Source organism: Corvus moneduloides, chromosome 2 (genome assembly GCF_009650955.1).
Source record: "Corvus moneduloides isolate bCorMon1 chromosome 2, bCorMon1.pri, whole genome shotgun sequence".
Taxonomy (NCBI): Eukaryota; Metazoa; Chordata; class Aves; order Passeriformes; family Corvidae; genus Corvus; species Corvus moneduloides.
The window spans coordinates 117,757,590-118,045,947 of NC_045477.1; the positions used below are offsets into that span (position 1 = coordinate 117,757,590).

The 288,358-nt window shown below is 41.7% G+C and overlaps 5 protein-coding genes and 1 long non-coding RNA gene across 11 annotated transcripts in view; 2 read left to right on the forward strand and 4 right to left on the reverse strand.

Annotated features, from left to right (window-relative positions):
• Positions 1–31,833: 31,833 nt before the first annotated feature.
• Positions 31,834–157,889, reverse strand: LOC116440336. Of its 2 annotated transcripts, XR_004238566.1 has the most exons (5): positions 157,593–157,889; positions 152,901–152,995; positions 81,482–81,582; positions 80,090–80,197; positions 31,834–31,931 (listed from the first exon to the last, which is right to left on the reverse strand). It is a non-coding gene; the product is annotated as an uncharacterized LOC116440336 (long non-coding RNA). The 2 variants fall into 2 exon arrangements; XR_004238565.1 differs by lacking the exon at positions 31,834–31,931 and having other exon boundaries at positions 71,885–80,197.
• A 23,453-nt stretch (positions 157,890–181,342) lies between these two features.
• ICOSLG (inducible T cell costimulator ligand) lies at positions 181,343–193,881 on the forward strand. Of its 2 annotated transcripts, XM_032100989.1 has the most exons (8): positions 181,343–181,470; positions 181,504–181,686; positions 184,878–184,918; positions 186,819–187,184; positions 187,670–187,954; positions 189,368–189,544; positions 190,597–190,632; positions 192,894–193,881. In XM_032100989.1, coding segments are annotated over exons 1-8 (1,158 nt in total). In that variant the 5' UTR covers positions 181,343–181,402; the 3' UTR covers positions 192,896–193,881. The 2 variants fall into 2 exon arrangements, with proteins under 2 accessions (XP_031956880.1, XP_031956879.1); XM_032100988.1 differs by having other exon boundaries at positions 181,343–181,686.
• Positions 193,882–206,547: 12,666 nt separating this feature from the next.
• On the forward strand, positions 206,548–240,408 carry LOC116440338 (myelin-oligodendrocyte glycoprotein-like). 2 transcript variants are annotated; one of them, XM_032100991.1, is made up of 8 exons: positions 206,548–206,628; positions 207,186–207,332; positions 210,169–210,289; positions 229,435–229,517; positions 229,938–229,990; positions 234,130–234,468; positions 235,601–235,642; positions 238,785–240,408. In XM_032100991.1, the coding sequence occupies exons 4-8, from the start codon at positions 229,510–229,512 to the stop codon at positions 238,886–238,888; spliced, it is 546 nt and encodes a 181-aa protein (XP_031956882.1). In that variant the 5' UTR covers positions 206,548–206,628; positions 207,186–207,332; positions 210,169–210,289; positions 229,435–229,509; the 3' UTR covers positions 238,889–240,408. The 2 variants fall into 2 exon arrangements, with proteins under 2 accessions (XP_031956882.1, XP_031956881.1); XM_032100990.1 differs by lacking the exon at positions 210,169–210,289 and having other exon boundaries at positions 206,549–206,628.
• Positions 240,409–247,801: 7,393 nt separating this feature from the next.
• GATD3A (glutamine amidotransferase like class 1 domain containing 3A) lies at positions 247,802–255,340 on the reverse strand. Of its 2 annotated transcripts, none has more exons than XM_032101008.1 (7): positions 254,777–255,340; positions 252,105–252,157; positions 251,358–251,471; positions 250,900–251,019; positions 249,907–249,999; positions 249,425–249,581; positions 247,802–248,800 (listed from the first exon to the last, which is right to left on the reverse strand). In XM_032101008.1, the coding sequence occupies exons 1-7, from the start codon at positions 254,888–254,890 to the stop codon at positions 248,672–248,674; spliced, it is 780 nt and encodes a 259-aa protein (XP_031956899.1). In that variant the 5' UTR covers positions 254,891–255,340; the 3' UTR covers positions 247,802–248,671. The 2 variants fall into 2 exon arrangements, with proteins under 2 accessions (XP_031956899.1, XP_031956898.1); XM_032101007.1 differs by lacking the exon at positions 254,777–255,340 and adding an exon at positions 253,893–254,071.
• Positions 255,341–255,701: 361 nt separating this feature from the next.
• PWP2 (PWP2 small subunit processome component) lies at positions 255,702–271,457 on the reverse strand. Its single transcript, XM_032100995.1, has 21 exons — positions 271,349–271,457; positions 271,136–271,248; positions 270,369–270,463; positions 269,899–269,998; positions 269,261–269,404; positions 268,704–268,839; positions 268,039–268,259; positions 267,432–267,575; positions 266,603–266,673; positions 265,768–265,904; positions 264,576–264,724; positions 263,807–263,954; positions 262,640–262,790; positions 262,107–262,287; positions 261,019–261,166; positions 259,995–260,103; positions 259,641–259,706; positions 259,280–259,498; positions 258,026–258,176; positions 256,876–256,950; positions 255,702–256,727 (listed from the first exon to the last, which is right to left on the reverse strand). The coding sequence occupies exons 1-21, from the start codon at positions 271,364–271,366 to the stop codon at positions 256,577–256,579; spliced, it is 2,727 nt and encodes a 908-aa protein (XP_031956886.1). The 5' UTR covers positions 271,367–271,457; the 3' UTR covers positions 255,702–256,576.
• A 1,960-nt stretch (positions 271,458–273,417) lies between these two features.
• Positions 273,418–288,358, reverse strand: part of TRAPPC10 (trafficking protein particle complex 10) — a 38,183-nt gene continuing 23,242 nt past the window's right edge. The window contains exons 12-23 of one of the 2 annotated variants that reach the window (XM_032100993.1): positions 288,041–288,181; positions 287,121–287,233; positions 285,542–286,056; positions 283,015–283,156; positions 281,566–281,733; positions 280,681–280,910; positions 279,768–279,868; positions 279,288–279,414; positions 278,419–278,589; positions 276,881–277,058; positions 276,287–276,481; positions 273,418–275,483 (exon numbers count right to left, since the gene is read on the reverse strand). In XM_032100993.1, coding sequence (XP_031956884.1) covers positions 275,245–275,483; positions 276,287–276,481; positions 276,881–277,058; positions 278,419–278,589; positions 279,288–279,414; positions 279,768–279,868; positions 280,681–280,910; positions 281,566–281,733; positions 283,015–283,156; positions 285,542–286,056; positions 287,121–287,233; positions 288,041–288,181 — 2,320 coding nt within the window. In that variant the 3' untranslated portion in view covers positions 273,418–275,244. The remainder of the gene's footprint in view (positions 275,484–276,286; positions 276,482–276,880; positions 277,059–278,418; positions 278,590–279,287; positions 279,415–279,767; positions 279,869–280,680; positions 280,911–281,565; positions 281,734–283,014; positions 283,157–285,541; positions 286,057–287,120; positions 287,234–288,040; positions 288,182–288,358) is intronic. The other variant, XM_032100994.1, reaches the window with a different exon arrangement.

Here is a 288,358-nt window from a genome sequence, read left to right on the forward strand (position 1 = left end):
AGCATAAAACAGATTTATCAGAGTGGGAGGAAAAGGGTGATAATGAAGAACATTTCAGTAAGACCAGCTTGAGAGAGATTAACATTCAGTGTAAAAAAAAAACCTAAAAAAAAAAAAAAAAAAACCTAAAAAAAAAAAAAAATCACAGTAAAGTGACTGCCTTGGGAGAGAAAAATGTGCTAGATCTTCAAGGCGCCATGCAGGCCACGTGTCTTTATCAGCAGAGCTGGTGGAAAACCCAAGTGACTAAATAGTAACTGCAATCAGCTTGTAAAGTAAGAGAAGCTTCTTCGTATGGGTCTTAGACTGAAACAGCATGGAGATGGCAAAGGTAAAAGAACATTTGAGACAACTGGAGCAGGCAACAAAACCATCTATGAACTTTAACACGAAGACTGAGGTATTTCTTTCCCCACATAACAAAGAAAAGACACAGCTGCCACTCAAGGAAAGTCCTGTGCTATTTCAGAAACACTGGGTCTGAGAGATGAAACTTTTTATCAGTTCTGATATGCTTCTGCATAAAATACCAAATTTGAGGGTTGAAGATCCACAACATTTTCAGAATAAAACATTCCCCAGTTCAAATGCGGACAATTAGATGAACATATTTCGACAGCATGACCACTGAAGAATAATAGGAAAATGACCTTCACCAAGCAGGTAGCAGTCAAAATCCAGATGTAAAACTGGAATCATGTAACAAGACATTTGACAAAATGATTTTTAAATGGACTTTTTAATCATACCTCTTTAGTTATTCAGCCATTTTGTCTTTTGCCTGGCCTTGTTGTTTGTTTTTTTATTCCCTAAACCTTTTGATAAATTTTTGTCACAACCTCTGACTGCATTAAATGTAAAGAACCTGGCGGACATGAAATCTAGGCTCACATTCCCTTTTTCCACTGAACAATTTCAACTCTTATTGGTAACTACAAAATTCTTGCCTAAGTGCCACTGCTCACCAAGTTACTTAATGTCTGTTTTAGAACAGCTACCTGTATTTCTAAAACTTCATCTTTTACACTATACTGCTCCCCAAAAGCCTCACAGCTAAGTTTGATTCAATTCTAACTACCTAAGAATTTTCCATCTACCCAGCTTTCTATCACCCCATAGGTTTGATCAGCTCCTCACTATGTTCCAAGACATCAACTAATGAGAAATAAAACACAAGGAAGTTTTTTTGGGACAAAACCTTCTTCTAACTTTAATCACTAAAACAAAATAAAACTTGAAGTAATTGTTGAACCAGCTATAAATCAGTAATTTATTTAAGTAATGCACCTGGCTTCAAATTCTTATGAGCTTTCTAAGTTTTGCTGAATGAACCGAGCTACAGCAGACTTCTTGGAAGGACTGCTACCTTCTGAAGGTTTCAAAAGCCATGACAAGCACTACTTCCACTCTCCTCCATTCCCCAGCCTCAGAAACACAGAGCAGTTCTATTTTAGGTTGAGATTTTCTAGGTCTGTCTATGGAGGAAATGGGGCAGGGAGGGATTTGGGTTTTTTTCCACAGACTTTGTGAAATAAATGATTCACAAGATATTTTTGCAAGAAATTAACAGAATCACAGAATTGTTTAGGCTGGAGAAGCCTTTAAGGTCATCAAGCACAACCATTAACCCAGCACTGCCAATCCACCACTCAGATCTAAGACCCCCATGTCTACATGTCTTTTAAACATCCCCAGGGACAGTGACTCCACCACTTCCCAGGGCAGCCCATTCCAATGTCTGACCACCCTTTCCATGACATTTTTTCCGAACATCCAACCTAAACCTCCCCTGGCACAACTTGAGGCCATTTCCTCTTGTTCTGTCACTTGCTACTTGGGAGAAGAGTCCAACCCCCACCTGCCTACAACCTGCTTTCAGGGAGTTGTAGAGAGTAGGTCCCCCTGACCCTCCTTTTCCTTTGGGAGTTAAAAGTTAAGAAACAAGGAGCTGATGAAGAAGAAGGAGGAAACATTTCCCCAGAGCAGCTGCTGTGTCTGGATGCTGCAGCTCCCTGAAATTCCACAAACCATCCAAGAGAACCCCTCCCTACTCAAAAGCATCCTCACCACAGTCAACAAATTCTTACACCTTTACAGATTCCAAATTTAACAGGCAAATGCCCACATGGGAAAGCATTTGAGAAAACAGAGTTTAAGAAGTTGTCAGTACTTGGCTGGTCTTTGTAAAGGATCGTATCAATGTTTATCTAGTGAGCCAAAATAAGTTAAATTGAATAACCCTCTCAAGGCATTTGCCACCAGCAAGCTGACGCAGCACACCACCACTTAGGGTAGCCCAGCTTGCTCTGACTGAGCAAGCAAAACAAAACTTCTTTAAACTTCCTAAAATAACCCAGTCTGGGTCAATGGAGATAGCACTGTTACGTCTATGTGTTGGATATGCTGTTAAATATTCATTCCAATTAGAAATTATTTGTGCATGGGGTAAAGCAACCAGGGAGATTACGTTTACATGTGTCAGGAAGCACCAAATTTTAAAAACTCCACCCATAAATTTTGTGTCATTGGGTGATGGTTTGATGATTAAAGGTAAAACTGCTGTGAAGCGAAGAAAAAAACAAACATAAAACCAGAAAAGAAGACATATCTAAAAGTTGAAAAAGCAAATTGGCAACTGTTTCAGTCTCTGAAACTAGAGGACCTGGAATTTCTGTGCATTCTCAGGAGCCAGCAGGATGCAAGGCTGCAGGAGGTGATGTCAGAAGTCAGTCTGTGCCTCGCCACTGGGCTCAAGAGAGACCTGATAAGCAGTTTCCTGGTTTGCTTTGGGCCCTGGCTTCCATTTTATCAAAGGTTTCGTAAGAGTTTACAACTTTCTTTGTGAGCAACACAAACTTCATACTACCAAAATCTGAATCAAAGGCAGCATGTGACTTTCATTTTTACTTTGGAATTATTATTATTTTCAATATAGAGTGCACAACCACCTCAATTATCAGGAACACTAAGAACCATCCAGATAAAAACTAACAAGTACAATCAACTGTTTGTAGGGCATTAGAGAATAATTACAGTGCCTGACGCCCTTCCCCCCCAAAAAAAAGAGAAATACAGCAAGTGTAGTGGACAACAAAAAGGAAAATTTTAAAAAAAAGGTACGCATGCAGGAGCTTTATAATACTGAAATATACAACCTGTTTTCTCTGAGGATCTTGTATTAGAAAAATAGAACTGAAACAGTTTCCAAATAACTGATTCCATAAAAAAAGCCCCACACACCAGTGTCCACTTTCTAAGATAACACTGGAGTAAATAATTGCTTGGGAAATATGCTATGGCTGGTGCATCCCCTTAACTACTTAAGACCATACACTATGGCTTAAAGTATGATTTTAAATAGGTATGGAAGTCTAACCCTCTGACTATGTTACTAGTGAAGTTCAGTTCCATAGTGCCTGGTAACAAATTATTTTTAGAGAAAAAATCAAACCTTACTGTCATCTGTGCTGACCCAAACCTCCTTTAACATCTGACTGCCAGTGGTTCACCTTCATTACCTGACTATATTAATTACCAGATAAAGAGAAAATCAAGATTTTTTTTTATCCATTTTTTCCTTCATTATAATATTCCATTATCGAAAATTAAAATCAAGAAATTACTCTAAGAAGTCTGTTTTGCTATTGTTGAACAAATAGGAAAACTGAAGGCCATTCAAGGGAATCATCAAAATAACTGAGCTAATGACAGGACTGATTCTTCTCCCATTCTTGACAGAGATGAGTGTCTTAGGTGGGGTAAATAATTAACCCCTTCTTTGAAACAGGCTCTGTTGCCTTACTTTTTTAATTTACAAAAACTCTATATAATGTCTTTTTGCATGATTCTTCTTTTTATTTCAGTAAGATCTTTGATTTTATGTTTTTTTTTCCTAAACAGAAGAATATTTTAGTCTCATTTTTTTAATACAGCTCTTAGCTTAATAGGCAAGTACGGAAAACTTTATGGGACAATCTGAGCTTTAGTAGGAAACAGACACTTCTCCATGAAACCCTTAAAAATGGGTTTAGCTGGTATTGTCTTTTCATGTATTTTTATCTTAGTACCACTGGGAAAAAAAAGTGACCTACTAAAACCTCTAGAAAAAACAGATCTGACAGTAACATATCGAATGGGTATATTCAAAGGCCAGCTTTGACTTAGGGAGGCCAGTCTGCTTTGTTTCCCTCGTCAGTCTTAGCCAGTGTGGACAGAGAAAACCTCCTCTACAGGGTAATTCAGAGTAGAAACCAGCTTGGGGTGCTCCTTATCACCCACTGGGGAAGCTGGTTTATTGTACCAATCCCAGGAACCCCAAGGAGACAAATATTCCCGAGTTAAACTTTGTGTCCCCTGCAACATCCATTCCTGTGACTCCTTGTAGGGTGCAGCACAGTGTTTGTGCTGATTCTGTACCTCGTGGTTAGCTGTGTTCACACCAAGATTTACCAGTGGGAGACTCTTCTTTAATTTCATTTGTTACTGGGTTGGAAGGCTCCACAATCTTGGTTTCATACCTTCTAAATACTTTTAATACTTAAGTGCCATTCTCATGTCTAATGGTCAAGTTCTTGCTTATTTTTAACAACCTGTTTTCTCCAAGTTCTTATTCAGTTCAAGTCTAACATAGCTTTAGTCATTGTGCTTTAGTCATTGTGCATTTGGATAAGTAATGAACCTAGGGGTAACCTCACCATATTTATAGGAAAGGAGATTTCATCTTCCACATTCAAAACTTGTATTTTTCATTTTATTATATGGATAAGCATTCTATCCTGAAGCAAAATTTCCCAGCTGGTTTTTGCACGTAGGTTTTTAATTCAGTCCATCTGAGGATAAACTGCAAGGGATAACAAATGTCCAACTTATTTTGAACAAGGGCAGAATTAAAGCTGAATATTGATACTTCAGAACAAAGAATCTTAACTCCCTTGTGTAGGCATTAAACTCCACATATCATAGAATTATAAAGGTTGGAAAAGACCTCCAAGGTCATGGAGTCCAACCTTTGACCAATCACCACCATATCAACTAAACCATAGCACTAAAATGTGCTATAATAAAGACTGGTACAGTCTTCAAAGAAAACAGAACTGTTTTTTCTTTGGGAAGTTATTGGGCCCAAGAAAAAATAAAATCTGTCCTTCTCAACATGTTTTCCTCCCCAATATTTCTGTTATGCATCTGGAGTGGCATATGGTCAGCATTTTCTGTAGGGGACTGCAATTTGTCTTCGTTTTACATATTAATAACCACATTCAGTCAGGCCAAAGATACAGCTATCCCCATATTGTGTCTTTAGCAAAGGCTGAGAGCTGGGAAGAGCACCAGGACAAGAAAAGCTTACAGGGATGGACTTTGGGATCCCTCTGCAGCCTTCAGGGACTGGGCTCTGTGTCCTTCTAAGCAAGAGTTGATGCTTTTGCACTGACAGTCCACACCCAGATAATCCTGCAGTATGTGCAGTGGCTCACAGTTAAACTATGCACTATGAAAAAAATACCACCTCTTACTTCTTCTGAATCTGTCACTTGATAATTTTATTTGATCCCCTCTGGGTCTTGTACTACAAGAGACACTTAATGAACATTCCCCGTTCATTTTTTTCCATTACACTCCTATATAGATTTTTATCATTTTCATCTTTAGCTGTTTCTTTGCCAGGCTAAAGATTCTCAATCTATTTAATTGCTCTTTATCATCACTGCCACCCATTTCTAGTTCTCTTATCTCTCCTTTTTTCCCCCCTCATCCTTCCTTTAAACCCAGGGATCAGAACAGCACCCAGAGGTCAAGACAGAAGCACAGACAGTTTATAAACTGGCACAGCAGACTTCTGCTCTGTGAGCAGAAATTTCTCTGAGAGAAAATTTTCCCTAATTTTTTTTTTTTTTTTGACCAGTCCCAAATACTTGATCAATGCCTGGATTTGGCATGATAAACTCTCTACAACATTGCTTCTTTCTGTGCTAATAATGTCAATAATGGCAGGATTGTTCTCCTCCACATGCATTACTTCATAGCACCAGCAGTGAGCTTCATCCCCAGTTACTAAGCATCACAAGATCCCTCTTGGGTTCTTCATAACTGGCTTTCCTTTATGCTACTCTCATTAACTTAGAATCATTCTGCATTCTCCCTTCCAGATTACCAATGCATTATGGTGTTTAACTCAGCACAGATCCATGAGTAACTCTACTGGTGACCTCCATCCCCTCTGTTAAACAGGTCATTTATTCATCTTTTGGCCAACTATCAGTCTAGGACAAAAAAATTCCTCTTATGTCAGAGCAGTTTCATTTTGCTCAGCACCTTTGGTGAGTCGTTTTCACAAGACTCCCTGAAACCCCAGTGTACTGCATCAGCTAAATCACACTTACTCACAACCTCAACAGTGCCTTCAAAGAACTCCACCAGACCTGTGAGACTGTTCTGACTCTTTCCTGGTACATCAAATTATCCATGAATGCTTTAGTTTTCTTCTCCCCTGTATTTACCAGAAAACTGGCTGGTATGAACGCCAGTCATACTTGTCCTGTTATTTCACAGGCTTTCTGGAAGCCTTTTAAAAAGCTGGCATCATCTTTGGCACCCCCAGCTTCAATGCTACTGTGAACACGGTTATCTCATATGCCTTTAGCTACAGGTGCAATGTTCTTTGAGCTCTTTTAGAACTTAATTATCTATTGAACCACTGTCCTTCCCATTTCTGATGATTTTGAAAGAACTTATGATGAGCTTCTTTGCCTTTTACAAATCACATATCAGGCTTTAACTCGTTTTACTGTACATTTCATGTTTATTTTGCACAAATTTCACCTTTTTAAAATTTTTGGACATGTTTTTGCAGAGTATCTTTGTGTTCCTTACAGCTTGCTCAACCATGCTAAGTATTCCTTAGAACTTTTTTAGGGAGCCAGAGAAGCAGTTTTTAGGGAATATGCATTTTTTTCTGAGCCTCTCCACAATGGCTGCAAGCATCTTATTCTCTTGACAGTTCCTCTTACCAGGCTGTCCATAGGAACTCTAATCAGTGTCCTGCTTGCTGTCTTCTCTATGGCAGACCCGGACTGTCAATAACTCACTGCAGAACTAAGCCATCAATCCCTCCATTTTATCTTCCAGTCTTCTAACATTTGCATAGAAACACTTCTATTTTGGTCTGCCTGCCTGTCCTTCTGTGCTCTTGTCTAAATAGGACCTAATTTTTCCAGCAGTTCTTCACTGTTTTCTACTTCTGTCCCATGTACTTCAGCCACTGACAGTGTCACCTTGACCTGTGTGCCTTTCCTGCTTGTCCTCATACAGAACATTGGGGTTACACTGCAGACTGATGCTGTGTAGCTATTTATGCTAAACCTTTTATCTAGCAACTCATGTATTGTTTCCAGCACTGTTCTGGTAGCCTTTGTATCACCAGCACTTCTCCACCATGAAAAGAAAGCCTAGACTCCTTTTGCTGTAAGCCACCTTGGCACATAGCTGGAAAGGTACCATGTGCTCCCTTTCAGCACTGGTTGCACTCCACAGCAGGAGGTGTCCCTCCATTACCTGGAACCAACACCCTGCAATGACATTTTCAGAGCAAAGGGATACTTGGACATCACCTGAACTCAAGGTCTCATCTACAGGATGTAATTTCAGGGTCATTTCTCCTCTGCAGGATTTATGTCCTGCTGCATTACAACTTCTCATGGGACCCCAGTGGCAGCCTCCGTGGAGACAAAGGTGGGAATACCTGCCTGGAGATTGGCTTTTTGCATTTGCTAATTAGGAGATGTTTCCTTACACTTTGCATGTTGTGACTTTCACAAGAGTTCAGTTGCATTAATCTGCAATGAGCATCTTGCTTGCAGTGTCATAACTATCCCTTCGGTTTAACAGCTGCATTAATACCACTGAGGGCAAGTAAATGCTGGTTTTTTTCTAACTGGAGATCTGATATCAGCCTCTAGCCTGAGAAGCCAAAGGGCCTAAGCTAAATGGCCTCAGACACACTCCTTGTGTTTTAGGTTTACTCTCATTGTATTCGATTGAAATTTTCACTTTGTGTCTCTCCCTCCAGAGACTTTGATTCAGACTATCCTCATCCCCCGGAAGACATTGGTTTTCTACTGGTTTTCTAAAAATCTAAAACGATTCCAGTGGTTTTCTAAAAATCCATCTTTAATACTGGACTAGTTGGTGCTTGGGAAAGTTTAAAGTACTCATTTATTTTGTGAAATGTTAGTAACTTCTCTGCCTTCCATTCAGGATCTTTAATCCATTCCCCAGGTTCCCACAAACCATTTTCAAGACAATTCTATGCAAGTAACGAGGAGTGAGAAAGTTTAATTTTTCTTGTGTAACATGTTGGTATCATCAACAGACATTTCCCATAACTGCTGGGCAATCATGCTTTATAATCTAAGAGATCACAGCCACTCCATGATAGCATGAAAGGAGTGATTGTGCAAGCTCTTAAGCACTGCTTTCCCAAGACAACAGAACACATAACCAGCCACAACTTTTAGTTCAAAACAGAAGCACAGAACTGTTTTCTAAGATGCAGCCTCTTTTCCACTGTTGAGGGGAGCTGCACTTACAAACACACCCTTCACCAAATCAAAGAGTATTCTACATAACCAAGACTTGCTGATTCAAAAGGGGACCTCACACATTTAGATTCCAAATTTAGGTTTCTTACTATGAGTTCTACTTTCAATTACATCAAGTCTGCTGCATTTTATTGCCTCTGATGTACACAGCTTTTGACACAAAAGAAGTCTTGAGAGCTTACACGCACGCACTGTCACTGCTGTATTTATAGGCAAGATGCTCAAACATTTGCATTTTATTGTAAGGGATAAATTGTGCCATACAGTAGAGAGAAATTCAATACTAACTGATTCACAAAACAGGCCTGATTTTTCAGTTGATAGAAAGTGGTTCTACTTCCCTTTCCACCACCAAATCTAATTTAAAGTAACCCAGTGTAGTGCAAATACATCAGATACTCAGTAATCTCCTGTAATGGCAGGGAAACTCATCACAAATTGCTGAATGTTATGAATCATCTTGTGAACACATAACTGCCATACACTGAAAAAAGAGCTTTAACAAGTGGTTTCATTCATTTATGTCAATACTTCATAATTAGCACGGAGAAGTGTCTGTAAATTGAACTCTTGAGCATCACACTGCTTAGTTACCATTTTTTTTTTAAATTTTGTATTTTCAGCACTTGATGTAACGGAAGACCCCATTAAAATTTGTGCCAATGACAAATTACATTTTCATTTTCTCTTTTATATGTGTTAGCACAAGCTAATGAACTCAACTCAACAATGTTCAACAAAGCCATAAGCATATGCTGACCTGTACTACACAAACAGTTCAACTGACTTTATCAGGGATACTAATGTAAGTTTTTGATGGATATTTAACCCTGTTGCTCAATAACAGCTAATAATAAAAGAACTACTGGTCTACATGGAAATTAGTGCCGACGCTCACTCAGAAGTAACAGGTGACAAGAAAAACATGACAGCCAGATGCTTAGAAGAGCTCTCTGCTGCACAACGGCCTGAAGATCTAGATTTAGCCACCTTTTCATTTGTAATTGAAGAACTTTTAAAGCTTTGCAGGGTATTCTATCCAAGGCACACAGTATTTGGAAAGCTTTATGATGGTACCCAAAACCCCCAATCAGAGATCAGGGTCTTACTATTCCCCAGCAGAGACACAGGTTTACTACAGAGACCTTACAATTTCAGGGCTTGAGAGCCCACAAATCCATACCCAAACTATGGTTTCCTTGTTGGTACTTTAAGCACTGGGTGGAAGTAATTAATCATTTTTACTTGGATTCCATAATCTCAGGATGCCAAGCCACTATAATTTAACAGTTTAGTGGTGTCAGCTGGTTGGTTGAACCTACAGGGTGCACAGTCTTAGCCCATTTTAACAGCAAAATAAATCATTCTCTCTGCAACTTCCTTTGCAACTGGTCACAACTCAAAGCATGCCCAAGGCCAGTTCCTGTGGAGTGGCTGACATAAGGTGACTTAGTCATCTGTGGGGATTTGCAGTATAACCACATTCTCTCAGGAGCAACTGAAAGGTTTAGACAAACTGCTCTCTTAGACCAGAAAAGGAAGTGCAAGAGTATAAATATATCCATGATTGCAGTGATAATTCCACTTTGGCGCTTCTTACCAGGATAACTTCCCACTCATCAGTTCTAAAAAATCCTCAAGCCTCAGCTCTGAGTTTGTCTCATCCTCCATGGCTTCCCAGGATCCCTGGAATACAGACCCATGGACTAATTTCCACAGGCTGTGCACACCAAGGTAAACACACAAGAAAAGCTTTGCCTTACTCTAATGTTGCTAATTAATGACCAAATAATTATTGAAATAATCCAGTATTTCCCTGTGCTTTGAAATAGGAGACCTGATCTTGAGCTCTTATTACATACTGCTTGTTTTTACCTTTATTTCTTAATTGAAAACAGCATTGTTTTGGATTTTTTAAATTTTACAAGATTTAACCCTTAACAAGTTATACATATCTCCACTGCAGTTATTTGAAGTGACATGTAATTCTTAATTACATCTTCGTAATTCTGCTATTTTCCTCACACTTTCAATCCTTCAGCGCTCATTAAAAAACATTACTGAGAAGACATCCAAAACATCCAGACATGCAAACTCATCTCTTGCATCTAAAACTTCTCCTTTTCAAGGATATTCAGGCCTGTAACTGCTGCTAGGTTTATCAATATAAACTCTATTTATTTAAAGGGATTAAAAAAAAAAAAAAAGTCTTCAGGCAACTTACTGCTTCAATTCTTAATAGCTACAACAAACCATAAAAAGTAGGAAAATCCCACCTCTCCTTGCATACTGCCTTCAAAGTACTTTTGCTCCTTTTAGTAGTCAAATATAGATTTTTCCATGACATTTTGATTAGGCTCTTACTGTGAACACATTAAGTGATAATTGATCCAAAAATACTTATTGAGCCAGGAATATCAGAATACAGTAAATACTGGGAGCACCATAGGCAGCAGCATGAATCACTTCACATACCTGTGGTTTTCCAGGTTCCTGTGCTTAGTCATGAGTACACTCTTCATATTCTTGTACACAGAACACAATTTCTGCCAATTTTTGTTCTTGGCTTCTACACTGCCACCTGTAGTCATACGAGAGAAATTAGCCATATTTTATGCTGCAAATCCTATTAGCACAGTGTTTCAGCTCACTTGTTTTTCTATACAAACATTCTAAAGCATCCCCTTTCATAAAAGCTGCATTTAGATATTCAAACCAAGTTATTTACATTTTTCTCTTTAATACATTTGAGGAAAAAAAAAAAAAAAAAAAACAAAAAACCCAAACCACCAAACAATCCCAACTCAATTTAAACCAAGAGAACATTTAAAACTCTAAGACTCTTTGCAGATTTTTATTTTATCCTTCTTACTTAGTGGACACATCATAACCTCGACAAAGCAACGTGACTTCTGAAGCGGCAACGCAAAACCATCTGCCCCTAATTACTTGGTAAATACAAAAACCCCCAATTTGATTTGTTCTTCCATCTGAAAAATGAACATAATTGTACAGAAACAATTTCCATGCTCAGCTTAGTTACCTGATGTAGGCTATAAAGAAGTGTATACAATTAAAAATTGCCAGTATTTGGTAGATCATCTCATAGAACTAGCAGCGATCTTGAACTTTTTTATACAATGAAAACCACTCGATTTATTCCAGGCTTACTGCACTTTGAGCAATATGCCACAGATCCTGCCAAATTAACCGTTTACAACAAAATAAGACCTAAACACACAGTACCCAGAGCCCTCACGTTAATCCTTCCCTGAAAATGTGAAAAAACCCACAGAAAATTCATGCCTTCCTGGAAAAACCAAAGCTTCTCGGTGTTCAGAACACGGGTTTCACCGAATAGCGAAGTTTCGGAGTACAAGCTCTGGGGGGAAACCTGGCTTTCGCACGCACATGCCTTCTCCTTTCTTCCAGTTAACAATTGCTCATACCATCCCTGGAAGCGGGCGCCCGAATGCTCCCACTACGCGTCTCCCTGGAAAAAGGCTCCGGAGTCAGGAGCGGGCAGAAACAAACTCGGGTCCCCGCACCCCGGGAGGCTTCGGGCACCCGCACCTCTGCGCTGCCCTACGGCAGCGGCACCGCAGCCGCCACCAGAAACCTCACACTGGAACAGAAACCGAAATCAAACGCGATTTCCAAGAACAAGTTGGTCTTAGAAAAAAAAACCAAAAAACCCGAAGATGATATAATAAAGAAATAAAATTTCCGAGCGCCGGCGAGGCTGCCCACGTCCCGAAGCACACGTCCAGGCAACCCTCTCGCCTTCCCACAGGCGCCGGCCACTCCCGGACAGGAGAGGCTCCCCCGGCCGCGGGAGCCCCCCGGGACGCGGCCACCATCCCAGCCCGGCTGCGGCCGCTCAGGTGCGCCGGGCACCGCCCCGCTGCCCGCGGCCCCCGCCGCCGCCTCCCCCGGCAGCCGCGGCACCCCGAGCCATCCCTCAGCCCCGCGGAGCCCCTCGCACTCACGGCCCCCAAGCCGCCCCCCACCCCAGCCGCACACCGGCGGCGGTGGCTCCGCCGGGACGGAGCCTGGGCAGGGGATCACCGCTACAGCCGCGGCGGGGAGCGGGCGCTGCCCACCCACCTGCGCTGGCCGGGCCGGTGCCGCAGGATGAGGCGGCGGCTCCTCCTCGCCAGCGCGGCTCGCTCGCTCCGTGCCGCTCGCTCCGTGCCGCTGCCTCCGCGCAGCCGAGGGGAGCCGCGCGTCCCGGGTGCCGCCGCGCCGCCCGCCCGGGATTCCTGCGGGAGGGCGGGCGGGAGCGAGGGAGGCGGCTCATCGCTGGGCACAGCCTCCCGCTCCCTCCGCCGGCTTATCCTGCCTCTATCCCTTCCAGGCACGTTCTGCCGCACGGCACCCGGACGGACCCGCAGCGCGCACCTCCGGCCCCTTCCCTTTTTATCGCGGGGCCGGGACTCCCGCCGCCGCCGCCGCCGTGCGGGGGGCTCGGCATCCGCGCCGCCGCCTGCCCACGGCCGGCCCGCCCCCGCCGCCGCCGCCGCGCTCGCACCGCCCGCCACCCACCTGTCCGCGCCCCGGCCCCGCCGGAGCCGCCCCCGCCGGACCGCCCCCGCTCCGGCCCCGCTCACCGCAGCGGCCTCCGGCAGTGCGGGGCTCTGCGGCTCCCGCCGGAGCCGCCCGCGGGCTCGGGCTGGGGCTCTGCGGGGGAAGGGAGGAGGCGGCGGTGACGCTCCCGCGGTGGCCGCGCTGCTACAGCGGGGCCGCGTCCCACCTGTGCCCGCAGCCCCCGAGCGCCGGGATGTTCGCCGCCCCCGCGGCGGGGAGGCGTTTGCCAGGCGCTGGAGGAGCTCCGAGTGCCTCCCCGCTCTGCCGCCCAAACAAACGAGGAGTCTTGGCCGCTGCAAATAATTTACGTGTTCAGGAACGTGCTGGAAGCCCAGTTGTTGATGGGTCTCTGACAGCTGGCGGTGAGAGATGACCTAGCTGGAGGCGGTCGGCTCTTAAAAATTTGGGTTGCGATGCTTAAAAAATTCGAAAAAAGCAGCAGGTAAATACAGAAAAGTGTTAGGAAAATGCCTGTGTTGTAACTAAAACTGCAGCTGAACTTGAGGTTGTGCACATGCTGTCTGAGCTCTCGCACTGATGGAAGAACAGCCCATCCTTACGAACACTTCTCTCCTTCTCTGTCTTTTGCCTTAGGTATTTGCATTTTGGAAACATACGAGATATTTAAATTCTTGTGTTTGTATCTTTTTGGTCAAGTGGGTGATGTTGACATTAAAAGTGTGCCCTACCAAGTTAAAAAGAGGGTTGGGAGGAGTTGAGTGCGTTGATGCAGCGTCACACCGACTGATACCATTTTCAAATTTGTATAATAAAAATATATGACATTCATTCTTTTCACAGCAATAGATTCCACTTCGTTTAAGACAATCTTTATCTTTCCCAAATGTTTTATTCTAATCCTAATATTTTGGGACCCAACCTTTTCAAGGTAAGCCAGAAATCCATACAGTCATGTTACAGACTATGATATCATGCTGTAGTCTAGTCATATTAAGATGTAAGGTGCAAAAATAAAATCACTTGTCTTTGTCTAGTCTTTGGCAGAATTAGGGCTATTTTCAGTTCCTCTTCTTACATCTCATAAGTGAGACGCCAGACTACCTGAATATTTAATGAGTAGTAAACCAGAAATCCGTAAAAGTAGCAAATATAAGAGACATATTTTGATGGCAACATAGACAGGTACTTATCTGAGAGAAGTTTGGACAATTTAATTTCACTGGATTAATAAACAGCAATTATACCTAAACATATCTGCAGCCATTCCTAATGTAAAAATATCAAAATCAAGCAAAAGTTACACCAAAAAAAGTATCAATGAACCCGTAAGAGATGAGGATAAAAATTGATACAGGCATGTAGAAAATGCTTTTTTAATCTTCTCCAACCAAGAAAACATTCCTGGTCTTTCTCTTCAAAACTTAACAACCTAGTGGCACATTGGTGCAATAATTCAGAAGACAATGTGAACACTGAAAATTGTTGTGCCGTAGCTCTGCTTAAAAAAGCATTTGTTAAACATGCAGAGCAAGCTTTTACAGCTGCTAAGTAATGAATAATATTTTATCTCCAGATTGTATGTTTATCCTCTTTCTATTTGAGCTTGTGGTACATGAGACAAAAATATTAGGTTTTTCAGTTTTACCTCCTTGCTTAAATTTTGATTAAATATAACTATCAATATGCCAAGAGTTACCAACTGGTGCATATCATACTGAAATTCCACAGTTACCTACGGTAAGGTCTGCCCATGACTTCAAGGACTGTGTCTCTTCAAACAGTACCTCAGCAATAGAAACCACATTGACATGCCTCTAGTGTAGGAAGAGTTCATTTTCCACTAAGCCCTTCATAAACATAATGTTTTGTCTACAGGTGTTTTTCCTATAACTGTTACAAATGTATTAAATGCTGGCAGAAAGTTCTTGTCTTTTTCACTGAAGCATGGCCGGTGCACACTGTTCCCTCTGCAAAAAAAGTCATTGCTGCTTTCAGGTCTTACACAACGCTGCTGTTGAATCTAGCCTATCACAGGAGAAATGCTCTCTCGATTCTGATTTTCAAACCCAGAAAATAAGCCTTTGGTCACTTAATAATGACTATTAATCAGACACTATCGTACTTGCCTTGAGTGTGTGAGATGCAGAAAATTAGATCAGTCATGCACAGACCCTTTTTTTCGCCTCCTTTCCTCTGTAACACCCACCTCCCAAACAGCTCTGCCTTTTTTTTTCTTCAGCAATTCAGGCTTGGAAGAATAAATTCCATTGTAACAATGATTCAGAGACAAACTGAAAGCCAAGTGAAATATTGTTCTCCCAAATCTGACAGGAAAACTTATATGATGGAAACACACAGAAGATAAAACTCACTTCTCTTATAATATGCTCCAGAAAGCATTACTTATCACTGTCCCCTCATTCCCAAACTAATGGGTTGCTGTAGTACTGAAAATTTCCAGGTTTTCAGATGATGAGCTGTGACTCAGTACTCCTACTGATACATCTCAGTGCACCATCCATTTATTTTACATGCTGGTAAATCATCTCTCCCTTTGCTTCCACCAGAACTTGTTAAGCACCATCCTGTGTCTGCACATCTAATCTGCCACACCATGTGCTTCCCTGTCCATCTGAGACCAGATCAGGCAAAAGCTCTTCCACTCCAGTGTTTTTCTGGTCTAGCTCCTTGTTTCAGTTGCTACCCAGGTGTGCTTACAGCTCTGAGAACATGCAGGTCATCATCTTAAATGGTGCTTTCTCCACTCTCCAGCCTGGACTACACCCTTGTTTATTGTCTAGGGAAATCTGAATGGTGGGTGCAGAGATCTTTCACCTGTGTCAAGGTAGTTTGTAGAAACTTCTTCTGAGAAAATTATGGGTTTTTTCTCTATATGCAAAATCCCTTCTAGGAGTCAGTAAGGTGACAAAGCAAATTTTAATCCATTTATAATCAAAAGAATGGCTTCAGTCTATGGAAACCAGAATTTGGCATAATAAAGCCAACAGCTGGTTGAGGAAGAATAACAGTGTGGGCTCTTTGATGTTCACAGATGAATGCAAACAATCAAAGATAGAGTTAGGATAGCACATGACATTTCTGAGTAGCAGTAAGGAGTTAAAACCGTTTCATAAGCACATTTATCAAGAAAGAATTTTCTTATAGGGAAACCATTTATTGCCCATAATAGCGGCAAAAAAAAAAAAAAAAAAAGCCCTATAAAACATTAACATGCAAGAATATTGTGCTAATGAGAAATCTGTGTTAAACAGCCCTTATGAACTGTGCAAAATGGAGTGCAAGCAGCTGGAAAGTTATCCTAATTTCGGGGAGTCCTCTTGCCTCAATTTGCTATGTACACTGAACATCAACATGGTGCAATGACGGTATTTTCATATCTTCAACCTCTGTCAAATCTCTGCAACATTCCCCAATGGACATCAGAGACAAAAGAAAAATGAGCAGAGCTATGGAGTAAAAATGCAGTTCTAGTTAAAACTATTAATTTAGTTTTAACATCTGCTTAGAGACATTCATTAGCCAGTGAGCACTAAAATTTACACCAGAGAACCTCAGAGCTGGAGAGGAGATTAAAATATTTGACATGGGATTCAGAAGAGCAAAGGAAATGAGCTGGCAGTGGGAAGGAACTGCTCATGGTGGTAGTGGGAGGAGTGTGGCCAGACCTCTGCAAGGGTAAGGAAATGTTACAATCCTGCATATAATCCAGCATCTAAGCAAATGGAAGTACTAAGGCTGTCTCCAGCCAAGCTGCAAAAGCCAGGAGGCAGCTGATCAGCTCCCCTAGAACAAGTTCTCCCTCGAAGAGGGAGACTTCAGATAAAGTCGTTGGGAATGCATAACAGTTGCCTATAACAACAACCAATTTCCTCACGTTACATCTCTCCTCCCAGGTTAAATTATCATCCTTCTATTAATAGGACCATCAAGAGCCTTTTTCTCCTTCTTTGGAAAAGAATAGCTGAGAATTATGTTCAGTCATAAAATGTTAAAAAAAAATGGACAACATTTTAAGGAAACAGGCAGTTTCAATCTGATGGTGTTACAAGCATTCCAAACTCGTTTTTTTCAGAGTTACAAAATCTCCAATCATCAGGACAAGAAAACGAGATTTTTCTTCACATCACTTTCGTCAATACCAACTATTTCTGGTCTCTACTCAATGAACATGATCATGCCAGCAACCATCTAGCAGGAGCAAAGTAAGGCTTGAGTGTCAATTCCATGGAAACACAACCATTTAGTAAAACTCTCCTACTTCATCTACTGTGCTTTAAAGTATTTCCCTTGCCATCTGTGTAGCAGGTTCATGATCAGTGCTGCTCGTAAACTAAACACATGTCCTAGAATCAGTCTTCTTTCTTAGAATGGTCTTCACCATAGGTTTGCTCAACCCCTTCCCATGTTCTTTTCCAAGTGGATTTCAGTAGATCTCAAGTCACTTTTTTTTCCCCCAGAAAAATACATGGGTTTGCTGAAACCCTGTTCAAGGAGAAGCCAAAAAGCAATACAGTTTACCTTTAGATTCCAATACAGGTTTAAAAAACCAGTATTTTTCATCTAGAATAAAAGAGCTCAGTTCCAACAGACTGGGAAATCATTACAATTTTTTATCTACTTTTAAGCAGATCGTAGCTAATATGGGTCTACAAATTAGATGTCCATGACCACATAACTCCCTGGGAAATATATCCTTTTTTGTCCACATCAACCGTTGAAGTCATTTATTAATCTGTTTTCTAATGCAACCATTTCCCTGGACCAAACCCATTTAGAAACACCACTGGTTATTAAAAGCATTTGCAATAAAACTGACACGCATTTCTAAAAACTGCTGTGTAAATCAATATAATTCTTAATTGGTTAACCAAATAGCTGCCACGCTAATGAGTCACTGCAGTTCTCTGCAAACATCTCCTTCTGCCTGGTTACACTTCTTCAACCACTCCTCAACTCCACAGGAGGAAAAGTTCCAGGGCCCCTCTTTCTGCTCCCTGCAGTCATTTTGGCTTGTAACACTGCAACATGTGGACTATTGGTCTTCTAGTAGTTTGGATCTCTTTAGAATATATTCTTAAAATCTATTTCTAAGGGCTCTGTCTCTAACTGCCCATGCAATATATGCATTTATAAAGTGAGGGGTTTGTAACAGCAGTGAATAGGAAAATCAGATGACTGACTGCCTAGGCAAGAATTATAGAACATCTTGGAGAGAAAGCTAGAGAAATCACAAATTTTATATATGCAAGTGCCAAGCTTAATTATGGGTCAATTTGATGTGAATAAACTCCCAGATCCTTCCATGATAATGCTCTGAACTCACAGGTTGTGAAATTGAGTTAACTCCAGGGCAGTGTTATCACTTGTTGTGTGAGTACTAAACATTTATTGAAGAGACACCTTCCAAGATATGAGTATCTGATGCTCCTAAATGATAAGAATAAATATAAAACATTGAGCCAGACAATCTAATAGAACTCTTACAGCTGGGGTGGCATTTCAAATGATAAAATACAGCCTCCTCAGCAGCAATTGTTTCAGTTAGTGGCAAGAGTTTTGTCAAATATATGGTATTTTGCCAAAAAAGAAAGGGGACTGATACAGCTTTCTATAGTTTCCTACTAGATAATTCACCACTGTTTGAGGCAACACAGTATGTATCTGAATTGTCTTTTCCCCTCTGTCAGTGCAACCTCATTTACTGGGTTTTAAGTTTTAATGTAGTCCGTTCAAGAAGGAAGCATCAGCCACAAAGTTCGGATTGTGACTTGGGTCACAGTTTCCCCAGAATGAAGTCCTTTTGGTTTAGGATCCTCTCTAGACTTCCTTTATCCTATCATAGTCAGGACAGGGCACAGAGGGAGGTGATATCTTCTATTTTCTTCTGATCAGGTCAAGCCAGGGCTGCATTCCATTTCTCTGCTTACTTTGAGAGCTGCATCCATGAAGAAAACTGACAGAGCTATGGAAAATTGTGCAGCAATGCTACCTAAACAGAAGCTGGACTTCAGATTTAAGAGGAGTGGCCCTTTCCCAATCATGGATTTTTTTCTTTACTTTTCCATGCTGAAGGGGTGTATCCCAAATCTGTTAATACAGAGGTAATTCCTCATGTGGAATGAGTAATTTCATCACTAGGTCTAATACAGGGTTGGAGTTACTTTCCTATCTACATTTAATCATGGGCTCACATGCCCCAATTACTTCAGAGGTGCACAAAAATATCAGGATGAATAAAATTCTCTACATGTGGTTCAGCATCTTTTTTCAACACTTCCACATGCTGAGTTTTCATTTGTTGATAGCAATGACTGATTTTTAAGCAGGCTGCAGCATGAGATGGAACATTTTATTGCCAATTGTAAGATGAATTAATGACTCTTGAAAGCAGGTTGACCAAGTTAGAAGGCACTGACTAATAACCTCTTCATCAAATAAGAAAATTAATCCGCACAGAAAAAAAACCAACAAAGAAACAAACAAACAAAAAAAAAACACCACAGCAAAAAACCCCCAAACAAAAAAACTCAAAAAAAGCCCCTACAAAAAAACCCCAAACAAAACACAACTAAAAAAAAAACCCTGGAAAGGAAAAAAAACCACAAAAACAAAGAGGAGGAGCAAGAATTTGAAATTGCTCTTGCAAATTGCAAGTCTTAAAAATAAAATCTTCAGGCTCTGTCCCTCTCCAGATACTAATTTTCATAAAGATTAAATCAATACCATCAAGGATAAAAAATGAAAGCCAGACAAAGAATGCCATCACCATTTCTGTTGCTCAGAGTTGCCGTGGAACATGTATTTATTGTTCCAAGCAGAGTAGGAGAAGTGAGATTGTGGATGCCATAGGAATGTCTGGAGGTCTGTTCTGTTCCCTCGACACAAAAGGAAGCCATTCCCCAAGGACCCTGAGCTATTACTGCAATGAGCTTTATTAATAGCAACTAATAATGCACAAGGATGACCTGGTAAGGTACATGTCCATAGGAACTCAGGGTCATCAGAGTAAAGGATCACAACTGCCCTTTGTGTTTTTATACTCCATGAGGTATCTTAGGATCTGATTTCACGAGTCTGTTGCCATGCAGGCCCTTTAGAAGATGTTGGAGATTGGGCATTTATTCATAAGGATTTCCTAAGAGAATCTTTTCTGTGGTCAAAACTCTCTGTTCTCCTGGAGTCACAGAGTGGTTGGGGTTGGAAGGGACATCTGGAGCCACATTGCTGCCGGAGGCTCCAGCCTATGGATTATTTTTAAAAACTTCTTAGACATGAGGGAAAATGTTTATATTTACACTTAAGAGATAAGAAGATTATGAAAAGCACTAACAACTTCAGCACAGGGAATTTTCAGGGAAATTAATGACTAGCCGAGGTTAATGGCCCTCAGCTTCATGTTGGCCCATCAACTCTCCCAGTCAGTCATTAATTCCCAGGAAATGCCTTGTGCCTTGATTGTTATTGCTTTAATACATTAAATTCAAGTTAAAGGCTTGACTTAATGTTTAGCCACTATAAAGTAAAATGCAAGGAAATGTTCCCACTGGACATACTCATTGTCAAATATATTTTTGTTTACCTTTTTAGGCATTTAAATAGAGGAATTGAATACTCATTTACCAATTTTCTATGATTTTACTACTCATACTAGTACTCAAGAAATCCTCCAATCTTCTTTGCCATTTATTTAATATTTCATTGGAGATAGCTTATCTGAGTTCAAATTTTATTGAATGTGCCAAATATAAATTATTACATTTAATGATAAGATGAAAAAATTAAAATTTGATCAGAAGTCATTTTGTTGTAGTTGATTAGTGCCATACTAGTGAAAAAAACTTGCAAAAAAAAAAAAAGGCACTATGACTATTTAAAGTCGCCAGCAGAAAGTGAAAAATCAATTACTATTTTGGCCCCAAATCAATTGAAAGGTGGAAATCTGCTGGTGCCAGTTGTCCTTGTGAAACTTCTGCCATCATGACCTCTACCACGGGGAAAAATGCTGTGGACAGGATGATGCCAGTTGACCTTGTGAAATTTCTGCCACCATGACCTTCCCCACAGGGAAAAATGCTGTGGACAGGATTTTTTTCTGCCATGTTTTGATAAACCTGAGATGGATTTAAATTTCTTTAAAAAGCCAAACCAAAAAATCCCACCACCTGGATTTAGTGTGAATTCTGGTCTGAAAGCATGGCTCCCAGCAATGGTGAAAATGTCCTGGTTTTTTTCTTGAGTCATTTTATATGTTACTCATCACACAGGCTTGGCCACATACTTAAACACGGCCAGTTCATTTCCCTTCAACACATGAAGAAAAAACTACTTTCTTCAACATCACACTCAAACTGTCAGTGTTTCTATTTCATTCACTGGCTGAATAATGTACTCTTGCCACTGTGGAAAATAGTTGCACATGGGCTGAAAAGCCTGATCTTGAAACTTACTTTAATGTTTCACAGCCAAACCTTGTTTCTGGTGCAGCTCCATTAAAGCCAACAGAGTTATGATGGGGATAAACCTGGCATTGTAATGTGCCTGTGTACTTAGGTGAGGTTTGATTTGATGTGCACATAAAAGCACATCAGAATCCCTGCTAGATTCCTGCATTAAGTTTTCAGGAGTCTGGGAAATGTCTTGCAGTCACTGTCATGCGTTGCTGAAGACAGTATACACTTAAAAGTCCTGGGGATGTGAGACGATGCTAAGTCAGGCCAAAATATGAGACAAAAGCTGCCTATAAAGGGATTCAGGCAACTCAGTCTATATTTTGACTGCTACTTGCTGGATGAGTGATATTGTATAAGTCACCTTTTCTCTGCATCTGTTTTGCCAGACTTAAAAATGAGAAAAATGCTCATAAAGAGAGAAAGAAAAAAAAAAGGTTATTGTCACTTTTAATTTGATACTCTATACTAGCAGGCCTGCCAATGCAGTGCTTGTAGTGTAATTCTGAGCTACAATCAATTCCCCCTTCCCTGGGATCAGGGGCTGGGGTTATGCAGGAGTTGGAGGCACAGTGTGGAGACACCCACAGTGTTCATCCATGGTCAGCTCTGAGCTGGAGTGAGGAGGCCAGCTAGAACCCCAGGGGTTCACGCTGGGCGTCTCTTCACCCCACAATCTGGATTATTGACCTGGCAAAATAAAGAGCTGGCTGCAATGATAATGTGGTTAAATCTCCCAAAAGGCCCAGTCCAGCCCTGGTAAAATGCACACAAAATGCAGGCAGCCTATTCTCATCCCACCTCTGCAGAAGGGGAACTGCAATAGAAAAGCTACTGAGAAAGAAGAATGTCAGACATCCTGAATGAAGAGGGTTTGCAGCCCCCTGAGACCCCTGTACAGCTCTGCCTGCAGGCTCAAGGAGATTTCAGTGCATCCATCCACCCTCTGGCTCCTGTGTGGATGACACCTGAGTAACTGGGAAGAGCATTTAGACTGGATGTGAGTCAGGGAGTAACTTCAGAGTCAATGCACAAATGTGAGGTACCCTACAAAAATCTGCTTTTGAGGTTCAACTATCTCCCCATACTGGACAGAACTGCTCCAAATTTTCCATTCTTGAAACCAGAATTTCTTGCCTTCTCCTGATGAAACCTTTGAGGTGTATTGGGTAATCTGTCTGGGCATTTGCACTGCTGGTGTCAGCTTTACAAAACTGCCAGCTCTGCTTTGAATGTGCCACGTTCCCCTTTCTCAGCTGGCTGTTCTCCCCACCTTCAGTATCATCCTTGTCACCGGTGTTTTGCTCCACCAGGGGACATGGTCATGGAAATGCCAGCATGGGACAGGGGAGGGGCAGTGGCTTAGGGCAAAAAAAGAGACAAAAATTCCTGGCTGTGTGTCTGTCACACCCCCACTCCCCTCGGCAGACGAAGCAGATCCTGTACCAGACCAGCTGCCTCACAGGGCTCTGAAGCAGGACAGGGCTCTGGTGTGGAACATGTGCAACAAGATGTGGAAGCAAAGAAAATTTGGGAACAGAGAGTCCAGGAGAGGAATGGTGAGAAAGCTCCCAGAGAGAGTGGGGCAGAAGTTGACAACAGGAGGACGTGAGTCTCACTTGAAGAACTGCAGTGAATGCAAGCAGTCATCACAGCTCTCAGCACCTGAAATTACTGAAATTGGCTTGCAGTGGGAAAAAGTGGGGCTGTACTGGGAACTAAACCATCATTTCCAGCCTGTTTGGGGATGGAAGCAACCTTCCAGACATTGTGTGAACAGGAGACCAGCACAGAGAATTACGCCCAGCTCTTCAGAGAGCCTGAAGCCAGGGCTCTCTGTGTGGTTGTAAACTGATTCCATCCCTCTCAGTGGGGTGTTCAGGCTAAGGGCTAATGATGGTAATTGAAATGTCGACCTTAACGATTTAATTGCACAGCAAACAAATATCATTCAGCTCTACAGTACTTCTACATTTATAAAAAGGAATTGTTTTAGCTACCGTGGTAGATACATGCAGTGTCAACCACCTGCTAGAACTGCTACAGATCTTCACATCAAAACTGTCTGAATCAAGGTATTGCTTAGTTTGTATTAAAAAAATCCTCAATTTTCCTGTAGATACCACTAATATAAACATTTTGTAGCTGCTCAAATTGCTTGCTCTCCCCTAAGCCAGCTGCAGAAGTATCTACATTTAATATGTTTTCAACAATTGGTCATTATTTATTAAAGTATTATATAAGAACTTTTAATAATTTATCCTATAATAATTTACTTTATAATAGTTTCTACAATATATTGAAATTTTCCTCAGTACAAATAATGGTGTCAAAACAGAAACTGAAACACAGAGGGATTCTGAGGTAAGTTGCACTGAATCTAATAAAAGCTAATAACAATAATAAACAAACAGCACAGCTACTCTCTGAAGGCACTGGTTTGCATAAAGAACAATGAAAAAAAACCATATATGAGTGCCTCTCATAATTTTTTGACTTCTCTTAATATCAGCCATGGCCAGTGTGTTGCCAGGTTTTTCAAACAATACTGCTGCGCCTAATTAAAGCATAGTCCTGACTGATCCGAAATTATTTCTCAGATTATTCCTGAGAAAACTGTTCCTGAGATTATTTCTCAGGAGCCAGAGGGCACCATGTATACCCAATCTCTGCCCATGGCAGGGAGGCTGGAACTGGACAATCTTTAAGGTCCCTTCCAACCCTCATCATTCTATGATATTTTCCTGCTTTGGGGGAGCAAACCTGTGCCAGATGGGTGAAACAATTCCAGGGCTGGTGCTGCACCACCAGTTTTGAAGCCAGGCCACTGTGATGCTTCCAAGGGTCTCATCTTCAGCATCTCACCTGGGACTACAACCCTGTATCCCTCTTATCCCAACAGCCGTGATGGGAGCTGACGGGCCACAGGTGGGACTGGCTTCTCTTCTTTCTTCCTTCTAGCTCAGGAAAGGTATCACTGACACACGAGTCCTTTTTGCAAACATTTTATTAATAAAATTTAAAAACAACTACCACAACCCACTCATCCCTTGCCCCTTCAGCAACACACCATCAGACACCTTTCACACACTCCCTCTCTTTTCATCCAGTCTAAGTTTTTCCAAAAGATCAAAAGCTGGTAACACTGCTGGCCAAGTCATATTTTCCTCTTGTCAGCTAGTACTATTTTCTTAGCAGACACATAGGATTATAGCTGCCTTTTTTTTCCTCTTGTTTCGAATGAAACTTTGCTAAACACAGCCTGAAATTGCAAATAACTTGCCGGGAAGCTACAGTAAGCAGTTCAAAAGACCATTCTGGCAGTAAAATTATTTTTAGCCAATTACCTTCTCTGTCTCTCTTATCATTGCCACTGCTCTTTAAGCAAGCTGCCTGTTAACATTTGAGAAGTAACTCACAGGGGCCTTGATGTGGTTTAATGTGCTCCTTGCCTTCTAAGGACTCTGCATGTGGGTTTGTTTCATATATCTCTCCTTAGGCTGGGTCATGGAACACCATGGTACTGCACAGCTCACCCAATGTAGTTTTGAACTATGTTTTTTAGCCTGTGTCCTGCAGCCCATTACTGTCTGCACACCTTTCTTTAATATTAGTTACCAAACAACATCTAGGCAAGGGCTTTCTGGGGATGCCAATACAGCACAGTTGAACTCTGCCTCGACAAATCATCCTGAACAGAGAGTTTCTCTTCTAGGATCCATTAAATGAAGGAAAAATAATTATAACATGCTCTTTCTAGGTGTCCAATAGTCTCTTTGTTTATTTGGCCTCCTGAGCTGCTCCTCTGTACCATAGCTCTGCCTGAAGCTTCCTCATGCTGTGCTGCACTCTGGCAAAATCCAGGTCTGATAGGGAAGCTCAGCCCACAGAGGCTGTGCATGAGGAGTCCACCTCCCTGGTGAAATTCAGTTCCATCCACAACCTCTTTTCATATGTTCATATTTACACAAAGGCAGCCTTCATGCTCCTGACTCCATTTAATCTTCCACATTTCCCCTCCAAACAGCTCAGCTCCTTTTTATTCAAATCCTCCCCAGATTCACTTCCATTGTGCATTGTAGATGCAGTCCCTTGGCGTAATGAACTCTCTCACAGCTGTAGCAACTATTGTTGAATTGTCAGTTCTATTTAAAATGTCAGGATTAACTGTTACCCAGCTGGTCATCTGAGCAGGAAGAGCATGGGCTCATTTGCTGTTGCCTGGTACATGGGAGACGTGGGAGATTTACGCAGGGCAGCACCACTGCTTGGTAGGTTAAGAATGAAAAACTCTGGTCTCTTTCTTCCCCGATTAAATGCCACCTCTGCCCTACAAATACCTGAAAGAGAAAATACAAAACTGAGTCTAATTATAATTTTCCATTAGTAAGTCAAGGCCATGTTTTATACAGAAAAAAAAAGTTAGTGCTTCAGTGCTAGAAATAATTTGTTAATCAAAAAAAAGTGGCTGAGGCTTTTGAGCCTCAGGATCTGTGCCTTTTCAAAACAAATATTGCAGTTTCACAATACTTGCAACACAGCCTGATCAAGGCTAGCACACAGCTTCAGCTGTGGATCCCTGGTGCTGGAACTGCTCTCCATGGAATTTTTGATCCACTTCTACCCAAAGTCCATAAAATGCATAGAGAATCAGAATTTTTAAAGCAAACATTTCAGAAACACAGATTGCTGGTTTGGATCCATACTTGGCCTAGAAAGAACATACTTGGTTGAAATGGATTGACTAATTTGACATTAAGATATTACAGACTCTGTAAAATAAGTTCTACAAATCCTATAGTTTCATCCATTGTCAGTTTTACTTTAGCATTTCCTCTCCTAGGCAAGAGATCATGGCTTTCAGACATTTGTCTCAATTAGTTTGCTTGCCAGTTTAAACACTTGTCCCAATTTAAGATAATTACATATCATTTAAAAATAAATGAATATAAAAAAATCTCATCAGAATTTTTTGCAATCAATTTAGATAATCAGCCAAAGTTATTATGACATGTTAGACTGATAGTATCTGCAGATGAGATCAATTTATCATTTGTTGATCATGGTTCAAAACATAGGTAAAATCCCAAGAAACTGCAATCCAACACTGAGAGCATAAAATTGTATTTTTACAAATTGAACTGGAGGGGAGTGCTGGGATTTGACTGCCTGAATTTATTCCTGGGAAGAATATCAGCCAGAAATCATAGTTGGGAACTCGGATGTTGCTTGCTTTCACTTATTTTAAGTAACACAAGAATATAGAACAGAGATTAGCCTGATATGAATGTGGGGGAGTCTTAAAGTCAAGAAGCCTCCTGTACTTCCAGTGAAAACATTATATACGATCCTCTGGGAAGAGCAGCACTAGGTTACATTCAGCAAACTCTGCAGTGAGGAATGCTGGGCTCAGACACATTTGCAAATTACTATAGACAATTTTTGTATTTTGTAGGGCCAGGGCAGCTTTTGCTGATGCTTTGTATCTGTGCAGGAATATAAATATTAGACTAAAAATAAAACCAAAGACTGAAATGGAAGTTTTTACTGAACATTTTTATTACTTAAATGGAAATAGAGTTTTTTTATGCATCCCTAAATACATTTCTGTTCTAATTGGCCTGAGAAGTGACACAGATTGCTAAAATATCTGTTTTCATATATATATGTGTGTATATATATATATGTGTGTGTTTATATATGTGTATATATATATATATATAGGAATTCCATTTAGTCTTCCCTATTTGTAAGACTTCACAGGCTAAATAGGAATTGTAATTTTTAAGTGCTCCTTTTAATGTCCTTCCAGTGTCATGTTCTGCTGGCTAGGAAGGAAGACCCTTCACGATGATATTGGGGCGCAGCAAATTCCATCATTTTTATGCAATATTGGAAGGGCACAGAGTGTCTTGTGTTTTAGGGTACCAAAGTGTCCTCTAAAAGATCTTTTCCAGATGTTTGTTTCTTTTAAAACTTTGTTCTCAAAATGTAGCTTTCCAAGTCTGCTCTTGGATGTCTTTTGTTTTGTTTTGAGTAAAAGTTGTCAGATACATACTCTCAATATCAGGTGTGGGAAAGTTCTGGTAAATCTTGCCAGTAAGGTATATTTAAATTATAACTAATTCTAATTTCCTGCCTCTCTGGAACACCAGGAAAACAGTGAAATCGCCACTGAATTTTCTTCTATTGCTTCCTTTCCTGGTTCATCCTGTGACCTTCCAGACCAAGAGCATGTCCCCTGATATCTGAAAGTATAAAATTCCCACAGTTTTGTACCTGGGTATTAATTTTGGCTCCCAACTTCTCTTCTGGATAAGGAGGATTAAATTCTGTTTCCTTTGCATCCAGTTGCAAAACACCTGCCAACGTCAACAGGGCCAGAATTTCACCTAGAAATTTCCCTCCACGCCACCTGTGAGGTTCCTGATGGTGATGGCATGTCCCCAGCTGGAGCTCTGACTGCTGCACTTCCAGAGCTCTGCAGGATCCCAGTGGGATCACACCCAGAGGACGAAGCTCAGAGCATGCCCTGAAGTGATTTTAGTTTTCTAACCAGTAAATGGCAGCTTCTCTCTTCTTTCCTTTTCTTTAACAAGGAAGACTTGAGCATGGCTTTTTATCTATTATTATTATTATTATTATTTTAAAATATACTTTTCGAAGTGCAAAAATAAAGTACAAACACTTGCATGTCTGCTATGTCACATGTTTATGTCTTTTACTGCTCTTTAAGGAAAAAATGGAGATGGACTTTTGTGATTTAGTTTTTTACTATAAGGAAGTGAAATTAAAATAAAACTGTATTTAGTACTGCAATGCTGTTTTTTATATACATATAGGTATATTTATATCTATGCATATATATATATGCATAGATATATTCATGTACATATATATATAGAAAGACATACACATGTGATTTGAGTTTGCCTGGCCAAACATTAAATTGCAGACTGTCCCTCTCGAGATAAAGCTATTTTTTTGGACCTTTGTTCGCTGAGGAGAATACAGCCTGCACATGGCTGTTGAACTGAGGAATGTAGCAGCAGTGTCAGGTCCGTGTCATGCCTCCATCATGGGACTTAGAGCATGGTTCAACCCACAAGAATAACTCACTATATGCTCTACACAGAAAAAAAATAAATCTAAATGTGGCTGTACTGAATCAGTGGATTTAAAAATCTTTGTGTGTCAAAAATTCACTTCTTTTGATGTCAGTCCAGCCAAGTTTAGTCTCATGGTCATATGCATCTCAGAGTCAACTTCCTCTTTCATAGAGTCATGAAACCCTGCTGAAAAGCAGACATTCTGTGGTTAAGAACGTGTTCAGAATTTAGGCTGAACATTATCAGAGCCATGATTCAAATAAAGGATTTTTGAATTCCAAGTAAGCATCAGTTCCCATGTACCTCCATTCATACTTTGCCTAGGGACAGCAAAGTCCTTGTCAGGAGCATCACTGCAGTCCAGAGAAGGCTGGGCACCTGCCCGGGGCAGCACCTGGGCGTAGAGATGGACTTGTCATGTCCTGAATTGTGATCCCCTTTTAGCTCTTTCTCTGTCCACCAAGACAGAGTGAAATGTATTTACAAATACCAGAATTAGCTGTACCATGTGATTAGTTAAGCCCTTTTTTAAAAACGTGTGGGCTGCCCCCCTCTCCACCACATGCCTTATAAATAACTTGCTTCCTGGCTGTTGTGTTGACAAACTGAGCTCCTTCAACCACCTCTGCCACCCCCACCTTCTCCCTTCACCAACACATGCTACTTCTCAAGACTTCAGAGTTTATTTATCAAGCATTTTTGGGAGGTGGTAGGAGAGCAGGATGGAAAAAGGAATCAGATTGTTCACAAAAATCAAAACCATCAATTAAAACCAAATCCTTTCATGTCACATGTTGGTACACACAGGAACTAAGCCCCAACCTGTTTTGAAAGTAACACAATGATTAGCATGGAGTTGCTCAGGAAGTCTTGAACTTCAGAAGCCCACAGGACTTTTTAGGTGACACTGAAGTGGACTGAAATCCACCCAGGTGCTGCACAGAGCCGGACACTTCCAGCCCGTGCCCTGGTCAGCTGGCTCAGCAGCACTCACTCGAACATCCGTTCCCAGGCTTTATGCTCTTACTTAAAGGCCAGCTGATGGCTGGCCTTGTGAAAATCCCTCTTCAGTGCCAGTGATTCCATCTGCAGGATATTGGAAAGTAAACTGTCCCCAATTTAAATGCAAAAGCCCTACTTTATACTGCATGCAAAACATAAAATACCTTCCAGTAAGTGCTTCACATCCAGTGCTTTATGCACAGGGCTGAAGGGTTTTCTGTCAGAGTCATTAGGATCCAGGAATAAGTAGCAAGAAGTTTCAAGTGACCCACCACAGGTGTGTTAAATGCCTTTTAGAGGTTATCACTGTCTCGTGTTCAGGAGTCTCCCAAATGCTGACTTGTTTTTTACCTATACAAAGCATCTGATGTCACTGGTGTGTGTGGGTGGAAAAAGCTGTACAAAGGTTAAACAAGTTCTTTCATCCTTGCTCATGAAAGTAGGCTCATATTGCATTTCCAGTAACTAAGTGCATTATTATAACAGATTGGGGATTTACTTTCTGCGTGCGTCTGTACCTCTGGTGACTAACTGGCCATGTGCTCTCCCCATTCCTCATGATGTTGCTTAAATTATTGCTTAATCTGAATGCTCTTTTGGCCTGAGTTTAGAAAGGTAGTGCAGCCAACATTTCCCACTATCAGTGAGCAGCCTTTCTAGCACCGCACCACAGAACCTGCTTGCAGGCTACAGAGATGAACATTTTAGAAATTACAGTGTAAAGATTGTATCCCATAAAACAGATTGTTTCTTCAGCCAAGTACTCAAACAGAAAGAGGTCACTGAGTTCAACATAGGAGCACTCATTTGCATGTGAGCATGGGAAAAATCCCACTGGTGGTAGCTTAATATTAAGCAAAGGATTATGAGTTTTGCTAGATGGAGGCCTAAAAGAATCTAGAATCAGTGGAGTTACCTCAGCGGATATTATGCACTAGAACTATCCAAAAGCCTCTGATAAAGTGAGGTTTTTCCCAGAAAGACTGTTCAACACATGGGAGCCCAGGATGCTGGAGAAACCCTCCTCATGGCTGGAATATGAAGGCCATGCACAGGTTGCACTCAGAGGTGCAGTTGGAGGCTGAGGAGCTTTACGTGAGTCATTTTTTGCCGGTGTAGCTCCCGTGCTGCAGGAGGGTAGGTGTATCAGCACAGAGATCATCACAGCTACCTCAGGGAGAGCTCTCAGCCTCCCACACTGCTGCCAGCTCCACCTGGGCCAGCCAGTTCAGAGGCAGCTCAGATGTGTCTGCACCAGCCCCAGTGCCAGCTCTGTGCTGACAACTGGAGCACAGCACAGAGGCGTGAGATGCAGAGTAAGAACAAAGAACCCAGATGGCCCAGCAGAAGCTGAGCTGGGGTGTCTTCTAGCAGAGCTACTGGTGGGAATGAACCCGAGAAAGGGATGTGTGCTTATGTGAGAGCATCTGCAGAGCACACACACACAGAGAATCAAAGTCGTTTCAGCTGGAAAAGGTATTGGAGATCATCAGGTTCAACTGGTAACCCAGCACTGCCAGATCCACCACTAAACCACGTCCCTCAATGCCACATCTACACTTTAATATATAAGAATTAATATATAGAAGACAAATTGCTGGTCTTTTAAATACCTCCAGGGTTGCTAATTCCACCACTTCCCTGGGCAGCCTGTTTCAGTGCTTGACAGCTGTTTCTGTGAAGACATTTTCCTAATATTCAATCTAAACCTCCCCTTGATGGGGACTTCCTTCTCTTGTCCTATGATTTTCTACTTGGGAGAAGAGACTGATCCCCACCTGGTCAAAACCTCCTGTCAGGGAGTTTTAGAGAGTGATAAGGTCGCCCCCAAGCCTCGTTTTCTCCAGGCTAAACACCCCCAGCTCCCTCAGCCGCTGATCATGAGATTTGTGCTCCATCCCCTTCCCCAGCTCTGTTGCCCTTCTCTTTACAAACTCCAGAGCCTCAGCATCTTTCTTGTCGTGAGGGGCCCAGAACTGAACACATTATTGGCTAAAATTGAAGAAATTTTACACATGGTGACAACCCTAACAAGGCCAGGTGAATGGCAGCCAAGTACATGCTGTTAAGTGAGAAGAAATAACAATTAGTAAGAAGAATTTGGAAAGTCACAGACACTTTATTGACTTTAAACTGCTACACTCTGGAAAAGGGTTGGTTCACTCCTGACAACAGCTCTGCAGGAAAGCTTCTGTAGAGTGTGGAATCTGTGGGAAAAAAATGACAAATTGTATATTATGAGGCGTAAGACACAGGATGGAAAACATTATAAACAGTATAATGTGATAGGTACATGAATAATGCACTGCCAACAGGGACACTGTGTTCAGTTTTGGTCAGTGCTTTTAGAGGAGATAATACAGCAACAGAGGGGATTCAGATAAAAAATAATTAAAATAAATAGAGGAATGAAGAATTTTCTATGTGAAAAGATAAAAAGGATTAGGTCCATTTAATTTAAAGACAAAATAAGAGGGAATATATTAGAGGTTTCAATATGATGACTTTGATACAAATGAAATATCCTGTGCTCCTATTCAGTGTTTCTCTCATTCAAAAAAATTGGAAACATTACATGATAAAAATCCATAAGGAGTGATAAAAGACTGCATTTTTTCTCACAACACCAATACAAAATTACTCTCTGTAATTCTTTCTTCTAGCAGAATTAAAATGGACTGAATGCATATAAAGAAAACTAGAATATGCAAATTCAAAAAGTTCAAGAAATATTTTTCACGAAGTTGTAAACACCATCTCTAGATTAAACAGATCCTGCTCTGATATTGTATGCCAATTCCAGCATACATTCAGGACAGGGAAGAGAAAGCATGGGAGGGAGGGTGCCATGAAAATGGTTTTTCTATAACTGGTGGCATTATGACTTTGGATATCTTATGCCCTGTTCATGAAGGTAAGATTCATCCTGTTCCAATAGCAAAGCCTCTCCCCTATCCTTGCACTGCCGTAAGCCAATGAACTTTAACCTCTGTATGTTAAACCCACTGCCAATGCAGACCCAAATCATGCCTGCCCTGTGCCGCAGGCCGAGCTAACACACAGGAGAAAATCCAATTCTGGTGTGAAAATGGAAAAAAATATTAGCCTGACAAATTATTTTAAAAAAATACTGAGAGCTATTTGTAACTGTTTGGGAAAAAATGAACAAGTCCCAGCGGAGACAGACTGGCAGGCAGAGAGTGGAGGAAACATTGCAGAGCTAATTAATTTATTACATAAATCCATAGCTTAACAACTGATTAACACTCGATATAAATGCCATGAGCAAAAAGAACATGAGAGCTTTCAGGAGCATCAACCAGCATCCTTTTGGGAGGGCAGGACCGGTGTAGTACCGAACCTTCAGGAACGAGTGGCTCATCACACGCTGCATGTAGTGGCCAGATTTTTCCAAAACCAGAAGCTCTTCCTTTCCCATACCTTAAAAAGCCAACAAAACAAACCAAACCCACATGCAGTACAATGAAAGAGAGAGAGAGAAAAAAATTTAAACCCCCTGGTCTTTATAACCCAGTTCCTCCTACATGCATTTCCCACAAACTGTCAACATCCCACAGGAATCTACCCACGTTGCACATCACAGCACAATGCTCCCGACAAAGGCATCTCAACCCATGATGTTTCAGGCAGCCTTTCAAACCGCCTTCAGTGTAAGTAGGTTCAGCAGCTCTGTAATTAGGTGTTAAGTTTGATCAATCCGGGAATTTTTGCAGGGACAGGCTTCTTTGGCTGTTCAGCATGATTTATGCCTGTGTGGTCTGGCTGGAAGGAATAAAGGGGGGTTTGTCCCATGAAGAAAATGAGACTTTCCATACTTCTCGTGAAGCAATTAAACATATGTTCAGGTTCATCTCTATTTAAAACAGCCTTTAAACAAGCATGGGGACCTCAGTTGTCCTGTTAGTTCCATGGAACTAAAACAGGCAGGTGACTACTCCCCCTAAAGGCTTTAATTTATAAACATCAATAATAATAATGTTAATAATCATTGTCATAACAACATCTGCTCAGTTTGGCTTTACATGACAACACCAGGTTTCAGGAGGGAACTATGATAAATTAAAAACACAGGTTCTTACCATAAACAAAGCTGGGGAGACAGCATTGGGAATAACACTGATCCCTGCCAGTACAGTTTTCTTTGGTACATGCCAGAGTGTTGCAGGGTTAAAATGGCCATTTAAAATGCCTCTTTGGTGTGTGATTAACTCTCAGCAAGCAAATATTCCTATTGACACTGCGAACTGAAGGCTGTGTCATATGTTTCATTTTAGTCTCCAAAATCAGGGGTTAGGACAAAAGAAGGTAGAAAAATATCATTTTAGGAGATCAGGAGGTAAAAGACAAAATGTAAGATAAAATTATAGGGCCGTGTCAGCATCCAGTTCTCCAGAGGGCTGCACAGCATGTTTTGAGGTGTTTCACTAATCATTGCATTGTACCTGTTGAGAGAGGTGCTGCTAATGACTCTTCTCCTACTCCAAACTCTCTGCCCAGAATGGGAATAACAACAAATTTGGCAATCAATTCTTGAAGTTTCAGCACCTATCATGTCTAGCACAACTCACTAATCTAAACATGCATCTGCCTCTGTTTTCACCACACATACCTTGACTGCCACAAAGCCTGATTTACACTGTTATCTCTCAGGTGTATTCGATGCCTTCCCTGCGGCCCCTTTCAACTTCCAGATGAACTTTGGATGCACCATCAGCCAGACAACATATTTTGGCTCTATGGTTTCCAATGCTCTGTTACAACTGATACTCTGATAGTCTCTTTATTTTATTTAATTTGCCTTCCTATAAATTTCAGTTAGCAATTATGAGAAGAGTGAAGAGCCATGGGCATGCAGAACTCAGTGGTGTTCAGGGACAGCTGCCACACTGCAGGTGACTGACCACACTGTGATAAAGAACAGTAGCTCTGCTTACTGTAGAAGAGTTTTCCAGATGAATTTTTGTTTTTATAAATCTAATCTTCATTCACACTATCTTCTCTTCCTAAGAAAAATTACAGCATTTTATTACTGGTTATTTTTCTGAAGTAACTTTGCTTTTGCAGTTGCACGTGGTACAAACAAAATCTTTGCATTTGCTATATATGTGTGGGTATATATATAAATACAGATATGCACAATAAAATATGTGGAGGTATCTTGATTATGCTCATTTGGGGGAAAGATTCAAAATTACAAAAGAGCAAGTTCAGTGGTTAAAAGACATATTTTAACTGGGACATGGTGCAATTCTTTCCTCTGATCTCTACTGTGACCTTATGCAAACCACATTATTTCAGGAAATGTTCTGATCTTTCTAGTCAGTGATTGTGAAGCAGCATTTTAAAGGAGGGTTTTCAGGAATATTGAAGTTTCTTATTCCATGGAAATGCAAGGGAGGAGAAAAAGCACTCTTATCTTACCTAATCATTCAACAACTTGTATTAATGATACATTCATACACCTAAAAACTTTTTTGGATTTATTTGCATGTTAATATTAATGTAAAACACATTGAAAGACAAATCATAAAAATTAGAATTTTAATGTCTGAATCATCATTTAAAGGAAAGGGTGACAACATATGGATGGTATATTAGATGGTCCTAAGCCTCTAAACCTTGAGACCGACCTGAATGAAGCATCACACCTCTAAGTTCATGGTAAGTGATTTAAATATGAAACATCTGGAGTTTTAGACAATTATGTCTAAAAAAGTAAAGCTTGCAGCTCCCCCAAATATACTTTTTTAAAAAAAATAATAGTTTTTAATTCTTGGAGTACTTCTGCAGTATCTTGAAATAAGAGAGGTTGCAATGGATCTTTGCCCAGCAGACACACTTGGGAGGAGGATTTGGGGCCAAACTTTTCTGTGTTGGCTCCTTGTAACTTCACAGCACACTCAGTGCTGTGGGTTCCCATCCACTGGGTCCTCTGACTTTTTCAGCTCAGTTTCCACACCCTTGTGAGCTGCTGTCAGGACAGTGCTTGAGGATGTGGCACAGGGGAGAAGAGGATAAGGTGGATGAGATCCAGTGTGGTTCACCCCACGTTACACTGGAGAGATGCAGCAACACCTGATGGACAGACATGCTCAGCCCACACCTTTCCCATTGTGTGGCCACAGCTCACAGAAACCAGGAGGGGAAGGGACAGGTTGGGCAAAAAGCAAATGTGGGGGTGCTGACCTGTTTTTATTTGTTTGCTTTTTGTAAAACTCATGGTGATAAAAAGCCAACATAAATTAGTTACTCATCATGTCTGCAATTATTAAGGAGAGCTGTTCCTAGTTTCAGTCCAAATTATGGTGCTAGTAATTTCAGATGGTTTTTTAAATCGGTGTGAGGGATTGCAGAAAATCTGTCCCTGAAAACAAGCAGTGACCATGAAAGTGTAAAATGAGATAATTTCCGCCAGAAACAAAAGAAAAAAATGTTAGTATTCAATTACCTCAATGATAATTAAAACTTGTATCTGATGGCTGTAACTTAAGCATCGACTTAGGAACAGAAACCATTTTGTTCCTTGTTGGTCCTAATTTACATTCCTACAACAGTGCTGGAATAAAAAGACAGGCCAGTGACCAAATAGAGGTGTTTGTATAGCCTTGAAGCAAAACACTTAGGATTTAAATTCCCTTTACTGCAACATGAGCTTGGTTAGGGCAGATTGGCTCTTTGCTTTCATTCACAACAGGCACAGAAGCAGCCAAGTTCAGGTTCAAGAGTCTCTCAAAAGGCTCTTCAAGCCCACGTGCCTTTCTCTGGCTTTGTGGTATGAGAGCAGTGGGCTCCTCAAGCTCTCCAGAGCTGCTGCAGCACACCTGCCATTGAAAACCTCCAGCGGTGAAGATGAACAGCAAAACTGCTTCCATTTTTCAGATGGAAAAAAGTCCATTGTCAACAAACTCCTCCACAGAAAGCAAAGGAGAGATCATCACCAGCACGTTGTAGGGTGGTGAAGCCCCCACCCACAACAGGTACAGCATCTCTGAACACCGACAAGGAAACCTGAGCCTTTCTTTGTTTGCTTTCTCCTGAGGAGGTGTGTTTGGAGGCTGAAGCCCTCTTAGCACATCGAGGTGGGACCAGCCCATCCTGACTGTGGGGACCCAGCAGGCAGACCCCAGCTCCCAAAGGAAACAGTCAGGGCTGCACAAAAGAGAAGAATAAATAACACAAAAGGAGGGGAAAGAGCAGTTATGAGAAACAACCTCTGAATGATCACATCTTGATGTATTTATTTACACTACTTTTCATAAATTCCACCCGCCACATCCTTAATCCCAAAGATTCTGAACTATGCAGCAGAACCATTATTTTCCCTGCACAGGGATACTTTCACTTTCAAGTCGCTCCTTGGAAGCGCTTTTACAATTAAGTCTTTATTAAAACCTTTCAGAATAAATAGCAGGTAAACTTAGAACAGGTTCCCTCCAGGTTTTGCCAGTAGACATGCAAGTGCTGCATGTCCTGAGGGACAAGTGATTTGTTGCCAATAACCTAACAAAGTGCTCCTCACAAAAATATTCTCCCTTATTCCTTAATAAGGTCCACATCCCACGTGTCTGCTCATGCACACTCCTAAAGTGGACAGGTGAGAGACTGGGCAATCTCTGTTTCTTCAGGATTTTTTTAATCTCCTTTTAAACAAAAATGCTTTTAAAATTAATTCATCCTAAAAAGAAGGCAATAGCTCCTCCTTTAATGCCTTTAACTCTGTGGGAAAACAAATGGTTCCACAGAACATTAGCAGCAATCACAGGGCAAACCATCTATAATTAATCAAAGTAAACATTACAGAGGACACAAGTTTGCTTTCGCTTACAGTAAAGGAGTGTATATAGATATCTACTTGGATAAATAGGCTTCTCAGAAGGTTTGGTGGGGTTTTTTTTTTCCTGGAGAAAGCCCATAAAACTTGGAAATTCCAAATAGATATATTTTTATGTCCTATTGTGTAGTCACTCATAAACTTAATGTACATTTACTGTAAAAGTACCATTGCCACTGATTACTACCGACTTATTTCAAGCCAAATAATTTTGTGTAACAATCTCATAAGGAATACATTTGCAGTATTTTAAATAGCTAAAATTAACTGATCATAGATGGAATTAAATGGAACCATTATGTGAAAGCCCTGCTACCATGCAAGGTGTACTTTTCACACAATATGCTTATCCCAGCCACACTGGCCCCCTTTCTGAAAATTCTTTTCCTGCATTGTTCTAGCCCAGCAGTCATTCTGCATATTGACGTTCCTGTGCAAATAAACACGTGTAGAAATGAGGCTCCTTGGCATTTCCTGAACTTCAGAGTGTTTTCAAGTGCACTTCCTAAGGCCTTTTACACTTGAGAAAGACTCGTGTAGTTTAAAAGAAGAAATATGAATTCTCACGGCACTAACACATGCTTTGTGAAGAATATAGATTTTGCAATGTGTGCCATACTATCCACTCGGAATGTGCTGCTGTTGTAGAGAGAGTCACATGCTTGTTTCTCTTGAATAGAATTATGCTGTGAATAAGTCACTGTGAATCAAAGTGTCTCCTAAACCAATAAAGTACTGTACAACAAGCTCAGTAATAACAGAACAGGGTTCAAAGGGTTGCAGGCATTAAATAACACGGTAAGATGGTGATGGTCAAACATACAAGGTGTGTGTTTAACTCTGGAGTCTTTAAGAAACTTTCAGCCTGGTTTAATGACTCATCAAAGATATTTTAATGCTGCTTTGCAAGAGGTCTTTATCTTGCTGAATGTTATCTTTCCAATAAATTTCCATTGCCCCTCAGGCCAAATCATTTCAGTAGAAGTGCATTGATCAAGGAGTGTAATGATTCTCTTCTCCCACACCTGTCGTTTCTACCATTTCATTTTTAGTAGGTTTTTCCTTGATTTTCTCAATCATTAGCTGGTTTTATGTCTGGGAGAGTGTACGACAGAACAGAGGGGGTGCATACTTAGGGCTGCTCAGCACAGCTCTATCATCCTGTTTTTACACCAACATAAAATTTGTTTAACACAGTGATAAACCAGGCCTCTAACAGCCAGTCCTTCGTATCTCAAGAAGACAGAGTTAATCTCTGGATTTTGGGTACCCTTAGTTACTGCACAGTTGCTCTCATAGCTGCTTTTTGTTTCATAATTAAGCTCGCTGCTCTGTTTTGCCAGTCCCTCACATCTTGTGTAAGCCTGTGTGATATCCAGAGCACAGAAGCTTGAATGTGCTTAGTTTTGAGAATATTCATCAGACTGGGGGATTTGGGTTTGCAGATTCCCTGTCAAAGGTATCTCACAGCTGTGGCTTGATAAACTCAAATGCTCGCATTTGCTCATCATCCAGAAGGAAACAAAACTGAATTGATACGTGTAGCTCAAGAAGCAAGTTTTTATAAGGCAGATGCAGAAAGACAGTTCTGGCTCCTGGGATGGCTGTGTGAACAGAAAGGATACCTCCAATCATGCCAGGGTTTGATGACTGCCACTGCAGTGAGTCGGACTCTCTTTCAGCACTGTTTCGACATCCAGGCAGCCATCACTGTTAGAGCTGCACTTTTGTGATAGCTGTCACATGAATTTTGTTTTCAGCTGGCTTCATGTGTTTTTAAATCAATCCACAGCTCGTGCCATAAGGAGACATTTGTTTCTTAAGAGGAGAAAGATGTGCTGAGTGATGTGGGAAGAGGGACACCGTGAACATGTTCAGAGGGGCTCTCAAGGATGCCAGCCCCACAGCTAGAGCTCATGGTTTCCTCTGAATATCTCAGAGGCCCTTCCAAAGTATCTCCAGCCATCTGTGTCCTCTCTATATGCTGTGGTCCCATGTCTCTGCCCTGCCTGCTCCCTCCCACCAGGGTGGGTGGGATCTTGCCTGCCTGCACAGTACTGAAATGCATTTCTGCCAGTGCAGGTAAAAACAAGGACTGCGAGGAAGCATCAGGCTTTTAGCAAAGGCAGGTCCTGCAGCCCCTGGGGCTGGTGCAAGGACAGGAGAGGAGCATGTGATGGGGGCAGTCAGGACATCGAGCTGCCAGTGAGCTTCATCTTCTGGTTATGGTTTCACATCTTGCTGAGTCCTGCCAAGGAAAAGAGAGGAGACCCTGCCCCTCACCTTCTCTCCTCCCCCAGCCACACGGTCCTGCCGCATTCCCTTGGGATGGTTCTGGTGATCAGATAGCCCTGGGGCAAATCAATTCAGAGAATTGACCTGGTGGAAATCCAACACTGCACATAAATATGCAAGTAAAAGAACAATTTACTGCCAGATATGTCAACCTGTCAAGTGAGTGGGCTCGCCCTAAGGCCACACTATTTCCAGGAGGGAGAAGGGTGCCTGCAGCTGGGGAGAAAGGGCAGGGGAGATGGAGCAGGCCCTTTTCAGTGGAAGGTGAGCACTGACTTACCAGGGCTGCTGTTAGTATGAACTCACCCCCTCTGGTTCTGTGCTACCTGTGCTTAGGATGGAAGGGGGCTTAAGAGGGGACAAAATTCATAGAGGAAAATTTTAGTTTCTGGAGGTTCATTCAGCAGGGTTGAATAATTAATTAGTGGAGAGAAACACACTTCTCTGGGCAAGTGGTTATGTTATCTCAGTTGTGAGATTACTTTACCTCACTTATATCAGAATACTTTATCTCAGCTGTGATCATGGAAGGAGCCCAGAGACATCTACAGCTACCTGAGAGGAGGTTGTAGTGAGCTGTGGTCTGTTTCCTCTGCCATGTCCCAAGTGAAAGGACAAGAGGGGATGGCCTGAAGTTGCATCAGGGGAGGTTCAGATTAGATACTAGAAAAGAAATTCACTGACACAGTTGTCAAGTATTGGAATAAATTGCCCAAGAAGCTGGTGGAGTCTCTGGAAGTGTTCAAGAACCATCTGGATGTGGCACCTGGGGACATGGTTTGGGGGTGATTATGGGGGTGCTGGGTTGGCAGTAGGACTGGATGATCTTGCAGGTCTCTTCCAACTTTGATGATTCTGTGATTACACCCTCTAGGGACAAGGCTGCTTTGTGAAAATCTGTAACAGCAATGATTTTCATCTTGTCCATCAAGACCCTGGAGTTCTCTGTTAGAGGGCTGAAGGCTGGTAGGGTGACCCACTGCCCAAGATCTGGGCTGGCTGACTCACCTCCTGACAGCCCCCCACAGAAGTCAACTGTAAGCCCAGGAGTCTGTGGACCACAGGTAGAAGCCCCTGACCCCACAGAACTAGGAACTCAATTCCCTCTGCACAGCCAAAGAAGCAGAAATTAGGAGGGAGCAATAACACCACTCTGCTATTGCTACCACTGAAGTAAAGATACATAGTTAACAAAATTGTTGGATTTTTAAATATGTTTATTTAAAAATATAGAATATCTATGTGTATTTAAAAATAAAGAATATCTGTATTTAAATTAAATTATCCATGTTTTATACTACATGCTCATGATGCTCACCTTGCACTTTCCCCATGGAAACGTGTATGACTTATCATGACAAACCACTAGCCCTAGTGAAGAGCAGACCCAAATCTTTGGCAGGAAATTATGCTATGTATTATAAAGCTATTTTATACTAAGCGTGCATATTTTCAGTCTAATGCAAGGTAGAGGAAAAGCCCCAACTGTTTTTCCTAAATGGATAGAATCTGGCTAATTTAAGACAACCAAGAATAAAATTTCTGAACATTTCGTACTAAAATTAAAATTCAAACAAAGCTAAAGAAACAAACCTTCTCAAATGTTCTCCAAAGAAATTGTTGTATTTTGGTATCGTGGAATTTCACCAGGACTCACTGAGTTCTTTTCAATTCTCATTTTATTCCTAACCAGCTCTTTGTCCTCTAGTTTGGACTGATCTTAATTTATAGGATTTGCTGCCACCTTTTTCAGTTACTGAATTCAGAAATATTCCTCTTTAAGCAATCTTAGCTGTTCTAAGTGTATTTTGGAATCATTGGACTGCCTATTAGTGAAACTAATAATTTCAGGTTGTGCATGTGCTGTATGTTAAGAGGTCCAGTTTCCATACTTAATAAACATACATAATAAAGTTGCTGAAAATTTTGTGTCTCTGTGTGCATAGAAGGAAACGACCTCCAAAACTGGTAACATTTGGAGAGCAAAAAAAAATGTGGCATCTTTGTCTCTGCTTTATGAAATTCTTAGGTTTCAGCAGTCATGCACATGGTGCATATGGTCTGTCAGTATAATTTACCTGAGTTCATTCACCATTTTAGTCAGTGAAAAACTCACCACCTGTGCTACGTGCTAAAATATTGATAAATAATAGATATGGAAATTAGTTACTCTTAATGTATAAGATGTTGCTACGTTAATAATTTCCCACGAGGCAGATGGAGTTTGTATAATTAAGATCATTTATCTGTAAAAAAGTGAGTGTTTGAAGTTGCCAATGATATGTATCACAACATTATCAGAAATTATTAAAAAATCCATGCTGAAAAAAAAGGAAGGGTACATTTCTCCACAAAGGCAAGATAATGGAGCGTTGGAGATTTTGAAAATTCTAAAATGCTAGACACAGAAATAAAACGTTTTGTTTATTCAAGATTTGTTTTTCAACTCAAATAAAATGCTCTGTTTATTTAATATTTGTTATTCAATGTAAGTGTGAGGACTGACAAGAATGTTATGTAAGTAACTCAGTGAAACTTGCAGGACACAGCATCATCTTATTTACTTGCTTTTAAATGTCTGCTCAATGCCATGAGCACACAGGACCTGTGCTTTGTTTAAAGTTCTGATGGATAATTCAGGGCAAGTAATTCCATCTCCCTGTGTTTCATTTGTTCACACTCATGTCTGTGCTGGAGGATACTGGGATGTATTATTGGAAGTATTAAGGGTTTGATTATCTCTTTCTGAGTATCACTGCTCTTACCTCAGGACAGCAGAGAAGAGAAGTGATGAATACACAGTTTTTCAGTTTTTCAAAAAAAAAGTTGTTAGTTAAAAGTTGTTGTTCACTGACACACTAGGGGTGAAATTCTAGTTCCATTAAAGATGTGGATTTGCCATCATCCTCAATAGGGTTGGGTTTCATTTGTCTTTGATGGGATTTTGCACACTGTCTCATTTCAAACTACACTTACTACATCTTTCACTAATATCTCAATTCATAAGAGAAAACATCTAAACTTGTAAGGGAAAACCTCTCCTCTGGAGGAATGCTATGCATGAAGAAGGTGACAGGGAGCAGCCATTTTATCCAGAAAGCTCCAAGTATGACAGTCTGACTTTTAATTTATCACAGAAGAGCTAAAATAGCTACCTAAACTGTGGGCAGTGTTTTGACTCTAAAATATGCACCTTTGTTCCGTGCCTTGGCTGCCATCGAGGTATCAGATGTTTGAGGTGCTGCGCAAGAGCAGGCAGTTTATTGCTGTTCCCTGCTTCTGTTTTTCCCAAGCTGCAGCAATCAAATGAACAAGGAAAGTCATTCCTACAAGGTGGAGTAGATATCTGTTAACATGCCTGCTGATTTTATGGTGGAGTAGAAGGAACATAGCTTTAAGTGCTCGCTGTAGAACACTCTTAAACTTGCATTTATTTACATAGCATCTAAGGCATTTAGCTGACTGAAGAGAATTGATTAGCAAGGAGGCTGTTAAACAGCAGTCCTATAGCAGGCACTGCACTGAGGATTAGAGGTTTATTTCACTAATTGGTGCCCTCCTGTAGTCTTTATGGGTCAATTCTAAAAAAATAAAGGAGAGCTCCGAACTGTGTTTGGAATAAAAGTAGAGAGATGCTTTTCACTGCACAGAAATCCCATAGATGAGCTCTTTTAGAAATGGGTTTAGGATTTTCCAGCCAAATTTTTCCTCTCTGGTGAACTCTTGCTGTATCCCTACTATGCTGTTTAACCCTAGAGAGCACAGCATGGTGAAAAACAGACCTGCAGCAGACGCATTAAGGATGATGCTGTCTTAGCTGCCCACCACAGCTGCTTGGGATGTAGGAGCCACACACCTCTGTTTTGAAGAATTTTTTATCAGGGGAAGCAGAAATAAAGCCCTCACCTCCGGGGTTTTAAAAGGTAATCAGAATAAAGGAGATGCGCACGCTGCACCCTTAAGAGCAGCGTTGGTACTCACACGAAGGGTTGCCTGGCTCCAGCTGGCTCCCGGAGGTTTCCAGGGCATGGACAGCACCACTAGAGGGCTCACAAAGTATTTAAAGGGTTATTACGTGTGGTACATGAAAAATAGTCTCATTTTACTTTCTGTTCCCCCATTTGTACAAGCAACGAATTTCAGAGCCGAACCTGGTGAAGAGTACCTTTGTTTTAAAGTCAGCCCAATGTCACAGGTTTACCTCCGTATGGGGACACTTCCACCTCCTGACCTCTCCTGTGTAAGCAGGCTTTCCATGGAAAACAGTTTTGGCCTGATAATGTTGCAGTCACCAGCCAGAGGCAGCCACTCTGCAAAGCAGCACCTGCTCCTCCCAGTGCTTCCAGAGGAATGGAGGAGTTCAGGGCACCAGGTATAGCAATATTGGTGTATTTTATAGACCAGTGCTTCAGGGGAGAAAAAAAACCAGCCAAAAACCCACAAAAAACCCCCAACCACAACACCTCCTCTTATTCTAAATTCTGGGATTACAAACTGTCAGGCATATGAAGATTTTGTTATATTGTTCATGGGGTCAGGGACGTTGGCCATCCCTACAATTGGATATGAAAGCTATTTGTGGCAACTAATAAATAATGTTAACTACCTCTAAAACACATTTCCTCTTAAGGATCAAGATCTATCTTTGTTGATGGGGGAGAGTACCAAACTAGTATAACGAGTTTTCTTTTTTGTCCTAGCCCTGAAGACCTTGTTACAACATTTGGTGCTGAGAGTAGAAATGTTCTAATATATAGCCCCAAACTAAAAAATGTGAAAGCAACAATCACAGGAGTATTTCAACGCTAACTGAAATTAATTTCCTTTTTTTTTTTACTCTTTCTTTTCCCTTTCCTCTCTGAAACAGACTGCCAAGGGAGTTATTATGATTACTCTGCATGTTTTGCAGATGGTTGGCGGCTGCACAGGGTTCTCAAGAGAGGTCAACATCCTATAGCATCCAGCTTGGATGCTGCCCTACAGACCAGCTGAGCTGTGGAAGTCCTTAGTCAGCAAAGCTTCTGCTGACATGACTAATTAAAGACTCTGGTACGTGTCATCTCCTCAAAGCTCAGACTGAAGCCCTTTCATGAGCTGGGACCTGATTTTACTCTCCTATTAAACCCAGTGGATGTACTCTACTTGTCAGGAATGGAAGCTGAATTGGACTTTTTCCATTTTAAAATATTTATACGTACACATGTATATACACATAGAAGCTGTAACCCTGATGTGTTCAGAAGCTGTGTTCATGGATCTTTTCAGGAGCTTCAGCTAAACCTCAAAAGGGTTTTTCTTAGGGATACTAGAGACAAGGTCATTGGTTATATCATGTCACCACTGTGAGGACAGGAAGTTTTCCTGCTTTTTGGCTTTGTTATGTGGCATTCAGTCGAACAGTTCAGAGCGACCATGGTGACAGGCTGATGTGAGACAGCAGGCTGTGTGTTTGTTTAATCTGTGCCTTTTTGATACATAACTGATAGATCCACATTTTTGGTACCATTCCACAGTGAAGTGGAAGAGAAAAAGGGGCAATACTGACATAATGCTGCAACACCCACCTGTAGGTTCCCCTGCTTTCTGTATAAATGCCAGTAATGTAGACACTCTGGTTTTAGCCCCTTTCCATGATTACACTGATTAAAGATCAAATTACAAGTAGCAACTGCCCCAAAGGCTCTGTTTAGTTTGGATACTCACATCTGCTTCTCCTTTTAAGTAATGAGAATGATACAACAAATCCAGACTTTCAGACCCAAAGAAGGGTAAAAGATCAGCTGCCTCAGGTTGTCTTGGAGTTAACCAGCCCCCATGACTGACAGGAAGGCTGTGGACCTGGGTCAGCAACAAGCATTGCTGTTTGTACTGAGAGTTTGCTCCTGCATACGGCATCAACTCCAGCTGCCCAGCCCTTAGGAAAGGTCTCAAGGGTTTTAGCCTCAGGGAGAGACGAAGAATTCACCATTTGAGGTCTTCAGAAGACCACAGTCACTCTGTTCACCCCCACATGCATCCTGAAAGAAAACTCCTGGAAATCTGTCTTCATTCAGAAGTAACATCCTTGAGGACAGGAACATGTTTCCCTGACACATCCGTTTCACAGGGACAAATGCGGGGAGGTGATAATGCTGAATAAACAGTCTGAGATTCTCAAAGCCACCTTGAGTAAAAACTGGATTTTCACATCCTTTAGGTAGTTAGGGCCTCTGCCCTCATGATCTGAACTGCACCCTGCAAGTGTGGCATTATACAAGTTCGAGTTTCAGATTTATTGTTTCAAATTATTTTGGAACCAGTGAGTGACACAGACACATCTGCTCATCTATGTCAACAAGTCACTGTTCTTATAATTTGGGGTTGCATGAATCTTGGATTTCTAAAATGCAAATTATATATTTATGCTAGAAATTGATGTGTTTACTATCATTTATTTCAAGGTGGGCTTTTTCACTTTGAACAATTTTCACGAAGTTGCATGCCACTATTTATATATGATGAGGTTGTATAGACCAATAAAAGCAAAGAAATTACAAGGTAAGATTGATGATAAATTGATGATACATTCCTAACTCATGCTGTTGTGCCTAGTTATTGCAGGATTGCCAACCAGCTCATGATAATTATATATTGCAAGCAGAGCTAGGGCTGGGGGGGGAAATCATTGTTTTGGGTTCATGTTACTTTCTCTGAACTTTATTGGCATGTTTGATTAATATCTCTTTTTTATATTTTGAGTTCATAGGGCCTGCAAACTCAAATGCAAACCTCCTGATGGATCAGGAAGAGCACGGCTGGTTTTGACTCTTGTCAAAAGCACAACAACAATCTTAATTACAGAATCAGAGAATCTTAGAATGGTTTGGGTTGGAAGAGACCTTAAAGATCATCTCATTCCAACCCCTGCCATGTGCAAAGGCACCTTCCACTAGACCAGGTTGCTCAGAGCCTTGAACACTTCCAGGGATGGGGAGTCCACAACCTCTTGGGGCAACCTGCTCCAGTGTCTCACCACCCTCACAGCAAAGAATTTCTGCCTAATATCTCATCTAAATCTACCCTGTTTCAGTTTAGAGCCATTATCCCTTGTCCTATCATTACCTGCCCTTGTAGAAAGTCTTGTTTCATTTTTTACCACAAAAACGTGCAGTTCTTGCTTCTTTCTCTTTGCAAACCATTCTGGACCAAGCTCTTTATTTCCAGAAGAGACACCAGCCAGTCTTGTTTCTGTTTGTGAGAGAAGGAGGGGCTTTGAAGAGCACAGGGAAGGAGCTGTTACACACAGTGATCGCAGGTTTCTCTTGGTCTCTGTCTTTACTGCTTCCTAGAGTTCAAAAGCAAACATGTCTTTCCATTCTCTTACTGGATATGAGTGTAGTTTCAGTCCCAGAATGGTGGTGGTGTCTAGAGAGGAGTTTAGTCACTTTTGCGCTCTCATTTTACACTCTTCTGTCCTTAACCCAATTTAAATGGTCAAAGCACTCTGGGCCAGCGATTTTTGTTCACTCAATATGCACACGGTCCCCAGCACTACAGGGTCCCACTCCAATGAAAACATTAAGTGCATCTCTGACAGAGATGCATTAATGCTAAATAATTGATCACAAATCCCTAAATCATACAATGCAATGTAATTTCTTCTCACAGATTTTCTTACACTGTTATTTATATCAGCATACGGTATCGATAAAAGAAATTTGTAATGAAGTCCCAGAGATGCTTTGATTTTATGTGGTTACAGAGACTATCATTGCAAGTGGAAACAAATACCTCTAATGGATTTTCTAGTACCTTGTTTTCATCATCCATAAGAGGCTTTCATCTGTGCTGGTCGGAACTGTAGGATGTCCGTGTGTTCTGCACCCAGACTTTAACAGATCTATATTTTATGGCCCTACAGTAAAAGTAATTGCAGGTTTTATAATGTCTGTGTACTGTTCCGACTGAAAGCAATCCATTTAGAGACTTCTGGAAAGCTGAGTTGTTTCAGTTACAAGTGCATGAGCTGACACGGGCTCCAGTCGTGCAGCCGGCCAGTTTCCACAAAAACGCCTCTTTTCCAGCCTCTTTTTAATGAGGGCACATTCCGGAGATCTAACTTTCTTTTCCTTTCCCTATACCAAAATAGAAGAAGGTTTTTGAACATGAGGGGTTGGAGCTGAAAGGATCCTGCCCCTGAGTTTCATCAGTTCAGAGGAAGTGCAGGAACGTGGAGGCCTGCACAGAAGATGCTGGCAGCTGGAAAGGGCAGCAAGGGCAGGATGCCAGCGTGGCTGCTCGCCCTCTTCCCAAATCAGACCCTTCGGCTGCAGCTCCCACTTGACAAAAATCAAGAATTGATTTTGAATCACTGTCTGACCTCAAATTAGCTTTCAAAAGCCGTGCAACCGTTCTTGGCAATCTCACCGTAGCAAAGCAGGAACTAAGGCAATCAGAGAAAAACAAAATCACTTCCTTATTTTTTTTCTCTTTTTTTCCTTTTTTTTTTTTTTTTTTTGTTGTGTTAAATGACAGGGTAATTATACCATACCTAACATTGGAGGGTTCTGCCAAACATTCATACCTACACAGCCCTCCACAGGGCTGCCTCCTGCCCCCATGGTAACAGCCAGCCCTGCAGCAAGAATCTGGCCCAAGCAGCAGGAGAAGGTAACAGGGGAATGTGGCTTTTTAAAGGCACAAATACCCTCTAAATGCCAGTTCTGCCATTTGCTCCTCTCAAGACCAAGAATAACTCAGTCCTAATGTTAACAGTGCCTTTTTCACTGTATGTGATGAATGGATTAATCCTGCTATTATCAGAATAATTAATCTTGCTTGACACTCCAGGCAAAAAATCCAATATGCTGGATTCCACAGATAGGGCAGTGCTTCATAATATTTTGTTATTTTTTCAATGTATAATTAATAAGGAGAGTAGAGAATCCAGAAGAATCAGCCAGCATTAAAATAAGCAGAAAACAGAAAGTCAAGGTATCTGGAGTTGAGTCTCAGCTATTTCAATGACAGCATCAATTGAAAGGAAATTCCCCAACTGAGAGACAGACAAGATCCAGTTGCAGCTGGCTACAACATAGGTGCCACTTCCTAAACTACCTGAAACTACTTTTTGTCATGACATGAATTATTTCGCTCAGTGATTCATCTAATTTTAAACTGTTATTGTTTTCACAACATGCTCCTTGACTGGACTGCTCCAGATCTATCAGCTGGAGAGGAAAGGGTAGCCAGCCTATAGCCTTGGCGTTGTCGGTCTCCCAAAAGCAGCCATTCAGCACAAAAACTTGTGCATGGCTAAGTAGGGAAAAACACATTCTTTAGTTTTATGGGCAAGAAATTAGAGAATCCTCATATTAATCATGTAATTTTTTATTTTCAGAATGTCTCCCCAAAGACTTTCCTTGACTCAAACAATACACATCCTTCTCCAGCTCTAGAAAACCATGTGAATCAAACAGTAATTTCCAAACACTGTATTTTTTGGCTTAAAAATTACCTCCCCTCCCAACACACCCACATTATCTTCTTGTGTGCTTTCTTCTCCCCCAGGTTAAATACTCATTCTGAGGCGGCAGAGATGACCATACAATATTTGCTGCATGCTTGGTTCACCTCCCTACCTGGGAAAATAAGCAGTAGCAACATGCTTGGAGCTCCTACATGGACCAGTGGGGGCTGATGGTTTGAGGCAACCTTCACTTGGCCTGGACACCACTGACCTGCTGTAGCTCAGAACCTGCCCTGAGAGACAGAAAAACTGTTATTTCTATTTTTGGGCGGGGGGGGGGGGAAGTGTGACTTCAGAAGGATTTGCTAAATGACATCTTCACTTTGCAACATCCCCAGCTGAACGTGCCATAGAGCAGTTGTGTGTCACTCCAGGCTGCTCGTGAGGAACTGGTGTGCTGGGACACAGACCTGATTGTGGGACTTTGGGGAATTAGGGAATGAGAAGAATTTGCCTGAGTTTTTAATCAGAGAACAAAACAATCCATGGGACAGATACTCAGTTGTGATCACTTGCCATGACTTCAGCTGAACAGCTTTATGCAGCAGCAGCAGCAAAGTCTGGTGCCTTGAGCACCTGAAGGAAGGTGGAAGGAGGAAACCACAGTACGGGAAAAACAGTGTTTACTCTGAAGTTCTGTGTGTTCTTGGATCAATGTGGAAGGGGGTTATATTATTCAGAGATGTGAAAATGCATTCTTGACTCAAAAATCAGATCTCCCCTCAGCCACCATGATGGTACTTAAGTCTTGGTGGAAGTCTCATGGAAATATACAAAGCAGAATCACTGCTGCCCATTCAAAGCTTCCTTAAAATCAAATGCATTTTTCAGCCACAGGACCTATCAGACTCGTGGCAGGGGTTAGATACTTGCCATGATTAGAGGTGGTCTACTGGAGGGTGTCCCTGTTCCCCTTAGGGAAGCTGGACTAGATGATCTCCAAGGTCTTTTCCAACCTAAACCATTCTATGGTTCTCTGTACTGGGATTTTGTGGCAAGGTTTTTGGAAGCAGGGGGCCTACAGGGGTGTCTTCTGTGAGAAGGTGCTGGAAGCTTCCCCTATATCTGACCCCACACTGGAACAGGGGAAAGGTGTGGAATGCTCCCCCTGGGGAGGAAGGAGCAGCAGAGATGAGTGATGAACTGACCACAGCCCATATTTCCTGTCCCTTTGTGCTGCTGAGGGGTAGGAGGTGGAGAAATAGGGGTGAAGTCAAGCCCAGGAGGAGGGGAAGGGAGGGGGGAAAGTTTTTCAAGGTATGTTTTTTTATTTCTCATTATGCTACTCTACTTTCATTGGTAATAAATTAATCTGATTTTCTCACATCAAGTCTGCTCTGCCCATGATAGTAATGGGTGAGTGCTCTCTCTCTCTCCTTATCTCAACCCATGAACCTTGTGTTGTACTTTCTTTCCCCTGCCAAGCTGAGGATGGGAGTGATAGGGTGGCTTTGGTGGGCACCTGGTATCCAGCCAGAGTCAACCCACCACAATTCATCAGTCTTTTCCTGGAAGAAAACTTCACTGGCATTGAGAGATGAACCAGATTCCCAGAGAATGTTAGTCATCCATGGAGACAAACCAAAGGTCCTGGACATCTTGATCTAATTGAGCTCAAGCTTTGCAGCAGAGAGATTGGAAATTTCTGGAACCTTTATTTTAATGGGATCTCTTTGGACGATCCAGTGCTTTCCAGTGGGACCAAAGCTGGGTTCTAGAAATCCTCTCTGGAGAAGTGGACATGTTGCCTGAGCCAGCTGGTCTGAGGCCCAGCACACTCTCAATCCTGCCATGAAGCAGTTTCCAAAAGTGTGGTACCAGAGAAGGACGGGACTGGGAGCACAACCACCAGCCACAGAAACAGACTCGTTCTTCAGCAGCAAGGACCATGAGATGCAAGCCCAGGTTTGCTAGTATTTTAATCACTCTGCAAACATTTTTTCTTTCAATTGCTTCACCACCTCAAAATCTTGGCTTCTGTTTGACTCACAAATATGGTGTAACTTTTATGTTTATTTTTTTTAGGGAGCCTTTTACATGCTAGAAATCCTATGTTTTCAGCTGAGGCAGTTGCAGACTAACCCGACCACTGATGGCTGCAACATTATCTTGTTTTTATGGACTCATTTTAGTGTCTCTAACTGATATTTCTCATTGCACTGTTCAATTTATAACAGGACTACCCTTCAGCATATTTATATACAGGGCTAACCACAATAGGGCCCTGTTTCATAATTGTGTTGAGGTAATACCCAAGGCTCTCAGCAAGAAAAAATAATAAATGATGTGACACAACTGTGCTGAGTCACACCTTTTTAAAGCCCAGCTCTTCTTGAGGGACACAAGAGCATAGATGAAAACAGCCACAGGCGGCAAAGAGCCCCTTCTGAACAGCTCCTGGTAACTCATTCAAGTCAGTGGTCATAAACAACAATAGCACAGCTGTTAGATAAATGGGATGCTTACAACTGCACACAGAAAACCTAAAAATTTCAGCAACAAACCCATTAGCTTTTACTACATGAGTGGTACAGGACCTGCTGTTTCAGTAATGCTCTGCTGGGTCACATAAAACCTGTAGAGAAAACACAGAGAAGTCTGGCACCCATCCATTCCTCCATCTGTCTGAGGGCAGCTGGGAAACTGCCCCAACCCATCCTCAGGCTCGGGGATTCTCTAATGTGGCAGCCACTGCCAGGGTATCAGAACTGTGAGCAACATGTTCACAAGCCTCAGTTTGCAGAGAATGCCCTTTATCATTTCTTGTTAACATTTAAAATAAAAGCTCCGTTTTTTTTCAGCTGTTTCAATCAGCCCCACTCCTGGGATGTGTATTTTCAAAACAATGAAATCACAGACATTCAGCACCTCTTCTGGATCACCTCACCAGCCTATGACCATATCCAGCGCAATCCTCCACACCAGAAATTTAAAAACTATTTTCTACCACATCCTATTAACATCTGTAATCCACAGCTCCATGCAAAACAGTGGAGAGTATATTCTGAAGAATATGTGATGTATGTTAAAGGCACAAGAGTAGGGACACATCAGAACACAAAGCAAAGACATCATGAGCCAGGGTCTGTTGGGTTTTTCCTAGGGGTTTTTTTGGGTAAGGTGTTTTCCTTTTTTTTCTCCTGCACTACATAGTCCTCCTAATTTGTTATGACTGAAAAAACAATAACCTAGGATGAAGGAATTAGATTAAGTCCTTCCACTTAGTTAATTTCCATGATCTAATATTTCCCTCGTGTTCCAACATAACACTGTGCTCTGCTGACGACATCGGGGCTGAGGAAGTCTCTTAGAAGTCGGATTCAAATCAAGGGCAAGGCAGACCAGAGACCACTTAGTTCCCCCGACAAAGTATTCTTGGTTTAGTGTGCTTGTAGGTGAGCCAGAAGGTGTAATGAAAATACTTAGGAAACCAAGTCCCCTTGGATACAGAAGATCAATAATGTTCTCAACAAAGTTGAAAAAAAATTCAGAACACAGTGTCTCACCAACTTGTACTGTAATGTTTTACTGTAGTTTCTGTGGATCTCATTTTTTGGCAATATCTTGGAACAGCAATCAATACTTGCCCAGGGTATGCCTCCCCTCCCACTTATTCTGTTTTCCAGCCAGTGGCAACAACAATTATTTAAGGACAACTAAGCATTGATATGTTGCTAATGATGAGTATTTACTGTATATGTAACAAAGATCAAGACCCTTCCATGATGGATACTACAGAAGAAAAGATCCCCAGATACCCTTTGCTGGAGCATCTGAGGAAATTCTGCATAAAATAAACAGCAATGGAAAATCACCAGTGGGCTTCCTACCCTTTCATCCAGCAAATAAAAATGTTACCACAAAGACAGTAGACACTAAAAAGGAATGGACTATCTATCAAGGGGGCTGAGCTTGTATGTAGGAAGGAAGAGAAGGAATTATTTTAACAATATGGGAATTAGGGTTTAGTGGCAGCAAAGTAAAAAAAAGTTGGGTTTGTGGGACTGATTCCTGGTATGTGCTACTTTTGTTGTTCTGTTGGTCTGTATTTTATGTTTGCCAGAAATGTCAAAGAGTGAGATGGCAGATTTTGGTTTAGTCCATAAATTATGAAGGAAGTAAAGCAAAGTGATCCATCAATCCAGTAGCTGGTGTTTAATCTCCTTTCTTCCTTAGACCTGTTGCTCCTGCTCTTCCAAGAGGATGCAAACTGTCTCATTCCCAGGACATATAACAAACCCTCAGCTTCACAAACAAAAAGTCTTATTGAGCCTTTGGAAAATGCCCTGAACAATGCTGTCCATCTCATCCTGTGGCAAAACATTTCAGCAGAGACAGCACTGATGGAAATGAGTGGCAGAGGAATATTGCAAAATACTTGTGACTGTAGAGCCCAATATGTTTGTCTGAGGGAGCTGAACACAGGGACACACTGGGAAAAGCACTACAAGCTGCTGGATGTGATGGCATTACTGAATACTGAGCAGCAGCAAGAACAGGACATACATAGCAAGAGGAAAACAAGAGCATCACCTGAAATAATTGAACCAAATTATACATTCAGTGCTTTTAGGCGACTGCTAGACGTGAGTAAGGAGCAATATTAGCCTTGTGCCCAGAACCAGCTCAAGTTTTTGGTTTCCAGATCCTTCTTCACAGAGCTGTCTCCTCTAAGCAAACTCTGGACATTGCCTACACTTGATTTCTTGGCCCCAGGTTTCCCATCTCAGTAGTTCAACTGCACCAGCAGGAGCAGCACTGGCCGAGTGAGCATGGAAAAGGCCCCTGGGATGGTGATACCCTCACCAAACCACCACTTCCACCCACTGGGAACAGGACAAGGAGCCTCCATTGCCACATCCACACGGAGAACCCTCAGCAGTCACACCCTGTGGGATTTCCTCTGGTTTATCATCGGATCTCCAGCCCACAGCCAAATGGAACCGTCGGGGTTACAGGTGAGAGAAGGAAAAGTGCTCTTTCTCTCCCTTTGCATCCCTCCTTCTTCCCACTTCCCAGCCTCCTCCCTCACCTGAATCAATCCAAAGCTGCAGGAGTAGAATCACAAGTTAAAGAGCAAAAAATAGGGAATATGGAAAAAGCTTGTCATAGAAAGGGGTTACTCATACCATCATGAGGAAGCAGGGTGATTATACACACATTACACAGAGCGATAGAAACAATAGGATTACTCACACAATTTCAAACTCTAATGAAGTGCATCAGTTACACTCCCACAGCAACCTGGAGAAGGAAGGAGAGTAAAATCTGCTGGTGTAGCCTAATAAGGACTTTGTGAGAGAATCACAGTTAACATGTCCTACTTATGGTTTGCCACAAGCCTCCTGGGGACTGCAGTCCGGGGTTTCTGTGTGTGCTCAGCAACCCAATGGAGAGAGAGGAAGCACAGATGTGTGTATTTTTTGTATTTTTTCCAGCCACCTCCTCTTCCAGTGTCATCCTTAACATAATCAGTTCAGGAGGTACAGAGTAGGTAGAGCGAAGGTAGGTACAAAATCAAAGGAGGAAGTTCACCAGCAGCTATTTTGAAACTTTGAAGAATACACTTTGTATTTCATTTTAAATCACTGGTGACATGCCAAAAAGACAGAGGAACAGGGCAGATCTCCTTGAGTGCAATTCTACAACCAGACCTCTTGAAAAGAGCAAGAGCGGGATTGACTTTATGCCTGTGACTGTGAAGGCAGTATCTGTAAATTGAACCAATGAAAGGAAACACACCCTCTTCGATTTGTAGATTTCCCACCTGAGATCACCTCATGGGAAAGTCCAAGCTTTCAGAATCTGTAACCCTTGATTTTGTGTGAGATCGAAATAATTCAAAATTAATTATTCGCTTCATACTTACAAAAATGCTTCACTGCTGCTTCATATAATTTTGACCTTTCTATTATAATGTTGCCAAAAAAAGATGAATCTAAATGCAAGCATAAAAATAAAACTTGAAGTGGGCATCATGCGTCCTAAATGTATTGAAATAAAGCAAAATTTTTCGTAAAGATGTTGCTGAAATCATTGTGTTCTGTGTTGAATCAGCACTTTCTAAGCCTCCATCCAGCTCAAGAATTTATATGCTTTTTACATTTATTCCTTTACAGCAGAAAAGCTTTCCCAATGTTTTTTGATGGCACCATGATAACTTCTTCATTGCATTTGTGCTTAAAATTCCCTTTGCTTACATTGAAAAAATAATCACGTAGCTTAGCTCTTTTTTTTTTTTTCACTCCTTGCCACGAGAGCACCATCAGCTTCATAAGAAGCTTGGAGCTATTCAGTTTGAATAATCTCAAGCAAAACTGTGCAGAAGACTCCTCAGTTTGCATTACCCCTTCCCTGAGTGTCTGAGCTTTCCAAAGGCATAACTGGAACCCTGAGATCAACCCAAACTTTTTGCAGCAACCCGTTGGTGTTTCTGTTTATTATCATGCCTGATGTTACAATACACCCTTTCTTAAGAAAGGCGGTGTTTAATTGACCAAACAAGAAAAACAAATGCTTCCCCAAGGCATAAATTCCATGAACTGTTTGGATGTTTTCTATGAAGCTAACAAATACTTCTGTCAGTATTTGGAAGACTTAGACACTGGTTTTTGAATGGACTGAAGGAAAGAAGAGACAGCCTTAATGAGAGTTTATAGTTTCAACAAGTTTAAAGACATTCCAGCGTAAATACTACTTGTTTTATAACATTGCTCATAAATAAATGAAGTTTTTAAGATAGATTTTATACTCTGATTAAAATTAATTTAAGTTAGTTAGATTAATACAGCTAGAAGAACAGAAAAAATATGGTTATGTTCCAGACCTATCAAGCCTGTTCTTGAAATCCTTCTTTTTAATATATTTGTATTTAATGTGTCCCTGCAATCAGACTACATGTGGAAACACTAAGTGCAGCTTTATGGACTTTTGGGGGCTTAGTGCAGCTGCAGGGATATAATCCACAGATGACCCAAACACAGGAAAAGAAATTAATTCAGTTTTTGATACCAACATCATTTACTGACTTCATGCTGGTGTAGTGTAGGTGAACACAAGACTACAGAGAGGAGGACTAATTCTTGTTCTTCCCAAACAAATGAAAAACATTAAACCAGCATTTTCACTGCCAGGAAAAAAAAGAAAAAAGAAAAAAGAAACAACAAGAAAAAAACTCTTCAACTTCCCATGGTTTTAGCATTGAAAAAAAAAACACTGGCAAGCTGTAACTTGGCTCCAAAGCCATTAAATTCTTGAGGAGGTCTTAGCACTGTCCTTAGGATCAATGAATCAAAGGCATACCACTGTCTCACAGGCGAGTTCCCTGGTTTTTCCCCCTTGCCCTTCCCCCTAAGAGGGAGCATTCCAGGAAGGATGTTGCCTTTTACATAAAAACATGATACAGTGAGCCTGGAAGGAAGAGATACCTGACTGGGACAGGTTTGGGTTACTCAAGAGCTGATGTTTTTCTCATCATATCTGAAACGATCTGTAAGTGCTCTGATGTGCATGATTGACTGAAAACTGGATGCCTAATACACACAGTCAAAATGTGAAGCACATAGATGCAATTTCAGCTTGATCAAACGCAGGAAATAAAGTTCCTAATGCAGGAGTTAATTCAGATACTCTTCAGACCATATTTAGAAAATAAATATGGAACAGCAATCCATGTTGCCCAATCTGTACAGTGCCAGACAGAGTTAATCCTAATGAATTGAGTTATTTTGAATCCTGATTTCCCTAGCATGATTTAATTACTTCAGTTTATCAATTGCTTTTAAGTTCCAAGGTTTTAAAATGCCAAATTCTACCAAGGCATAGTTGTGGCATGATGTTTAGTGGCATAAAGTCTTGGATACTTCAGAAATCTACAACCAGCTGTAATCATAGTTTCTAATAACATAGGATGGCTGCACCCCAGGCCTGTTGTCAACAGGTGACCATTTCCACTTCAACCAAAGCACAAGACTTTGAACCCTTCCCTACTCCAAATATGTCCTATTTGCCTGAATTGTTGGTTGAGAAAAGAAAATTACTTCTTGGTCTGTAGATGGGTATCTACTAGAAAATCTGATATGCCAGCTGATCTTCATTTTGGAGAGGCTACTGAGCATATTTCCTTAGAAGATGATCAGTTTAAGCAACATTCCTTTAAATTGCCTGGGTTTAAACCCACAGACCTGAAAACGACATTATCTTCCTTGACTGCACTGTGAACTTCTCAACTGTGCCTAAGTAACTTATGTTTCTCAATACTTCTCATTTTTGACAGAGTCCTAGAAAATATGGTCTTCTCACCTGAGTTTTGGTTTTGAACAAAATCAAAATTTGAGGTCAAATTTTGCCCTCAACCTTCTTCGTATGCAGTTGAGTTCATGCTTTGACATAGATTCACCTTGGAGAAGAAAATGGCCTTCAGAATTCTGAACAGAATTTGAGGGCTGAAAAACTACTCATGTTAAAGACAAGAAAACACTCCTACACAACTCTTTACTAAGGAATCAGCTCATAATAAACATCCAGAATTTAGAAAATATAGAAAAAAGCAACCTTGAATAATTAGGGTTGCCAATTATTGATTACTTACTAGAAATTAGCAATGCTATTAAAATGCCACTTGGTTTTCCATGGAAGATTGGCACACTCAAAAAAAGAAATTCCTTTTATTTTGTATTAAGGATTATGACAGAATTGTGTTATTTACTACCCCAACTATCCAGAAGTACAAATTGGATTTTAAGTATTAACAGGACCCCCAGAGTATTACAAATTTTAGTTCAAAGGACTGTGTACCATAAAATTCAAAGCCAAAATTGCTTTACTTGTAATTTTCCTGTTTTAAAAGTATCAAGCAATCCGAATGAAGAAACCCAGTCCTGTGCAATCTGTATGACCAGCTGGCACAGGTATGCAAACAAATGAAGAACAGAAAGCAAAAGCTAATAATTTGAACCGAATGTAATTAATTACTGAATAATTAACCCTGGTACTAATAGAAACAATACCAAGAGACTCTTCTGTTCTCTTTGCAACAGATTGTAAATTCTAGGGTTTTATAGGAGATGAGTTTGTGCCATATAGTTTGGAGTATTCTCAAGGTCAGCATGTTCGGCTTCAGAGTTTTGTGATATGAAAACAAAAAAACTTTGCAAAATTTTCAATCTAATTCAATTTTGAGTTCAGATCACATTTCCAGAAGCTCTATGTGTTCAGATCTACCAAGTTTTTGGCTGTAATCTATATGCAATTAGAAAAGAAGCAAGTGAAAAAACACTCTGTAACCTAGCTGCATGAGGTTTCCCAAAAGAGTTTCCAGGCTTTTAAGGGAAAATCCACTTCATCAATATAGCAAATCTTTTCAAAATCTTTTTTTTTCAAAGGATGAGGAAAAAAAAGAGAGTGTTGCTGTGTCACGGACAGGACGTTGAACAAAGATGTTTTAGTGGTGATAATGGTGTGTATCTCCCACTGTATCTATTTAGTAGTTATGCTTAGGTAGCAATAAAAATGAAGGATGGATCATTATTGATTATGGGATGAAGGCCAGACTGGTGTCTGAGCAGTTGGAGTAATCTGAACTCTGTAGACTGCTGGATGCTCCTCTGTGGCACAGAGTACAAGCTACAAGTTTAATGGAGGGAGTTACTATAAATAACATTTCTTCTCCTTCATCTCAGGCTGAATAAGTGCAGCCACCACAGCAAAGCAGTACTTTATCCCACCTGAAAATGCTGACTGTGACAAGATAAATACTACAAGTTACTTGGGGTATCTTTTTAAGGATATGTAGTTCCAGCTTATTTGGCATTGACAAAATTAGACACATGTACACAAAAATGCTATAATCACTTTCATATCTGATTTTAATAGAAAAAAAGGAGTCATTGAATCTGCATTACATTCTTTCCCAAATGCTCTCTATATCTCTTTCCCTTGCATCAGGAAGATTTTACTTGTGTTGTTATCAGATTCAAAGATACTCAATTGAGTATTGAGAGCAGACACACAAACTTGAGAAGTACCTGGCTTAGTTTCACTTTATCATCTATTACACAAATCAGTTTGAAGTCATGTCTTCTTTACTTAATTAAAATGTGTATGTATCACTGTCAAAGGACTTTTTTGGTCTATGAGCAAATTCTGACTGGGGCATCTGTGTGCTTCTCAAGTTCCTCAAACACCAGGAGAGATAAAGGAAGGAAAAACAGGTATTTCTCCAGAGAAATCTGTATCTCTTAAATAATGTCAATTCGTTTTCACACAATTTAAGCTGCATATTAGTCAGAGTGTAGCCTGCAGAAAATTATTATGAATTTAAGAAAGAATGTTGTGATGTAATTTCTACACCCTGAAGCTTCTGGGAAAATATCTCTTCATGTCTTCCTTTTCACCTGAGCATTGAGAATATAGAGGAGTTTTAGAAGTCTCAGCAAAGGACCTGTTTATCAATAATACAGACTTCTTAGGCTTATGGAGAAAGTTACAGGCATTTAGTTAACTACAGCATTATGATTAAGCATCCAGAATATGAAAGCTGAAGTGCAGTGTTCATATAATTAGGCTACTGGCTTAAGACTTGATATTAATCCAAGATGTTTCACCTGCCAAGGGCCAAAAGCATATCTAAAGACACATTTCAATCTCATCCCACAGAAAGACACAAATAAATAATGTGTCTTGCAAAGTCATATAAAGTGAAGCTGAATACCATAACTGGCTGCATGTTCCTTCCTTCACTCATACTTTAATTATGTAATCAATAATAAAATACTTAGATCAATAATTTTGAAGCTGTGAGCACAAAGCCAACACCAAAGGAGGAGGTTCTGCAGGTTTTGCAGTGCCAGAGATGCATTTTCATAATAGTTGTGTCCTGCATTTAGTGCATGAATTTATAGATCAGCACATCTTAAGAGAAAATCCACAGGATTTTCCCATGCACCAATATCCCTTTTCTACTCCTTTGGATTCAACTGCTTTTCTGTCTTGACTTGAATCCCTTTACAGGGCATGAACCTGCTCAAGGGAAAAAAAACTTCAAACTTCACAAAGATACTTCAATCTAGAAATAATTCAGAGAGAGCTGGGCTCTCAAAGCTCTCCCAGCTCAGTGCTCTTCCCTTTCCCTACCCTAAAATAATTTCCACACACGCAGCTTTGAAATGACTTGTAAATGAAAGCAGTTGCAAAGGAGAGGGGCAGAGTCTGTACAAACTGAGCTGGGTGAGGACAGGTTGAAGCAAAGGGCTGAGAGGTCAGTCCCTGCACCAGCAGCATCCCCTGGCTGGCTGCAGCCCCCGTGGTCCAGGTGAGGGGAGAGGCTGCAGCTCCCACACAGCTTTTCATCGGCCCTGATCCGAGGGAGCAGCTCCTTTGTCAACCACTACATGAGTCAGGCTGCTGCTGAAGGAAATAATTTTGTTTACAGCAACGGGAAGGGAATTGCTAGGGCAATTAAAATAATTTCTTGTTTCATAATACAAGCCATACCAAGAAAGCCTGTTAGCTGCATTTCAGTGTCAGGTACTTAAAAAAAAAACAAACAATGAATCAGGAGAAGTAGGTTCTAATTTCACAGAGGATTGTTAGTAAAAAAAAGTAAAAAAATAATCTTTATTTTAATGCCCTCAAATCTTCCATGTTGCTGTGCCTGGCGGGCACCCAGTCCACATTCTTGTTCCCTGGAGGCAGTGGGTGGACCAGGGTACCTACAGGGGTTACTGTCCTTTGCTGCCTACCTGAGGCTTTACCTGTTGCTGAAGGCTGTGAATCAGGGGTGTGCAGGTATTTGTGAGTGAAAAGAGGAGAGTGAAACATGAACCTGTCACCCACTTCTCCTTATCAAGGCAGTTGTTGGCAGGGAACTCTCAGACTTCTTGTGGGCATGATGCTGCAGGTGCCTAGGGCCAGCCTGGTTCCAGTAAAGTGCATCCATTTCAAGATTTCTCCATGGATTTCATCACCAAACACAAGATTTGCAATAATGGTGTCTCATGTAAGGCCTGACTGGCTCAAGAAGGGGAGATTTGTTTTGTTTTGTTTCAGTTTTTTGAATTTTCCAGCTGTGTGTCTGCATGGCAGAGCTGAAGCCCAAATACATTCCACCTGCTGATAGCACCTTCCAAGTCCAGAAAGAATACCAAAATACTGATATGGTCCATCACAGTTAATATTTCTCAAGACCCAAATATTTACAGGGAATTTTCCAAGCAATTGGTTGGGAAAGAATAATAATCCTCCTTTCTCACGTACACACACAAATGTACAGCTCCATGCAGCAATTCTGAAGAGCCACATTAAATAATGTATGTGCAGCTCGTGGACATTTTGCAGCAGGGAGAAAAAGTGAAATCCACAGTGTTACATATTTCATTATTTGTTCAGCCCTATTGCTTGTTAACTGTTTAGAGAAGTAAAGCAATCTCCCCCAAAACTCTTTGGTATGTCCAGGGTTGAATTTCTGGAAATATACAGTATCCTTTGGAGTGGAGTGGCATAGCAGGAGGATACCTTCATCCTGGAAGATTCCTAAACTGAACAGATCTGATTCAGCTGCCATTCTGAATAAACAGATAGGTAGGTTTTGTTGTGGTTGTTTTAGGGAAATGATAACAATTGATAGAAATGATGATAATTAACATTTATCAGTTGCAGAGGATTGTGATGGATTCTCTACCACTGAAAATACTTAAATCACAGCTACTTTTTTTTTTCCCCTAAAGATTCATTGCAATTCAAACAAGAATCTGTTCAAAGCCTTCAGATATTTGTTACTACAGGAATCCTAAACAGACTATCACAATGGTCTTTTCCTATGGTTGTCTGTATCATCAAGACTTCGTAGGGAAAGACAACCCTGCCATGGGCAAAACATCAGAAGCAAAGGCTGGTCTGTGTCTAAAAGGGTTTTCAGTGTAAGACTGAGATACGGGGCAACAGAAGGATACAGGAAAACAGGACAAACTGAGCTACACAACTATACCAGGACAAAATTCTGAACCTTTAGATGGCTTTTAAGACAGTGCCAACCTCTGAAAGTTTGGGGAAATTCAAATACTTTGTGAATAAAGTATATCAGTATTAACTTCCCAATGTTTTCTTTCTGGGGAAAAAAAAAAAGTTACTATTATGTAGTAACTTTCCAAATCAGTTCAGACTGGCTCTACCAACCAAACATTTCAGACAGCAGGAGCTGCAGAACTTCTGTTTTCTTTAGAACCAATACAGACTGACACCAGAATTTGTTACATCTCACAGTCTAGGTAGGGCCAGGTCTGGGCAGCACTTGGAATAAATATCCATGGTCTCTTTGGTCTTCTTAAGGAATCCATACCCTTCTTTGTTTCTTTACAAGAAGACTTTAGCTGTGGAGGAAGACCGCTAACAACACTCCATACATGCATTTCTTGTGTCCTATCAGGTTAATTATAAAAAAATCCCACAATATCCCCATGAATCCACAGAATATGGTTTATAGCTGTTCTAAAGAAGGTGAAATTAAATTAGATGTTAGCTTATGTTCTCAGATGTAAATTATGTAGCAGGATTTCAATTTAACTAGCAAAATATTAGATATAACTGAAGCTAAAGAAAATAAAATAGTTTAAATTAAACATATCCCCCGGTATTATTTTTTATTTATAAATCATTATGCAACTATGGACCCCTGAAACTAGTTTTAATTGATAAATATTGCATAAGATCAGTCTTAAATCTGTTTTTTAGCGATGATTTGCATTTTGAAATGGACTCTAACTCTACAGTGCGGGCTTATTTATAATAAATATTTAAGCAGACATATATCTTCAAGAATTAAATATCATTAATGGTAATTGAAAGGACACAGCTTGTGGAATATATTTGGAAATCTTTTCCATATGGTAAAAACATCAGGCAGAGAAAAGCGGGTGACGATACCCAGCCTAGAACGCTGCAGCCTGAATTCCCAGTATTTAACCAAGAAGGTTGGTCACATTATGGTATTTAATTAGGTTTTTTGCAGGTCAGTATTGCACCTGTTACCCTGAAACTGGGGCAAATCCAAAGAGTTTCCCCAGACCTCACATCCAGGTCCCCACCTGTTAAAAAACAACTGGAGGTGTTTGTTCCTGCACCTCTGGGTCTTGCAGGTGCAGCTCTAACCCAGGAAAGCCTGGATTTGCCTATTTGACAGTGTGGATGTGTTTAGGGAGAAGTTAACTTGTTAAAAGACACCCACAGCTCTTATTCCAGGCTTGGAAAGCATTTGGGGATCATTTAATTCATCCCTTTATTTCCCATTGCAGATCTGACTGTTTCTAAGTGCTGTTGGAGCCCTATGGCCTTTTGTAGCTCTCTGAGTACAAATGCTCTTCCTAATAAAAGAGGCAATTAACAAATTGCAAAGGAAATATTCCATCATGGGAATATAATTCTACATGTATATTACAGAAAAAAAAGGAACAGAAATCTGATCTTGACTGTGGTCACCTAAGTTAATAATACTATTTCCATACATAGCACTAATTACTTGCTTCATATAGTTGCTGGATTGATGCCTACAACCAAAGGAAAGATTTAAATTGAAAGGAGTGGTGGGAAGAAAAAATAGTAGAGGGAAAAGAAACACTGTATTCTTTCCTCAAGTGTTTATTGCTTTCCTTCATTTCTTCTTCCCTTTTTCTTTCACTCATTCTGTATTTAGGTTTTCCTCCTTACAGTCACCTATCTAATCCACTATTTTTGTAATTCCTATCCTTAAAGTATGGAATTTTCTTTCTATTTACACCCAACAACTGGAGTAAGAGGGAGAAAAAAAAGGTTTCTTCACCTCAAAGGGCAGCATTGCTGTGAGGAAATGACTGTGCAAAAATGAAATCTTCTCATGGAAAAAAATTAATGCTTTTTGCATGAGGGGACATTCAAGTTATTTTTTTGGAGAGCAATATACTGCTTCACTGGGTGTTTGCAGGACAGAGCTGGTGTGGCTGAAGGAGCAAGAGAAGACCTTTGCTTCATCTTGTGGCTCACTAACAGGGCCACCTGTCCGGCCTCATGGGGTGACATTGGCTGCTGACCCAGTGAAGGGCACTGACAGTGCCACCACCACATGTGGAAGATGGAGTAGCAGGACCAGAGAAGACCACAAAATCACAGGTACACAGAATATGCTGAGTAGGAAGGGACCCACAAGGATCATCAAGTCCAACTCCTGGCCCAGCACCATCCCCAAGAGTCACACCATGTGCCTGAGAGCGTTGTCCAAATTCTTCTTGAGCTTTGCCAGGCTTGGTGCTGTGGTCATTGCCCTGTTCCAGTTCCAGAACATTGCCCATGGCCTGTTCCAGTGCCCAACCACACTCTGGGGGAAGAACCTTTTTCCTCATATCCAACCTAAACCTCCACTGACACAACCTCAGGCCATTCCCTCGGGTCCTGTCACTGTCACCACAGAGAGGAGATCAGTGCCTGCCCCTTCTCTGCCCCTGTTGTGACTGCAGTGAGGGGCAGAGGAAGGTCTCCTCAGTCTGCTCCAGGCTGAACAGACCAAGTGCCCTCAGCTGCTCCTCACACGGCTTCCCCTCAAGGCCCTTCACCATCTTCATTGCCCTCCTTTGGACACTCCAATAGCTTCATGTCTTTTTTACATTGTGGCACCCAAAACTGTCCCCAGCACTCGAGGTGAGGCTGCCCCAGTGCAGAGCAGAGCAGAGCAGAGCAGGACAATCCCCTCCCTTGCCCACCTGGCAATGCTGTGCCTGATGCCCCTCAGGTGAGGGATGTCCCTGCTGGCTGCCAGGGCACTGCCGGCTCACATTCAACTTGCCATCAACCAGGGCCCTTTTCCGTGGCACTGCCCTCTGGCCTCTCGTTCCCCATTTGTATGGTGCTGGACTGGACACAGCTCCTGGTGGTGCGGGCCAAGAAGGGACCCAGGGGATGGGGGGACTGAGCAACTTCCAAATCACATCACATGGCATGAGCTGGCTTGATGTCACCAGAGATGTGATCCCTTTCCTGTAAGGGAAGAGGGATGCAGACGATGGACCTCGACACCAATGTTCAATCCCTGGTCTGATTTAATCTGTGTTTACTGCCTGTGATGACAGACAGGAGGCAAAATCTCAACTTCCCTCGGAGACTATGATAAAACTGAAAGGTCTGGCAGGCAGTCACATTGCATTTTAACTGGTAAACCAAAGCTCTTTACATAGAAACTTAAAAGCACAAACATGAAACTCCACAGCACTGTTTTTACAGTCACCTTTCAGAGGGAGCAACAATCTAAAGTTAAACCTTTTTGTAAGGAGGACTTTTATGACTCCTGGACTTCAGTCTGTTTAGTTTATTCCCAGTAAGGTAAAAAAGGATCTGAACATGGTCTGTAAATGCCTCTGATAGAAAAGGGCTTTTTAAACTAATGGGATAGGGCAGACCAAGATCCAACATCTGGCAACTATGCTAACTGTATTCAGGAGCAAAGGCATGCATTCCTAACAGCCAAGGTCTCCAACCAAATCACTTGCTCAAGGGTACACTGGATTCCTTCTCAGGTGAAGCCTTGAAATTGAACCTGTGTACCACACCAAGGGTCAGAGGCTCAACAGAGAAACCAGTATGATAAAAATCTATGGCTTTTGTCAGGCAAGATGATGCTAAATAGTCCTTTCTGGCATTAAAATTATATGCATTCAATTCCAGTGGCATAATGGGAGGAGAATTTAATTTAGAAATTCTTTAATGAAGAATCTTTCACTCTCTCTCTCAAAACATGACTGTTCAGGAAGAAAGGTGATATGGCCACAGTGGATTTACTGTTCACTGGGTGCAAATTCCTATTCTTCTGTTCTCCAGAACACTTAGTAGCTGTTGAGGCCCACACTTTTACCAGAATATTCAATGCAGAGTAAAAAAAATCTGAAATAATAATTACAAATATGTGTGAAAATTTTTGATGTTGAGTAAAAATAGCTCAGGTCAATATTAAAGTGTTCACTTTCCCTGTCCTCTCACAAAAATACTCACTGACTTTTGAGGTCATGTGCAAACATCTGTGGCCTGAACCTCAGGCTCTAATAGAGAAATTCCACAATTCCTGTGGAAAAGTAATTTCTGAGATATTTCAAACTCCTGGGAGAACTCTGAAAAGTCCTGGAACTAAAACTGTTTTCATAGCCTGCCATTAGAAATCATCACATTTTCTTAATGACAGTGATGCAGTGCCAAATATGGATCAATTTTTCTCCAGGTTGCTACGACTTCTAGCAACTCCATAAGCAACTGTGCACTATCTTTTTCAATATCTTAGGTTTGTGTGCTGGAATCTTTGTGTAATAGGCTCCCCTGCTCTGGGAGAGTCCAACACTATCAGTATCTCACATACCAGTTACGTGGGTGTTGTGGTAAATGGTTTACACTAGAATTAATCATCTATAAAGATATCTAGGTTGTATTACATAGATAACAGCAGCCTTACAGCACTGATATCCCTACATCATTACAACGGATTAATTCAGAAAACAGATGAAATTTCTTAGTCAGGATTACAAGAAGCTTCTGTAAGTGTGACCAGCACAGAGATATGTGGATTGACAGCCTGAAAAGCATGGCACATAAACAAAATCTGCCTTTTCCTGCTCCTCTTCATCATCCTTTTGCTGCGTTAGGATCTGACTTCTTCGGGAACGGATAAAATTTCAGTGACACCCCTGTGGATAGGAGGACGCTGAACAAGCGTGTGCAGTGTGGTCACTTTACAAGCTGCAATCCTCCATATGGCAAGGAATTCCACCACAACCATTTTCAATTTCACAAGCTGCTCTTCCTGCAGATGTACCTGGGGCTGGGGAGGACAGAAATCCACGTGCACAATTCTTGTTCACATTGGCTTTCTCCTGAAGAGAACTCATTCAGCGAGCAGCCCATACACCTGGTTATGGTGTTTCAGGCAGCCCAAGCCCACAGTTTATTCCACTTTGGACTGCAAATTGTGAAAACCACAGTCAGCATTCCGAGCAGCAGCTCAGCACTAAGCCTCACATTCACCATCCTACAGAACGGAGTGCTAATTATTCATAGGGAATAATAGCTTTCACATGAAGTAATACATTGACTGTCCTCCAACATCTAGCTTGGAATTTAAGAGATTATGAGCAGTGCCAACAAAACTACTCCAGGGCAAAACAACCCTGAATCGTCAAGTTTAGACAAGAGCTTTACTATAAACAAACAAAAGCGTGATATTGTTGAAATTGGTCTTTGAAATTGTCAGTGGGCGATCCACTTTTTTTTATTTTTTCATCCTTCAAACAGGAGGGGAACTTTTACCTTCATATGGCAAAGTTAACTCCCAAACATTACCCAGGGAGCATTTCATAAAACATGTTGTGATATACACTCTCTTTTGCACAGATATCGAAACAATCACTGCAAGCTCTTTTCTGTAACTACCACTTAAGGCTTAAGGATGTCCTCAAGGCCAAAGAGGTTTGGCTACAGGGAACTCAGAATTTCATTCCATCTTTCACTGGATTACCTTTGAACAGACCATTCTTTTGGTCACCAAAGCCAAGCTTTCACTTTTTGAGGACAAATAATTTTGACACAGATGGCATTCTTCTCCCATGCTCTCTACAACAGGAAGGAACACTTAAGGAACTTTAAGGAACACTTTGTTTATACCAAAAAGCTCATGAAAATTCTCTTTGCACAAGTCTTCCATGTAGGAAACACCTGATGCTGATAGCAGAGATTCTGAAGCACCTGGTGCTACAGCTGCCAAAACAAAATGCAGAGTATAAATATATCTGTATCTATCTATATCTATATCTATATCTATTTTTTTTTTAAGATACAGAGGTTGCTGAATTTCCTGGTTGTGTATAGCTGAAAATCAGACTGAGAAAGGAAGGAACACAACAACTTTTGTACCTTCATGTGATCTTCTGTTTTGGACTCAAGAAATTGTGAGAAGTTCAGAGATGCTCACACAATCACAATGAGTTGCAATCACCACTCAGTTCCTTTGAAAATACAAACTTTCCTTTGGCACTGCTGTGTCTCACGGAGTCAGGATGTTTCAGCTATGAGCATCTGCAAATAACAAGCATGTGAAATGATGCTGCAGTCTAGAAAACATCACCTCCTTGTCACAGAAGGATGCTCCAAGGTGCCACCATCTCCAGTTTCAGCTGGTTTTCTCATGAAGTTGCAGTCATTTTTAAGTTCTAAGATGCTGAACTTCGCAGTTATGACTCATAGTCTACGACATTTGATTGCTTCAAAATGTGTTTTAGCTATTTTACCTTGAGATTACTCAGAAATTTCTTCAGTAGAAACGGTAGCTTCACTTTTTCACCTCATCTCTTACAAGAAGTAAGGCAATTTTTTCAAGCTTCACTGGTTTCAAGTTAAGATCAAGATAAGAAAATCACAAAATAAGTGGCTCAATGCTGCAAAGATTCATGTATTTCATTGCACACATGGAGGCTGTTCCACTGACATCCACAAAACTGCATCACTGCACATGTAATGCTTTTGTAGGAGAGAGAGGCACAAGGAATTTGATTTCCAAAGGAGTTCAATGCATGTAGCTCTCACTGACCCAAATATCTCTGGCCATGGGGCTACTTGTGTAGGTACCAGTCTAAAAATCTGAAAGTCTTGACCCAAAGAGTTAATTTGAAGTTAAAGCTGTGATTTTGCATGAAAGCTACACCTTAATACATTGACCTGGAAAGGCAGCATTCTACATAACCATCAGTAGAAGGATGCTTGGATTCAGACTCTCAGATGATACAAAATGTGAGTACATTATTGGACACACTGAAACTACACCCTTTCAGAAAAAGGCGTGGGGAGTCCTGTTTCTAAAAAATCAGTAGTAATAGTAATAACAATAATAATAATAGTCAAAAGATCTCTCTCAGCAATAGGACAAAGCTTTCCAAATAAAGAGCAGTTTACCTACAGAAACCTGCAGGTCAGCTGGTGCCTGTTGCTGTAAGGGGTGTTACCAGGGAAGAGACAAGGCCTGATTCCAGCCTCAGAATACAGAAGAATGTCAGGGGATGACCAAAACCTGTCAGACTTCCCTGGCATTCAGAGTATGTGGATCAGTCTGATGTCAGATACCGTACCAGGAACAACATGTCATTATTGCAGCTCAGAAAAATAGAGAAGAAAAAATGGAGGTCTACAACCTGATGGGTGGAAAGGAGCAATTCCACATGACATTTTTCTTTTTGAAAGAATATTAGCAAGCAATTTGTTTCCCTGTTTTTTTTCTAACCATGAGTTTTTCTAAAGGAAAAATCTGTCTCTCCATGCCTGCCAAAAAGCATGTCAGACCTCTCAGGGAAGCAGGACCTACGTGTTGTATGTATCCTGAGTTAGTCTGGCATTCCTAGATACCCTGAAGTGAGAACCAGTTTATCAACTTCATTGCATGTTTTAAAAAGTACCATGAAACCATCTTATATCATCTTAACTTACTTGTAAAGTAGCTTATGGGAAACTCTTTTAGACTGAACACATAATTTCCAGATACCCATGTCCAAAATTTCTCTACTCCTCAGTGACTGCAAGTGCATATTGTTGCTTTATGGATGTCCAAATCTTTTCAATTTTCCACAACTATTCATGTGTATACATCACTCAGGAACATATATGAACCTTCTTTACTTATCCACCTTTTTCTGAACCCTAGAAATACTTTGTGGACCATGAAGCATTCATAGAAAAAATGCTGAAAACTGTGGCACTAAAGGAAAGAGTCACAGCTTAAGAAAACTTCCATTAAAAAAGGGATAAAGACATTTTTTCAGGAATTAAAGTGGAAATTTTCCAGATTCAAGTTTTGTGTCTTAAGAAAATTTCTTCTTTATTCTTTATGTTAATTGGCACCTACATTCATTCCTACTGACAGTAGCAAAGTCAAAGAGATTATGAATTTTTCTCCTTTTTTATTACAGGGTTAAGAATAACCAATGTCCTGAGCATTTCAACAGCTGAAAACTGGACTTACCACACCATTATCTCATCTACTCTCATCACCACAATCCAATTAATTAAGAAAACCCTCCCTTGGGAGAGCAACACAGATAAATACAAAGTGACTTTTCACAGACAAGGAAAGCCTCAGCCTCTCTGAACACCTCATTGGCTTTGGAAGGCAGAACCCAATTACTGGTGGATAACTTTTGGGTTTTCCCATGATGGTGGAAATGGGTGGACAAACAAACAATAAGTTACATATTAGTCCTCTGGTCTTACTTGGTAGGTCTCATCAGGAAAATATCTAAAACCTGTAACTGTATTTTTAAAGATCCACTGTCTTGATGTCTTAAAAGGCCTCCTTTGCTGGTTATCTAACCTATAAACTGGCCAGATCACTGTAGAAAGCTGAATTAATTCCGCTTTTGTAAGGGCTTTATCTTTGCCAGTTGGATTTTCCCAGTTTTCTAATACTAAACTGAAAGGCAAGTTCTGTGGTATTTCATTCCCCATATGAGAAATATTACAGCCCATGGTTTTATGCTTATAAACAGAAAATTCACAAAAATAAAGCAAAGCCATCTAAAAACACTCCATTAAGCAAAGAGAGAAAACTAGAGAAAGTAGGCTTTGAATTCACAACCCTGGGGATCCAAACTGTGGCTGGAAATACACTCCAAGCCTCCAAGCCACAGCACCACATGACTGTGGGCCAAAGGGTGTTGGCTACAATCCTCCTAACCTCTTCACAAGGCAGGAGCAAACCAACAGAGGATATCCCTGGAACTCTCTGACAAGTTCCCTGACAAGCTTCTCACAAGCTTCTAACAAACAAAGAGGTTCCAACTGGAGCTGGACCCTCCTGGACTCTCTCGAGCCCCAAACAAACTGTAAGAGATCTCTTAACACCCAACCCAGGTGCCAACAGAGTACCACCTTTATTCATTTACTCACGTGCCTCTGTGCTGGATCTGGAGAGTTGTCCTGGCTCTTGGGGCTCCTCTGCCTCCTGGACTGCCACAGCTGCCCCCCCTGGGTGCCAGCAGAGGCAGGGGAGCTGAGCTGAATCTTTCTGGGTCCCAGAGGATTTTCAGAAGCCCCATTGTCCCTTCTGGTGGTGCCAAAGAACTGATGCCTTAAGAGGCCTCCTAGAAACAGAGACTAGACTGGAGTAAGGGAATAAGGTAGGTATTTTTTTGAAAGGCCTTCAAAGGTCCATCTTGGGGTCCATCTTGGCAGTGGCCTCTGGCTCCCCAGGGTGTGCCTTTGAAGGCCTTTCAAATAAATACCTACCTTTATTCCTTTACTCCTGTCTAGTCTCTGTTTCTAGGAGACCTCTCAAGGCATCAGTCTCCTCATGGAGCATTTGGAAGGGGAAAGCAGCGTGTAACAGACTGTTACCATGTTGGATATACACTTAAAGAAACACTGTGTTGTCTTTTTCTTTTTCTTTTTCTTTTTCTTTTTCTTTTCCTTTTTCTTTTTTTTTCTTTTTCTTTTTCCTTTTTTTTCTTTTTATTTCCTTCCTTCCTTCCTTCCTTCCTTCCTTCCCTCACTACCTTTTTGTCCTAATCCATTTGCAAGATCACAACTGGTGGTTCTGGAAAATGACTCCAAGGTCGTTAACAAATTATTAGGACATCCTAAATGGAATACTCTAAGTAGCCAGCTCTCCCCCTTCCGTTCTTCATGAGGCATTTGTACACACACAATATCAGAAGGACATTCAAAGCACAGTAACCAAAATTACCTCCAACAGCTACAACAGATGTATTTTCCTATTTAAAAAAAAATCAAAATAGAATCTTTCATAATTATTTCCCCTTGAGAAAGTAACCAAAATAACACGTTATTATAGGATATATACTTTCTTGATCATAACTGTAATACAGATTTTCAGAATTCATTCTTTAAAAAAAAAGATTTATTGTTACCTCATTCTACTTTTTGGCGTATTTTTAATCTTGGCTGTTTATCAGTGTTTTGCAGACCAAATGAAATTTTACAACGAGCATTGAAATTTTAAAAAATACCGTTTTTCAGAATGTTGTTTAGTAGGTAATTGTGGAATAAAAAGTTTGCAATTACTGATTTTTCTGTGGAATTGCAATGCAATTCCAAGTTTGGACAAGCATACCTGCTTCATCTGGGAAGGAGAGACTGATGCTATCAGGGATCCCTGGTAAACTGAGTTGGCTTTGAACTGATGACATAGTAATGAAGGTTTTAAATTCCTAAGCCATCCAACTGTCTATTAACAGCTCTTTAAACTTAACTGCATACACACTGATACCGATCTGCTTATTACTGCAGAAATTCTAAACATAAACATTATTATGAAATCTTGTTTTAGCCACCAAGAACAGAGAGAGAATGAAACACTAGACAGCTTTTCTTTGTCTTTTATTCCATGTGGGAGATTGGAGTTAGACATAGCAGCCCTGTAACCTGCTCTGGGAGAAAAATAAGCCCTTATAGGACAAAATGACCAGCATTATTCAAACAATTTGGCCTGAAAGGGCTTAGAAAAAGGTAGGTGCAACAGAGGGAGGGAGAGATATCGCAGCTGAGGAATATGAAGTACCGGAAAGTGTGGCAAGGACACAGATGTGTGCTTTTGTCAAGAAATGGTTTATTTTTTAGAAGGTTAATTAGTGGGATAATGCTTTTATAATGCATGTTGGCTCCATCAGCCAGAAAAGGGTTGCCCAAATGGACAATCCCTTCATACTGTGGGAAAGAAGGCAAACTCCTCTGACTATAAACAATTTTGCTCCATTAGGAGTTTGTTTCAGGCTCTTCTTCCTACTTCGTCTGAAGCAAAGGACAATTACACCGTCTGGATGGAACACATGCCCACTTCCCCTGGTTTGTTCAGACTGCTAAATGTGGCTGCCTTGCCTCTTTCAGGTTTTGTCTCTGGACTTATTGTGCTCTGCAGCCTGATTTCCACTTGAATCCACTCAGGACTAGGATGCTGAAACTTGATTGTTTCCACTCTTGGAGGCTGCCGGCTTTAGTGCCACACATTGCCTTAATGAGCTTCACCCTGAGCACGCGACCCAGCTGGCACTGAAAAACAGGAAGCATTTTGGCACACATTTTCCCTTTGTGGGGTGAGAGAGGAAGCAGACGTGAGCCCTGGCTAACAGTGACACAATTAAAATGGAAACAGAGAGCTGCCTTGCCCTCAGTGCAGCATGAGATGAGCCCTAGGTCACCCCTTTAGGCTGCGTCCCTGGGTTGGATTGGAGATGTGTGAGGAACATCCACATTAAAACTTGCATGCAAGTGGTCTCCAGGGGCCTGAGCCAGCAAAGTCAAGGGGAAGTCTGTCTCCCCATTCCCACAAAATCTGGATCAAGTCTATCTCCTCCCTTCTAGTGAGCAAGAAACCTTTCAATTAATTGATTGGAAAAGTTTGTTAGGTGAAGATCGCTGCCATATTTGATGCACCAAAAGTCTTCTAACAGAGCATCAAAGAATTAGTGGCACCTCACTACACTGAGGCATCTGTACTGTGTAATTTACAAGGGCAGATATTCTGGACTTGACAAAACAAGGTGTCTGTTGGTGGTAACTTCCCTAAGTGGTCCCATTTCAGCTGTTGACAAACATAGGATTTCATTCTCCCAGCTGTCTTGGTACTTCCCAAGTCCTTCTCATAGTTGTGCCCAAGAGCCCTTATTGTTAATTCACCTTCATCCTTACTTCATTTCGTCATCTGGGTATTTTGTAATAGCAACAAGCATAGAGGAGGGGGTGAAAGGGTGGGGAAAGCACTCACCTTCTTTTCTTTCATTGGTAAATAACATTCAAAGCAACTTGGAAGCCATGTAGTTGTAAGGAAAAAATATGATCCTGTTCCACATCTTGGGACATTTTTTCTTGATGTAAATTTAGCAAAGGTGCATGAGAGAACATTTTAGCATGAAAGCATTAATCCACATTTCATTATGTTTGTCAGAGCAGGATTCATGAGGATAAAATCTGTGCTGAGCAGGAGCATTTTCCTGTAACTCAAGTACGACTTTTCTGAAAGATGGCAAGGTGAAATTTGTATCATCATCATTAAAAGCCAAATCCTACAGTCCTTACCAGTGGCCAAACAAAATCTCTGAGCAAGTGCTACAGGGACCCTTAGAAAAGACAGAAAAATGTGAACTGATATTGGTGTTCAGCACAGTCAGGATGTCTTCTCTTTCTTTTTCAAAAGGGATACACTTTTTGTCACAACGTCATGGACAGTGCCTACCTAAAGTGGTGTCATTCCTGTAGCCAATTATTCCCACTTAGTGAGCAGAATCTGCATAATGAGATGTGATGGCTTTTCCTGCGATGCAGAGGAAGAAGTAATTAAAAAAATCCCACTGGGTAATGCTCATCAGCTTCTACACATTTTTCGGATGAATTGCTGAATTTTGTGGAAAACTTCACCCCCCTCATCCCAGTGGTCAGCCTTCATCTGCTCTACAAGCAAGGGCTGAACACTCATCAAGAACTGTTTAGTGCTTTCTCAGTGTAAATAAAAGAAAAAAGCATTTTTTACAGTAAAGGCTTTTGTCATCTGTAGAACTCCAAGTAATTTACAAAGAAGTCAATATCTCCATCTTGCAGATGGGAAAGAAGATCAAGGATGAGCTGCTCGACCCATGGTCATGCAGAAACAAAGCATGGAGAGCCCTAAAATCTTGACCCCTAAAATAGGGACTGCATTCACAAACCCAGATGCAGAAGGGACATTTTAGGGAATAAAACCCAGCTGTGCTCTCAATATTGTAGCAAAAATCTCCTTAAAAAGAAAATTACTGATCGATACAAAGTCAGGCAGCTGGATGAATGGTGGAAAGATGACATTTGATCACCTTAAATGGAAAATACAAGCATTGTAGACAGTCTGCTCATAAGTCATTCACAGGTATGAGTCTATACAAGCCAGTTTTGCAAGAGTTTGTAGATCTTTTTCGTGATTGTGTTTCAGCTTCAAATCATATTGGCATCTACCCACAGACTTGTCATCTTTGGAAACCCCAGCTTATGCTAAGTGTAGGCCCGTTGAGGGCTCTGAAAACACATGGAATACAAAGAAAGAGCAGAAAAGAACTGGTAATGGAGGGGAAGCAGAAGGAAAAGTAGAAAGAGTAAAGAAAGAAGAATAAATTTGAGAGGACGGAAGCAGGAGAATGAAGAAGATTAGGAAAAGAGGAGAGTCACGAGAAGAAATATAGGAGGAGAGATAGGGAAATTTGGTTTTAATTATGTTTATTGTAGTTCTTCATGCACAAAATTACGAAGTGAAAACAACATAAACAGCTCTGCTGCAGGCATGCTAGGAAACAATCCATAAAGCAAGGAAACGTTACACAGGAGCTTGGAGTGACGTACTACATTATTCACTGCGTAGTAATTGCCCAAAAGAAATTAATGAGACTTTTTTCAATTAGTTTGGTGGATAGCTGGAAAGACTTATAGGATTGTTTGCTGTAGATTCTTTACCTAAATAACAGATAAAAGATAACCAAGACCTTTAGAAGCTGGTTGTGAAATAAAAAGTTAGATATGCTCTGTGCAGGAAAGGCACCCCTGCCCTAGAGTAGGACCCCTCATACCAGATGGAGGACGTGTTAATACAGTAAGAGACAATCCCTGCTCAGAGAACTTGAAGGAAACATTGGAATGGAGAGACAAGATGTGCTGAAACACACGAGAATAAAAGATTTTACAGGTCCAAAGCCTGAACCCCAACAAATTCTCAAATCCACCACTAAAGCTGGCCCAGCTTTCAGCTACTCAAATAGTTCAAGCGAGAAGCTTAACAGAAACAATCCAGCAATTTAGGTGTGACAAGTTTTGGCAGGGTAAAGTCATTCTCCCCAAAGAACTGCATTCTCCTCCACACTGATTAAGGCCAACAGGGACCCAAATACCACATTTCCAGCTCTTCCCATTTGTATTCCACATGTAGGGCTTTCCCCCTTATTCCTAAACCCATGCTCATTTTACTTTCTCTCTTCAAAGAAAGAAACTTCAGAAAACCCTTTGACCTGAAGGGCTGAATGGAGAGTACCTCCTATCCATAGCAGATTTTTTCATTTCCCCCTAGAGTCTGGATGATGATCACAAAGATTTTTCTTTTCATTTCCTTATTACCCATTTCTACCTTTGAACTTTTCTAATTTAGAAATCCATGATTCTTCATCTTCTTCATCTCACAGTTCTAGCTGCTGGATCTTCCCTGGTAGCAGCTAACAAGGCTGGGATCATTAAGCAAACAATCAAGGAGAAAATCTAGATACATGTTAATAGGAGGATATTCTTTCTTGTTATAGCACAGAAAATGTCTCTTAAAGTTTCCTGTCAAAATGTCCTTGAAATCTGCTGAGTGTTATTCTTGCCAAACACATTGTCACAAGAATTCTGCCTGTTTCTAACATAAGCCTCTGAGCTGGTTGGTACAATTTCTGGCAAAAAAAGTTAAAATCAGGAAACTGTGTACCCAAAAACAATGCAATATTGTAACGAAGTGTCTACACTCCCAAAAGATTCATGTGGACAGGTCTATCTGTGTGTGACCATGTCCTGCGTGGTGTGACTTGGCACCTGAGCTCTGAGCATGTGGCACAGCTGCAGTGCCAGGAGTGCAGCCCATTGTCACACCAGTAGTGGTTAATTGGCACAGCACGCTGGCAAAACTCAGAGCAGCCCCGGACTGCAGGGATGGGCACATTGCACAGCCTTTATCCTGCCAGCTGCCTCCACTCACTCATCACACACTCCTGCCCCACTGGCCGGGCAAACACGACTGGTGCTGCTCTCTGGAGCAGTCCATCTTCTCTTATGTCCTTAACCTGCTCCACTCATGCTGCATTTCTCTCTTAAAGCCTCCTAACAGAGCAGAATTGTGTCCATGGAAACCTTCCTTGCTTTGCACTAGCTATGCAGTCTGTTGCTACACTTTTGCATCGAATTTGTTACTGCTGCTTATTCACTTGGACCGAAACAGCAAACTTGTCTGGAGATGTCCTGAATTATTCATAGGCAGCATGTACAAAGATAAGTCAGGGCATGAGATGCACCTCAGTGCTGAAGTCAACGTGGTGTGTGAGAGTGATGCTTGTGTGGCTTTGTGGGGGAGCTGCTCTCAGCCACTGGGAATGCCGAGGGGTTGGCTAATGACCATTAAGACCTGACAGCCAATTTGCCTTTGACAGTGGAAGACAGGGGAAGTTTTTTCACACAGCAGCTGCCTTTGCCTCACTTTGATTGTGAACACAACAATAAGGCATGGAGTCACTCCCAGGTTTGTGTTTAGACTTTCACAGCAGCAGTTTTGTGGACACATAGGGGCGAGTATATCTGATAGAGCTTAGGCAGCTAATTGCTTTGTTCTGCCTCTCCAGGATGTATTAAGATGACTATATATCAACTGTGGCTCTGGAGCTGCAGCTGGAAAACTATCCATGGAAGTTGGATAAATAGGCTGATTTCAGATCTGTTATCAGCTTTGAGCTCATTTTTCACACAGTGCAGGTGTATTCACTATAAAGTATTTATGCTTTACAAACAATTTCTACTTTCCTCTGAAGTCTGGTACTGAAAGAGCCAGAAGGCAGTGTTTGTGAACTCTGAGTCGGCCTGGTTTGAAAATGCTAGGTTCAGTTCTGATTTCACACCACTCCAGTATGCTTTGCATGACTTCCATCTCTAGTCTGAGTCTGCAGGATCAGAAACAGGCCTATCTATAAAGTCATCACCTAAACAAGCAGTCATGCTTTTCTAAAAAGAAGGTGTATATCTATTACTCTGAGAAAATGGGGGACAAAGTGATTCCATACTGAAAACACTTCTGTAAGCCCTGCATTAAATACTCATTTAAGCACTCATGTTCATCCTTGTCCAAAATGAGAAAATTTTTGAAAACACAAAATCGTTGAGAGAAGAGAAACTTGGTTCTGACCCATTTACAGCCATTAGCAGACTTTGGAAATGTCCCAGTTAGAAGATGCAAGTCACAAAAGCAAGGTGCCACATCCCACAGCACAAGCTAATGGATTTAAAAAGAAGAGAGCTACCTTGCTAAACCACCATTGGTGGACCAGTTTGACCATGGGAAGAGACTTCTGTTTGTAAATGGCATGTTCCTACTTAAATTAACTCAAACTTCTCTTTCTGCTATCTTTATTTTAAAATCAGATTTATACCAGTTAGTAATTTTTCCCTAAAGCACTTTACAGATCTATGCCATCACAGTTGGTGTCTGACTTTCAGCTGTCAGTAATGTAGTACTGCAAGATGTTTTTAACTTAAATTATATATATATATATATATATATCTTATATTTAAATTACTTCAGAATTGTGTACAGAGCCTTGTTTTTAAACACTTGTTCTCTTTCTGGAGATCGTGTACACGTGCAGAGTTTGTTAGGAATCCAAGAATTTTCTGATTCTAATACTCCTACAGAACATGACTAAATATTCAGCAATGCTTCAAATTAAGTTAATGCCCCACCCGAGCAGATCAGCTCTTCAAACAGCCTACATTCCTTCATCTGGGAGTGGAAGGAAATCATGAAAAAAAAGTAAATAAAGGAGTGAGATGGAAAGCATTTTTGCTGTGCAATTATCCTGATTTTTAACTTGCACTCCCTGAGAAAAAAAGAGGGAAGGGCAACCCTTGACATGTCCCTAGGTCATGGCAGGGAAAAATTGCTTGTGGGTCAGTACTACCATCCATAGTCACCTTGACCAGTACCTTACTCTGTCAGGGCACTGAATTTAAAAAGAGATCTCAATGCCTTATGTTTTAAAATCATAACAGATACAAGTGAGATGCCCCTCAGAGCAGGACTTGTGCCCAGCTCTTGCTGTGGGCTGGAGCAGAGAGGAGGAAGAGTATTCAGGACACCTTCCCTCCCATTTTGCAGTATAACATTCTTCTTACTCAGCCAGTTTTCCCCTAGTCTACTTCATAAGGTAGCACTAAGCTTGAGTTCCTGGCTCATAATGTGATTTTCACACATAACCAACCTGTCTGGGTGGAAGGGTTGGGGAGGAGCATATTTCCACACATGTACTTATTTGAGAGTACACTCATCCACCTCAACTGATCATTTCAGAGTTATTAGGCAAATATCACGATGACACCAGACCTTCCTTCCAAGCCATCTGGAGAGAATAACTCAGAAATTTTGCAAGACTTTTTCTTTCTTCCCACTGCCATGATTTCATTACCATAAACCAGCCTGCTAGCAGACAAATCAGGGCATTATGCACCATGCTGAGCAAAGCCTTGGTGCAGGGTCCATATTTTGCCATTTAGCTCACGACAAAACTCACGTTTATCAGTCATACTTGGGAGCATTGCTGCTCTTCAGCAGAGATTTTTGCCTTCTGAGGAGGTGGTTTGTGTTCCATGCACCCTCTGAATCACATTCTGCCTTTTAGATTTTAGTACGCAGCGATGACACAGCAAATTACACCCTTGTAATATGAAAACATAATATTTTTCTAGCAACAGTTCATAATGCTGTGACCAGCTGGTCCAAAATGGTTAGCAATGACACATCCTCAAATTCTCAAAGGCGTGCTCGTAATGCAGCTCCTCAGAGTCTCTAATTTCTTGGTTTTAGGACGAAATGAATGGAGCATCTTACATGAAGGCATTCCACTCTGGATCATACAGCAGTGGGAGTTTCAGAAGAGTTGAAGCCTTCTTGAATTTAAGCGGCTCACCTTATTTCTGGTGTCCTGTTCTCATGATGAGACTACATCTCTGATGACATCTCTGTGTACATGCTGATCGTATGGGGAGATAGGGTCACCCCTGAATTCTCTGCATCCCTGAAAATGAGAGAAATGTGAGTAAGGGAAAGTCCATTGCGCAGCATATGCTGCTAGTTACTTACTTTGACTTGACATTGATGGATGCATTCAAGTATTTACAAGCTGCTTGATGAGATGACTCAGAGAAAGTTTGAAAGAAACAGCACGGCTGACACCCCTGCTTAAAGGGGGAGGAAGTGGGAGGGAAAGATTGCCTTGAGATCAGAGTTTGTGGTTTTTTAAAATGCTGCTGCTTCACAAGCCCACTCTTTGTGCTGGAGTAATTATGTGGGTGTACTAGGAAAAAAAAGCTAAGCAGCTTGAGAAAGGTCTGGCTGTGGGGAAACCCAAATTTAAAAATCCTGAAGAAGCAGAGCAGCTCAGTAGTCCTGGAGGAGGACATGCAAGCCACCTTTGCAAGAGCCTAGAGCAGTTACTGGGCCAGTCATGGAAGTTTGGGGTGCAGATCAGCCATCCATGGGCAACAAGCCTGCCTTTCCATCACCCTGCTGTAGAACTCCTCCCTGCTGGGGTTGTCCTCAGTCTGTGGCATTGCACGAGACATAGATCAGAACATTTCTCCCAGAATTTGAAGACTGCTTTAGTCGAAGGTTTCTCTGACCACACGAGAACATAAACAAGAGTAGGGACTGGAGGGTCAAAGAGCCATTCAGAGCTCTTCCTTCCACCCCTACAATGTGTGGCTGGGCCCTGGAGATGTGTCCTGATACTCACCAGCACCAAGCCCTCTTGCTTGGGGTAAGGCCAGAGCCATGGCAAGGCACAGAACAGAGACTTTGGGATCATGTCTGTCATCATTGATTTTTTAATGAGCAGAGAGCAAAAAGGAATGTGCATCCTGTTCTATGAATTGCCATTTTTTGAGCTGTTGGGAGGGAAATACCTGCACCAAGATGGGAAGCCACTCCCAAAAGCCAACACATTTAACTCTTTCCATTTTTCTAACAGCTTGTGCAGGTCACAGAGCAACAGTGTAGAAAAAACCCCACAGAATCTTTCTCCACAGTTCCATATGGGAATGATGCACCTCCACCTGTCTCCATGGCCAAGGGAGGGTAAGTGCCCTTGTGAAGCCAGTGGTGCAAGGGAAAAGTGTGGTTAAACTTGGACTTCATCCCCATCCTCAAGACAGTCTTCATGAAGAAATCCTCATCTTATAACCAGCATGGTAAGAAGGACAAATTCCCTGAGTAACCAGTTGGCACAGTTCCCCAGCATGAAGAAAGAGGAGGGAAAAGACCATTCCACCTGCAGAGTCCTAACAGGGATTTTGTAACTTACCTTTGTACGAAGGAACCAGGATGTCAAGGATGTGAGCTATTTCTTGTATGCGTTGCTGCTTCAACTCATCAAACTCCCTTCAGAGTCCATTTCAGGCAGCTCTAAAAACAATACAGGGATGTCTTGAGCATCCTTTGTCTGCAGCTCACACCCAAGTGAGCTCCATGCCAGCTGTGGGGGCCTGGGTAGAGGTGCTGCTCTGGAAGTGGGAGTTTGGTGTGGATCAGCCACCTCAGGATCCACCCAGGTGCTGTAGCAGAGGCATACCCTAACTTGCAAAAGGAATGTGATGTACAAGAATTGTTCTCCACCCAAGGAAATATCACATGCTACTATTTATATTCTTTTATATCCTCTAGGGGCTTGGATAATTCTGGATGCTCCCTGTTCCTTAAAATAAAATGTAAAAAAAAAAAAAAATTTAAAAGGGAGGAGAGATTAAGAAACTAATGAAAAATCCTAAAATGGCTGTCTTGTTCTGAAGAAATAAGAGTATTTCCCTCAAAAGTTTTTTTGCAAAAATCTCTAATTGCACTAGAAGATATTCTACTTCCTTGGAATTTTGTTTTTCTGTCAGACTTTGCTGAAAGGGATATTTTTCTTGTCAAATCTTGTATAATTACAAAAGTAAAGGCACATTTTCCACTATGGTGGTGAAATTTCATTTGGAATGAAAGACATTAAAGAAATGTAGGTGTATTAATGTTGTCGAAAATAGCATTATGTAACAGACATTTGATGGACTTGCAGGTCTTTATTGGAGGTCAGATGCAGTTATTACTCATTCCCCAGTGCTCACAGAACATGATGCCCCTTCTAACACCAGTGGAGGACTGGAGAGGGAACTGTTTTGGAACACCGGTACCTCAACTTAATTCCTCTTTTCTTTTGGGAGTATAAAGGAGCAGCACTCTGACTGGCAGAGTGCAGTGAGGAAATTTGCTTAATTGATAAAACAATAATGCTTAATACAAATCATAACACACGAGTAAAAGAACAGGAGAAAGGAGCCTCTAGCTGCACAAAAGAAAAGCTCTATGAGATTTTAAAATGTTCCCTTCCATGCATATATGCAGTGTTTTGTACAGTAACCATAAAAATGACATGTTTTATACCTTTCAAGAACAAGCAACCTGTTTTGACTTTGTAGCACTTGGTGAGTCATTAGAGAAACTGATATTACTAAAAGCTTTGCTATTTCTCTTGTTCTAACTGAGATCCCTGAAAATAAAGGCTTGGGTAAGATACATGCTGCAAAAACAAAATAGTGTGCATGTTCATTGTCTCCCCATCTTTGCAATGTGCAGGCTTGGGTATCCAGCTTGCCCTTTCTTTACCATCCAGGACAAGTCCTGGCTCCAGAGCTGCTCATCTGAAGTGGAGCCCCACTGGGCACAGGGTAGGTTTCTTCCTTTCCTGCAAGTGCATGTGGAGGGGAAGCGAGGGTGTCTTTTTGCTCATAGACTCAGACCCTGGGTGATCTGGGGTAGCTGGTGTCTGTGATGACACCTGGCTGAGCTCACTCCACCTGCCCATCCACCATGTCCCAGGCATGGCACTCCTGGAAACACTAAGCCTCTGGAGCTGCAAATCCAGGCACTGCGCCTGTCACAGGTCCCTTGGCTCATCCCCTGCCTGGGACCTGCCTGCTGAGCCCTTGTGCCCTGCAGAGCCCCTGGTTTGTGCCATTCTGAGCCCTGGACACCACCCCAGCTGGTGTAGAGCTTCCCTGTGCAGCTGAGCTCTGCATTGCAAACAGCACAAATTAGGGCAAGAAGACAGAGTCACCAGAAAGTTTTTGCCTGTGATCACACCATTGCTCTCCTTAACTATCAGCCACCAGAAGTGAAAGCACTTTACAGGAGGAAAAGCAACAACTAACCTATAAATAAAGCATTGCACTCCTTCTCAATGTATTTTTCCCCTGAGCAATCAATTAATGTTTCTGCAACAAAGAGATTATCAGCTCCTGTGAGTGGGAAAAGCAGGGGTCTGATGTGAGTGTGAGGGGGCTCGGCTGCAGCAGACACACTGCAGAAAGAAGCACCGCTCCTGCAAGGTGCAGTATATTGCATCCAAAAAATGGGAGACGTCCCTGCACTGAGGAATCATCTTATCTCTGAATCCAAACATCTGTGGATTTTATTTACTGATTTTTGAAGGCTGAACAGACAGCTATGTGTGCAGAGAGGCAGCAGGGTATTCATTTGCTTCATTGTTCATGCCTTCAGTCTTCCTCTGGCTGGTTGTGAACAGTATTTTGCTGCTGAGTACCAGTGGACTCTTTCATGGTGTCTGAAAGCTTGTCAATAAAAATAACTGCAACAAGAAAAGAACAGCTTTCCTATCGTGCAGCACTTTCAAGTTATCTCTTGATAGCAAGTGGTCAGATGTCACCACTATAAAACCACAGTTTTCTGGGATAATGTATAACCCGAACAATAAATCCAGTATTGTATTCCTAGTCTTTCACATCAGATATGCAGGACTCAGTGTCACTGCTTTTCCCTTCAGTTTAACCAGGGTTGGTCTGTCTGCTTAAGCTGAATGTTCTTCTGACTCCTACTCCTTTCTAAAACTAACCCACTTCATCTGCTGCCTGAATAAAAAGCTTCGCGTTAGTCACGACATCTTCCTGCACTGTTTTATTCACAAAGTTTGACAGAAAAATACATGTTATGAAACCAACTTTTAATGCTTGATGGAAATAGGTCCGAACCTCCCTGGGCAGCTGTCCTGTGAAAACTGAAGGCAGCATTAAGAGCTCCAATCCATTTTCACCTTGCTTGATGTGTTGGCAGGCTTGGGTCACCCACTGATCAGACCAAAGACCATTCATGCTGGGTGGACCAAAGGCCCATCAAAACCAATACTTGATCTCTGACAGTAGTCAGTAGTAGGTGTGTCAGGGCAGAGGAGGACAAATAAATTGTAGTGGGAATCATGTTCCCACCTTGTCTCAACCTGCTGCCTCAGACGTCGTGCTCACAGTTTTAGTAGCTCTGGAAGCATTTTTCTTTTTGTGTTTTGGTCATCATATGAAGCAATTCAGACTTTCCACTCCATAGCATCCTATGAGTAAAACATGTCCAATGATCATGCAATGCATAAATCACTTCCTTAAATGTGCTTCTGATCTTCAGTCTGGTAGCACCAGAAGAGGTTGCCCAGAAAGGCTGTAGGACCTGCATCCTACATTCAAACCCAAGGAAGACAAATCCTGAGCTAAGCTGGCCCTGCTTAGAGAGAGGTTTGGACCAGATTATGTCCAGGGATTCCTTTCAACCTAAATCATCCTGTCCTTATAACTCGTCAGGGTGTTCACCCCCCCTTTTCAGCAAGTAATAGTGAAACACTTCTTTCTTTTCACTTTCTTCTTACTCATCAACCACATCATTCACAGTCCCATGAAGGACCACAAGCCAACAGCCCCTCTCTGCCCTTGCCAGGTCTCTTTTCCAGATTCCAGGGTGATTATTCTGTTTTGCCTCTCCCCCTTAGAAAAGGGTGAGGTGCTCTGTACCTCCATTCATCCTTGCTGCCCTTCTCTCAACCTTTATTAATTCTGTTTCATCCCTTCTTAGGGAGAAAGGAAGGATCAGAACTTGCTGCAGAGTTTAAGAGGTGAGCAAATCAGGCACTTTCTACTATGGGAAAGTGGTGTATCCAGACTATTAGATAAACTTCTCCTAATAATCCCAGTCTGGCCAAGTTTGCAGAGGCATGAAATAGATTTTCTCCATGGTGCTCCCAGACTCCTATTTCTCTCTCTTATTGTAATTCTTTATTGTAATCCCATTCTACAACATCTTCGTTCCTCTTCTCTTCATTCTCACACTTCCCCAGCAGTCAGGGCAACACTGGTGTTTGTGGAGCTCTGTGGAAGTCAGGCAGTCTCAGCAGCAGCTTCCATCACACCAGGAACCTCTGGCTTGAAGGGAAAGGCTGTGACTCCTTGGCAGCCTCAGTCAGTGTGTGTTCTGGCACCACAGCCGCTTCTGCTGTCCTGCCCCACAGCCCTGCACCTCTCCTGCAGCACCTCAGGGCACCTTGAGTGTCCTGCCACACTTCAAAGCCTTCCTCATGCGTAAAAACAAAAGGTCGCAGGTAGATTTCTTCCATATTAACACCTCAAAATGACTCTACAAAGGAGCAGAGAACATCCAGGCTAGTGCAGGGGATGGAGTGGGGTTGTGGGAGAGGGGAAGATGGTAGCACTGCACTGCAGAGGCAGCTGTTCCATCAGCTGAGGCTGCCATGGGACTGCAGCTGTGCTCACTCTTCCCAGAGAGGAGCCCCTGGAAGCTCAGAGCCTGAGGAAGGAAGTTGCTAATGAGCATCTTTCCTTCTTCCCTTTCTCACATGCAAAAGTACAATTCTTTTAATGGCAAAAGATAATAACTGCAATATGTTATGATTACAGCACACTTTTTTTTTCCCCCAGCAATCTTTGCTGGTTTCACATGAAGTCTGTCCTAACAAGGCCGTATGAGGTATCTATCTTACAGAGATATAAGGTGAAGCTCAGGGATGTAAAACTATGTGATTGAATTCATGCAGTCTATTAGGAGCAGCCAAGAAACGGGACTTAAAGGTCTGTCTCAGACTTCATTAATGTATTTAACCACTAGAAAAATGCTTGTACAGAAGGGGGAATTTCTCCATGTAATACTGCTGGGGAAGCGATTGAGGGAAAGCCTGATGCATGTCTGAAGGAGACACCTAATTTCTTTTCATGCTTTTCAGGTATCTTTTCAATAGCCTTATCTTTTAGTATCCATAGCCTTACTTTAAGTTTCTCATTCCTAAGTAGGATGACTCAGATTAGATGCCCTCACACAGACTGGAAATACAATTTTCTGTCTGGGTCAGGCTATTCCTCTTTTACATACTTCTCTTCTGAAATCCTTCCAGATTTCTCTTCAGATTTCTCTTCAGAAATCTGAAAAAGATAAGCCCTGCTCTTCTAATAGTGATGGGATATCCTCCTCCCAGCCAAGGGCCTCTGCTCTCCAGCTATGGCGCCTGCTAGCAACCTTCATGGGCTTGAGCGAGAAAAGCCTTTCAAAATTTTAATACATCTATCTCTGTTCAGGAAAGCACTGCAGACAGGAGCTCACTTGCAGACCCCCTGTATTGTCAATGAACTCTTGTAGAAAATGAGTGTCATACCCACAAGGACAACAAAGCAGAGTAAGTGTAACGTAACTGGTGGGACTTTTTGCCTAAGGTTTTAAATTGTCCATATTTTTATATCATATGACTTCAAAAATGATATTTGTTCATGTAATTAGAGACTGTACCATCCCAGAACAGCCAAATTGAGACTCTGTGGGCAACATGAACATTGTAGTTTCCTGGTATCTGCTTAAAATATATTCCTAATGCATTCTTTCATAGATTTATTTCCCCTGTCTTATTCAATATTCCAACATATTTTAAAAGTAAAAAAAAGAAGAAATGAAGAGAGAAAAAGATAAAGCTAAATTTCTAACAACTATGGCATTGACAATCCTACATATCTCTAAGGAGATGGTTTTTTCTGCACAATCTGGGAGTTATAACCACGCCAAGACAACATCAGCAGCAACCATTTCTAGCTTTGCAGAACATGATCACAGTCTGAACTGCCATCAGGAACTTAGACTGTCCCACCAAATGCTTTCCACCAGTAGATCTCCAAGTGAACTAAGAAGAAAGGCAAGTATTACTGTCCCCATTTCACACTCACACAAAGGTACTGGTTCCCAAAGAACTGAAGGGAGATACCTTGAGGAGAAAGGTCAGGAGCAGTAAAGTCATGGAACAGAATAAGGCTCACTTAAATCCGAAACCAGATGTTGATGGTTCCCATTACTCCTCCAAAACGACCAGACAAAGACAAATCACATTTCAGTTTTATTTTTATTTCAGGCTGTCCTCATGTGACTGCATATTACACCTCCTGTAAGAAAAAGCAAGAGCTTCCCTCAGGCTGTCCCAGGAAGGCCTTGTCCTGAAGCTGTTGCAGGGAAGACAGCTGTAGAAATTGTTTTTCTATGACAAGCACACGATGTGCAGAGCATCACGCTTGGCTCCAGAAGCCGGCGATAAGGCAGGATGCGGGAACTGCCTCCTACTCTGGCCATGAACCCAGAACCACATCCTCTCTCTCGGGAACAACTAACTGTTTTTTCCTCTGCTGCCTACTACAGACCATGAGGATGGTGGACATCCCACTCAAGCCTGAAGAGGATTGTTTACCCTGTCATGAAAACCATGCCTGGGCAAAGTGGAACTTTACAGCAGCCCACAAGTAGTCAAATACCAGACTCTGTAACCAGAGCACAGAGATGCACTCCTGCTCTTCCCATCCTTCTGCAGTGTTCTGCTTCTGATAGCTCAGCCATCTGCTCTCCAAAACAAAGAAATAATACTGCAAGCACTTCCCTGACACTCTTGTTTTTAACTAGACAATGGTCTTTTCATATCCCCGATATTAAATCTGATGAGATGGCTTTGCTTAAACCTGTACACTCATATACATATTTTCATGCTGAGACCATATTTAATAAGCTCAGTCCTGCCTAGCTGAACAATTTCTATCCAGCAGGCATTGCTCAGGTAGGATTACAAACCTTGAAAGGAGTTACCTGGATTCCCTTCATTATTACGGCAGCATCCCTGGTAAATAGGGAATCACAGCTGGAGTTCTAACAGCACTGTGATCATTCTCATCTTCCCATACCAGCAATCCCACTAAAGCCCAGGACAAATCTGCCCCAAGGTAAGGAACTGTTGAGCATTCAGTACTACCAGCATTCAGTGAGCAGCTTGTGGAAGCTCTGGGGGGGCTCAATTTCTACGGTGAGTGCTGTTCTCCCTGAAACAGGACAAAACTCCATGAAGAACAAGCCTTTTTACAGCTGTGGTGGAGTCATGCTCTCATCTATTCTAGCAAAAGGATGAAACCCAGAATAGTCAGAGTTGACAGTATAAATTAACCCCTCTTAATATTTGCCTTGCAGTTTAATCTCAAATGTTACTAACCTACTTTTGTTTGAAAACAATCAACTGGTCTCTGTTTCAATAATGGTTGTGTATGTTCTAGAACCAATTTTCCCTATTTGTACTCTCTTCCATGCCTTCATGAGTTTAATCACCTTATCTAAAAATGTGCAAGAACTATAATATGAGAAAAAGCAAACCTTTCAGCCATGAGGCTGAGTGGAAGCATGTATATCAGTGAACACATTTCCTGAATAATAGCACACTATGCAGTTTGTAAAATGCAATTCTGCTGTAGCAACCCTTATCAGGAAACATATTTACATTGATTTCTTGTAGCAATAGATCAAAGAACTTATTTTACTGACCTATATCTGTATTTAATTGTAGAGAAGTTTCTCACATAAATAAGAAATTTGTTTTCTTTTTTCTGAATAATTTCCTACTAATGGGCAGCAGTTTTCCTGACATAGATGCTTTGCAAAGATTAATTTTTGAAGGCTAAAACTGGTGTCTGAATTTAATATAACTCCTGGTTGGAAAATTGTAGATGTATGAAGCACTGGCTGTCTGTAGAGGAAAAGAGAAGCAGTACACACAGTGAGGCCACCACCTTGAGAAGACACAAGCAGGTGGCCTTGTCACAGAAATAGATAGATTTTTGTTCTCCTGACTACTTTCTCCTTTGTCTCTACCTACCCACAAAACTGTCTAGAAAAGTATAACTAATATTCATCCAGAAGAGGAGGACTAAGGAGCAAACCAGGCTCACAAATCCTGGCTCCTGTTCCTTTAGTAACCAGGGGTGTGCAGAATTTACTTCCCAACCATCCAACCAGACTTCCATTGAGACAGGGCCTCCAGTACAGCTGAGCAGCTTATGGGACTCCTTTGTGGGGGATTTTAAATATTTTGTTTCCATTCTGCTTTAAAAAGTCATTACTAGCTGTGTAAGGGCTCCACACATGGGTCACTGTCGCCTCTGGGCTGCTGCCCTCCATGCAGCCCTGTTCAATTAGAGGCCCTGATTTGTTTGATTGCTTCAGCACAGACAGGAATACCTGTGAGGGCATTTGCAGCCATTAGCAGCATGTTCCAGATAGCATCAGCTGTGGTTTTCCATGATTAGTTATGCCAAGAGCAGCTGGGATGAGGAGTCACAGAGATGAAGCTTTTAGAGGTCTGAGTGAGAGTCCACAGAGCAGCCCAAAGAACCAGTCCTTTGGCCTCCTGTTCCTTAGAGTTGCTTTGGAAATTTCTATAAAATATCTTTTCTTCCAAAATGTTGACTTGTTAAAAAAACCAGTGATTCTTATGGAAATATAGATGTTAAATGAAACTTTTTGTACAAATAACAGCTTGTGTTGCTCTAGGAGCCAATATGTGTCAAGGCTACTGGAGCTGATGTAGGGATTTCAATTTCAGGATTAGGTCTTCTCTTCACCAGTGTCATTTGATAGAAAGGAAGAGGCATCTTCTTCAAGCCCATCCACCAGAGAAGTTTCCACTTTTTATAAATTAAAAATACTCAGGGGCATGCATCTGAGTCTCCCTCATGGTAGAGCAGTGCTCAAACCCACACAGACAACATCTCTCGGAGAAGCACAAGCAACTTACATGGCCAGAGATATTTAAGGAGACCCATCACAGAGCAGCTGATGGAGTGGTGTCAGGGGAATCCCTCCTGGCATAAGAAACCCAGACCAAGCCAATGAAGGGTTTAAATCTGCTTCTCCAATAACCCCAATGTGAAAAGCAAGCACCAGGCTACCACCTAGTCCGGAATAAACTTGCTCTTTTCCCTATTTGGAGAATACTTTTAGAGATCTGCTTCATCCCAGAGCAGCATGGAAACATTTCCCAGCCAACTCTGCTGCCTAAATTTGTTCTTGAAAATGGCAAATAGTTACACTTAGGTTTCCTTTGACAAATTTGAAATCAGCTTGGCAAAATGATAAATCTTCCATTATCTTGCAAAAGTTACAGCTAATTCATTAAAGCTAACCCAAGAATGCAAGTCATTCATTCATGCTAGCTCATCTTTTAGGCAAGGAGTTTTCTGTGTCTGGCACTGTTTTCATTTAGGTGGAAAAATAAGTCACTTAACCTGGTTAAATTAATAACATGGAGGAATAAAGCAATCCATAAAAGTCCACATTGAGAAGGAGTTTTATGGATTTGAAAGACTCTTACATGCCATCAAAACCAAAAGATCACCTACAATCTTCACAAACCCTTAAACTCAACTAGTCTGTGGTTATCATGGGGAAAGACATGATACGCTTGTTATTGAATTGTTTGTGGAGACTGATCTGTGTCAGCAGACACTGCCATATGTGGCTGGCTGCCCTGTCATTTCCTACAGAGATGCTCACAAGTCTCTGAATAACACTCAGGGAATTGTGCAGGAGAGCATCACACATGTCCCATTAATTCCAAGAGGAGACGTGTCACTGCACCGCACCTTTTTAGAAATTTTCCATCATTACTTACATTGTCTAAGCATTTTGCAGTTTCAATGAGTGATGACACAGAAGTAGAATAAAAACAGATTATGGTTAATATCTGAGCTTGCAGAATGTTTGAAGAAGTCATTTTTACTTGAAAGAAGGAAAGAAACTGCCAAAGGCAGCCATGATTTGGATGAAGAGTAGGTTATATCTGTAACTATCTATATCAAGTGAAGTTCCCTTCTAGCATTGCTCTGGAAGGAAGGTTGGTTCAAGGGGTTGATTTATTGACTGATTGTTTTCTGTAGCCCAGAATATTTCAATATTTGCATGATGGACCAAGAAACATATACCTTAGAGGGACAGGAGTAATTTCCTAGTTCAGGGGTTCTGTAGACACAGAGAAGCACTGAAGAAGAGTTGACACGGAAATCAAATCGTTGGACTCGATTTCCCTGAGAATAAGGAAAGGCAAATATGCTGGAAAATATGGGCCAGTGGATTTAAGTAAGTGGAAAACTATGAAAATGTTTTAGACTTGGTTTAAAAACAGAAAGCAGCCACTTTAGCTCATTATCATACACAAGCCAGGCTGTCTGGCCATGCTCCCTTCATGCAACACCTCACACTAGTCTTTACTATTGTTATTACTAACTTAAGTAAAGATATGTTTTGGGAAAAAAAAATCCCAACTACCAGACCATCAAAAAAAGTATTAGTTACAGCTTTTGACCAAAAAAAAAGTGACATTTAAAATGATCTGTTAATCCATATGTGCTTTGAAAGATGTTAATGTGAATTAACCGATGCATTTTGAAAGCACCACCATTTATTTTCTTGGTCCACATATGCCCTGTAGGAATTGAATGAAAAAGAAAGGTAGAATCCCAAGATATTGAAATATAATCCAGTGGATGCTGATGGATCTAGTGGCCCCTTAGAGGCCACTGTTGACCACACTGGCTGTGTATGGCTTAAGCTTCCTTTTACATTGAGACTGTGGGGAAAAACAGGGTCTGTGATGTGCTGAGCTATATCATGTCAGGAAAACTGCAGCCTTTTCTGGAGAGCAGCACCCAGCATTTGTAGTAACCAGGTTGTTCATTTAACGTGTACTGGCTTACGAAGTAAAGTAAATTAAAGGCTGAGGTGGCAACAACGATAAGCAGCAAATTTGTTTGTTCAGTAGGGAGCTGGAACGTATCGGCTCATGCTTTGATCACGTTAAATTGAGGGGTTTCAAAGTACACACAGGAAATGCTCCAACAGATTAACTTTGTCCCTGGAGGTTCGTCCCAGTCACTTTTCAGCCTTCTGCACTCTGTTATCTGTTTCGGCAATTCTGTAACTTTAACCTCAGAGAATCCACAGAGAAAAGTGACAGTGTTAAAGGTCAAGGGTTGACTTCTAGGGTGATGGGCATAAAGTTTTGGTCTTAAGAGGCAGGCTATTGGGCAGTCTTTGGTTCTTTACAAAAAGCGAAAGAAAAGGAGAGGAAATGAAAAATTAAATGGTTTTTAAAATCATTAGCTTTAAATGCAGTTAAGGTGGTAAATCATTACTACAAATCAGTATCCCCACATGCTGTGGAGATCAGCACATTGAAGTCTGGCTGCTGAACTCAAACTCAATTGACTTCAGTTCAAAGAAGGAACAAGGTTTCCCTGAAATTCTCCCCATGGACAGGTGTTTATAAATAAGCACTTTTCCTACAGGTGGGTTTTCCTCTGTCTGAAATAGTGCCTGTTCACACTGCAGCCATCCTCTCTGTGAGCAGGTTATCTTCCCAAAGCTTGTAGGAACTTGATTTCTTTGAGAGATCAATGGGTTGAAATTTGTCAATAGGTTCAAAACATTTCGGGGGTGTGGAAGTGACGAAGATACAAGCGCGTGCAGCAGGATTGCATAAGCCTCATTTCTGCAGGAATCAGGAAAAAAAGTTGCAGAAATATAAAAATAAATAACTGAGCAGGCATAATTCCTAAAAAAATGCCAGTAGGTAGCCAAAACCTCATTTCTGCTGAGGGCAGAAGAAAAGGGGAGATCTGTCATTTTCCTCAGTGTTTAAGTATTTCAGCCTGTGACATCTGCTTTTTGAGAAGTGAGGACATTTCAGAGATAAAAAACACTTCTCTCTGAAATAAGGAACATGTAATCTTCTTATCCTACCAGGGAACAATAAAATCTCCTGAAACTGGTAGATGAGATAGCATTTTTTCTGTTGCTGATAATGCTGTTCGGCAACACGGATCTGTTCATGGAACTCGGTGCTACTCATGCTGTGTCTCATCCATCCTGTGCACTGTTTAAAGCTGGCAAGCTATTTCACTGTCAGGGATTATCAATGCAAACACAACTATACAGACCAGAGAGGTACCTACATCAGCAGGATGAAATAGTCTCCATGGCTGTAACACTTCTGAGTATCCAAGCCTGGCCCTACAGGGACCTAACTGGCAGAATCCCACTCTAGTCACTAAATCTGAATCAACTACCAGCTCAGTTAGTACACAGCTTCTCATGTGGAATTCAGAAGATAATGTCTATAAAATCCCTTGTGTGATTGCAAATCCCTTTGTCCTTGCAAAAATAATTGGCTGAGATAGGTTTTTAATATATTCGAAAAAATATGTAGTATATTTGAAAAACAATATAATATTCTAAGAATATTAAAGGCAGAGGTTTTTCAGTATTGAAGAACATAATAATTTCTTATTGTATTGATGACCTATGGCACCACAGATTCTGAGAGTTATTTTCTCATCAATACAGGACCAGCTAGAAAATCCTGCTGTTTGGCAGAGCACAACCCCTAACCCAGGGAAGTGACCTATTGACTTAAAAACAACAGCAAATCTAACTGGTCTGCTAGCCCAGTTAATTTGTTCTGTTATACTTCCCTGTTGTAGGAGTTAAACGTTAGGAACTTCAAGCATAATCCCAGAATCCCAAAAATACCTCCTTCTCTCGATTTTCAGTTGAGCTTTGTGTTTAAACAGCATTGTCTTCCTATGTATCTTCTAGACTTTAAATCCTGTCACTTGTAAGGTATTTCCCTTTAAAGATGAACACGTGAACAAACAAGAAATTTTCCTTCTCTGTGACAACTTGGGACGCTGACCATGGGTGCTGCTGATTGCTGTGCCCAGGGTGATGTGCTGTGGCATGAAGAGCTTGGTTAAAATTCAAAAGGCTTGCTGCACATTTCCCCTCCTATTTAGCATCTTTATTTGCACTCCTCTCTGCACAGCCTCCTGGACAATCCCTTCATGCTTACGGTTTTCCTGACCCCTTCATTATCCTACATTAACTTCTTGTTAAAGACTTCCCTGCTGGGAAACCTAGAAACTTTCTTCCTTCCCCCAGTGAGATCTTAACTTAGAAAGAACAGTTATAGCAATAATTCAATTTAGGAAAGAAAAAAAATAAGACAGCTGCTCAGCTATGCTATTCAGCATTGATTTTTTTTTTTCTTTTCAACCTTCTTAAGTTTTTCACATTTTTTTAGGAATGGAATCTGTGTGGAGCAGAAATTTTGTTCTCATTTTTGTTGAAAACACATAAAACTAGTTATTCATGCAAAAGCAGTTCTAAATTTAAACAAAAAGTAAACCATAACCTGAAATCCATCTTTTTTTTAGAGCTAGCAGTCACTCCAGACAATTCAGTGCAATTTTGACTGTAAGTGCACGAGCTTAGCTTTTTGCTTGAGACAGATCAAAAATACCCCGCAAATAAACTTTCCCTACAGTATTTCCAGCACAGCCTTAAAAAGAGCCAGAGACCAAAAACAATCTTCGAAGTCTGTTGCACCGAGGCAGGAGGTCAAAGTGCTTGTACAAATTGGTAAAGAAGTCATGTTTTATCAGCGACACTGCAATTACGGACGTTTGATTTCTGTTTGTAGGACAAGGTCCTCTCATTGATGGAGAACCCACCGGGCATGGAAAGAAAGGGATCTTTGTGTGAGGAGCAGCAGCACATGACAGGCATCCTTGTGACCGGCTGGCTGACGCAGCCCAGGCTGCCCAGGCTCGGGCTCTCCCGGCTCTCGCTGTGTTCCACCCCCATGACTGGAGTCTGCTCAGCTCTCCTCAAAAAAAAAAAAAAAAAAACAGCCAAAAAACCACACCAAAAACCAAAACCCAAACTGAAAACCAAACTCACAGCAACAGCTTTTGAAAGAGGTGGCTGTGCTCATGGTCAAAATAAATTAAGGAAGAACAAACTAGAGCCCCCCGGGCAGTGCTTGGCCTGGCTGTCCCCTGAACAAGCTTGTTTCTAGATTGCAGCAGGTATCTTTCCCAGAGCTGAAGGGCTCTCCAAGGGAGTGATTTCCTTTTCTTTTTTTCCCCCCTCAGGCATTTCAATGGGAAAGTTAAAAATAAATGAAACGAATCAATGCCTTTTGGCTGCTGCTGTTTCAGCTGATGCCTCCTCTAGCAAAACACGAGCTTGATATGGTGCCTGAGAGCTCTTCACGAGACAAAATGGGCTTCTCCACACAAGATTTTACAACTGCAGCCTTCTATCCTTATGACTTTGAGTAATGTTTTGCTTCTGAATGTTTATGCTTCCCAGCTATGAGTGAATATAGGAAATAGCTCTTCTATGCAGTGGGAAGCAACCTAACAAGCCTGAGCTACATGAGGGCACTGGAGGAGTTTACAAATGTGTGGAGAGCATGTGATGAGCAACCCAGGGGATGGTACCATTCAAGGGAGTCCTCTGATGGAGCTGGGGACAGCACTGTGCCTGGAGAGGAGCAGACAACCAACCTGAGCAAAAAAAGGGGCATCTTAACCTCCAGCTGAATGTAGGTACCCAAATCTCTGGTCTTGGCTATGGTCTTGTTAGGTTTGAGGAAAGATCTACAGGCAGAAGAAGGCAAGCTTGTCTGACGTGAGTTTTACAGGGCCAGTCTTACCTTAAGTAGGCACCACAGGAAGTGGATGAGTGGAGGAAAAAATAACATGTTGAACCAATACAGAGCTGGGGTAGAAAAAGTCTCCTTGGGGTTAAAATTTTGTGAAATTCTTGTTTTTGTCTGGGGAGAGAGGCACTTATTGGTTGGGGACAAAACAACATTGGTGGAGACTGAAGGGGCTGAAGATGACTTTCTGGGAGCAGGGTCCAACCCCAACAGTATCCCCAAAAAAATTCAATTCAGCTCCTGCAGGGAGTGAAAATTTAGCTCTACCTCCAAGGCAGAAGCTAAAAGAGGGGCTGGAGAGGTCAATTGCTCTGTTACATATAGGGACTGAAGGAAAATTACCCTGTGCACAAACTTAACAGCCACTGTAGAATGTCAGGGTGAATGCCACCTTTAACAGTGATCCTAAAAAAAGCAAATGATTATGTGAAGAAAGCAAATGGCAGCATAATGTTTTGAAAGTCCTGTCAAACTAAATAGTTTCCTGTGGTTTTGCAAGAATGGAGGGGCATGAGTACCATTAATAAAAAGCCCCCTACCATCAGAGATCACATAAGGATGAATTCAGTACTGCCCTTAGGCATTTTACAGTAAGCCAGAACATGTTTTTGATGGTAATGATGCCTTAGGTTTTAACTTTTATATTTTTCAAATCCTGTACTGTCTAGTGTGTAACTCTGAAGTTTCATGTGGCCTGTTAGCTGCTGCTCTCTCATGCTGGTTAGACATAACAAACCTCTCTAAGTTTGCTCTCCAAGGACACCTAGATTGTCCTAGGCCCAAAATGTGTAAACTAAAATCCTAAGAAGGGGAGGTAAACTTGAGGAAATTACATCATTAACTGAAGTTATAATTGGAGAATTAACCCTGATATCCAAATGGACAAAACTTACAAAAGGGTGAAGAACCCGTGACCCAGGGTCCATCTTGGATGTAGCCTTTTGACTGCCCAGGGTGTACCTTTGAAGGCCCTTCAAATAAATACCTACTTTTATTCTCTTATTCTTGTCTAGTCTCTGTGTTTTAGGTGGCCACCTCAGGCATCAGTTTTTTGGCACCCCCAGAAGGGACAGTGAGTGGACTGAGAAAGATCCAGCTCAGCTCCAGCTCCACTGCCAGCACCTGAGACATCAGTAAAATGGGGTAAGAGGATTTACATACTGAACATTTTAGTAAAAAGAGAATCAGAAGAGGAGTACAGCCATAGTCTGCTGTTCAAGGCAGGGTACAAAGTTCAGCATTCCACAAAATCTATCTCACTGGCCAAAATCTAGTCTGAAAGCACTCAAGAGCAGTCTGTGAGTAGACTCTGCAGGGATAGCACTCCACAAAGGATGCAGCCCTTAACGGCCTGCCTGTAAAACAGAAGAAGATGACAAGAGCAGGGCAGGGAACAGAGTTCAGCATGCAAGAGATCAAGCACGTGGTAGCACAGTAGAGGGACTGGATAGGTAACACCTCTGCCCCATGGCCTTCGAGCCTAGTGCGCCAGTGACACGGTGACGCAGTGCCAGCACAGCACACCTACACACCCACACGAAAGCAGTCTGGCCTTCTTAGCATGAGGGGATCACAGAACTGACTCAGAAGAGGGGCCACTTGGCTACTGCTCTGTCCAGGAAGACCAGGACCAGAGGGGTCCATTGGAGGAGGCACTTGAGCCTGGCAATGGGAGGCACCGGGACTAACACCAAAGGGCCTGTCGTCACCATGAACTCCATCCAGACTTGGTGTCCCTCAAACAGTTTTAACTTCCCTTTGAGTTCATGCCTGTTGGCCAGAGAGGGAAGGAAGTTGTGCCCAGTGGTACCCTGGCCATGCCAGTCAAACATGGGTGCTGGGCTGGGCTTCTCTTCCCACAGTGCTCAAACCTGCCCAGCACAGGGGGACTGACACCCATCTCCTCACCAGGACACGCTCCTTGACCATCCTCAGGTAGCCACTGTCTCCTTCTGCTTCACCACTGCCTGCCTAGTTTCCCAATCCCTGGGCTTGGCCAGGCAGTGCCCAGGGCATGGGGCCAGCCTGTCTTCTCTGATCAATACCCAGCTGTGGGATGTTCCTCCACCTCCCTCCAAAACCCCACAGTGGTCTAGCAGACAGGGAAAGCAGCATGTGGCTGGCTAGCCCCAGGCTCCCCGGCCCTTCAAGAGGAAGGCAGCAGGCTCTCTTACACCATCCTTCAATAATTTACTAGACAGGCAGTAACAGCTTCCCCCTCTGTTGCAACAAGCAAGTCAAAAACAGGAGAGCAGAAGCATCCATCTCTGACATTCCTGCAGGTTTTCTGTAATGGATCACTTTTGATTAATTAGTGAAACAAGTTTGAAACAGCCTGCAGGATACTTGGTGTGTGCCTGTGTCTCAAACTGGAACAGGAAACCGAATTTATCTCTATAAAACATGAACATAAAAACTCTGCCCTTATTGTTTCCACTTTTACAGGGGTCCTCCATTCTCTGCTACCCAAGTAGAAAAGAAAAAAATCTAAAACATCTTTGCTTTTGTACTAGAACTAAAAATGAAAAAAAAAATTGTTTTGCTCACCTTTCCCTCTCTGATCTGTGAGCACAGAGCCATTGCTTGACAAAATGTAGCACAAACACACAGCATGGCATTTCTTCTGCACATTTGCTGTCTAGAGTTTCCTCAGTTAAAAACTGAGCCAGGGACTGGCTTCCCACAGCTGGTTACCAGTTCAACACTTGAAGCACAGCTCCTCTTTGACAAAGTTCCATGATGCTGAATGTGGTACCAATCTCAAGCTTGCCTGAGCAACACCAGCTCTGGAGTCTCTTGAACAGCAGCACACACTGTGAAGAGAATGTCTTAAGACGCTCACTCGGAGAATTTTTGTTAATTTTATTATATGTTGCCCAAACCACCAGGAAAAAAAAAATGGTTAAAGACAGCAACTTTCTCCTTTTTTTTTTTCTTTTCCGAGGAATTAGTCTCAGGCCTTGCACGCTTTCCCACGCTCGCAGATTGCGGGTTATAAACGCGTGGGAGTAATGCAGTTTCGATCAGTCAGGTAGGCTGGGTTTCTGTTAGCTGGCTGCATACCTTTGAGCCCTATCAGCACACAGTGATCAGTGGAATTCCTGGCATTTTTGTCATAGCATCAGAGGCAGTACTTTACAGAGTAAATACCAATGACCTGCTGTTCTGTCAGGGCTCTGTACTTACCTTTTATTTTCAAGTCAAAGGTTAGGCCTATTTATGTAAATCCTCAGCCATGGGCCAAGTAATCTGACCTCCTGGTTTTCATTCTCCTAATTGTTTCAGGTGTTTTTCTTGAAAAGTTTGGTCAGTTAAGGCTAGGGATCTTTTTTTAAGGTGCCTTTGAAGGGCTCTAGGGGCTTTCATAGCCCACCCAGTTTGCAAAGTGGAAACATCAGTGACCTGATGCCCTGGGCACTTATTTAAAATTCATTACCAGGAAATAAGGTTTTGATATATAGCCCCTCTATGCTGAAGAATATCTTAGGGAACATATGCATGCCATTTTTTACTTTGGATTATGTGATCTCTGAAGCCACATAGAGAGGCAATAATAAATTACTCTCCTGTTTGCCCTTCGTTTCTAATAAGAGCGTTATTCAGCTGTAGATAGTTTTGACTTCCCACATGCTGGCCACTGCTTCCAATTCCTTTGTTACTTCACGCTTGGCCGTGCCATTTTATTCATAAAAGGGTGTCCGAAGCTGTATAACAAGAAAAAGAAATTTACTGGGTTTTTTCAAGCCTTTTCTCTGAGATTCAGCCCTGCTTATATTCTAAGATTAAAAAGCAAGATGAATATCTTCTGAATAAGAGAGAAATACAGCCAGTTTACTCACACATAAAGGAGCACAGATACTCTAGATTTTGTCCCATCACCCCTGGGCATAGAAACTTTGTATTTCCATATGGCCAGAACCAGCCATAGATAGCTCCACAGTGGGAGTAATTCTCTCCCGTCCTCAGGAGTGACTTATCAGATCACTGCTTTCACTTCTGACCATGGATAAACCACATAAAATGCATGTTATCACATTTCAGTATTTATTTCTTCCCTAGTCTTCCTCCAGTTAAGTGTCACTTTGAGGTATGCACTGGAAAAGGATAATTAATATAAGAATAATATGTTCTTTAACTGGTGCTGATACCAGAGCTCATGCAACCATCTGAAAGCAGCAGCTCTAAACTGGAATTTGGCTTCTGCAATTTAGGTCTGTGGGGACCAAAAGCACAATCAGAGAGCTGAAGTTTCAACTTCTGGGGCACTCATTATGCAGCTAATTCTCCAGGTGTATTCCTTTTAATTATTGGAATAGTCACTTGTCTGCTACTGATGAAAAAAGGGATTGTAAGAAACCAGGTTAAGTGAAAAGCACCATTTACATTCTTCACTGCTATGTGCTACTGACTTGAATTACAATGTTCATTTTTTCAACCCTCAGGTAACTACAGCCTCATTCTGGGGGGAAAAAAATTCCTGCATCCCACACCCAGCAACAGAAGAACACTGAGGAAACATTGAAGAAGGAAGGCCAAGGCCCTCCACCTGAAGCCATTAGTAGTTAATGCATATAAGCTGGGATAGAGTTAACAGAAATTGCTATGGCAAACAGATGAGTGATGGAGGCATAAAATAATGACAACAGCTGGCAAATGGAAATAGAAGTCAAACTGTCAGAAAAGGTGAAATTACAGTCAGGCTCTCAGGCCTTCATAAAATGTGGAACCCATACTTAGGAGAGAAATTGTACATTGGGACTTTTCCCCACCTCTCCTGATTTCACAGGCCACTTCCCACGCTCAGCCACAATTGCTCAATATCTCTGCAGTGACTGCAACTGTTACTTACATGCCAAATTTTGAAAATACTCTGACTTTCTTTGCATTGAAGGAGATGTCATTGTTTGGTAAGGCAAGTTCCTGGGGGACACCATTTGAGACCATGCTCTGAAGCCCTGTTTTCTACCAGTAATACCAATGTGCATGTTTCTGTTGATACTTCTGGGCTCCTTAAAGGAGAAGATGGGATCAAATCATTGCCATCCTGAGGTCTATTTATTTTCATACATAGCTATCTTCCTAAGATTAAATGGATGTGACTGCATAGCCTGCCTGTGCCCAGAGGATGAGCAATGATGTTAAGATTCACCAGCATTGGATGAGGCCAGGACACTGACACCAACCCATTTTCCTTCCCAAGATGTGACCAAAATAAGTCAGCATCACCTCAGTTACACGGCAGGGAGTCTTTGTACCTCTCTATATGCCCCTGTTGCCATGACCTGAGAGAGAGCCATCGGGGTAGTGGGATTTAAGCCTTCCAAGTTGGGAACCCACAGCATTTCACAGACCCAAATGGACACATGCTGATGAGTGCAGGAGTCCAGTTAAAGAGTCCACAGTCAGGTAAACGTGGACGTAAAATATCCAAGGGGACTGAAGGTCTGTACATGGATGCAGTGGAGCAGGAGGAAGGGTAAATTGCTGTAAGTTGAGGTTCCCCAGGAGCTCAACCAATCCAAGTCCTGTCATTTCCTTCTCACCCCAGCCGCAAATTCCAGCAAGATGTTGTGTGCCAACACCAGACCTTGCTATGACGCTGCTATGAGCTGGTTCAGGGAGTCAAATCAGGTAAAAAGTAACTCTGCAGGAAAAAGCTGAGGCCTTTAAGAAGTTTAGTTCCCTGAACTGGCTCATGACATGACCATGCAAATATCAGTGCTGGCAAGAAGTGAGGGAGCAAGGTGCAGGACCAAAGCTCTGACTTGGACCTGAACCAATTTGGACATGAGCCCTTAAACAAAGGGCTAAACCAGTCTGTGTAACGTCACAAGCATTAAATAATTCCCCAAACTACTGCTCACATTCCTATTTACACAGCAATCCCCTGCTTCATAGGAGTGCACGAGGACACATCTTTCTGAGGCAACAAACATTTTTCTTCCATGCAGAATAAACCCATTCCACACACCACTCAAACGCAACCTGCTTGACCCTTGATTTTTCTACTGGGCCCCTATCCAGATATAAAAACTGAACTCTGAGGGCTGTTAAGCAGGGCTAGAACAGCTGACCAGATCTCTGCCAGCCTTTACAAGCTTGTTGAAAGACAAAAAGAGCATTCCAGTTCAGCTCAGTTGGGCTGGCTAAACCACAGCGTTCCCAACCAAGTCCAGCAGGTTTTCACTCAGCACTATTGTTCTTAGGCATATGGTAGACGCAACTTACTTGCTTCCTATTTTCTTGTTTTGTTTTGTTTTAAAGCGTTGCTTCTTGTCCCTCTCTAATTCCTGGCAGTGTTTCATGGGATTCTGTGCTTTAAACACACAGCTCTCAGAACCAACAATTCTTCTACAGATATTTCTCCTCTGTAGTCATCCCTTTTCTCTTTAGAGACAGCACAATCCTATATCACTTTTGACTAAAAGATATATGATCCCTGACAGCATCTTGGCCTTACTCCATAAAAGCACACTATTTTATTTACTGTCCATGTAAGCCTGCCTGGGAGATATAGATAGAGATATAAGGCATTTTCTATTGATATTTCATCTAGCATTAAAATTTTTTAATGTACTTCTGTCAAATGTCCACCTTCATACTACAAGTTAACTGATGCTTTCCTACTTACTCTTTCCCATGGCTTCTGATTTCATGGTTTGCAAAGCCAGCTGTGCACGTAGTGCATGCACCACCTACCTCCCCACTGACTGGGTTATCCTGTTTAAAACACCATTGTGATCCTTGGTGCTTTACATGGTGTTGTGGCAGCAGCAGTTTTGTCTTCTTGGTCAAACACACAGAAAGACATACCCCACATCCTGCAGCAGCCATTTTGCACGCTACCCAAACAACGTTTTCCCAAGCAACATTTTGTACATTTCCCAAACATGGACCAGATCCCCCAGCTACAGAATACAGCCTTGGGATCCTCACTGGTGCAACCAAAAGAGCTCTGCCTCAGAGCTCAGTAGGGCATGGATGAGACACAGGCCTGGCTGGGCATGGCATCTGGCTGGGCATGGCATCTGGCTGGGCACTGCGGGGCTGGCACCCAGAGCCATCCCAGCTGGTGTTTGCTGCTCCACAGCTCCTTCCCTGTCCACTCCCTTCACCAGGCAGGCAGGGTACACCCTGGCATGGTGCAAACTGGTGTGTCCACATGAGCAGACGTGGCTAGAGGCTGTGTCTGTGTGGTGCATGGCAGTGCATCCTGCAATCTACAAGCAGCCCTTGTGTCCAGGACAAAAATCTCCACTCAGAGAAGGTGTGAGGACAGCACGAGTGGAAATACCTGTGCAAGCTTGCATAGCTGCCTTAATCCTGTGACACAGCCTCTCTCAGTTCTTGGTCTAAACATCCCCTATACATCCACATGCTTTTCCTCTCTTTCACTCTCTGCCAGGGGCCTCGACAACCAGTCCGGGCTCTAACCACAAGTTCACACACAGGAGAACTGGAATGGTTTCCAGCTCTGTCTTCACACTGCTTGGCTGGCGTGTGAAATGAGGCTTCATTCTCCGGGGAGATATTTGGGTCACAGTCAGGGATGGAGTGACCTACTTCAGTATCCTTGGGAATTACTTTTACTCTCCATTTCTGACTCAAGAGCCATGCCCAGACAGATGTATTACTGCAATATTGCAACTGTCCCAGTAAAACCTGCCAGCCTTGACTGATCTTGGCATCCCTCCTAATATCCCTGGAACCATTCACCCCTCCTGGCTGGTCTGCTGGCATGGGAATAGACGGAGCACCTCAGCAAACCTCACCAGGCCATCCTTGCCCTTTGGTAAATGCGCAGGATCAGCCCATTACAGAGGGATGTTTCAGCATATGCAATGCAATTATGTCAATATCAAGACACGGCGGATTTCTCTCCAACGCAATTTCATCAAATCAAGAAAAATGTCCTAATTCCTGCAGCAGTAAGTTGTCTCCCCTCCCCCTCAGATACAGCATTAACCTTCTCTACTCAGCAACCCACTCACAGGATTGCTGATAGCTACTAATTAAAAAGGTTTTTAACTGACTGCGAAACTGGACTGAGTGAAATTATGTGTATCACTGCTATAGATATGAATTTTGATTTGGATCTCTGAAATAGGCAATTACAGTCTATATATATATATATATATATATATACATACATACATATATACACAGACATCCTTACTTGTATGTTTTTGTATATTACACAGAGCATGGCCCTTCTGTGGGTGGGTATGAAGGAAAAGACTAAGCTTGCAAATTCAAATTTCAGATGCCAAGTGGAAGATGAAGAATTTTTAATCCCTTAAAAATGCTCTTTCCACAGAAATCCATTTTCCAGGATTTGCCCAAGTCTGCCAAAGGGTGATTTCTTCCATCCTGTCCTCTACTGACAAGATCACAGCTCTGGACCCTGTCAGCTGAGACATCATAGTTGAAAGTAGTTGAAGTTTTGAAGCTCAGAGCCAGAGGTAATAAGTCTCAGAAAAGAGGAGCTAGTGTTAACTCTCATTGGATGACTCAGGACATTTCAGCTTTCTCCTGAAGAGCTTTGGATTTAATCTGTTCTTGTTTTCACACCCAGAAATGAAGCAGATTCAGCAGCTGAAGTCTGGTCTGGATGGCTGCAAAAAATGATTGAAATGCAACTTGAGTGAACCCTAGAGGCTCATTATATGGAAGGTACCCTCTTCAGTAGCAACTGGAAATATCATGCATCTGTTACAAAAAATACACAGTCTTTCTTCTTTGAAGTCAATTTCCAAAACATTTTTTCACATAAGAAAGGAAAAATTTTCTGAAAATAAAAGAAACTGTAATTCGCTGGGACCTGACAGAACTGACTGCAGCGTTGCACAGACATAGTCTGTCCTGTTTATAAAGACACAAAATCTCTCCAAAAAGCCTTCCTCCATTCATTGCTACACAAGCATGGTTTACACCCTCACTCTAAGGACTGAGCTTCATTTTCATACGATGTTTTTCTGCCTCCTCACAATGGAAGTTCTTCCCCACTTACCTATCCCTTAAGCAAACAAACATATCAAAGAGGTATGGGGTTTTTTACATTTTTTTTCTAACTGGCTATGAATTAATTGATTTAAACTGATAGGACAGAGGCAGATTTTTGGTTTTCTAAAATCTTATCACTCAAATCTTAGTTTATGCAAAATGAGCAAGAGAAGTCAACTGTGCCTCAGTCATCAGGGTTTTCAGGGAGGAGGGAGAAATGGAGATTACTTACTAAAATCTAGTTTTGGTTTGTCTCAAAGGCAAATTAGCTTTCTTTCCTTCTAGCAAAGCAAGGTGTAGAACCATTCCATCACTGGTCTCTTCTTAAAAGGATTTCAACAAGAGATATGAACTGCGCCTTCATTTTTAATCTATAGAAGAGTTGTGGAAGTGTTTCTTTAAAGGAAAGAGGCGTTAAGAAATGTTATTGAAATGTGGGAAAATAAATAACTTTTATCCCTCATGATCAATATCAGTAGAGGTGAGGAGACTGTCAGAGGCCTAAATCTGAGGCAGAGCTGAAACTCCCCCTGTTGGCATCTGGTGGGCCATGCCTGGAAAACCATCTTTTCCTCTGTCTTCACAAACCCTTGGGGATTTATTTCAAATGAACAGGTACAAATCCTCAGTTATTTGCTCCCTAATGCCAGCCAGGAGAGAAATCAGCCAGATCCTCTGAAATCTGTGCCACTGAGCGTCCCTGCGCCTCGCGCTTGGTGAGCTGTGAGATCTGAAAGTGGAATAAACTCACGTAGCCGTGCAGGCTGGTGAGGAGAAGCTGCAAAGTAAGAAGGAAAATTAGCCACAGGGTGCAGCTCAGTGAAAACCAAAACATTAAAGGAAAAAGAGCCTCCAGCCATCCTGAGAGTTTGGGGAGGAGGGAGCAGTACGTGCTCAGTGGAGATGACAGGTATCAGGCAGTGCTTTTGCTAACAGCCTGTGAATTTATCCTTGGGTTCACAAGGTGGTGATGGCACTATCAGTTGGCTCATCCATCATCAGAAAAAACCCCCACCACAAATAAACAAATTGATCTCTGGAGCTGACCCCCATCCAATGGCAGAAAAAAAAATTTGGAGGAGGAAGAATTACATGTGTTATTCTGGCTAGGGGTAGCAAATGATACAAGTCATCAAATCCAGCTAATAAGCCCACTCACTTTGTGTCAGGGAAGCTACATATCCTGGAGGGATTCTTCAGGGACTGAGTTTCAGTCATCCTGCCAACTGCATTTGCTGTCATTTGGAGCAAATTCCTACAGCCCTTTCTCTTTTTTTTTTTGCCTGTCATAATTAACTTCCCAGGCCATCTTTATGCACAAGGATCGGGGTTAGCACAGGCAGTACTGTTCGCCTGCAGACTGAACATATGTTGTGGGTCTTCTTGTTCCCTCCTTGTACCTAATGGTTCTTCTAATTCTCAAAATTCAGAGTAATGCATCTGACAATGCCAAAGACAAGAACTAACGAGACTTTTACCACTGCAGAGCCAATACAACTGTGAGGAAACAAATCAGCACCGATTCTTCTGTGTGGACCACAACCACCCGTATCTGCTGACCTGCTGAGTGTAGAAACATTACTTTTGACACTGATGTCAAAACCATACAGATACTGATACTGTTTGATGGTTGAGTGTTTCTAGCCTTGTTTGCCACAAATGTTTGCTGTTCCAAATATGTCGTGGAAATTACTGTAGGGAAGCTCTCTTTATATAAAATAATATCCCCATGACACGGCTGAGGGAAGAATTTACATGGAAAGGGCTGGACAGCACAGACTTATGACATGTGAGATCTGTAAGGAGACGTTTCTCCCTTTCATAAAAGGCAGCAGATACTGAGGATTGCCTTAAAGCCTGCCCAGTTCATTCTTTCCAAGGGAGGGAGCATTTTGCAGTTAGGGTCAAACTCTGCTCCTCAATAAACATTGAGTGTGTCCTTTCCTCTGCAGAGTCCTACTGACCCCAGTGCAGGCGCTCAAGGAGTGGAGTGCTACCCACAATTACAACAGATGGCAGGATCTCATTCTGCTGTATTGACCCTGCAATTCTGCAGTTCCTGCTGTATCTGTGCTACACTGGCAGGAGGTCTGCTCTGATCTTTCTCTTTTTGTGAAACCATTATCCCAAGAAAAGCTAGCTAGACATTAAATATTAAAAGAAATTAAACTCATACATGCAGTTGTCCTGACAATTCATTTTATTGACAGCAGAATTTTGTTCCTGCTTTTCAGATAAAAATGTGAAGAGACTACAAGAGTGTTTTAGCACTGCACAAAAAAGCAAATATCATTTCTGCCTGTTCACCCATGACGGGAAGAGTTAACCATAGGCACGCTGCTCCACAATGTACCGCATCATGACCAGGAAGCTAATTTCAAGCATCCTTTACACCATCACTGAACTCACCAGTGTAGAGTTTATCACCTCTATGCAATGGCCCTGTGGCCTCCCCTCTGCACAATTCATGTTTGTGACTCAAGTGGAGCACACACATGCTACAGGCACCTGGCAGAGGTCCAAGGAGCTCACTCATCACTCCCCTGCTACGTCATTTCTGAACTGGACAAAACCCCATATGGACCTTGCCCATAATGGAAATCATATTTAAAACAGTTTTTTAATGATAAATCATTAGTGGGGGTGCTTGGAGGTCTTCCTAAGCCCCCAGCAAGCACAGGGGTGACAAAGGCACAGGGAAAGAGCAGTGGATGTCAGCAGGGAATCAGTGTCAGACCAGTGCGTGCCTGGGACAGGAGATCCCTGCAGAGCAGCCCTTGGCAACTGGATGTCCTGAGTGTCCTGCTGGAGGCCACCTTATAGAGATGCACTATTCAACACCTGTAGATGCATTTGTTAAGTCACCCCGTTTCAGCTCAGAGGCATCAGCAGTGGCTGTCCCGCGATGCTGATGTGCCGGAAGGACACATCCACAGCCCTGTGCATCCCCAGAGCCACACAGAAAAAGACACACCAAGGAGACCAAGGCTGTGGACAGCACTTTTAGCAGGCCCTGAGGAAGCTGCTGGTCAGGAGTTTCCTTCCTGGGCATCAGCTGAAGCTCAGCACATTGGCCCAGAGCTCGCTCAGACGTGAGGTGCTCATGCAGCCCCATGACGCTGCTTCCCTGAGAGCAGCAGCTCCACAATTTGTTTTGCTGTGATGGTGAAGCTCTGCTCTGAGTACCAGAACTTCATCCCAGGAGGGGAACAGCCACAAACAGTTTGAATGTGGTTTCGTGCCCTTTCATGAGCTGCACCCAGCGACAAATTTCCTTTGAGCATCCTTTGCATCCCTACCAGGCTACTGCTGGTCTGGCCTTAAGACCACCTGAGCATCCACTCTCTTTTCTCAAATGTGTTTTCAATGAAATACCTACTTTTGCTTTAGGATTGCTTTGAATGCTAATGTGGTCGTCTTTATTTCTTCAGAACAAACTGTAATTTCACAGGTTTTGTTCTTTTCTGAATGTGCTATCTGCAAATGGATTAGCTTTACTTTCAGCCTCAAGTGCTTCTGTTCAGGCATTTCAAAGTGAAAGAACTTTGGAAAAACAATTTTCTAGAGTGCTTCAAGAAAACAAAAAATCACATGAAGTGACTTTGAATTATTGCACTGTATTAAATTACTTAAATGCTTAAAGCTGGAAGTTTTTAAGGTTCTTCTAATGGTTCGGAGAGAGAAATACATAAAATAATACTCCTTAATGCTTTCACTTGTTCTTTAGTCTCAATTCAAGTTCTCTAAATGCTTACAATGCTATGCTTTATTCATAAAAGGTGAAATTCATTCATTCTGCATAAATCCTTACTCATCAATCAAGGCAACAAGTAGGAAATGGAGGGAAGATAAACTGCACTGTTCAAAATAAGCAGACTAGCAGAGTGATTCAGAGCACTTAAAACTAGGCTCCTGTTCTGAATCATCCTCTAGAGAAGTCTCTCCTTCTCCATTAAGTACACAGGGAGTTTTGGAGGCAAGTCTCCTTTGGCTGAAGTAAGCCACTATGAATTAGCCCCTTCATTCAGACCATCAGTTTCTTCACAGATCCATAATGTTCTGCTTCTGGATCCTCTCTCTACATAGCTTCACTGTGGGGTTAAGTCATTCCCATTTAGAGAGGAATGAATTCCCAAATGTTGCAATCACCCTTGAAAGATGTAAAACACAACCGGCAGGAAAAAAAAATTGCAAACAAAGGAAAAAGTGAGAAGAGCTGAATAAACAATAAAAATATCAGTGCCAAAGGACATTAGTCTTTGTTGTCTGGGGCACCACAATACACAAGGTCTTTCCCTTTTCTCTATTTCAGTAAGAAATTAAGGAAACCTGCCTGCAAATATTTATTCATATTTAAAATACATTAGTTTGGCCATATTTGCAGCCAGTATGTATCCACTTTACTTGATCGTTTCAGCACCCACATTCCACCAAGCTGTATATTTAACAGTAAAATTCACAATTTGCACCGCTTGGTGTGTTACAGAAGCCATTCAATCAGAGAACAGAAATGATTTGACCACAAATTTGCAACTGTAAATATTTATATCTAAGCATTTGTAAATGATGTGCAGTACAAGAATAATTGCCAAATCAATTCAAAAGGCAAAACTGAATAAATTAATGCATCTATGAATTATTCATGAATTTTACCTTCTCATATAGCAAGTTCATTATTTCTCTATGTAACCAGTAAGCGGCTAATATGTCTGAGTGCCTTGAAAATACCGATTAGTCTTCTGGATATACTATTCAGAGCTTTTAATCAACAGAAGATTTCAATAAATATTAAACTTTCATTTAGGGAAAATATGAGAAAACTTGTTTCTAGGGATAATGCATGCTTATTCCAGAGTATAAGGAAAAAGTATTTGCAATTTATCCAAAATATCAAGAGAATTTTCCATAGCTATTTTAGCTCAGATGAGTGTAATAATAAAGTGCTTAAGAATTAATTGGCCAGGAATCTTGCAGATTTGATTGATCTTGGGAAGATCAACCCAAAAGACAGAGCTTAACTGTTCCAAAGAGCTACACACTGTGGAGAGACGCCGCAATTTTCTCTAAAGGTTGGAGAAATCTCACACTTCTCTTGCAAGGAAGAAAAGCCCAAGACACACCTCTTTAGCTTGGAAAGTCTGTGCATGGCTTGGAGGCAGGAAATGAGAGCAGCTCCTGGAGAGTTTGCTGTTCAATTGTGAGATGGGGCTCAAGGACACACGAGGGATGTTGGCCTCAGCTTGGCTCCCTTGTCCCCAGAACTGGGCATGGGTTTCACCCCACAGCCCCCCACAGCACAGCCTTGGTGACAGCACAACATCTGTGCCTGTGGACTCAGCACATCTCAAGAGCTGCCACAGCTGCCTCTGACCTTTCTTGGGGACTGTGCATTACATTCTGCTTCTGGCTTCAGGAAACAGCTTAGAACAGCAGCGCTGGAGGTCTGTGTAATTTGTGCACTACTGGTAGGAGAAACAAGAGCAATAGTCTCTCTGGGAGGCATCTTCCTGGTTACTAAGGTACAAACACCAGGAGCAAGATTGAGAGTGAAGGGGGTTTGTCAGCCAAGTCAGTCAGAAATACTTTTAAAGCTTTGCAGAGGCTGAGGATGTTGATACAGATTTTATATTAGACTGGTCTATCCCATTTATTTCCACTTGTTTTCTTGTGTTTTGTTTAGCTGTGTATGTGTTTGCATGAGAGAGAGAGAAGGGAAAGAAAAGGAAAACATTGCCAGGCACATTTGCCTACAGCTGCAGAGAAGGTCCAGTCTCTGATTTTATCTTCAGAGGGAGATGACACTCTACAGTTAACCCAAGCAGCAGCTTCAAAAAGCAGATTGTTGATGACAGATTCTGGTTTATGAGACCGGATAGTCCAACCTGACAGGTTATTCTACAGTATGAGGAGGTGTGTACATCTGCTCTGCTTAGAAGTTTCAAGGACAGAGATATTTCCAGATAAGACCAACTTATCTCTGCAAGAAAAGGAGTGAGCAGAGGCTGCAGCACATAGGGTGTGTGCAGACCGACAAGATAGAGTATCTTCTAGGTTTTGAGAGCCCCATTCAGCTATCCTACTTCTCCGTGCTTTGCTTCATTTTGATGATGAGCTCAGAGAGGCAAAGGAAACGTTTTTCAGCGCGCACTTACCTACAAGTAGTTTGAAGTCATACAGCATTGTGAAAGCAACAGAAATGAAGAAATGATAGAAATTAAAGGCCATAAGGCCACTTCAAAGCTGTCATCTAGCCCAGCCTTCCTTTGACAAGTCAGTACTAAGTATTAGTAGGTTATGCGTAAAAGAAGTTTGTGAAACTCTGAAAGGAAGAGGGTAGTGTTGAGAGGGACTCCAGACTGCTCAGTTAGAACTCATTCCACTCTTCCATCATACTGTCTGTTCTGCCTCCACTGAAAACCACCTTAAGTTTCTTTTTGTTGTCAATCTTTAAACCAAGCTCTGAGAAGATAAAATGGATAACTGAACTATTGTCAAATTTGTGCAATTCATGACACACTGGTAAGAAGATTTTTCTGTTTAAGTGTGTATTGGCTAAAGAGTTATGTACAGATAAGGAAAGCACACGGAAACTAAGGAAGATATCTGTATTTCTGTATTGCCTGTGCTTTAAGAAAAAAGAAAATCAGAGTCTGTGTGCAAGATCATTTTTAGCTTGGTCAACACTGCTTTTAATAAAATGCAGAATTCAGATTAATTCAATATAGGAAACATGTGCTCATCATCAATCCATATCAGTCAAGTCATACGAATAGATGAAGCCACAGAATGTTACCTTAGCCTGGGTGTATTTCTTTGGGCTCCTCCAGACTGTGGGAGTCCCAGGAAGACTCCCTGGGATGTCCTCTGCAGCACCTTGTCTCTCCACGGAACAATGCACTCCCACAAAGCAAGTCCAAGGAGACGAGGCACACCGCACTGCACGTGGGCTTTAAGAGCTGTTACACTGGGCCTGTATCAATTAATTCAAAACAAATTTGGAGATGTCTTTAAGGTGACTGCCATAAGACAACCTTCCCAGCCCAATGCTTCACTTTACTAGGAGCTAGCTATAACGAACGAGTCGGCTTTGCAAAAATAAATGGAGCATCTACACAGAGGATAAATGGCCATCAGACCTAAACAAGGCATTTATCACAGAAGTACTGGTAAAGAACTTTTAAGGCTACCAAACTATTTAAAACTCAACTTCAGCCTAGGGTGACGTTTACATTTTTTGCAATCCCATGCTGCTGACAAAACAGTGTTGTTCCACTCTCATTTCTAAATCTTCCTCTCCCATAGTGCTGCTTAGCAGACACTACACACCTGGCATTTGTACTCCCCTTCCTAAATGTCACAGTTGGTTCATTGAACATCCTTTTGTTTATTCACCTATTCATCTCTCTGACAAGTTCTCTATTCATCTGTCTGTCTGACCAAGTTCATTTTGAACTCTGATCATGTCCTCCAGAACATTTTGCATCTCCACCAACTGACGTGTCAAATTTTAAAAGTATCTCTTCCATCAGTCAAATTGTTTGTAAAAAAGAGACGTATTTTTGCATCTTATTGTACATCAGAAGTAGCATAAGAGATATTAGAAACCTTCCAGCTTGATAGCACTGACTTTGAGAATAATTTCTAGTCGTTTGTGAAACTGGCTGACAGTGATTATCATTTGACATCCCCTTGAGCAAATTAAAAAAACATGGTCATATGGAGTGCAGACCAGTTGTAGTTTTCATGGAGTCTGGAGACCATTCAGGGCAGGAATGTGAGGAATCCCCTGACTGAACTTGATTTGTGAATGTGTTTGAGTTTCCAAATCCCCATTTAAAAAATGGACCACATTCTGTCATCACTGGCTCAGAGAAGAGCTCTCTCATGGCAAGTGTGAGGAATGCCCAGAGCCAAATATTTTGCACATTCAATTGAGGAGGAAACAGAGAAAACCTTCAGCTGTTTATTTGAAACCTTAAAAACCGTGCACAGTCACAGAAACTTCAGGTTACCTGTCAATCACTGTTAATGTATGTTAATAACAAACCAGATATGAGGCATCAGTGCAGACCCTTCACAGGCTTATTCCAGTCAGGAACATTTTATCCAGGTGACTTTGTCAGGGGGATTAATCACAGTGCAGGCTTCTCCCTCCTCATCTTCAAAGTATACAGCCAAGTGGGAGTCCAGAACCCCAGAGAAGTATTTGAAAAGTGTGAATGTTTGTTAAACCTTTTTTAAGCTTCACTTTTGTTCAAGGGCAAATTACAGCACAGCAAAATCTCTGGAGTACTTCCTCACTTTGTTCAGCCCAAGCTTGGCAATACAAGGTTTCTGGAAACCTGCAATTCCTGATGAATACCAGGAAGATTTTCAAGTTTCCTATCAGGCATGTATTAATTTGATTCAGTCCAAGCTTGGGGAAAAGTCTCTAGACAGAAGAGGAGGAGCTGTAGCAGTCACGCACCGATTTTCCCACTGGCATGTCCCACACCCTGGGCTAACCCAGGCTCTTGCTGGTCCCATTGGCATAATGCTCCATGTCATCCCTCGTGTGGGGTGGAAAACCAAAGTTTTCCCACTCCACAGCTGTCAAAATTGAGAATATTTCTCATTTGCTTTCCAAGGTATTTCTTCTGCACACCTTCCTGTACCCCCGCATTCCTCTTTCCTTCCCTCTGAAACATGCACATGGGGACACCTTTCCTTTATAATCTCTCTTCTCCCTATAGTCACATTTTTTTACTTCATGTTTGCGGGTTTTTAACCCAAAAATTTCCAGAAAAGATAGAATGATAGACAAACCCTAACTATCTTTCAAAGAGCAAATTGCTGTAAGAGAGGTATTTATCGAAGCAAGTGTTCCTCTGATTTATCACCCCACTCCCTCATTCCTACTGCTCACTCCTACTACTGAGGTTGTACGGAGCCAGTAATCCCTACAAAGAAAGAGCTTGACCTTTATAATTCCCGATAAAGGATGTAGAAAGCTTTGGTGCAATTTCATCAGATTTTCTTCAAATAGATTATCCTATCCCTACAGACACAACACAACAACCCAAACCACAATGAAAGGTTTTGCTGCTGGAGGTAGATTGCTACTTAATAATGGGTGCATGCACACAAATAACTGAGCCAGAGCTGAGATTGTTTGATTAACCATTAATTTTCAGAGTCGCTGGAAAGCAGTTTTAAAATCACTAAGAATCACAACACTGATTTGAAAAGGAGTCAGAACGAAAGTCTTGCTATCACCATGGATACAACAGATGGGGACTCAGCATTTAAGCAAAAAACCTGGAACTTCATACTTATACTGTTGGGCAAAGTAGATCACTTAATATTAATATTTACAATATGTCCTACTTATAAATAAAATTGTAATCAACATGCAAGGCAAATCTTGATGTGTTTTTTGTTGGAGTACAAGCACTCATCATTAGTTACTTAATTTTTTTGCTTGTGTAGTGCCTGTGACAGCACAATGCAACACAACAGTGAGGCAAGCTGATAGTGGTGTTTCAAATGCAAGATAACCATGCAATATTTTAAACATTTTGAGAATAATTATAACTTTCCTGTATTCCCATCAGCCAAATCAACACTCTGATTTAACACAAACGTTATTAATTGACTTCATTATGACCCAGATTATAAAAATGTTCAGACCCTTCACTCACAGAGATTTTGGTGAGCTTTAGGTATTTGAATGCCTTTATTAATGTGGAGCCCTGCCTTTGGTTTACTGTCAGTGATGGATCAAAACCCATGGAATGCTGATGGGTATTTGGTCTTGTTCCAGCCCCAGCACTCCTCATGACTCTATTATCATTTTTCCTTCACTGACACCTCCGGAGCCTTGTGGAAGATCTCAGCTGCAACAGCCAGTGCAGCTACAGATGCACAGTGCTAACTGCAGAGAACAGGCACAGCTGAAGGGGGCAGGAATGATTTTCCCCAGTGCCTTCATGCTAACTTTCTTCAAAATAGCATAAAATGCCCCACTGCATCAGACGGAACTAAATATTCCTCCAGCCCAGAGTTCTGTCTTGGACAGTGACCACACACCCAGAGAAAGGTGTAAGGACAAGGTAAAATGGCATGGATTTAATTCAACACACTTGCCCAGTTTCCAGTGATTTCTAAAACTAGAAGCAGCTTTTGCTGATACTTCTTGCAAGATCTTCTTCTGTGATGTCTCTAAGTGCCTCCTGAGCACTGAATTAACATTGTGCCCTGTGACAGGGAATGTCACACTTCATCACGACATGGAATTCAAATCCTTATGAAAATATTGGGCTTAAATGATGCTTCTACTTCCCTCAGGTTGATGGCCCTCTCAACTCCAACATTATTTTTCATAACCAGATGTAAATAGGAACTTTTAGTAATTACACATCACAAACATACAGACTTCATAGAGTCACAGGATGGCTTGGCTTGGTTGGGTTTTCAAGATCATCCAGTCCAACCCCCTTCCAACACTCTTTCAAATGCTTTTCAGTTTAGACACCTGAAATCAAGGGCTAAGTCCATCTGCCCAGATGTGTCCAGACAATTGCAAGCCATTCTAGCCCAGAACCCATGATATTGTTCAGCACAGTATCGCAGATAAAAAGTCTTTTTTTGCCTCATTTTCTCCCCATAAAATTTCACCTGGGACCCAAAAATAACCTTCCAGATAACAGAAATTGGTACATTGCCACAAAATGTTTCCACTTCAGCAAGCTAGCATTTCTGGCAAAAAACAACCCCAAACCTATTTAGTGAGGAATTTCAAAGAAGCTGTAATTAATTACTTAACTAGGCTCCCCAGGCCTTGCTCATGGTTCAGCATGTATGCTGATCTCTGCCTGATGGCATTTGGCTTAGTTTTTGTACCCCTGAAAAATAAACAGAAGGTTTGCCAGTGGCTTTGGTGAGAACAGACTGAAGCTATAGAGAAATGAAGACAATTTCCTTCTGGAAACCGGTAGCTTTCTGTTAATAGCGGAATCCAGAGGAAGAGAAAGCAGCATGACCTGTGGAAAGATTTCATTATCTCAAAACATCCAGCCTTTTGAAAAGGAGGATGTGTAATTAAAATGCAGAGATTGAAAAAAAAATATCTCTGAGCGTGCATAGTAGCAGCCCTGGAAGCAGCTTCTGAGGGCCAGGAGAGGAAGGCAGGGAATGGCAATGGGCACTGAGCCACAAAAGTCCTCTCAGAGGTGGAAAGTGAGGGTTGAACTGTGCACTCTGTGTCCAGAAGGATCAGTGTCCAGCAGCAGCATTTTCTAGAGAGAGTCTGATGAGGAAATGAGAAAAGAAAGATATTTTCCAAAGTCTTCTGCGTGGAGGAGGACTCCTCTTTCATTTTTTCAATGAAAAAAGGAAGCAAGAAAACCTGCAGCTGCTGAATGTTGGATGTATCAAATCCAGGACTGATGGTACAGCTTTTTGCAACTCCTTTCTAGCCTCATTTTACACTAAAAATACATTATGCCATTTCCTAAAAGGTTTCACGAATGCTTCTAGTGCACCAGGAAGCGAATAATTCTCTTTATCCTGACCAAAAAAAAGTCTCAGTTCCTCATTAACCTTTTTACAGGATGTGATCTCCTGTAGTTCTGCAGAAGAGATGTTGCCTAGCTGGGGTGTTCTTGTTTCCTGTTATTTCATAGCTCTACGGGGAAATAACCGGTGGTTTCGAAGAAAAAGAAAGGAAGTTAAAATGGCAAGGGAACAACAGAAGCATCTCTATTATTTTTCTACACCAGGTTATCTCTAGATTGCTGTGCCATCGCCTCAGGTTTAAAGAAACCCAAGGGGAAATCAAGCAATTCACACACAGTCCCAAATGCTGCATGAGATTGTGCCTGAATCAGAGGGTATTTAAAGCCCATTATAGACAGAGTAGGATCACACATGCACAGGCATCCATATAATTTTTGCAGCAACATGAGAGGGACCATAAGTGTGCTCAGAGCAGGAGAAGAGCAAGGTGACCTCACTCCAGCATCACAGAGCTCCAGGCAGGGCCAGGTGGCCTCACCCCAGGGCTGAGCTGCACAGAGGGAGCTCCCTTCTCCTCACAGATCCTTTACCATCTCAACACTTCAGGACCCATGAGAAGAGCTCAGGCCTGTCAAGTCCTCCTGTTCAGCCCATGGACTGCACATAAACCAGGTAGATGCTGTGATTCAGCTGCTTCTTGTATTTTCCTCAGTCTTCTTTCCTCTTCCACAAATGTGCCTTCACCACCTACTGAGATCCCCTTAATCAGCTACAATGGGGTCTCAGCTCACTTTCAGCACCTCCCTTGCCATGCCAAGGATATTGTACTGTCAGTCTACCACACCTCTGAGCCCCAGGAGTCATAACCATGCCTGGCAGAGGTGGCCTTCCCATTCCACTACCAACCTCATCCTCAGCTATTCACTCACCCCCCACAGCTCACAGTCACTTGGCTTCCTCCCTCCAGCATCCAAAGCAGTTTCCTAAGCCAGTCTGGGAATTATTTGTAGGAAGAAGTCACACGAGGAAGACTGACACACAAGCAGAGGCTGGACTGTGTGTTGTCTCCCAAGCCAATTGCTGGCTGTAAACTGTAAGCTGTATGAAGGGAGGGAGGTGACAGAGGCCAGGCAGCCTGACCCTCATCTGAGCTGCACAAGCAGACAATTAGCCAGAGTGTGTCACACATCTCTAATCTGCACACAAAGGTATTTTACCAAATAACTTCCTGCGTGAAGCAAATGGACCGAATAATTAAAGCACCACGAGCAATCTTACCATTAATGCCATTTTTTCACATTTTTTTCACACACTCATCAAATATTTGTAAAAGGCGTTAAATAAACCAACAAACTTCCAAAACATAAGCGGACATGCTGTTTCCAAAAAGTGCTTTTCCACCTTCTTGCAGTCTTTAGAAGCCAGTGTGCATGGAGGATGCTCATGGGCACCCAGCAGAGCTGCCCCTTGCCCTGCAGCTCCCACCCAGGACAGGCTGAGGGGACATGCAGCAACCTGAGCAAGGAGCTGGCCAATAAATAACAACAGAATCCAACCCAAACATTTCTAACTGGATTTTATATGGCTGTAGCTCATTCTTCCTCCCTAGCTCCACTATTCCAGTCTTTTGTGGCAGGACTTTTTCTGATACTATAAATACATTTTTACCATCCACAGTCAGAGTAGCAGGGGAAAAATGTTTGATTTCCCCTCTAGCCAATGAGCATCTGCTGCCTAGGAGGTGATCAATGAAATGATAAAGCTTAATCAGAGTCTTATTGTATATTATGAGAAGAGTCACATATCAAAGCTGGGTTCTGAGGTTTCCAATTTGAGTTATTTACTTGGTTGTACATCTTTCTGGATCTTGAAAGGACTCCCAAAAAGCCTAAATCTTACCAAGCTCTTCACTTTCTTGACACCCTATGGCATTGTGTGGTTTTTGTATAAATAAAAACATAAAACCTTGGTAAAAGACCAGAGATGTTGTCCTGTAAAAACACACAGAGCATGTGGAGCCGAATTCCAGAAACAATGACAATATTTTTCAAAAGGGAACTCCTGAGGGTTTTGGTGACTAAACACACACATATAAAACCGAATATTTTTTAGTACATTTTGAATACTTAAAATATATTAAAATTAAGGGGGAAAAAAAGGACAGAAGCAACTAAACACCTCATCCTTTGCATATACTTTTAATGAAACCAGTATCTCATCCTGGTTGCTTTCTTATATTGTTTTTGAAAAATGGAAATAATTCCTGCTAACGGGCACAACTGAAAATTAACTGTTCAAGCTCAATGTTTTCTAAGTGTGCCAAGAACAGACCATAAAACGGGGAAAAAAAGAAAGAGCACTAATTACTTTATTCGTCTCCTAAAACTAAACTAACAAGTAAAAGCCTTTAAAGAACACCGGTCAAAAATACTGATATCAAAGGAAAAGACTGCTGATAATCCTGGATTCTTTTGCAATGATTTATTCCATATTTTATTGCACAATTTATAAAAGAGAATTGCGGCAATCGGAGCCCTTGCATTGCTACAAGAGATTAAAAGATTTTCTTATCAGACAACTCAGAATAGCGGTGATTCACACCTTCATTATTTCTTGAAACACTCCAGCTTCCTCCAGAAGGTAAAGCGAAGGTTTTGCATGACTACATCCCTCAAACTAAACAGTGCTCGTGTCATTTTCCCACGGTGCTCGGAACAAGCTAGGGGTGAAAGAGTAACCCTTTTAAGCCAGTTAAACAACCGTCATTATTTTAAAATAAATGAAGAGGAGCCGAGTTATTTACGACTCTGTGCTCATGTTTTATGCATGCCTTAGCTCGGAGACATTCGATAGCCCCCCCCCAACACTTTGTTGGCTCTAATCTTCAACAAGTGTTTGCCAGGAAGGTCACATTGGCCTATTCACACCGAGAAAGGTGAGATTTGGAGACATGGTAAAGTAACAGGACAAATGGGAAGACACTGGAAAATTATTTTTGCTGCCAGGGTTTCCACACAAGCATAAAACCTGGGTCAGGGAGAGTCCCTTCAGTTAAAAGTGAGTGCCAGTACTTCTCACTGCCAGGTTAAATCAAGGATACGCCCAGCCTTGCTGTGCAGGGAGGAGAGCCAGAAGGAGAATGAGCTACTTGCAAGGAATTTCTTGAAATCTGCAAAGAGGAGCCATCCTACTCACAGAGAGCTTTGTGGGATTCCCCAGCCAACCATGAGCACAGATCAGACCGGCCTTCAGGGTCTGCAAAAAAGATGGGAACTCAGACCCGGAGGGTAAGCACCTGAAACTGTGAGGGGGTGGTCCAGGGGAGACCCTTCTGTTTTGCCAACACTTTTCTGGAGAACAAGACACCTGAGCAGCTGTGCTTGGGAACCAGCTGTACCCAAAGGTATTGCTCTTCACAATTGCTCCACAGCATCCTCATGTGAAATTATATTTTGGTTCTGTCACAGGTAGATACCTTCTCCAGATGTGGCTTTTACCAGGAATATCAGTGCTGCCTTGGTAAAACCAGGGCAGGGCACCCATTCAGCTTGCAGAGGATGATGAGGGGCTGTGTTACAAGTCCTGACTTGAGGACTGTGTGTTTTAACCCCACTTTTCCCCCATTATTAACCTCAAATATGCTCCCAAAGAAGTCGAGGAAGGAGCACCTCTTTCCTTTTGTGATCTCTCCCACTAAGCAATACCAAGAAGAATTTAAGGTGGGTAGTGGCAGTCCCACTGGACGTGCCAAGCCTGATGCCCAGACTCAGGGATGACATGCTTTCTTCCGTGCAAAGTCCTGCAGCAGGAAGGGTGAAAGGGCTCCCTATGCCCTTCAACACACACACACGGTTCATTGAGGAAGTTGCAGCCCTGTTTTGAACACAAAATATACCCAACGACACATAAATTGGTGTCCACTGGTATTTCTATTCTAATCTCATTGATTTGTGTGGCTTATGGAGGCTTGGAGTGAAGCAAAACAAAAACACACCTCTGTATCACCTTCAACATTGAGAACCCCCAAAAAAGGCCCTTCAGTGACTTTCTAAACTCCATTTAAAGTTTCTTTTTAACTGAGAGTTTCATGGATGAGGTATTTAATAGAATGTGACCCCCCTAGCTCCTTTAGCTTTGTAGACAGTGCATTGTGCTCGAGTCTCTCATCCATTTATGCACTTGTATTACCTCATAAAGGTATTTTTTAGAAATAAAACATGAATAGGGAGAAATTTTTTTTTAACCTTAGCGATTAGCTGGAGATTAGAATTCAATTGAACAGTTTAGTTAAATATGGGTTTGTGTGTGTTGATATGGCTCCCCATTGTCACTGCAGGTATGAGAGGTTTGGCAGTTTCCCAGCTTGGCTCTCCAGTGGGGGTTCATGGCAATGCAAAAAGCAGTGTCCCACCTTGCAGTAAAATAAAATGAAATACTTCTCAGAAAATGCTCATTGAAATCTTGCCAGTTTTAAGAGAGAGAAATTTGCATGAAACTTATTATTTGTTCCAAAGCTTTACTTTTTTTTTTTTTTTTTTTTTTAATGACAGAAATGTCTGGTTTTACTTGATTATACATATATATATATTGTTGGGGTTTGTTCCCCCTTCAAGCTAGCTCTGAGGAAACAATATTAGAAGAAGAAATAATTAGGGAAGCCAACAGTCAGCTGCTTTCTCTGAAGAATATTGGGCATATGACAAACCCACTACAACATTTGGCACACTATTTATGGGCAGGAAATTTTAATAAAGAAATGACACTCTGCAAATCATGCTGAAGTTGTATGAAAGTTTTTTTCCTGCTAAAACTGAAGGATCATAATGACAGACAGACAAAAATGAACTTCTGTGCTTTCTCCTTGTCATGATGGTAACTCACAGTTTTGTTAGTGTGAGATATCTCTTCTTCTGAGCAGTGACAACATTTATAAATGGTACTCTAAATGAGACAGATCTTTGAAATAATCTGTTCCAGGTTAGCCTATCATTACCAATAAAATACCTCTGATTTGCACAAAACAAGAGGGGTTTTTTTCCCCTGCTGGTGTAACTCTTTTGCTCTTTTAACTCTCAAAACCACAAAAATTTCTCTCAGAAATATTCCCAGCTGCTCGGGTCATGCTCAGCTGTGCTGATACCAGTTTACAGTGAATACATTTAGCACATTAAGTCTTGATTACATAGCAAAATTGGAGAGTCAAACAAACATCTCCTCATGCATCAGGGAACTGCATAGCTACGGTAAGTCCTGAGGCATGACAGAACTTGGTGCCACTTGGTGAATACACAAAGTAGAGGCAAAAAGCCCTAAAACTTTCTCTCTGGCCCCCATGGAGCGACCAGCACAGGGTGCAGGTGGGCAGCAGGGTGGTGCAGTCACTGCAGCCGAGGGATGGCACTCAATGGTGACACAAATGGTGATATTTGTCCCTGTCCTCTGTCACCTCCCTGTGCCACAGCTCTGCTCTGCCCCTGCAAGTCTGACTCTGAGCTCATGAAAGCAGGACCAGAAAAGACATCTCCATTTCATTAATCCCAGACCAAGCTCTGAAGGCACGTGATGAAGGAAACGCAGATGCGCCCACAGAGCTCTGCAGCGCAGCGAAGCCACATTTCCCAAAGATAGCGATCACAGCTGGGGTAGTGTTACAAACTCTGCACCAAGAGACCCTTCCTGCCAACATCTAAGCAGTGGCAAGGAAGCACAATGATGCAGGTTCAGCTCTGTGTGCTGCCAGAAACCTGACTTCACACTCTTGTCTCCTCCATGACCTGACTAACCTAGCAAGTGACAGCCTTGTTATAAATATCCAAGAATCATGAGGTGGTCACTTTCCCACTGTCACAGCTAATTAACTTCTAGGAATAACTATGGGAACTATTTCATTTCACCATCTCAAACATGGGCCTGGAGTGAATGTGTGTATCTGACTGAACTGGCTGAGAAAAAACATCTCTCTGTTAAACATCAGTGCAGGTATAAAATACTGTGGGTATGTGCCACGTATTCAAGGCTCTGCAATTTTGCACCAAGATTTACAACACAATTTTCAATCACTTACACCACCATTTTCAATCACTTGCACATGGTGGTACTTGTAGACAGAGGAGATATCAAAGAGTTCATCTGTGTAAAACCCCCAAAAAGTGACTGCATACCTAAAAAAAAAAAAAAGTACATAAACTGTCATTTCAGTTTAGAAAAATCTAGGCATAACCTCATAATTAGGAACAGCTAAATTGTCTACTCTTTAGTCAACAGCACAAGGAGAAATTTATTTTCTTTAATAAACTGCTCTTAATGATTACTGTTTGTTTGCTTCCTAAATCTCAGAGTAATCATGTACTGCAAGTGCAAAATGCTGGTGAGGAGGTTTGTCTCCTGAGCTTAAATGACAAAAAAAATCTCTTCAGTTTTCCATTTCGAGGGAAACTTTTCTCCATAGCCCCTCACCATTGACCTGTGAGCCTCCTGCCAGCTCGTGGTCAAAAAGAAGGACTTTGACTTATGGTGTGGAGGGCTGCCAAGAACATGAAACCAGCACCTATAATCTTGGGGAGACCAGAAAGCTGTAAACTGGCTAGATATAGAGCAGCAATTGTTTTATAATAATTGTCCACCGTACCTGCATCCTGTTCCTGTTCCAGGAGTTTACAATGGATCAATGTACCCATAAGTGTTTATACCCAGATGAACCTGTGACAACACTGTTCAAAAGACCTTTCTTTCCCTCAGCTGGACTGGCCCAAAAAAGGGAATTTGTTCCCCCTTCAAACAGGGATTACAAAAAAAGGCAACCATCTCTTTCCTATTGTGCTCACGTACTGGAGCACAGAAAGGACAGCACAGGTACGAGTGGCAGGAGGGAGGCCACATCATTCATTATTTCCCTTTTGCAGAAGCTTTTGGAGCTGCAGGGTGGCTTTCCAGACAGCTTTCCAGGAACTGCCAGGTGGAATGCCAATGCAGAGAAGCCATGCTTTGCACAGAGACATATGTGCTCTCACATACATACACAAAGCCTCTGAACTCACTGCAGGAAAGGTTTTACCCAAACAGCAGGATAAGTAAGGTGTGGAAATTACCTTAATGCAAAATCCATGTGAAGATCAGCCCCTTCGATTTTACCACGGTAGCAAGGTGATCCCACTCACAGCTGGGACAAATGCTATTGCTTCCACTTCACTATCTCGTGGCAAAAGCTATTTTAAATTCATAGACAGAAAAAAATGACAGAGCTGAGAGGTTGAAGTTAGAGTGAGCCAAGAGTAGGAAGTGCTGCACATTGTATCCTAGAAACAGCTTTCGGTTCCTCGGTCCTTTTCAGTTACTCATTGTAGAAGGGAGGTTGGAAGAAGCGGTGCAGATAAAGTAGATATCAGCTGAATTTTTGCCAAGTGGTCATTAATCCCTAAAATTTCAATCTTATTTTCATTAAAATTTAACAGCAGAGACATGCCCTGGACTACAGAAACACGGCTGGGTTTGAGCTTCAGGAATGTGTTTATGTGTCCATGGGTGGGAAAAAGCAATGGCAGGACGGAACAGCCTGAGACATTCCCTCACCTACAGTGAAAGGATGAAATTATATCATGTGCTTTTCATCTGTAGTTTACACCAAGAAAACCATGTGTGAAAGATTGAACACGTTATAATCTCAGGAAACATCTCGTTACCCAGATGAAGATGAGGATGGTTTTCTCCAAAGGAAAAAAAAAAGGGTTTTTTCCCTCATTATGAAAGAGAATCTCTCATGATTTAATGGTCCTATGAGAAAGAGTGCTTTGCCTTCGAGAGTCAAACAAAGCTGAGTGAGAATCCAGAAGATTTAAAAGTAACCTTGGAATGATATGCAGATGCTGGTTAAGATGTAGACATGCCTGAAAAAATATCCAGCCCCTCCTTATAAATCTTCTACCTTCCAAAACATATATCAACCTTAAAACGGAGCAAAAGTTCTGCATATCCTTAGTGAAATCTAAAGTGACAAGGAATTCACCTGTTTTCTCTCCCTTTTGGAACCAAGTCAAGATTGCTTTGGTGAGAGGAGTTACAATGTTTTGCAAGTTCATATCATATCCAGTGGGGAGCAATTAAAAAGAGATCATTCTTTTGGGGTTTAGTTTCATCCAAGGATGAACCTTCAAATAGAGATTCCAGTATGTAGGAGGGGAGGAAAATCTAATTGGGGAAAGAGAGAAGAATGCAGCTTGCAAATTCAGAATTATTCCATCAAAGATAACTAGATCATCTTTTTCATAGCAGGAATTAGAAGTGACAGATGGTCTTGCTGCTGAACCAAAGGTGTAGAAGTCCTGAGATTCAATCTGTATTTCTGGCTCTGAAACAGATTTCCTGTGTAAGATAGGGTAAAAAAGCAGCATTTCAGTAATGGCCAGTTTCTGCAGACTTCATCTGAAACAGCTAAACCCTGATTTTTTAGAAGAGTGGTCTGCAAGCCCCAGCTTACTTTCAGTGGGAGGGACAATGCAAAGGCGCTGTGGAAAAGACAGTTTCTTTCTCACAGATTGGATTAAAAAAAGCTGAAAATTTAAAAATGCAAAAGCAGTGCCAAATCTCGAAAACTCTGACCAACAGTGTTTCTGAGTGGTGGGTTTACATCTGTGAAACAGAGACATTTATCCCCTTTCAATATTCCTGTGCATCCACAGGAAAATATGACCTCAGACAAGAGAAACAGGGCAGAGGTAACACCAATGACAATACCTACAGGTAAGACACCTTTTACATTTTCAATTACATAAGCCTGCCTTCAATTAAACCTCATCAGCTTTGTTCACATGAACTGAAATTGCCTATTATGGTGCTGAATTGCATTAAGCGTTGAATTTGAATTTTATTTCTGTATGCAGATATATTTTTAGTTGGCTTATGCATTTCACTCGTTTCTGAAAATGGTAAATTGACTTCACTTTTTTCTCTAGCATTAAAATAAATGCCACCATAAAACTAAAACTCTCCAGCAACTCCGTGCTTTTGACCAGAAATTAGTTTAGCAAAAATGTGGGTGAAAACAGTGCTGATATTTGCAGCCCCTGAGAAAATCTGCTCAGGTTGTGCTGTACAAGACTCTGAGATCCCAAAATACTCACACAGAGTCATAGCTGACAGGGCTGAGCAGGACATCCCTGCCCTGACATCTTCCAACAAACTGAGGGTGCAGCAGCACAGAGCAGAGGAGGTGGAAGTGATTTCTGGTGCACTCTGGTTGCTCCCATCCTGGTGCTTCAGCAAGGGGGAGGAGGAGAACTCCAGCTGACATGGAAAAGGAGCTCGGGAGAGGATGAGGAAGTGAGGGGTTGAGGGGGAGCAGTTCAAACTGCAGAGCAGAGGAATGGAAACATTCAGTGAGGACAAAAGGTCTGTACAGAGAAGGCAGCAACTGGTACAAGAAAAGGTGCAAAATGAGTCAGCTGAGGAAAGATGGCACTATGAAGAAAGTAAAAAACTCAACTGAAACTTGAAACTTCTTCATCATCCCCATGAATCACAAAAAACCCCCATGGGCTTCTCCATCGAGTTCCCAAATAACCTCCTGGCTGATCAGCCTCTTACCCTAATTGGTAAAGATCTCTACTCGGCATCTAACTTCTAAAACTGTTAAGGGAGCACAAAGGCATAAATTTAGCTCCAGATGATGGATTGTGTTTTATCATTTTGCTGCATTTTAAAACTGAGCATTTTTTGGGAAAAGATATGGTTGTGAAATCAAGTTCCGTAAGAATTTAGTCTATGCTAGGATTAAAGGTTCTTGTGCAGATTTAATCTGACATCTCAAATGTGTATTTTGACACTGTCTTCATTCTTTAGGTATCTGAAAGCTACATGATCTCACATTACCATTTATACTGATTTTTTTTTTCCCAAGTTCATATGTTTTTTCTGTATTTTCTTGTGTGAAGACTTTGCACAAATGGCGTGTAAAATTCCTAGGACATATTTGGTGAAAATGACCTTCTACTGCTGGACCCCTTCTCTTCCACCTTCAAAAAACTTCCATGCACCTTCATATGTTTGCTGAATTCCAAAGTAAAAATAAAAACCCAGAACAAAATTTCCCTTTTTTTAAATTTTTGCAGCAATTAAAAAAATATATATGTTTTCTTTCTATCTGTGCAATTATTTGGAAACAATGCTCTTTGTAAGACAAGTCAAAAGTTACAAGATAAATGAATGGAAAATGAAAGTACAGTCTCCTGCCGCCTCATGATATTTTGCCATATTGTCAGAGAGAAGCTGAGCATTTGCTGCCCTCAAGTGGTGTCCTATTTTTTCTTTCTACAGACATTCACAACGATGCTTCATCATTTTTATAGCTTAAGTTCAGAGCTAGGGTTTTTTTGAAAGAAAATAGAAGATTGGAGCAAACAGAATTCAGCTTTGATTCAGAAAACGTGGTTTAAAATATATATATTTTTTTCTCTTTAAATATTAGAGAGATCTTTGATAAGCCTGATTTTGGATTTGCTTCATCTCTGCTCTACTGCGTTGTAGAAAAGGATGCTGACATACACAACCACACAAAGTGTGGACTCCAAAAGACCTAAATATTGTTTATTATTCTTTTGTGGCTTTGAATTTTGGGCTATAAAAAACAAACCAAGAAATATGGTCTGAGAAAAATATTATTGCTTAAAAGGGCAACTGTAATGGGGAAAAATTGAGTTTGTCATATCTTTATTGAAGATCATGTTGAATTACTGACAATGGGCTAAAAATGAGTCAGGGAAATGGGTTCCTATCACTTCAGAAGTGGATTATAACTGACTCAGGAGCTAATTCAGCTGCAGCTCAAAGACAGCTGGGTCAGATTCTAACTCAGCCAAAATGAGCAATAGGAATTGTGTCTTCACACTGCATTACAGGAGAAAATACACTCTTTCCAAATATACTCCAAACAGAAACCTTCTGTAACAACACACATGCCTTGTTGCAATCTTCACCTACACTTCCAAACCAGCACCAATTCCTATTGACTGCAGAGCATTTGAGAGCTCCCTGAGCTGGAGCTTGTTTTATTCATGCTCTGAATCCAGGAGTATCAAGGAAGGGCAGAACTGCCCTATTCATCAGGCTATTAAAGTGTGTCTTCAGAGCACTCAGGGGCCGTGTGTGCCAGGTCCCATGGTGGTATTTCAGACAGGCACAATGCAAACAGATGGTGCCTCAAGGATAATACACACTCTTGGTTACAAGAAAATGCAACAATCCAACATAATGCAAAACTGGGGAATAGGACTGGGACAAAAGGAGTGAGGAGAGCAAGTTCCACGTGGTTCTCCATGTCTTTATGCAATAAAAAACATCTGCATATTAACATGAAATAACAGCTCTGGACGCATTTATGTTTTCCTCCCTCTCCAATTTTTTCCTAATGTCCCTGTCCCTCTGACATATGTTGCAATCCTATTGTGAAACCAGTAATTTCCTAAAATGTCTGAAAAATAGCAGGTGGGCATGACACGAAAAGGCTAAACACCATCATTTGGGACCGGTTCCAAAGGAGATGTATATTGCACATACTAAAAAAAGAAAAAGGGAAAGGGAAAATGGTCAGTAAAAAAAAAAAGCAGACTTTTCTATTTACTTCTAAGATCATACATACCCTGAACTGGGAAAGCTGCATCCTCTTGGACTGCTGCCTGGACAACCCTTGTGATGCTCCTCAGTTATGCTGGGAGCCTGGCTGGTGCCAAGGCAATGGCAGGGAGGTGTCTCTGCTGTTCTGGGGAACCAGCAGGAGCTGCAGAGCCTGACACAGGCAGCACAACACACCGAGCAAAATGGTTCATTAATGTGCAACTGCTGCTGGTGCTGCAAGCTGAGAACCTCAGCTTCCCCCTCACCTTACCCCTCAAAGCTCACATTTAACCCTGCTGTTTAGGCTTGTCTGCTTTTTATAGAGCTCCCCTTCCTTTCAGTTTGTGAAACCATGCCATCTTTTGTACCTATTCCCTAATCCATGCAAGAGCACACGTCCAGTCTCAGAACATGCTTGTCTTCACGGCTGACAAAGTCAAACATCGCAGCAATCACACGTTGGGTTTGCTTGGCAATTTTAGCAACTGCTTCTCTTACATTTCTCCAAAGGTGCAGTAATGAAGCCCAGGGTTTGGTTTACACCAGGAAGAGAAGATACAGAGATCTCCTATTTCCCTGCATCCTGCCTGGATGCCATTTCCCAAAGACTTAGTTTTTCTGAGGAAAAGTGTAGCCCAACAGAGCTGCCAAAGAAAAGCCCACCATGTTATGTGATGGGAAAACTTTGGGGAATTTCATGAAGCAACCAAGTGGGAAAGCTGAAGGGTTTAACAGAATGTCTATAATACCAGTCATTTTGTGAAAACATCCAAACACTTATTCTAAACAAAAGCAAACACCTAGTCTAGACTTACAAATACTCCATCTTTAAATTCCAATACTTTATGTTCCTATGACAGATTTTAGGATTATATAACTTGCCAAGTAACATAGTCCATATCTTCGTCACACCACACCTGGTTTTCTGTACTAGCAGATGTCATGCAAGTATCAAAACATATGTACCAGGAGAAGAACTTAAAATGCCATCAGTGGGAAGATCAGCATAGCTGAGTTCATGAGCTGGAAACAAGGCAATCTATCTCTAGAGCTGCTTTCTTGCAAAAAAAGCCCTCAGGATTCATAAGGTGTAAGGACAGTGCTCATGGAGATGGCTGTATCACTCTGTGTCTGAAACCAAAAAATCTGCATTCAAAGACAGGAGTAATCAAAAAGGGGTTCGTTTTGCTTTCGTTACTTGAAAGGTACTTGTAAGTGAAATACAGCATGTCTAATTGTAGATGAAAGAGAAAACAGGGATTTCCTTCTGGTGTTATCAATGTTAAACACAGGACAAGAAACAGAATACATAGGGACATCTTGATCTTCTGCAGAGGAACATTTCTCCTCCTAAATCCTCCAGTTCCTAACTCAGGCATTGTCAATGCTGTTACCCTGAAATTCTTCACACTGCAATGCATGGCACTCACTGCTTTGTAGTCCTGTTCCTGTTTTTGCCATCCCCTCCACTGTTAATTCATTCCTGTGTTGTTTCAGCCATTCTCTTTTAGTGGGGAAGGAGCTACAGAAAACAGTAAGGAAGGACTCCACTCATCAGGACCCTTTAATTTCTCCTGCTATGTTGTAAAACTGCAAAGCCCTAAATGGAACAGTTTAATGGAAGAGGCCAAGAAACCAGCCTGTGTGCGTGCTTAAATGGAGAGGAGCAGAACCTGCAGCATCTCTGCAAATAATGCCCCTGGCAAGGAGTGAGTGTAGTTTCAGAGACTCTGGCTCTTTTGCTATTCCCTAATAAATATATGAGAAGCACAGCACCAATGGTCAGCCAGGCAGAACACACACCAGAACAAAATTTATGATTAAACAGGCAAACAAAGCAGCATTTACATTTCTGAGTCTACAAATCTGCTCATGCACTGGAGCAAGAGTAACAACAATGAAGCCCATAAACAAACCTACTCACAGGGAGCAGGACAGAGAAAAGAAAGGTGGAGCTTTTGCTGTCTTGTTGGGAAGAAAGGACATAGAAGACACACGCTTTTGACAGGAGTAAACACAAAGCCAACTATGAACTGCCGTGACTCCTGTGACAGAATAGAGGCTTGGACTAGAAGTTAAGCAGCAAAATATGAGCTGCATGCTCATGTTACTGACCCAAGAACTCACACATCAACACATAACTTGGAGTTGTTAAAAGTTCATTCATTAAAGGCACATTTGTGGCTCATTTACTCCAGCCAACAGGAGAGGTTCTGGTTTGTAAAGCAGACAGGCGAGATCCAAGTTTGCGAAAGGCATGCAGACAGCAAGAGGAGATAAACTTATAGGAAAAAAATCATGCTCTGCACAGACCCTTGCACAGAACAAGGTAAAGGACCAGCAGCTGGCTCAGAGTGGAGGTGTTGCAGTACAGAGCACCATCCACACAAGGCAATACAAAAAGCAAGGTGAAAAACACCCTGCCCAGGAGCAGCAGGGGCAAGGAGCCTAAATGACCTCCTCTGGTCAGAAGGGGCAGAGTAAATAGGCAATCAAAAGTCTCCATGATGGAAAGGATAGGAAGATTTAAAAGTCCATAACTGGGGCAGAATAAAAGTCCACATTTCTCAAGTCAACTCTTTGCCCAGATATTAGGCAAACAGCAGGAAAGAAAAGTCCAGAGCACCACAAAAAGCAGAAAGGTGGTTTAAGGTGTACACTTCTACTTTCTTCCTTGTCTTCTACTAAATATAATATTAAGTCTTATTGTTTAATTATGGAACACAACAGTGGTTCTGGATAAGACACTCAATCAGGACTATGGTTTAATTTATTATCGTTTCTGTTGTCTTGCAAAATGATGTTGGCAAATTATTTTCTTCTCTGCACCACTATTTCACCTCCTAAATTTGGCTATTCTTGAATAGTTAGATAAGAGAAATTTCCTGTCAAGGAAAAACTCCTGTGAGTTTTTACAGTGCCTGTATAATGGGACTTTGCACCACTATTTCACCTCCTAAATTTGGCTATTCTTGAATAGTTAGATAAGAGAAATTTCCTGTCAAGGAAAAACTCCTGTGAGTTTTTACAGTGCCTGTATAATGGGACTTTGACCCTAACTTACCCCTCAAGGTGCTACTGAATTTGAAAATGGTCACTTACACATTTTGCAATGCCTGAATGAGCCCACTGCTGCAGATGGAGCCTCATATTAATGTAGAAAAAGTAGGTTATTTTACCAAAGAAAGATTATTTGTAAACGAGGCAGAACCAGTCAGCTGATGTGACAGAACACCCCAATATGGGGACAATAATGACTACACCGTGCAGGATTGGTTTCATGGTGTGTGAACACAAATTCAGCACCTGAATCTGCAGTACTGCCTGGAGCTTTGCTGTTGTTTCATGTTGTGGTCGTTTCTCACGACTTTCTGCATGAGTGAGACCCCAAAGTGCCTTTTGAAACAGGGACCTAATCACTATAAAGAAAAAAGCTTTAACTTATATATATATATGTATGTGCATATGTGTGTGTGTGTGTATGTGTGTGCACGTGCATTCCCATCAGTACTAATTACGATTTTTTCCACATAATTTAGGAGATAAGGTGCCAAGTATGAAGGAGAGGGGGAGGCAGCTGGGTTGAAAGCAGAGGGATCTTTGTGTCCCATCAGAAAGCAGAGCTGGTGGCACTTCTTCTACAGCTTCACTCAGTTGCCTTGGTGGAGACCTCCTACATAAAGGAGTCCAGTAGCACTTCAAAATACCACCGTGGGAGACAGGAAGACGGTGAGGAAACAAATATGTAGAAAAGGTAACTGGAAACCAGATGAAAAAGCAATATAAAAACACAGTATGTCTGTGGTCTCCACTGTTTTTATTCCTCTTACAATCTGTGACATTAGGAAAACTGATTTATAGCTCGATCTGTTCATTATTAACAACAATAGACCAAATTCCTGGTCTTCAGAAGAAGCTACCACCTCTATAAATGAAGCTACTGTGAAGTATCTCCTTTTTTCCTCACTTTGGAGTTCATTTGTCTCTGATAAATAGCTGTTGATGCAAGATAACAAATGCTCTATTCTTTCACACCTTTCCTACATCACAGGGTAGGTGAAGGAAGAGGGGCAGGTGATAGGGATTAGGGAGTGCAGCAGGTCAGTGAGATCACTTCAGGTGACAGAAAGGGTATTTCCAGCTATGGACCAATAACAAGAGATGAAAAGGGGATTTCTGACATTGTGGATACCATTTCAAATCACTTGCATTTATTAAAAAAAAAATCAACCACACAAAATTCAAGAGACCTTGAGGTGTGCCAAGGACTTATTCACTGTGTGACTGCAACCAAGTTCATTCCCTTCCAGACACTTCTGTTTGCTTTGTCTTACCCATTTCATTTCTTTAGGGCAGGGAATATTTCCTTGTCTGTGTTTTCACAGAAATCAGAGCAAGAGCACTCCGGTCTTGAGTGATATCCCTTGCTGATATTTTAATAACAATATCTAAAGACCCATTTGGAGCAGATGGGCTCAAAGTCTTCCAATAAGCAAAGAAGTTAAATGCTGGTTTTGGTTAAGAGCACTTTGAATAAATGCAGGGCTCTGAACCCACAGACAGCTCGACAGAACCAATTTAACCACTGGTAGCCCCTCAGGTGAGAAATGTAATCTGCTCCCATAAAACAGTTGCAGCATTTCCTTCCACACAAAACTCTGCTGCCTACAGCAATTCCTCACCAGTGTGCACAAAACTCAGCTGACCTACAGATGCTGCTGAGCCTGGGGCCAGGGAGGCAGGAAAATGGTACTGAAGCAGTTGCATGGAAGAAAAACTGAGAGAAAAAAACCCCAGAAATGAACCATTCAAGCAAATAATTTTAAAAAATCATGAAAACACAAGTATGTTGGGAAATGCAACACACGGAGGGACCTCTCAGAAAATAAGCAGAACAAGTTCTTTTTTTTTCAATTAAGCAAAAGAATAGCAACTACTTCAAAGGAGATACTTAAACAGAAGTTCAATGCACCCCACGTTTAATTATTTTATGTAGTTTCCAAGCTCACCTACTTTATTACCAATGCAAAAATGGTGGGATTTTCAACATTTAGTAGTTATGAGTATTACGTATTTTACCATTAGAGTCCATTCACAGGATTTTCTTTATTTGTGCCTCACAACTGATTCTTTAAAGTGTGTAATGTATACTCATTAAAAATGCTGGTTGACCAATGACCCCATATTCAGTAAAGGGGAGGGGGAAATGAAGATATTACAGACCAATTATCTATTTAGAATTAGCTTTCCCAATCTAGGTTTATCTCCACATTTTCAACTGATTTCCTTATACAGATCCCACTGCTTGCTCATCCCTAGACCCAAAGCAAATTCTGTGCCCATTTCACTTAATTCCTTCACATGTTTATTCATTCCAACACTAATTTTTTTGCACTTCTGACACTTTGCAAGATGTTTTCATTTTTTCAGGTGATGTGAATTGTGCCATTCATTCTGCTGACCTTTACAAAAGTGAGAAGAACCTTCATTTTTACAAGTCTCCCATTAACATTCAAAATGTCTGCGCCAGGTTTCCTCTAGCCAGGTAAATGCTGCTGAGAAGATTAAATGGTCTACTTAATTTGCTGATTCCAGCAGAGTCATTCAGACTCACTTAAGGTACCCACATTTAAACCAAATGATTCATACAGTGACAGTGAAAACCAGAGGAATTCCTAATTATTAGCTAAAGTGTTAGTGGTAATGTAAAAAGATTGTAGATGGCGACAAGGAATTTTAGTTTGTTGGGTCAGCCTTTTTTGGGGGGGTTAAAGCATGGAAACAAACCACAGCTAATAACTTTGCTTTATTAGCTACTTCTGGTTTTCAGCTGCTGTAAGTTTTAGTTGTCAGCATCCTTCCTTGCCCCACAGATTGAGGCTGAGTAGGTTGGATACTCCTGACAGGAATTTATTTTTGGCTGCACTTTTGAAATAGCTGCTATATTCTTTCATTTTTGTTTGCTCTATTCTGAAGTCCTTTCCTGGTTCTTGAGTGTTTTTGAAATGCCCAGTTTTCTTAAAAGAGGTTACTTAAGTCTCCCTCACATCTAATGGGATGTGAAACCTGGAAAAAGAGAAATTGTTTCTATGCATTTTGCTGTATCTCTGAGAATATAAAATACTCTTCCATTTCTATAGCACTTTTTACAGGCATCACAAAAAAGAGCACTCTTTACTGCAATATTAAATAAAATTACTGTTAAACAGAGAACTGACTTCACCCTCTCCTGAATTTATAAGGAGTAACTACAGCTGACTGCTCTTTCTCGATGTCACACCAATCAGTCTCTGGAGGATCAGAAAACCCTTTGGAGAATTATTTTTCTTTCCTGGAATGCTTCAAGCAAAGCTTCTGGGAGAAGGAGACAGACCGTAGTCTTAGGTGGCTTTTGAGTCTCACATCCACATCTCACCCAAACATCTGAGCTGGAAATTTGGCTGAAGTGGCTCACAAAAGCCACGTCAATAATCAAATAGAAATCCCTGGGCCAGTGCAAGGGGCCAGCTGGGGCTGTGTTTTGTGCCTTATGCATTAGATGCTCTAATGGTTCAGATACTCATGAGGAGACTGTGTTTATGTCCTCACAGTCTTTTGAAGACACACAACAATTTTCTAGTCCTGGCCTGAGTCAGCTCCCAGGCAGAGGAGCACATTTATAGGCTGGTGTTGTATTCAAGCAAATAGTGGCAAGTGCAGGGACCCAGCAGCAGCCCTACATCCATGAAATCAAACCTACAGGCAGAAAAAGTCTCATTAATATGAAATCCTACCAGGAGGATTATGAAGACATCTGCAGTAAGACAGCTGTCACAATATTTACTTTACATATGACAGAAAAAAAACCCCCAAAACGTTTTAGACACTCTTAAATTGTAACATCTTAATTTGATAATAGCAATTTATATTAAACATGCTGATAGAAGTTTGAGAACAGAGTAATTTAGAAAGAATCAGGTTGCATCCAACATTACGATTTCAATAGAAATAAAATGTTATTTAACAAATCTAGAGTACATCAAGTCAATTTATCACTGATGCCACATACTGTGAGTTTTCAGCAGAAAAAAAAAATCATAATTTCTTGGGGAAAAACGGGATTTTAGTAGATGCCTGAAGGGAACTCTCACTTCTCCAGCACAGCCAGTTCTGGTTTAGTTTGTGCTAAACTCGTGCATATATTTACAAAATAACACCACTGTCGAATACAGATACATTGAGGAGAAGGTTGGGGTGGGGGAAGTCCTGGAAATAAAGCACTCTAATTGAAATTGCTTTTGGCAGGAGATAGGCGGGAAGCTTAATAGTATAATATCTACCACACAAGTCCCATTTATTAAATTTCCTAAGTCTGGCAGGCAGGTCTCAGTCAGTTCAAAACATCAGCTGAGACACAGTCGGTTTGCTTCCTCTCAGCCTTGATGCAAAAACATCAAGACAAATAATTTTCTTGCAGAAGAATTATTGTATTGGTGTATCTATTACACTCTGCTGGAAGAGAACATTACCACAGAATCAGCCTCTTCTGTTTGGACTCATCAGAAAACCAGGCAGAAATCATAATAAGCACGAGCCAAATAAGCCATGTAAAATTACAGTTGCAGAGGAGTTTATCATATATCGCTCCACTTTGCCTGAGGCTCAGGAAGTTTCAGGTTTTCTGCTCTGAAGTAACTTCTCAGGCAGGATATATAAGGGTCTATAAAAAATAGCACTTTTGAATATATATCTGTTACACACATTTTGAAAACCATGACAGAGGAACAAAGACAAAAAGAGGTGTTGGTTCCGAGTCAGCAGCAAGTATCTCCCATTTACTCATGATTTTTAACTTGTGTTTGGGGAAATGTCCTTCTGAGACAAACCAGCCCTTCCATCCACCCCCTGCTTTTCTACTTTCTAGAAGAAACTTCCACTGTCTTTTGCCATTACCAGTGTTATTTCCAGGTATCTGAAAGTTCAAATGGTCTCATGCCATGAGAGGTATTTTCTTCTTTCATCCCATCCTGAATAAGCATATCCTCTGTCTGGTCTATAATGTTCATTTTGGCTGAAGTTCTTCCTTCCTATCTCCCCCTTAAGCACAGACACGCTTTTTCTATGTTTCAGGTCTTAAAATCTGTCACTTAACAAAGAGCTGAGAACAGGAGAAAAGGAAAGAATAAAAGCTGGTTTGTTCCACTGTGGAAATCCTTCATATTCTGTTCTAAGAGGGTCTCCTACCTCAGTTATTTACCAATTCCAGATGTTTCCGCAAGAGGATTAATCCTGCCCCCCCCACCCCCAATGAACTTAATTGTTCCATAGCATCCTGCAGGATATGGAGAGGGGAAAAAGAGGGTATTTTCTTCTTGACCCTGAGCTGAAAAACAATTTGTACCCTGAATTTGGGAACAGACGGTTTCTCCAATGCTCCCACAGTGTAAACATGAGCTATTCTCTGCCTTCAGACTGTCTCATTTCATTAAAGACATCAAACCGATTTTATTCAATGATATAACAGGAGCGAACTCCTAAACTGCCCACTCATGTTGATTTCTATCCTAAATTTTCTCAACAGGCATTTGGGAGGTTTTTGATTTTCAGACATCTGTAATTTACTCTGTAAAGTGATAAAGTCACAAGTAAGACAAACAAAGCAGCGTATGAACAGCTTAAACCTGGCTGGTAGAGCTAGCTGGCAATACATAATGCATTTTTTCAGCAAGTAGACTGCAGAAATCTTGCTTCTTTTACTTCAAGAATGCACTGTGAACTTATTGAATGTAGCATATCTCTGGAGCCTGAATACACTTCAGATATAGCTTAATTACCCGTGCTGTTCACAGGCACAGCTCAGTTCAATAGAGCCTCATGAAAAAAACCCAGTGGTGAAATTTAAAACACTAAAGGAAGATGGAGTGTGCTCTGGTGATGGTATTTTTTTCTTGTAACACCCAAAGAGCATCATGTGCTGTGATGCTATAGAACATTCAGCACCAGGTTATGACTGAGGTAGTTGGGATACACTCAGTGTTTTTAAAAACCTAACATTACTCCTCTACCTACAATCTATAAAAACTCTTAGCTCATACCTACATTTTTGTGCTCCTTTAGCACACAGCTACCCTGTATCCCCTCATCAGGAATCACACAACCCATGGGGATCACCTGGATTCCAAAGGAATTCCCCTGCCACCACAAATTCAAGCTACCCATGTGCAGAGCACCTCGAAAGATCAGCCACACTTTGGAGACTAAAAGGTGAGGCTGTCATACACAATAGGGATGTAAGATCAGACTTTAACCTCTTCAGTACAGATTTTTCCTTTCAAAAGTTTCTACTTCCTAAATAAATAACCTGTAAGAAGCATATATGGGGTTATAGAACATGGCTTCTGGGAAAGCAGCTGCCCCACCAGCCCACTTTTGAGTTTCAATTCTCTCTCTCTCTCTCTCTCTCATCTGGTCTCCATTATTTCCAGGAATTTTTTTCAATGAATGCCGAACAGTAGGAGTTATTTACCATAATTTCTCATTAATTAAGTGCAGAACTATAATCAGTTAGAACCACTAAAGCACAGCATACTTGAGTTATTTTATGTTCTCTTCCCCAAAAAGGCCAATAAAAATAAAGAAATCAAGAGGCAGGACTGAAGAGTAATTAGTGATTTTGAGTTCCCAAAAGGAAAAAGCTTAAAGTCTGTTGTCAATATCTTTTCTCTGTAAATCAGGTTCTTAGAAAATCCCTCCAATTAGAAACATACATCCAGGTATAAACCCTCCTCTCTTCCAGATTTATAAATAAATATGCATAGCTAGATTTATATCTCTTTACCTTGCACTAGTAGAAACAGCTTTTAGAAACAATTAAATGATTAACTAATTAACATAACAGCTCACCATTAACAGAATTTTCAGTCTTACATTGAGAAGTAGCAGAGTGGAAAATTATCATTCTGTTGCCAGCAGAGCACCAGGAAGCTCTTCAGAAGCAGTGTGAAATGAAAAAATTCACTTTCTTACCCGAGGGGTGCTTTTTTTCCCTCTCATTATCACCCAAGTCAGTACTGCAGAAGAGATAAATGTCTAAGAAAGAGAATTACTTTATGGATTAACTACAAGCAACTTCCTCGACATATTGCCATTCTAAACTGGATACTGGTTCTGATTTCACTGGGCAGGAGAAGGAGAAATGTCATTAAAACCAGAGAAATTGTCTCAGCACAAAGCAGAGAGAAGAGCATCCCTTCCTTGGCACCTACATCTGCCTCCCTGTGCTGGGTGATGGAGACCGGCTTCCCCCAAACTGGAGCAAGACATTTTGGTGGGGACTGTGGGCTATTTTTATTTGCCTTTTTATTTGGAGTCGTTATGTTTCACATTTTAAAGAAAACCCAAGAATTTGTCTTTTTCTTGTTGAAATGCAAGTTAAAATACACAATTGCATGACACCAAGTTGCTGACATCATACACATCACATGATGTCACACACGCTGTCAACACGGTGCCACATTTGTGCAAAAGTAAAAAACAGCCTTTTACAGAAACATCTCACATTTTCCCTGCCACATGGCTCTTCTCCTTTTCTTTTATACATATAACATGCATAATTTACTTTCCTGTGCAAATAAATCCCAGCCTTTATTCAACCCCTCTGGTTGCACCTATTTATAAAGGATTAATTCAAAGGCATACAAACTTTTTTTCACAATTTCCTGTTCAAGACCTCCCTGTAACACCTTCTAAATGACAGCAAATAACTTCCCAAATACCTGCTTTTAACCTTACACAAATTAAGCAGAAACAACACCACCCCACCACAAATTAAACGGAAACAACACCACCTCCACACCCCACATATGTTTATTTTTTCCTCATGTAAGGCAAACCCATTCAGGCTGTGAGCTGTCAAACACGCTGTGTTCCTTGGTTAAGAAAGGAAAAAAATAAAGATGCATTGCGTTTTGCCAGGATGGCAAAGTACTGTGCTTCTCACTGATTATAACACTGCAGTCCTAAATCCACTGTTACCACTCTTTTTAATATTTTATTCAGTATTTTATGATCAGCCAGTGATCAAAGGTGGAAATCCCTTACTCTTTTGCATAATCATATTCAGCTACATTTTTTCCATGGGGCTGGACCATTTTTGCAGGGAGTCCAGCAGAAGTTCCACTGGAAGATTCCCTATACTGGCATTTAAAGAGAGTTTTGTTTTCATTACGGCATTTAAATCACCCTTCTATTTCCTACTCTGATTGTTGGATCACACTCCAAAGGACATAACATGTGGCAGTAATATTTTGCAGCAAAATAGAAGAAAGAAGAAATTTGAGTCAATTCAAACAAATACATCCTCTAGCAAAAACCCAACAACTTTCTTCTTAGTTACACTTTTCCCCAATTGCCTGTAATTCCTTAGGGTTGGAAGACCTGTCCAAGCAAAAGCCATGGATTGCCATCACTGCTGGCTGGGTCGTCTTTGCTCTGCAGTCCTTAAAGGATATGGTGGATGGGGACCAATCTAGAAGTGATAAGCATTAAGGCTTAAAATCAAAAGATGTGGTGAGGTGATTTACTTAATTCAGTTGTGACTCTTTGGATTTTTGCACCCATAACAACACTCAGCCAATTAAAATGGGTCTCATACATTTATCTCTAGATAAAACGTTGTTAGCTCCGTTTTGCTCCACTGCAAAAAGCCCACTGCTAAGAAACCCTGAAATGCATTTCTCTGAGCTATCCTCTACATTAAATCAGGCACAGGCTTCTTGCTGAAAAAGAAGAACATGGGAGTATCATACTGTAAAAAATACTGATGTTATTTAAAAAAGTAGTACTACAAAGGATAGCACCTTTGCAGCAGGATGCTCCTCATATAAATGAAATAACCCAAGGTCATTACTAACACATTCCTTCTTTCAGAAATCTCTCAAGCTCTATATATTGCATAACATTGTTTCTTAAATTTGAACAAGCTAAAACTCACCTGCCAACACCTCTGAATTCACAAGGATCATGAAGAGCCATTATCTATGATGTAGGAGATCTCTAGAGATGATGTATAGAGTTTTGAGATCCACTTCTGCTTTTGCTTGGTTTGACACACTACTCCTCCAGTGCTCCCCTGTTTTCTAAATTGATTAAATCAGCCTGACTGATGGCAAAAGGGTCGGAACAGCAACACAGACATTAGACAGACAGAATAAAATCCACCAAAGGAATATTTTGTGACACACCAAATACTGCTGACACTGAACACATACTGCATTGTGGTGTCAGTTAAAATTTCTTAAGTTGTACTTCTCAAAATTACACTTAGAATAGCCCTATTTCCAGCTGAAGAAAGAAGCTGGGTGCTACAAAAAGCCATTATAAGAATGATAAGAAGTGCAAGAAAAATTTATTGCTTAGAAAAGCAAGGCACCTCCTCAGACCTGAACTTACTGAATAGAAGCACTGGAAGGGCAGATTGTGAGGAAGGACAGCACTGCAGGGCCAGAATTTGTAGCATTCCTTTACTGCAATTGATTCCATGGCAGTCCCTGCTTTACTATGCTTCAAACATGGGTTTTCTCAATCTACTGAAGATCAGGACTGTACCCACACTGCAACCAGCACATCCCAGTGGAGCTGGGAGCCTCTGTTTCCCAGTCTTTTCAGCCAGGAATACAAGTGTTCATCCTCCAGTTCTAGTCAGCATTTACCTAAACTGCAGGAGATACAGGGAAAACCATCCAAAATCCTGTGTAACTCTATTCTCTCTCCAGGAGCTTGTAAGTAGCAACCTTCCTTCCACCACCCCAGGCACGCTGACACTGTTTTAAATGGCATTGCTCTCACTGTTTTTCTAACCTGCCGTATGGATTTTACAGCCACCACCACTTCAGCTCTGTGTTTGGATTAACCCACAGGTTATTTCTCTGTGGTTTGTGTTCTACTCAGTCTCCTACCCCAGCTCCAGGAGGCAATTTTCTGGAAGAACAGAAACCACTGACAGCAGACCCTGCCAGAGACCAGATATCCAGGAGAAACCTCTGCATTTCAGGGGAAAACTCCTGGGGGAGAAGGCAGGAGCAGGACTGGAGCAATGCCCTGGAATACTGATGAAGATATGGTTTGAAGGAACAGGTTTCCAACAAAAACATGGCAATACAGGACTGGAAAGAGCCCACATCCAGTCAAACTCAGCTGCAGGCACCACAGAACAACACACCGATGAGCAGCCCCACATCCCCCGCTTGCTGCGACACCTCGGATGGGAAATAAAGGGAGAAAATTCACAATCCATTTAGGAACCTCTCCCTGCACTGAGGAGGGATCCCCCACACTCAGAACACATCTGGCAGATATTTCCCAAACCTTTTAAGACTCCCATGGCAGGAGAAGATGAGAGGGCCCTAAATCAGCTGGGATAGCAGCATTCTCACACAAGCGCCCTCTCTCTCAAGCCAGTAGGATTTTGACATGGGTGTCATAACCTCCATTTGCCCCAAACATCCCACCAAAAATTCTGGGCTCCAAACATGACCAATGGGATGAGCATTTCAAAGAGCACATTGTGATACCTCCAGGGACATTCCAGTTCCCAATGATGGGATTTCTCTTTTCTTTCTCATCCAGACAAGAAGTCTCTCATTAGTGCCCAGAGATTTCAGGACTCAACTCCCATTCTCCAGCAGGCAACTGAACCTTTTCATGGCTTTTTTGTGAAGTTTCTCAAAATCTAGCATTTATTTCATGGGAAATTCCGTATTTTTCAACGAGGTTTTACTCTAAAAGGAACTTTCCCATGGAATAAAACCACTGAAATTTGTTTCTTTGAAAGAGAGTAGCTAGGAATTTTCAACTATTTTTTATAAATTCTTAACTTTAGTTCATATATACTGTTCTTATAATATTTAACAAATGGAAATATAGGAAATCGGTTATTCAGGAATTAAATATAACTACTCCCATTAATTCATAAAACATCTAAGTTTTATTCAGTTTTGAAAATCATTAATGACAGTAGCAATTCAATACACACTGAAGGCTTTGCTCTTCTTTCTGCTTAAAGTTTCTTTCTCTGTGCTGAAAGTTTCATCACATTTTTACTAACAGAACACATATAAAAAAATGAAATCAAATTTCAAGAAAAATATGCAGTTTCTTTTTGCACCATCTTATTCTTCTGAAACATTTTCCAAACTTGAATTTTTTTTTTTTAATTATTTGTGAAATTGCTTGAAAAAGATACCACATGGGCATATTTCCACATAAAAAATTCATCAGATTTTTCTGACAAACTCTTTTCTGGCTAATTGCACTGGGATTTTCATGAGGAGGGCCCCTAAAAACCTCACTGAATAGAATACAGAATCTGGTTTCCTCTGTACACTTCCTTTTGGGATCTTGAGTGCACATACTTGCCCAGTATGGACTTTTCCTTTCAAAATTAACCTGTTCTCCATTTCTCAGATAAACAGACCATTAAGAGACGTCTATTAGATTGCAGCAAGTGGTTGCTGTTGTTGAAAATACACATGCAGGAAAGTTGGTGCCCCACCACGTCCCTTTACGACAGTTTCAATTCCGGCTCTCATTTGTTACATCCAGGCTTTTGCTCCTGTGAATGCTGATCAAGCTTCTGCTGAGCCTGGGGAAGGGGCAGGAAAGTTTTCTACTGAAGTGTTTATTTGATTAGTTTTCTCCCTTTTTTCAACATCAGAACCAAGGTGAACAGAAGTTTGTGTTAATTCTCAATAAATTAGATTAAATAAAAATTTCCCCAAGTAGGGACAGTTTTGCCTGCAATAACTGCCTCAGTCACTTGTGCTTCTCTGCCTGCACTGGAATTTATGACAAAATAAAATCAGCCTTATAAGCACAATGACAAAGCAAGCAATAATTTCACCAAGGAAAGACTCACCACTCCAATAGCACTAATGTACAAGTGTTAAAAGGAAGATCCCAGAGCTTTCACAGAAATATATTTCACATCCATCTACTGTAAACAACATCAGACTCTTTACACTATGACAAATCAAAGTGCACAGGATGGTTATTCTTGGAACAAGCAGGTACAGAACACTCCTATCACAGATGATTACAAAAAATAATAGACCTAAACCTGACATATAATCACATGAAATTATTTTTAAGATTTAAAAGTATTTTCTTGCAGACAGAGTTCATTTTCCTACTTTTCTGCTTCCTTACTTGGCATTAATTCATATTATTGAACCAACACACCTTGTCTGACTGGAGGCACATAACACCACTAAAGTCCAAACTTCCTAAATCCCCTCTGTCATTTAAGGGTTCCCGATGGTCTGAAGTGCATATTTGGAATGTCAGAAAATCAGACTGTCTGACACTGTCAGATTTTCTTTTGTCTCAGATTATTTGCCACAGAAGGCTCTCAGGGTCAGGTGCATTAGAAGTCTCCAGGACTGACCACCTGGCGTGGATTACCTGCTTCCAGGAATGAGGAAGTCATAGGGGAGTGAAGAGTGTAAAATCTCAACCTATAGGGCAGCAAAACCCCGTGCATTTTATAGGGGTTACAAAGTAATAATCCAAAAAGGATCCTAATGGATGAAGTCGAGCCCATCCCACCTCCCTCCTGGTAGAACAGGCTGCCCAGAGAAGCTCTGGATGCCCCATCCCTGGAAGTGTTCAGGGCCAGGCTGGGTGGGGCTCTGAGCTACCTGGGATAGAGGGTGGCACCCCTGCTGCTAACAGGCAGTTTGGAACAAGATGGTTTTTAATGTCCTTTCCACCACAAACCATTCCATGACACTTTACAAAGGCAGAACCTGTGTGAAGGAACACTTTAGTTGAAATTTAAAATCACACAGATTCCAGGTCTGGATCAAAACAGGATTTCTCCACTGCCTGAGGAGTGGCTGTGCTTCCATTAACCAGCAGTACAAAACCAAACCTCCCCCTGAACATCCTCCCAATGTGAGCTCATCTGAAAACGCTTCAAATCTTAGTAGCCTGTATCTAGGGAGAAAAGAGGAAGTAGCAAATAAAATAAAGCAATTATTAGTAAACCAGAGAAAACTCCTCTACTTTCATACAAACTCCTTTATAAATTTCTTGACAGAACTTTTTGTTAGTTAACTGAGGAGCTTCCTACCTCTTTTTTTTTTGGTGTTTTCATGTTTGTTTCTTGTGGTTTGGAGTGTACAAAATAAAACTCTGCTCCCCCAGCCAGTAAGGAATTAACAGCCACTGTAAACTGAATCATGACGTTTGTATTAGCTCATTCTTGTTATCAACTTGATATTCCCCCTACCTCCTCCCATTCTCCAGGTTTCTGAAGGAGGCCACTGTGTGGCAGCCCAGTACCAAAAACAGATGGCTAACAGGGTCAGCAGTGCCCAGTGAAGATTTATCGAGGCATTAAATACATAGGGAGCAAATATTCAACTCTTTTTGCTGCAGTCACAGATGGCAAGAGTGAAAGGGACTGGATTCCTTGGTCTGTTGCTGAAGGAGCATACTCCATGCAGATGTAGTCAAACACTGTGTTAAGGATCTTCTCTCAGTCACCTTTGCAGGGAAATGCTTTGCAGAATAACAGATCTAACAAAATTTCTTTGTGAAGTTTCAACTTAAAATTACCTTTTTCAGCATCATTCCACATAATTCATTATATGACTTTTATTTTAGAAAGGTGAGTAATATACCAGCTCTTACATAGTCATAAAATAACTTTTAGCATCTTCCACTACTCCCTATGGGAAGCACTGCAGCTGATATAATGGTGAGTTAAAAAAATATACAAGTCCACAAAACTCAAAACCCACCATTGTGAAGGAGACTCGTGCAGGGAAAACAGAATATGAGTCAGACAGAATATTAGAATAATAGTTCAATTAAAAGACCCCAAAGTGTACCTGTGTCTTCTCATTTCTGAAGCATGAATGACAATTTCCCTTTAGAAAATTCTAAAATAAGTATCCAGAGAGCTCCAAATCTGGGTGCCCTCCTTCTACATCCTGGACAAACAAGCAAGTCCATGAAGATGTCTTTTTTTTTCTCATTACAAATATGTCCTGATGCGTGACTTCAGCCTCTTGAGCTGTGGCCTCATCCCACCTAGCAAGCGGAGTAGATCGACAGGTCTGATCACTGTTTGGATGGAGAGAGCCAAGGAAAACCTCGCCTTGTCCCACAGCTCTGGGGCTGATTCAGCGAATGGAACTTTCTCTTCTGAGTCAGCACTGAGTCACTGGTGGGGCTCAGTGCTATGGAACAAGGGATTTCCACTGAAATACAAACCAAGTTCCAGCTGAGCACTAAACACAGCTCTCTTCAGCCAGGACAATGAATGCAACAGCTTTATGTGTGTAAAAATTAATGAAGTCAAAGAGTCTTTTATTTCCTGCATCTAGAAACTAGATGACTTCATCTAATTATGAAACAGTAAAACCTTCACATCAGGCAGTGACACTGCTCTGTCTTCCCAGGGACTCAGTCTCCTTGTCTCTTCCACACACAGAGAATTAGAGCTCTAGTCTTACTCCTCCCACCCACATTTGCCTTACCAAACAGAGCCATATACAGGCTTTATATTCCACAACCACAGCTCCTCTTCGCTCCCTGCAAAATGGAGCTGGGAGCACTGGATATGCAGCCCCATGTAAACCCAGTTTTCCTCTAGAAAAGCCTACAGCCACAGTAACAGGGCAAGATGAGGGCAAGGGTAGGAAATGCTGCAGGATCTCCAGAGCTCACTCAGGAGTTAAATCCTTTCCTTCCTTACCACAGGTTTTTGTTCCTACAAAGAGTCTTCTGAGCAAGCACAGGGCAGAAAAGTGTCCATTTGCAAACTCTTGCAAGAGTTTGTCTCTGTTCAACAGCCCACAGCCCATGTGAAAAAAATATTTTTTTTCGTTGGTGTTTAGATTCCCAGACACTGGATAGTACATGGGACCCACAGGCCTTTGTCCATAATACCTACCAGGACAGGAGAAATTGCCTCAGCTCTTCTCTGGTGCCTGGGGCCAGACACTCTGCTTCTGCCCTTATTTCACTTAAGCCCTTCCATGTGCCATCCTCTGGAATATCCATTGGGAGTTCCTGAGGGGCTGAACCTTGGCCACGCTACCCCCTCAGCCCCAAACCCTTCTTTTCACCACCACTCTGTCCCTCCTGTGGTACCCATGCTGGCACCACAGCAGCTTGGCCACTGGCCTTCAAAACACTGTCAGTTCTCTGGGGAAAGCAGAGCCCTCAGGCTGCTGAAAGTGCAGCCAGTGGTCAGGGCTCTGTCACCTGGTACCAAAAACTCATGTTAAATCCAGACCAGACACCCAATTCCTTAAGTCTTCCAGCTATTGGCGCCATGGGATCAAGCCCACAATCAGAACGTTGTTTTAAAAGAATAAACTCCCCAGGGAAATGCACAGGACCCACAGCTATCCCATTGAATATGCAGAGTTGAAGAGAGTACACATGTTCTCACCATATATGGCTTTGGCTTCTTTTGCTTTCTCTGGTGTCTCATTTCCACAAGCCTTTCCCTCCAAGGTACAAAATTATCCCAATAGTCTGCTCATTCCAGTGCTGGCTTTAGGTGGACAGATAACAATACAAAAATCCTTAAGGAGAATTTTAGGTCATCCATAGGCCCCATTTTAGAGGTCTGGTACAGCTGCCTAACTGTGTGTTAGATTGTCATACATTTACATACATTTACAAAGTACATGTGGCTTTCTCACCAATGCAGCTAGAAAAGCATGCTCACTAATCTCCAATTTTAACTCAGCAAAACCTTTTCTTTTTTTCCATAGGAAAATGCCAGTTCCCGAAAAATATGCATATATATTCTGCAGGAACAGATTGATTGAATCAAATCTCCTAACAGTGAGCAAACACACTTCCTAGGGAAACCTGGCTGGTTTCCTGCTAGCTCCTGGACTCCCTGGGAGCCTCCCTGGTGAGCAGCATGTCTGGGCTCACAGGCTCCCTGCTGCAATCATCATGGGGACCTCTGTCCTTTCCTGTTTAAAAATAAAAATCTTTTTTTTATTAATTAAATGAAATTTCATATTCCTGTTCTGTGGGAAGTGAAAAATTCCAAGACACATAATTTTAATACAGAAAGGATGTGAGGGTGGTGATAAACTTGTCCATTTCTCCCTCTACAGGAATTTGAGGTTCTGATGAGCCCTTCTTACACATCATTGCTTATTCCATTGCCCACCTCTGGCTGGATAAAGACAACTGGTGGAAATCCAAACCTGACAAATTAAGATTTGAAAAAAAATTAAACTAACCAACTGCTATGAGTTTAACAACAGGAGCCTACGCTCCCCAGAGCCCGACCATGGCGAGCAGCTGGCAATAAAACCTGATTGCATGTGGAAGTGGTTAGGAAAAAAAAACCAAAACAATAATACAACTTTGGCACGCAAACTCAAACTTCTAATCTCACCCAGGCCTTGGGAAAAAAAAATAATCAAGTAGCAGAAAGAACTACTCAATTTTAAAGCAGCACTTTCTGACCGTGAATCTCAGAAAGTTTAATGTAGTTAAAAGTTTTACAAATAGAAAAACACACATAAAAAGTAAAAAATAAGGAAGATGAGCAGGCCAGTGTTAGGTGAGCAGAGCATGTTTCACAGCCACAGCCCAGCACCCAACCTTCAAGAATTTATCAAGGTGAGTTAAAGACTCAGTTTCTCAGTGCATAAACCGTGTGGTCTTCAAAATTGCTGCCAGTGAGCCCTGGACTGCTCTGCTCCCGCTGCCAACAGGTGAAGGTGGCAGGATTTCCAAACAGCAAGTGTTTCAGCTGGGCTGATACCAACATGATCATCTTCTCCCTCCTAAAATCCACTTACATGAAGTCTTCCTCTTTAGGGACATCCTCTGTGGCTGGTATTTGCATCCCTGTGGGTGAGGGTGCAACCAAGAAATATATTATTGATCTTATGGTAGCCTGTGTTCCAACAACACATTTCCTCCATGAGGAAATGACAGAGCCTTGTCTTTGCCCATCCCAGAGAACAGTCAAAAAGCCCAGAGACATCTGCCCAGGATCCTGAGGGAGCATTTTAGCTGCAAGCATTGTAACATCTAGGCCAGCATGAGATAATGTTTTGGCTATCTGCTTGAGGTAATTTGCACGATGAGCATATGATCCTTTTGTGGCTGGTGTTAACATTTCAGATTAGGGCTGTAAAGGGTGTTGAGAGAAATGAAGTAGACATCTGGTCATACTGTTGGAATTTATGTGGGAAGAAAGAGAAGTATCTGCAAACCACCAAGAAACAAGATTTAGACTTAGAAAAGGGGAAAAAATTGTAGTTTGGCTGACCAGGATGGCAGGTAAGAGGAGGCTGCTCCTCTTGCTGCATTTTCCTCCACGCACTACACCACTGCTAGGCAGTGTAAGTGCAAGGAGCATTTCCATGTTGAAAGATACAGAGGGATTCTCTAAACCACTCGTGCAAAGAACAGTGTGATTAGATTTTCTGTGGCAGAAAACAGACTTCCAGAACAGATTAAAACAGCTCTGCCTTGACACAGCCTTGCTACAAGTATGACACATCCACCCCTCCTTGCAGCAAAGGCATTGGGGTAGGTGTTCAAGAAAAACTTGGTATCAAAGACGAGCAAATTAATTTCTATCCTGATTTTTTTCTGCATTTTGAGGCATCACTTTTTGGTGTTTTTGCTTCCATTTCTTTGATGCAATAGCTGGGAAACCTGTGGGAGGAGAACCCAGGTTATCTTGGAACCAAGTCAGCATCCAAGCCATCAGATCATAGCATCTTTCTGCACATAAAGGGCAGTTACAGGCACCAGAAATATCCCATATTTTTAAAAAATCAGAGAAGAAACTTAACATTTATTACTTCTTTTGATAGAATTTTTTTATTTGTTAGTAACAGATTTTTGAAGGGAGGAAAATTTAGCTGATTACAATGAAAGCATTCTCTTTTTTTTTAAATAATTCTCAGTTTATTTAAAAGCTCGGAGTTCACACTGCTCAGAAAACTGGCAGCTCCAGCAACTAAGGCATTCTCCAAATCTATATATTTATTATAAATGTTATTTGCTGTTTTAAAAGGAAAATATCTTCCAGTAGAGGACATGATGCCTCTTAACGGGAAGGAGGAGTTTCCCCATAGTCTTAAAAAAAAAATCTTACTTTTTAAGTTGGTAGTGCTACACATATTTGAGGCAGAGCAAATATACTCAGTTTATGAAGACCTGTGTTTTGAATGATGCATTATTTTCATCTGTGAGAAAACATCTCCAAACTTTGGGAGTCACAGATCCAAATCCTTATTTTTAAAGTTAATACCTGATATAGCCACCTTTCTCACAAAATGGACTTGCAGATTAGATAGGCACTACTGATAATTCTCAGTTAGAGAAAGGAACTGAACCTAAAATTTCTAGAACTTAGAGAGCTCTTAGAGTGTTTTCAGAATTGAATGATCAGCTCAAACAGAAGCAGTCAGGACCCATGCACTCATAAAGCCCAGTCAAACTGAAGACCAAAATGAAAAAAAATAGGCTTGTCTTGCACTTTCAAGTGAAATTCCAATGTCCCCAATGCTGAAAGTGAGTGCTTGCAAAACTGAACATAGGAATCCTTTGCACTTTCATATTTTATGTTCCTGAGTGTGGAGCAGATGGGTTTTGCAGATTTAAATCTTTGGGGTTTGACTGCTTGAGGTGCACTTAAATACTTCTCACTGCTACTATTATAATGAACATATTTCACCAGTTAATAAGGTAGCAAACTTTGAAATGCAGGCATATGGGCAGCGTGGGAATTCAAGCGAACTCGTGTTTCTGTGGGATGGAACAGCCTTGTGCTATCAAAGGTGAAAATTGTTAATGGCTGGAAGTCCAACATCTGCTATACCACCTTTACATGGTTTCATGTGAAAACAAAATCCATATGAAGTGCTGGTAGGAAGCAGGGCCTCGTGAGCTCTCTTCAGGCTCCCAGGATGCCCTGACCATCCTTGCCTGGCACATGCCCAGCCTCCAATTTCACTGTCACATGAAGCAGGGCTGCATAGCACTTCAGTAAAATACCAACCTTATACTTTTTCTGCTTTTAAACTACAACATTATTTAATATTTTAGGGAGATAATATTTTTTAAATTAATATTGATTTCTATTTTACACTTTTTCCTGTAACACTAGAAAGCTTCAAAAATGAGACTGTTGCAGAGACTGGTTTTGCCTTACCACCACTTGCTTTATCACCATTCTGCTACATAAAAGACACTTCTTAAGAAAAAATTAGGCTGGTTTTAATTTTATCAGTGTTCACCCTGAAAACAATACTCAAAAACTTCAACAACAAGCAGAAACTGAAGATCCCTCCCACCCTGAAAAATTGGTATTTGATTTGCAACAATTTTTCTTCCAAGACTCCTAAACTTTTTAATACAAAAAACAAACATTACAAACCCATTCTCCTTGTTAGAAAGGATCCTGCCCCACATTCCTTCATATTTTAGGAATAGAAATTGTTGAAACTTGCACATTCTGGTGCCCTAATGAGGCTTAAGGCAGAGGTCATTCCTCCAGCTAAGGTTGATTAGGGTGTGTAGGTACTTGCACAGATGAGTTGTTTGAAATTCTGTGATTTTTTAACAGCTATGATTAGAAACACTGGCACAGTTGAGTGAATCAGTGCAGCCACACCAGTGCTGGACAGTGGTACAAATGTGCCTCCCTCCCTTAAGGAAGAAGAAACCATGCATATGTTACTCTGCTGGTTAAAAAAAGAGAATTACCATATCCCTAACTAATTAAAAAAAATGCAAAGGCCAAGCCCTGGGAGAGAGTTGTGGTAACTGAGTTAACTGGCATTTCCATGGATAAATTTCATCTTGAGAGTGTATTTAAATGAGTGTGGGTGTTGGTCACCTGACTCAGTACAGACTCCTCATGAGCTATTTTACAAATTACTGAGAGAAACAGGTACCTCCAGGACACAACTTCTTCATCCTGAGGAGGAAAGATAAAGCACGTCACATGTGATTTACATGTAAATCACACCCAGCAATGCCTGCTGCCTCCACTGACTCTAACTGGAGCCCAAGAGAGATCAGGTCTGATAAAGATACCTTCTTCAAATGTCTGTAGACATGAAGAGCATGCAAGATGATTCCTGCTCTAGCTAAGGCTCCAGGAGACCAAAACAATAACAAGTGCTGGTTTAGAACAGAAATATCCCACTTTAGGGCAAGAGCTGCACCAATAATCAGTGGAAGCAGAGGTACCACTCACTACATGCATGGGCTTCACAGCTCCAGCTGCACCACAAGCAATCCCAAAGGCTTTTGGCTAGACTGCCTGCATGGCTAAAGGTTGGATGACTCCTGGTGGATAAACCACATCCTGTCACTGGTCAGGAGGAAACCTGAGGACTTTCAAGTCCCTTGAGGACAAATTACTCAGAGAAAGATCTATAAGGGTTTTAGTAGTAGCAGTAGTAGTATTAGTAGTAGTATTCAAAATACAAGTGCCTTAAATAGCATGACCAGGAAGGGTGGATTCAGGGAGTTGACATCTGACAGATGTTGGTAGTTAGGAAAAACTCTGGAACCCAGCCCAAAGACTCACTGACTGAAATAGACTTGACACCCAGATCTAACCAGGGAAACAAATGCCCAGATCCCTCCATCCTCTGGTGCCTGGGTGCCAGATGTGTCAGTGTCTAGTCCACACAGAGAGGCCACAAAGTACTTCCTCGCTGTTACAAACAAAACCCAGTCCTGGCATGTGCCATTTAATAAATGTGCCTTTCAGTGCTTAATGTTGTGGTTCCCAAACCAGCCCAAGCAGCAGGAAAGGAGGATTAGTGTCTTTCCAGAGAGGATGCAGCAGTGAGTCATGATCTCAGCACTGCTGTGAGTCACTTCGGCAGTGCTGCTGAATGGCTCAGCTATGAACATAAAGTGACAAAACATTCCCTTTGCGCTAGAGATCACGGGCAAATCCCCAGATCCAGACGGGGAGATGTCTGTGATCCAGCCCTGTATCCAGATAAGAACTTCCCCTCTGCTTCTGCTCATTTTCATGATTACAGGAAGCAGAGAGGAGCTGATACATGAGGCAACTGGATTGTAGCTGTGTTTGCAACTCTTCCCCATCACCCACTGGAGAAATGAGCTGCACCAGAGTCCTGACTTTTCACTTACTGTGTAGGTGCTGCTTCTCAAGAGCCTGTGGCAGTCCTTGACAGTCATCCCTGCACCTCACTGGGAGGAGCACAGTGTCTGTGGCGTGGAGCAGGACAACTTCCCCAAGGCACAGGGTCACAGGGAACGGGCAAGGGATTTTCCTTGCATTCCAGTGGGCAGAAAAAACCATCCTCATTGGGACAAATGTCTAATAAATATCTCTTTTCCTAATCTAGGCCCAAACATTATGCCTGGATTTGAGTCAACATCTTTCCAATAGACAAGTGACTTCCCTGATCAGAGGTTGGACCTTCACTGGAAAGCCTTCACGTTTTCTGGTAGCAATGTCACATAACTTAAGCCCTCAGCTTAAGCTCAGCTCAGCTCATAAAATGATCCCAGAAAGAGGTGATTCTAAAGACATTGCCTGCTGAGCCAACGAGATTATTCACCCCCAGCCCTTCTTCTCATGTGCATCAGAGTGAAGTGAAACTAGGTAGATAAACCTAGAGGTTTCCAGGTAATGAATCCTGTAGGCAAATCTAAGCCCTTGCAACAAGACACCTCTGTTGTTTCTGAGAGGATTTTGCATATAGACAAAGCAGCAGCTAGCAGCTTAAAGAAATCACAGCAGTTCGTGGCAGGATATAATAGAATACCTGGCATTTAGATGGAGACCAAAAAAACCTTTCATTATATAAAAACTCCAGACCACAAATGCTACTTCACACTTTCAGATTACATATTTTAGTGAGTAAATAAAACTGAGCAGGCAACAAACCATTCTCATTAGTGAGAGACTTACCTGGATGCATTACCCAGTTACTTCTGGATGACTGCAATTTGAGAGTTGCTTCACTGCATCTCAAGTTCGAATTCTCTTGGAAAAGGAAGGAAAAGCTTGCAGGAAAGAAAAAAAACATATCTAGAAAACAAAGGTTTGAATTCAGATTGTGCATGAGTTGCATTTTCCAGCTGTTTCTGTCAGTACTTTGCTGCCAGAAAGCCATAACTCTTTGTCTCCACTTCTGAAAGTCTTATATAATGGAGAGTTTATGGAAAAGACAAAGGAAAGAGCTGCTAAAACCTTTTCTTTACTATTTAATTTTCAGCAAGGTACATAATAGTTCAAAGAAAGTGGTATCCAAGCAACAGGTTTGAAAGGGGCAAAGACTGTTCAGTCAATTAGCATAGCCTGAACATGCTGTTAACTGACATAATTGCCTTTGATGAAAAACACACTTTTTATAGTTATATATAATCACAGAATACCCAAAAGATATATTAATAATGAAGAAAACCATCTCTTGGAGTATTCTTGTCACATGCAGCTCACAGTCATATACATTTTCTCCTCTAGCCAGAACATCATATCTCACAGGAACTAAAAGCTGACACCTTAAAACAATATATTATTTGGATTTTCAGTTAACTATAGCCAGAAAAGTGAGATTTCTTCAAAACATACTTATATATATCTGCATTCAAAACATACTTAATGTCAAATCTCCCTCTCTGAAGGGACTAAAAATAATCTTCCACTGTTTTATTCTCTTAGCTCCATTGAACTATCATGGCTGAAAGATTATGGGTAGGATTCTACACAGGCATTCTTAAAGAAATAATAAATAACATAGCACCATAGAGAATCTTTTGATCAGAAGAATATATGTCAACCATGGCCTAAGTGTTCCCCTGTGATAGCTGAGTCAAGGTTACAGGTGATGATTCACAAGCCAGAAAGAGCATAGCTTGACTTTCAGAGTTTCCATGGTTGGCAGATAGATACTCTCTATTCCTGCAATGAACACAGCTGATGCAAAGACAGCAAATGGATAATCTTAGAATGCTGTGTCTGCAGAACTGGGCAGCAGTCCTGGAAATATTCATATTTAACAAGTACAGTGCTGTTCAGACATGTAATATGGTGTGTGTGTGTGCTTGGAGCGTTAGGCTTTGGTTCAAGAGCCAGAACTGCACCTTATGATGTGACAACGCTCCCTCAAAACTGCCACAGACCGGGCTGTTTCCCGCACAGATTTAAAAATGAAAAGAATTCTCCCAAAGCAATGTATCTGGCAGTGTAGAAATGAGAAGACAGGTTACCAGGCAGCAAAAGAGCATCAGCAAGGAGATACAGCCATCAACCTTCCCTCCCTGATCCAGAGCTGCTCTGGCAGAACCTAAGCCATCCCCGTGGCAAACCAACTACTTGGGCACAGCTGATGAAAGCACAGAGAGGAAGGAAGGCATATGACATCTGTCTGGTTCTTAGCAGAACTTTTTGTCTCAAATCTCTTCCTGTTTGCACTCCCCTGTGCCAGAGAGATCCTGGGTACAAGGATGGGGAGACTCTTCTCTGTTGTTCCCAGCTTGCAGACCAGCCCCTCCCTCTCAATCTTCCACCACTTGGTGCCAAGGGATCCTATACAACTCCATGCTGGTTTCACCAATCCCTTCTGAAGGGGGCAGTTGAAAAATTGCCTTTTGTCTCAAGGAGACAAAATTTTGTCTTTTCTGTCATGCATCAGTGTGCAAAGTATAAGGCATGAATTACACGTGGAGATGAATACAGAGAAATTAACTGATTGTGGGCCAGCCTCACGGCTGCCAGGTTTGGCTCCAAGGTGATGTCTGTTCTCCACTCAGCTGTTTCAAGTCAACCTAAGCCTTGGGATAATTCATGGTAATCAATTTGTGTGGCAAGCCACTTTTTTTTGGAAGAAGCTTTCCAGAAAAGGCTCTTTAATGTGGTATAAGGTCTTTCCAATAACTGTCAAATCTGATACCACTTGATATAAAGAAGAAAACACCTTAAAATGTTCCCCATGTAAAAACTCTGTGACAGTTTTGATCATTGTTGAGTAAAGAAGTTTTCAAAATGCAAATTCACAAATGGAAGATCCAGCAAATCTGGCATCAGCTCGACTGCAAAAAAACAAAGCAAACTTCTTTTCTGGCAGGGAAGGTAGACAAGGAAATGTTGCATTACTTGTGGAATGTACATTAACACCAACCTCCCAAGGCATACCAAATACCCCTTAGACACATGTATCTGTAAGAAGAGGGATGATGGTTCTTGATAGGGATGAACACAATGTTCAAAACAAAGCTGGGGGCAATAGTGACTGTGCAGAAGGTGACTGCAAAGTGCACATCAGCAACAGAGTCTGAGGAGAGGGACCCGTTGGTCAGAACTCACATAAATAAAACTATAAAGGAATCATAAGCTAATTTCACATGTGGTACCAAAAGTGGCAAGAACGAGGAAAGTGTTATCAGCTAACAGATTCATTTTTGCAGCTATCAGCTAAGACACACTCTCTAAAAATGCCACAGAAAACCTATCATTATTGTAGACTTCTGTGCTCATACCCCTTGAAGCATAAGGGACTGAACACTCTGATGAGAGTTCAGGTCTCAAAAATTACCTTGAGGGTACAACCCAAGTTGTTAAACCCTTCTTCTAAAAGCCAGTCTGAAAAATGTTAATATAACTCTTTAGTCTCTCCTGTACACTCAATGGCTGATACACTGCATATCTTAAATATAGTCTTGCCACCAAGATGTGCATTGGTAACTGATTTCAGACCAATTTTCCTTTTGTTTATTACAAAGTGGTTTTAAATTAGAACTCCTGCTTTGAGACTGTGTACTTTGTTGAATCTAAAATTTCATGATTTAAAGTACAATTCTGAAAGCAGATACAAAGTAGTACACAAATGGAAGCCTCAAAACTAAATGTAAACCAAGCCAATACCAATAAGTAGTTGGCAGGTGCTGCTTGAGCTTGCCACCTACACACAAAATTTGACAGAGAATGAAAGACAAGTACTGTACTTGTGTTCCACCTCAAGCCCTCTGAATTAACTGTTGGGACTAACATTTGGAAACATATTTCTGCAAAAATACAGTACAATGAAGTATTTGAACTTCACTCAGCTGAAGTGGCACACCAAACTCTCTGTACTAAGACATGGAGGTTGTAGCAAAGGATTTCTTGTGCAGCTGGGATGTAGATGATACCAATTCCATTCTCTTCTGCATTTTAGATATCCTACTTGAATGCACAAGCACCTCTATCCTTGAAACAGAGAGATCCCATCCTTAAAACCTGTGGCTTGGAGTGTTGTGAAATAAAGATATACAATGTAACATACAGCTGTGAAAACTGCGGCACCTGACTCAGAACAGGATTTTATGTGGATTCACAAGCTGACCTTCCATAGTCATCCTCCCAACAGATTCTCTGTTTAAACCTTCAGATTTCTTCTTCTCCTTTCTCGCTTTAGATGCCTGCAGCTGGTAAAGCTTCCTGGAGGTGCAAGATCCCACATCTTTCTGTTTAGGCCTAATTCTCTTAGGACTCCTGGCCTGTGAGAACAATCCAGCCCCACAGGATATCCCTGGGCCTTTGCACCAGGCCAAACCTCTGTACAAAGATGATGAGTTTAAGTCCATTCTTGCAGCTCTGCTGGAACAGCAGCAAGGCTGAGTTAGGGAAGGAGTGCCATGGGAAATGGGACCTCTAGGATTTACTAGTCCCTTTTGGGGCTCTTTGGGCAGAGATTCAGAGGAGCAAGTGAACCAGGGCATGGGGCTCCAATGCACCACTGGCTTAGAGACTTCGCTGGTTCAGACACCATTCACACCATCTTCTTCCAGAGAGAATTAACATTTTGCTTACAAAATGATTATTTCAAAAGCTTCTTTTACTTCATAGCTCTACATAATCCTACACTCTTAATTGTACTTCATTTCTTTAATGCAGTGTTAAGTCTTCAGGCACATTTAAATGCTAGAAAGAACATTAACTGCTTTGTAGGTATTTTTAGGAGACATTTTGATGACTTTGTATCACAGAGTTCAGTTAGAGTTTTCTTTCTAAAAACAACTAAGTCATGAACATGATTAAAATATGAGTATTAAATCCTTTAAAGCATTTAAATAAACTTGTGGTTAGAAATAGAAGAGTTCTTCAGTTTTTTGGAGACACAGGGCATCCAAAACTGTGCTATGGTTTAAAAGCTAAAGATAACTTTGACTGAGAAAAGGTCACTGGACCTTCATAACCCATCTACAGGTTCAAGGCTAGAATCCACAAAAATATTCTTTGACAACCTCAACACAATTCAGACCTAAAATTATCTCATACATACGAATTCTTAAAATTGATCAGTCATCACTAATTTCCCTCAAATGTGGCAAACTCATTCATGTTTATGAAAGAAATAAATTGTATTTGAGCAGGGAGGAGAGGCAGTAATGCATTAAACAAAAGACATAATTGAAAATCTGACAAGTTCGACACAAAGCCTGTTTAACACATTTGCTCACATTTGGTAAAGCACAGCCTCTTTCCCTGCAGAGCCACAGAGCTATGGATTTACACAAAACTTAACAAGGCTGAGCCCACAAATCATCACTCAAGCATTATCCCCATAATGCAAACATTCCTGCTCCTTTTAAAGGTTTTCATAACGTGAACAAGAATTACCTTCAGAAAGCAGACTCTGGCAGGACGAATGGATACTGAACAGAAGTTTAGCTACAGAAATGTTGTTATGGTTCACAACACAACCGAGCTGCAGTGAACATCACCAGGCCCTTCCACTCCTCTGGAGAATGCAGAGGAATGTAGCTCTCCAGCAGCAGCCACGGGACCCAGGAAGCACCAGCAGATGGTGCTGTGAAAGAAGGCAGGTTTCTAAGAAAAATCAGCTTTTATGAATCAAAATTTGACAAGCACTGAAGAGAAAATATCTTCAGCAAAGATACCACAGTAATATAATAAATTATTCCTTCCTTCAGAGAAAAATACAGCAAAAAAGGGCAATTTCCCCCTTAACGCATCTGCTTTCAGGTGATTCTGCTTTCATTATAATAGCACTGCTTTGTTTCCAGAGCACAAGTGCCAGTAATCATGCAGCAATATCCTCCTTACCCATCAGTGTATCTTCAAGGCATCATTCCTTCTTGATACTTCACAGATTTGCCTTGGAGGCAAGAACAGTTCAAGTCATTCCTTTATGAAACCAAAGACATTCTCAGTGTTGTCAGAAATTGTGAAAAATTTGGGTACATGATTCCAGTGCTTTCTTTTTTCCTTTTGCTTGGCAGCATAAAGTAGCGCTGATTAAATAGATCTCACACTTGAATTTTTATTTCATATATTCTCTATTTAACAGCTTCCAGAGTAGGACTGGCTTTCAGCACATACAGGTGCAGTCACACAGCTGCAGAGGGATGGAGCACCACCTAAAATGGACTGCAACACTGGAGAGCCAGAGTGGGATCACTAAAGGAAGAAACTGGTGATAAACCAAATCAAGATATTTAATTTCAGTTTTAGAAAGTGATCACGGATCCAAACCTGACAGAAGTCAAGAAGTGTTTGGACAACACTCTCAGGCATGTGGTGGGATTCTTGGGGTGTCCTTGATGACCCTGATGGGTCCCTTCCAACTCAGCATGTTCTGTGATTCTATGAAAAATGACCATGAGAAATGTGACCTGAAGTGCCCAAACAGGCACATTTCCTCACTGGGAGCAGGGAAGGGATCCCCACCACGTGAGCTGTGCACGTATGCACAACAGGAACATGCCAGAGCCAACCAATGTGCTCTGGTCAGCCTGGGCAAGACTTACTGATGTAATGCAGGAAAAAAACCAACCAACCAAAAAAAACTCCAAATCCCATGTATAGTTAAAGTGTAGGTATTTGATATACATTTCTACATTTATTTATTTGTAGAAGTTCATTTTATGTTCGCTAAACCAGGACCCAAATCTTTCTAACAACATAAAGTAAGGTATGAGGTATGTGCTTCTCTCTTTGGCTTAGGAATCATGTTACCTTTATTTAAATATTTAATCATTAGGTGCCTCTCTGGGGACTCAGAAGACCTGAGTTTCCTGGCCCAACTCAGGATTTTGGTCTGTGATAAGACATCCCAGCTGCCAGTGGGGAGACAAATCAGCAGCAGAGGGGAGGGAAGGGCAGCACTGAGTCCTGGAAGGAGCAGAAGCAGCTTTGCTGGGCTGGAGCAGCAGGGACAAACAGGGGTGAGCTGAAAGAGGAGTGGGGCAGGTCTGAGGTGCTGACACCCAAGGCAGAGCTGCTGGGAAGAGGTGTGGAGGAAGGGGAGAAGGGTGGGAAAGAGAAGGGAAATGCAGTATCCTGGATGGATGCAGTCTGGGAACAGCTGTAAACAGGTAACTTACTATACCACACCACTAATCCCAATTAACAACCTTGGATATCAACGACCTAATTTGTGTAGAGTCTGAGCTTGAGACTTTTGGCTGGTTTGGGTAAGCTCAGCCCACCACTGCCTGCACAGAGGAGCCGGATTTCAGCCTCAAGGACTGCCAACCCATGGAGTTCATCAGAACCAGGTCTTTTTAAGGTGGTCTGTGTACATATGGGGGGGAGTGGGCAACATTTTTCCTCTCTAATTGAAGAGTCCATCCTTTTCCCATCCATTTTGCAACACAGGTTACACCAGCTTCGAGGACATACTTTACAAAGCTGTTCACCTGCAGGGACGGATTTCCCCCTGCACATTTCCATGTCAGTTGCTAGCCAGCTATTTTACATCAAGGTTTGTCTTTGGCAACCAGTTTCACAATGAGAATATTCACACCTGGCTTCTCCCACCACAGCATTTAGCTCCAGGCAGAGAAAGAACAGTGGCAAAGTGGGCACTCTTCACTGGGGATGCACCACTCGCCTCCCACACTGGGTCACACTAAACACTTATAAATTCTCTTTTTATTTACTTGTTTAATACAAGAGAAGCAGAGAACACACCTCACTCACTGCACCAGAACACACATTAATTTGCTGTATCGTAGAACAATTCATGTGTTGATTTAGTACTCATTAGTTCCTATGATCTCTCCCTCATCATTAAACTTCTCTCTGATGCCCTGCTTGATTTTAATGGGACCTTAAATTAGTGAAGAACTGGGCACTCTGAGCCACACCTGTTTCCCCTAAGATTTTTTATGCTATTGCCTGTAAAATATTTCTATATGTTTCAAAGTGAAAGGTCAAAAATTATCATGAGGTTGCTTCCTCCAACTGAAGCACTGTTTTCCCACCAAGTCATTGATTTGCATGTAATCGGAAAGTTCCCCTTGCTTAATATCTTTGTCAACCCTAAATCTTTCATTACCTTGATGGAGAAAACACATGATCTATCATTTGTCACTCTTCCTGGATTAATATTTATATCATCTCCACTGGAGTTAATTGTCTACACTTTTTTCTCTTGGAGTAGTGGTAGAGATAACAGGTCATGTTGTAATGTTGCATATATTAGATCTTAACTTTAACTGATGCAAGGAATTGACATTTGCTGTCTGCCTCAGTTTCTTGGATAAGGGCATGCATTTGGATCACAGATCAGCCTTAGGGTCCCAACATGTACCTTTAACCCTCATGAACAATCTTTCAGCTCTTCAGCTACAGCAGAAAAGTATTCTTTCATTCCAGTGGAACATTCTACCTTTAGCCTTATTTTATTTTCAGTCCTTCCTGACATCATTGTTATCAACTTCTACCGGTACAACAGATCCCTCCAGCACAAAACCCAGCACTTTCCCCAGGACATGACACAGAATATGATGGGTTTAATTTCACTTTTTACCACACCAAAAAATAAAACAACCCTGAAGTGTGAGCAGCAGGCAGTGGATATAGAGTTTGCTCAATAGACAAGAGAAGCATTTTGCAGCTGCAGAGCACATTTCAGCTGAGGGCCTCAAAAAATAAAATAAATTTCACAAGAGCCTTGCTGAGATAGGGTTTTGTGAGGTTCATTTAATTAAGGTTTAGTTGATGAATGAGGGTAATATTTGGGTTTTTGCAGAGGAAATCACGACAGTGACAAACAACTATATTTCTCATTCATTAAGTGAAAGTTGTGATGTTTCTGGAGCAGAATTTTATAATAAGCTGTGAAGACAGCCCTGGATAATCTTTTTCATACCAGAAAATTTTAAAAAACCTGCAACTCTACTATGTAAAACCATAATTGATTTCATATCGACCAGTGGTATTACTGAGGAGCAAAACACACCACAAAAGCAGAAGAGCAATTGTGTGGAAAATAAGTGACAGGATTATTGAACCATGTTTATCTGATATTGCATGGGAAGATGACTTGCCATTCAGGCAGAAATTATATGCAAAAAAACATCCTCAAACTAGGAAAACAATTAATATACTCAGGTTCACAGATGTTTTAATCAAGTGCAGTCTAGATGACTGAAACTGTAACTGTTTGCTATCCTGAGTAAAAGACATCAAAATAAATCTTCACCATTAAATCCTGACATGAATATGGACCTTCTAATAAGGCAAAAATTTACAAAAATATTAGCTCAGGCATTTCTTGACAATTCAATTAGCTTAAAGAAATGTATGGTTTTACACAGATCACCAAGAATCTATCACTTCTAGGAGCTAAAAATCCTTTTGCATTTACCACTAAAAAATTAAATAGTATATACCTCAGGCAATACAGAAATTCCAAGAATATTAGCCATATTCTTATGGTTGCATTATCTTATGAAATAATAATGTCACATCTTTTTGGGGAATGGAAGGAGGAGAGCCTTTGGGAGAGTGAAAACAGAAGGATAGGCTGGGTCCTACTGCATGGTGTAGGAAGAGTGAGTCTGCCTTGGGTCTGTCTTGGTGGCTGGAATAGTCCTGGGAGATTCATGCCACCACCCCTTAAAATGGAAGCACAGGTCGAATAAAATACCCTGCAAATGGATTGAAACTGTTGCACTCAGGTGGTGGAAACACAAAGTTTCCTGTTTGCTGCAGAGAAAAACACCTCCAAAATTCAGCAGACTGCAGCAGGGATTAAAAACCGGGGTAATGAAAGTAGGGAAAGTTAAATCATAGAATTATAGAATGCCCTGGGACATTGGAAGGGAAAATAAAGATCATTTAGTTCTAATCCCCTGCCATGGGCAGGAACACCTTCCAATATCCCAGGTTGCTCAAAGCCCCATCCAGCTTCACCTTGGACACTTCCAGGGATGGGGCAGCCGCAGCTCTGGGCAACCCGTGCCAGGGCCTCCCCACCCTCACAGGGAAGAATTTCTTCCAAATATCTAATTTAAACCCACTCTCTTTCAGTGGGAGGCCACTCCCCCTTGCCTTGTCACAGGGCTGTGTCAGTGCTGTCCAGTCAGTCAAGGGCTCCCACTAGTGTTGTTCTTTATTTCAGTTCCATCCCTTGAATGAGGAACTAAAAATACAGGATTATTAAAGAGAGGAAAAAGTACAGTAAGAGAAAGAAGCTCTCATAAGGGTTAGGCTCACAGATTCTTTCACACTCAATTCATCTGTTTTAAACCTGATCCATGCTGTCAATTCTCCAAAGCTTATAAACTCTGGAAACTGTATCATCTGGAAATCTTGTTGAAAATATTCAGATGCCATTGTCAGCACCTAATGAAGAATTGCAAGACTTTGTGAAAAACAAAGTTTTAGCTGGAGCTCTGGAGAAGGATGGAGATCAGGGTGATCTGTCACTGCTGCCTGTGGCTCCTTTTAGGGGCATCCATGGGCATTTTACAACTGGTCCTCCAAATATGTGGTGTTGGGACACAGAGGGTATCTAAGACCAAGGGGAAATCAATCTGGTTAAAACATTTAGTGTGGAGGGTTTTTTGGTTGTTTGGTTCAGTTTTTTTTCTTTAAATCAAAGCTGCAAGCTGAGCATCCTGCTCTTAAAAAAAAAATCATGCAGGACTGGCCATTGGATTGGACAATAGCAGGTAACACTGGAAAATGAAGGTCTTGGGAGCAGAGTTACAGCTGGCACATCTGGGAGTAAATATTTCCATAATTGACAACTTAGGCTGGTTTGTATGAGATAGCAATTTGCACATCTTAACAATAACAAGTACTTTTCACCAGATTATTTTTGTGTAGAACTGAGAATTTCTGATGTTGGAACCTTTGTAATACTCCAGCCAAGTTCACATCTTTTGAAATATATCTTCTAACACACTGAAGTGCATCCCTGACTTGGATTTTCTTTTCTAGCAAACGTGATGAATTTGCATTAATAAGAGCTACTTACTGGAGAACTATGAGCTTTTCGGTCTATGTGGACAAGAATTGAATATCTAAACAGGAAGGGGCCACAGGAAGAAATTTTTACTTTTGAATTCGATAAATACGTAGGACACAAATAACATCTTTGTATTTTCATTGAAATTTGCATCTAGTCTGGCAATTTCCAGGCCCATATCCTGCATCCCTTATTAAATAGATACTTTATATTTGTTTTCTGTGTATCAGGATTTGGCTGGTATGACTTGGGGAAGCAAACAGACTTTCTGCTGGTACTCAGGAGTCTACTGAGAATATTGTAAAATGTCAACTATTTTACATGTTAAAAGTCTGGAAAAATAGCCATGAGGTAATTCCACTAGAGCATATGATAGAGATATTTCTGACCCTTCATATCTCTTGACACAAGAGCTCAACAAAATCCACAGCTCAGAAAAAGAAAGCCACACAAATCCAAATGAGAGACAAACCTTTTGTGTGGAAACATGCTGCAATGACCCACTTAATACATGGTCAATTTCTGATTTTTTTTTTATTAAGCCTCTAATTCAGGTTTGTGCAAATACATATTTTTAAGTAACTGCTATTCACCAAATATATTAGGACAAATTACCTGTAGGACAGCAGTTTAGTAAGAAGTAAGGAAGAAGCTGTGGCTTTAAAACCCCAATTCCCTTTCTCAGTAAAAAATTGAATTCCTCAAATAAGTGTCACAAATTCCACAAATAAGTGATAATCTTACTTTTCTGGAAGCTCTCTTAGAAAATAAAATAAAACATAAAAGTAGATTTGTGAACATATGTTGCATTGCTGCCACTAATGAAAATACAAACTTCCTTGTGCCTCCAGGACTACCATGCACCAAGTTTTGCATAAAGAAATAGTAGTTTCTTTCTTAATCTTCCCAAGCTTTTGGTCATTTAAATGTATCCACTTTATCAAAGGTGGGATATGTACGAGCTTCTTTAAAAAAACAAGAAAAACTGAGATAAAAAATTCATACCCTTGGGTTTGATTTTAAAAGGAGGAATAAAAACTTAAGCTGAGCCTTCATGAAAATGGACCTGTACAACTTTGAAACCTGAAACTTTGCTGTTTCATATGAACAGGTGCTACTGCCTTAAGTGATTGGATGCCCTTGACACTTCCAGGAATGTTAAAGCCACGAGTAACCAGCTGCGTTGTGTCTGTGCTTGAACACTCACAGGCTACTGAAATCAGAAATAACCTGCACAGCTGATGTGCTGCTACGTTCAGGTATAAATCTTCATTGTTTTTTGATTGATTAACTGAAAGGCTTGATGTTATTACTGAACCTGATCAATGCTACACTGTCTTCCTTTGTCCATATTGCTACAATAACACATGCCTTTGTTTTCGAAACAGATGCCGCACTCTTTCTTCTTAACAGGAAATCATCATCAATTAGCCTCGAACATTCAAATCACTGTTTTGCAGCCTTTAAGGGGATTTTTCAAGTTAAAGAAGGCAAAGGGATTTTCTTGTGACCCAGAATACAGCTTCTCTATTAGGTGTACACAGGGTTTCTATTTACAGCACCAAAACAATGCAGATTATCACCGCTGATCATTTCAAAACAGCAGCTGTGGGCTTTGATGACTAGACACTAATTATTTTTTAAGAGACAAAAACATTGCCATAGCAGATTTCATCCTATTTCAACAGGCTGGATTTCCAAATCACCTTGCCCTTCACAAGCCCCTTAAGAGTACAAAGCCACATGTATCCAGCAGTTAAAAAAACAATTCCACAGTGGAGCAACGGGAGAAGGAAAATCCTCTGCCTGCTCCTGACCATCCATCCTGTCCCCAGGAGAGGGAAGCCGAGCTCCGCCAGTTGCAGAATAAAGTTGCAGTGGATTAAAGTGAAGCGTGGGAAGGATCTTTTATCCCTTAACATCAACTATTCTTATGCTTGTTCCCAGGAATGAAGTCAATACTCTCCAACTGTCTCCTCCCACGGCCCCCCACCGTGGACAAGAATCTTTCTATCCTCACTGAGAATGCTCTAAGTTTTGGGTCAAAGAGGATTTTTTTCTTTTTTTTCCTAGGCAATTTTGCTCTTGAGCAATAGGAGGGTGAAGCTGACACAAACCACATTGCCTTTCTGGCTCCACTCTCACCCACATAAATGTGCTGCTCAGAGCTTTAACAAGGAGTCCCGAGCTCAAGCATCAGTTTCAATTAACAAGAAATGCAACTGTTCTGTTATCCAGGGCCAGCAGCCTGTCTGGAGGGTTCCTCTCCATAATGAGGAGGATCGTGCTACTTTCACAGAAGGCCATTTTCACTGCTGGAAAATGAGGAGGGTGATTCAATTGCCAGAACACTTTCATATTATTGGAGACACCTTGGTCCCCAGGTGCCTCCAAGGTTCCTCTAGGTCCACATTGCCCCCCAGACGCCCAGGGTCATCTGCCCACCTTTGGGCACCAAATCTTCCACTTGGATGTGCTGCCTGCCCACCCTGCAGGGCAGGGCTTGGTCTGTGGGCAGGTGTGAGGTGTGAGCAGCACGCAGCACAGGCTGAAGTGTGGCACTCAGAAAATGAAACCTTCTCGTGAAGCACCGTGATGTAAAACCGTTAACTCTGGAGTTGTTACCTACAGTTTCAGCTGCTCCAAGGATACAAAGCCCACAGAACTGTTTTATGAGCTTCCCAGGCCGCGAGGAGCTGGGGTGACAGAGGAACATGTGTGTTTGGTGGATCATTTATTTAAGGGAGGGCAGGCTGCCTGCAGGCAGGGAGTGATCTCCCCCAGAAGAGGAGCTGCCAAGCAATGATGCAACAGCCACAGCAACACCGCTCCAGACCTGTCCTCCCGGGAAATCAAAAGCAAAAGCTCCCGACAAATGAGTACATTTTATTATCCTCAGCGGACAACTTCAAGCACTCAGACAATTGTGCAAAGCAATCCTTTAATTCAGAGCAGAATCATCCTGAGAGCTATCTGCCTTCATCTGCCTGACAGCCCAAACCAGTGTCCTTTCCCTTTTAATAATGCTGTGCAAGGTGAGCACACCTGACAAGCCTTAAGGTCAGCAAACAAACACGGTATGAAACCAGGGATTAACCAAGCAAATTCCACCCCACTGGTTTTAATGAGGAAATAGCACATGCATTACAAGTAGGTCTTGCTTGTGCTACCGCATGGTAAGCACACAGAGCTGCCCCCCTTCTGATGCCTTACAGTTAGCCTGAAAAAAACTTGACAAGAAATCAAAAGGATTCTTTTAGCACAGAACTACTTAGCAAAAGATGTCCAGGTTCTCCTGCAATATAGTATTTCTAATAGGGTGTATTAGCACTGAACTTTTAAATCATCTTTCCAGCCTTCCTCTAAATGACCACAACCAAGCAAATACAAAAAAAAAATTTTTTTAATTGAAAGACATGGAGAATAATTTTTTTTTATCTTAGTTCTCTGCTGTGCCTTTCTGTGCATTTGTATAATGCACAGACTTTTGTTTCTTATGGGAAAAGCAAGTACACAAGCAATATATAGCATTGTTGGCCCAGAATTTTTGGAATTTCCTACTAGAAAAAAAAAGCCTCCTTATTGAGTATGCATCCTTAGGGAGCAGAAAACTGAGTCTGTGCATGTCAATTTTTGCATAGAAATAAATAAAATTTGGCACTGTGATTTATATCTCCAGAATAGAAGCAGTTGCTTGAATAAAAAAGTTTCTAAGAGTATACATGATTTAATGATATACAAGACTCACTGCCACTGCCTCCATTCCAGGAGCTTATATTTCCCATCAGGAACTGCTGAATATTTTCTTCCACATTCATGCAAACCAATACAACATAAATTATTCTGTTAGACTATTTTTTAATTATGCCTGTTGGAAAAATCCTTATCTATATGGAAGCTGTGTTAACATTGTGCAATTCAGTGTCTGACTGCATCCATGCTCATTTCCCTGCCAGTGCCAATAGCAGCTCTGTGGTATAAACCCCGTGCATTTCTGTGGCACAGCAATTCACAATCTGGGGCTCTAGGTAATGGAATTTTTTTATGCTAGACCGTCTACCAGTCCTCTTTTCTTTTTTTAAATTACAATAGGGTCAATTAAGATTGAGATAAAAGGAATAAGTGCTTTACAAGTGTTTTGCAAGTGGTTTTGTGCTCAAGAAATGACTGGACATGGCCCTCGGGCACAGACAACCTGGTTTGGGATTGGCAACAGTGGGAACAACTCCAGAGCCACAGCACACAATCCTCTCTCTCCCTTACTTTATTTTCAGGGTCTCTCTGGAGCAACTAATGTACAGACTTGATTAACCCCAAGCAAATTATAGCTGGTGCATTCTTTTTGGGTTTTTTGGTGTTTCTGTAGACACCACCAGAGTCCAAGAGAGGGTGTGTTGTCTGACACAGTGCCACACCTCAAGGGCCCTGTGTCACTTACAAGTACAGAACATATCCCAAAATCCATTTCAGCCTGTTCCTGGATCTCATCCAAACCCAGGGCCTGAAAGAAACCTGGTGGAAGTGACTGCTCCATGTGGTCTGTGGCCTTGTGCTGACCCTGAGCATCCCCCAGCATGCTCTCCCCAATACACATAATTAAGCCAAACCTACAAAAATCTTTATACATGTTAGAAGTGGCATATTTTCTCTCAAACAACTTGCACTGCCACATCTTTCTATACTCAAAAGAGAGAATTTGGGAGCCTCTTCTAACGAGCTTGAGTCAGTGAGGCCTTGTGTGCCCCGTGCCTTTTCTGCCTCTCCCACCTCCTTCCCGTGGCCTGGAGCGTCCACCAGCTCCTGACAATGTTGGGGGGTCATTTCTGTGGTTGTATGTGGATAATCTTGATTTAATGGGCAACAACAACCAGTTTCTTTCCTCTTTAAAGTCCTTGAAAGTTCTCAGAAAACCCACTGTTTCTCCTTACTACTCATGCTCATACTTTAGAGTCTAGGTCCTTCCCGACTGAAGCACATTTTGTTCTTCAGAGTGACAATGTTTTCTTTTTGTTAAAGGCTACCCCAGTTTATTTTCCTGCTCTTTAAGCTCTTTCAGCTCCCGGTCTAGATGGGGGCAGCAGCCTCTGCGGTGTCTCTTAAGCCAAAACATCAACCACTCATCAAATTAAAAATGAAGGGAGGGTCTCAGCTTGAACGTACCCAGAGTTTGAAGCAGAGGACCTACAAGGATGAGAGAGAAAGTAAATGGCTGATGTTGGAAGCCTGGAATCCATCTTGCACAAATTAATCTCATATTACACTTGGATTCATATCTGAACTTCCTTGGCTGTGGGAAGTTTTAGACAAAGCTCTTAGCCTAAGTCTGTTATAGATTAATACTAAGTGACTTTAAAACAGCACAAAATCAACCACGGAGTCTGTGCATGCCACAGGCATCTGTGTTTCTAGTTTTGATGCACTAATATGAACCAATAAAGTGAAAACATTCAGATTTTAGTACGCCTTTATCACTTTCCAGCACCTATTTCTTCAAGAATTTCAATGCTTTTGTGAGAAATAGATGTTCCTAATTACAGTTCTTCACACCAGGAACAGCTTTATATCTGATATTAAAAGAACTGTAAACCACCCACACAAGCTAAAGCATTATAAATTTATTACCACTATTAGAGTATTATTTGTTGGAGAAGCCTATCCCCGTGGAATTGGGATGCTGATTCTTAGAAAGCATGAGAGCCATCTGCTCGTGTTGGCCTCAGCAAAAGTCTTTTCACCAGAGAAGGGAACTGCCCTATCCAGCCCACAATACAAAGATTATGTCTAGTGGCATCACTGCCCCTGACAGTACTAAAACCTGGCTGACACTGTGGCCTGAGAGTTGCACACAACTGTGCATTTTTCTCTTTTGAAAGACAAAGGCCTTGACCCTACAGAGATATCACACAGAGAACATCCAGAACTGGATAATCACGGAAACAACACATCCTCTGCTCAGAGGTGACCAGCCAGGGGGTTTATGTGAGTTCAAGAATTCTCATTTCTGGGCCTACTTTTTCTGGTGAAACAGCCAGCTATTCCTGTCATTCTCAGGTTACTATTGAAGAATAAATCTTACCCTGTTACCTGTAGGTACTTTAGCATCATATTAGGATCTGATCCTCTGATTGCCCAGTGGACTTGGCTTGGGACTTTTAAAATTTTTCTCACCTTGTCTGAAACTTCATACTATTGTCCTGAGGCTGAAAGAACAAAAGATATCTCTTGAGACAGCAGAGATATTAATTATATTCTAGACAAGTCTGCCTCACTTTTCCTGCATTCCCAGAATCTCTGCGGGGGTTTTTTTGAGACCAATTCTCTTCCCTGAACCACATCTCAGAATGAATGAAATTGTCACATAAACTGCAAAGAGGTTTCTCACAACTGCCCTAAACTTGGTATACAATGAAAATCCTATTAATACATTTTGAACTCTTCCCTTGATAAACAGAATATGTTTATTTTAATTCTTCAAGGCTGACAGAAGACAATAAGGTCACATTTTTCTTTAGCTAAATCACACACAGATAGTGCTTATTTGGGCACAATCATGACTAAGTTTCAGTATCTACTTCTACCACAGTCACTATGAAAACATTCTTTTTAAATGTTTTTAAAAGGAAAGTAAACATTCTTAATACAATAGAGTTTTGATAACACTTTCTGCTGCCATACTTAAAATAGGGACCTAACAAATTCTTCCCTGGCTTGGACTAATAATCCCCCCAGTGCTACAAGAACAGCTCAATTAACAGTTGCAAATATATAGTAGATAAGTAAACTGGCTAAAACAGGCTGTCTCTCAGGTCAGGGACTATCCAAAATTTATGAGATTTCTGTGTCATTTCACTCTTAAATCCTGGTTTAGATTTCACTTATGTAAATAAGATCTTGTTGACTCTTAATGATCTTGATTCAGATCTAGACTGCAGCTTTCCTTATTCATATTTCTTCCATGGTGATGTAAAAAACCACACCTTTTTTTTTTCCCCTCCACAACCACATTTTTGTCTTTATTTGACATGAAATTGAGATTGGTTTTATGTTATTTCATCAGCTACCCAGAGACTGTTTATGCTGACCTTTGTGGTGATTTTGTAGACCACTGAGGTCTTCAATCTGTAAATCCCTTATTGAGGCAGTCTCACTGAACCCTGTGTGTACTCAGTTACAAAGCCTACTTGCCTGGAGGGTGGAAACCTCCATCAGTATCCATCAGGTCTTTTACATAAACACTAGCATACAAAAATATTCTTTCTCTTTAACCTCTTCAAAGACTTACCAAAACAATGATTATTTATAGGTAAGAATAGCAAAATGTGTCTCATTTTGAGAAAACCATACAGGATTGTGAATCCAAGAAAGGAACAGGACTTTTTAGTCCACTAATTTAAAAATCATCCTGTAAACATATTTGAAAGTGTTTTATCTTGGTTCTAATGGTGTAATTGCAAGGTTTTCCACATCTGAATAGAAACAGGATAATTATCAGAAAATATAATCTCCTGAGAGCTGACAGGAAAACAATATAAAGTCAATGTAACCAGGACAATTCCATCTGTATGTTACTGTTTTGTTCTGGGCAACCTCAATTCACATCCAGTCTGGCAACAGATGAGAAGCAGACACAGAACCAAAGCAATCACATTAAATTATAGCTACACTATTATTTTACTGCGTAATTATTAGGGATAATTGCTTTCAGCACTTGAGGAAAGGCTGTTCAAAACACTCTCAAAGCAAGCACCACAGCCAGCTGGGAGGAGACCAAGCTCTGCTGTTGCTTCTTGATGTTGGCTCCACACAAATTCACCTCATGGCCTTGTCCCTGGCTCAAAGTCCATCACCTTTTGGCAAAGTCTGTTGCTGAGGTGTGAGTGCAGGCAGTGACCAGCCTCACAGCCCTCTCACTTCCCAGCTACACCCCATCAGCAGAGCAAAAACCCTGCCTATCTCTGAAGGCAGCCTCAAAGGCAGCCCAGCCATGCAGCCAACCCTGTGTTCAACAGCTGGACCTCAGCACAAACCCAGTGAAACACCACCAATTGCTATAGCAACCTCAGGATATGCTTTTTAGACACTTTCTCAGGCCACCACTGATCAGCAGAAAGTTAACATTTTCTACAAAATATGACTCAGACAGAAAATGCTCGGGGCTGTGGTTCTAGAGCAGGGGATGTTCTCCCCTGCAAGACTCGCTTTCCTTTTAATGGCTTTCCAAATATTTTGATCCTTCCATTGGGAACAAGAGGAATGCCAAATGGATGCCTTCTGCTTGGGCAAGACCATACTGAGCTGGCTCCACACAAAGCCATAGCCATGAACCAAAAGATAAGATTCTCAGAAACAATTAAAACACACTGTTGGGGAGTAATACGGGAACAAATATATTTAGGAGCCATGAGGACATAAACAGTCCAGACAACTTACTGGAGTCTGATATTGGCTAGGAAAAAAATTTATTGGCATGGAATCTCATTTAGAAATGAGGAGACTTGTTTACTCCCAAGGAGGTAGTAAAGTTAAAAACATTTGTAATACATGTCAGATGTATGTCTGGTGTTGTGGTCTAAATAGCAGAACTTTCAGGGACAGAATTATCCCAAGTATTCTTAAATTATTTCCATTGCTAGCAACATTGCCATTAGGAAGGGATGCCCTTCATCACTCTCACCACAGATGATGTAGGCACTTGCACACTTTCACAGATTCCTGCAACTACTGGCTGTGTTCATTTAGGAGTGCACCATACTCCGTACAACATCTTCCCTTGTGTCACTGAGTAGCTGATACACCACTTTCTGTCTGTTTTCACAGCTTGTTCTGCTTTTGTGGCTGTGTGGGTGGACAGGCCTGGGCAGCCCATGCGAGGAGCACAGGCACAGGAAGCGGCTCTGCGTGCATGCTCCACTGAGACTCTTCCAGCTGTGATTCCAGGAAAACCTTGCATGGCCCTGCATGGGAAAACAGGTGTTGGGTGGGGAAATTATCACGAATAGGGAAACTGATCACTCTTACCTTATGTGTGCTCGCATTTTTTATTCCAGCAAATTGGAATCTGGGTGACAATCTCCGCATGGAATGCAGAGAACAAAGTAAAAGATAAATGTACGCTGAATTTTGAGTTGCCTCAGTGATGTGTGTTGTGTTGCCAGTGCATTCATGTGCTTTTCATTCCTGCTGCTTTCTTTTCTAACCTCCTGTGCTCATGGGTGGAAGTTCTCATGAAGAAAATGGTCAAGGGAAAGATACAGCTTCTCAACAATGTCATATTATATTTCTTGTGGATCCATGCACATGTGAATACATACATGCATTTCTCTTACCATAGTCCTGATATCCTGAAAGCAAAGTAACGTATGGATTGCATACATCTGCTGTGTAGATATATGAGCAGCATGCAAGAGAACAGGGATTCCTTCCCTCCCCTAAAATTAAATTAATGCTCAATCTGGTCCATTTAAAAGCAAAAAAAAAAAAACCAAAACCACAAACCTCACAAAACTTAAAAAACCCCTCTCTAGAGCACTCTTATGAGCTGTAAGGGCAATGCTCCTTTCTATCAAGGCTCACAAATTATACACTGAGTGGGAGTGAAAACCACTAGGGCAAGAAAAATAATCTCAAACTTTCTTTTGATTCGTAGATAAGTTGCCTTGCAAATTCGCCCCTGAAATTCCTAAATCATCTGGTGTTTTCTCTCCCACAGCCAAAATACACCAAATCCTAACAACAGACATTAAACAAACACAACTCTTCAGGCGGATGTGTGACAGCACAAACTCTGAGGTGTCCTACTTTGGGAAATAAAATAGAACTGATTGGAACAAGGGAAACGACCACTACTGAGATGCATCAATCCCTAAAACAGTCACTCAGAGAAGGTCCAAACGTTGCTTAGCAGCTTTTTTGCTCCTAAGAAATCTCCTGAGAACCTGAGAGGGAGGACAGAGGAGGGACACAGCTGCTCATACATCAGCAGTCCTTCACTCGTGGTCTTGCTGTGTGCCAAACACACACAAACGTGCTCATGAGGGGAAGAGGAATGCACATTTCTGCACCCCATCTAAGGTACAGCAGGAGCAGACAGTCTGTTAATCCTATTTGTTGCAGGATGGCAGACTTAGACAGATCCTGCTAACATAAACACACTCAAAGAGGAGAATGAAAGGGATTACAATTCCTTATTCACACTACAGAGAAACTACTCTTAACAAGTGCTCTAGAAAACTAAGCCTGTAATCTCTTAAAACATTTGGAATAGGATCTTAAAACATCGCTCAACAATCTCAGACCTCAAAGGCTGAATGACTGCACTGCACTTTCAACAATGAAATAAATATTTGTCTTTACAAGGGTAACACTTCCTTGTTTCCACTTAGAGCACGAATTACCACACTTTAAAAAAAAAAATCTTCCTGTACAACCAAGAATATTTCAAATGTATATACTTAAGACTCTATTAAAAATTATCTACTGATCTCGAGAGTAAATTATTTGCATTTTTTTAATAACAAAACTGGGGATCACCACAGGAACAAGGATTTTTTTTTTTTTCCTGAGGCACAGTAATATTATAAAGATGATGGAGGAAAGATGAACTCTTGTCTGTCCTTCTCACAGAATCCGTTTCAACAACATTTAAGTCAGAGCTTAATTTGGCCTTATTTATGCAAGTCATCTGCTCTTAAAAATGGGTTTACCAGGGTTCTGTATGTCTGCCTGCCTTTCTGTTCTTCTTTTTCAATTTTCCACTGAACATTTTGGGAAGAGCCAGTCTGTTAACAGTGCAATGAAGACAGCACTTTCAGTACCCTGCTAAGAATAGACAGAAGTGTTTATAGACTTACAATTTGTATGATATGTTGCTCCTCTGATGGAGCAGAGACAAAGGATCTGATTCTGCACCTTTAAAGCCCATCAGTCCTTTTGTACTGACTCATTCATCGCTGCCTTTGAATTTGTGTTCTATTCCACCTTTAGCTGCACTGCTGTACTGGTGAAGAACAGTAGGTCATATCAACAATTTCTCAAGCTGCAAAAAAGCAAGAAATGCAATGAAAGGTCAATGTTCACAACAAACAGAAATGTATTTCAGTGCAATGCTGTGGCACAAAGCCCATTAAATGGCTGGCTGAGGGAGAGGAGAGAGGAGGTAGCCACTCTAGCAAGGCTCTTCACTCCAGCACAGAAACGAGAAGGAAAACCAAAGACTGGAAGCAAATGCAGGCCACTGCCATGGGAGAGTGAGGAAGAAGTTGTTAAGAGTAAGAACAATAAGGTCTGGAAATGAACCACTGACTGACATAACAGATCCATGTGGGTCTGTTTGTCTTGGGGTTGCAGGTTAAACCTGGAGGTCTTTCTGGAGGCGATGCTCTAGCCAAGCATTTGCTGAAGAGCTCAGGGCCCTTTGACTCTGATGGCTTAGAGGAGCCAAAATAACAGATTCAATGGTCCTTTGGCCTCTGCAAAGTCACCAGAACAAACACAGATCTGAAACAAGGCAGGAGGGGAGTGAGGGACCCGGGGCAGCAAATATGCCGGAGTCTCCAGCCGCTCTTTCCTCTGCTACTGCCTTAGGGTTCAGAAGGATGAGGTCTGATGGAAGCCTGGGTGGAGGCAGCAGAGAAGTCTGCCAGCCTTGGGGGCCAGCCAGCTTTCTTATCATACCAGTGCAGCATGTTCAGAAAGCAAATTCGGGGGTTTTTATTTGTTCTTTACAGCAAAGGGAGTGTTGTGGCTGAAACCAACTGCCTCAGGAGCTGTGGGTACATCAGTTCCCAGAAATGCTGATGCCTGGTGAAGCTGAAGGGCTGGAGCCAGATGGCAGAGCAGGGGTGTCCAGCATCCTCTTGAGCAAGGTCCCCTCAGCTGTCACAAATTCAGGAGTCAGTGTTTGCTTCACAGTGCTGGCTGTACAGCATGACCACCCAAGGGTCAGTGTGACAGCTCCTTGCCTCTTGCTGCTGAGAGCTTGTAGCCCATGTTCTTGAATTGCCCAAAACAGTGGGATCCCAGTCTTCTCTGGGATCAGGCTCTGGGTTGGGCAGAGTCCCCAGACTCAGAGCTGCACATTACTGCAGGTGGCCACAATGTGCTGATGAGGGCTCTGAGAGATTTTGGGGAGTGCAGCCCCCTGCAGAAGTCCTTGTTCCCTTGCCTGTCCCTGCTCAGTGTGTGGCCCTGGGTACCAGAGCAACTGCCCCGATCTGGTCTGGGCAAATGAGAAAGTTGCTCTGGGGAAAGCTGGTGTACAGACCTTTGGGGCACCAGCTGCATGGCAAGAATTACCTGTGAGTGTGCAGATGTGTGCCAAAGTTCATCTCCTTTTCACTGCTTTCTGGAGTATTTCGGGGAAGTAACATCAGAATGGGCAGAGTTCGCTGAGCAGCTGACACCCTGCCAGATCACATCCTTCTTTACCCCAGGAAAAATTATTTCTGCATCATTAAAGGCAAAACTCATCTCAAATATCATCAAGTTCTGGCAGATCATGACTTCTTCTCTTACAAAAGAGCAGAGTCTTCAAAATTTCTCCTTCAGAAATGAAAGTCAGAGTGAATTATCTCTGGAATGTGTCTAGACAAAGATCACATTATTGCCTTCACCTGTCACAGGAGCACCTACAGCTCTGAGGTAGATCCTTCCTTCCTCTCTCTCTCTCTCTCAAAGGGGGCAAAATAAAGTGGTAATCAATAATCAGACAAACAAAGCTGAGAAATAAAAACCACTTCTCTCTCTGAGCTGTAACTGGTACAAGCAGTGTTCACTGCTCCACCGAAGCTCGCTTGCATTACATCACACCAACATCAGTAATGGAAAAAGAACAAAGAGGCCATATTGCAATATCAGCTGCAGATAAGCGCCAGGAAAAAAAGAAGTAAAGAGGCTGGGAAAGTCAGAACTAAAACATTACAAAATATTACATCTATGCAATCAGTGGTGCAAGAATTTCAGCACCAGGGGCTGGAGGAAGATGCTGGACAGCTGATCACCAGCTGATGAGCCATGCAATATTGCTCATTTTTTACTTTCTGGGGCATGCCCTGTCCTGCTGTGAACAGAGGAAAGAGGTGGCACATCCATGGCTGTGTTTCATGGCATGGCACACACACAACCAGGCAGCATTCACAGCCCCACCTGTACTCATTGTCCTGACAGCTACTGACCTGCCTAACCCATTATGGAATCAATGTTAACGTCCTTACCACTACACCTCCTGAAAGGCAGGGCTGTTAGGGGAATTCAGCCCAACCACTCATCTGTCCTGCAACCACATTTTCAAAAGCCCAAATGCCACACTACCCTACAGCTACTGCAAGTGGTATCAGAGGGAATTTTTTTAGTTATTTAAGGGCCAAACCAGCTTTTTACAATAAGATGAAACTACAGTTCTCATCAAATCCTAGTAGTAGTACTATTTTTTATCAAATAATTCAATAAACAGCATTAAGTCATACAGATTTCAGTTCCCATTTCTCACTATTTGGCACCCGTATCATATCCTGTTGCATTACATGGTTTCCTATTTGACTGTGCTATGAGGAGAAATAAACACTTTTCTAAATTTTTTATTTCTAAAACCAATATTAAAACATAATTTTTGGTATGTGATGGGCACTGTTTTGCTCTGATACTAATGTATCCAGGAATACAGCTGTGTTTTTCTTCAAAAGGGAATATTTTCATATCAGAGATTGGTTTCCAAAATTTGCTAGATTCTTTCCTTCATGGCAATGGCTTATAGCAGGACAGATATATATTTGCTTTCTAACATAGTATTAAGATTATTTTTTACTATACCTGTTCTTAAAATAGCTTTCTATAAGGCCCATTTAGACTTGAAACAAAATATCATTTTCCAAACCCATGCTTAATATGTTTTATAATTTCAAATCAGAGCTCATTTACTTTAACAATGCAATGTTGACATAATGATGATAAGCAAGTTACAATTATATCTATAAAATGACAGAGAATATTTTTCTTTTAATCTGCATCTTAAAACTCTTGATGTTCAGTGAGATATGAAACAAAAATCTTTGATTTGCACAGCAAATACCTATGCTGCATTTTATGTTCTTAGAGTAAATATTAGTCTTGAGACTTTACATAATTGTGTTTGCATTTGAAAAATGTTTCACCTGTTCAGATATTGCCACAATGGCTCTTATGCATTTTCTCTGAACATTTCATTAGCTCTCCTCACAGAAGATCACCATGATCAGAAACAAAAAGAGAACTTAATTGTATGGCATTTTATGGACTTAATCTTACCACAGTTTGGGAAGGCTGAGGTTTGAAATTAGTTTTGGTAGATTCTAAATACCTTTATGCTTTAGTTCTAACCAGAGAGCAGCCGGTGCAGGCACCATGAACTCCCTCTCCATGCTCTCTGTAGAGAGTTTGCCAGTCACTGGGATCCAGGCTTAGCTGTCATGGGTTTTTTTTAATTTCTCAGAGGATTTCCAATGCCCTGTGTGTCATGTGGGATTAGAAATGCCATGCTGAAGAAGTTGTCCTAAAAGCTAACAACTTCCTTTTGGAGAAGAAAAACTTCTGCTGGATGGTTTCAGACAATTTGCTCCTTGTCTTCTTCAGCTGAAAGCACCTGCCTCTGGCTTGAGGCTGAGTTTATTCAGCTGTGCTCCCCTCTCTTGTCATTCTTACAGTTAATGTAGTGAACCTGGGCAAAAGAAAGTAATCCTTCTCCAGAAGGCATTTCACACTCTAAATGAACCTGTGAACCCTGAAACCTGTGAACTCTCTGCCCGAAGAGATTCTTTGATGCATTATCGAGTGTCCTTAGCAAAAGATCAGAGCAAAGGATATCCGGTAAAAATGGAAGTGAGCGAAGGAGCAGAGGGCAATTCAGACAGCAAGAGCACTCTTCTCTTTGGAATCATTCCACACAGGATAATACGGCCTGAATACAAGAGGCTCAAGAGACATTTTCAGCAATGACATACTGTGGTCAATCCTTTTTTTTTTTTTTAACATGCCCACGCACAGTGAGCAGGGAAAAGTATTGCCAAGTTAGTTATTCCCTTGCTATTCCTAAAACAACAGGAAATCTCAACATGCACAACTAATAAAGAACTGCGAATACCAGTGCTCTTTTCTAAAAATGTAACTAACTACAATACAGTACTTTCCTTCTCTGGGTATAAATAAATGGATTGCCATTGCTACCACACACACAGAGCACGTCTCAAAACACGTGTTTTTACAGGGCTACAGGTTTCTTCTTTTGCATGGAACAGTCTAGGAATTTGGGTGTTAAAAGTGATATTTTTGGCCAATGCCCTGAGTGCCTGGTGTGACAACAAAATGTGAGCTAGAGAGCAGTCAGACAATTATTTCCTCCTAGTTCATCCACTTCTGTCAAATTATTTTCTCAGAATCACAAAGTACTGCAACTGCATCTTTTCCCTCATCTCCAGACTGTTCTTAGCACTCAGTTTTGCTGTTTTATTCCACTGTCTCCATTAGTTAAGGAAACAATTTGTGTTTGTACACTGTTCTCCCCTCACCCTCTATTAAGATGCAATGTCCTCCTTCCATTTGCTGCTTCTGTTAGCTTCTGTGGAGGCAGAGAAAAAGGGTTGAAAAAGTGTTGCACACAAAAGAGAGGACAAAGTAGCTGTCAACAATATTTTTTTTTAAAATCACTCTAGGAACTCAGCTGTCTCTGTCTGAATCTTTCTATAAGCGTATGGTGGGAGGGATGAGGAGCCACATGTGATGAAAACTTTTCACATAGGCTTTTCCAACATGCCTGTCTGTTATTGCCCACCTTATCTTTGATGGGATACTTGTAGGGCAAAGATCATGTCACTGAGGCCTCTGTTTTGACTCTGAGTCAAATACCCTGACTTATTGGCAGCAAATGCCATATTAACAAATCTGCGTCCAAAAGAATAAAAACATATTTTTATTGTATGCTATTCAGTGTAAATACAAGGAACCATATCAGCTGCTTCTCCTTTTTTGCTTGTGCAGGAAGAAAAAGGGAAACACTCCCCAAAAAACATCCTATATGTAATGGCAATGATCTGTCGCTGAGAACCTGCTTTTATTAACCACAGGGTTGTTTAGTGTGTGCCATAGGAATGGAGTCACTGGCAGAAGAATACCCTTATATTTCAAGTCTTCTGAGGAATTGTGCAGGTAGGGGCAACTTAGGACCTGCCTAAGGCTGGGCCTTCATGAACATCATACAGAAGTAGGGAGGCACCAAGTCAGAATAACAATTTAAGGGGGAAATTAAAGAAAAGGAAAAAAAACTAAAAGAAAACACTGTTTCAAACTGACAGAGTCAAAATACAACCTGAGTCCCTGTTAGGCAGGGTGGTGGTAGCAGCCTGGTAGAATGGTGGCTGCAGTCCTCTGAAGCGGTGATCCTGTAGTAAAACAGTCTGCTCTTCCTCAGGAAGTCCAGTGGTGGCTGTGTAGCTCCTGTCCTCTGGAAATCCAGTGGGAAGGGTTGTCTCTGGTGGTCAGAGTCTCAGATTATATCCACGATGGGATGCTTGGTTCCTCCCTCTGGGTGGAGCATCTCACAATGGGGTAACGAGTCATGAGGCCAAGTGTTGATTAGGCTCATTAACAGAAGATAGTCCGGAGGGAGTTATCTCTGAGTCAGGCGGCAGGACAATGATGGGCCATTAACAGCAAGATAGTCTGGGGGGAGGAGGCAAGGAAACACTGCCCCACCTGATTTCAACAGCTCATGAGGATGGTAATGGAATACATTGCAACCCAGGACAACATGGGAAATAGAAGACAAAGTTGCTTTACAGATTAAAAATTCATCAGGCAATGCACATTCAAAACCCTGATGCAGGCAGCAAAGAGGTCTGCAATCTGACCTTTCCAAATCCTAAAGAGATTCTTGGCTATGGAGACATATTCGCCTTTCTTGCTTATTGGGAAATTCTTTTCCACCAAAATTGGGACATATGTGTAGTAATAGACTGCTCTTATCATGTACAAAAAAAGCAGGACAGAAACCATTGCAAAGAGCAGCAGAAAACTTCACTCAAACTATGCATCTTAGTAAGAACAATTTTATATCCAGAACTGTAAAAATCCACATATAAAGTCACAAGCATTTAAAGTCACAAGCATTTAAAGTCAGGAAGTTTTTAGCCACAAAGAACTGATTCCATGTTCATCCCCATTCACCAAATGCCTGTTATTAAAACAACACCTAAAATATCAAAAGACTAGTTCCCAAACTAAGATATCCCATCAGAAAATATTTCAGCGAAAGATATGAATTTGCCGTTGCAAATATGTTCTGATTCAGGCATAATTCCATAGGAATGTTTATCTTTCTTTAAATTTAGCACAGATTTAAGCCTACCTTTCCAAACTGATCACTGATGTGCAGGTATCAGTGAAACACAGAGAGGCTGAAGTAGTGTCAGCTTTAAGACCCAAACCTGAAATCCCCCTTCTTGCTGCTGGCTGGCAGCGGAAATGGCGCTGAGACCTGCGGGTCTTGCACAACCCGAGTTTCATGTTCATTGTGCACAAATTGCTTTCCCGGGGTGACTAAAATCAAGAAAAAAAATAAAACATGAGCGCGGCAGACTTTAACCATTGATGCTGTGGCAGCTTTGTGCTGTGTGTCACAAACGCTCCCCTTGGCAAAGGGGTCCCAGCTCACAAAACGGACCCCTTGGCAAAGGGGTCCCAGCTGGGTTGAAGCTCCTGACAACAAGCAAGGCAAACACAGCCACTGATGAGGAGCCAAAAACGAAACTGCTGAGACCGAGAACCGCAGCTTGCAAACAGCCGGGTGGTGCTAAAACACCCCCTCACCAACACACCTACGACAGCTCCAGGTGCGCTTGTGCTCTCTGTCAAATCCCATTTAGTTATTTACAAAATATAAATATAGAATAAATATGCTATTTATGCAAACATACACCTAATGTACTTTGAAACACAACTTTCCCAGTTCCCAGGCAGGATTCTTCGAGATCCCGGAGCGCACGGGCTGCAGTCCTTGCCCTCCCCCGGGGCTGCGGGACCGATTCCAGCGCCTCGCAGGGCCAAGAGGACTCCGCTGTCTCCGTGCCAGGGCAAAAGCAGCCCAGGCCTGGCTCCCCAGTGCTTCCCAGCAGCGGTGAGGGGTGTCCCGCTTGACGGGGACCGGAGTCCTCCCCGCGGGGGAGATGGATTTCCGGGGAGGATGGGTTTGCGGGAGCCGGGATCCCCCATCCAGCGGCACCAGCGAGGCTCTGGGAAGCGGTCAGTGGGGATGGGCGAGTGCCTGAGCCCCGGCACCGCCAGGATGGGCTGTGCCGGGCTCCTCTTTGCGCAGCGCACCAGGCGTTCGGAAAGCGGAAATCCCCGGCCAAGGAGGCGTGGGAGGGAAAAGGGAACGGCCCGAGGCGGGCAGCTGGTGCTCGGCACGGCTCGGCTCAGCTCAGCACGGCTGGTTCGGCACGGCTCGGGCACGATGAAGCCGCGAGGGTGAGTGGTGGCCGCGGGGGAAGGGTCGCTGGTCCCGCTCCGTGGGCGCGGGGGGACACGGCGGCCGCTTCCCGGGAAGGGATGCGCATCCCCCTTGGGGAAAGGCGAGCTTTGCTGCTGCCGCGGGCAGGGAAAGTGCCGACAGGGGCTGGGCTGCTTAACTGGAGTCAGGGGCGGCCCCCGGACCGGCTGCGGAGCAGGTCCCGGCCGCCGGCAGCGCTCCCGGAGCCGCGGGAGCGGGCGGGGACCCGGGGCGGGGGGAGCCGGGTGTTGCCAGAGCCCCCCAAGAGCCCGGGCAGGGGTCCCCTGTCCGTCCGCGGCCATCGAGGGCTCCAGGCAATTAACGAGCCTTTTATGGATGTATTCAGCTGAAGGGTTGCGATGGGACGTGACTCACCTGGGCTGCACTGCCCAGGGTAGCGCTGCTTTACAGCGGGTGTTAGGAAAGCTCCGCAGGTGACCTGTTTAGGGCACCTGCTGTAAGGGAAGAGCCGTGTCGCCACAAGGTTAGGGGACAAAGTGGAGCAAAGACCCCGAAGGTGCTATTGCAGGCATCAGGATATCTCCTTGCCTGGCTAGAATGTGTCACATCAGCAACATCCCATGGCTCTGAGATGAGTAGCGATGAAAGAGTTGAGGTGCTGGTAGGAAGAATCATCTCACCCAGCAAGAATGTATATGTAAGGGGAAGTGCAACTTTCTCCTGTTTCACATGGCATTTTAAAAAACTTGCAGAAGAGGAAGGTGTGGGAAAGAATTGAAAAAGTAAAAAGATTAAAATGTTTTTTAAAAATTAAGAAAGCAAGAACCTAAGAAGGTAGTGCAGCGATGCCAGCACTTAATTAAGCTCACTGCTAGTGTGATGGACACAGGAGCTGAGTGAAAGTAGTGGGCAAAAAGGAGGTTTCTCTGCCAGCAGAACATTTCTCCCCTTTTCCAATAGAAGCTTGGAATTAAAGCTATTCCAGGGGAACATTGTGGGTTGACATTGCCCCCACAAAACCACAGCTGCAACCTCCTCCAAGTAGGAGGATGAGGTGTCTCTGGACCTGTCCAACCTCGACTGTGGCATCACTTATTAAAATAAGAAATCAAAATCCACTTTGTATAAATACATATGAGAATCAGTTCTGGTTGAAAATCTAAATGTTTGTTGGCATTAGGAAATGCCTACCATGGGAAATTCCCTAGGGAGTCCCATAAAGATCAGTCAGATACTGTTTTTGTTCAATTCAAAAGAGTTGCTATATCCATGGCTTCCAATTTGGGTGGGGAATAATAAAGCAAACACAGACATGGGATTAAGAAAGATTGAGGACTACATGAGTTGAGCTTGCCAAAACAGATGTCTACAAGGCTGGCACAAAAGTGATGACTCCTGCACAGTATAAAAAAATACAGCAGGAATAAAATACAAATCCATGTGTAAAAGCCACTGTCAGAGACAGAACAGAATGTTTAGGTGTGCTTCCTTGGGAGACTTCCTTTGAGACTGGCTGCAGATTTTCTGAAGTAATAGAGCAGAGATTTTCCACTCTGGGCATCCACTTAAACTTTTCAAGCTTCATCTATCATATCATTTCAAAGGACACATAAAAAGAAAATAAAGTGTCTTCTTTATACAAAAAGTAATATAATTCAGACTGGTTCACCCCTAAAGTCTCTTTAGCTCAGTCTCTGGAAATGAGGCTTCAAGCATAGGTAGACTTTGTGTCAAGAATGTCTTCTGCTTTCTGCATGGGAAGCTGAATATGTTTGGGAAGATGAGAATTTTCTTGGGGGTCAGGTGGGAATTAGAGACACTCCGCAGCAGCAGAGGAGCCCCAGATTGTGCCCAGGCAGGAGGTAGGAGTAAAGCTGGGCAGAATCAAAGCTGTGTCTGGGAAGTGATGTATGAATTCCTATGCTTGGCCGGACAAAGGAGCTGAAGCTGTGGAGAAAGGGCAGGAAGCCTGGAAGAGAGGGGATTTTGTAAAGCACAGCAAGGTGAGAAATGGCTGCTGGGGAGTGAACTTAGGTTAGGGCGTGGAGGGAAGAGGGCCAGGCAGGGCAGGGTTGGTTTGGAGGGACGGCAGCTCCCAATGTGGGTGGGAGACCCTGGAGCTCCATCCTGGTGGACACGGCCTGCTGGGAGCAGCTGTCCGCTTTGCCCCAGCCCTGGGCTCAGTGCTGGGCCTGGCTGAGGGCTGAGAACACCAGGGGAAGGGAGCCAGCTGTACCCAGGCAGTGTGGCTTCACAATCCTGCCTGCTTGCCAAAGGCGAGCTGGGTATGCTGGTAACAGGCCAGTGCTCTTGTCACTCCGCCCACCAGCTCAGCTTTGCAACCTATTGCACCTGGGGCAATATCAAGGTGAGCAACTGCAGCCACACAGTTCACACTCCAAAACCTTTCCATCATTCTTTTCTTTCCCTTCCTACAGCAGTCTGGAGGAAGGAGAGCACAATGTATAACTAGATGTGGTGGCTAAAGGCTATTTTAAAGTAACTCATACGGAAGTGCTGTCCATTTATGTCCCTTAAACCCCCATGGGATGAAAGTTAAATCACTTGGCCTTTATAGATGGGTTAAACTGGGTTTTCCTATGGCATCCTTTCCTTTGGGGTAACTCCTGCACAGATTTGCCCCTCCTGAGTAATCAAACACACCAAATTCTTTCCAGCAAAAACCTTTGCACAGCTCTCCACTATCAGCAGGTTTCCTGTTTACACATTTTTACTGAGTGCATAAGCGGGTGGGCAGCATGGTTAGCTGCTATTTGTCCTTTAACCAGATAAAACCATAACTCCTTGAGTTTCAGCAAAAGATTGGAGAACCTGGGTTTTGACCTGTGCAGCCACTGTCCTTCCCAGTGACCCAGATAGGCTCCAGAGCCTGTTTGTCCAGCAAGCCCATTGATTCTTTCACAAGAGAAGACAGGCACAACACCAGCTTCATGCCCTCTGCCCTGATTCCAATATTAGTGCATTTTGCTGCTATTTGTGGCCTTGGCCACCAAACCACTGCTGACTTGTATAAACAGAAGTTTTGCAGCTGTCAAAAATGCAAATACTTAATGGGGCATTACACAGGAGCAGTACCTAATTTACCTACTTCTGCCACTATATTAAAACATTCAGTATTGGGTTTATTGCATATTTAAACAACAGAGATGCAAAGTCACTTGTAACACTTGTTTGCTTTTCATCTTAGGTATGGATTTCTGTTACTGCTCCTTCATATCCTGAAAGCTGGTAAGTTCAAAAAAACTCAGTTAAAAATTAAACTGCTCTCCCTTTAATATGTTCGGCCAAACGCACAAAGTAGTTGTAAAATGAATAATACAAACCTCTGTGTGTTTTCTACAAGATATTGAGGAATTCCTCAGTGTGAAATGTTTCTCTGACATGCATCAGGGAAGGAAGAAACAATCAATTTCTATCAGTTTCATTGCAGAGAACAGCAAGGGACCGTATGGATGCTCAGATTGCTTTGCTTGCTTCAGAGACCTCCCTGTGTTCTTATCTCTGTCAACAAAAGGCCTTAGAAGTGGAGTAATAAGAGCTGCTGATAAGCAGATCTAACATGCATGTATACTCAAGGCTAGAATTATGCATCATGGTATCAAGTAGCCAGTATTAGTAATTTTACTACTACTATTAATAATTTTACTACCGTTCTAAAATATCCCTTGCAAAACAAAGGTAGATTTAAATCACATCACCTGATGATATATAAATGTTTTTAGAGTTCTCTCCTCTGTTATTGCTTAATCACTGAGAAGGACCTCAATAAAGTCACCAAGGAAACTCCCTGGCCCCAATATCATGACAAACTGTACCAGACTGAGTCTCAATAGATGCTGGCTGGCCTGTTTCTGCCCAGTAATGGAGGTGCACCCATTGTGCCAGGGCATTACTTTTACTGCTGTTCCAAGTGGTTTCCCAAAGTCTGAGCCAAGAAATTGTGTTGCAGTTCAAGCCTGTTACTTCCAGTCCCACCGCACAGGGTTTACATGCCTGGTAAACATCCTGCCTTTCTCCCTGCAAGTGCTGTGTCTGCCTCAGTGGTGTTTTTAGACCAGGGTGCCCAACTCAGCTGTGTAGATGAGCTATTTCTGAGTCCAGTGCACCCTCACAAAGACAGGTCCCCCTTTAACATTGTCACCTCCCTCCACACGCTGTTTCCACATTTCCAAACCTTCACTCCTTCGTCTTCCTAAATCATCCACCCACGTAATCCCTTCCCCCAGCTGTAATCTCTCCCATCCAGCCCCATGCCTGGCCCCCTCCTGCCCCCCAGCCTGACACTTACAACACATACACTGCTTTGGTGCCACCAACCAGTTGCACCAGTGAGGTTTTGGCTGCTGGGCTGGAGGTGATGGATCCTCAGCAGGGAGGCTGTGGCCAGAGCTGCCCAGCCCTGTGGGACTCACTGACCTGTGCTGTCTGCATCACTTGTCAGCCACCTCATGCCTTTGCCTTGCTCACCTGGAGCTGAGGATGCCTTTCTCATGTCTAGAAGGCAGGAAATGTGTTCTGAAAGCCACATACGATCGTGACTTTAGGTCAAGTGACCCTCAAGATGTAAATGTCTAATGAATGTGTCACTGGAGGTATCTGGGCAGGCTGATTTGTCAGCTGAGTGTGTTTGTTGAGAGGGTGCCACCAACAGTAGCAGTAAAATGTGGTTGCTTTGTCATGCCAGCTTTGAGAAACACTGCTTCTACTCCCCTTCTTAATTATGTGGGTCTCAAAATAATGGCAGCACTCTTTCTTATCAATGTTTCCACTTGTGATTTAAGTGGAGTTATTTGGCATTTTTCTTAATTAAAAAAAAAAAGAAGTGATTATTAAAGCATGTGTCTGCAGTCAGTGGGCAAAGTGAAATGTGGGTATCCATGGGGCTGGGAATGATTCAGATTGGTTGGCCTTCAGGGAAAAGGTCCCTTTGGACAATGCACAGACAAATGGACATGAAGAGAATTAGCCACTGGCAATTTGGGGGGTAGGAATGACTATGAAGCGAGCACACTCACCCACCTGCTATAAAACTAGTACTAGAGTCTATATGTGGTAGAATGTACTTGAAAATAGTTACTTTTTTCCCCACATAACCTCCCTTTTTTCTCTCTCTCTTTTAATCTTGTAGTTATTGCACTAGAGAAGAAGAACATCATCAGTAAACTTGGAGACAATGCCACACTAAGTTGCATTTATAACGAAAGAGACTTGCAATTAAAAAATCTACGAGTATATTGGCAATTAGCTGATGATGATCAAGGAAAGTGTTCAGTTGTACATGCACTGATCTCTGGCCAAGATAATAACAGTAATCAGTGCATTCACTTTAAAGACAGGACTCAATTATTCTGGGATAGGTTGGAAAATGGTGATTTTTCTCTGCTATTACTAAATGTCAGCCAGAGAGATGAACATACATACAAATGTGTGGTACAGGAGAAAACTGAATATACCCAAGTGATTCACCAGGCAGAAGTGGTTCTCAGTTTAGCAGGTAAGAACTTGTGTCATTTTGCCCAAATTCTCATTTCCGCTTTTCAAATTCACGCTATTTCAATGTCATATTTAAGCACACCTTTAACTTTGAAACAGACTTCTGCTCTTTCCTGAGATGAAGTCTGCTTAATTTAAATGTTACAGACAGAAAATGTAAACATTGGAGAATACATGTAACAAGTGTTTACTCAGTGTCTGTTTCTTTTCTTCTTGTTTTTCATGGATATGAGGGCTCTTGCATGTGACTGGGTGACAGCAGCTTAAGTTGGTCCTTTCTTCCTTTAGGTTTGGCTTTAAGCTTCTGCCCTCCCAGTGATCCTCTCAGCTCTCTGGCATACAGACCAAATCTGCAGGTGTTTCCCTTTCAAGTCATAAGGGTGTTGAGAAATCCAGCAATTCTCCTTCAGAAGCCATGTCAAAATTTTGTCTTGTCAGTATGTTTCAAAATGTCAACAGCTATTTCTTTTTTTTCCTACTCTGCAGCGAGTTACAGCCAACCAATACTCAGTGGACCAATAAGAAACAGTAGCAGCACTGGAGAGGAGGTGACCTTCAGCTGCAAGTCTGGCAACGGATACCCAAAGCCCAAAGTTTACTGGATCAATAAAGTGAACAACAGTCGCCTGAATCCATCAGAACTACAGATCACGCCCCACAGCGATGGCACTTTCAGCGTTTTTAGCACACTGAGGGTGAAAGCCGCTTCCAACATGCAAATAGAGTGCTCCATAGAAAATGAGATGCTGCAGGAAAATCTATCAGCCAACTGTAAGTCCCTTCATGCGGCCTCACGTTTTCTAGATGGCAGGAACATCAACTAGTGTGTCTCTGTCTGTAGATGTGCACTAGCGAGGACTATGCATTAATTCAGTAGCTCCAAAAAGTGCTGAGAAGATCCCAGGCTTTGTTTCAAGCTCTAGTTATGCCTAGCCATGGACTTGATGTTTAATTCTTCCACATTGAAGTGAATACCCCACCAAGTGTATTGTGACAACAGCACTGAGAAGCTCTTGTGTCTGAGGCAGTCTCTGGGCTTTACCCTTTAGTTCCTCAGGAACGATGGTTTGGGGAATCAGGTTGTTTTTTAGGGGCTACCATAGAGCAGATCCATGATTTCTGACCCCCTACCCAATGGCCTTGCAACACTCAGATTTGCTTTTTACTCTGCCTAGTTTCCAAGTTAAATTTTCAGTCTCCAAAACTCAATTTAATACAGTGCACGACTTAAACTAGGTCTGCAGCAAATGAGCAATACGGGCTCAATAGAACAATGTACCTAATAGCACTAGTATAATATGCTGGTTATTGCTGATGTGATGATTAATAGTAAAAGCAAGTATTTAGTCACTCAACTGTTCACAAAACCAGAAAGTTACTTTTAAAAAAAAAGCTATTAAGACCTTATAGTTACAGTAGCACTGCTGCAGTTCATTATTTCCAGAAAGCTGTGTAGAGAATCTGGCTGGAGTGGGAAGGCTGATCTGGAGGTCGCTGTTTGATCTCGTTGCTGTTCCTGGTCCTGCCTCCAGCCACACCTTTCTCTCACAGGTCTCTGCACCCTGGTGCAAATTAAAGGAAAATTCAAGGAAATTAAATTAAAATTTCTTCCCAAATTAAAGGAAAATTAAGTAACCTCATCATTAGTTTCCTAATGGCATTCTGTCATATTGTCTTCTGAGGGAAAAGACCTTCTTATTACTATTTTTTGGGGTTTTTTTCAAAGTCTCACCATCACACTTGAAAGAGTAAGAGATGTGATCTGAAACCTTCAGTTTGCAGCAATGAATGAAGAAGATTCTTCACTAACTTCAGGGAAACAGGTTTTCACCCATCTTTCTGAATACCATCAGATTTACATTACAGATTCTGTATAGATTTATTTTCAACTGAGTCTAGATACAAGCCCAAACATACAGTCTCTCAAAGCTGTAAGGAAAGAAGAAAAAGGAAGAAAGAAGGATGGATGCAATAAGATGACAGGGAAGAGTAAACTGGTATTTAGACATAATTAGTTGGAGATGTGTCTTGCCCAGAAGGAATCACCAGAATCACAGTGATATGAATAGCACAAATCTTTAGTCCTTCCGAATTTCTTTATGCATGCAAAATGTGGTGAAATATTTGCCTGGTATAAAATGTGAAAATTTACACCTTATTACATTCTTTTCTATTTTATTCTAGACACGCAGCAGAAGAGAAGCAATGGTTCTGGCACAGACAGTGACGAAAACCTAGAAAAAAAAGGACGAGGTGCTCAAGCAGCTGGCATCATTGCCATTGTCATTCTGATAGGTCTTCTAACTGTTTTAATCTGCTGGCTGTGGAGAAGGAGGTCCTCTAATCTAGTGTCGTCCACAGGTAATGAGACACTTCATTTGCATGACCAAATTTTAAGAATTCTTTTTCACTTGCCAAAATACTTAATGTTATCCAACAGGAAGAGAGAAAGTATGACTAAGCTGCCTGCACATGGCAGCAGGAAATCACGCCATGATTAAAAACTTGGGGTGCACTGGGGAGGAAATGTAATGCCCCAGGGTATGTTATTCTTTATGGCTTTTTCCTCCTGTGTCTGAGCCTCACAGGAAGTAATTTCTGGATGTGAGAGTAACTCAGAATTTGTGCCTGCTCAGGCCATGGTGTGTCAGCTGTGATCCCTGCAGGCTCTTTCTGGACAGATGGCATGAAACAGGACTGGGGTCAGTAGCTCACTCAGCTGAGCACAGTTTGAAGCAGAAACCAGAGCATAATTCAATCCTGAGAGCTCTAGAGTCACTGGCTGGATGATGAAGGGTCAGGATCCCACTGGGATCAAGCAGAAATGTAGCTTGTCTCACTGTCACGTGTGTACTCTTGTGTAGCTGGATTTGCCCATGTGTGACTCTAAAAAGCTCTAAAAGACATCTCGTGAACCAGACTGAGTCTGCCAATGTACCTGAGTACTTGCTCTAAGCCCCTTTGCAGCTGTCCAGGAGTTAACGTCTAAGGGAGCCAGGACAACCACACTTTTCATGGACAAAGACAATCCATGTTTTCAGTCCATGCCCTCTTCCTCAATGCCAGCAAGCCTGGGTACCTCAGAAAAGATCAGGGGAAAGCAGGGTAGTGATCTTGTCCAGGATCTGCAGCAGCTGTTGTAGAAGTCATTTTGTTCCTTCAGAAACAACCCAAGAGTGAGGCAGGACTTTGTCCCAAGATAAGGAGTAAGGCAATCACTTCAATCCCAAAATCTATCCTTCCTGAAATGGTAGCCTGGATTGTAAGCAAATAGAATATTGGACTGCATTTTACAGAACATTTAGCACACTGAACCTTCAGATTTAGTGGATGTTCCTTAATATTAATCTCATTTGTCTGAAGACTGTGGTTATCTATCCTGCATGCTGAAACCCATGCATTTGTTTCAACAGATGTCCAACCAAATGAAGACCAAGGAGGACTCAGCTGTAAGTATTAATAATATATTATTTTATTTGTCTCAAGAGCAACTTAACTTCATAGCTTCAGGACTCAAGTTCAGCACAAGCCTTTAGATTAGACTTGCTGGATGATACAAACTGAAGCATTTTTTGGGCAGTACATCCTAGAAGATCTCGCTTCATGTGTGTGAACCTGAGCCTGTACACACCCAATTTAAAAAAAAACCCCTCTCCTTTCCTAGAAAAAAAAGTGCTGTTCAGACCTTCACCATGTTCATATTTTTATAAGCAAGACTGCAATATTGCAGGCCAGCTGGTTTACTAATTCATTTATTATTTATAGTAGGGGAAAAATAAAAATTGGGTAAAAAAAAGGGAGATTTGGAAAAACAAACTAGCACAGAGGACTTGCAAGAGTACAGAGAGGGTGAAATACCTGCCTATTTTATATCTCATTTGGTAATTTCTACTGGAGAAAACAAGTCAGCAGAAAAGGCAGAAAATACTGTGGTTTCACCAAAACTGTAATAGTTAAAGCATAGTTTGCTGTAGCAGATGCTGTGAATGTACCCAATTCATAGCATCAAGCAGAAGCAAAATGACCCTCAAATTAAAAAATCTTTTCTGGAACTTCTTTGGCAGTCATGGAAACTGGGTTAATTGTCAGTTATTTTCCAGACTGCAGCCAACATTTGTGTTTGCTAAACATCAACAGGCATTGCACTCCCTCCTGCAGAGCATAATCTGTGGAGGAGGATGGATTTTCTCCTTAAAACAGACATTTTCTCCTTTTGTTCCTGTGAACTGCATTAACGTAACAAAAGCAGTTAATTTAAGGTCAACTTTTTCTTCTCCAGACTTACTTATACCCTTCTTGATTAGATCCCTGGACTGAGCCCATAAGTAAAAAACCTCTGTGACATAAATAAGAGTAAATATTTATCTTGTATTGAAGGCTGCTGTAGCGTGATTTGTTCACAAAGAACAAAGCAAAGACTTCCACATGCTGTCTTTTCCTTGACATGTCTCCACACCCCTTGTGGAAGAGGATGTGGGACAGCAGCTTTGGTGGCTCACTGATGACAAAAGCTGTCCCACCTCTGAGGGCCATCTTTTGGGCATCCCAATTTAAGGGCAACTTGGACCAATACCAGAGAAATGAGAACGATCCAGGGAATGTGACCTCTGGTGAGAGATTGGTTATGTCTGTTTAGGCTGAGAAGGCCAGGCTGATTGAGGACACAATAACAACTCTGTTCAGAGTGCTTTTATAGAGGATGGGACAAGTTATTTATTGTGCTAACCCAGCTGACACTGCACTTATGGCACAACAGACTTAACAAAGGAGATTTAAGCTAGATGTTAGAAGAGTATGTCTGAGGGTAATGGTAGCTGAGCACTGAGGCAGAGAGTTTGTCCAGCTATCAAGTCTCCATCAGTTCAGTTTTTTTGCTTTGTTTTTTCCTAACAGAAAATCTGGCAGAAATTACTTAGAAATAAAGCTGGTACTACTTTGGTACAAAAGATGGGCTCTAGGAGAAATTCTAGCCTTATTCAATCATCATTTGGTATTTTCAAACCAGTTATAGGTGGTAGATGGGGGTAAGGCACTGGGGAGGTGCACCCAGGGGGGTGGTGTGCCACAGCATCTTGCTTTTCAATACTGCTGTAAATGTACTTCTGTTTCTGGCACCTTATGAAGAAGGTCAGATTGTTTCATGGGCAGTGAGAATCCTGAATACTGCGAACCAGAATGAGATTACTGAAACTAACTTTGCTGTTAAAAAGGAAAAAAAACGAGTTTGGAAACTGTGAGGAAGGCAGATTGTAAAGAAGAGTAACTCCATCCGGGGGGGGTTAGTCTCTGCAGACACCCATTCCAGTTAGTGGGGCAGGATGCTCTGGTGAGGAGAGAAGCCTGGGGAAGCTGTTTTCCCTTGGCCACAGATGGGCTTTGTGCACCTCATTCTCTGAAATAGTTTAAAATGAACCCAAGGTGGCACTGACATCCCTTCCCAAGGGAGGGGGATGTTAACAAGAGACCACTTTTTCCATTTGCACAGAGAGGCACTTCCAGACTGTGGCATGAGGACAGAAAGCCCTCAGTGTCTTGGGTATCCAGGCAGGACTTTGCCCCAGTCAGTTCTCTCTCAGCAGCGTGAATATGTCTTTTCCATAGCTTTGCAGCTTGTCCCACTGGTTATGTAGGAAAAACAATGCTAGGAATGATTATTTCTGGGGAAGCTTTTTGTCTGTTTTTTTATAAAAAGAAGTTATTTTGTTTTTAGAGCACCTGCCTAAATGGAAGGTCTGCCAACAGTTTGGGCAGCTGGAGATGTGTCAAGAGAAGCATCACTCCCTCAGTGGCAGCATTGTTTGTAATACAAGTGACAGATTTCTGCCAAGAGAGATGGCAAAAAAAAAAAAAAAATAAAGCTTCTAGAACACAAGAGACAAGAAAATCTGCTGGATTTTCATTCCAGCCACTGACTGTGTCCACAGAACAGTGGACAGTTGTGTCACCACTCCAGCTCAGCACTTTGAACAGTCTTCTGTGATTGTCAGTGATCTGGGCACAACTAACTGGGGAAAGCAGAAAGCCTGACACTCAGCTGCTCTGTGCCAGACCACTGGAAACTGGTGACTGTCCAGTCTCTCATCATCATCCTCGAGGACTTTGTCAGGAGCAGAAGCAGCCGCGTTTCAGGAGCGTGGGAAGTTCTTGCTGTCACCTTACCCTGAGGATGACTGCTACATGTGGAGAAAGGCAGCTAAAAACAAAGAAAGAAAACTGAAGGACTCTGCAAAGTGAGATTTATGACCTTTTCCATGTTTCTTTCTCTTTAGAGAAAAATCCTTCCATTGTCTGTTTTCACCATGTTCATGTTACTGTGTACAGAATCAGGCAGAACACTTTGACCCAGTCCTCCAAAAATGGGAGTTGCTCTAAAGGGGTTAAGTACTGAATGTGTTAACATAAGGGAAGGTGCCTTCTTTAAATGCGCTTGATAGCAACATTTTGGTTTTTACCAAATATTCCACCAAAAAGGGGACTTCCACTTTCGACAGGAGCCAGCTGTGAGAAAAAACAGGCTGTGGAAATCTGACCAATTAAAAATAGTGATCTCTGCTGTGTTAATGTCAGGTTACCTGGACTTACCCTTTTCAGGATGGAACAAAAACTGTGGTTGATTCTGCTTGATTCAACTGAATCTTTATTTGAGCACTTTCCCGTGGCTTCTGGGGAAGATTTTAAACTGAAGGTTTTAAACTGAACTTGTGCTTGTGTCTCATCCTTATACTCACCCAACAAAACAAAAAAAAAAAGTGCAAATTCTGTCAATGTGTTGTCCATGAATATCCAGAAAGCCAAGAACTGCAGTTTCCTTGTGCCAGTGCATGTGCCTTGCTGTTTCAGCCCCAAGTCAGCCAAACTGACTGGTTGAAAACAGCAAAACAGTAAACTTTGCTGATTATATGAAATTTTGAAGGAGGAGGAATTTTTACTAGCTGTCTTGCCCAGATGTGACTCTGAACCATGCCATAAATCAAGTCCCTCCTGAGGGGAGAGAATTTTCTAAAAGTCCTTGCAAGGAGTTTCAAAGATAAACTGAGACTCTTCCTTGATTTTCAATGCTTCCAGATAGTTGTTTTTTAAGTCTTATCAGAGGAACAGAGCCACTAGCACGACCCAGGTACAGCACAGAGCTCAGAAAGCAGGAGTGAAGTCTCTCTATCAAGATTTACACAGCCTTTTAAAGCTATTTTAACCAATAGTTACTAAAAACGTACATTATTTTCACTTTACTACCAATTATTCAGTAACACGACTAGGAACTGTGGAATTTTCTATCCAGTCATTCCAAACTACTTTTACTGCAGAACATGGAGTAGTAGAAGAAGGAGGAGGTTTGGAGAACAACAACAATCCTCCACTTTTATATTTTTTACTCTTATCTATTTACTACAAAGAGAAGCCCAAAACCTCTAAATTTTTCACCCTGTGACAATCTTACATAGTAGTCTATCACCTAATTCACACCACTCTATTTTCTAGTTCTTGTCTGATCGTTGGTAATTTTTTCCAAGGTTGGAGGTAAAAACAGTGTTGTTCAGGGTGGTAAGAACCCTTAAAAACAGGCAGAGAAATCCTCTCGGCACTCTGGGTTCCTACACAGATGGAACTGTTTCCCCATCTTGTCATGGGGGGATGGAGATTATTATTTTAAACTGAGCTCTGGAAAAACTTGACCTCTCCTGCACCAGTGGTAGACTAAAACTAATGATTTTTGTGAATAAGTCATAGCCTTGTTTGTTCTTGCTCTGTGCTTGAGGCACTCCAGTATCAATTCTGAGCTCAGACACTGATTTTTCGTATCAAGATCAGCTTTCAAGTCCCAGCCAAATGAAAATTTTGTTATCCTCACATCATGTGGAACCCAGAACCATTTGGTAATAGCGTAGCCGTTCTCTCTTGTCAAAGCAATACGCCCCCACGGAGGCTCCCAGCTGAGCAGCTGTGCTTCTCTCATGTCCATGAATCCAGATATTAGATATTTTCTGAGTCCAGATCTAGTCTTCAGTGAACCCTAAAGGGAACTTGCTTGAGGAAAGCTTACAGACACCTCAAAAATGTGAACAACATCTGTGTAGATGTGCAGGGTAACAATTTCCTAGTGGTTCAGTAAAAAGTTCTGCAGCCATTTCCTCCTTATCTGTCACATGAAGTTGTTTTGTGCAGCCTCTGGTACTGCGGTACCAGACGGAAGCCTTTTCTATAAGGAGTTTCCACTTTTATATTCTGCAACTGTAATGGTTCAGAGATGTAAGAAGTGACCAGGCAGTCACTCTGCAATATGTTATTAAAACTAATCTGGACAGGTTGGAGTTTCTTAACTTCTGGGCTACTTTATGGATACACCTAAATATAAAAGCCTTTTCTTGCAAACTCTGTGCTTTCATTTAGTTTAGGGTTCCAGCTATTCTTGGAGGTAAGTAAATCCTAGATGACGGTTGTTACCATCCAAAGGACTTGGGAATTCTGTAATAAGAGTTTTTGTCATCATGTGCCATGTTTATATCTTAAATAAAATCTATTCATTCTTCTGGATGTGTGAGTAAACCTATTAACACACAGAGATCAATCCAAGCCATTGCCCCCACCCAAAGTGGGTTTTACTTTCAGCCACATCCTTCAGTGTTCCTTTTCAAAGCCCTCAGATAAGGGGAGACAAACACAACACAGAGCTGACCGCCTTTGCTTTATTTTGGTTCACCCAACAAAATCCCTTGAACGACACAACAAACTCCACAAAAGCCACACAGTAGCCTGAAGGCAGCACTAAGCCTGGGCTAATTCATCCATTTCTCACCCAACTTTACAACCCCAAGAAGAGCAAAGGTACAACACACACTCCTGCTTCCAGAACTGAAACCAGCTCATTGCACTCCCTCAGATCAGTCTTGCACCTGAGCACCAGCATCCCTCTGTTTGCCTTCATTAAAAACAGCAGCTCACATGAACCACATGTCCCAAGCAACAAACACATGCACAGGAAAGCAACACTTGATGCAGCTTTGGAGGAAGACTAAAAAATGGATTCACTTTCACAGAAAAGTGAAAGACTTTTGTTGTGGCATGGCTGGTAAACCACAAATGGAAAGCCCCAAGAGAAAACATGTGTTGCTACTTAGTGATCTGAATCCATCTGTCCTGTTGTCAAATTCACTATTTAAATCTTTTTACCTGTGAGAGCTGAAATATCTCTTTTGCTGAAAAAAGCATTTCCTTTTTCCACTTAACAACCCGGACTCCAATAATTTTTCTCAGTAGCCATTGTGCTATGTAAAAGAAACCTTACTAGTTGCTTTCCCAACTTGCAAAGTGAATCTTTCTCAGATTTGTAGCAAACAGGCACAGAAGTTCACATTACCCCTTAAGTGTAATTTCTGGAACCTCTCTCTTTTCCAGAGGAAGAGAAACTGCTCTAAAGAATAATTGAGTACAGCCTAATTCCACAGGGAGAGAACACCTCCACCCCCATGGGTGTTAGGTTCTTAGGACTTTTCCTCTCAATATGTGGCGGGCATTAGGGCCTTCACCACCTTCGTGATATATGGGATGAAATAATTGTAATCTGGTCTGCATTTGAGGATTATTGTGCAGCTCCTGGAGCAAGTCTGGAACAAGGGTACAAAGGTAATTAGAGGTCTGGAGCACCTCAGTGATGAGGAAAGGCTGAGGGAGCTGGGCCTGTTCTGCCTCAAGAAGAGACAGCTGAGAGAGGACTTCAGTCATGTCTCTTACTATCTGCAGGGAGGGGTCAGAGCATGGACCAGGCTCTGCTTCATGGTGCTGAGAAGCAGGACAAGAGGAATGGGCAGAAACTGATAGACAGAAAGTTCCACCTGAACATGAGGAAGAACTTTTTGTTGAGGGTGGCTGAGCACTGGAACAGGTGGCCCAGAGAGACTGTGGAGATCTTTCCTGGAGATACTCAAAAGCTGTCTGGACACAATCCTGAGTAACGTGTTCATGGGGATCCAGCATGAGCAGGGAGGTTGGACTGGATGACCAACAGTGGTCCCTTCCCAACTTACCCATTCTGTGTTTATAAAAGGCACCCCACATCTTTTTTGAGGTGACCTCCTCTGCAGCTTGCATCCCAGAGAATTACAGAGCAGTAGCTTCTATCTCATTCATCTTTCAGGACGCACTTACGTGACAACAGGTCAGTTTGTACAATTACCTTCCAACACAGGAAAATGCTTCCAATATTTCCTGTGTTATCAGCACCACTTAGCATAATTGCTGTATCTGAGCCATGCTCCATGCTGTAAAATGTGAGTCCTTGGCAACTACTCATGTGACATTATTATTAATCACAAACTCTCTGTTTGCATATTGTTAGGAAAAGGCCTGTCTCCCATTTTAGTCTGGCACAGAAAACTGCTGTGGAGAGATAGATGCTCATATATCAAGGACACTTAGGCTGACCTTTGAACTTGCCCAAAATAGGTGCCAACAATTTACTAATAAATTACTTATTTGTTTTTCTGTAATTCCACGAAGTGCTGCTTAGGACAATTGTATAACTGACAAACTTGGACACAGAATTGTGCTCAAGAGTCACACAAGGCTGTAGCTGACTTGGTGCTTGTATCTCCAGTGCAGAGACCTTCTTCCACTTGCTGGACTGGAAAGTCTGCTCCTTTGCAGCGTTCACCCCAGTAGACATCATAAGTCAACAGAAGCTGTTGGCTAATTTTGAATGGGATTACACTGCACAAAAAAAGTTCACCTCTTAAAAAAAATTCAGAGGGAGGAAAAGATACCTTTCAGACTGGAAATCTTTTAAGATTCTGTCAGTAAGAAGCTACAGTAATACACAGCCATAATGTGGACAGGGAGTGACTGCAAACATTTTCTTCTTCATTTCTTCTGCCAGATCTGTGCTGGCACATGTCATCCCTCTTACAAAGCTGAGAGTGCATTTTCAAAACAAGATCAGATTTGCTTGCAAGAACTACTTTTCCACAGCATCATGCTGGACTAGAAGCAACTCTATACCTCTTAATTAATTCCTTTATCAGTCAGACTTACCATTATTGTGTTACCCAACTTCTAAAATGCATCACCACTGCAGTTATTGCAGTTACTGTAGCTAAAAATCAGTCAAGGAACAAAGGTGAAAAATGCCTGAGGTGTAGCTAATTTTATAACAGTAGGCAAATATGGAATCTGTTTATCACCTTAACGGAAGTCTTATTAAGCAGCTCAGATCAGTGATTAAACTCTGCATCAGCAAAGTACTACAGGTCACATCATAAACCTTTCAAAGCCTTTTCTTTAGTTTTCCATGCCCTCATGACTTAATTCTGGGCACGCTCATATTTCTATCTGTCTCTATCTGCACCACAGAGGGCTGGTATTTATTTGAGGTATATTATTGAATTTTCTTATCAAAACCATGAGAAAAATCCAGCCCTGTGTTGGTTTCTGACCTACTGAACAAGGCAGGAGGACAGGCCAGAAAACGGCTGTGCTTTCCAGGAAAATTCATTGACTGTTTCTACACAGGGTGGGGCAGGGAGACACCACCCCAGGAAGGTGTCCTGCACTCCTGGCACCAGCTGACGCAGAAACGGCATGCCCAGAAACTGAAGGTGTGGAGAAGGTGAAGGAGTGGCTTTGGAGACAGGGAAGTCTCCAGGAATCCCTGACAGGGTGAGCCTTGGTGCCAGGTCTCTTCTCAGCGGGTGGGGATCCCATATGGAGTCCTGGGCACACCCCAGTGCCGAAGGGTAAGTGCCTTTGAGCAGGAAAAATTAAAAGAATGCATAATTAAATACATAAATAAATAACCCCCAAACTTTTCACAACTGTTCTGTTTAATTTCAGATTATCTGTTTATTTATTTGGAGTTGCATTTTTCATGCCTACCATGAGGCAGACAGCTGCCTGCCCATGGTATTTGCATGGGACAGTTTGATCCAGCTGAGAGGAGGAAGAAAAAAGAAAAGGGGGGAAAAATAATTAAAATCATTTCATCTGCTCCAGCCCAGTGACAATTCGCCAGTCCTCAGGAGATGAAGCTCTATGGGAAAAATTGATTGTTTTTAAATTTATTTTTATCTAAAGTAGTCCTTAAAGAAGAGCTCCCAATAATAAACATATACTCCGGCCAGCTGGAATGATTAACCACAAAACCACCAGGCATGCACAGAGTGAGCCAGTGCCTTTCATCACCATTTTTGGCAATCTGGCAACTGCTGACCAGCTTCACACAATGTGCCTTAGGTTCATTTTTGAGCAATTCCTACTGCATCACAACATAATCTGGGTAGAAAAGTATTTCCAAACAAACATTCAAACAATGATTCCTCAGAAACAGAAAACTTGGCCAAAGCAATCCACCAGTTTTCTGTGGCTGCATTTATTGCATCAATAGACCTTTGAGTCTTGGGAAACAGTAGTAGATATTCCACATGTTGAATACCTCCACTAGTACTTTATACTATACCAGTTTTTGCATTAAAACTGGTTTTAGAGTTCCCAGGTCACAGGTTGCTCAGGCTTGAGCACGCCACAGCCACGAGGGATACCGGGCACAAGAGGTGTGCTCCTGCCTGCATATTTTTCAGAAGTTTTGGGGTGGGGTTGAAGGGCAGAAAAGGAATTGTTTGGTTTAGTCTCCAGGCAATGCTGCTGCAAACAGTGAGGAGGGAACCACTGAGCTTTTGCACCTAGGCAGAAGCCAGGTAAGAAGTAGGCTGTGAAGCTGGAAATGGGCCCTAAACCCCTCCTACACAGGTCTGGCTCTACAGCCCAGCAATCTTAATCATCTCTCACTGCACATTTTACAAAGCAAACTATAATCTCTGCACTCTCAGGTAATGGCATAGAGCACCCAGACTGGCAATAAATAATTGCATAACATATCCCTGATATATCTCAGCTGGAAGCTCCATGCAAGCAGTCAGCACAGTTGCAGATGTGAGCACAAAGCAGCCGCACACAAAAGTGTATTTGAACAGAGATAAAGTGTAATTTAGCAGGGTGCAAAATGCTGGTCAAATTTTGCAAGGAGATAAGCAAGAAAGCACGTGGCTCCCTCAACATCCTTGTCTGAGTGGCAGAACTTTCACAGACTGGATGCAAACACAACTAGAACGTCACTGCTTTCATTCAGACTATTTATTTTTGGGGAGGGTAGATTGATATTCTTATCTCCCCCGCACCCCAACATGTCAAAGCTCATGTCCCTGCTCACTGCCAAGACCGCACAGAATGTTTTTTGCCCTCTTGAGGTGCTGCACCCCACAGGTTGGCAGAACACCAACTTAATTATGCAGACAGTGATTAGAGCCTGACTGAACTTTTGCACTAGGAAAAATTGTGCTTCCTCTCATGAAATTTAGAAATAAATATTGATTTTTAGCTCAAGGTGAAGTCCAGGATCTGAAGAGCTGCTGCTATATACTTTGCCCATCACAAAGTTTCTGCTGACCCTGGTGTCTCTGTGGGTCACAGCCACAGGGAAGGTGTTGGGCCTTAAGGACACTCACAGCACAGCAGGTGCTGCTGAACTACACAACTTTCCCACTATTAGACCAGCTTCAGATAGGCCAGGGGTAAAGGACTGCAGATAACAACTGCAGAATGGGCACTTTAATTGCTGCTAACATTTACATTAACACATAACCCTTCCGAGGCAGAAAGCCCTCTACAAAATATAGCAAGAGTGGCTGGATCTGCAGTTGTGTTTAGAAATGAATGCATTAGGCTTGACAAAACTCACACAGGATACCAGAGAGCATAGGTGGTGAGAGCATAAACCAAGGTGCAGGGTGTTTTTGCTCTTGGATTTCACAGTATCCCTGCCATGCCTAAATGGAAGAACTGCCCCTATAGTTAGCCTTAGCTTGAGCAGTTGCATCAGTGAAGGACTACAGATGGGATTGCTGGGACTGTGCTGAATCTCCCCCCCCCCAGGTACCTCTGCTCAGTGCTTGGCTTACACAATTCACAGGCCCACAGAGGAACCCAGCTGCACCCCCAAATGCTATTGTAGTTGTAAGTAAGCTGGTTGGAATGTTAAATACCTTTTGAAAGATGGGTGTGCTCCCCACACATTTCTAGGCAAAGCAGAGCCCTCTCCCTACCTGATTGAAGCAGTCACATGCACAATACCAGACTCCCCCTCCCCAGCTCAGGTTCCCACCCTGAGCACATTTGAGAGCCCTGTTTTGGCCAGCCCAGGGTAGGACAGTGTAGTAGTAGCTGTAATGGAGAAAAGAAGAAAAAAGAAGTGGCTAAGGTAGAGAGTTTCATTCTTTGAGATGTGCCAGAGTCCCACACACAGAGATGAAAGGCAACAAAATGCTTTTTCACTGAATTGCCCAGAGGGCTGGAGAGATGGGGCAGCACCAGGAAAGCTGGGAAGGTCAAAATACAGCTGGGGTGTACACATTGTGAGACCTGTGATGACATTTTGTTCATCACAAGGATCTGCCAAGCAACAATCAGGCTCCCCTTGCTGCAACAAGGGCAGGCTCAGCCCACCCAGCCCCTGCCCTGCTCAGCTAAAAAGGCAAGCTTGCCAATGTCATTTTGTCTAGTTTGGGGAAAAGGATGCTGAGGTGCTGCTCCTTCAGCACCACACCTAAAAGAGTTCAGAGGACCTCGGCAACACTCTTAGTCATGTGCTTTCGTTTGAGAGTCTTGCAAGGAGCGGGGACCTGGGTGTTTATGTGTCCCTTCTCACTCGAGGTAGTCTATGATTCTAGGAGAGGTTCAGATTTCCCACAAGAAAGCATTTCTTTACCAAGAGAGGGGTCAAACACTGGAAAAGGCTCCCTAAAGTGGTGGTCAGTGGCCCAAGCCTGTCAGTGTTCAAGAGGCATTTGGACAGTGCCCTTAACAAGTTTTGGTCAGCCCTGAAGTGGTCAGGCAGATGGACTAGATGTCCCTTCCAATGGAAATAGTCGATTCTATTTCTTACTTTTTTTGGGTGGAAAGCAAAGAATCATGGAGCAACTTATACTTTCAACACCTCCACGTTTGTGCTTTCCACACCTCCTGATCCTGTGAATCACCTTCAATCAGCCTGAAAGTGTTATCATTTAAGGGATCACACTGACAAAAGTAGCAAATTCAGCTTCACAGTCATTCCTTTCTCACAGTTCCCATTCCTATTGGCATGTTCAAGTCATTAGGCCTCAGTTATAAATGGATATTTCTTGCCAAGTATCTGCTATTGCCAGAACTTAGGACATCTCTCAGACAGCGATGCTGCTGATTGTTGCCTCTTCCCCTGCAAACGAGCATACTGCTTCAATTTTTGCTACTCTGATTGCACCATGAAAAGACTTCCACAGTTGCTCAAGTGGTTCAAAAGCCAGTATGAAAACTCATTATTTTCTCATATCTCTGCGTCTGCCTTCATCCTGGGATAAGAGTCCTAACCACATAAGGTATTAGCTAAATTTGTGGAAACAAGTGAAACCAGCCACAACCAGGATTGCTTCCCACAGGCTGGAAAGCCTCAGTCTGCAGCCAAAAATGACAAATAAAGTACACAGATTCAGGTACTCACCAGCCTGATGTAAACAGTCTTTTTGTTTCCACCTGAACTGGAAAAGGATTAAGGTTTAGCAACAGGAAGTAAAGAAGATGAGCATGGCAAGACACAGCTACCACTGGTCTGTACTGCCTTACCCAAAAAACCTTGCGGTCTTCTGCTCAGAATGACAAAAGAAGAAGAGTTTTCACTTTTCTTCTGAAGAGAGCTTGGTTAAGACTGTGTTATTTGGCTCATCTGATAAAAAAACAGGAGTGGGGCAAAGAGAAAAAACCCAAGTTTATTATCATACAAGATCACCACCATTGATGAGTTGTGATGAATAACAGTCAAAAAAAGACTCACCTTTTGGGAGTACTCTGCCCGCAGGCTTAGAAGCCATTCTGACCACACACACAAGCAGAGGGAAATAGACAACTAAAAAAAGGAATATTGCAAGGTTGCAACATGCTAACGTAACACCAAATGAAATTATGCAGATCCCTTGTCCAGTCTGCACCAGTACTTAGCTGAATGCAAGTTTGTATTCCAGATACAGGAAATTAAAGTATATAAACCATTCATTCTTCCATCAATTCACTTGTAGGTGATGAAAACAGTCTGGCTCTGACTGTGGAAAGTATCTGATTCACTGTGTTTGAATTAGCAGATGTGTGGGCAACTGTGTTTGGTAACAAAGCAAGGGAGTTGTGCCCTGTGGAAAAGGAGGCTGTATTTTGCTTCTGCTGGAAACCTTTTAGCAAATATGCAAAACATAGCAAATGGAGGGCAGAAAGCACATTTCTACAACCTGAAAGCAGCATGACCAAGGCCCTGATCATCTGAACATCTCCAAACACCGAAAGTGAGGAGCCCCAGGGACTGAAAACCAGCAAGACATTAGGCAATGGTCTATAACACATGAGTCAGCTTAAAGATTTCTGTCAACTTGGTAGCTTGTCTCAACAAAGTTTTGTTCTGTGCTTGGTTTGTTGCAATGTGTAGGAAGCAAGAAAAAAAAACATACCAAGAGGCCTGCATGGATGAACAAGGAGATCCTGGCAAAACTCGGGCACAGAAGAAAGCATGCAGAGGGTGGAGCAAGGGTAGGTAACATGGAAGGAACAAAGAGACACTGTCTGAGCATGCAGAAACACGGTTAAGAAAGCAAAAACCCACTTGGAATTGGATCCATTCAGGGTCTTGATGGGATGCACCAATGAGTACTGAGGGAGTTGGGAGATCCCATTGCAAGGCCACTCTTGATAATCCTTGATGGATCATGGCAATTGTGAGCAGTGCCAGAGAACTAGAGGAGAACAAACATCACCCCTGTCTTCAAAAAGAGAAAGAAAAAGGATCCACATTGAACCCAAGTCAGCATTGTCTCCTTGTGGCAAAGGTTAATGGTATCCTGAGCTCCATTAGGCAAAATACTCCCTGCAGATTGAGGGAGGTGATCCCTTCCCTCTCCTCGGCGCTGATGAGGCCACTCCTGGAGTTCTGGGCTCTCCCATATAATAAATACATTAAAGGAGACAGAGTGCAGTGAAGAGCCACAAAGATGATGAAGAGACTGGAGAATGTGTTCTGTAAGGAAAGGCTGACAGAGCTGGGGCTGTTCTGCCTGGGGCAGAGAAGGCTCAGGTGGCATTTCATCAGTGTATGGAAATACCTCCAGGGAGGGTGCAAAGAGGACAGAGTCAGGCTCTCTTCAGTAGCGCCCAGGGGCAGGACCAGAGGAAATGGGCACACACAGGAGGCTCTGTCTGAAAATCAAGTAAGTGGCCTGGCTTGAGCAGGGGAGTGGAACCAGATCACTTCCAGAGGTCCCTTCCAACTTCAACCACTCTGGTACTGTGCAAAAGTTATGACTGGATTCTGAAAGTGTATAGCCATAACAACAGCAGTCTCCTTCAGGTCACTCAACCCATGCTAAGTTGAATAGGACAATGTTGAAAGAACAGGAAGGGAAGGAAGAAAGAAATATTTCTTTCAGTCTATTCTTTCCGTCAAGATAAACAATTATAAGCCAGTATTGCACTGCTGCCAGGTCCTCATTTTCTTTCAAGTCTGACTACACTCAGCATAGCATGGTGGAACACTGAGCGATCACAATATCTGTGACATAAGCCATCAATGAGCCTGGAAAAAAAATATCCCCAACAAAACCAACTCCAAACCAAAGCACAACCACACAACCACACTCTGGAGAGCTTCATCCTGGTGAGCACTCACTACAGATCAGTGTGATCCTTTGTATTTATCACTGAAAATCAAACTGAGTAATAACTCTATGGCCAGAACCACAGCCTTTACTCCAGACCATTAAATGACCACAGGTGTCTGTGGCTCCTGCATTTTTGTACACTGAGAGGTTTTGGAAGAACATGTTAGTGATCCATATCTGCTACTTCCTCCTGCAAGATAGGAGGACAGCAATAATGTGAGAAAATAATGGAAGACACAGAGGGTATCTAAGCACAAAGCTGGAACACAGTAGCCTTTCCATCCTCATGATTTTTTTTGCTAGGTGGTACTTAATCACCAAGACAGTGCACCTCAAAGACAAAACACAAGAAAAACTTGTATTTAAAGACACAGGACTTTAAAGAAAGGTAGTGGAAAAGGCTACTGAAATCATTGGACACACAGGGGAATTACCTCAGCTGATGGTTTAAATTTAGGTTTGTTCGAAGCACATGCAGAAGGAATTAGCCTACGAAGCATTAAGGATACACTGAGACATCCTGAAACTTTGCTATGGAGTGATTTTCTTTTATCTGGACATGGCACCTCTGAGTCAGATTCCAACAGTTGTATTAACTTGGACAGCACTTCCGCTGTTGTGAGAGGACCTCTCAGAGTAGGATTAGGGTCTTCCAGAAGAGTAGCTCTCAGAAGAGCACGAGGGGAAAAAACCCCAGCAATATTACTTTCTCTTAACGTTAGTGCAGCCATAGATGGTTTTAAGCCTTCCACTTTTGTGTTTCAGTGCTAGAGAGAAAATAACTTCTACAAACTCTGAAGTTTTTTCCTCTGCTGTGTCTTCCACTCATCTAAGTGTGAGTTGCATCAGGCATTCAAAGCCTTCCGAAAGTGAAGTGCCTCGGGAAATACTCTGGATTATCATTGCCACAGGAGAAAATGAGCAACTCCATTACAGCCCTATTTGAGTGAGACACTACACATTGCTGAAATACTACCATGAAGCTGAATGATTTATCAAATGTTACTTTTGAAACTATTAAGCAGAGTGTGGGTGGCTTTGTTTGTTTTCTAGCATAATGAAATATGACTTTCTAGACTTTCTTCAAGTATTTAACTTCTATCTTAATTTAAAAAAAAATCAGACTTTAAGTTGTTTGGTTTTTTTTTTGTATGAGTGTTACATATTAATGTTTAAATTCATCCAGCATGATTAAATAGCAAGATCTCTATTTAATCCAAGCAGAGGAGGAGCTGAGATTAATGGGAACAGTGGTTGTAATACTACTATTTATATTTCAGGAAAAGTATTATTTAATACTTTTAAATAATAATTCAAATCAATGAGTATGCCTTTTATGGCATGTTTATATAAGGTGAAGTTCAACACTAACAGTGCATTAAGAAGTGTGTGTACACAACTATAAAGTAAACAAAGGGAGATGTCAGGATTCAATGCAAGAGACACTACCCAGAAACTGGCAGTTTGAATAAGTGTTGGATAGAATCCACCAAATATATTTTTCCACAACTGCTGAATTGTGCAATTATGCAACTATGGGCAAAAAAACCCACACTAGTGAAGCAATGACCTTGGCAGGAAATGCCCATTGAAAGAAAAACTTAAATTCCTTTATGAAATGCCACAGCAGACCATGCCAGACGCACAACTGAGCCCATAGCTCAGCGAGATGCAACAGCTCTCCAGGAGAAAAAGAAAGGCTTCTGCCATGGCTGGCTGAAAACATAAGGGGTAAATATTGCTCAGTACCTGCACATCAAAAGCAGAGAGCCAGGGGAAAAGCAGTGCTTGACTGCAGAGCAAATAAAAGAAACAGCTTTTTTTGGCATGTAGAGTTTGGAAAGGCATGCTTAGAAACTGCAAGTGGTAGCCTCTGTGCTCAGCTGTGCAGGAAACCAAATACATGAACATCAGTCAAAACTAATTGTAAGATGAGAGTCTTTAAATTATTTTCTTTTCTCAATAGAAAGAACTAAGAAAAGTCTCAAGTGCCTGCTAAAGCTGAGACAAGAGTTGTTTCAGAAACATTGGCAAAATCCTTGTTCTGAACATTTTCAAGTAGCATATTCATACAAAGAAATGTTTAATTGTAGGAAAAAAGGTAGGCAAGAAAGAACTGCAATACCTGAATGCTGCATTATCATAAATAGCTAAATTCTGGGAAAAGATCAAAGGTGGATGCTCCTGAGCTTCTTCTAAAGTGGAAGTGGTAAAGTGGTAGTTTGCAAACCCTTACGTCACCTGAACACGCTACAGCGAGAGCCAACAAAACTCCTTTTATTTCTCAGCTTGGTTGGAGAAACAGCCCCTGATTTTTGAGTCACTGCTCACACATCCTGCCCTGTTCCAGCACTTCCTCGTTCACAGCAGCAGCTCCTTGCTGCAGCACGTTTGGATCTCAGCACACGCAGAGGGAATAGAGAGATTCCACAAAGGTAAGCAAGAGATCAAGTTTTCTGTCTTGCATGAGAGAGTGCTAAATTTGCAGTATTTGGGCTATGGGTTTTGGCTAAGATCTTTTACACTTGCTTCAGACAATGCAGCCATGGGAAAAATGAAACAATCTGGATTTGGCGTGGGGTTTGGTTTTTTTCCTTGTCATAAGCGACAGTTTGCTGGGGAGGAAAAGCTACAGATTGAGGTGGTTCCCAGCTGTGTAACCCCTCTCCCCTGTACTGGCTCCCAGCGGGGGTGTGCTTAGACTGCAAAGTAGAAAGTGAGGTTACCCCTAAAACTAAAGGCATTTCCAACTAATTTTCTCACTGAGTACCGTTTTGCCTTTATTTCTGCTCTTTTTGCTTTTCCTTAGTCATTAAAGTGACACACTGACAGAAGTGACTGAACAGGGAGTTTCAGTTTAGTGACGTTCAGAGGACGAACACTAGGCTGAAAACAATCAAATCACACTTGCTGCCTCAAAATGCCACCTGAGCAAGAGCAAAGGCTCAAGACATTCAGCATAGTAGCCACACCAAAAGGGAAGTTAGGTAACTTCTCAGGTTCTGAATGGTCATTGTTCACAAATGGGCAGAGAGTAAGAGCAGCTAAAGAGGAAGGAAAAGGGGTCCCAGGGTACTGAGCAGCACATACACAACAGAACCCGAGATCCAGGCTGCAGGTAGTGAAGAAGTCAAGTGTAAGAATGACAAGAAAGAGGGCAAACAACTGCACAGGAGGGGTTTTCGCAAGCTGAGTCACTGTGGCTTCTGTTACAAGTGGTGGTAAACTTCGGGGAAAAAAAAAAAAAAGAGAGAGAACCAACTTCTGTTGCACAAGTAGGTTTCAGACAAACTTGTTGCAAATTTCAGACAAATTAAAACAAACAAACAAACCCCACAAAAACTACACAGCCATAGATGTATGTGCCAGTATGGGAGGGCATTTAAAAGTTCTTTCCAGTCTTAAAATCTAATTTTCCTCTTGATTGCTTGTCCCTTCCTTGAGAGGAGACTGTACCCACCAAATTAATGCAGGGACAGAGGAAGGTAGGAGAGAGACACCTGGAAAAAGTACAGAGCAACAGATGCCAAAAAGTCCAATTTCTCACACCTCCTCCATGTGACTCTGGAACTCAGACCCCCTCCTCAAGAGCCAGCTCATGCCAGATAATTTTGCCTTTTTGAAAGCTAAATAGAAGTGTTTCACCATTTGACTAAAAGTGAATCCTGAGGAAGAAGTGAAATGACATGGCTATAGATTTCAGTTCTCATTCAGTTAAGAAGCTTGCCATTATTTGGAGTTTATCTTGATAATGCAAGGGGAAGTAGTGCAAAGGTGAAGATCAGCACAGATTTTTCATTCTAGAGAAATTATTTATCTATTTCTGGAAAGGGCAAGGAGGTGATAAGAAATTTTCAGCTCCGAGGGCTCTTCTTGTAATACAGACCAGGTTATTGAAATATTTACCAAGATAAGCATTACAAAAAGTCTCTGATATACTTTCCCCAGTTGGGAAAGTCCTAAAAAAAAAGATTGTATGGGTGTATACTACATTCAGGAGACTGATCTTTTGGTAGAACAGTCACCAGTTCTGGACATTTTATCTCCAGAGAAGTCACTCAGTGGTTGGGGGTGTGGGAGGGATGGGTGGGAGAATATTTCACTCTACAAAAGAAAAAACCTATATATTCTTTAAAAAACCCCAAAAAACTAAGATAATCAAACCACCACCAAACCACACACACAGGTCCAGTCAACTCTTTAGGGGCCTTGTTGGATTTTCCCACCTTGCCATGGTAAATGGCATCTACAGCTTACTGCTAACATAAAACAGAGACATGTAGGAGCAGATCCAGAAGAAGTCCACAAAAATGGCCAGTGCTGGAACATCTCTCCTCTGAACACAGGCTGAGAGAGTTGAGGCTGTTCAGCCTGGAGAAGTCTCCATGGAGACCTCAGAGGGGCCTTTCAGGGGCTGCTAAGAAAGAGACTTTTTACCAAGGCCTGTAGTGACAGGACAAAGGACAAAGATTTTAAGCTGAAAAAGGGTAGAGGCACATAAGGAAGAAATTCTTTACTGTGAGGGTGGTGAGGCACTGGACTGGGTTGCCCAGGAAAGCTGTGGATGTCCCAGCCCTGGAGGCATCCAGGCCAGGCTGGATGGGGCTCCGAGCAACCTGCTCTGGTGGAAGATGTCCCTGCCCCTGGCAGAGGGGTTTGGAACAGGATGATCTTTCATCACTTCCACCCCATTCTACGCTTCTATGATAAGCCCTTAAGAATCCTTTGAAAAAGTTGAGCTGGTTTGTCTTTCACACCCCTCTCATGTTCCTTGTCTGAACTGTGTTACTGATGCCTTTTCCTGGTCTTAAAATCAAGAGTCAAACACGGTTAGAAGGGAAAAGGGATTTTACCTTTGTATTTACTTTAAGGATCCTTAGGTGTACACGTCCAGGTCATGTGCATCGAGATGCACCCCGCCGAGTCTATCTCCCCAACATCGGGTATAACATTATGGGTTTTACTAATTAGCACATCTATCAAAGATTCCCCAATGAGAGGCTCGAGTGAGCCCCCCTCCCCAAGGAACCTTCCCCTGGATGGTTCTATCTGAGCTTACAGAATGTGTTCTGGAGAGGACCTTGGGGTCTGGGGCACACTGATCCCTGGCTACGAAGCTTCTAAAATGTTGAGTCTCCTACCTGAACAAACAAGTCCAAGAATGTAGGAAAAAAGTGCTAAGAATACAGAAGTTGTAAAAAGGTATAACAGAGGTATAAAAGAAAAGGCAAAAATCTTCATGGCATCATTACAGCCTTCCCTCCTTCTCAGGATGAGGAGCCTATAGAGCAATGGCCTCCTATGGAAGCTGAGCATTCCTAAACAGCCACCAAAACATCAAGGTGACAGGACACTGCCTGCACATGTCAATGACTGAGCTTTGGTTCAACAGGTGAGAGGAATAAGGGGAGGAGAGAAAAATATATATAAACTGTCCTCTGAGCAATGAGATACATTTCTGCTACAATCCATTAAATATAAACACACATGCTGGATGTGACCACACTTCACTGAGTGTATCTTGTTGAACACTGAATTTTCAGAGGCATTTGGGGATGTGTATACGTGGTGAATGTACCTGCAGTCATATTTTTCACAGCAGCCTGAGCCTCAGAGTCTTCCAATCATTGATTTCAGTTCACATCTGCCCATGAGTTTTTAAAACAGCACCTCAGCACTTTGAGGAACATTCTAAACCCAAAACAAGGTGTGGTGCCTGTGCTAACAGGGGCTGGAGGAATGCCATTGTCTTAGTGTAGCATTGCATGGGCATAAATTCCATGTGCTGAGGTGGAGTTATTAATTGCATCTCACCCCTACGCAAAGTTTCACTCCAAATTCACTTCTATAAAAAAAGAACACTGGTGAGTGGTGTAATTCAGCTTCTGCTTGGTGTAGTTGAAGAATGAAACTTTATTAAATGGGAAGGACAGAGAAAACAGGCAGATTATTCATCTAGGTAACTATGATGTGTTATAATCTAGAGGGTTCTAATTTTTAAAATTATTTCTACAACTTAGTTTTGCCTTTATTTTCCTCTCACACGACCTTGTGCATATGTTACCATGCCATTTTCCATATTATTTTATTCCACTTACAATTTCCTTGCAAGACAGCTGAAAAGACCAGGCTAAACGAGATGAAGGAGACTGCTGCTTTCTTGGTGTTTTTTTTTTTTTTTTTTTTGCCTCCCATCAGTTTATGAGTATAGTTAATTAGTTGTAGAGTCCAAACACATTTCTCAACTACATGCCTTTAAGTATGATCTCCAGCTCTCGTTTCTCTTCTAACATCTGAGCTCCCCCTGTTCTACATTGGCACATGCTTAAGTTCTGAACCAGAAGTTTTTTATAAAAGCAAATTTGCTTTCAGCTCCTTTATCAGTACTCTTGCCAGGCCAATGATTGCTGTCATCACAGTTAGAGATCAGAGCTAGAGCCAAGCAGATCCTTCCCATTGTTTCTCCAAAGAGGACTGATTTATTTTGACATCAGGAAAGGGAAGAGCAGACAGAACTCCATATATTTCCCTCCTTGAGGTAGACCAGCATAAACTTGGTTGTTCCTCTTACCCAAATGCAGTTTACTATCCAGAGGATGACATTTTCTTTAAATAGCAATAGCAGTGATGAGGGGGGGAAAAAGGAGATGCCCAGAAGTATTTAAGAAACCCAAGAGGTGAGAAGAAATGGCAACAGGAATGTCACCACTTTTCCAGCCCTACCTCAGATCCAGCAAGGGCCATTCCATGGTTAATTCTCTCCCATGTGCTCCTCACTCAGTCACTCATAGCGATGCTTCTGAAGACTCAGGCTGCAAGCTAAGTTTTCCTGGCAGCTGGCAGGACTATCAGTAGCATTTTACTTGTATTTCTCAGAGATTTTTGAAAGCAAAGTATGATCCTGAATGAATCTAAAGCCCCATAGTGATAGGATCTATAGAGTAGAATCTATTCGAGCTTCTACTGTCTCCTATAACAAAATCCACACTCTTTTACAGATTGATTTTTTGTTTAAGATGAGGAAGGAATTTTTCTAGACAAGAAAGTCTGAACCAACATGTGAGGACGGGAGTGAAAGCTCCCTGGGGTTCCCATGTTTTGTTGCATCTCTTGTACTCGCTGAGTCTTCTGCTGGGAAAGGGGAGGGGGGGCATGAAATTAAAAGCTTTAAGGCTAAAAGGTTTTCCTGGAAAGGTCACCTCTACAAGATAGCTGTGCCAAGCTAGAGTGTCAGGGGTCAGCATTTCATTTCATCCATGACTAAGACTCATGGAAGTCCCTGTGCTCTAACATATTTTACTACATCCTCTCCCATTTCTTCACTCAGCACAGAGGAATGAAGCAGAAAAAGCAGAAAAGAGTGTGTTGATTTGTACTAGAGTGATGTCATCCATCCTAGAAGTGTACTCTGGGAAAGCCTGATTTCATAAACATTGCTTGGGCCCACACTTGGGATCTATTAATGCCAAGGAATGCAGTGCCTGGCTGAGTAAAACCAGGATAGAGCTGCACAAGTGCCTGGATCAAACCTTCATATTCTCAAACCAAAAAGCAAAATAACCTAATTAAAGAGCTACCAGGGTTGTATGGCAGGTCTCAGGGACCTAGGGGATCTTTGAATTTCCTCATGGGAAAACTTCTGTGCTCAAAGATTATCCTCCACACAGTTAACTTCACCTTTTGAGAACCTCACTGCAGCTACCTTTTGCATGGTGGCCATGGAATGAAGCCACTGTATTACAGGTGTTTACCAAATACTGCTTTCACTGAAGTTGAACAACTCAATTCAGATGCAGAGTGACCTACACGAGCTGATCTAAGTCAGGGCAGCTTTGCTGGCTTGACACGGCAGCATGTCCCTGCCTCAAACCAACTACGGATGCATCCCACACCTCAGAAGGGAGAGAAGGATCTAACTTAGGATATCCTTGGTTAAAATTCAGTTTTATTATCTTAGTTCCTATTTTCTCTTACTCTTCTGCATTGAGAGAGGCATGAACAAGTTTCCACTCAGAAACAGTCCTCATGTCAAGGGTCATCTCCAGGAGGTATTAGTGTTAACTTCAGCTTCAACCCACCTTGCATTTGCAGCCCATGGTGCAGGGATTTTGAGATAAAGCAGCTGTAAGAACCAGAGCTCAGTGAGGTAACACAAATCATGGCAAGACCACCACTGACTCCCTGTCAGCAAGGGGTGGATCAGAGACACCCCATGTCTTAGCCTGGTTGGGCCAGGGCAGGTATTTCATCTCGGGTGGCTCCAGAACCTGGGGAACTGCAAGGCCCAGACATTTTGCCATCCCTGAACAACTGCAGAGAAATAGGATAGCTTCAATTTCTGAAATCTGTGTTCTGCTTCAGAGCTGCTGTGAGGTGTTCACTGCCGTTCAGCTGCCAACTCAATCTCCCAAATGACAGTTTACAGCTTGAATGAAGGATCATAAAAAGGCCAGCATGTAACACTCTTAGTTCAGCCCTCTAAAAAAACAGTCCTAGAAGCACCGAGGTCAGCTTTGAGTTCCTTAAAGAAAGAAACAAACTTAACAAGGCTCTACAAATCCCATCTGGTAGTAGGACAGGAATGTAAGGACTTTGAACTGCAAGTCTGAGGTCAGCATGTTAACATCTAGAGAAGATTTCCACAAGTGCTCTGAGAAAGTGCTTCAACATTAGGTAACAAACTTTACATACCTTGAGTGCTTTCTACAAATCCTTTCTTCCTTGTGCTGAACCCATAAGCTACTACTTTGTTTAATGTCTGTCAGTTAAAGCACAGGACCAATCACACCTAATAATTACTAGTTACGTTTGTGGAAAGTTGTCAGCAAGGGGAGGGAAAAACATAACCTTGTTCCATTTATATAGTCTCACAAATGGACATTTGTGCCTACGAAAAGGGCAGCTGTAATGTTTAATGCCATTCCATAATGCTCTAAAGCTCCAAACACAATACTTTGCCTGCATTATAATGAGGTTTCAAGATGTTTGGCAGCTGCCTGTAAAATAAGCACAATGCCATACCTAATCAACTAGCACTTGGTACTTTCCTGTCTGAGGACATCACACCCCTTTTCCTTTGAGAGTTAGGGGTGCAGTAGGTTGCACAGAAGTCCCACCCAACACTCCTCTCCATTGCCCCAGCTGAAGTTACAAGACACAGTTTGGGTAAGCAGTAGGTAATTGTCACATTCCCATCAAGGATCAATTCAGCTCAAGTTCTCATTGAACACATCAGCTCTTTTTACCAGTGAGCAAAGACAATTTGGAGAAGGAATTCTGCTGTTCCAAATCAAAGTTTCTGTGCAGTTTTCACTCCAAGTTTAGTCATTTCTGAAGGCCCAAGTCTGGCCATCTGTTACCACAAATACTCAGAACTCAAGCTTTGGGCACATTGAAAAGATAGATTTTTGTGAAGCACTGGTGTCAAGACAGGATGTAAATTCAGACAGTCCAGCTGTGGGAACAGGGCTGGCTCAGGGACAACGCCTCCTGCGAGCCATAGGAAGATCCACTCAGTTGCTACATCTGTCTAGACTGAAAGTAGCACGCTGAAATGACAAAAATCCTCCTGCATACAGCTTTGTTAGACATCTCCCTGGAAGTGTCTACTTCCCTAGAATCTGATGGCAAAGCAGAAAAATCAATTGTTTACTCTAGCAACAACAGCTGTACATTGAATAGAATTGTGTTTTAGGAGGGTTTGACTGTAATGGAAACACACTGATAAATACTTTGAGACATGCAAGTATGCATCCCTTCCATCCAAACAAAACATCCACAGCATACTACGAGAGAATAGCCAAGTATGGTCCTGCCTCTACCCTGCACGTGGACAAATAATAAAGTATTTGGCCTATGATTTTAAACATTTTGTGCAATAACCAAATAAAAGGAGGTAGTCTTTTCTAAGGGGAGTGCAGCAGGCATTCTTAATTAGAGAAACCCAAAGATAAACAATGATCTCTCACATATATAGAAATGGTTCCTTCATCTGATACTTTACATGTCTTGCTCTCACAGAAAACAGGGCTATTCACTGGTATTTACAGTTCTCAATGTGTGTGACATGAGAGAAAGCTCAGATCCTGTCTCTGATTTGGGTGTATTTGCACCTTAAGAGATCACTAAAGCAGAGACTGTCAGAGGAGCTTGAGAGTAACCAGTTTAAAAATGATCAGAACTTGGATGTGAAATGTTTATGTCATGACTCTAGGAACTGTGAACAGAGAAACATTTGAGGAGGCTGGCCCTGACACGGCATAGCCATAACCATCTGCTCAGTTATGGATGGCCTCATAAATTACATTGGTTCTCTGACATTCCTGGAGATACCCAAGGATTCAGAATTGTTAGCTGATATTTGTTTGTGAGGTTTCCACTCACACACCGCCTTGATTTTTGGCATGCCTGGAACAACCAGTGCATCTTTCTGCCCTTTATACTCCAAGGCACATCATGCACCCAGCTAGCAATTTGCTGCTGTGTAGTACACATATTTAACAGTGTTTCCAAAATCAGTGGCACAGACTTTATCACTGTAGTGCTCCAACCCACTTTTTCCTGGATTTCCAAAGAACAGTTGTTATCTAGGTGATTCAAAACCTCATCACTTGTGGACAATTCCAGCCAAGAGCTCGGAGGGTGCCAAAGCAGATGTGCCACAGGCACTGGCTACTGTGCAGAGGAGCTTTGTGTCTGTGGCAGTGCAGAGACTGAAACAGCTCCTGTGGCTACCCAGAGATACCAGATCACAACTGTGAAGCTGCAACCTGTCCCCATCCCTGCAGAAGCAGCTACTGGGTCTGGATCATCCCAGGGGAAAAAAACCAACCTGGTGTGAGACGGCATCAGAAGGTATTTCACAGGGTGTTAGTCAATGGAAAGAGCAGGATTTCAAAAGGGAAGTAAGGATGTGTGTTGGGAGCAGGGAGGTGTCACTCGAGTAGTGCCTCATCCAGAGCACTGTCAAGCCCTCTCAACAACACTGGCGAAGGTAAAGGGAAAGGAAAGGGCTCAGTCATTTGAGGGAGGGCAAGTTCTAAAGACCCAGCTGAGGGTCAGTGCTCTGCTGACTTTTCAAGCCTTATCTGGGCTGTGCATTTCACACCCTCAACTTCCACTTGGGGCTAGTTGAAAATAGGCTGCAAAACTAAGTTCACCTAAAACTTTCACAGGGGGATTTCCTACACTGAAAGTGTAGAACCGCAAAGAGGTCAGGCTGATCTTTCACGGCATGAAACCTTGCAGTTCTGCACAAACTGCTGCTCTTTCTTTTCAAGTCATTACTTACCAACATGCTCCAAACAGCATAAGCACGTAAAAATGCTGTTTGGCAGCTCTGACACTGAGAAAGGTTTAGTTTGGTGCACCCTAGAATACAGAAAAGACAGCAGCCACCCAAGTGCCACTGGCCCGGCTGTAGATGCAGCTGCCTACACAGCCAGCGAATTTCCTTTATAGCAGTGGTGCACACAGTTGATCCAGTGACTCATTGCTAAGGTACTTTGTTTGGGCCCAGGGCCATATCTAAAGCAATCTCCACAGGTCAGGATGACCCTATTGTCCATCAGGATGACCCTGTGGCTCCTAAGAATGACCCTACTGCCCAGTGCCGAGTGACCACCAGATGCTATTGCAACACAAGACATCTGGAGAGAATTTATTAGCCTGACACCAAGTGACTGCTTTCAGATGTTAATTGTCCAGCCTGCTTTCAGCTGTGTCCTACTTTCAGATGAAAAGAATCGTGCTCTCTGGTATTAAACATACTCACTGGTGAAAGGGTTATGTGTCTACAACTGAAATAAGCATCCTCTGAAGAAATGTGACAATTCATGACCAGAGCTCCATTCTCACTGAACAATTTCACCTTAGAAGAGCAAACTAAAGACTGTTTAAAAAGTCAGTAACTGTTAGGACTTACATCCTCCCCTAGGTCTTGGAAGCTATAATAAATTTACATATTGGGTTGTCATGGTTAATTCTTAAGTTCGAGGACTGGCTTAGTTTTCCTGTTCTATCACAACTCAAAGATCAGCACTAGCCAATTGTACAAAGATGCAATTAACAGTTCACGACCTAGTTTCTTAAGAAAAGTAAGGTTCATGTGATCAAGCAAAGCACCTGCTTAATTCCTCCCTCTTCTCCCCAGCATCCCTTGTAGCCCTTTGACAAATCTTGCAAAAATAAGAAAATAAAAAAACCCCAAAGAGATTCTCCTCTCAAGGCAAGAGAAAAGACAAAACTAAGACAGTGCTGTAAAGTCAGGTCTTGAGTCCAGGGAACTTGTGTTTGAGGTCAGGAGACATCAAAGAACCCATGCCAGAATTCGTTTGCCTTTTCCATGCACTTCCATGCACTTTTCTCCCAGTAGTTATGGAACAACAGTTTGCCTTCCCTTTGACACAACCAGTCTATTAGGGAATACAACATCCAGTGCAAAACATTTTCATGTCAACTGCTGGTATCTCTCAGTTCTAAAGTCACCCTTTGTAAAGCCATCTGTAATGCTGTTGTAGTTGGATTGTCTGTTCTCTCTGTCCTAGTTATCCCAGGTAAGGGCTTGCAAGGCTGCCAGTGCTGATTTGCAATAGGAAAAGGAAGTCACAAAATAAGAAATGTGACAGCATAAGAAATTGTGGCTTCCATCTTACACCATTGCTTTGCTTTCTTCTGGGGGAAGAGACCTTCTGCTGTCCACTGGGGGAAAGGGGAGAGAAGGAATGGGAGGAGCTGGGTTTGCATTTTTTAAAACTAGAGCTGTTGGTCATCTTCCAGTTCTAGAAGAGCAACACTTCAACCGAGTACAGCTTTCATTTAAAAGATCATTCACCAGAAGAATCCTGCTGAAGTGCTACAGTCTCCAACAGGAAAGTCAAGGCACTGAGCCGCCACAGAAAAAGCAAAAGTAACACACACCCCTTCCCCCACGAAGATACATGCACAGATAACAATAATGAAACAACTTGCAGTAGGTCCCCACATAGACCTAAAGGAGAGAGCAAGCAACATGAAAATTAATTTACATGCACACAGCCATAGGAAGAATAGGGCACTGTTGTCAGAAAAGGGTAGGGGGGAAGGTGCCACCTCTTTCTTGTGCCATGGTTCTGAATAAAAACCCATAAGTAGGAAGCAAAGAAGTGGTCTTTCAGAGAGGTTCAAAACAAAAGAGGAGTTCCTTGCTTTGCTTCCAAACCCCAAGCTTTTTACTTTGAAAAGCAGCCAGTGGCTGTGATTACAGCCAGGGATAAAAAAATGCTATTAGTGTTATTGCGCTAATAACAGAAATTGCCCTTTTGCTGGTGAGACAAGAACGAGACAAGATCTGATCATGCTTACTCAATGCTTGAGAGATGGGTGCTCCAGATAGAAAATCATCTGGCTGAACTAAATCTGAACCAAGCATTAAAAAGATCTGAAAGCTTTAAGAATGTTGGGAAACATTCCAGATTATGGGGCCTGCAGGAAGTGCTTATGATCCTCACTCTTCCTTCTCCTACTTACACAAACTGACTGTTACAGAACTCTTCTTCAGACAAAACAAATACATCCACCTCAGCTATTAAGCCAAAAGTCTACAGTCCTTCAGCACCTGGGCAAAATATCTATGACTGTTCTCCACTTGGAACAATTATTTACAGGTTAGCAAAAGAAGCACGAAGTGCTTACAGGCACTTTTGAGGGGCCTATGCTTAGGATCCTGTTTGTGTCTATCTCTGACAGACAAAAATAAATTGAACATTAATATTCCCATAGCTGTAACACAGCCATACAACTGGAAGCTTCCTGCTCCTATACCAGAGCAGCTAGGTTTAAAAGACTGTGTAGGCTTCAGCTTCACAAACGTTTTCAAAAAGCAGGCATTGGGAAGGCAATTCCATTGGGACGAGGGGGTCAAGTTTAAGCCTGCAATATCTGGCAACTCTCAGTCTTATTTTTGTCACTGGTTCAAGAGTCCTTGAACCACTAGGACTTCATCTTTTTACTAATACGAAGTATTCTGTGAGTACTTTGTACTTTACAATGGGCATCTATGGAAAAAGCCAAGTTGGGCTCCTGGAGAAGGGAATAGCTTTTCCATTTCTTAATTACTTATTCATCTGTTTTCTTCCTTGCATAAAGAAAGGTGCCAGCAGAACCTGAGGAAATAGAGATAATTCACTAACACACCAATAGTACTGGGTACGTACTATGAATTACTTGGGAAAAGTTATTCTATAAACAGTTCCTCCCTCCTTGAGAAGTTCTCACAAACTGCAGTTGCAGGTCTGCTTACAAGAATTGTGAGAAAACAAACCACAAATAAGACCCAGACACCTTCACTTTTGCTTTAAGAAAGCAATGCTCCTCGAGAGACAGCTCAGGCAGAGACCAGCTGCTTTTGGTTCAGTAGCTCTGACATTGGTGAAATAAATAATGTCATTGATTGGCCCCAGGACTTGTTCCAGGTCTATAAAAAATTTATGATGAACGGTTGCTTATAAACATGTTCAAACAACTGAGTAGAAAAACCCAGGATGTGACTCAGGTGGTTTCTCTTGCTGTTGTCAGGGTTTATCTTCCAGGTGTACAACCCCCCCAGCCTGGCACAGGACTCTGTCAGTTCAGTCCCCAGTGAACCTCATTCTCCAGGCAAGAGCCAAGACAAGTTACACCAGCCTTGAGTTTCTTTTTGTCCTCTCACCCTGGCACCCTAAACTTCCATTTTCAGACCCACCATTCACGGCATTTCCACATCCAATGCAGCAGCTTCAACAGCATATGCTGCTAATTAGCCTCATTTACCTGTGAGGCTCATCAATTTGTTGATGAATACTTAACTCCCTCCTATAGAGCAAAAACATTTTCTGAACCTGGTCCAATTTCTTCCTCTTCTCTCCTGGCAGAAAATATAAATCCAACTGATTCTGGCATTACAATTAAGGGATGACGGATATTGTCCTAACAGATCCGATAGAGGAAAAAAAACCCTGACTGTTGAGCCTTGGTGGGATTGTTATGTGTCTTACTAACAACAGCATTTTGTAGAAAGAACCTCTTTTTGAGACATTATGCAAATAAAAAATAGCTAAGAGAAGAATCGCAATAAGGAAAAGAAACTGATAATCCTGGAGCCTGTTGCTAGCAAAAATAAACATCTGCAGGTCAGGATTTTCCCTGCTCTCACAGCACTGGGCTGGAAAGTAATTTTGGAGAATAGAAATTCTCTGGCATTAGTGTGTTACACTTCCTCCTAGATAAGACATCAAACAAAAGTAATAAAGACATTTTATTGACTATTGTTAGCTCAAAGCAGTCTCTTGAACCTGAAACAGTTTCCCTTCTGCTTCCTAGGAAATTCCCCCAGAATTTCCCTTTCTTCCTCTCCCTTGTGATTAGGCTGTATCCACTACCTGAATTCAAAACTTCCAAGGGAGGGAGTTTTCCTCTTTCCTTCTTTATGCTGATTACATTTACCAAGGGGGTTTTATAATCCTGCCTCAGTGTGAAAAGTAACTGCTGCCTGGAGGGGAAAAAAGACACACTTGTAAAATGGATCATTTTGGAGCTATACAGTCTTAACAGCCCAATATCGTTCATAGGATTATCTGGGGTTTAATGGATCTTAAAAATCATCTTATTCTAACCCCTCTCCATGGGAAGGGACACCTTCCACTAGACTGGGTTGCTCAGAGCCCCATCCAGCCTGGCCTTGGGTTCTTTCTCAGTGTTCAGTAACTCAATTATTGTCAAGTTGCATCCTCTCTAAGTTTTATGGTGCTTCAGCTGCACTCTGTCAAGACACTGGACAGTCAAGATGGAGACCAAAGATAAAAAGAATCACATTTATGAGCTTTTAGACACTTAGCAGCTGTAAGCAGTGGAAGAAATCGAGGCTATTGAGACATCCCAGGTGTTGGGCAGAGAGCAGAGGTCAGACAACATGCCTGCTTTCAGCATTTCCAGGCCCCAGCTGAAAATGCAGCCAAAACACACTCCCACTTAAATCACAGAGCCTGGCTGAACCAGAGGGCTGGAATCCGGCTGGACTTGGGAAGTAAGAGGCAGCTGCTGCTTCTGTGATGCTCATCCCTCCTTAGCAAGAGGCAGCATCCTATGTCACCTCTCTGGCAGCCACTAGCCCTGCTCTGCCCTTTCCATCATTTCAGGCAGCAATACCCTCTGTACCCTGCTTTTCCAAGAAGTCTGAACCAGCCTTGTAGATATGTAGCCGTGCAGGTACCTTATCCCTCTGTGGGAGCTTAGTGACAAAGGAAGAGCTCAAACAATCATGAGATTTCCAATACAAGTAGAGGAGCTCAGCCCACTGAATAATGGAGCTGCAAACTATTTGCAGAGATTTAAACTAGGTGGAGACATTTAGGCGTAGGGAGGTTTCTGCAAGTAACAGACTAACAACAGGATTAGGCTGCCATTCTCATCTTTAATGTGACAGAATTATTTCACATAGGGAATCTCTAATCCAGGTGGCACAAAATCCTTTAAGGCAAGTAATAACTGCAGTGGGAGGGAAAGGCCACGAGACAAGGAGCAAGGAGAAAAACCTCCCAACCACACCCATACTGTGCAAGAACTTCCCATATATTTCCATCCATTTTGGTTCTTCTTGCCTGTATGTGGCTTATCAGGAGCTATATTCAGGGATTCCTACCATCTGACATAATTAATACAAAATAGATCTGTAGGTACCTGAGAGGGCCAGAGGAAGGGTAGCGAGGTATTTTTATTTCACCTATCTTCTCTCCCACTCCAATAAGTTTCTCCCCAGTTTGTCTCAAGCAAGAACCTCACACACATGCCAGTCAGTAAGAAGGCTAAGTAATCATTTCAGAGATTACTGCAATAAGTAGGCACCCACTTGCACAGAAGTTGAGGTCTCTGCTCCAAAGTGATGCTGGTAACCCAAACTGGATCATCACTCTTCCAAACCAGGACTCATTTTCACATCTCCAGATCGTCCACTTTAGAAGTATTAATGTTGGTCGGTGTTGTATTAATCCAAACATTTTTACTGATATCAGTTAACTTAATAATGCCTCCAGGACTCTTCACATAATTTAATCTAAGGATCAGCTTAGCTGCTTGGTTGTTGAATGCTCCAGAGTCAGGTAATAACACTGATTTAAGGGTTAGTTTGAGCAGATGTCAGAGGAAAAAAAAAGCCCTCAGTGAAGAAAAAAAAAGTTAATTCCTTATTTCCATGTTAACATTCTAGCCTACAATACCTCTGTAGGTTAAACAACAGTAAAATAAACCACTGTAGAGAGTACTAGAAGCAGACGTTCAGGCAGGAACTCCCTCCAAAATAAGAAAAAAAATACATAACAGATTCAGCTGAATGAATCCTTGTCTCTTTCTGCATTGTCACTTGGGAGCTACTTCTTTAAGGCTACAGTTTCCTAAAAGGTAAAGCCTCACACACCTATGCCTTTTTCGTATAACTGTAATCTCTTGAAAGAAGAAGAATAATTTGTTCACAAGGAGAGGAAAAAAACCCACAACATTTTGTTGGAACTGGAAGATAAAGAGCAGTGGAAACTCTCAGAAAAGCAAAAAGGAATTGAGAAAAAGAAGAACTTTTGAGGGAGGTGTCAGAAGGACTTCACAAAAAGGAACAAAGGCTTTTTGGTCTCATTCCAGAAGCTTCATCAAAGGGCATTAGAACGCCACACACCACCAGTCACAAGGAATAAGTCTCACCAATGAGCAGAAGGCCAGGCAAAGGAGGGGACACACCTCATGCTGCTTAGGCTGTGCTTCCTGAGATGTCACAGAGTGTTAGATCTGCAGAACTCAATCCCAGGAGGGCTTAGGACATGCAAGACAGGGATAGGTGGGGCTGGGAACACTTGCTAGGGGTTTAGAGGGCAGAAATTCCTCCCTATGCTAAGAGTCTTTCCAACAGGAAGAAAGCAAATGAAAGGCACAGCCCTGCCAGACAGCAGCAGCGTTATCTTGAAAAGCTAAATGCTCAATCTGGCACAAAAGTTATCTCACAGAGGGAATAAAGCATGTTTTAAGAGAATGGGATGAGGGCCCACTACTGAAAATTACAGACAGATGTCATGCCAAACTTGCCTAACACTGACCCCCCAGGCAACAAAGTGACACAACGTCCCTCTGGAATCTGTGTACAAACTTCCTTCTCATTCTTGGATTTGCCTTCACTCAAGGGAATCAAGCAGATGGCAAACACAAAATTTCTCAGAAATAAGAGCTGGAAATATGGATACCATAGATCTTGACTGTCTGAGAATTCAATCAGACCAGACTTAATGTGAAACCACTAAATACCCACAGGATTGTAGCATTATTTGCTCAGGGTTGAATTCTGTTCACTTGCATACCAAGAGCGTACTTCCTTCCCCCCGAAACTTGAAATGAAACGTGCCACTTTTAGCATCAGTCCCCTGAGCCACCAAACCCTTCCCATTTTACAAAGCCACAGACTACTTCAGTTTAGTCTGAGAGTTATTTAGAATGGCTGTTCTGAAATCAAGAACACAGTCTAGTTTCCTGAGGCTGCCACTCTGCTAAGTGTGAGAGGTTGTACGCAGTCCATTTTTGGCCAGACACCTCTAGAGTTTTGCTACTGTCCTTCAAACCTTTGGGAAGGTGTTTATGTTTGAATTCTGGAAATTGGTCCATTATAATTATAATAATAATTCCTGTTTTCCCTACACAGTTTATTTCCATACACAAATTCTACCTTCCCAAAGCTATTAATTAGAAACCAAGGAGGCTCCAAGTTCCTGCTGCAGTACCTGTATGTGGTACAGTGGGGCAAACAAAGGGCAACAGGGCTGGGGAAGGGTCTGGAGCACAAGGAGGAGCAGCTGAGGGAGCTGGGGGTGTTCAGCCTGGAAAAAAGGAGGCTCAAGGGGGACCTTCTCACTCTATAACTGTTTGAAGGAGGCTGGAGCCAGGTGCAGGTCAACCTGTTCTCCCAGACAACAAATGACAAGACCAGATGTGGCCTCAAGTTATGACAGCTGGTGAGGGGTCAGTAGCTCTGACCGAGGAAGCTGTGACCGGTCCAGAGAGATGGTCCCAAAAGGAATCGCCTTCCCGGGGCCCGGTGTCCTCCCTCAGCTGCTGGCAGGAGGGCCCATGCAGAAGCTGTCAGCTCTTTAGTGATTGTCAGCTCATGATTTAGCTCAGCTCTGCAGGGCAGCCTCCAGGCCAGACCAGAGAGAGACGAGAGGCCCGTGTAGCTGTTCCGCATGAGGCAGCTTTGTTAGTTCGGCAAAGGGGAGCCAGGGACAAGCAGCTCTCTGCCCTTGCAGGGGCAGGGGGCTGGCTTTATAGGGATACAGGGGGTGGGTGTCAGAGGGTAAAGGCCAATGGGCTACAAAGGACCTGCATAGCATCTCCCAGAGGGTTCTGGGTTTGTCTTCTTCTCGCCGTAACTGAAGAGTAGCTCCCTTTCCAGGGGAGTTCTGCTGGCAGGTTAAGCACTCTCCTTATCTCAGCAGAGATCCCTCCAGGGCAGGGGCTGGGCATACCCCACAACTCCCCCTTCTGTATTTATTAAAAAAGCATTCCCAGCAGCCTTTCTGCAGCAATGTAGGAGGCAAGAGAACATAAGTAACACAGTAATAATTACAATGAATACCTACAAAGCTCCCTTAATCAAAGATGCAATCCATCCCATTATTCCCCATCATCCAAAAAGGTCATTGACCCAGTCTAGGCTCTTATCTACTTTTAGATCTTTTACTAGTTCTTGTAGTTTCTGGATGTTCACCTGGATGGATGTTGAGCGCGAAGAAAGGTCGAAGCAGCACATCCCTTCAAAGTCTTGGCAGCCATGTCCGTGGGCAAGCAGTAGGTAGTCTATTGCTGCTCGATTCTGTAGGGTTGTGTGTCTGGTAGTCTCTTCATCTCTTAAAAGATCACTCAAAGTGGCAGATGTCACATTGACCTGTTTGCTTAGCCAATACCTTGGGTGATTGATATCCCCAAGGGCCTTGAGTGCAGCTAACCAAGGGGTGAACATGGAAACTGCGACTTGTCCTGCCTTATTCCAATTGTAAATGCGGCTGTCACAACTTTCGTCAAATTCAGCATCAAGTTGCACCAGGTGAGGTTCAAATGAAGTATTAGGAAAAAAATATAAGGGTTGAAACACACTGGAACAGGCTGCCCAGGGCAATGGTAGAGTCACGATCTGTGGAAGTGTTCAAAAAACACATACAGGTGGCTCTTGAGGACATGGTTTAGTGGTGAGCACAGTGGTGGTGCTGAGATGACAGCTGGACTTGATGATCTTAAAGGTCTTTTCTAACCTTAACAATTCTATGATTCTTCAGCTTTCCACCAGAAGCAAATCATGCACCATCACTCATTCAGTTGTTATCCCCAAGAAGGAAAATCTTTTCAGATCACAAATGCATTTGACAATCTTTAAGTCCCCAGAGCCTGTCTGTGGCCCACAACAAGCCTTCAACGGCTGATGGGAAATTCCAGCAGCATGGGGAAACCCAGGAAAGCCCAAAGGCAGCACCCCACCCACCACCTCCACAGCTGGGCTGGTGTGACTGGAGCACAGGGAGGGAAGGGAGGGAGCATGGACAGAGTATACAGAACTCCAGTGCACAGCAGATAAGGGCAAGTTCAGAGAATTACAACCCTAGAAAGTTTGCTACAACAAACAAACATGAAAACCAGGCTAGCCACCCACAGCAGGGCACCTGAAGATAAGGATCCCAATCTAAGACTCAGCTGTCACCACAGCATATTTTGCAGCTTGAAGCCCCCAGGGAAGTCCCCCAGGGAAGCAGAGGACACTTCTTCCCACCGCCTTGAGCCACGAGGGTGGCCACAGAAACACTTGCTGCCACAGCTCACAAACTTCCAGAAGACTGCTTTCAAATTAGGGTAATTTCAAAACCTTAAACCCTTTAAGAGGGAGCCATTGTCATTTTTTACTATCTAGCAGCATGTATCCCTCTCCAAGATGACTTAAATCTCTCTACTTGGACTAATTATAGGACAGTCCTGCAAGTGATGCCTCATGTTGTTTATAGGTTGCTTTTAGGTAAGACCAGAAGTAATCATCCAGTTTCGGTACAGCCTGTTACATCATAAAACTTTCTCGAAGAAACCAGACTGTAATTTCCAGTTGCAAACTCACTCATTAGCTTTCTATTAACTAATGGCTTTTACCTAAAGGTGAAAGGACTGTTACTGTAGTTACATGAGAGAGCAGCATTTAAAGAAATGACAGAAAGTTGTCTTGATGTGGGTAAGGAATAGCAAGGTGGCATTTTTCTGCTCAGGGTACACTCAGGATTTCACAAAGTCACAGAGAAAGGTGCCTCCCTCACCCTCCAACAAGCGTCAATAACAACAGTCACTTTGCATAAAAAACCCAAAGGCATGCAAGGGAGGGAGGGGAATAAAAAACATACTTGAAAAATTTAGCAATGACTCAGCTACCAAGCTTTGCCAGGTGCACAATGAGAAGTTTTCACCTTGGCAGCGGCCTTTATTCATCTGCTAGGTGATTTTGGCTAATCCCTTCAGAATTACTGGTGCCTTCTCCACTTTGTATCACCATTCACTCAGAGCCCAGCTGCATCAACCCGTGCTGGATGGTTGCAAGTGAAGGGGAAGATCTGACAAACAAATCAGTTCCTTCAGTCTGCCGTGCCCACTTAGTTCACACAGCTCTGATACCAGTGTCACTCTGTGGTCACCACACAGGGAGAGTTTTAGTGCTCCAAAAGCATAAAGCCTTTGATAGTAGCATTTAGACTCCTTCTCACCCTCATCCCTCCTGCATTGGAAAGGGACAGTTGGAATCCATTTTCTTTGGGACATAGAACCCTGCTATTCTACTGGGAACATTTGGTTACTTCAGTACTTGACTAATTTAATTTTATTGCAGGCTGAGCTAGCATGCTCAATAAATGGCCGTGCACATGACGCAAAAGTTGGATGACAGATTGTCAAGAAGATCATGATTTTACAATTTAATCACATGCCTTACAATTTAATCATCCATTTTACAGTTTTATAATATGCTTTAATTATACCCAATGCCTTAGTTGTTTCAGGTAGGTTACTGTGTTAAAGAGTTATTAATTAGCATTTGAATTCTTCAGGAAGTGCTTATTCATTGCAAAACCTCGCTCAGTTAATTATTTTAACCTCTGGGGGAAAAAAAAAGAAAAAGTCCTAAATAATTCCTTCATCTGATTAAAATGAACAATAAATGAGTCAAATTTTAAATCTGAAAAAAATTACAAAGAAAAAAATTGTTAGTCTCCAGAATTTCATTTTATTTAAACCAGAACTGGAAAATAAGAAAAATTAAATATCAAATAGAAACTGTTTTAAGTGCTTATCCACATGGTGCGTGAAACATCTAGCACCAGCTGAACTGAACAGACAGGAACCAATCTCTCCTTTAGGGTATGAGGAGCATCAAGCTAAGTCAGCTCAAATCAGAAAGAAATGTTATTTCAACTAAACAGTACTGAATTAAGCTAAATTAAGGGTCAGGTGCTCCAGCTAGACCCATCTGAAGCATTCCTGTGGTTAGATTCTACTTCCTTAAAAAAGACCTGCATTGCTCTCTCTTTATGCACAAGCTTGACTTCAGTAGGGAAGTAACACCAGCACGTGGATGGCAAGAGAGCTCAACATTCACACGCAATTCAGATGCAATTTGGTATTTCAACTCTGATCTCAGTCACTCCCCAATCTAAAACTTCCAGAGGGACACTTGTGAGAACCAGAAACACCCCAGGGACTCTCTGGGAGCAAGCCAGCCAAAGGCAGGGACACAAACAAACCAGCTGTGCTGGAACAATCATCCTTGTGTTTTTCCTGAGTCAGAATGAAAACTCTTAGAAAATGACTGACCCTCCAGAAGAATGACACAGCTTTCAGGAGCTCTGATTTGTGGCTCATTCCCACTGCTGTTACTGCACTTTTAAAAAGGCCTGTTAGCTGGCCACACATACCAAAAATTTTTAGCTGTTTCTGAATAAGGAGATTATCATGAGGACCACCTTTGCCTAGAGAGAGAGTGGACATGGCCACAGTGCCACAGAGCACCAGCTGCCAGGCCAGACACCTTCAGCACAGACAGACCTTGCTGCTGCCTAACAGGAAAGATTGGTGTGCAGCCCTGGACCAGGAGAACAAGTTTTCCTGGTATTTTTGCAGCCTTATGTGGAGTGGAACATCTTCACAAAGCTGAGAGGGCAGATGAACTCTGCTCTTCTCCCAGAAAACCAGGAACAGGATGAGAGGACATAGCCTCAAGCTGCCCCAGGGGAAGTTCAGGCTGGACATCAGGAAGAATTTCTTCCCAGGAAGGGTTGTTAAGCATTAGAGTGGGCTGCACAGGGAGGTGGTAGAGTCACCCCTGGAGGCATTCAAGAAAAAACTGGACATGGCACTCTGGTCTGGCTGACAAAATGGTGATCAGACAAAGGTTAGACTCTATCTCAGAGGTTTTACCAATCTAAATTATTCTGTGATAAGAATGGCCATGAGTGCCTCAGTTTCATTGACAAAGATAAGCAGGAAGGAAACTGGACATGGAATAAGCTTCCATAAATGTATGGAACATTGCCTGAAAAAATAACCTTCTCCAGTGGGGAGACAGGCAACCACAGGAGTTCATCAGAGACAGGTAGGACACACTACTAACGTCAAAGAAGCCAGTGATGGCAGATGGCTTGCACTGGGTATCAGGAAGGGGCTGCTGAACAATCTATAATCAGGGCTTGGCCACGAGGAGAGAGGGAGGAACACACAAATCCAGGTCTTGCTCACCCCAGGAAGCCACATTGCACCAGGAGCAACAGGCAGGAGAATATGACCAGCACCTTTCCCACAAAAAACCTCCTCAGTGGAAAGAGAACCTTGGCTAAACCACTCCTTCCACCACCACCATTATCTCTGGAACTACCACTCAGATATTCGTACCTGTGAATTCCTACGAGGATAGAAAAAGGAAGCCCAAACTGCACATTCATCCCCATCTCCACTCCTGCTCCATTTCAGATTTTTTTCTTGAGAAAGTACCTGATTTAAAAGCCTCCTCAAAGAAAAAGCTCTTTTAGGCATCATTTTCCTTACAGGCTTCTTATTTTTTGGTAGATGTGCAGCTTTGGTGGTATTTGGCAGTTTGGAAGATGGTGCCTACACCTCCTGATAAATACAACACCTATCAGGTTTCTCCACTTTCTTTGATTGCAGCTGGCTGCAGAACAAGAATCTGTTCAGTGGGCTGAAAGCTGAGGACTAGTCAGTGCAGGGCTTGTGACTCACATCCATCCTACACAAAAAAATACATTCTTTGTATTGCAAGAGTGTATCCAGAATGCAAACACACAGGGAATCTACATGCACAGAGTGTAAATGATATGTACGCAGAAATGATATAATAACACACCATGTTTTACACACACAAAGTGAAAGAAAACAGCAAATGGAGCACCAGCAAATAACCTATTTTGTCTTATAAGGAACACTTCTAACAACAAAAATTAAGAGCCTTTCACTCTTTTGCAGGGACACAAGTGGCAGCTGAAGTGTCTGGTGAAGCTCCTGACAGGCACAGATTCCCAAGGGTTGGGAGGCACAAAAATGAAATGGTAAGCTATGCTTTTCCTTGGGCTGTGAAGCAGCTGAAGTTTGGGAGCAGAAGGAATTTCTTTTAATTACCAACAGGGAATAATCTCAAGATCAAACTATGACTATATAGATGCAATTAACTTTGTCCATATGAGAAGGCAAGAAGAAAGTACAGGTCTGGCATTGGCAAATGAAGCCTTGGCCCATCATGAACACTGAGAAACCCCAGTTCTACAGGCAGGAGATAAAACCCACACCAAGACTAGATGGCAAAACAAGCCAGGGTTTCTAACCCATCCAGTTTCATACTCAAATTAGCTTCACAGATGAGGGTGCAGGGAAAGATGTAGTAAGTTACACCAGAGAAAAGGTCTTTGATCTCTGCTCTAGCATTCTAACAAAGCATTTGACCTTTCTCTTATCTCTCTCCTTCTCATTAGGGAGACTGCTCTCTGGATGATTGCCTGCCTACTGCTTGCATCTCTGCCCAGAGGTAAATATACCATAATGCACACCTAGAAATTTGCAGAGTCATTTACAGGTGAACACACAAGCTGCAAGCAGAGTCTTGGAGCAAAACAGAACAAATGAATATATTCCATCCCAGTCCAAGGTTTGCAAGTACAGGTCATAACCTTCAGATAAGCCTCTGTATCCAAAAGAGGTGGTGTTCAAAGTTAAGGTGTTTCAGACCCATAAACCTTTACCTATGAAGTTTATCATGCCACATCCTTAAAAGTACCCTACCATTTTCATACAATTAAAGATGACTTGGAATCTCACCCTTTACAACCCCCAACCATCTTGCATCTGCTTTTGTATTTAAACTCATTAAGACTTTGTCTCTCTACAGGCATAATCAGGTAAGTGAAAAAAATGGAGCTCAGCAGCAGACTCTCTTCCTGAGTCTTTACTTATGCTCTGCTTAGTTTTAGCAGCGTTGAGTTCCTGACATATAAATTAGATACCACCTTCCCTATGAGAAGGATAAACCAGTATATGCTGTTGAGAGAATTTTATACAAGGTACAATTTCCTTATCAGGGTTTAAAGTCAGCAGTAGTAAGACCTCTGTGTGTGGTCAGGATTCCTCTGTTTGCCCAGAAATGCCTCACATCTACCAGAGGCTGTGGTGGTTACAGAGGTTACACTTCACCTGGAAAACAAGGGGGGAACAAAAAAGCCCAATCTTAATGAGCTTTCCTGCACCACATTTTGGTTGCTGAAGTAGGAGTGTTTTCCCATTACAGGAATCTTAGACTGGTTAAATTGTCTCATTCAACTTCATCTTAACAGGCTTAAACATTTCAGCAATATTTAACATGCATAATTTAAAAAAAAAAAATCCACAAAATACACTCATCCCACTTTCCATTCAAGCCTCACAACTGCAAATGAAAGCTGTGTGCCAACATTCATCTTCTCTGCCCCTTCCACGTGCAAACCTTACTTGGTAGGTGAGATAAGCACTATTAATCCTGATTTACATGCCTCAGCAGAAGCTACCACCACAAGGGTGCTTCAGTTTTCTGGCCAGGAAGGTCCCTGCTTCTGCAGCTCCTGGTACATCAACACCTCAGTAGGAAGCTTACCAGTATCAGCAGCCTTCAGCATGACTTTACCCCTCTTCTCCTCAAGACTAGCTTCTGTAAGGACACTTACTTGACTTGCCCCCAGAAGTCTGTTCTCCCCATCAACAAAAGGCCTCCTGCAGCTGTGCTCATTAAAGAACTCATTACAGCAGATTTCAGTCACCTGCCCCTGTCCCAGCCAATTTCAGCAGTGCCTCTTTTTTTGTCTCCTTCTGCGCTGGTTTTACCACTTGGAAGCACTGAAGGCAGGGTGGGCTGAACCCTGTGAGCTCCTCACAAGTGGTACAAGGCTTATACACCGTGCCATGGAGGAAAGGGAATGGGTGTGGCTCAGCTCAGATGTGCCAAATACTGGTGTCCTCCATCTGCAGACAAAGAATCAAGAGCAAATAGGTGCACTTCCAAAACCAGTGTCAAATGTACAGGTGTCCACAGTCAGGAGATAGGACCTACACCTGTTCTCCCTCTTTTGCTCATTAAGAAAATCCTTACTGTCCATTTTTCTGAATAGAGCTACAGGTTCTGTTTATCATCTTTTTTTCATCCCTGTGCGACATCATGCATTGCAAGCACTCTCTCTCCTGATAGCACCCTGCAGACAGGACTTTTCCCACCAGAAAAGTCTTGTTCTCTCCTCTTCTGGAGGCTCATTTCTTCCACTGCCTACCAACCACCTGCAGCAGCCTCAGGCACACTCATCTCCCGCTGTGGTTTCCTGACCATGGCCAGCCATAACCACAATCTGCTCTCAGACATGGCCTTGCCTCAGGGACATTCTGCTGAGCACAGCCTTTCCCCATGCCCAAACAGCTCAGGGATGAGGCTTGGGCTGCTCCCTGCCCTTCCTCCCCTCCCTGATCTGGCAGTGGCCCTTGAGGTATGCTGGGGACAGCTGATAGCCCTGCCTGGGCATGTTCAGGGCATGGGGATTGTAGGGTGATACATGCTGAGCAGTAAGGGCACAGAGCAGTGGAGGCTGACCTTGGTCATAATTCAAGTTCCCTTTGAGAAGCAAAACCTGGTTGGCAACTGATCCATTATGAAAATTAGAGAATCACAGAATTGATTGATTAAATATCATCAAGTCCAACCTATGACCAATCACCACCTTGTCAACCAGATTATGGCACTGAGTGCCACGTCCAGTCTTTCCTTAAACACCTCCAGGGATGGTGATTCCACCACCTCCCTGGGCAGCCTGTTCCCAGGTCTAATCACCCGGTGAAGAATATTTTGTCATGGCCAAACTGTAATGACCAAAAGGCTGAGTTCTCCACACAACAAGGGGATTCTCCTTCCACCTCTAACCAGAAAAAGCACTTGGGATATGTGGGGTTTTTTCAGCTAAAAGTTGACATTGTTGGGCAAATTGGACTGGGATTTTCAGCTGAAAACTCTGGAAACCAAAGGAAAGCAGATGTGTGGTGATAGAGTTATAACCAAAGACATTTACTTGGCTCTGAGGTTTAGCTGTCTGTATCATGCTTTTCCTTCTGCTTTCATGTCTGGATAAACACACTGTGACACCAAAGAAGGCTGACTGATGTGGAAACAGGGGCCTGAGCATGTGACAAGCTGAGCCCTGGCTGATGTCACTGACTTCAAGGGGGAAGTGGGATTCTCTTTGGTCTTTAGCCTGACATATGCAGAGAGCTGATGCAAGCCAGGAACACAGGAATGACCCCACTGCAACCAAGAATACTTACTTCAATATTGAGTCTAGTTACTTGCCCCATGTGCTTCACAGAACTTTGGCCATGGAAGCAGATTGAGTTGTTTCACAGTGAATTTTAGCATTTCTTCTTGGTGCAGTCACAGCCTCGTGCTGCTTTTGTTCTGCTCCATGCTGGGAATAACTTTTCCTTTCAAATAAATTAATCTGCATTTTAATTTATAAAATTATTTTATGCAACAGGTTTGGTCAGAGTGCTAATTTAAGCCCACATTCTGTGTTGGAAATACCTAGTTGTTCATGCTTTATGAATACATAAGAACCTTCTTCAATAAACCAGTTTTCCCCTAGAAAATGTAGCACTGCAATCTGGTAGGAATTGTCCTGCTTGATAGTGGCAGACTCACCCATTTGTGCAAGTTTTAGTATGCTTTCAGCTAACTGGGAAGGATTTATAGAAATAATTGGCATCAAAGTTATTAAATGAACAGTGTGTGTAAGTGGGGTGCAGCTGGCTGCCTGTGTCCCTGTTTGTTCAACTGCAGGATACCATCACCCTGGCTCTTGCATGTGCTGGAATTGGTTGGGAAGGTTGGTAACACCTCTGCCTGATGTCTAGGACACCCACCAAGTCTCCCCAAGGTCTTGGAAAAATCATTTATCTAAAGTGGGAATGACAGACTCTTCCTTCTGGCTGCTGGAGATGACCACCAAAGAGTATGAGAGACCCCCAGACAGGGGTTAGCAAGACTGCACCAAGCCAGACCTGAAGAAAAAAGCCCTGTTCCATCCAACCCTCTGCAAGATTTTGCAGGAGAAGGGAGATGGGAGCCCCCAGCACATTATTTACAAGTCAGGAATCACAGTCTGGTAGCCAAATAATGGGAATTGTGCTAGACCAAACTCATCCAGGAGTTTTCTCCTGGTCTAGCATTGTTTTCACACTTCTCCTTTTTTTCCAGACAGACTTCCTACAAAACTAGAACTTGTTTAATCATATCTGCCCTTCCCCACTTCCCTGCATCCCCTTTTCCTCTTGTGAACTGACCTATCAATTAAAGTCAAATCAGACACCTAATCCCAAAGACTGAGGATCCCCAGGAGCTGGAAGAAAAATCACCAGCTAAGGAGACAAGTGGGAACAAGTTCAAGCAAAAGCCACACTTACTAAGTGAAGGCAGCTTGCACATACCAACATCTGTCCTGCTGCACAGCTGGCTGGGCTCTGAGCACACATGGCCCTCCTGGCTGGAAACAGGAGGACTTGGGAGGGAGAGTGCCAAAAATGATGTGGTGAAGCCAAATTACAGGAAGCCTGGTGTCCCTATCTCTGCTGCACACTGATGGAATTGTCTGGGTTTTATTCCAGGTCAGCTGGACACCACATGCCATGCATTTGTTGGAGAAACTGTGGTTTTGCCTTGCACCACCACCCCTCCTGGAGACCTGACCCTTGCCAAGTCAATGCTCTACTGGCAGATTGGCACGAAGATAGTGCACTTCTTTCAGAAAGGGCAGGATTCACTGAAGGCCCAGGACGAACATTTCCATGGCAGAACCAGTCTTTTTCTGGACCAGATGGAGCATGGCAACCTTTCCTTAAAGATCTCCAATGTCCAGTTAGAGGACAATGCAGAATACACCTGCATCTACAGACAGACCGGGGGTCATGAAACAAAGAAATCTAAAATTAGACTCAATGTATCAGGTAAGGTTTTGTTTAGTTCAGAGGGAGTGAGTCAAGGGCACTATTTCTTGTTGATAAGCCATATATGGCCACTGACAGGGATTACTTCAACTTTTAAAGCAATTTTTCACTCAGTTTCATTCTGTTCCTTGCTTTTGTTGGAAGAATATGTGAGAAAGAAAAGAAAAATCTTTTTGTTAAGCTTCAGCCCTTCAGGACTCCTAAAGGCAAGGCCACTGCCTCTTCGTCCTCCCTTCACAGGAGACATTAATGAATAATGTCCCCAAATTTAAGCATTTGGTTATTTATGGGTTGGTACTGTCTTTGATCCACTTTGCCCCAGAGGAACAGGAGAGTTTATTTCACTGTTTGCCCGTGGGTCTGTGAAGCAGAAGTTTAATCTCTGGCAATTGGATCCAAAGTCCAGGCCACAGACCCTTTCAGAGGGATGTCAGCCAGTGGCTACTTTCCTTTTCCCTTGCAGCTGGAAGATGTGGATCTGGTGGCAAGGCTGGACAGATGCTACAAGAATTATTATTTTTCCTTCTTAGGAAAATTAGTGAGACCAGAACACATGTTTGAATAATGCCAAACAAGTGAGATCACATGTTTGAACTACCTACAAGCCACCATAAGGATGAAGCATTGAGTTTGACCAGCTGACCAACTGAAAAAGAAAATAAAAAAAATAAGGGATACATATCAAAACAAATAATACCTTTTTTGGGTGTCTTGCTTGAATAAATCAGCTGGAAACTTTCATTATGTTCAACCACACTGATTTACTTCTGCTTAAAATAGAAAAAAAATATATCTTTCTTTTAATGGACATAATTCTCAAGAGAAAAATGTTTTCAAAACGTAAAGAGAAATACATTGGTTCAAAAAATTTCAAAGTGACATGTTTTGCAGTTTTCAAAATGACAAAAATTGTTTTGAAAATGCAGAATCAAAATGTTTCCATCATCTAAATTTTGGGAGCAGTAAGGTATCTGATATAATTCTGTGATCATACTTAAACTTTGAGTTTGTTTGATAAATGTATTCTTCCTCAGGAAAAAAAAATAACATTAAGCCTTAGATCAATTATCAGAAAAACAGAAGAAGTTCTAGGCTCAAACAATTAACTTTGATTGTTGTGGGTTTTTTCCAGCTCCAGCTCCATCTAGGATTGAGGACCCACCTTCCCCTTCTGGTAAGGCAGTACTCCTTAACTTGCTAAGTGTCTGAGTGGTTGTCCTGTGCTTTATTTTGCATTTGCAAGCTTGGCAAAATGTGCTGAATAGACACAGTCCAATAAACTTGGGGTGCTTGTTCTCTCTTACTAAGCCTGGCAAAATACAGCTGTCCCAGACAGGGAAAAATATCTCCACCACTGAGACAGAGCTCGACTGCAGAGAGAAGGATGCTGAAGTGCCGGGAGTCACGAGCCCATAAAGACACTCACTAGTATGGGCATCATAAAAATCAGTAAAAAACAACACAGCAGCCACTCGGTTCTGGGAGTTAAGGCCTTTGTGAATTACCTTGGTAGGAATAAATCATAGGATCATCAAGGCTGGGAGACACCTGCAAGATCATCCAGTCCCACCATCAGCCCAGCACCACCATCATTACCCCTAAACCATGTCCCCAGGTGCCACATTCAGGTGGCTCTTGAACACTTCCAGAGTCAGTGACTCCAATAACTCCCTGGGCAACTTATTCCAGTGCCTATAACCACTCTTTCAGTGATTTTTTTTTTTCCTAAGTTGAACCTCCCCTGGCACAATTTAAGGCCATTTCCTCTCATCCTTTCATTTGAGACATGGCAGAAGAGACCACACTACAACTTCCTCTCAGATAGTTGTAGAGTTAAACTACCAGACTGAGAAATTTGAGGGGTCCTTTTGCTAATAAATATTCAAAAAATACATGATTAGTGACTCCACATAAGTTCTTCTGAGAAATTAAGGTAGATTTCATCCAAAGGCAATTTTGCAATATAGTACAGATGTTCATAGGTTTATTCATTACAGAAAAGTACACTAAGATAATTTTGTAAACACTTCTGGAGTGAATTCAATGCAGAAGGGATGTCCACCTTGAACATGCCATCGTCAGTAAGTTCTTCCCTAATAATCCTCCTTTCAAGCCAAATGATTCTTATTAGTGCTACAAAACCTTAAATTGGCATCAAACCTGTTACACTTGTCATATAAAATCAAGAGCTGCAATTTGTATTTTACTCAGTGGAGCTGGAAGATATGAAACTTTACATAGCAATTATTATATTACAGTTAACATGATAAGTTCAGCCACTCTATTACAGACAGATTAGGCTGCAATAAACTCAAACAGAAACTAAGAAAGAGAAATGTTCCAGTGTTTTATCTCATGATCACACAGGAAAAAAAAACCAGTTCTTGTGTCTCATGAACAAAAAAACAACTTGAAAAAATACAGGAAATATCCATTTTTAGACCTAAGATAGGTAGTCTAGCTGGCTTAAAGGTCTTTGAAAAACATGAAGTTAAATTCAAGATGGTATTACGTGACTTCACATTACTTTATAAGAGCAAACAGAACAGGAATTAGAAGCTGTTACCTTCCACAAGAAATCAGAAATTATCAAGGGTCAAACTTTTTAATGCAGAAGCAGTGGAAGATTCTCAAAACCAAATGTAAGTGGGTTGTATTTCAATGAGATAGTTGTAATATGTTTGGCTCAGCCAAAACCTTCTGACAACTTTCCCTCAATATAAACTATTTCTTATAATGAAAAGGTGTTTTCATTGAGGAAAAAAATTACTGGGACAAAGGAGGAATGTTTCGCTTTGTTATAGGAGTACAAACTGAACCACACACTTTTGACACCTGATGGTTCTTGTACTGCAGGATTTTGAGGGACTTGGGGATGAGGAAAGAAAAGTCTAACTTTTTAAATGTAATTTTTTGCAAAAAGGAAAAAATATTTCCTGTTGTCACCTTCTTTTGAAGAAAACCATCAGCTATAGCTCCCTTTCTTTTTAAAATTATTTATTTATTTATTTTCAGCAATTTCTTGAGAAAGGGAGAAAGAGAATCTGTTTTATATTAGTTGTTATTTGAGAAGGGACTTAGGAGAATTAAAAAATGACCTGCTGAGAACAAAGGCATCATATGCAGAAACAGTTCTCACATTTCACAGTCAACCAGATCAACAAATACTATTTTTATGTAAAACAGAAACAGTTTTCATCTGTTTCACTATGGCTGCATTTCCGTTTGTTTCCTGCATGGATTATTTTTCCCAACTACTTTAAAGAGCCAAATTTTATTTTCACTCTGAGTGTCTTGCAAAAGTCCTTCAGGGTCAATAAAACTAGTTTACCACTTTCTCTGGGAAAAACGAAAGGATCTGGGCCTGGAAGAGGACACAAAAGGCCGGGAGGCTTGTTGTTATAACCCTACATTTATTTCAAAGCATTCCTGAGGACTACCTGATGTTTACTTCTTCTCTCCACATTAATATCACAAACTCCTTCCAGGAACAGGGAGGAAGCACCCTGGGTAGAGATAAGTTAACTACAGTGAGATACTGACAGCTGATAACACAGCAACAGGAACAGCCCTTAGGCTGGTGATGTAAAAACCAATATAGAGCCTGATCTTCCCAGAGAAGGATTAGGACCTGAACAGTTATAGAAAAAGTTTCTCTTCTTCTTAAGCCAGGGGTTGAAAATCTCTTTTTACTTGTGCACTACATCCAGCACAGGTTGAAGGTTTCACCTGCACCAAGGGTAATTTGTGCCCTGTGTCCACATTGTGGGTTTTGTACCAAAAGTGGCACAGTGCTGCTACCATCTAAGGCATGTACGACCTAGGCTTTTTAATGTTTATTACCATTATTTATGGACTCTTAATCAAAACATCTGCCTCAGGCCCTGAGTAGGAAGAATGGAAATGTACTTTCATCCTAAAATCATAGAATGGCTTGGGTTGGATGGCTTCTCAAAGATTATCCAGTTCCCACACCCCTGCCACGGGCAGGGACAGCTCCCACTAACCAGCTGGCTGGTTGTTGCTTTTCTATCAGGATTTTAAGCAAGGATTCTCAGTCATCCAGAAAAATTGCATTAATTGTTGCTGAGTTTCTGTGAAGAAGAAAAACTTCCTTGTCCCAGTACCTTGAAACTGTTTTGTCTGGACTGTGCACAGGCACATAAAAGGAGAATTTTGAAAATGAGACAAAATTAATTGTTTTTAAAACAATCCTCCATCAATGCATTCATGTAAAATGTGTCATGCAAACTTCAAATACACTTTTTTGTCAAGCCACCACTTACATGCTGACTTCGTCTCTTTTAATTTTTCAGGGCAGAGTCAGATTTGCTCTGGAAGCCCCATGGATGTGCCACGTCTGGCTATGCTTCCCTTCTCTTTCCTCCTCCTGGTCCCCGTGGGGGTTTGGCACTTGTGACTGGGGAAGCCAACCTTGTCTTCGGGAAGTTCTCCTCACCAGAGGACCTTTCTGGTCTGTGGGGTCAGTGTGACACCTGTTCCAGAGCTACAGGGAAGAAACGCCAAGAGCTGAGAACACACCAAGCATTAGGTGTTTACGTCCCACATTCTGGTGTTCCACAAAACCAAGGGCAGCAAAACTCTGAGGTGGCAAGTCTGCTTTTGCATTTGTTTCTTGGAGTCCAGTTTTAGTGCTGCCAGGATATATATTTTTGGATTGTGGGGGTTTGCTTTAATGACAGGATGAAAGGCTCACAAAACTCCAGGATCACATTATAACTGATCCTAGTGAGATCTTCTGCCTCTCATCTGCTGTTCTTCAAGACAACGGAAAGGAAGAGTGGGGTTAACTACTCTCTGTGTCAGACAAAAACTGGAAGTAGGAAGACACTCCCATTTTGTGAAACGTAAGGATGGAAACCTTATGAAACTTGATTCTGGAACTTCAGCTTCTGTTTTCACTCTTAAGTGTCATGAGTTATCAGTAAGAACCCTCTTTTTCCACAAGAAATGTAGTATTTCTTCAGTGGAAGGGTAAAGTTGACTGAGAAAGATGGTAGAAGTTCATAAAATATCCACATAGAGGAAGGAAGTGATGTATTACTTAAAATTCCACTGCTAAATAAGCCAAAAACTTCGGAAGGCTGAATTCAGCATTATCTCTTTTTGTCATGAAACACGGCAAAGCTGGATTCTTAAGCTGGAACTGTGCAATGAGAAATTGGTACTGTGATGATGTTACTTGTTTAAAAATTGTACCTTTGGAGGGGAAAAAAACATTGAAAAACTCATCAGAATCATTGTAACTGATACCTATGCAAACTGAATGGGTTTACTTCTGGAAATGTTCAGTTCAGGTAGCATAGGCGTCCTGCGTAAAACTTGGGTCAAAAGGATCCTGCATACAAACAATGCTGAGAAAATGCAGAAGTTTTGTTTGGGGCCAGAACTGCAACTCCCCTGTTTCACAACCAAAAAGCATCCAGAGAACAGAACTACTCCCCACAGGCTGGTGATCAGCAGTGACTTAACTCGTCCCTCCTGCTGAGCCCTCGGGCAGGGGGAGTGACTCACGAGGAAGCCACTTTGATTTGGAACAGTTGCATCATTTTTTCCAATGGAGAGACAAGATTGGTTTTGCAAGGAGGAAACAGAATAAATCAGAGCTTAAAATGGATGTAAAGGAGACAGTTACCTTTGAATTTCTTAACTAAAGGCCCTTTCCCCCCATGGTGGGGAAGAGAAACAAAATCCCACACACGGCCTATGCTGGTGCTGCAGTGAAGCTCAGCTGGTATTTGGCTACCCTATGTACAGAGCAGCTCAGTGCAACAGCTGGGGTCCAACTGCACAGAGAGATTTGACTGTAAGAATTGTACATACTGTGACTGTCTTTTTGTGTCCCACCCTCCAAATGTTTGCCTCAGATTTCATGTATTTTTCAAAATACAATTTGATTACAAATAAAAACCTGAAATAAAACCAAAAGCCCTGATGAGAGCAATCGCTTGGTCTGTAAGAGTTCTTTATTTGTATTCCGTTTTTTCCTACGGTTAGAGAGGCTCCTCTGCAATCAGAAAGTTTAAAGGGTAACACCTGTGTAGTTTTGTTGGCCCTAAAAGTCTGGACTGCTTGCCCTCATCTCAAGGACTCTATGACTTCTAAAAATCCATAGCCACTTAGGCAGCCCAGCATTTCTCAGGTGTAAAATCCCAGAATAGTTGAGGCTGGAAAAGATCATTGAGTCCAACCCTTAACTCAGCACTGCCAAGTCCACCATTAAACCATGTCCCTCAGAGCCACATCTACACATCTTTTAAATCCCCCCACGGGTGGCTGTTCAGTTAAAGAATCTCAACATTTTGGAGCCAGCTGTGTGTGTGAGGAGACAGCCCCTGGCACGTGCTCAGGCATGGCTCTGATGGATCATCAGGCAGAGAGAGACTAGAGGCGAATTCCCTTGCCTGCAGTGCCCCTGTCCAGGGGGCTCCTAGGAAAAAACCATTCTGCCAGGAGCAAAGACTTGAAACCATATCTAATTTATAAGCTAAGGTCTGTGTTTTGTGTCACACTTGAAAACAAACCAGGAGCCAGTGCATTTTAGGAGCAAGCTTTCCTCTTTGCAAAGGGTCCCACAAGGCAAAGAGATGTCGAAACAGCACATCCTGAAATAATTTGCTCTAGCTGTGTTAATTGCATTCCCACATAGTGTTGTATGTAGCAACAATCCAGACTGGAATTATAAAATTCCTTAATCAGTGCACTGACTGCCACATCAAAAAAGACAAGGTCACATCTTTTAGCCAATGCAGATGGACATTTTTTTGGAGGTGCAGGTGTAACTTGGCTGTCTGCTTCCTTTAACGGTATCCTCCCCTCCTTTCCCTTCTCTTCTCATTTCCCTTTACCCTTTTCCTTGTCCTTAAACCTTTTCTCTTAACATTTCTTTTCCAAACTATGGGCAGATTTTGGGTTTATATCTCATCCCAGGTGCCTTCCAGTTACACTGTACATAAGACATCTAAAACCTCTCTCTCTCCCCCGATTCCTCCCTTTCTCCTCCCCACATCAGTCACAGCTCTGCCTTTCATTCCCTCTAGATCAACAGGCACTGTGTGAGTGCTGATTTAGCCTATACTATTTACATACTAAGAACAGCATTTCTCTCCACTTTTACATGGAATTGAAAAGGTGTTTCCATACTTTTTTGAGTAAGGAAAAACATTTGACAAGAGTCACAAAAGAAAGTTGAAACAGCAAAAAACAAACAAACAAAAAATTCCAACCAAGGTTGGGGAAGCCAAAACATTCCCACACCTAGTTTATAATTACTTTTTCTCTTATTTTTTTCTAAATTCTGTTTTTGTTTCACCTTTTGAGAAGAAAGGACTATCATGAATGTATCACTACACACTCAGGGTATGGTATAAGAACACAGGGCAAGCAGCTCCTGTTTCCTGAACAGCAAGAATTTTAAGAATGAGGATCTGGAGCAAACAAATGAAGAGGAAGGGGAGGAAGAGAAGGAGGTTTGTGGTATTTTCCAAATTATTACACTAACCTTTGCATCCTCCGGGGATCCCCACGGGCTGCAGGGGCACAGCTGCTTCACCATGGCCTTCACCATCGTCTGCAGAGGAACCTCGGCTCCAGCAGCTGGAGCACCTCCTGCTCCTCCTTCTCCACTGACCCTGGTGTGTCCGTGTTGTTTCCCTCACATGTTCTCACCTCCTCCTCTTCTCTGGCTAAGGGAAAACTTGTGCATGTCTCACTTCCTTTTGATTTTCTTCTTAAATATGTTAGTTACTTATGCCAATCTTTTTTGCCTGCCAAAAATTGCTGTTCGGGGCTTCTTGGCCAACGATGGGAAAGAGAGATTGAGCCAGGGCACGAGTGGTGCAAGGGCAGCAGCAACAACTGAACTGCAAGAACCCAGAGGAGCCCTGGCAGGGCTGTGCTCAATGCTAAAGGACAGAAGCAACACTGGGGGCCACCTGCAGCAGCTTCGTCCAGCCTCCAGTCCTCCTCTTTTCAAGTAATTCCACCAGGACACTGGAAGATGCTGGTTTTCACCTGCCCTGCTCCATGGGCATCCCTGCCACAAGGAACCCATAAGTCACTGGAAATGTAATGCAAATAGGTATGTAATGTAAACTGTTACGTAAATAGGTTATGTAAATTGCAAAACCAAATACACAAATAGTCTTAAGATTGTGTTTAAGGAATCCACAGTTGTAGCACAGGGTCCTTCCTATGCTCCCAGCCCAGATGCACCTTTATTATTGCTGGAATAAAGAGAGGACTTTGCTGCCCTTTTTTCACAGTACCCTCCAACAAAGTAGAAGAAAATTAAAACACAAGGAAACCCATTTCAGTAACACCTGCATGTTTAAAGAAACCTTGCAATTTCAGGCCCAAACCAGAATCTTTTACAGGAATCCCTTTATGGCACAGAAGAGAGGCAAATGCCTCAAACCCAGAACACACTAATGGAGAAATCTCAGTGGTAGCATTTTCCCATTGACAAACCATACAAAGCCTTTTTGATGCAGGCAGCTCACAGCATTTTTATAAATTCAGGGAGAAAATTGGTGAATTTTATAAATTCCCCAACACCATCCCTGCACAGTGCTGGAAAAGAATAATTCATGGTTTAGGGGGAGGAAGCTGAAGCAGTGCAATTTGTCCCAGCTGACGCTGTTGACAGATGAAAAATCTGTCAAGATTCTCCACTTTGTTTTGGATATGTTTTGTACCAACAGCAGGAGAAACTTCCTAGCTGTTGCTTTAGATAGTATTGGGCATTCATTCAATCAGCATCATAATTTCTTGGTCATAAACTGAAAAATATTAGAAGTCCAATCATGTAAATGGACTAATGTATTCATTCTCAGAGAGTGAAAATAAAAAGTTTTAGTAATAGTCCCAATATAAACATATGAGCTAGATTATATACTATTTAATTTCTACCAACTTTACAAAAAAAATTGTAGAACTTGGCTTTTATGGCTGCTGTGAAAAGTCACTGAAAGAATTGGTGTTAATAGATTATCACCTGTAAATCAAGCCCATTAAAATTGGTTTGTAAAGCCATGATATGAGTAAGACTCTGATGCTTGGCATAAACTTTTTATACTTGAGTCCGCATACTGTGCTGTTGTTGGGAAAATAACATTTATTTCCTTGTTGTATCATTCATCTGTTTTTAAATTTAATTTCTGTGTGCTGTTCTGTGCTATGTAAGCACCTCCACTGACAAGTGTGAGCTGGGTGACCTCTAAATGTTGTTTACAACTCTCCTTTTTTATGACTCAGATTCGCAGCAATAGTTGGGATGTTGAAATGTCCCTGTTTACTGTATTTTCCCAGAGCTGTAGTTAATGCCATTCCCAGTGGTTTTCTACAACCACTATTCTAAATTCCTTCAACTGAAGGTTTGAGTGACCAGCAGACCCTGAGTTATCCTTTCTTGCCTGGGTGATGACACAGGAAGTGTCTTGAGAGTTCACTCACTGTGCAGAATGTGAGGAGTGTTCTTGTGTCTTCCAGAGTTTCATTGGGAACGAGAGGGATTGCTTTGAAAACCAAGGAGCACAAAAACAATTCACACATTTAAGGAGTAATCTCCACTTCTCTCACTTGCAGTACCTTGGTGGCCCACACCTACATATTCCATATGGCAGGAGCATATGGCTGATAATATGCTTCATTAAAGAAATTTTTAAGAGGTCTTTGGACATTATTCTTGCCAAAGAATGGCTGTAAAAGCAAGTTAATTTTTTTTTCAAGGTTTGGCAGTGACACTGGTAAGAGTCAACAATGAGTTAGTTTGATCATCTTTTCCTAAGTTTACAGTGAGGCCAGATTAACTGGTAATGCTTTCTTCTGTCAGCTCCCTTTAGTTTCATGTGATGTGGGAAAAATGGCCCATAGAGAACATCAGCAAGAAAATAATGTGGACACATTCGATGCAGAATCATAAAATCATAGAATAGTTTGGGTTGGAAGGGGCATTAAAGATCATCCAGTTCCAACCCCCTGTCATGGGCAGGGACACCTTCCCTAGACTGGAATTTTCACCATTAATTCAGCTAAGCCTAAGGGCCGTCATTGCATAGCCTGAGACTCAGAAGTTGAACAAAGAGTACTGAAAAATACTGAAAACAGGCAAGGAAGGTGATTCTTTTTAAATATGCAGCAGGGAATCACGTTGCTATGGGTGCTGCAATCCTCGCTGCCCCTTCTGTTTCAGCTTTTGGGATAGTCCCAGTTCAGACCCTTCTCTTCCCCTCTCTCTGTCTTTCTGCAGAGATGTTGGCCACCACTGAAATCACCCTGGAAAAAATAACCAAATATCATCTCCTTAATTCTTCTGAGGGCTAAGGCTCACCCATACAATAAGCACATTTCCCCTTGGGCACTTGAAGTCTCTGGAAGAGGAAAACCAGGTCAACAAAAGGCTCAAGCCCTGGAATGCAGGCAACTCTTAATTATTTGCAGGTGGAGGATTATCTAAGTTCCCACTCTGAAAACAATAATAAATAAGTGCATATACACATATAGAATACTGCTAGCTTGCAAAAACACAGACACTCAAGAAACTGTGTGTTTCCTTCCAGGGATATTTCTAGGCCTGATGAAAGTCCTTGCCGACAAACCTTCATTTGCAGTCATGTTGGCTATAACACCACTAGTGTTTAAATAAAACCCAGCCAAGAAAACAAAAGAAAACAAAAAAAAAATCCCCATCAAAAAACCCCAAAGTGCACTGTGTACCTTCATGACTTTATACTACACTTTCCCTCTTTTTTTCCCATGATATCTATATCACAGGAAGGGGTTAGAACTTATTTATTTGTATTTGCTACTATATTTTCAGGGGCATAAATAACTGTGCTGAAGAAACTGATCTTGTTTCTTCAAGCAGGACAAATGCATTCATTGCAATGGAATTGGATGTCCTATTTATTTCTGTGAAGCCAGGAGGAAGCAATATTTGTTTTATTCTCCATATGCATCCAAAACGCCAAAAAAAGTGCCCTACAGAACTGTCCCACTTTCCAGCTGTCATACAGCTGGAATACTGTCCCTAAGTAAGCGGAGCCCTGCACAGAACGTTGTTCACCAAGTGCCCTCTGCTGGCTTTTTATTCTCCCAAAAAAGTGTCTCTTGTAGCCACAAACCAAAAGGTAAAAAACAAAACGGGCTTCTCAAACCCCGACTCTCATTTCTGCTTTTAGAAAAGCACCGCTGCCAAATTTGTAAACACTGCAACAACCCGCAGAGTAACCTTTCATTAAACGGGGTTTATGTGTAACCATCAATGAGGCAAAAGGGGACGGGCAGAATCACAGCTGAGAGGCACCAACTCCTCCCACCCCTGCAAGTTTTAACCCTGCAAGCACTAGAAAAGCAACTCGAGCAGGAACACAATTACTACAACCCCCTTTCAGTAGCACAAAACCCTTAAATGCTTCCCAAAGATGAGAAATGTCAGGAATCCATAAGCCAGGTATTGCATGACTCCGGGTGGAGGCTTCAAGAAGCCTCTTTCACTTCTTATTTCTGGTAGCATGTAACAAAACATATTAATCATAAATTCCTGTCCACTTGGCTGAAAGCAGCAAACCCCTCACCAGCTCCAATCCGCCCTACGGAAGGAAAGAAAAATCCCAGTTTTGCAGACAAATTTCTAATAATAATCTCTAAAGGCACATGGAATTTCCCTCCAAATTTACACTGGCTGAAAGCCAAGATGACAATCTTACATCTTTCACCAAAGTTAAACAACTTTCTACTGATAACAAAAGACCAAAACCAAAACAAAAAACACTTACTAAACAAACACAACAGAAAAACCCACAGCACCAAACCCTTGAAAAATGTGTATATCAAAGGTTTGTAGTCAGGTCATTACTGGGAAATGAGAGAAAATTTTAAAAATGAAAGGCAATTCTGGTGCATGATTCTTTGTCCTTTAAAAAATCCCATTCTCTCTAAATTCAGAGCAATCAAAAAAGAAGGGTAAAAAGAGTTGAGGACTGTAAAGAAGCACCATCTGAATAATCCAGCCACCAACTTCCCACAGCTGGTCACTGAATGGTAACAGCAATTTCTTCGAAAGATCATCTTTTTCCTCAGGGCACCTGAATCCAAGATTCAGAATTTAAGAAAGCTTTGTGTCACCACTGCTGCACTTACTGGGATCTGTAGATATGAGAAACCTTAAAGTCCAACCCTCAGCCCTGGTGTGGTGAGGGAGCTCATGGGAAGGTTTAACCCAGAGGTGAGTTCTTGCAGCAGAGGAAGGTGCTGTTAATACAGGCACAGCTAACACAGCTGTTCTTCTACCCTGGGGATTTCAATACCATTTCCGTTGCGTGATATTCTATCACCAAATTTCTTTTAAATTTCCTGCAGATGTGGGAAACACATGCACTTTAAAATGGTATTACATTTTATATGAACAATGACCTCCCATCCTCTGCTAAGCCTCTGTGTATAAAATTGATACTGAAAATATCCACTTTGTACAAGCAAAGATCACAATGAGAGTTTTTGCACTGAATTATATAGTGGCAGTGTTTTAAATCCTGTTTCTTACCAACTTGATACTGAAAATTTCATGAAGAATTTGAGGCATAAACAAAAAAGGTTTCAGAGAATGTCCAAAATCCACTTTATGAACCATACCTACTTTCACAAGGACTTGGTGTCTGTGTATGATTCCTCTGTAACCTCACTGGAGTTGGTGATCTGTACAGGGAATCTCTGAAATCCCCCAAGAAAAGAGTCAGCACTGTGGTACAAATTCAAATCTTCTAAATCCAAATGGGGTTTTTATTTTTAGTGACAAAAAATTAATCATTAAGAGGCTACAGAAGCAAAAATGCTTATTCCCTGAACACTGACAGAGCAAGCTCAGCATGCCTAACACTAACACTCAAGCTTCTCTTCTCTTTGCTCCCCTCAGTAAAAAAATGACACTCCACACCCCTGGCAAGTGTTCAGCCACAGACAGTATTTGCCAAACACCAACTCAGTCTAAGGCTTGTAGATTCATTTATGAAGCACACAATTCTCCCTTGAAAATACAGGTTCACTTCGGCAAGTCTGTCATGGAAGAGAAACTTTAATCCGAGGTAAGGGGTGTCATTTTGCCTGTTTTTTGTTAGTTTGAATTTGAGAAATGTTGTGTCCTGCTCAACAGAAAGGTGACAAAAAACTTTTAAGAGGGGGAGAAGATTCTGCTGGATTCTATACGGAAAAAATGTACAAAATGGGTGAACTGAAAAGCAGAAAAACTGCTAAAATGTACCAACCAATATAAGCTACCAAAGGCAGCTCCCAAACAAAAATGAAAGGACAAGGATGAGATAAAAGGCAGAAATTTATTTATTTATACATCATTATTCCAGACATTCAATAATACTTCTTTGGAGAAAGCTTTATTACCCTAAAGCAGGGGAAGTTAGGATAATTTGAGATAGTTTTTTCCATTCACTACTTGTCATACAACTGCTTTAACAGGGATGCTGCTGTCCTTAAGAGTTGTGCGTCACATCAGCGGTATTTTCTTCTTCATTTCAAGACCTTTTAAAACTATAATGGGCCAATGGATGAGTTTTTCAAAGTGCTACTGTTGTGGCAGTTGTGTCCTGCTGCTGACTGGTGCTCAGACTGACTTTGTGAAAACAGGGTACTTTCAAATAGAAACAAAAAAAAAAAAAATCTTTTCATTAACACAGAGCTAGACGAAGGTCTGGAAGATTTCTTTTTCCTCAGCAGCTGATCCTGGCTTTTAGTTCCCAGACACAGGCCTGAGCACATACACCTGGAACCGTGCATTCATTCCTTTCTACTCCCATTCTCCATCCACTAGATATGCTGCCATGTGCCAAATCCCTACAACACATCTGCCCTCAGCTTCTGAAAGGGCCTTGAGTCTCTTTTTCTCCCTTAGAACTGGTTTGACATTGGTGTGTTGGAAGATTTGTTTCAGAACACATCCAGACTGCTCTCTACAGATGGAAAAGCTCAAGAAGATGCTCTGTGTCTCAGGCCAGGCTCCTTGCCCTGTGTAATGCCCCTCTCTCAAAAAGGCACAGAAAATCCTGCAGCTGGGAATCAATCAGCTTTGCATCAGCATTCACTAGAGTGTGAACAGGACTAGCAGGTGCAAATGTCTCCATTGGTCCATGATATGTTTGATACTACGCCCTAAATTTAGACACATCTGATTTTATTTGCCAGTTAATTTTAGCACATTCTTTACCATTGCCCCAATGCCATCGAAGATGTGGTGTAATGCTGTTTCACACATAAATGCTGGGGTGGTCACCACCTTATTTTTTGTATCCACATGAGCTTCGTAAAAAGGAGTTAAGGAAAACACAGCACTTGCAGATGCTGCCTGCAAAATGAACCAGCGCTGAAAATCTCACAACTCCACTATCCTATAAAAACTACCTCCAAATATGTTATACCATCCAGCTGTAAAGACAGCTACAACCTGTAATCCAACCTATGACAAGGTATTTTTGCCAGTAATACAAATGCTGCACAAGAAACCTGTGGAAACACCCAAAACCACAAGAAAACCTACAAAATTCACTGATTGTAATAAAATGTCTCTGAGAACAGTCTGACTGCAGCATTAGACTTCAGGAGAAGAATAAAAATCTCAAAGAGAACTGACCAGCTGTAACTCATGCCAGTTTTATGTGCAAATTCATTCAGCACTTAGTGCATTACTGGGTGTCCAGGGAAGCTGACTGAGAACCACTTCTAACTCCCAGTGTGTTGCTGCACAGCAGCAGTTACACAGCTGTGTAGAGGAGAGTTTCTAATCCTGTACTGTACCACTGCTACCTGCTATACACTGCACATTCCCATGAAAATCTAAGTGGAAAAGCACAGTTCCTACATGTGTTCATTCCTTTAATGACACATTTCTAAACTGTCTCCCAACATGGAAATCACCAGAAAAGGATATGGTTACTTCTTTCACACAGTGCTTTGCTCCCAGCTCTTTGATGGCTCCTGCAGTCCCAGCATAAGGCCACTTGCCCCCTTCCTCTTCTTCGTGGCCCACAGTTACCTCAGCACCAGAGAGCACCTTTGCTGCCAGCACTGGGGAAATGCAGCACAGGCTGCAACAGAAGGAATTGTAAGAGCAATTCTACAACAGCACTATCCCAGAACTTGCTCACAACCGAAAAGATTCAAATGGACACAGCCTTGAAAATCTGAAAGACATCACAAGGCAACTTCCTCTCAGCATTTCCTCAGCTTCTCCTTAGACAAACACCTACACACACACATCCTAAAAAACACATTTACAAAATAGGCTGCAAATGATACAAAACAGAAGATACTTTTTCCAGTTCCGACAACAACAGCTGCACATTTCAACAAAACACAGGTTGTCTCCTTGTTCACACTTTCAAACAAACGCCATCCAACTAACATACATACCCAATAGGTTTGCCTGCTTTGTGGAAATCTTTCAGGACTCGCTCAACTTCTCTGTTCACCTTGCAATCCTTCCCATCAACGGCAAAGGTAGATCTGTCACAACAAGAAACTTATACAAAGCTCAGTATGAACCTACAAACAGAGGTATTTGCCTATCTGCCCTGAGACTGGCTCCAAAGAATCATCCCAAACTTAACAGCTACTAAACAGTTGGTTAAAAACACTCTGTAGATGACCATCACTGCTTTAGCCAAAATGTCTCTCTTCTAAGGTTCTGGTCTGCCAGAAAGTCCCTTACTAAATAAAAACATCTAGAAATGAGAATGATCACCTCACCTTTCTAGGATTACTGAGAAGCTGAACAGTAACCTTTTCAAAGAAGAAAATACTTAAGAAGAAAAGGGAAGTAACGTTCATGTTTCTCAAAGCCAACAAAAAAGCATGTCAATAGCAAGATAATCAGTATTCCACGTGGCTAACACTTTTTGTTTCCTTTTTATTTTTTTGAGCCAGCTGTTGTTTTACATTATAAAACGAGAGGGGATTTTTTGGGTAGGCAAAGAGGAGAAATAGAATAATAACATTACAAGCACCTGAACTCATGGAAGTTTTACCTTCACTTCCCTCAGACCTAAAAAGAAACACCACCAGGGGGAGGAAAGAGTACCTCTCGTGCATTATCTCAACTCGCATTCTCATCAACATTGTTCAGAGAATTTAAAACAAGACAATGACAAGACTTTAAAAGGCATTATCCATATTAAGTAGGAGTTACATATGTAGTAAATAAGACCATTTATGGATTTTATTGTGTGAATCACGGTTCATAGAATGATAGAATGGTTTGGGCTGGAAGGGACCTTAAAAATCATCTCATTCCTACCCCTCTGCCATAAGCAGGGACAACTCCCTCTAGACCAGGTTGCTCCAAGCTCCATCCATAGTTAATTATGAATATTTAGTTGAGGAATCTGATGCTTAGTTGGCACTCACAAGTTTTTGGCAGCTCCGAATCCACCAGGGAATATCACAGCATCATGGTCTGCTGTAGAGAGCTTAGCCAGGCTTGTAATTTTACCACGAGCAATTCTTGCAGATTCCACTAAAACATTCCTTGAAGAACCAGAAATAAAAAAATGTGATTAATTAAGCATTTGCACACAGAACAGTGTAGATAAAGTTTTGACAGAGGAAAATGAGGGTGAGAAAGGGAGGAAGCAAGAACATCAGTATTTAGTAACTGAAGCTGTAGATGGTTCTGAAATGCTACTGCTGGGAAACATAAGCACTGACAGACCGTATATAATCAAGTCCAGAAAAGCCATATAATATCTTCTCTCCAAGAAAACCACCACAGCTGGCATGAAGCTACTAAAGGCATTCAGCAAAGTGCTACAAGAGGCATTACAGGCTGCTATGTCTAAAGAACGCCTAACACATCACAGACTTACCTTGACTCAGCTTCAGCTGGTTGCCCTTTACTGTGGTCAATGACATGCATCTGAGGGACATCTGGAGCATACATGTGAACCTCAGCTCCCCCACGGCTCAGGTGTACCAGGACACTACAAAAATGGACATAAAACAAGCAGAAAACTTTTACGGGAGAGGCTTCATCTGGACCCCAAGTCTTGCTACAAATATTCCACCGCCTGATTTTGAAAGATGAGGAAAAACACATATCCTACCAAAGCAGGCAACCAGGAACAACAAAGCTTCCTTCTTCCAAGTCCCCAGGTGTTATGGAAGTAACCCACATAGCCATTAATATTTAATCTAGGTCTAGGTGACACATTTCTTATTAATTCTCAGTAAGAGTTAATTCCACTTAAGCATTAACCATTCTACTGTCAGATTTAGCCCCAGGAATGGAAACTCAAAGTGATTCTGAAATTAAGTCTGTATTTAACTCTCTTGAGATTGAAACTGGAACTCTGAATTTCTGTTTCTGAAGAGAGTCTCTCTCAAACTCAGTGTTCTGGCATCACATGCACAGTGCTGCATCTTTGGTCAGTCACTGAATTCTACAAGAATGCAGCCTGAGCTCACAATTACGCTGTGAGAAAACTGTGAGAAAGCTTCATCATACATCTCTCAGGGTAATTCTGATGGCCAGAGACAGCAAAACTAAATTGAACAGACTGCTGCAATGTAATGGAGACTTTTTTTGGAGTCTACAGTCCCATAAGGCAACTTACGCTGATGCCTCATGGATTTCTGTGCCATCGTAGACACCACAGCCAGACAGGACCTGCAGTGAGAAAATCAACAGAGTATTGCAGGTGACACAAAACTCCCTACAGGATCTTTCACAAGGTAAGGTTTTAAAAAATTGTTCACAAACAACAAAAAAACCCCCAACTTAACAGCAAGCTCTTACTATGCCAGTGAACACCATGCTATTGGCGTGTCTAGTGGTGTCACCACTAGACACTGCAGAACTGGCATTTCCCATTTACAGCAGCCCATGACAGGGCTCAGAAATAACCACTACATATTTCCTGGCTTATACATTTATTCCACAGTTAATTACCTGACACGTTACCCCTAGGTATGTTTTTATTGTGCACACAATGTCATTCATCTTTTTTTATGAAGTGTCCACATCCACGTGAAACACTTTCTCATCCAGGTGCACATCAATCAGAAGAGGGACAGAAATGCACTTTGAGGGGCCACTTAAAATAAACTACTTTACCTGCTTCTGTATTTTACCTGAGCATCTGCATCAGAGATCAACAGCTAAATCACTTTTAATGCAGTAACACAATTATGCTGTATTAGCCATACTTTTCTACAAAAATGTGGAAATAATACTTTTGTTTATACACACCAGCTAATAAAAATCACAAAGCAGTCAGCTACCCTTGTGTGGGTAGAGAATCTGACAAGGTAGAAGGAGAAATGATATTTTTTTTAAAAAGCCATTATAAGAATCAAACAAAACCAAAAAAATCCAAAGGTTTATCTAGTTCCTGAAAGCATATAGATATACTCTTTTGGGGTTTTTTGTTTGGCTCTTTGTTTTGAAAGAAAAAAATCCAGTTAGGAAGTCAATTTCCTTTTCTTTTTATTATTTTTTTTAACTTTAATCTCTTCCTTCCTGGTTTTACCTCAGTTTTTTGAAGCTTGAGAATTTTTAAAACACAGACACATGAACAGAAACTCACAACTGAAAAGAAATTCACAGCTGAGACAGTGTTAGCTAGAAATGTTAGATTTGAAGGGACTTTCAGGTCACAATACCCAGGTGTCTGCTATCGTGGGCATCACTTTACCAAATATCCCCATCACTTCACCAAATGAGCAAAATCCATGAGTGTTCTTCTGTCCATGTTAATCCTGTTCTGATATTTAAGATCTGCCTTCTACGTCACAACTCTGTTTTATCTTTCATTTAATTTAGACTGAATGAACAGATAAGCAACTGTGCTAAGGTTATGCTCTGTGAGCAACACTTTAAATGTTTTTGAAACTCGGTGAAACCAAAATACAGTAACCCTGTTATTATAAACTCCTCTATATATAAACTCTTCTGTTCTTTCAGTACCTGCTTGATTACAAATCTGTCTTTTACCGCAGTCAGAAATACACATCACTGATGTCAAAAAATAACATTTGTTTTCCCATCTCCGTTTAAAAAGCTGTGACTTGATAAAATGACAGCATTACTGCTGGGTTACTTTTTAGCCACTTGGACCTGTATTCTGCCCTTTCCCAAGCCAATTCTGCCCCAAGCAGATTTCTTCCTGCAGATAATGCCTTCTTATTTCTTTATGTTTAATGCTGTCTAGACTATGCAAAGCTCAAGCTTCAAAGACTGTCCACTGAGTCCCAAAACTGTGTATCCATTTGGGACACCATTTATAGCCTGTATTTTCCTTTGCCACTTCTGGCTCCTCCAGCTCCTCACTTTCTTTTGTGTTTGTAACGTTTTACCTCCTTTCTGCAGAAGAGCATAACCCAGTTTAAATATTTTCCCGTACCTTGCCAGTACCTCCCAGAGTTTCACTATGAACTACTTCATGGTCAGTTCTCCTGGGTTCCTCAGTACAAGGGAGCTCCTGGAGTGGGTGCAGTGGAGGGCAATGAGGATGAGTGGGGGACTGGGGCATCTCTCTTACAAGGAAAGGCTGGGGGAGCTGTTCATCTTCAAGAGATGACTGAGAGGGGACCTCATTAATGTGTATAAATATCTAAATGGGGTCTGTCAGAGGATGGACCAGGCTCTGCTCCGTGGAGCCCAGCAGCAGGACAAGAGGAACGGGCAGAAATTAATGCCTAGGAAGTTCCACCTGAACATGAGGCAGAATTTCTTTACTGTGCAGTGACCGAGCACTGGGACAGATTGTCCAAGGATGGTATGGAGTATCCCTCACTGGAGGTATTCTAGAACCTAGATACAATCCTGTATCATGTGCCGTGGGATGGCCTTGCTTGAGCAGGGACGTTGGACCTGGTGACCCACTGTGGTCCCTTCCAACCTGACCCATCATGTTATTCTATTCTGTGGTTCTTCCAAAATCAGCTCCAGCCCAACAGACGCCAGCTTTTACACGTTTCCCACTCCTGGTCTGGCCTCCTCCAAGTTTCTGAACTGCAAGCAGCTTTCTCTTCTCAAATTCAGCGTCTCTGCAGGGCTTCCAGCTGCTGCAGGCACCAGGCGAGGCTTTGCCAGGCCGCCGCCCCGCCGAACCCTCCCCTTCACCGCCGGGGCGACCCCGGCTGCAGGGCCGAGGGTGGCTGTGGAGAGCCAGACAGTAAAAAAACAAACAAACGCTTCTCCTCAGAGCCAGACAGTAAAAAAACAAACAAACGCTTCTCCTCAGCGCTGCCCGGCCCCCGCGGCCCCCGCTCCTCCATTACTCACCACAGCGACACGGGCGGCGCGGCAGCGTCGAGCGGAGCAGTGCAAGGAAGCGAGGCCGCCGGGTGCTGCCCGCCGCAGCGCGGTGCACAGGGCTGGGCCTCGGGAGGTCAGCATGGCTGAGGGCGGGGAGAGCGGCGGCGGAGGAGCCGGGCAGCGGGAGCGGAGGAGCCGGGAACCGGGAGCGGGTGACAGCGACGGGAAACGGGAAGGCCGCGCCCGGAGGCCGCTGCGCCCTTGGCGGCGCCGGCGGCGGCGCCCCCTGGAGGCGGGGAGGGGCCACCTCAGCGCCGGGGCCCGCGGGCCGATGTTCCCTTCCCGACCCTCAGCTATCGGGAATAGCAGCGGGGGGAAGGTAACTGAGGGTAAAAAGATAACGGTGCGGAAATAATGGGGGAGAATAAGCAAGCTGGTAGACGGTACAAAACTGGGAGGAGCTGCTGGGTCCTTCGAGGGCAGGGAGTGCCTGCAGAGAGCCCTTGATAAATTTACAGAGATGGGCAATGACCAACTGTATGAATGAAGTTCATTGGAAAAGTGCTGAATTCTGGTCCTAGGACCGGGCAATCCTGGATGTACAGGCAGGATGGGGAATGAAAGGCTGAAAAGAAAGGTATTAAACTATCAGAGAGTATCCAAAGGAGGGCAACAAAGATGCTGAAGGGCCTTGAGGAGAAGCCGTGTGAGGAGCAGCTGAGGGTACTTGGTCTGTTCAGCCTGGAGGAGACTGAGGGGAGACCTCACTGCAGTTACCTTTAATATTTATACCTCTCTTCTATTCCAACAGTCAAAAGCGACCAGAAGACAAATCCAGAATAACAGAATATGCTGATAAAATACATTCTGGATCATTGGTAATATTTGCAGTATCTTCATTAACAAAGCCCTTTCAACACATGGCTTGAAAGTATTACAAGGACAGACACAATTCTTTGTATTCACAACCCAGCTCTTATTAGCCAGTTCTTCCATCAATTCACAAAAACAAAGGGAATTAAAAGTTTCAGGGTTTAATGTGTTAAAAAGCAACATTTTAAAAAAGAAAGGGCTTTAAGAAAACCCAAAACAACAAAAAAAAACAAAAGACCCCAAACCAAATAAACCACCACATTTGTAACACATTCTCTTACAGTTTAAGTTACATTATTGAGTTGGTAATGTCCAAACAAATTTTCACTACAATATCTCAAGGCTGTCAATCAAACCTCTACAAAAGTTGTAAAGCCCAGTAAATTTTGTCCCGTAGTCATTGCTACGGGTCTAACATTTATCATTATTGAAACCTCATCACATCTGGGAGTCACAGAACTAAGAAAAGAGTGTTCCAGAAATATGTACCTATTAAATCCAAGTAAAACAACATTTAAAACAAGAGCAGTACATTTCCAATTCAGAAAATATTTTTATCCTTTTTAAAATTCAGAGTCCAATATAGGACAAGCCTGCACTACAAAATTCACAATACTTAATGTACAAGGCATTTTTAATAAAGAATTAATCCAGTCATACTTCCAACTTCACTAAGAACACTTTTTTGTTTTCTTATCTGAAATCAGGAATTATTTAAAAAAAAAAATCAGTTAATCAAGAAATCAATGCTGTCAAGTTTACAGCCAAAGGGTACACGAAATAGGCAAAAAGTGCCATCCATGGCATATCCCACATTTCCATCGCTACCTCCCATGTAACTCCATCCCACTGTTAGGAACTGATGCCACTATGAGGGCCACTCATTCTCAGTGAATACCACTGCATAAAATACTGTCTGAGGTTTTCACCCTCTCAAAAAGAGTAATTAGGAACTCAATTATCCTTATGAGCTTCTTGCATAAGATAATCACTGTCAGAATCCAATTCTTCTTCATCTCCTGGTGTTTCCTCTGCTGGACGTTTCATGCCACGCTGTTGAGAAATGGCCAGCGCGTATTTGATGTTGTAGATATTCCATTCACAGCTGTAAAAATAAATAGGAACACGTTGTTTACCTCCTGAAATAAAAACACCTCTAAAAGAAGTCTGTCTCGGAAGTTTTAACAGCACACTATCATCCCCCACATCACACCAGGTTTTTGATTTGAGCTTTCAAATATAACAATACATACAGTTTTGAAACATCTTCAAAGTGACGCTGGATGCTCTTCTGAAGGAACTGTATCACAGGGAGCAGCTTCACTGACCTTGGATGGAGAAAACATGCAATTTGCAGTGCAATTCAGATTTACATATGGAGATCTAGAACTTTTCAATACTTTCAAGATTTTAACAAGCACACATTAACTTCAATGCAAACTTTTTAATACTAAATAAACAGAAGTTCTTTCCTTTTGACTCTACCTTCAATGATTATACTCAATACGAGCAATATACTGTGAAAACTGTATTTTTTCTAATGACAAACTCCATCTTGAAGAGCTAATTCTACTTCCTGTAGCAATGACAGTTCCTTCCAGATACTACAATACTTTCTGAACAAGGGAGAGTTTGTTCTAAATGCTCCTCCTCTACTTTAGCAGCAACAAAAGGAGAGAATTCATTCCAGTCATTTCAGTAACTAAAACATTATACCCACATTGAAGCAAGGGAAGAGTTACAATGCACTGTTTTTTAAATTGCAGGACATCTTCTCAGATTTCCTCCCACTTAGCCCATTGTAAATTTGTAAATTTTCCTGCTTTTTCTCCTGAAAGTCTAAAAATTCCTTATTATGGGTGGGCTGAATAGAATTCACAGACCAGGCCCATGTAGTTCTAAAGTACTCTGTAGGAAGGCAGAGTACTACCAGCTAAGAGTGCATGCTATAATCACAAGCTAAGTCTGTAAAAATGCAATCAGTACCTGCATGCTACCTTTCAGTTACATTTAAGATGAATAATTGTTTAAAAGCACAACTGCCAAAATCCTACTATCACTCTTGTAATCTTTATACATTTATTGGCTAAGCAACTTAGGCAAAGTTTTATCTGTTATATTTGAAAAATGTTTCTGCAATGTATCTTTGTATCTTGGATACAAATCCAATAATGTATCCCAATTCTGTCATACACACTTTCTAGAATCTTTTTAGACCTTTAAGATCAAGTCCAAACTGTAACTTTTACCATTAGTACAGAAGTTGTAAAACTGAAGTAGTTCTAATTGTTGTGTATGCATTATTTAGAATGTCACTAAATGTTAAGTAAAAGTCTTAAACTAAAAGGTTTTTATTTTAATTTTAAAATCCTTGTCAGCATTTTCACTTTCATGGGATCTCACCTTGTTTTCAGCTTCTGTCCATGCAGCATGAGCAACTTATGAGCCCAAATAAGATAGAACTCCAAGTGACAAGACGTCTCAAATGCAGAGGCCAGGAACTCCAGTAACTTCTCTACATACAGGTCTGGCAGTGATGAGCAGACAACATCAACTGTGCAAAAAGGTAAAAAAAAGCCCATAAACATTCAATAGAGTTGAGTTATTATTTGGAATAACATGAAAGAGACCACAGGAAAGCACAAGGGGAAGGAGAAGAAAGCTGTATCTTGGCAAGTAGTGGATATTTAGTGCTGTATTTCAGGGTACAGCACCACAATCTCTAAGGGGACAAATCTTCCTTCTTTGAACCTTCCAAACACTACTGTATTTAAATGCAAGAAACTGACTCCTCCCTCTCCAAGTTCTTCCTCTGAGCAGAGTACTCCCCCCAGCAGCTCTCCTTCAAAACTTTTACTTCCACCCTTTCTTCCTCTTTCAGTGTAAAAGATTGTATTGTTGCTGCTCCTTACTTCAGCCAAATTGCTGCATTCAGTGGAACTAGTTATGCACAACAATCAGAGGCAGTAAATGATACTTGAAAAGACAGCAAAGTCACCTGCCCATACAGGAAGTGTCTGAATGCCATTAGCAACTGCACAGCACAAAGAAACACAATTTAGAAGCATTCAGAATAACCTCACATATAACTAAATGACCTCCTTATATATAATCCACTCTCATAAACAGCTTTGGTTTAACAAACAGGCACACAATCATCCTGCTAACAGTGGATTAAACAGCCTCTCCTCAGTTGTACTCTGGCCCTCCAATCATTTCCCAAGCCCTCCACCAGATGCTCTGAATATCAATGTCTTTTCTTGTGCTGTCAATGCCAGAACTAGGCACAGTAGTCCTGATGTGCTGCCACAAGTGCTCAACAGACAAGATTCATGACTTTCCTCAAACTACTGACTACATCCTTGATACTGGTTAATGTTCTTAATCACACAGGCGCAGTGCTTACTCACGTTAAACTTGCTGTGCCCCTCCAACATCTGCTGCTTCCGAGAACTGACATCCAAAAACTCTGCCTGCACATCTAGGCCTGATCAAATTCCATGCTGAGAAGTCACTAAATGAGCATGAAGTAGACTGGTAAAATTGAAACATCAATTAACACTAAAAAATCTACCTTTACACCTCAACTTATTTTAGTTTGCACATGTCTGCTTACAGCTAGCTCAGCCCAGTTTCATGGGAGATCCACCCACTCACCTTCACTGCTAGGGACAGCCTCTATGACCTCCTGAATTAATTTCTTTTCATTCAGCTTGAAGGCCATGACGATAGCCATAGTGTACTCCTTCTGACTCAGTGTTTTGTGTATATTGCTGGGTGTGACATCAATGTCCAGCTCAAAAGGATCAAAAATTAGCCCAGAGTCCAGTGAATAGAGCAGGAGACCCTCTGTGGTGGTGGCTGCCCAGCTTCGTCCTAGAAGAGAAATAACAATATTTAACAACAAAGATGACTTTTCTAGAACGGAAACAGAAGAGTAATGATAATCCTCCAATGCTCTATGCTTTTGCTTGTTTTAGATGGAATAAAAAATCCTAAATAAATTGTTGATACTAACCTGTAGGACAGAATCTCACACAAGTCACCCTTATTTCTGGTTTAAAGTGTCGATAGCTCATGTCACCTAAAAGAGAAGTTTAGAAGTGATTTAACATATTCACAAGTTCACAGTCTAGTTATCAACTATGATGTCACCAATAAATAATGCGCAGCATGGTAAAATCTGGCAGAATTAAAGACTGGGTAAGGAAGGGACAGTCCATGTCCAAGAGATCCTACAGCTTAAGTGGTGAGGCTGAATTTTGTAATCGTGATGTTAAAACTGAGCTCAACAAGTCAAACCCTTCTTGTCTACATTAAGGGTTTTGATCTACATAAAACTAGAAACAAGAGAGCAAAGCCAAAGCCATACCTCTTTTTACTCCAGGAAGAGGGATGGCAACACCTTCGTCACCTCCACCCCCTTCATCAATCAGAGCCATGCTGCCAAATTCAGTCATTTTTCTCCGATCTAAGTACTCCTAGAAAAACATGCAAGTTCCATTCACTGCACTGAATCTCTTCTCACATGGCAGAGCTCAGCTCAGGCTTTGGTTTCACATTATTATAACAACTGTATTCTGTGTCAGATGCATTGTTTCCTTCCTCAGCTGCAGCCCTGCTCTTTCAGCCCTTCAAGTTCCATACCTGCACTGTGCTAATTCAAGGCCTGTGTGGCCAGAACACTGCAAATGAGATTTTAGGGACCTCACAATGTAAATTAGATTTTAGGGGCCCTCATTTCAAAAACCCATCCCCTCCAGGGTTCCTTTTCAGCTGGCTCTCTCTCTTTCAAGCCAGATGCTGAGCTACAGTAACTCACAAACCACTGCTGACAAAGAAGCGTACTTGGAACCACAGTCAAATACAGCCTGATACAAACACTGGAACAATCATCGTTCCCAGGTAAGGGGATGTTGAAAAGGGTTACTGGAATGTTTTTCCTTCTGATGCTTTTCATCATTCACTTTACTCTTGAAGGAATTTAATTTGGCATTTGGCAATATTCAGAAACAGAGTTTGTAAAGCTCAGTGATGTTGTTCCATGCCCACAAAAAAAAATCCTTCATTTCTCTGCTAACACAAACTGATACCAGGGGAATTAGCTTAGTACAAAATGTTGATAATTTAAATTTTCACTTCCATTTTAAGTCTAGTGCCAACTAACTTAGTATGCCTGAGAGTTCTGCCCATTCAACACAAGCACACTGCAAATCTGGCAAGAGTTTCAGGAATTAATTCTGTTCCAAGACGAATATTTCCTTCTCTCTCTCCTGCACAAAAATAAGCCCATTCTTAAAAAACCATTCATGAATCACACTTAATGAGATGTTATACCAGAACCAAAGTCTTGTGGGGGTGGGGAAATGAAAATAAAGACTCCTGTGCTCACATACCTCCATTGCATCTAAAGAATAGTTGCATGAAATTTCAAATTTTTTCATAAGAATCTGTTCCTTGACATTATATATACAGACAAATTTTGACAATCCACCTGCCAGAATAGATTGACCATCTGCTGAGTAGCACAGAGTTGTAAAAGATCTGGTAAAGAAAAAGAGAAAGCAGTTAATTTCACTGTCACAATCGAGCTAGAAGACATGAGTACAGTGTGAAGACTCAGAACCACTCCATGGAAAAAGTGGAGATCTTCATTCACATAGTATGTGCTTTACACACAAATTTACTACAAAGCATTTGGTGCTTTACTATGAATCACAAACAATTTAGAACTTCTACAGCTTTTTGAAGTTGAATCCATACTTCTGATTCTAAGTCCCAGCTCAATGAATGAATTCTCAAACTACACCCTACACAACACTCTGGACAGCCAGGAGAGCTACAGAAAAACCAGTGCCATGGCATGTTTGAAAGAGATGGTTGAGAGCTCATCACCAAAAAAACCCTTATTTTTTCCAAAAAGTCATTGTTTCTTTTTTTTTTGTTTGTTTTTTTGAGTGGAAGCAATACAGGCAAAAAAAAAAAAAGGGAAAAGAGAAGAATGAAACATTTCTCTAATACACTTTTTGACAGTATGCAAATTCAACTTGCCTTTAAACATTACTTCACATGCTTAGCAACAGGTAATAAGCCCCATACTTTAATTACTTTTTTCAAAAAACATAATAGTTTCTACACACTAATGGTTACATACTAGTATTTCTGTAGGAAGCTATCTACTTAAAAACCTACCCCTAGCAAATTGACAACTTGGCCTGAGAAGCTTAATATCATGTTGGCAACCCAAGTTCATAACTGATGAGAAAGAACACGTGCTCAGAGTGATGCTGATCAGTGAGAGAACACAGCAAACTACAAAAGGGAGGCATCTAGGTGTCGGGCAGTCTTTTCAAATCCAGCATCAGAATCAAAATATCTCAACAGCAGATGCACTCTGAAATCTTCACGTTGAAAACAAATGGAAAAACAATTCAAAAGCAACCCAGTGTGGCACCCCCTTGTCACTGCAGCCCCCTGTACGTACTTGCCCTTGGCTGCCTGCTTGGCAGTTATTTTATCCAGCTCCTTCCTCCCCATCTGGAGATCGTGCCTGCCCTCAATGGAGCCAGTCTGTGCTGCATTTTCATGATCCCAGAATGTTATCTGGCCATTCAAAGCAGCAACTGCGAGCTCCTTGCCATCAGGACGGAAGGCAACAACAAGAACTGCAAAGAATTTAATAGTAACAGTTAAAAATGCAGTCAGATACTTTTCTAAGAAAATACCCTTAAATTTTTCTAGGATCTTATCTCAACCATTAGAAAAAATTTAAGAGTAACAAGTATGACTGCACTTTTTCTCCTGGACAACATACAAATGTTTAGCTAATTATAAAGCTGAGCTAGAATTAAATAAAAATATTTACTGCACTGTTGAACAAGTCCTAGAGTGAAGTATCTCAACTACAGATTTTCATTTCCAAGAATGAGTCTGTCTGTATTTGACATGTTCTGTTGTTATTAACATATTTTACATAGTATTTTTATATTTGATAAAAGACAAGAAATGAAAGATTACCATCTGAGTTCATTATTAGTGTCTCCTTAGTTCTCCAGCTGTCCAACATATCCCATAACTTGACAGTCTTATCCCAAGAGGCACTGGCTAGAACACACTTCATTGGGTTAAAGGACAAGCTGCTGATGGGACCCTCATGACCTGCTAAGACCTAAGAAGAGAAGCAAAAATAACCTGGAATTAGGTGGAAGAAACTGCTATCTGTGTGGTCTGCATTCAGTAAACTCCAGATATAGCCATTAAACCATGCCTGACTTGTCCACACATGCTTGAGATCACTTTTGGACACAGGGCATGATACACACCAGTGATTCTCAACTTCTAAAAAAATTCCCTGAAGTGCTACCACTACATAAGCATCTACAACCACTCCTATGTGCACACTTTAGGAATGCAGTGTGCCATTTTCCTCCCTCCTTTCAAAACAATCAGACCAACTGTGAAAAATCAAGTCATTGCTCTGAGAATTCAGTATCTCCTGCAGTTGATAACACTTCAGAAAAAAAAAAAAGACTGAGAATAAGAGTAACAGATTTTCATTTCATGGAGCTCCTACTCCTCAAAAAAAAAAAATACCAAGGAAAGAAACTACACTCAAAACTCTGGAGATCCAGTCAAGTATACCCTGAGTTACTGAAGTGACCTGTATTGCATGGCTGTGCCAAATTAAGTAAGTGAATCACTGAGCTCTTCTACTTGTACAAGATGTACAGGAATGCTTAAGAATTGAAAAAATAATTGAAAAATCATGGCCCTGCTGTGCTGCAGCAAAACCCTCCATGAAATCTGCATCAGTCTTAATACAGCAACTACAATTTCTTCATTACCTGCAGAAAACATGTAGAAAAGAACATCTCTGAACAAGGAGGGAAAGACTCTCATGCCCATGTGTTAGCTCAGCAATATCGGTGTTACTTCATCACTAGAAAGAGCTCATTACTCAAAAAATTTAAAAACTACTTCCTACACAAATTCAGGGTGATCACCGTGCAATAAATTAAAAAAAAAAAAAAAATGCTGAGAGCAACACAGTGTAGCTTATTTTTGAATGTAACAAAACACTTCATGTTATATTGAAACCCTCGAAACTAATCCCAAACTTGCTGAGTTATCACCACACTCCACACTGTGTTAAATTCAAGCCCTCCCAACACAGTGGGTCCTTACATCTAGCAGCCTCCCACTCTGCATTGACCAGATGAATATTTCAAAGGAATCCTGGGAACCAGCTGCCACAATCTCGCCACTGGAGTCCACAGCTAAACAGGAGAACTGACTTGGTCGTGGGGACGTAAAGGTACGGAAATTCCGGTACCTGTTGAAGAGGTGAAAAAAAAATTATGAGAACATTTTAAGTAGATTTAAATGTGTGTTTAACAAGTGTATTTAAAAAATGAGTTCATTTGTTTTGTAAAGATTTGTAAGTCTTTACAAAATATTCTTTGTATAAAATTAGATGTGATGACTCAGCATAATTACAAGATCCAAAAGAAGTATGAAAAACTCTGCAGAAACAGAAGACAGAAATACTCAGAGGAGCTTTCTTCTATTAAATAGCACATGTCAGTGGTTTAGAAAAATGGGCTTGTTAACACACCCAATTCTGTGCACAGCTGTATTATACTGCAGGAAGTATTGTTAGGCAAGTGCCTTCTCCCCATGTGAGCAGAGCCAGACAACGACCTTCCTGGATTTCCAGCTTCTCTGAGGAAAGTTTCTCCAGGATTTTCTTCACAGAAACTGGATGGAGTAACAGCATTCCTAATTATATCTAATATAATATCTAAATTGAAATCAAAGGCTGAATCAAAAACCAGTAAGGCAGTGTTCATGTTTATGCAACTTCAAGCAAGCAATGAGCAGTTTGCTGTGTTTTGGGGGCAGTGTGAAAGCTGAGGACTAAATGAGACACAAAAGCTTTCATGTAAAGAGCTACCTGTGCAGATCAAAGGCACGCACTGTTCCATCAAGGGAAGCACTCAGAACAACATAACCAGTGGAAGTGAAGGTTACAGCAGTTACTCCACTGTTGTGTTCTGTAAAGGTGACAAAACAAAAGCTGCTTGAAGTGTTCCACACTTTCACCTGCAAAGACAGACAAGGAAAGACTTCTTAGAATCTCCATCAGCAAAGAGAGAAAACAAGGGTAAGGCAGCAGCAGAGTAAGAACTCTACAACAGCATAGAAGACTTTCAATAATATCAGTCAAGAGGCCACAGCTTATCCTTAAGCCTCTTAAGACACATTTGCAACAAAAATCTAAGTGGAGATAGACACAAATGAAGTTGAAACAAAGTTAATTTTCAAGGAAAGTAACACTTGGTGAGCATCTGGAGCTTCCAGGCTTGTACTGCCAGGGCTAAGACAAGTGTCAAATTCAAAACCAACTCCAAAGCTGCTACAGAAGTTACAATTGAGACAGTATTTCAGGTGGGGTTTTTTCCTGATCAAATACCTTATGCATTTAACTTTCTGCAGTTTAAGGCTTCTGGGGTTTGGCCAATTTTCAATCTGAATGGCAAAAGCCATGAACTGGCATATCTTTTTATGACATTCAAAAGTTTTGATTGGAAATCAGCTACTACTGTTGTCCCACTTATGTGCCAAGACATTGTGGCAAAACATCTTTTAAAATAGAAGTACCTGTACACACAGCCTATTATTTCAATGCGAGTCATTCATGAGAAGTTAATTTTTCTTTAAAATAACAAGCTTTTGGAATGGTACATTAAACAAAAAAATTGCACTTTTATGAATAATTTGAAATTAATTTCATATCAAAACCAATTATTAAAAGGGCAAGAAGTTGGGTGGCTGAAGTTCATTCATCCCAAAATATCATGGAATCATAAATAAATTAACACTTAATGAATTAGATATTTTTGGTTTTATGGTGACTGGACCTATAATAATTAAAAAACTATCTGCTAGAAAGTGTAAATGATGCAATTTGTAGACAGAGGTAGTAACAAAGCAAAATGCTCTAGAGAGAAAAATCAAAACATTTAAGGGACGAGAGAATAAAAATTTTTGACTTTGTAGTAACAGAGCTTTCTACACAGAATGGAAAGTCAAGCTGCTTAGTACGTTACTAAAAGTTCATTTTCCAGCAATATTCTCTCACTTACTTTCCCATCCTCCCCTCCAGTTACTATGTACTGTCCATCTGGAGAATATGCCAAGGAAACCATGCTGTTGAAATGGCCCTGCTGCTTCAGCACGTAGGACTCGCTCTGCCATTCCCACACCAGGAGCTGCCCCAAACCTGTAACCACAGCAGGATTTACCACAATCATGAACACAATGACCCTGCAAATGCAAGCCACAAAACACATAATGGCAAGCAATGTTAAAAAAAACCAAAGGCTGATGCAGACAGGTTGAATTCTGTACCTTTCTGTCCTAATAAGAGCTTTTTTCTTTATAATGTCAAGGCAATTTCCTCGACAATTTCCTCCAGGAGCTGTTACTTGGAATAATGTTTTTAGTGCTACAACAGCAACGCTACCAACCAGCTGATAAATGAGCTGGAAAGAAAAGCAGGGCTGCATATAAAGGTAAAATTTTGGGTTTCATGCAAAGCATTATGGACAGGGTGGGAATGCAGAACATCCAGGCAGGTTTGTAAAATGCCACATGCAACAAGCAGCAAAGGAAGAGAGAACAGCCTAGAATGAAAGCAGAAATCAACTACAAGGGATCTGGGCTTTCCCCTAACTCTGTTAGAGCCTTTTTATATGAAATATGTATTTTTTCCTGTACCAACAAACTACTTTCCTGAATCATCAGAATTCTGTGAGGAGAGATTGATAAGTGATACTTGCTTTACTGTACTTAAGCACCACAGATATGAGATTATAAATTATTTAATGTTCGGAGTCAAGACAAGCAAGAGGGTTTTGGGCCTCATGCCCACCACGTTCCTCATTTTTCCATGAATACAGACTAAAAACATTGACTAACCTGAGCATCCAAACGCAATCCAGTCACCAGTGCAGTTGATAGAAATAGAAGCTATCCTTTGGTCTGAAATACTAAAGTAAGAGGATTATCCAATAAACAAACTTGTGTTTTTATGTCTTGTGTGATAACACTTGAAGTTTAATACCTATTAACTCTATTCAAGCAAGTTGTTTGATTGTTTCACTGAACTTCTGTAACACCATAAAATCAAAAACCACGAAGTTCTTTCCTTTGTTCCACTCCAAACCATCAAACATTCCTTACTCAGAATGAAGGCAGAGGATCTGCATCCTAAAGATGTACTTGCCAACAGAGAGTAAAACTCCCCAGTTTAAGAAAATAAAATACTTTTGTATATGGAAATTGTTTAGCTGGCATCCTACAGCTAAGGAAAAGAATTCTGATTTGATTTCTCAACTTAGACACAATTTACAGATAATTTTACATATGCAGACCTTTCCATAATTATATGGAATATAAAAATATTTTCTACAAAGAAGCTGAAAATATTAAAGTCCACAGAGTTAAAGAAATCTATAGCCAACAACCAGAAACTCCTGAGTAGTTTCCTTATTCAGACCTCACTTTTCCAAAATAACCTATAGAGTGGGATTACATGGTATTTATTGCATACATTTATGATTCTACCTCTCCAGAAATTACAGTATTAAACAGATAGTCATGTTTTAAGATTTTTATGCTCTCTTTATTCATCCTTCACTGCTCAGCATGATGTGTTCTCAGTCAAACAAACAAGAACCCTCCCCAAAAAAACTTACTCCCTTCCCCCCCAAACCAAACCAAAACCAGTGACAACCCCATACCCCACCTCAAGGAGTGGATCAGATTGAAATCTGGAAGCTCATGGAGGTGAAAGATTCCAGAGGCAAATCCAGTGACTAAAAGATGTGTTTTCTTGTGATATGCTGCAGCTGTTAGGTTATTAAAATCTCCCTCCTTATTGAAAAAATACCTGGCATGCAAGAAATAAGAAAGAAGCAAGGTGAATGTTAAAGGAAATTATGTTGTTAGAGCTGCATCTCCAAGCAGCTCACCAAAGAGGCTGATGAGCCACCTTTGTGCCATCTTCTGAAGTCAACTGGCAAGAAATCAAAGCCTCCAGACTTAGAAAGGGTACTGTAATAAAGATCCCACTTACACTTTTTGAGTTCCAAACACTAACACACCATGAGCCAGTATTTCTTATATCATTAAAATTACACTTGTTATTCTGAAGGTGAAAGGTACTGCCCTTCATATAATCAAAGGTAAGACAGACAGGAGTTCTACCAGTACTGCTTAAAATGGGATCTGCAGTGAATTTCTAAATCCTGGGCAGTTTTATACTGCTTTGAATAAGTTATAACAGATGAAAAAAAAAGCCCAGTACAATAAAACCCATTACAACTTTGACTTGATAACTGAAAACCACTTACTTCGCAACACGTGAATATTTAACTTTATTTCTAGTCTCTTGTTCACTTGGATCAGCTTTCCCATGAATTTCTTCACCCTTTGGCTCTTCAAGCAGCTCTTCATCATCTTCTGCTGCCTTCTTTTCCTTTGCTGCATCTTTAGGGGGCATTGGCTTCAAACCATCCAGCTCAGTGTCACACTGCCACACACACAGAGCTGCATCCTGGCTAATTGTGTACAGCTAGAATACAAACACAATTATTATTGTCCAATACCTGCTCTCTGTGCTCTGCAAAAATATGAATATGGACGTGCATCAGGATAATACATTACTTAGTCCTCTGGAATCTGAGGTGCTTTGAACTGGAAATTTAACTTGTCCTGAGAACTGGTGAATTATTTTACCTGCCCTCAGAAAAATTTTGCAAGGACCAAAGGCAACTTGGTCCTTGTAATGCTTGATTACCAGTCAGCATTACAGCTAAGCTAAATAATTTTTTCATATTTAAAGCTATAATGTTTTAGAGGAGCAAATTTAAACACAAAATTATGGCAGAGCCACCATCAAGAGACACTTCTGTATTTTCTAAATTCTGAGAAATTGTCAAAACAGCCATCTACAGATAAGATTCTGCTTCAACTATTTTAATATTCAAATTCAAGCATGTTGTGTAATTATCCATACATCTAGGCTGTTCTCTTCAAAAAAGCAGGCTACTATGACATCCTTATGGCCTCCAAGAGAGTAGTAGATCAAGTTTGCCCATCGTTCTGCTCCAAACACCCACGTAGACATGTCCTTGCTCCCCACTGCAAAGCACCTGCCAAAGAAAAGCCAATTCCAATTAGAACACTGGATTGCAAAACTCTTCACTGGGTGGAGAATGTCCTGAGCTCAAATTCACCAGTCACCACTTTCATTTGACAAACATCAGAGTTGTAAGCTGAGGGTGGTGACTGTAGCCAAGGCAGACGAGGGTTAAACACATTCAAAACGTCAACCATGCTCACATTCCTAAGGTATACTCCTTTTATGAATTAATATGCATTTTCAAGCAAGAATACAGTGTTGATCCCCAACACATGCATATTTTATACTTTCTGGTCTGCCTGATTATATTTTTTAATTAGAGACAGGATTTTTAAGCTAGTAAAATACTTCAGAGGAAAGAGAATGGGACTGCAACATGCCTGCAAATATTAACATGTGCAGGTAGACAATGCTTCAATTTAACAACTCACTTGGAATCATCAGTCCAGTCAATACAAGTGGTTTCATCATATGGGCCATAGTAGGTTTTGTCCAGAACAAATGCATTGAATTCTCGTTTCTTCCCAGGAGCATGGTACAGGTAAGCAAGATTGTCTTTTGTAACCACAAATTTCCTGGCATAAGGGGGGGAAAAAACATCATTGCACACAAAGCTGATAAAGCAAACAACTGTTCAGTAAAGACTACAATATAATGAAACAAAACAATAATAAAAAGGTTCCTGTGCTACTGAAACAATAAAAATGGATTGCTTTCGAATGAAAAACAAAGTATTTGCAGATTGATATTATCCCCCACCTTAAGCATTATAACAGAGAAAACCTTCAGTAAAAATCACTGAAGTTGAATAATGAAATTCTTATTCTCCAAGTCTCAAAACAGAAGGGAAAGTTCAAACACTCAAACCAGGATATTCTATTTCCAAGGCTTTGCTTTCCTTCTTTTCTTCCCCCATCGATTTTACAAAGCAACTCTGATAAGCTTGAAATCTCCCCTCATCCACGAATAGTAAACATTCACAGATTGGTTACAGGGTGTCTTCATAATCACAAGTAATTTATGGGGCAATTCCTGCTATTTTGTCATAAAGAATGCACTCTTCACTTACTTGCCATCAGGGGAAAAGCTGACACTGTGAACCGGCTTGTGAAAATAAAACTGATGTATCACACATTTCCCAATCAAACTCACAAGCAAGGCAGCTCCCTCTGTAAGGGCAGAAAAAAAAGGATCATGAGAATAATTGTGTTCCCAAAGAAATCATAATCCTAGCACGCTTAGTTTCTTTCCTTAAAGGGGAAGCATCTCCTCAGAAACTTTTCAAGACAGTGTGCTTAATATTATTAAAATAAAAAAATACAATCCAAATGATGAGACACTAAATTCTGTAAACAAGTTATTTTTCAGTTCTGTAAATAAGGATATCTTCCCCAAAAATTCTAACGTAAGTAATTTTTAAAGCAGACCACCTCTAATTTTGTGTTAGGGTTGAACACCTAGCAATTCAGATTTCCCCCACTCAAGGCTGCATTTTTACTGAATTCTTTCACAAAACAAAAGTCTCCTTTGTGCTAGTACCTTCATCAATTAGAATGGCAAGGCTTCCATCTGGAGAGATCCCCACACACACAATATTGAGCCGTGTAGCCAATGGCAACGTCTCACACTTGTTACTGCAACAAAACCACAGAACAGTAAAATGGGGACAGGGATGTAGGAAGAACATCTTCGGTATCAATGAAATACGGTTTGATGTCTTTGTTAAAAACTACAGACAATTTGGATGTAAAACCCCCATAACTTTCTTTAGCTGTCACAATCCCATCAACACCAGCTACGTGGGTTGTTCTGTGCAGGGCCAGGAGCTGGACTCGATGGTCACCAGGGGTCCCTTCCAGTTCAGGATGGTCTGTGATTAAATGTAAGAGACAGGCTCCTGACTGGAATACAGGCACGGGGAGCAGCAATCACAACTCTGGCACACGGGAAAGGCTGATGATGCTCTGAGCTTTGTTACACACAAGACAGAAGGACGCAGGCAATCCACACAACTGACCAAACACAAACCTATTTTCTCCCTTTTTTTTTTCCTCTGAAATACAGCTTTACATAATTCCTCTGCTATTCTCCATATAGATGTACCCGCACAACACCGTGACAGGAATTCCACTAGGCAGGCTTCTACCTTTAAACGCTAAGGCAGACGCTTTCCAGGACTTTTTGGAAGGCCGAGCATCCCACAGAGCCCCACGGGTCGGGCTCCACAATCTCCTCAGAGCTTTATTCCCCCCAGAGCCCCGCGCCGGCAGCGCCAGCCCCTTCCCCGCCCCTCGCCGCTCTCTCACTTCTTGAGGTCGAAGAGGGAGATCCTGTTGCCGACGGGGCTGAGCAGGGAGTTGCCATCGCGGGTGAAGCTGAGGTTGCCGCGGCGGTACACGGTGCCCAGCAGGCCGGAGAACTGCGGGGGCAGGAAGGGGCAGGGTTAGAGGGGCTGGGGAGATGGGGAGGTGAGGGGGAGATGATGGTGGGGTGGGGGGCGGCCCCCGCCCCGCGCTCACCCGGTACGCGAAGCGCATGGCGGCCGCACGTGGGCAGCGGGGCCGCGGAACTGCGGCGCTGAGGGGCGGGCGCCGGGCCGGGAGCCGCACAGGGGCCGGGATCCGCACATGCGCCGGGGATGAGGGCAGGGCCGGAGGGGAGGGGAGAGAAGGGGAGGGAAGAGAGCGGAGCTGGTGCCGCCGTAGAGCGTCAGCCCCGCGCGGTGGCCCTGCTGTGGGTCCCCTTCGCCATCCACGGGCCCGCCGCCACCGCCGCCAGCCGCTCCCGGCCCTCCGCAGCACCCGCTACGAGCCAGGGGAACTGTGGTTCTTTTTAGTAAATATATTACGGTATTTATGCTTTTTAGTAAATGCCTTGGGCTGACTGCGGGAGTTGGGCCTGTTTAGTCTGGAGAAGAGAGGGCTGAGAGAAAATCTCATCAATCCTTACAAATATCTCCCAGGCGGGTGTCAGAGGATGGTGCCAGACTCTGTTCAGTGGTGCCCAGTATCAGAATGAGGAGCAATGGCTGTAAAATAAAACACAAGGAATTTCACTTCAACATGAGGAAGAATTTCATTATACTGAGGGTGGCAGAGCTCTGAAACAGCTGCCCAGGGAGGTCGTGGAGTGTCCCTCTCTGGAGACATTCCAAACCCACCTGGACGTGTCCTTGTGTCACTGCTCCAGGTGACCCTGCCTTGGCAGGGGGTTGGACTGGGTGATCTCCAGAGGTCCCTCCACCCCTGACTATTCTGTGCTCCTGTAATTAAAGTGAAACTACACTGAATGCCCAGTGTATAGATGTGGAAGGTTTCTTTTTAAAGCAGTTTTAATTGCAGTGGAAAGGATGTTGGTGGCCGGTTTGGTTCTTTTCAATTAAAGTGTAAAAATATCACAAAAATACGTAAGGAAAAGAAAGAAAGGGAAGGGTAAGAGTAGATAGTGGAAAGACATCACCACCCATGGATCTATTAATGAGACTTGATTGTTGTAGTCTCTATGTCTCTTGGTCAGAGTGATAAGCAGTCTTCATCCTCTGGGGATGGGGGCCCACAAAACAAAAAGTTCCTCGGGTTATGTACATTCAGGTTAGCATTGGAACACCCAGATCCCTCCCCAGGGAGGGAATTCTACATGTCTGAGGCAAGACTGGGGCATGCATCACCTTCTGAGGGAAGAGTTTCAAAAGGTGTCACGGGTGCTTTGGGGTCCTTGGTGGTCTCAGTCCCCTCCTCTTGGTTTTGCCCGCTCTGTGACCCCAGTTCTGCACCTGCACTGGGGGTTGTGTGGCCACCATGGACCTGAACAGCAAAACTTGCACCAGAAGGGTGCTGCCCTACCTTTGTATTTCCCACTTGAATGGTTAGTGGTGTTTGAGGCATAACAATCCATTAACTCCTTACTGTCCATGCTCCTTCAGCTGGGTCCCTGGATAATCACTCACAGGTTTTAAAGTAGCGTTGCAGAATGTGGAATATGTCAAAATTAAGTTAGGATGTTCTTTGATTGTTGATCTTTGCATACTTTCAAGCCTAGTCAGCAAGGAAGGAGAATTAATCGGTGGAACAGAGAGCAGTGTCCCTTAGTTATGGATATCCTGGAACTAACGAGCTTTAAGGATGCAGTAGATCAAGATGGGGATGTATGTCTATGTATATGTTGCCAACATGGCAACACGTATCCTATGACTAAACTATCTCCATTGTAATACCAAAAGTCAGACCTACAGGGCAAAAAGACCCTGCCCAGGTGAAAATCCTCCCCTGGAGCATGCACAGAAAGCAGCTGGGATTACACAGTTTGTGTGGAAATTACTAACCATTCATAATAGAGGGGCTGTACTTGGGAGGTTGCTAACACTGAACTGCTGTTTATAAATAACAGCAGGAAAAGTCTGGAGGGGTGTGCTGGATTTGTGGAATACCATGGAGCCTCCAGGATTGTGCAATTCTGAAATAAATAAATAATGTGTGTGTAATTGCACACCAGGTAACAAATCTGGTTTTCCCAGACAACAGCAGCTTTGGTTAAAACAGATGAATCAATCACTCCTCCAGACCAAACAGAACTCACAGCAGTGGAGAAGTTGATTTCTTTTTAAAACATGTATATTTAGAACTGTAACGCTTACAATTTCATTAAACAATCTTAGGACAATGTGTTTAATCTAACAGTATATTACAGAACAATGTGAAAAATGATTTAATAGCAAACCATGAAAATGGAATTAGTAATACCTGCAGTGTCAAAGTCACTAACTTGTTACCTTTTCCAGTCAAAGAATCCCAGCAGTCATTCGCACTAAATGATGCTTTGGGTTTTATCCAGAATAAAATGGTATGATTTCCACAGAGAAAGGGCATTCCTTCACAGAAAGAAGATGCATAATAAGAACATTTTCAGCTAGCAGGTCTACTTTATATATCTATTTAGAATTTTTAAATAAAAAATAAATTTAAAAAAAAAAAGTATAGACCAGTGCAGGGTGCCTATTCATTTTTCGACTTACTTGTGGTTCTTTTTGAAAAGAGGATTTGTTTTTTATTTCCCCTCTGTAATTTAGCAGAAGAAGAAAAAAATAATAACAATGAATTTGTCTAATGAGCAGCTCCTCACTTTAGTTTTGCTGACAAGTATTTGACGTGGGACTGTTTCCTCTGTGGAGTCTGTTGACAACGCACCATTATAGATCTGCAAGTAGAAAAGGTCATTCTCACATTAAATGCACAAGTTTCAATATCAGAAGCAGGACATCAGAAGAAGTTGTAATTTTTCCAGTCACAGGTGGATTTGCAACATTCACAAAAATTACACTTTTTTTTTTTTTACATTTTTTGTATTTACATTTCAGATATAAATAATGAAATTCTTTAAGTTACATGTTTTAACTTTGCTTCACGATTATTCTACATCTGCAAGCTTTCCTATATCAAACCAACCTCCTTCTTTCATCATGAATGCACAAGTCTGGCCTCTAATCAGTAATAATTACACTAAGCCTTTATGATGAAAGGTTGACTGTTCAAGTATCACATCATACTGAAATTTTTGCCCCAACTTAAAAACTGGGGCAGCAAACCAAGCCACTTGGAAATGGTAATAAAAGAAATTAATCTGGGAACTCAATAAGCCAAATAATTTATTATTAAATTCTATCAATATCTTTCTTTGGTAAGAAATATGCAAGAGGATGACCCAAAGCCCACCCCCAAAAAAAAAAATCATATAGTATGTGACATCACAGTGTCTACTCTGTGAAGGAGAAAGCCTCAGAAAATTAAGGAATTTTGTTCAGTTAAGATTGTTTATAGCAGTAGCTCTTCCATGCATCTAAGTATGCAAATGATGGAAGTTTAATATAAAATTGCAATGGCAGGAATTAACAATGATCAAACAAACAAACAAAATAAAACCAAACCAGAAAAGCAACTGTTACACCAGTGAATGTGCTGTTGTATGCTCTGTTATGTTTCTGGCACATGTGTGAAAAGCCTGTAAATTATTACATAAAAATTCAGGATTTGGATAATTATATCATCCAACTCTACATTCTAAAATATGTAGGAAGCATGAAACAAATCTCTCAGCTGCCCGACAAAAATAAAGAAGTGGTCCAAAGATTTGGATTTTTTGCTTTTTGTTGCCCTGTGTTGTTGTGATGCAGGGATGTGACTGCAGGGAGAAAACCCAATAGCTGACACAAAACATACTAAAGTGGCAATATAAACTAGCTGACACAAGCCTCACTGTACACTTAAATTGATACAATTGTCTGGTGCTTCCATGGCCAGTACACGCCAGTGCCACAGGTCTCCTTGGAGTTAATGTTGCAACGAAGACTGAGCAGGTCATTATCCCATAAAGTGCTTTCATATCCAGTTCCTAACGGGTTCCTGGTCTCCACTCCGAGCTGTCACGTGACGTTGACCTCCAGAACGTGGTCGTCCTTGCTGGGAATGACAAGGATTTGCATCCCTGTGCTGCTGTTGAAGACCTGGCCCGGGGAGAAGGGCTGGAGCCGGGGCATGGGCAGACCCTTGTGCTCCCCACTCGCTGTGGAATGCAGGCTCCCCCTGCTCCTGATGCTGCTGCTGTCAGCCTGCTCATCCACATTCTTGTCCACAGACAGGTTGTCATTTTCAATCCAGCTATCTGTTGGAAACAAAAAAACCCCCACACTTTTATTCTACCAATTAACTTTAACAGGGCATTTCAGAGCCCAGTCAGTCAGCTTAACACATGTTCACAGTTACTGGTCATCTCTGCTGAGGCAACAGTCTGCATGCTTTTGGCCAGCACCAGATGTAACAGAGTGAATTGCTTTCAAAGTAGAATTTCAGCAGCATGACCTCACATCTGTCACAAGCTACAGGGATGGACACTGGCAGCTCCACTGACAAAAGCTATGTTGCTTCTACAAGGGAATTCACACTACAGCTCTGGGACTCCTCAACAGTACAGATAAATACTCTACATGGCTGTGGTAATTTAAACTCTTCATCTGATCTGGTTTATATGCCACAAATTTTCAGCAGTTCTTTTATTTTGTACTCAATCCCTTGAAAACTGGGAAAAAATTTCAAAGCTAGTGAAGGCACACAATTTACAGACAGGGAAACTGCAGGATTAGGGGGTTATCAAACGGCTTTCACTTGATTATAAATCCAGTGACAACTAATTTGCACACTAATCTTGAAAGGAAATATAAGGGAACAATGCATTTATTATTCCTCCTCAGTGATTTAGGTGGCAACCCAAATTCAAAGTTCCCATTAGAGCAAGTTTCAAATCAGGACTGTGAGTGAAGGTAACAAAGACACCTATGAGCACCTGGTCCATATATGACCAAGACCATCTATTGTCAATATATTTCTTGCCTGCTTTTCTCTTTACACAAGAACACAGAGAAAGCAGAGTAATTTCTGTAAGTAGCCATGCAGTCAAAATGGCCTTACCAGCATCAAGCTGCATGGAGTGAGCAGAATGGTGAGGGAGGTATTTAAACAATCTGACATCAGGGAAAGGCAGATACCCAGCAAACAGTGGCATCACTTCCATGTGGACTTTGTGAGTTGCTCGAGGTGCTACAGGCATAGAAATCACTCCAGAGCTTTTTCCACAGACTGCCCAGTTACTACTGTTGTCGACAACTGCAAGAATAAAGGGAGAACACTATAAAGATCTTCTGTGAAAAATGGAGAACCCTCAGGATAGTTTTAGAGCACTTTGAAAATCTGCATTTTAGCAGTATCTAAAAGCCCACCAGCTTTTATGTGTGAAGAGCTTGCAAGGTAAGAAAACAGCCCTACAAAGAAGGGACCATAGTTGGGCCTCATGCATGTATCCATCCAATCTGAAAAACATTTCTATTCCAGTGGAAGGTAGATTAATAAGGAGAAAATAAAATATTCCCAGTCTAGCAAAATGCAAACTGCTTTACTGAGCAGCTGTACCCACAATACTGGAATATATAGCAAGCCTGGCAGATGTCATTGTCAAGAAAAAATTAGGAGGAAATTTATCAAAATGCTTAAGAAAAATACTCTTACCTTCATACATGAGTTTTGTTGTGCAATATCCATCTGATTCTGTTAATGCTTCATCTCTGTCAACCTCGGAGAGCTCAACAAGCCGGGTGATGGACACCTCTAAGGAGCAGAGCGAGCCTGTTTTACAGTACTCTGCATCCAAGGGTGGGAAGATTTCAGTCTTCACATGGTATAATGTCTGTCAGGAAGAAAACAGTGCTGTTATCAGGAAAAAGGGGGAATTCTACTTGTGTTTAAATTGAACTGGACAGTGGGTACAGTATCAACTTAACTTTACATGTAACAGACACCTCCTGTTAAATCTTCTTAATGTGAGAATCACTTGTAAGCAACGTTCACTTCATTATCTTGCTCAGCTTAGGAAAATCATAGAACATGGAATCCTGGAATGCTGTGCAATAGAAAGGACCTTAAAGATCATCTGGTTCCAACCCACCTGCCATGGGCAGGGACACCTTCCACTAGATCAAATCAAATTTGATTCAATCTATTTTTGATACCAGCAGTGAGAATACCAATTTTTCCTTGACTTCTGTGCTTTAACACAGTCTTTCAATGCTCCTAAATTGACACTAATCTTACTATTTAAACAATTTTTATCAGTTTCTTAGCTCCTCTCTTTACACTACAGAACTAGTTTATCCCTCTTCCTGTCATAGTCCCTGGAATATCAGTGCCCACATTATCGAGCTGATTTTTAATTCCTCCACAATTAAACTTCTGTCAGAAAACCCCCACTGTTTAACATAGGTAGTTGTCTTTAAAAACCCCATGAAGATACTGATAGAGGTGCCAAAAATGGTTGTTACATGCCAGTAGGCAAACACCTGAAATAGTGCTCGGGGCCAGTTTGCAATAAGCAGGAAGAAAACACTGAAAACAGACAAAAGGACTTAACAAAACAAAAGTCTTCTCATGATGCTGCTGTTTACCCAAGCATCACAAAGGGTAACACTGAATTTAGAGATGAGATTAAATAATGTTGATAAAACTTCCTATTAAATGAATTCTACCTAGCCTATAAGCTTCCTAGTTGATCAAAGGAATTAAAAGTTTATCCATAAAGGGGAAGAAGAAACATTTCAGATAATGGCCTAGAAAACCCTAAATATTTCATCAGAGAAGCTCATCTCAAGCACTACAAAAAACAACTCAGATGCTTTCAATAGAAAAGATATTTTGGAAATTGCAATTTGCTTTGGAGAGCACAATCTTAAGCCAGCAGGGAAAAAGCAGCTCAGTAATCTGCAGACAATCTCCATGGCACCAACCCAAGAAGGTGAAAACAGTAAAAAAATGGAACAAGATTAAGCTCAAGTGTTATGGCCCCCACCACATTCCTATGGCAAGGATATGTTTCCACTGTATCATATCAGGCTGCAGTTCTGTCACTCACAAACTGACTTTCCAATGATTCTAAGTAGGTATCAACCTCATTATATAAACAGAATTCTAATGTATTTCTTGATTTTCCCTTTCCATTTATTAGGAAACCATATTCAGTTGAGATATGCTACCCTATACTTAGGAGTACTTACAAAAAAATTTTCCACTTGGAATTCGTAAGTGAACGGCTTCAGGGTAAGAGACTGTTCTTCAGAGGTAGCTGGACAAAAGCTGACTGAAAACAGGCACTGCAAGGAGAGAGGAAGCTCTTTTGTCCACTTCAATTCCCATACAAAGAATATTGATTGCTTACTGTACACGACCTGGAAGAGAATGTTTAGAGTGTTAGCTCCTTCCTTCCTCTCACAAAGAAGGGGAAATGCACACATGCATATGTTTGTCTGTTCTGACATTGGGACAGTTTATAGAAACAAACTCAATAAAGCATTAGGGAAATATGCAACCAAAATGACTAACAGTGAATCTTTTTCACAATGCACATCTTTTTAAAAAGGAAGGATCCATTTCACTGTCAGAATCAAATGTTTTAAAAGGAAACACTTCACATTCAAATGTGCCTGAAAATATTTTCATCTAAAGTCAAATTTAATAAAATTATAGTATGTTCTTATATACTTTTTCTAGCCACCAAGAATGAAAAATTTAATATGTTCAGGCAAGGCTGAAAGAAGCTTCAGGGTTGCCCAGGGAACCTGTGAATGCCCCACATCCCTGGAAGTGTTCAAGGCCTGGTTGGATGGGGCTCTGAGCATCCTGGTCAAGTGGAAGATGCCCCTGCCCAGGGCAGGGGATTGGAACTGGATCATCTTCAAATCCCCTTCCAACCCAAACCATTCAATGATTCTATGGTAAGAAACTGTTCTGCAACTGAACTGGCTTACAGCTATTCCAGTATTTAACTGGAAAGCTGTCTCTACCTGATTTTTTTTTTCCTAAAACCCAATAACAAACTGCAACCATAAGATGAATAAATTCAATAAACCACCAAGTGAATTTTTACCTGTTGAGATGCAGGGTTGAGAGGTACCAGCTGCAAATCTGTACACTCAGCAGAATTTTTTAGGCTGTAGTCTGAAAGCTGGAAACAGAGTTCTGACAAATTCTGTACACAGACTTGCACATATTTCCTGGAAAATACGACACAGTTTGCTCAGTGAAAGCTGAAGAGTTACATTGGAAGAGTCCATGTCCATGAAACAAGGCTGTAAAACATCCTCTTTCATATTAAACAAAACCAAAGAACTACACAGAAACAGCCTAACTGGGTTTATCCCGTGGTCTTACGTCCAAACCCACAAATTTGTTTTATTGTCATGAAAGAACACGAGAGGAGATGCACATGCTTCCAGGGGGGGATACAGTAAAAGCCCAACTTAAATATTAAAAAAAAAAAAAAGGCTGCTATAAATATGAGTTATGAAAGCCAAGCTCCATACTTTGCAAGAAGAAAGAAACAATAAATAAATAATGAGTACATTACCGTTTGCCAGCTGACAACAAGGAATGCTTGGCATTAAAGGGTATGCAGAATGTTAATGCAATAATTGTGGAGTAAATCGACCAAGGACAATCAATGGTCACCTAAAGAAAAAAGGGAACACAGTTCTTATTTGCAATGGTCTTTGGCACAATGATTCTGGTTTTCTTCTCCTTTCTAAGCAAGGCTTTTCTCATCAAGTGTTTATATCTAATGCATCCAGGAGGGGAAGAAATAAAAATAATCAGTATGTAAAAACTAATCTGAAAAAATACAGGGTTTTGTTAGCCTGTGAGTGGGATATGAAATCTCAAAGCAGTGTTTCCTCTAAGAACTGACATACCCAGTTCTGAAGACTATAAATAAAGGAAGGGGAATAGAAGAAAGAAAAGATAAAAGACACCAATGGCATCTTAGCACAAAAACTTGGTAAGGGTCAGTATCAAATAAACTGCTGTAAGATCTATTAGTCAAATGTCTTTATAATAATTTAATATATTAAATACAAGCTCAAAATATTTTAAAAAATGAATTTAATGTATAATTGTTTTAATTTGAAGCAGCATACTTGATTTTATCTTTCCCATAAATCAGAAGCTGGAATCGAAAGACCACCATGCCACCTCTTACAGAGACACAGGTACCCTCCATGCTTTGCAAACTGTGTTAAAACACTAAAACTCAGATTACTAGCCAAGGGAACAGTTGACAATTTATTAACTGCAGTGTATATTTCTGGTTATATTTACAATTTCTTTACATTTGTAACATCTGCTATGGTTTTTGCATATACATCTTTTGAAGGAAAGTAAGTTCCAAACAAGCAAGTTCCCCCTCACCACCACTTGTATTTTGTGAAGTGTTTACCCCTGTGATCAAATACATTTCATAATGAAAACTACAAGCTACATCTTACTTTTTGATCAACAGTAGCCATGCAGTTGTCCTGTTTCTGCTTCTCTTTCTTTCTTCTGTGACTTTCTTTATTTGTAGTATTTTCCTTCTCCACTGCAGATTCCGTGGCTGATGGCAAATACATGACTTCTAGTTCAAATTCAATCACATGATATGCAGGAGCCACTGGCAAGCTGATGCTTGTGATCTTTTCTGAAGACTGAATCCTTAACGATGACTCTGAGATCTTTTCTACAGTTGTGTACAAAGGGAAAAAAAGAAATTCATAGAAAAATATGTGGTGCCATAACCACTTCCTAGCTAGGTTTGCAAAAACAGCAATGTGAAACCTTGTTATAAAACTCCACAGTAACCTCTTCAAACTAGCTATAATCGGCACATGTTAAATATTTAACTTCTCAGGAGTAATGCTCTATCCTTCTGAAACTGCAGGAAGGTAACCACTACATTCCACGTAATAATTCTCCTTCTAATCTTCAGGAAGGAACTAAGAGGGGAATTTAACAACAAACTTCAAACCAGCTAAAGAGCTACTTTAGCCCATCATATGACACTTAAATAAGTTTTTACAAAGTGAAAGCACCTCGTTAATTCTCATAATTTCACTTCAAGCAACCTTGGACACACACACATGCAGCAGCTTCACATGCCTTTTGAATTTCATCAACAAAATTAAAATTGTCCAGCTATGTTTGTAAAAATTCATACTACCATTTTGAGGGTGAAAATTTAAGACATTTCTTGGACTGAAGTACTCAGTTGCAAATCCCTATAATTGCTCTTAATAATGACTACTGACAGTTTCAGTGTTCTTAATATTGCAAGTACAGGCTGCTTCAGAATGACTGAACTCGTCAGCCTTTCAAAGATGATTCATTTTTACTACCTGGCTTACCCCTGGTGTTGGAGTAGATCACTGCCTTGCTCTCAGGGTGGTACAGGATGGGCATGGCATCCGCATTGCTGAGCTGCAGAGTGTCCCCGCTCTTCATGGTGTAGTGACCAGTGGTCACTGTGAACTTCACCTTCTGGGGAATGCCAGCCAAAAGGCTTTCTGAAGGACAGAGCAGGAATTGTTAACAGATTCCAGTACACGGTTACAATGCACTAAGGCTTGTTAGCAAACAGCTGGTCACACACTGGGGTAACTTAAAAGTGTGAGGTTTTGGTGTTATGTGACACATTAAACACAGCTCAGATACAACTTGTGGGGAAAACTTGAGGTTTCAACCTCAGAGCCCAAACCCAATGCATCTTGGATGGCTTAGATGAGCTGGCTCTGCAGCACAGAATTTAGTGAAATACAATACCCCAAAGAATTTACTAAGCTTTTGAAGTCCTCCAGGTTGCAGACAGCTCTGTATTTTCGCACCTGTGATGCCAGTCATACCCACATGCTGTTATTTACATGATCAGCCTAACAGGAATGCCAGTGTGCACACAGAATCATGGCTATCAGTTTCACAGGGGTCCCAAATTTCATTAATTCCCAATAGGCCTGTCCTTCCTTCGCCACACACTGCAACCCCTGTGACTGAAAAGACAGCACAGAATTCATATTAACGCCTCAGCTGCAACACTCAATAGCCTGAAAATAAACCACTATTAACTTCCATTTATACACTTTAATAAACACTTAAACACTACAACAAGTAGTGTTCAGCTGTCCCTGAAACCAATGCATGTATTCAGTATTCATTTTTAATAAGTTTATATTATTATCTCTAGTAGAGAATCCCATTTCTTACTTACTTCTTATAAATATCAAAGGGACTGTAGCATTAAGTTGGGAGGAATTTCTTCACAGAAAGGGAGAATAGGCATTGGAACAGGCTGCCCAGGGAGACAGTGGAGTCATTGTCCCTGGAAGTGTTTAAGGAAAGACTGGATGTGGCACTCAGTGCCATGGTCTGGGTGACAAGATGGTGTTTGGCCACAGGTTGGACTCGATCCCAGAGATCTTTTTCAACCTAATTGATCCTGTGATCACAAACCTAACCAGTAAGGAGTTCAGTGAATTACAAATGTAAATATTCACTGTTAAGCAGTGAGGCAGCTCAAATCACATCTGGTATTTCAGTGACACTACATGTTCAAGTCAATGTTCAAAAGTGACACTGTGTGTCCAGAGCCAAGCACTGGAATCAGTTGTTCAAAACCAGCCGTCACTGGCAGGACAATATGACGGAAAATTGGAAAAGCAAGGTTATATTTTAGACTCAAAATGCAGAGTAAGGTGAACTGAGTAATACTGAAGCCATGAAACACTTTCTCTAATGCCACAGGAGCACGAGAGGAATCATCAAAGCAGCTTCAGCACAGCCACTGTACCTACCAGTCATGGGCTCCACTTTGAGCTGGGGCTCCTGGGAGTACACATCATACTGCACGATCGGGTAGATGTGAAGAAGGACAAACTGCACCTTTCCCACTGAAGTGCACAGCTGCCTGAGCGTGTATGTCCCAGGTTCTTTGGCCTTGGAAGAAAACATTTGAATGGTTTTTTTTTTTAAAATACTTCTAGAACAAACCCTTTACTAAAGACCAGCATGTTTCCATCTCATTTCTATAAGGTACTTTGGATTTGCAAATTAAAACTGCAGATATGTTTTCTGAGTAAATGACAAGATTTGCACAAAGGAGCACCTTTTGCCCCACTGAGATAGAAGCTCTAGAGTGCTGCCTGATTCAAGAGAAAACATCATAATTAACAAGTACTAATAATCAGAACAATTCATGTAGTAGCTATGCTGCATATTTGTTACTTTGGGATGTGTTTTGCCTTGTTTGTTGGTTAGTTCCCCCCAAAGTGCAACATACATGAAAAAACATTATTAAGTACCTAAACAATACCTGTGCTTATTTGGCTAATTCATAAAAACAATTATAAAATCCTACAGCATTTATGTAAGGCACAGCTTTCAGCTCCAGCTACTGATTTCACACATTCCCCACCACACACCCTGAGCCAATGTGTACAAGAAAGTAAAACATACATTTTTCATTTTCAACTCTTCCCATACCTTGAGTAATGGGATTCTGGATGTTTCTCGATAAGATTAAAAACAAAAGGAAATCTGTAACACCTGCTAGTATATTTATTCTTTGCTCTTAGGGACTGCTAGGGAATGGGAAGTGTTTTCTTTTTTTTATGTGTCACTTTACCAAGTATAATACATAAATACCAATGCTGGGTGTAATTAAATAAGTCTACAAGTTATGGAGAAAAGCTGTACCAATCTACATTCAAACCTCATGCAGGTATTTACATAGCAAATCCAGACTGAAATTCAGTATTATGCATTTTGACATTAAAGTCACTACATTTTAGCCCTAAAAAACCAGAAAAGCATGAGTAAAGTAATTCATAATATATACATACTGGTCTAAAGAATTTAGACAATGCTTTCTGATCTCTTTTAAGGCTTGGAAAAAAATACTGGAAGATTGCTGTCAGCATAAGTAATGCTAATCTTAAATGTAAGGGCTACAGAGAGGATCAAACTCCCTCTGGATCACAGAAGCACAGTCATTCCTCTTCCTGCAGAAGTGGTGCAATTAAGCATTACTTTAAGAAAATTCAGAAAACAAGTTGTCAGCAGTTTCTATGCTCTGGCCAGCTGTGTAACCCAGTAGAAGTGACACAGTGTATGACTACAATGATAATGGATTTTTAGTAAATATTTTGTAAATACTGCAGCTCAAATCTAGAGACACTTTCATTGTTTTATCTAATAATACACTGTTAAAATTATAATATGCTCAGATTTTCCCTTTAAGGACAAGTAAATCATGCCTTAAACAACTATATTGTGGGATTCACACTGAGTAGTCTTCCCAAGCAAAATTCTTTTCTGGAAGGAAAGGTTGGGAAAATAGGAAAATTATAAATGCAAGGCTGTCCATCCTCCACTGGCCATCAGATGCACAGCAGAACCAGGCAAATTCAAAGCAGAGCTCTATCTGGCTTTTCATTCAGATCTCTTCTGGTGTTTCCAATTGCTTCCTGATCCCACTAAGTCCAAATGACTGCTCAGTGCAGTCCCTAACAGCTTTCCTCTAGTAATGCTCCTTTATCTGAAATCCAGTTTTACATACATGTTAATTAATTTTACAGAAAACAGCATTTCCAGCCACCAAGGCCTCTGACATGTCAAAATCCCATTAACTTGTCCCAATACTTTGAAAGGATGAGAAACCTCAGAAATTAGGTTAGTAAGTAGTTCAAATGACATTATTGCCATTCCACAGATGATAACTAATAACTAATTAGTTAGTTAACTTAGATGATAAGATGACTAATGGGGACAATTTTAATTCTAACATCTTCTAAATTCAAATACTTGTAGCTGATCTCAACTTCTTACAGGAAGGTTTACTACATCCACCAAGTGAAAAATTATTCTACCACCCTCTGCAGAGAAGAACAGGCTGTCAACCAAATTTAACCACACAATCACTTACTAAAGGGCTAGAAAAAGAATCCACACCAAAGCTTTTAGACATTATTCTGAATGAGCTCAACAGTGTATGCAGTCTTCATGAGCAGTACATTATATTACATATAAATTTATCCGTGTAATTTTTGGCAGCAATAGTCAAGATATTTAAAATAAGTTTAGGAAGGCTGACTCAAATGATTTCAAGTAGAAGAATCATCTGTAGGTTTTAGCATAAATACAACAGCAACCTTGCAAGGGAAATGATGGTGCAGAACAACAAAAAGCTGTTAAGGGGAATGGATAATCCAAGTATAACAGGAAGCAATACAGGCACCACTCACCAGCACAACGCTCTTCCTCAGCCACTATTTTTAATTTTTCCTTCACGAGTGCTACGATCACCCAGCTATGAAAACATACCTGAATATTGAAGGTTATTTTATTGTCCCCTGGTTCCAGTGTCAAGTTGTTGCACTTCAACACATGAGCCCCATCTTCCAAAGTGAGCCCCGAGGGCACGTCCAGGGAAGTGCTGCTCTCCTGCCTCCGCAGCAGCATGTGCGTGTTTTTGCAGATGATTCCTGCTGTGTTCAAGGAGTTGTCTGAGGGGCTCCGCTCGTACATCTCACACAGCTCCAGGGCTGGCAGGTTGTTTCTTGACAAAGGCAGGCCTGCAATTTCATTTGGGAAGCTGATGACACCGTTGGAAGTTTTGTGCTTGGTGAGCCACTCGGCTGTTTTCCTGTAGCTGTTCTTCTCAATGCTGAAGTGAACATGGATGGCAACCTGGTCCACCCGGACAGGGATGGGCATTTGGCTCAGCAAAGTCAACTCAATGCACAACTTTCCACCCACGTGGACAACAGCATTTGGAGGGTCAAAATGCAGAGTTTTCAGCTGGGCAAAGGAGTGCATAGGCAAAATAACCTTTTGACCTGGAAAGATAAAAACAGGGATTTTATTATTCTCCAGTTTTATTATTCTCCAGTGCTGCTGGAGATGAGCAAATCTTTTCTCTTAAAAATTGAAACCCTGGAATTAAATGGATCAACAACTTTTCACAATGAATCATTTCACAACAAATCAATGCTTTCCAATTTTTTATCTTGCATGAGACTTAAAGATGCTGAGATTTGTTTTCCAACAGTTACTTCGACTACAATTTCTACATCCAGGCTATTAAAACCAACTGAATTAAGAGAGATTGTCCAAGCAGAAGTTGAACATTTCACTAGTACAGAACACAGCAGCATTAAGTGACAAACTTCCCAGAGCTTGTACAAGTCTCAGAAACTAATAATCAGGCTGGCACCTTGAGCCAGCAGCTTTACTATGAAAGGGGTTTTCATTCTCTTTTCTACATTCCAAAAATAACCCTGAGACAGTACCAAAAATTAATTAAGAATCAAGTCTGAAGTAACATATTACTTATGGTACATCTATTCATTAAGAAAAAATGTCTGCATAAAAATAAGCAGTCTTCAGATCTACAGGAAGTACTCCCTAAGAATTTGAATTATGATTAATATCTGTCAAGAAGGTAGTACAGAAGCAGCATGAAGAATAAAGACAGGAAATAGGACGGACAAAATAATAAGCTGCAAGTGGTTGGGAACAGATCTAACATCAAAATCCAGGAAGTACCATCACAGAGCTGCCACTTGCATGCCAGCAATGAGAGACAAAGATAGGTTAGGAATTGAAAAAACCCAACACACAATAAATTATGGGCTGTTAAAGCAGAGAAATATAGCTGAATGAAAACAAAGACTTTGCAGTATTCAGGATGAACATGTTAATTACCCTTTCATCTTTGACTACTCTTAACTACTGTAGATTTATAATTGGAGATCACAAGTTTAGAAAGAATAATAAAATAATAGAAATACAAATAACAAAAAATAGAAATAATAACAAAATAATGAACCCAAAAAAAAAAGGCCTCCCTGTCTACCTTTAGGGAACAACCAGATGCTTAAATTTTAAGACCCAGACTTACCTTGGTTCTCTGCTTGCTGATTGGCAAAATCTAGTATTTCTTGGCAAAATCTTTTGCGTTCCTCTTCTGTTAGGTGATTATCACCAGCTAAAAGGCTGCTTGTTTGGAGATAACTAATGAAGTTAAGGAACCACAAGGAAGAAACCCAAAACCAAGACATTCAAGTACTGCTTTTCTGATCTTTAGAGACAAGACCTGCTGTTACCATCACACTTTTCCACTAGACAAGAAACAATTGAAGATTTACCATTTTCTGAGAGTATTGCAGAATCCCAGTACTTCTTTTGCATACGTACTAAAAACATGATCCATTATTAACCAGTGCAATCTTGCCTCATCTAAAAAGATTCACGAGCATAGAAAATTCATTATTTGACAATAATAAATGCAGTGTGCAAGTTCAAGACACAGTGTCTTGCATTACACTGCCCAACATTTAGCACTAAATAATCTTGAGTATTCTATTTTATTCCAATGTACCTAACTGAGAATCTGCCAGCTGTTACAGCATCACTTCCATAACCAAGTCATAAGACATTCTTTACAATTTTAAGTGCTGGGGATATAAATGATCACTTGAATATTTAGCTAAGAATGCAACAGAACTGGCTCAGATTCTTTATGAGCATTTGCACTGAAGCAGAAAAATTTAAGCATGTTTAAAAGTGATGTGAGAATTTGCAAAGGAGGCTGACACGTATAATGTGTGCCTTGTTCTAAAAGCACACAAACCAACAAAAAATCAGCACAACAGAACAACCCCCAAAATACACTCTACGGTATCAAATAACTCAGCTGTCTCAGCTCAGACTCAGAGCAGTCTCTGCTGTTATATAAAAGTTAGAGATATGTCAGAAAAATAATCCCAAGCCTCATTTTCTCCAGTTTTGATTGTTCTGGATCTGCATTTTAGAGGATACTTTTCTATCTGCCCAAGCTGTTTCTGACATTCAGCCAGCTGCTTCCTTGTGTGTGTGACCAGCAGTGCCCAGCCCTCAGCAAGGTAGGTTTTCAGTGCTCCTTGAAGATACACCTCTGCCTTCTGGGGACCTTTCTTCCTCCTTGGAAAATAAAGAAATGAGCACAGAGCAATGTCAGAAACTTTTCAGCCGTGAAAACTGTCTACATCTTTTCTCAAAGTGGTGATGGGGGAGGAAGACCAAGTAAATGCAGGACAAACTGCAGTGAACCACTATGATCTTTAATTTTCTGGTAACAGATAAACATATGGGCCTTCC

Bases quoted from the DNA above. Each gene is read 5' to 3' on its own strand.
- GATD3A (XM_032101007.1), bottom strand. From the start codon at position 254,021: ATGCCCCAGTCCCCCACTCATCCTCATTGCCCTCCACTGCACCCACTC. The intron at 252,158-253,892 runs GTACGGGAAAAT...TTCTCACTGCAG, and splicing joins CTCTGGGAGGTACTGGCAAG to GTCCTGTCTGGCTGTGGTGT. The intron at 251,020-251,357 runs GTAAGTCTGTGA...TGGTTCTTCAAG, and splicing joins CCAGCTGAAGCTGAGTCAAG to GAATGTTTTAGTGGAATCTG.
- PWP2 (XM_032100995.1), bottom strand. The intron at 269,405-269,898 runs GTAAGTGAAGAG...CCCTTATGCCAG, and splicing joins AGCTTTTCCCCTGATGGCAA to GAAATTTGTGGTTACAAAAG. The intron at 267,576-268,038 runs GTAAGTGGTTTT...CTTGCATGCCAG, and splicing joins AAATATTCACGTGTTGCGAA to GTATTTTTTCAATAAGGAGG.
- ICOSLG (XM_032100988.1), top strand. From the start codon at position 181,403: ATGGGTTTGCGGGAGCCGGGATCCCCCATCCAGCGGCACCAGCGAGGC. The intron at 181,687-184,877 runs GTGAGTGGTGGC...TTTTCATCTTAG, and splicing joins GGCACGATGAAGCCGCGAGG to GTATGGATTTCTGTTACTGC. The intron at 187,185-187,669 runs GTAAGAACTTGT...CCTACTCTGCAG, and splicing joins AGTGGTTCTCAGTTTAGCAG to CGAGTTACAGCCAACCAATA.
- LOC116440338 (XM_032100991.1), top strand. The intron at 229,991-234,129 runs GTAAATATACCA...GTTTTATTCCAG, and splicing joins GCTTGCATCTCTGCCCAGAG to GTCAGCTGGACACCACATGC. The intron at 234,469-235,600 runs GTAAGGTTTTGT...GGTTTTTTCCAG, and splicing joins AATTAGACTCAATGTATCAG to CTCCAGCTCCATCTAGGATT.